The sequence below is a fragment of the Hemicordylus capensis genome, chromosome 4 (genome assembly GCF_027244095.1).
Source record: "Hemicordylus capensis ecotype Gifberg chromosome 4, rHemCap1.1.pri, whole genome shotgun sequence".
NCBI classification, from domain to species: domain Eukaryota; kingdom Metazoa; phylum Chordata; class Lepidosauria; order Squamata; family Cordylidae; genus Hemicordylus; species Hemicordylus capensis.
Window position 1 is genome coordinate 130949648 of NC_069660.1, and position 248122 is coordinate 131197769.

Sequence of the window (248122 nt, forward strand, 5' to 3'; positions counted from 1 at the left end):
GTCTCTCTCTATCTCTGTTTGCGCACCCAGATCCTACATGGTCACCATCTCCAAGAACCAATTCAGTTTGTGTATGATGTGACTTTCCCTCTTTCCCTCTGAGCATGTACAGAGTGCGAAACCAGGTGTAGTTCACAACATAGTGACCCAATGGTTACCCGACATGGACAGTTGAAGTTCAGTTGTTGTTGTTTTTAATTATGGATGTTGGGTAAATGTTGAGTTGGTGTAGTGCCAACCCAAGTTGGCTGAAAATTTCCAGGTTTGCATGACTAGAAATTGGGAGCACACACACTGTGCAAATCTAGAATTTAATGTTTACCAGATATTTAGCTAATCATGTGAACTGGCCCTCTGTGATACTAACCGGGAGAGCAAGCACACTGGTAGCCCTTCGTGGAGCAGCCTTTGTATGATCCCTCACCAAGAAGGGTGGAAAACAGTAAATAAAGCAATGTGATACACAGTAGTATACATTTTGAAGTTGTTTTTAGTGAAATAGAATGTACTGTATGTACCTGGTGAGTGCAGTTTGTGAATAGCCACAAGGTGTCACTATATTTGTGAACATAATATGCTTTATTTTGCTGAACTGCTGTTACATTCATAGCAGACAGAATATCAACAAGAAGAGTTTTTAAATTACAAAGCAATGTATTTAGTTTCAGCATTGTTTATTTGCTTATAATCATTGGTCATCACAAAATAAAAGGAAATAGAAATAATAAAATATACAGGGAATAATGTGGATAATTTGTTTATCCAGTCAGTTTATTAAAAACATAAAATGACCATCTACCCCAAACACCATCAAATAAAATGGTCCCCTGACAATACCATTTTGGACAACACACTTATTTCTACAGGGGGAAAACAGCAATTTGACCTGCATTAATTTAATTTATACTCTGCTTTTCTGTTGTTGTTTTTAAAGTAACACTTTCACAGACACCTCGCCCCAAGCAGATGACAATAGAGGTAGAGAAAACCAACTTTTAATTTAATGTTTCAGCTCACACCATCAGCAACAGATTGCTTTTTTTAAAAGGTTGTGTGAGCACATCCAGCTCACAAGGTAGGAGTTAAGAATGCTGTGTTAGCAGAGTTCCAGGGCAGGTTACAAGAATGATGGCCAGATGTTGCTTTTAGATGTAAGGTGGTTTTATATATGACCCTCCAAGATCAGTCCATGAGTGTCAAGGTCTCAAGTCTATATGCACACTTTTGTCCAGCATCTCACAATGTATATGTTGCTCAATAGGAAATATTTCCATATTGGAGAGGCTATGGTTGCCTGAGGTGAATTTCTTTATGACGGTAGATTTGTGGTCCCTGAAATGTGTCTTCTGGTCTTTGCGTGTTTTGCCTACAGATTACATGTGGCAGTGTGGATGTTTGCATCCTATAATATAAATGACATTGGTGGAAGTACAAGTGAAGTTTTTTCTGATGTAATAGACTCTCTTAGTAGCAGGACTGCTAAAGGTGATAGTATCCCTTAGAAAAGTGCAAGTAACGCAGCCACTAGATTGACAGCAGTGTGATCCTGGAATACGGATTGGTGGTTTTAGGACTGCACTCACTAATAGTCTATGTAAATTAGGTGGTTGACAAAAAGCAATACATGGAGCTTTGCTGATAGCTTTTTTCAGATGTTCAGAATTTGCTATTGGGCTGTACCTTTCTTTTATTGCCTGGTGATCATTTGACAAGGCATATGTATATGTACAAGGCTACCATGCCCTTCCTAAAACATCAGAGCAGCTGAAGAAGGTCTAAGCTGAAACGTCTTGCTCATCTTATTTCTGTTTTAATAATCTACAAACTATACTCTCAGTCACTCACTCCCTTCATGGGAATCTTCATTTACTTTCCCCTTCACAAATCCAGAGGCCATTGTTTGGAAGAGAAGGGCCATGAATGCCTTTCTTGAAGGAACAGTTCAAACTGGTATGTCACAGTTCATCGTTAGATTTGAGAAAACTACACCATAGTGAGCGCCTCATATTATTAATGTAGCCCCTGTCTTCCCAAGGGGCTAATTATTTGATCTTGTATTTAATTGGCTACCTTGCCACATTCAAGATAGCATTCTTCAGCTCATCAGAGCTGAGAACATACTGTGTAAAACAGAAGTTCATTTTTTAAAAATCTCTTTTGTCCAGGTCTTACTGCCCTTATCAGCTGTTTGCTTCAGTTTCAGTAACCTTGTTGCCTCCATAGACTGTAAGTTCAACTAACAAAGGATGAAGGCACCATCTAAGCAGGAATCTGAAGAATGAAGTCCAACCACTCTTTTTACACACAGAGAGAAGTAAGAGAATGCTAGATCTGTTAGTTTTAAGGTGCAGCTCATCATGGGCATGAGTGTGAGCTGTAACTGGGTAGATGCTTTTGTAGTCTGAACATAAATATCATTAGGGTAAATTAAAACAATAGTTGAAATAAACAACAGCAAAAAAGTTAAAACATTACAATTTACAGTTTTAAAACAGTGTTAAAACTATTAAAACCATATTTAATTAAAAGCCTGGGTGAACAGATGCGTCTTTAAAGATTTTTTAAAAGTTGTTAGAGATGGGGAGGCTCTAATTTCAGGAGGGAGAACATTCCAAAACCTCGGAGAAGTAATGGAGAAGGCCCATACCCAAGTAGCCACCAGACAAGTCACTGGCAACTGCAAACGGACCTCTCCTGATGATTTCAATGGGCAGTGGGGTTCATGATGAAGAAGACATTCTCTTACATACCTTAGGGCTTTAAAGGTTATAACCAACACTTTGTATTTTGCCCGGAAACTTATCGGCAGCCAGTGCCGATACTTCAATACAGAAGTAATATGGTCTCTCAGAGATGACCCAGAGACCAAACTGGCTGCCACATTCTGGACCAGCTGTAGTTTCCAGACTACACACAAAGGCAGCCCCACATAGAGCACATTGCAGTAATCCAGTCTGGAGATTACCAGAATATGTACCACTGTTCTTCTGTCATTTATCTCAAGAAATTGACACAGCTGGCATATCAGCTGAAGCTGATAAAAGGCACCTCTGGTCACTGCCTCAACCTGAGACACCAGGAGGAGACTTGGATCCAGAAGCACCCCCAGACCGTGTACCTGTTCCTTCTGGGGAAGTGTGGCCCCATCCAGAACAGGCAAATCAAACTCATTTCCCGAGTTTTGATTCCACACAATGAGTACCTCCATTTACCTGGATTCAGTCTCAATTTGTTATCCCTCATCCAGCCCATTACCGCCTCCAGGCAGGCATTCAGGGAGGTTATGCCCTCTCCTGATGATGTGGACATGGAGAAATAGATCTGGGTGACATCAGCATACTGATAGAACCCTGCACCAGATCTCTTGATGATTTCTCCCAGCCATTTTATGTAGATGTTAAACAACATCCGAGACAATATGGAGCCCTGAGGGACACCATACAAAAATTCAGATTTTGAAGAACAACAGTTTCTAAGGGACACCATTTGGAACCTGCCTGAAAGGAAGGAGCGGAACCACTGCAAAGCAATGCCCACTCCCAACCCCCTCAGATGCTCAAGAAGGATACTGTGGTCAAAAGTGTCAAAAGCCGCCAAGAGGTCCAAAATGACCAACAGAGGCACACTTCCTCTGTCAATTGCCAGTTGGAGATCATCCATCAGGCCAACCAAGGCAGTCTCCACCCCATAACCTGCCCCAAAGTCAGTCTGAAATGGGTCTAGATAATCGGTTTCCTCCAAGACTGTCTGGAGCTGGGAGGCCACCACCCTTCTCAATTACCTTGCCCAGCCTTGGAAAGTTGGAAACAGGCCTGTAGTTACTCAACTCTGAGGGATCCAAGGCAGGCTTCTTCAGAAGTGGTCTAATAATTGCCTCCTTCCGAGAAGCATTTATGATAGGAACACAGGAAGCTGCCATATACTGAGTCAGACCATTGGTCCATCTAGCTCAGTATTGTTTTCATAGACTGGCAGTGGCTTTCCCAAGATTGCAGGCAGGAATTTCTCTCAGCCCTATCTTGGAGAAGCCAGGGAGCGGACTTGGAACCTCCTGCTTTTCCCAGAGCAGCTCCATCCCCTGAGGGGAATATCTTGCACTGCTCACATATCAAGCCTCCCATTCATATGCAACCAGGACAGACCCTGCTTAGCTAAGGGGATAAGTCATGTTTGCTACCACAACAAGACCAGCTCTCCTCTTTTCTCTACCAGTTCTGCACATCTGCACCCCACCAATTGTTACCCATCCTCATTATCCATGGATAAGAAAGGGTTAAAACCCATGTATTTGTGGTGTCAGGATGGTCAGAAATAACCTCGGAGATAATTTCTGGCTGCCATTTTATGATGAGTCATTTTGTGGCTCATTTGAAGTAAAAATAGCATTCTTCCTGCAGTTTTTTGGGGGGAAACTGGGACCTTGGACTTGGGGGAGGCATAATTGGGTTGCTGAACGCCTACGGGGCATGGTAGGGCATTTTATTTCTCCCTTTAAAATTCTTTTTTTTAAACTATTTTTTCTGTGATAATTCAAGCCTCCAGGAACCTAACCCCCACAATCTTATTGGCCCCATTCGCACATAATGCGAAAACTTCAGTTAAATGGGGCAGAGGTTGGAATTCCTGTACGTCCGAATACATGAAACCGTGGTTTCGTGGCAAAAGCAACCTGAAGTTTCCCTTGCTGAACTAAAGGTTTGTAGTGAGTTTCACCACTCCAAGCTGAGGTTTGGGGGTGGCAGCATTCCATCTGAACGCAGACACTGCCGTAACATAATGGAGGTTTCAGGTAGTTTTTGGAATCAAAATCAAATAGAGGACAGCCCAGTCCCACCCAGGAACACACCCGCTCCACCCCTGCAGCACTTCTCACTGGCCACCTCTCCGAGCACTTGCCTTACCCCATCTCCAAGCTACTCAAGCCATTGCCCAGAAACAGGGGCACCACCATGTTCCATACCAAGTTTCTAAGCCTGTCAAATGGAAAAGTCACATGGCAGGATACCCTCTTCCCACTGTGTCCCTTGTTTCCTCCACCTCCTGGCAATCAGGAGAGAAAGGGGATGGGGTGGCAAGATGGGCACTATGTGCTTTGCTCTCCTAAAATAAATGAATAAAGAATCAAAAGAATCAATAAGTTCACAAGCACATATAGTCACAGTGGTACCACAAACCAGACACCCCTATTAGACTGCTGTAAGAACATAAGAACAGTCCTGCTGGATCAGGCCCAAGGCCCATCTAGTCCAGCATCCTGTTTCACACAGTGATCCACCAGATGCCGCTGGGAAGCCCACAGGCAGGAGTTGAGGGCACACCCCATCTCCTGCTGTTACTCCCCTGCAACTGGCATTCAGAGGCATCCTGCCTCTGAGCCTAGTGGTGGTCTATAGCCCTCAGACTAATATCTGTTGATAGACCTCTCCTCTATGAAGTTATCCAAACCCCTCTTAAAGTCATCCAGGTTGTTGGCTTATGGCAGATAATTCCACAAGTTGATTATATGTTGTGTGAAAAAGTACTTCTGTTTGTTGGGTCTAAATTTCCTGGCAATTAATTTCATGGGATGACCCCTGGTTCTAGTGTTATGCAAGAGGGACAACAAATTCTTTCCACTTTCTCCACACCATGCATGATTTTATAGACCTCTCTCATGTCTCCTTGCAGTCGTCTTTTTTTCCTAAAATAAAAAACCCCAAGTGTTGTATCCTTGCCTCATAAGGAAGGTGCTCCAGGCCCCTGATCATCTTGGTTGCCCTCTTATGCACCTTTTCCAGTTCTACAATGTTCTTCTTTAGGTATGGTGACTAGAATTGTACACAGTGAAAAAGAAGAAGAAGAAATGTTAAGGCAGGCAGATAGGCAGGAAGTCCCTGAGAGTAGCAATCTACATATCAAAGGGTTAGTGTCAGAGCAGTAGAGAAGGGATGGCCAATGTCTCGGCCAATCGGACCTCTGGCCAATCGGACCTCTGAAAAGTATACAGTGTACTGTGCTTGATTGGCCAGCAAACTCGCCTGACCTGACCCCAGAGAGAATCTATGGGGCATTGCCAAGAGAAGGATGAGAGACATGAGACCAAACAATGCAGAAGAGCTGAAGGCTGCTAATGAAGCATCCTGGTCTTCCATAACACCGCATCAGTGCCACAGGCTGATAGCATCCATGCCACGCCGCATTGAGGCAGTAATTGCTGCAAAAGGGGCCCAAACCAAGTACTGAATACATATGCATGCTTATACTTTTCAGAGGTCCGATATTGTTCTATTCCACAATCCTTGTCTTCTTGGTTCCATGTAATATTCTAATTTTCTGGGATTGTGGATTTGGGGTTTTCATGAGCTGTACGCCATGATCATCACAATTATAACAAATTAAGGCTTGACTTATCTCGCTTTGCATGTAATGCGTCTGTCTCATATATCAGTTTCACCTTTTAATTTGCATTACTGAAATTAATGGACTTTTGCACGATATTCTAATTTTCCGAGTTTCACCTGTATATCTATCTATCTATCTATCTATCTATCTATCTATCTATCTATCTCTTATTTGCCACAATAGAACATCATCCTAAATTATTTTTTTTAAGGTTTTGTAAATTGTGGACAATGCAAGTCATTTAATGGTACTAGAGAAAGACATGCTGTTCTAGTAGCTCCGGGTCTTAACACTCACCTCAATTTTGGAGGAGGAATACAGCTGAAGGAAGCCCGGGCAGGTGCACGGCTGGGGGAGTCAGTCATGTGACTTATGTTGGGGGGGCCCCCCAAGGCAGTGGGCCTCCAGACAACTGTCTCCCCTTGCCCTATTATAGTTACGCCCCTGCTGGCAACACTAGAGCTATGGAGCTTCCTGGGATATGACCTCGGCAGACCAGGAAGAGGGAGTGGCTCGCCTACTCTGAAACTGGAGATTGCCGAGCTGCGGTTGGACGGATGTCTACTGTGAGTTTGGCACACTCTGGTTTCATGTTACGTGTGAATGCAGCTATTGACTTAATGCCTCAGTATCCATGGTAGTAGTGGAGAACAAAACTAGAGATGTGCACGGAACCGGTTTGGAGGCCCTTTATGGGTCTTCAAATTGGTTTGAACGATCAGCAGTTCTGCCAGTTCAAAGGGTTGACTTTAAGGGCGGGGGAGGGTGCACTTACCCATCCCTCTGCTTTCTCCCCGCCGGCGCTCTGTTTGGAAGGGGACCATCGGGGCAGCAGTGTACCTCCCTGCTGCCCCATTGCCTCCTTGGTCCCAACGTCACTGGAAGTACTCAACGTGCCTGTGTGCGTCAGCGCGTGCGTGTGCATGTCACACTCACATGCCTGACGAGCATGCTCACAAACGCGACATGCGCACAGATACACCTGCACGCGTTGGGTACTTCCGGTGGTGTTGGGACCAAGGAGGCAACGGGGCGGCAGGGAGGGAGGTACGCTGCCACCCCGACAGTCCCTTTCCAAATGGAGCACCGGTGGGGAGGAAAGCGGAGGGAGGGGTAAGTGCACCCTCCCCTGTTCTTAAAGGGATATCCCCAGTGCCTTCGAACTGCCCCGCCACAGTTCCGTGCACATCCCTATTGGTTTGTCTCTTATTTGTGAGTCCCTTTGGGATAGGGAATCCTTTGAGAACTTTTGTTGTTGAAAAGTAGTATTTAAATTATTACTAATAAAATCAGTCCTGTGCTTTTTTATAGTGTGTTTCTGCAAAGAGGAGTGAATTGTGACTTGATGCTGGATCTCAGAGTATCTCCATGTAAAAACCGCCAAGATCCATAACTTGTATATCTCTGTGCCTTGGGAGGTGAGCGGTTTGTCATGAGATGGTATATCTGTGGTTTGCATGGGCAGATTCTATCTGCAATTAGATGGTGGTTTTGTGTGTCACCTCACTGGTCATGTAAAAATCACGAGGATCTACCTCGGATCTATACTTTTGCACCATTGTGGCAGCACAAAATGGTGAATCAATTCTTTTTTATGGTGCAACCCATGGGTATGGATGTGAGAACTGATAATAATAATAATAATAATAATAATAATAATTATTATTATTATTAATTACATTTATATCCGGCTGTTTCTCACAACCGCTGGAAAGCGGGCTAAGGGAGCCCAGAGTACATGGTTATGTTTATCCTCACAACAACCCTGTAAGGGAGGTTAGGCTGAGAGATGTGCAACTGGCCCAGTGTCACCGAGTGAGTTTCTTGGCTGAGTGGGGATTTGAACTCAGGTGGGTCTCCCTGGTCCTAGTCCCAAACACTAACCACCGCACCACACTGGCTGTACATTTAAGGTATCTCCGTGTAAAATGAGAATCTGCGTTGATCCAACTGTTACTTCCCTCCTCTCGGGTTCAAATGGGTGGCCACTGCAAACTTCGCCCTCAGGAGAATTCTAGTCTCAGCGCCTCACTACAGGCACAGAAAGACAGAAACAGCACCACTACCCCCAGAGCCTCGCTGGGCAGTGGGCATCTCCCTCCCTCCCCCCTCCCTCCCGTCACGCCCTGCTGCGAAGCCCGTCGCCAGCGCAACCTCCAACATCCCCGCCAAGGGGAGGGAGAAAAAGTCTCGACGGGAGTGATTGGCTCCCTTCCCCTACCGTGTAGGGCGGAGCCTCTCGGCTCACGTGCACGGCCTCACGACCAATCGGGTGATCGCGTGATGTGAGCTTTGCTCGCTACTGCTGCCGCTTTTGCGGCGGGGTTGTTGTTCTTCCCCCTCCCGTCTCCAAGATGGCGGCGCCGGCGGGTGCCTGAAAGAAGCTGTTGCTACGAGGGGGAAGCGAAGTCCTGGCTGCCGTCCGGAAAGGAAGGGGAAACGCCTCCGCCCCGCGCCCCTCTCGCTGCCCAGCCCTTCCCTCTGCTGCCCAGTCGCTCCCCGCCCTCCATGGTCCTTTAGGAGGATGGTAAAATGACCCAGGCGGGGAAGAAGAAGAAAAGGGCCGCCAATCGCAGCATCCTGCTGGCCAAGAAGATCATCATTAAGGATGGCGGCACGGTGAGGGAGGGAGCGGGCGAGGCGGAGTAGTGAGCCTCAGGCCCCCTGGGCAGGAGGGAGGCGAGCGGAAGCGGGGGCAGGCGGGCTTGTGGGGATGGCTTGGGAGGCCTCCATTGGACGAGGGACCCGTCAGCGTGCTCGGGCCGGGTGGCGTGTCCCTGCCGCTTCCAACCCATTCAAATCCGTTTCAGATCGGTTTTAACTGCCATGGATTCCCCCAAAGACAGGTGCTCTTAACTGGCTGGACTGATCAGGCTCCCGATTTTGTTTTAGGGAGAGACTGAGCGACCAGTAAAGGAAACTTGGCCAGCATGTTCACTAGCGCGCGCCCCATCCCCTATAACTTTTCCTCCCCAGTTAAGTAGGTGTTTTTGAATGTTAGTTGTGCTTATTCTGTGACAGAGGCAACTAGATGTGTACGTACTAAATATTATTGGATTTTTTAGAAAAGGAAATGGCTGTTCACTAACACTCCTGCTTCAGAATTATGCACCACAGACCTGCAAGGTTAATGAATATAGTGTGCACAGGTCAACAAGAGTATTCATCGTTGACAAGGAGAAAGGTGGCACTTGAGCATTGGCAGTTGAGAACAAGAATATTGCACTATACACTGTGTTTTTATTTTCATCTGTGAAATTGGAGAGTATGTCAAATCAATGTGTGTAACATACTCATTTGTGTACACACACACTTTCCACCATACCTTGTAACAAAGGTACCAAAAACATTTGTTATTGTGTTCGGTGCTTAGAATTCTCTTGTACAGATCCTTTTGTACAAACTTTGATGGTCTTCTGAAAAGGCACATATCAAGAAGGATGGGGGCGGGGTCCACTGTTCCATCCTGCTAGCCACTCCAATGGTCTGCCAGTACATCCTGTCCTACTGCCCCACTCTTCCACATTCCTCTGGATTGGCACCTGGAGGCAGATTTTGGCCTAGGGGCCTTCAGTTGAACTTTATCTTTGTCTTAAAAAAAAAGTCTCTGTGGCATAGATAGCAGCTAGAATGTAAGTAGCAGTTATGACTACTAGCCACATGAGGCAAAAATGGAACTTTGATTTTCAGAGACAGTTTACTTTTGATGATCAGATTCTTAGGATTAGCATGGTTTTGACATCACTGTCTCTTCCTCCTTGTAAACTTTTCTGAAAAATCTGTTTGGTTACTATTGAAGGACTGTAATATTTTGTATTCTTCCCCCTCATGGAGATAATCTTGTAGTTGGAGTGCACATGCACAGTAACTGCTGGAGTGTGTGGGATTTTTAGTTTGCAGACCTGTGTGGTAGCTGATGCACAACTATCTCCATGTACTACACAGTATTAGTCTGAGCCACCATCGCAGTTCTTATGTTCTTAATGAGCTGCTGCATTATTTTCAATCTAGCTCTCTGTCGTGTATGTGAGATGTATTGAAGGACTTAAACAAAGCAGCCATGGTAGAGAGCTAGCATGACCTTTTTGCGGCTTTATTTTGAGTTCATGTTCACTTCTGTTCACTTGGATCTACTTCACAAACACAGCAAATGTGTTTGCCATTGTTACATCAGTACTTTCCATGGCAAACACACCAAGTATGAATATTCTTAGATGCACAGTTTATATGCATTGGGGAGCTACAGCCAATTAGGGCTCCCTGAGGGGTGTGTCTGAACTTTTAGGGGCATTTCTGTTGTCCACACTGTGTATTTACTATGGCAAATGAAGCTGACAAACATGATTGCCATATAAAGCTTGAAAAAGTCCTCAGCATGAGTCACTGTCTCGGCTTCAGAGCTGATTCTGTTTTTTTGCATTTTTAGCAGGTGTGTGTTTTGTGTTCTTGCACATTTTACCTGTAACTGCACATACAGAAAAATGTTCTGGTTGTGCTTGGCTTTGACTTGAAGTAATGAATGTCATAAATCAACATAATAGTTGAACCCATCATACTAACAATTTACACTACGTTCCCTCATGATCCAGACATATGAATGACACTTTTCTTGCAGGCATAGGATAGAACTAAGTAACCAGAATGAACCCTCATTTTTCTATCTGTAAAGGGGTGGTGTTGGTGACAATTGTATATAGAAGATAAAAATGGTAACACATTTCACATTTTTAAAAGTGCCAATATTAACACTCTGACTTGTAACCACCAGTATTTTAGGCATATCACCATAGTTATGTTCCCTTTATACATGTGCTATATCTTTATAGAATGCTGTTCTTAACATTGATAACAGTGCTTAAAAATAGGGCAGCTGTTAAAATCCCACTGATTTACACAAACTAAGAGGTACTATTTTCCTTTAAAAACAACAACAACCCAAAATAATCTTATTTGAAGGACATACTGACCAACATTGAGACTAACACTGTACTGATGTGCTCCTGGAATGGCAATTTTCAGTGATCTCCCTCTTCCCCTGCAGCTCCTGAGACAGCCTCCCTAAGGGTCTGCTAACCTTCAGGGAGACAGTTTTGGGAGGCATAGGCAACTAAAGAGGGAAGGAGAGAGAACTGAACATCAATCCCCCATCCCATCATCCAGTAGAAAACCTTAGCACATCAGAACAGGATTCATTGTGACGTTGGCTGATCTCGTCTCTCTATCCAACCCTCCTCCAATCCTTTGCCCCAAGATGATATTTCCATCTGGAAAAGGTTGCTAGTGGGAATCAAGGTGGATTGATTTAAATAAAGATGATTTGTAATCATTGATTTGAATTATCAAGAGAAAAACTTCAGTTTAAACCAGTGATTTAAATAAAAATTCTCACTGATACTTGACATATATTTTAAATATTGGTGCAAATCTGATCACAAACATCTAGGAAGGTATACTTCTAAATTTTTAGATAACTAATTAGGAAATTGTATATGGTACCTATTTTTAAAATGTACTTAATATCTTTACACATTATCTGTTTCAAGCTGCCCTGCATTTCCTTTTTTCCAGGGAAGGCATTTCTTCAAAATATCCCCATACGGGTGTCTCCTACACCGAAAAGCTATTACAGTTTTTTGGTGGCAAAATGTGAGGCAATACAGGAAGCTGTGTAGAGTAATGTTTCGCTCCCTGCCCCCTCCCTGGTTCTACTTCATCTCCTTTCCTAGATTGACTCTTTTTCCTTGGCCCAGCCCCATCACAAAGGTGGTCCAGCCTGTGTCTTTGCACTTTATTTTATTTTATTTTTTGTTAAAATCAGTCTCAGAAACAGAAAGCCCAGAAATTTCCAAAAGCAAGAGCTGGACAGACTAGATAGAGCCACTTTCATGAGATGAAACTGAAATGAATGCTTGTGTTTGATTGGTGGGTAACTCAGTGTGTGTGATAGGGAGTTGTTAATTCATTTTTAGGAAACTGCTAAGTGTTCGTGCAGCATGTTTGTGAAGTGATATAATTTTAACCATTGTGTGTGTGTGTGTGTGTGTGTGTGTGTGTGTGTGTATTTAAAATTGATTTAAACTTGAAAGATTCCTTTAAAAATAGATTTTTATGCCCTGGTGGGTTGGACTTGATAGTACCTGCAGCAGTAATAGCTGTTTTAAAAGTTTAGGTAGCATGTGTGCAAACGTACTTGTTCATTTTGTCATGTCTGCATCCTGTGTATTTGGGGGATTATATCCAGCTTTTGAGCTGCTTACTTCCATTCCAGGTGCTATTGAATCTCAAGATCATAGGTTTTCAAACTTGTGATGTGTTTTGAAAGTAAAAACAGCTGTTTGATTCCTGAACAATAATTAAGATAAAATTCTGTTGTGGTTTCATTCCCCCTGCCCAGTTGGGGATTGGTATGTAAACAGGAAAAGGGCAGAGACAGATAGCTCCACAGTATTCTTTAAGATTTTGGAAAAGAGATCTAAAGATTGCCCCTTTGACTACCCAGCAACAAATGTTAAACATGCTAAGCAGGCAGGACAAGTTGAGATTCACAGTCTGTACTGTAGTGCAGGGATTTTCAGCCAAGGGCATGAGCACCTGTAGGGCTATTTTGAAGCCTTGTAAGGGGTACGCAAAACTTTCCTGCTTCTCCCCTGGCACACTGTGCCTTTGGCTCTCGCTCATGAGCCTTCTCCAGGAGGTGAGGGAGAAGTGTGTCAGAGCTAGAGGACTTCTACTACTTCCTCTTCTTCACAGGATCCCTCCCGCCTCTCTTTGTGACTGGCTGGCTACTTGCTCTGGCACAGCTCACACGGGCTCAGCAACAAGGGAACGGCTCACTGATGCTGTGCCTGTCAGTCAGGCTGAGGGAGGGGTGGGCGGAGCCTGAGCAAGCAGCCTTCTGGTCACAAGGAGGAAGGGGTTGGGCCAGGCCAGGGGTATGCTGTGGACCCCCGGTCAAGAGGCTCCAGAGCACAGGGGAAGGAATGCGCACCATAGAGTTAGAAGTTTTGGCGCAGGGAGTTTTGCCTGAATCTATGATAGATTCATTTACTTTGGATTTTATTTTCTACAAATTTTGGCAAGATTTTCTTCTGGTGGGGCCACAATTCTCTGTCTGTCCCCACCCCTAGGTCTGTGTCTGGGGTAGAACTGAAACTTTGAGATAAGAGAGGCACACTTGTTTTAAAAAGGTTCTGAACTGTTGCTGTATTGAATGGGACAGTTTAGATAGACAGTTTACCTTGTTTGACAAAGACATATACTTTGTTGGATAAGAAACTACCTTCCTGCCCTAGGATCTGGCTGTGTTTTCAGGGGAGAACTTTTTCATGCTCTGAGGTTAGTTTTAAAGCAGCCAAGTGGAGAGAGGATGTGGCCATAAACTTTCTTATGAATTGGCTTTGAATTCCATTTGTGTGCTTTCTTAGTTCGCTTTTGACTTTCATTCAGTGGCTGTAGCCCTGCAGCTATCATGAAATCCCTCTCCTCACCTGTCTCTTGCTCAGTTTCATCCCTTCTTTAAAAGCGTATCACACAGCTGTTGCAGCCTCTGGGGCTAGAAAACAGATATTTTAGATGCATAGGCACTAGTTTCAGCTCTTTAGGGAAGCCAAGGTCACATTTTTAGGCACCAGTCCAGCACAAGCGTCTGTAAAATTGCCAGATTCCTAGGTGTCTTATCAATTATTTCAGAGTTTGGACAATTAAGTACTAGGAATGTTCTGTAGCCCTGGCGATTACCCCTTCCAATCCTTCAAAGCTGCACGAAGCTGCTGCACTAACCCCAGTGCTCATCCTGATCCTTTAATACTAGGTGGTAGCAACTGCAACCAGTTGGGCAACATGTAGAGTGGTGCTGACAAAGCTACTTCACTTAGCCTTAAGGGGATGGCTGAGACCAGCAGCAGTACTGCCTCTTGCACTCCTAATGTACAAGGCACTGGGAGAGGCTACAAAATCTGACCACAGTACATGACCTAATTCAGTCGTAAACCACACTGCAGGTACCTGTGGTACATGCTGTAAGTCATTGATAAATCTTATGCTTTACATTGAGAGGAAAACAACTTTTGACCTCTACATCTCCAGGGCCGGGGATGTTCTCTGTCTGAAACTCTGAAGAGCAACTTTCAGGCAGTGATGGTTTAGGTGTTTGGCCAACTCGTAGTTTTATTATCTGAACCAGCTTAGCTGGACCCTCAGGCTTGCACACTTCCCCCTTCCCTTCCTCTCAGGTGAACCAGGATTGAGCCGTAGCTTCCAATCCTGGTTTGCCTCAAAGGGATGGAATTGCTGTGTGAAAGACTGATGCACATAATGTCAAACCATAGCTTGGCATCGTATCTGGACCACACCTCAAAGCTGACCATCTTGATCCTGGGATAAATGGGCCAGTGGTGTAAGACAGCTTCATATGTAAAGGCAGAGCTGTGTAGCTGTGATCGCACTACTTTATTTTCCTGGTTAAGGAGCCCCAATTCCAGGGTGAGAACCTGGTGACTAGGAGGATATGCTTCCACTTTTTGACATGCCCTGGGAAGTGTGCAAGTACCTAATTGCCTTTCTGTGTAGCAACTACCTTTTGTTGGGGAGCATTGTGATCTATGGCTGTAGGTTGAATGTCCAACTTCCTCTGTGAATAGTTGGAGCAATGCTTATAAATGTGGGTGACTTTTGCATTAATATATACAACTAATGTGGCTATTTGGGTACTCTGCATAAAAAAGATTGATGTTGAAGGGATATTTTGCCAGTAATGTGTTCTTACAAGCACTGCTAAGAAGTCTATGATGTGCTTTTGCTGTCTTTATGAATGGCTTCCTCTAGAAAGTTCTAACTAGTCTTACTATTCACCTGCCAATAAATTCTTCCCAAGAAAATGTAAATATAGATTGTTAAAAATATGTCATGGAGGAAAACCCACCGAAGGAACATTAATATGTCCCCCCTGTGATTTTTGCTATACAATTTATATTCAAATTCTATGAATTTTTATTTTACTTGTTTAAGCAACCACTTTAAGGAAGCATGATATGCACTCTTGGGTGTGACAAGATGCAGTTAAGCTTTAGATTATTTTAGGAAATGTCGTATAAGGCAGAACTTTAGGGCAACTATATTCTTTGCTGCAGAATCTCTTTGGTCTACAGTATCCTTGCAAATAAGTATTGTGGATGCAGGTGTGTGTGCGCACACACACCCCTGCCTGCCCTGGCCTCCCCTCTCCCTCTGTTTGCCACTGCTGCCACCTGAGTGCTTTCTACCTTTGAAGAGGTAGGCAGCACTAAGAGTGGCAAGTGCTCTGCTGTGTTGGCCTGACTGGGCAAGCATAGCATCACACTGTCGCTGCTGCTGCTCTGACTTGGTTGCTTAGCATGCAGGAGCCGGCGTGTTTTGTGTGAGAGAAGGGGGAGTTGGGGTGCTGTGGCTGCTGTCATTGTCAACATGTGTCCTCCCACCCCACCTCTGCCTTGGAGAGAGAGAGTGTGAGTGCAAGCAGAGATGCCGCCATGCCAACTGAGCCCTCTGGTTGATACTCTGCACTCCTTTTCTGGGAAAGAGAGCCCAGAGGGAGTGAGGATAGGATGGGCCTGTGCCGGGTTGACTGGAGGCAGTTTTTATTCAACGTGTGTGTCTAATTACAGGGGTGATGCAAAGCTCAATTCAGTGTGTGGCTCTGGAATTCAGATTATAGGCAAAATAGTAGTTTCAAAATAAAAGCTCCCTTTTCCTTATGGGTCTATTTCAAACATGAGCACTGTTACGATTGCACTCGTTCTCAGCGTAATCCTACTTGATGAGTAATTGGATTCCTGTGACAATTAAGATTTTCAACATCTTAACCTTTTTTTCACAAACGTACTTTACCCTTCTAATTCCAATTAGAATGTGGCCTCATGCAGAGTTCTTTGAGAAAGAACTTTCCTTGATTCTCCTGCATGGCTGTCCCTAGATACAGTGAAAAGCAATAATGTGTAGCTGGAACATTTATGTATTTTTCATATTTGTAGACCACCCCAAATATCCATCTCTGGACAGTAGGGATATGCATGGAACCGGGTGGGGGTTGCACTAAGGGTGGGGGAGGGTGCACTTACACTTCCCCCCACTTCCCCCCAGCCGACGCTCATTTTCCGTAAAAGCCTTCGGGGCGGCAGTGTACCGCCCTCCTGCCCCTTCCCCCCTTCGGCTGGAAGTGGCCAGAAGTACTGGGTGCGTATGCATGTCACACGGGCATGCACACAATGTGCACCCGGTACTTCCGGCCACTTCCAGCCAAAGAAGGGGAAGGGGTAGGAGGGAGGTACACTGCTGCCCTGAAGGCTTGTCTGGAAAACAAGCGCCCGTAGGGGAAGAGTGGGGGGAGGGGTAAGTGTACCCTCTCCCGCCCTTAAAGTGGCACCCCCTTTTGACTTTGACACACACACACCCCTGTTCAAACCTGTTCAGAGGCCCGTAAAAGTGCCTCCAAACCGGTCCATGCACAACCCTACTGGGCAGTTCTAGAGACATGTAGGGCATTCCTAAATTCAACATTTTTTTGTGCCCCCAAAGCCCCTTTACCGAACATCCATATTAGCAAATGATAATACTCCAGTGCATTCAGATATTGACCACAATTGAAAACTTGGCCAATAGTAAAAATGTTTTACTATTGTGCAAACAATAATATACTACACATAACTTTTTTAGGTTGCAGCTGGTGTGGTTATATGTTGACTATGAAGTTGTGTAATATTCTGATGGACCTTAAAGAAAATGTGACTGGGTTAATCTGGAAAGAACAAGTCATCTGCCTTGTTTTAAATATAGATAATAGGCATTTTCACAATCGCTGTGGCTATATAACTCTAAATTGTCCTGAAAAAACAGATTAAAATACTCACGGAGAGCCAGCATTAGAGCTGATAGTGGGATCATTATTTAGAAATCAGTATAGCTTTTTATAATTAACTAGTGTTTTTAAGCCCGTTATAATAACGGGCGCTAGGTTTCCCCCCCCTTTATTTCTTCTTCCTTTCTCTTGCCCTTCCCCCCCCTCGCTCTGCTCAGTGCGCGCTGCATCGATCAGCTTTCGAGCCACCTCCCCCACCGCTGCGCACGTGCACTCACGCTCGTTCGCCTGCCCTCAACTCGTTACTTATTCAGAGCGGGCTCTGCCTGCTGGAACGGGGAGCGTGCCTGGAGAAAGTGGGTGGGTCGTGCAGGGAGGAGAGCAGCCTGGGCACCTGCCCGGGAAACCGCGGCGTCGCGAGGCTTGTAAAGCTTAACGTCCAGAGAGCAGTCCGAGCCCCATGCGCACCTACTTGGAAGTAAAGCCACAGTGCTCGGTGAGGCTTCAGGTAAATGTGTGCTCAGGCAGGCTGTGTGTCTTCCAGGGCAGCTTGAGCCACAGTGCTTCTCATGTTAGCATGTTAGCATAGAGGGTTATTACTTTAAAGTGAAAAGAGAGACACTGCAAAGCATATAGGCTGTAAGAGGCAGCAACAGGATGTTTGATACAATCGATCCTCTTCCCTCCCGCCTCCCAGAGTGCTGGCCAGATTGCTGCCGCCGACCCCGCCATCTTTCCCTTCCCACTGTCCGGCCACGCCGGCCCCGCTGCCGCCGTTGCTCCTCTCGTGGCGGGCCGGGTGCGCTGTCGTTGCCTCTGGGCTCCTGGTCGGGTGGTGAGTGCCCTGCCGCCATCAGTGCTGCCCGCACCCGCCGTCTTCCCCTTGGCCCCGGCGTCCAACTTTCCCAGCCCAGTGTCCTCTTCCCTCCCGCCTCCCAGAGTGCTGCCTCCGCCAGCCAGATTGCTGCCCGCCCGGCCCCGGTGTCCTCTTCCCTCCCGCCTCCCAGAGTGCCGGCCAGATTGCTGCTGCCGACCCCGCCGTCTTTCCCTTCCCGGTGTCCGTCCCCGTTGGCCAGAGTGCTGCCCACCCCCGCAGAAAATCTTCCTCCGGGTGGACAGAGGCGGCAGCAATAGAACTGGCCAGCATGGCTGCCTGGTGTCAGCAGTCCTGTCTCCCTTGGGCTGTTCTGGGCCTGCGCTTCGCGCAGGCCCAGAACAGCCCAGGGAGACAGGGATGCAGACGCCAACGTTCCAAGGCCACGGACACTCACTTAGCCTTTTATTATATAGGATGTTCACTCTGTGGTTCTACTCCTCTGGCGTAATATCTGATTTCATTTCCTGTTACAGCAATGTGTAAATCATCTTTTTGGGCAATTTGTAGTAACAATTGTGTCTTTTCCTTTTAGCCTCAAGGAATAGGCTCACCTAGTGTCTACCATGCTGTGATAGTTATATTTTTGGAATTTTTTGCTTGGGGACTCCTGACAGCACCTACCTTAGTGGTAAGTGACGCTTTACTTTTCTCTTTGTTGATAGAGCTTGCTGAGGTGAATTGGACATACTGTATTTGTTAGTTTTACTTCAGTTATAGTTTTTAGACATAAATGTGTGAATGATAACAGTGAATGAGTCATTACTGAAGATGTTTGCTGTAAAGTGACTTGGAAAGGTGTTTCAGTTGCCATTTCAACAATAGTCTTAAATATGCTTATTTGGTAAACTTTAAATTTTAAGTAAAACTTATTATGATCCATGACCGGCTTATTTATTTGGAATATAAGTACTTTCAGTGCAACTTAATTTGCTTCTGGGGAAATGTGTTCAAGATTGGTGAGACTAACATGGTGAGGGCGGGGTACCATTTCTCTCTAAGCACACAATTAGAATATGGAAAACTTCACAAAGCAAAAGGAAATAAATTCATGTAACAATCTATGCAGCATTTGCTTTTGAGTGTTCCTTTGTGGCTTGTTTCTGTTCATGTATTTAGCAAAATATTTTATCAAAGGTAATGTGTAACAAAGTCTGAAATGGGGTGGTTTGTGTGCAAGGGGCATATCGTCATAGATTGTTCTTAAGCAAGCATTTTGTGCTTAGTGAAATATTTATATAATCAAATATTCCAAGTAAACTGGTTTGTCTTGTAATTAATGGAAAGTTAAAAAAAGCTCCTGTCTTAAGGCATTTCCTCATCTTATTAATAAGCTTAAACCTCTACTTGAACTATGCGAAGGGTCTTGGATGATATGTTAATATTATCTAGACCCATTTCAGTCTGGCTTTTGCCCTGGGTTTGGGGTGGAAACTGGTTGGCTTGCCCTGGTGGATGACACATGCTGGGAACTAGCTAGGGGGAGTGCTTATCCTATCTTATGCTTGTATTTCAGATATTTTTAATCAGATCTGTGTTTTTATATTTTAGCTTAATATTTTAATGGTGTAATTTTTATAGTCTTGTTTTAATTTTTTGTGAACCGCCTTGGGATTGTGTTTAATGAAAGGTGGTATATAAATTTAACAGTAAATAAATAAATGTGAATGCAAAATTCCAGATTCTACATGCAAGAAAAGCCCATCATTTCACACAACTGCAAATTGTGCAAATCATGCAAAGAAGATAGAAGGGTGGCAAACAAGTTCCTCGTTATTAATACAGTTTCTGTATTTGCTTGGTAATTTATACTTGTTCTTTGACATCCAAACTGAAGTGATTTTTTGTGCATGCAGTATGGGAGAGGTGATTTTGCCAGTCCCCACCCCGCTGCAGAGCCTTTTGTTCTGGAGATGTGGTTGTGTGACCCTCAGGAACATCCTTTCAGGTGGCTGCAGAGAGAAGGGGTTGGCAGAAATCCTCCCTTCAGCAAGGGACTGGATGTGCGGGCTTCATGTAGAATATTAGGCATGCACACTAGTCTGGATGTTGGCCACTATGTTCTGTTAGGTAATGAAAGCAAGAGAATGGCTCTTGGAATGATATACTGGGCCCTTAAAACTTTACCTGGGCTCCAGCCACAAAATTACATAGGCTTGCATCCAAATTGTGTGCAGAAGCAAGGAAGCTCATGCAGGGTTCCTTCCCGGCCTCCTCCAAACAGCAGCTTTCTGTGCCCCCAAAAGCCTCGCCGAGGGTTGATCATTCCTTCAGCAAGGGATTGGGTGTGGTGGGGCTGAAGGGAGAACTGCTTTAAGAATGGACAAAGGCACCTTCTGTGAGTGGCACTCCAATTCTTCTGCTGGAGTCTTAAACAGTTTTCCTCACCCTGTTCTGGAAGACACTCCAGGAGCTTTTCAGGGGTTGCTGTGGGGAAGAGGAGGCAGGGAAGTAACCTTGCATGAGGTTTCTTGTACTTGTGGAAGGTTTGGATGCAAGCCATAATCTGTTCATGGGCTGGGGTCTAATCTGAAAGGTCAGGATAAGGAGGGCTTTGTTGCTCCCCTGTGGATGGGGCTGCTTTAGTAGTTGTACTGCTTATGATAGAAACCATGTTGGTGCTGTGTGTTGTAGTCATATTGCACAATAGCAACTGTTGCATGCCGTAGCTATAACGTGTTCCATATTTCTCCCAAGCCACCACTTACATGTAGCAGTATTACTTTGTTACGATGCTTTCTCCAATATTGTATGTGTTTAGCCGTAGTATGCATCTACTGCTATAAAACAATATCAATTCTGCCTGTTGATATAGACTAAGTGGTGATGATAGTTATGGTGAAGATTAATTTAAATCCTTGCGTATTTAGGGGCTACTATATGCATTGCCACTGTTTTAATATACCATGTGCATGATTATTTCACAGGTTTTGCATGAAACCTTCCCAAAGCATACATTTTTAATGAATGGCCTAATTCAAGGGGTAAAGGTAAGAAAGAACTAACTTACAAACCTTTCTGTTGGGTGTATGCTTCAGGGGATGTCTGCCAGTTAGAGTTAAGTGCATATAAGGCATAATTACTGGCCATTCGTATTACTTGGAGTTGTGAATAAGGGTGAGAGATGCTAGTTTTCAGTCCGGGGCAGGGGGGTTGGTTGGAGTGTAGGAGCGTTCAATTGTGTGTGCCCCCATCTTCAGTGGTTTGGCTCAGACACCTATTTAACTCCTCAGAAAGAACTAGGCCTGAGTCCAAACTGGGATTTCACAGAAATGTGCTCCTTCATATTGATAGTAAGGAATGCGGAGGAGTGATCTTGCTCACTACGATTGTCCAAGAGCGAGCAAAAGTAAAGGAACCTTACTGTAGACTAAGCAGATATGTGGGTTTTCTGGGAAGTGTTCCCATGCAAATTTCCCTGATCACTTCTATAAATTTTGATCTGACTTGGCATGTTGTTTGACCTATTTATTTTTTGTTTTTAAAAATCCACCATATTTATTTTTGAATACTAAATAAAACATATATGTACTCTCTCTCACACTTCCTAGGGATGATCACTTGAAATACTTGAATTACAGCTTTGAACCTGCCTAATAATATATTGGCATCCATTTGTTGTTGTTAATGAATTCTGTAAAACAATACCAGTCATCCAGACTTGGTCTGTGTGTGCTGCATTGTGAATTCAAGACTACCACTGTGCTGGCGTTTGAGTGAGAGAAGGGGCTATATGTCTCCTTCTCTGTGAAGCTCTTTGTGTTTAACCAAATTATGTTCCTGGGGGTCACGCAACCCTCAGACATATTTTGGTGATGCATGATGGGCTTTAGGGGTAAGGAACGACTGGCAAAAATCATCCCTTTTCCCGCTAAAGTAACAGTGTAGTGATAGTTTGGAGCTCACACCACTGCACATGCACAGTGTTAGTTTGGATGTTGGCCTAGGAGTTTTTCGACATGGAAAAATAAAGCATTTAAAAATTTTCCACCCCACTTCTCTAATATTAGCAGTAACATGGTAATATTACCATTTTAATATATCCATCCTAAAATGGATTGGGACCTTTCCTTGTTTTCTAAAGTGGGCAGAGGCAACTGCAATGGCACTGTGGCACTCTTTCCAGCTGTCTGCCCACTAGGTCTATTAGCCCACCTGCTCATGCATCCATGTCTGATTCACATGGGGCATGCTGAATAATAAAGGATTGTTTTTTCCAGTTTCACAAAAGTCTTCCTGCTAGATTGCCAGAAAGTAACTCTTATCAGGAGCACCCTGACAAATGGCTATTCACAAGCCCAGTTCTACAGGAAAAGACTGCGGCATTGTTGTCATAAGCTGGAAAAATACTGTGGGACTACAGCTCTCTTCTTCAGTGGGCTGTGAGAGAGCATACGAGCCCTATACATACTTTGTGTGCAGGTGCTGTCATTCATCTGCTTGCTAGTTGTTGCAAGGAAGTGGCAAGTGGTTCCTTGGTTTAAAAATAAATGTGGGGATCATGTATTGGAGGTATTATACCTCAGCTGCCCATTTTTTTCCTTTAGTGGATTTTCCTTCACTTAAAGCACTTTCATTTCACAGGGCTTGTTGTCTTTCCTGAGTGCCCCCCTCATTGGAGCTCTGTCTGATGTTTGGGGTCGAAAATCCTTCCTGCTCTTAACAGTATTTTTTACTTGTGCACCAATCCCACTAATGAAGATCAGTCCATGGTAAGTGACCCTTCCAGAGGTTTTTCTTATGTTGGAGATGTTAATCCTGTACGTATTCATTCATTCATTCATTCATTCATTCATTCATTCATTCGGTTTCTATACCACCCTTCCAAAAATGGCTCAGGGCGGTTTACACAAAGAAATAACATCACAAACAAATATGTGATGACACACAAGTCCAGTTCTTAACAGTGAAACTCTTCTCTAATCCATTTGAGCCATGTTTTGTGAGAGCCTTGATTGGGCCTGCTGGCAGAGTGCCAGGCCACCTCCCAGTGAATGCATTGGGTGTGGCATCGAAGACTATATATCCTTGGCTTCCCTACTTGGTTTGCTCTCTAACTGTGTTGAAGGCAAATAGACAACGCTGTTGCTGTGGGTTTTTTTGAGTGTGTGTGTTGTTTTTGGGTCGGGGGAGAATTGCATGATGCTTCTCTTGGTTCCTTCTCATGTTTGATGAAGTACAGTCCTAATTCATGGGCTCTGCTGCTTCCTCTCTGCAGCTTTCTGAAAAAGAATGGATGTGGTTAATTCTGCTGTTAGGCTGCTTTGACTAAGGAGTATGCTTCTCTGAAGTTGGTGTTCTTTTGAATTGTTGGTTTTATGTCATGTTTGGTGTCCATTTTCTTTCTGAACTACTCACTTTACGGATCACAACAAAGATTACTCACTTTTTCTGGATTTTGGTTGCCCCTGGCACAGTTTGCAGCTCCTGTTAGCAAACTGCAGCTAGCTAGTTCAAAGCAATGCAATAATGAATTATGAAATGGAGACCCTCTGATTACGAGGCTGCAGAGATTCCGTCCATTTCTTATTGACTATTTAAAATGTTTTTGGCTGTAACTGTAGATTAAACTAATGTTGGCATTACCCAAAACACACGCAAGCATTAAAAAGATAGTGGCCAGAGTCCAAATAAGTACTTTGGGTACTCCAAATACTTAGGCATGCCCAATGGGAATTTTAGCTTGTTTCCTTTTGAACAGTAAGACCTTCTTCCATTTCATAAACTGCTTTTGAAATTCTTCTCAGTTTCAAAAGTGATTTAGCATATGGCAATAAAAGGCTACTATAGAAGTTGTATTTCTCAGACAGACTAAGTCCCAAGCCCCTTGGGCATGCACAACCAATACTTTAGACCCAGGCCAGTATTTCTGTAGTAGCCTTTGGTTGTGCTCAAATGAATACTGAAATTAGTGGTATTTTGTAATAGTGCATCATATTTGTATTCTGCCCTCTGTCCACAGAGCTTAGGGTAGTATATGTATGGAGTGTCCTAATGAACTACACAACACTATTGGTTGATAAGATGGCTGAGAGAGTGACTTTCCCAAGGCTTGTGAGCTTCCTGACTGAACAGGGACTAGAATCTAGATGTACTCAATCCAAGTCCAACATACTGCCTTAAGTGCCACCACTGTAGCAGACACTATACAGAAATGATAGGCCTCTGGGCAGAGACAGACAGATCACGTTGATGTGAGGAGGGGACAGGGATTGGCAGATTTAATGAGGATTGTGTCTGGAAGGGTCACAATCTAGGAAAAGTGAGGTGGGTGAGGAAGACATTGCCAAAGCAGCAGTTCCCAAGGAAGGACTTGGGAAGCAGATTGACAAATACAGTAGGAGGTGGTTCTAGGGGTAGGGAGCAACTTGCAAAAGAAGGGAATATAAATGTTTATAAATTGACTGTCTTTTGATAATGGTTCTCATTAGTTGTTCTCATTTTATGTCTTTTGTTCCTAGGTGGTACTTTGCTGTTATCTCGGTTTCTGGAGTTTTTGCAGTGACTTTCTCAGTGGTGTTTGCTTATGTAGCAGATATAACCCAAGAGCATGAAAGAAGCATGGCCTATGGCTTGGTATGTGTAAAGTTCTTTGTTCTAAACATAATTGCAATTACAGTTATTTTAATACAGTGTTCTAACCCTTTTCGTAGGATGCACACCACATTTGAGTTCTTCTGTTAGCATTCTAAAGTGCAGCTTTATCTTTCTTTCCATCTTGTCTTTACGGGGCTGGAACAGAATATTCTTTACTTCAGTTGTTCATACTTTAAGCCGTAGAACCCCTTCTTGTTATGCTGACTCATAACCTTAAGTCATTCTTCAGTTATCTAAAACTAACAGGAAGAACGTATGGAGTATATTAGATACTCATCCAGTATTGTTGCATTTTAAGTGATCTTAATCTTTTCTGATCTACTTCGACTCCTGCTGTGTGACAGAAGGTTGGCATAACTTGTATTAATACAATACATTGCATTGTTTCCTTCTGATCAAGAAGTTTATCACTTGACTATGCACAGATTTAGGATCTTCAAAGGATGCTGTTACTTGCTGAATACCTTTTCCTTTATTGTTGTCTTTGCAGGTCTCAGCAACTTTTGCTGCAAGTCTAGTTACCAGCCCTGCCATTGGTGCCTATCTTGGTCGAGCATATGGAGACAGCCTGGTGGTGGTCCTAGCTACAGCTATTGCATTGTTGGATATTTGTTTTATCCTTGTAGCTGTGCCTGAATCATTGCCAGAAAAAATGAGGCCTGCATCCTGGGGAGCACCCATTTCTTGGGAACAAGCTGATCCATTTGCGGTAATGTATTTAAATGTTTGGTATAGTTGCTCTGGGGCTACTCAGAATTGTAGGGTTTTCCCTCACGTATAGTAACTTGGCAATAATTGAGTATGTTTCCGATTATTCCAGTTAACAAGTATGCAAGACATGTCAAAGTAATAAATTATGTGTAAGTTTTTTCCGTGCCTCAGTGTTATTCAGTGGCCCACATGTTGTGCAGCGATACAAGTCCTCGGGAATACATTTCTGGGAGCAAAAAAGGCTTTTGCAGGGAGGGAGAGGAGTGGAAATCACTTCCCCATGCCCCTCCTTGTGCACTGGGTTGTGGAACAAGACTTGAACTTGTTCCAAATTCAAGTGTAAGGTCACAGCCCTTCTTCCACCCTTGTACTGCTGTGTATCATGTGGGCCAGTGTTCTAGTATATCCTTGCTCCCATTCTTGTTAACATCTACATGAAGCCTCTGGGCCTGGGCCTGCGTCAGGTTGGGGTAAGTTTTCATCAATATGCTGATGATACTCAGCTTTATATCTCTAGCCCTGGCCAAACAGGTGATGCCGTCCATAAGTGCCTAGAGGCTGTCAGGACCTGGATGGGCCAAAACAAGCTCAGGCTCAATCTCTCCAAGACCGAGTTGCTCTTGTTCAGTCTGCAATCTGGCCAATTGCCATGTGTGAGTTTATCTCTTGACCGGGTGGCACTTACCTTGAGAGAGATGGTTCGTGATCTGAGGGTTCTTCTGGACTCGCAGCTCCTACTTGAATAGCAGGTGTAGGCCGTGGCCAGGGTGCCTTTGCCCAGCTTCGGCTGGTTCGCCAGTTACAGCCTTCTTTCGAAAGGCAGGCCCTGGCAACAGTAACTCATGCCTTTGTTACCTCTCGTTTGGATTACTGTAATGAGCTCTACCTAGGGTTGCCTTTGAAAACGATTCAGAAACTTCAACTAGTCTAGAATGCAGCAGCCCGCCTCCTCATGGGTGTAGATTTGATAGTGTCACACCTCTTTTACGGTCGCTGCACTGGTTGCCTGTTCACTTCCGGGTCCAATTAAAATTTCTGGTTCTCACCTACATAAACCCTTATGGGCTTAGCAGCTATATATCTCCAGGATTGCCTCTCTCTCGGCCAGTTGTATCCCAATCTGTGAGGTCTTCTCAGCTGGCCCTCCTTAGTGTCCCAGGCCCTGGTGTAGTGCGTGGTGCCTGGGACCGTAGGAGGGCCTTCTCTGTGGCCACCCCTCTGCTTTGGAACATTCTCCCCCCCCCCCAGATTCATTCAGCCCCCTCCCTGGCTGCTTTTAAGGCCCCTCTTAAGACACACTTGTTTCACTAGGTATTTGCCCGGTGGTGGTGGTGGTGGTTTTAATTGTTGTTAGTATTGTTCACCACATAGAATCTTTGGAGGAGGTGGTATATAAGAAAATTTTAATAAATAGATGAATAAATCAAATATTCGCCATTGACAGTGAAGAGTAACCTCTGGGTTACTTCTGGGATGGATAAACATATATAGAACATTAATGTGAAACTGCTCAGTGTTGGGGCTAGAAGAGTAGCTTTGTGCTCACTTAGCCCTAAACCTCAGCAGTGTAGTTCTTTATGGCGATTACTCTATAGTGCTGGCTGATGGGGTTCAGGGCTAGGTAAGCAAAAAACTGTTCATCTAGCCCAAAATTGGTGTGGGGAGGGGGTGTATTTATGTCTTTGCTATGCTGTATAGGAGTTCCTTGGGGTGGAGGAGTATTGGAATCATGGGAACCTTGACCTCTCTTTCCACCACCATCATCTTGCTGTTCCAGGCTACTTGAAGTTGTTTGGGACTCTGGCACAGATTTTCCTACCTTATTCCTTGTCCATACTAGGACAGAAGTTGATAGAAGTTCAAGAAGTTAGAAGTTCTGCTGTCCTCCAGTAGAGATCATGCTCATCAAGTGGATTTGGGTTTTTTTTCCATGGGCAACTAATTATTTTTCCTCCTGTTAGGAGTCCCTCTAAGTAGGTAGAATCTCCTAGCTTGTCCTTGGGTTGTCCTGTTTTGCTGCTCTGCAGATATGCATTGGCTCACCAAGTTTTCTCTTAGTGTATATACTGTGATTCTTGACAACCTTTCTCTTTTCTTCCTTGTAGTCATTGAAGAAAGTAGGTCAAGATTCCATAGTGCTTCTAATCTGCATCACGGTCTTTCTCTCCTACCTCCCTGAGGCAGGCCAGTATTCCAGCTTCTTCTTGTACCTCAGACAAGTAAGTCTTTGTTTAATTGTCAAAATTTATAGAAATGATGATGAGATGTGAGAATGATTTATTTTATGAATGGGTTGTTGAACCCTGATTTGTAGTTCCACTGGCTTCTATATTTGACAGGGACAAATGATCTGGATTCTGTGCTGTATGGATCACTTGCCTTGCTTAAACAGACACCTTTTCTGTTCAAGAAAGGACTGCAGCTCAGCACCTCTGTATATGTTATAGGAGCTCTTTAAAAATCTGTTCAGTCTTCAGAAGGGAAAAAGCTTAAGAATTTGTCAGCGCCTTCAGCATTTTATTAAACTTAGGTGTTTTAGTATTTATATATTTTGTGTGTGTGTGAATTGACCATTCTTTGTTTATCTATATTTAAGGTGAAATGACTAATTCATCTTTTTGATCTAGATAATGGGATTTTCACCAGAAAGTGTTGCAGCGTTTATAGCGGTCCTTGGGATTCTTTCCATTGTGGCACAGGTAACTATATCTAGCAATCATGCACTTACTAGGGATGTGCATGAACCTGTTTGGAGGCCCTTTTACTGGTTAGAACACTGGCCGATTTGAATAGCTCGACGGCAGGGGTGGGATAATATTAAGGGCTGGGGACAATGCACTTCCCCCAATTTCCCTCCGCCGGCACTGGTTGGAAAACCAGTCCGGTGGGGTGGCAGCGTACCTCCCTGTGGCCCCGTCCGCTCTTTGGACCAGAAGTAGCAAAAGCGTGTGTGCATGTCAGGCGGGCACCGACGTGCTCGCTACTTCTGCCCACTTCCGGTCTGAAGAGTGGGTAGGGAAGTACGCCGCCACCCTGCCGGACTGGTTTTCCAGCCAGTGCCGGTGGGGGGAAGCTGAAGGAGGGGTAAGTGCACCCTCTTTCATCCTTAACATTATCCCACTCCCACTGTCAAACCAGCCCCTGATGGTTCTGTGCACATCCCCAGCACTTACTATAGAGATTCTGTCAGTAGAATCCCTTCAAGAAGAGAGGTTACCTTGTTACCACTGGTGATGAACTGAGTGCCACTAGAACACCGAGACAGTTTTTCTATCAGTGTTTTGAGACAGTGATGCTTAAATAGTGGTCTGTGGAACTGTAATGAAAAGGAAGACTTTTCCAGTGCAAACTGGGGAGTCCATGCAGGACTGGGGCCCAGGGGTGACTCAGCAGTTCCTGAACTCCACCTGGCCAGAGTAACCAACTCTGGACCTATTTAGGGATGCCGCTGCCTGTGGTGGTGGGCCCACCACTGTCAAGGTTGCCCCTTTGGGGGAGTTAACGAGGGTGAAGGTCAGGCCTCTTGACCCAGGAACGTGTACGTGTGTGTGTGTGTGTGTGTGTGTGGTAGTGGTGAGTGGGTAGGCATTTTATATTTTGGCTTCGGTTTTAATTCCTGGGTCAGATTGGTTTATAGTTTGTTTGGAGATGGGGAGACAAGGAGCATATCCTCAGATTATGCAGGGTCTATTCCAGTGGTGGTGAGAAATATAAGAAATAATGTTGGCAAGTCAGTGGGCCATTACAGGGGAAGGGAAATCAGAAATCTAATAGATGTTTCCCCTTCCGGCTGTCCTGCAAGGTCTTTGACTTCGGAGAGCAGTGCCAACCACCCACATTGCTCATGTGTAATGCCAGGTTACTCCAGGATAAATCAGAAATCCTCCATGACTTGATTCTGATGAAGGGGACAACCTGGTATGCACCACAGAGACTTGGTTGGGGAGTCTGGTGGCCCAGTCTGGTCCCAGCTTCTCGCTCCAGGGTACTCTGTTGAGGAGCAGGTGAGGGGATGTGGGTGGGGAGGTGGAGTGGCTGTGTTCTGTAAGAATAATATTTCCCTTGCCAAGCTCCCTGTTGAAGTGTCTGACCATATTGAATGTGCGTACTTTCAGTACTTTCAGTACTTTCAGTGGGGACCAGGGATAGACTGGGATTTCTGTTGGTGTGCCAGTAATCCCGCTACCCAACAGAGTCACTAACTGAGCTGATGGACTTGGTCTCAGGTTTGGCATTGAAGTCCTCCAGGCTTGTGGTGATGGGGGACTTCAGTGTTAACTCCAGGACCAATTTGTCCAGGGCTGCTCAGGAGTTCATAGCAACCATGACAACTATGTGCCTATCCCAAGTGGTCTTGGGACTGGTACATTTTGCTGGTCACATGCTTGATCTAGTCTTTCACGCCCAGCAGAGTTTTTCAGAGTTGTGAGAGGGGTAGTGCATGCCCTCTCTTGAATCAGAATTTGGAACTATAAATTACCCACTGCAACATTCTTGATGAGTTCTTTGTGGATAAAATCTCTCATATTTGGGCCGACTTAAATTTGGATCCCACAATTACTGCAGTGTCTGATGCGGAGGTGTCCAGCAGCTCCTCTTATGTGGTTAGATTGGATCAGTTTCAGTTTGTGACTCCTGAGGATTTGGACAAGCTGATTGGAATGGTGCAGCCTAACACCTGTTCTCTTGACCCTTGTCCAACTTGACTTCTATTATCAGCCAGTGGGGTTGTCATAGAAGGCCTGGTAGAAATTATAAATGCTTCTCTGAGGGAGGACAGGGTGCCTCCTTGTCTCAAGGAGGCAATTATTAGATCTTTTTTGAAGAAGTCTGCATTGGATCCCTCAGAGTTAAGCAACTATAGGTCTGTCTCCCATCATACATGGCTGGGCAAGCTAATTTGACAGGGTGGTAGCTTCTCAGCTCAGTCTTGGAGGAAACTGATTATGTAGACCCATTTCAGGCTTACCTTCGGATGGGCTATGAGGTGGAGACTGATGGATGGGGTCGGCCTGATGGATGATCTCCAATTGGGAATTGACAGAGGGAGTGTGAGTCTATTGGTCCTTTTGGATCTCTCGGCAGCTTCCGATACTGTCAACCATAGTAACCTTCTTGAGCGTCTGAGTGGGTTGTGAGTGGGAGGCACTGCTCTGCATTGCTTCTACTCCTACCTCTTGGGCAGATTCCAGATGGTGTCCCTTGGAGACTTTTGCTCTTCAAAATCTGAACTGTCATATGTTGTTCCTCGGGGCTCCATATTATCTCCAATGTTGCTTGACGTCTGTATGAAACCACTTGCAGAGATCATCAGGAGATATGGTGCAGGGTGCTATCAGTATGCCGATGACACCCAAATCTATTTCTCCATATCAGCATCATCAGGAGAAGGTATAACCTCCCTAAATGCCTGCCTTGAGGCGGTGATGGGCTGGATAAGGGATAACAAACTGAGACTGAATACAGATAAGACCAAGGCACTTATTGTGTGGGGTTGGAACTTGGGAGACAATTTTGATCTACTGGTTCTGAGGGTCACACTTCCCCAGAATGAACAGATACACAGCCTGTGGGTGCTTCTGGATCCTAAACTTCTCCCTGGTGTCTCAGGTTGAGGTGGTGTTCAGAGGTGCTTTTTTCCGGCTTTGGCTGATATGCCAGATGCGTCCATTTCTCGAGATAGGGGACCTCAGAATAGTGGTACATATGCTGGTAATCTCCAGACTTGACTACTGTAATGCGCTCTATGTGGGGCTGCCTTTGTATGTATTCCGGAATCTAATCCTGTGTTGAAAGAGCTACAATGGCTGCCGATAAGTTTCTGGGCAAAATACAAGGTGCTGGTTATAACCTATAAAGCCTTAAGTGGCTTAGGCCCTGAGTATTTAAGAGAACGTCTTCTATCCCATGAGCCCCACGGCCTGTTAAGATCATCTGGAGGGGTTTGTCTATAGTGGCCACCGGCTTGTCTGGTGGCTACTCGGGGACAGGCCTTCTCTGTTGCTGCCCTGAGGCTTTGGAATGTGCTCCCTGCTGAAATAAGAGCCTCCCCATCTCTTACAACTTTTAAAAAGGCAGCTAAGACACATTTCTTCACCCAGGCTTTTAATTAGATTTACAGTTTTTAACAGCTTTAACATTGTGTTAAATTTTTAAATTGTTTTAATCTTTTAATTTGTTCTATGTTTATAGTAAGCTGCCCAGAGATATAAGTTTTGGGCAGTATACAAATTTGTTAAATAATTTTAAAAAAATAAACACCAAGCACCAAATTAAACTTAGCTTCTGCACTCTGATGCAGCAGTATGGAATGTATAGAGTGAAGGAAACTCTGAACTATTTTTATATGGAATGAGTACATATTGCTAGCTTTGTGCATGCTCCATGTCATTAAGGCATTCATTAGTCAGGATGCTAGTATTCAGGACTGAGCCTCAAATCATGGCTGCAGTGTGAGGGGTTTGAAAGACCTTCGCATACTGGGCATGATGTGAGTGAGCTGCAACTACGAGTGTCCATGTGGATCAGCTTCCCTGTAGTGGCTGATCCACATGGTAAGCAGTGTCCATACTGTAGCTATTTTTTGCCAAGTAGCAGTGACAGCAAAAACAGTACAGGAGAACCCTGTTATCCACAGAGGCTCCATTCTGGGTGGGTGGGGGTGCGGATAGCAAAACAGTGGATAACGGGGCATTAAAATTGTAAATTGGGGGGTTAGGCTCCCAGACGTTTTAAAAAAAAAATCACCCCCAAAAGGAGAAAATGAGACAAATAAAGTGCCCTACCATGCTCCACAGGTCTTCAGGAGCCCAAGGATGCCCCCCACGAGTAGAAGAGTCACCAAAATTTGGCAGAAAACTGGGTTTTCTTGACGTTTTTTTTAAAAAAGAGACACAATTGCCCCTGCACGCAAAATGGCAGCTGGAAATGACCTCCAAGGTCATTTCTGGCCACCCCTGACCCGCACCTGACTGCAAAAATGTGAAACTGTGGATGGTGAGTTTCCTTGTACTGTAAGAATCAGACTCTGAACAGTGTCTTCCCTGGACCATTTTTCAGTGCCATTAAGTATGCACAAATGCATCAGTGTTTCTCCTTTCCCTGCATTCATTCTTTTTGTTGGAGGACTCGATAGAACTTTATCAGAGTAGAGAAGGTGTGCAGTTCAAGCAGGTTCCTAAAGAGCAGCTGTAATAGAATGTGATAGTCTGAGGCAGCAAACCGAGCATGGCCTATCACAAAACAAAGTTTGAGAATTGCTGTGAAGATGAATTTCCGATCATATTTTTGTAGATTCTAGATCAGTTGATTATAAATGGCCTTCCTAGGTATCACCTACCCCATGCTCGGTCTCCACCCGCCCGCCCCCTTACCATTACCTACAAACCAGATTAATGTGGTTCATTAAGAACTATACATTTCTATAGCTTATGTTACTCTTGGGGTATCCTGTAGTTAGTTGTATATTGTCAACTAAAGTGTTCTCTTTTCCCTCCTCAGACAATAGTTTTGAGTCTGCTTATGAGGTCAATTGGAAACAAGAATACCATTCTGCTGGGCCTGGGATTTCAAATACTGCAGCTTGCCTGGTATGGTTTTGGCTCAGAACCTTGGTAAGTAATTTTTCCTGATGGTGCTGTTTTAGTACTGTTATGTTTTAATTTTGAAGACTCTTTAAGAATGCCCCTTGTGTTACATGACTCTTTAAGCATACAGTCAGACATCTTTGCTTTGCTCTTATTTAGGATGCTGGACAGTACTTGTCGGCTTGTATGGAGTGCACAGTTCATTGCCATGAGGTCTAACTAGACCTAATTTTTATTACCAAAGTATTTCTTAATTGGTACAACTCAGTTTTCAGTAGCTTCTGTGTAGTCCTAGAGTGTCTTGTCCCAGCTGTTTTCTTGCCTTCTTGATACTACTTTGGAGGCATGTTATCAAAGCACTCTTTCCACCTATTCTTTCTTAGTGGCCCTCTGTGCAAAAATAAAATGGCCACATTCTTGAACTGATGCATACTTGCCTGTAGCATAGGAAAGTTTAAACTGAACTCAATCTAAGATTCTGCTGAATTTCACAGAGATTATTCTGAATGTTAATCTGGCACACCTAATTTTATCAATTGTATTTTCTCTCCCCCCCCCCCCACCACAGGATGATGTGGGCAGCAGGGGCTGTTGCAGCCATGTCGAGCATCACATTTCCAGCTGTTAGTGCACTTGTTTCACGAACTGCTGATGCTGATCAACAGGGTAGGTGCTTCTAAACATGGACTACACCACTAAGATGAAGTACTCTCATCTCCTTAGTGCTAGAGATGATGCTGTACTGGGACTGACAAGTCTTTTTACCCAAACAGAAAGCCTATTGCTTTCACTAAAATCTGCAAGTAGTTGTATTTTTCCAGGACATTCAGTCCCTGTAAAAAGAGATCAAAATGTTTGTCAGAAGGCTCTGTGGAGACTTAAGAGTTCTGGACAAGACAGGCAAATATTTGTGCAACATACAGTGTCTTTTTATCATGAACCTGTGTAGATGATTCCTTTGAATATTGATTCCTTTCTAGGTGTCGTTCAAGGAATGATAACGGGAATTAGAGGACTCTGTAATGGCTTGGGACCAGCTCTTTATGGCTTCATATTCTACATCTTCCACGTAGAACTGAATGAACTTCCAGTGACTCAAAACGACCTAGGAGAAACCACACAGCACCATTCAAAAGAGGTATTGTCTCCATTTTTTGATATATGCAATCTCATCCAGGCAAACCTTGTTTCTTGCAGGGTTCTGTTCCTCGCCTACTACTGCGAGTAATGTGTCATTATGCCAATGGGAAATGCTGGGTTAAGTTCCAGGATGGACAGAAAAGGTGAAAAAACAGTGAAAAAAGGCAATAATTGAAAATGTTTACTGTACAGTGCTCCGCGGGGTCTACATATGTCCAGCTGCCCCCCCAAACCATGAAAAAATGGTGGGGGGAAATGCTTCTCCCCCCAAAAAAGAAATGAGCCATAAAATGGCTACTCCTGTTAAAATGCCAATGGGAAGTGACCGCTGTCACTTCTGGACCTCTAGGAACCACAGATATGTGGGTTTTAACCCTTCCGTATCCACAGATAATGAAATCAGGTGTCAATTAGACATCCGTGAATACGCGGTACCACATGTAATGAAGTTTGCCTGTACTACATTTTTTAAAGTATGCACCTAAAATTGTTGAGCATCACATTTCCAGTTGTTAGGGACCTGTGAATGCAGAATACACATTTGCAGACATGAGCATCATACGTATGTCAAGGATTAATGATTGGCTGCCCCTTCTTGAATGTATAGCAAGTGGTAAATGCAGGTTAGCCTCTGCATAGTGTGTATATTGATCCAAAAGAGTAATTCTAGGAATGTGAGCTAAATTACTAAATTATAATTGTTGTACATGACAGGTCTTAAAGTTTGCAGCATCTGATCATGAATTGTTCTCATAGTTTAAGAACCAGTTCACACATGGCCCCAACAGAGACACTGTATGTACATGGTGGAGTAGCAGGAGCATATTTTGGGCTCTTTCTGAAGTCTTGGTTTGCATGAAACATTTCTCATGTAGTGAAAGGGGGATTGAGCTGGAAGCTTACTCCTGTACTCCACTGCATGTGAGACTATGCTTACTTGTATGAACTGGTCCTATTTCTTGCCTCTGTTCTTACTCTCCTTGTGTTATGTAACATTTGCTATGGTTATAGACTTATAGTTACCACTTCTGTTTTCCTAGTGAGTCCCTTTTCCTTTAGGATTGGAATAATTTCAAAAAGGTTCCTCTTCTAAATTATCAACTAAGGTGTCTTAAAAAGGTATAAGGCCATGGATAGCCATTCATAATGCTATTTGCCTAAGGATATTGAAATATATGTTTTGTCCTTGGAGTGCTTGAAAAAATACCTCCTACACATCAGTCCACAGTTGCAAAATTATCTTTTGTTCCAGTAAACGACTTTTACAGTATCTGCCAAAAATGCATATAACTACTCAGAACTGATCTCTTACTGCAAAATATGTCACTAATACCACACAAATGTATGTTTTGGATCTTGTTAAGAAAATTCAGCTTAGCCGGGATGTTGCAGATATTTGATTGTAGAAATTGGTGGGTTGGGTTCAAAGAACAATGCATGGAAACCCTCCTCTCTGCTTTCCTTTCGTACGATGGGTGAACTTTCTTGCCTTCTCTAAGATCTAGAATAGTTTAGGGTCAAACACACCAAGCATTTGGAGGCAACTTGACCAGGTGGCTGGTTGAGCTTAAGAGCTCAGTGCCCTCCATTCTCTTTAGTAGGGGGTGGGAAAGAATGCAGTACCTCATCATGCCATATACCAGAGTTTCTTAACCTTGGTCCCCAGATGTTGTTGGACTACAACTCCCATCATCCTCAGCCACAAAGGCCATGTCTGGGGATGATGGGAGTTGTAGTCCAAGAACATCTGGGGACCAAGGTTAAGAAACCCTGCCATATACCATTCATCTTCATGCACTCTTTTGAATTCTGGGAATCTAGAGAGGGGCATATTAAACAAGCTAACAGGGGACTTACTCTGTTTTTTCTTCTTTCAGAACTCTATCATTCCTGGTCCTCCATTCTTATTTGGAGCGTGTTCTGTATTACTGGCTCTGCTTGTTGCCTTGTTTATTCCTGAACACACCAACTTAAACGTTCGATCGAGCAACTGGAAAAAACACTGTGGTGGCCACGGCCACCCACACAGTCCACAGGCCCCTGGGGAGGCCAAAGAACCTTTGTTGCAAGATACAAATGTATGACAGCAAAACTCAAGGACTCCTAGAGCGAGTTTCTTATTTTTATTCGTTTTCACCTGCAGTTCTGGATGCACATTCCATTTCCATCGAAAGTGTCATTTCTTAAGATGATCTTAAGAAATCTCTTTGCATGAAAATTGTAAGAACCACAAACAGGAAGTGGAAAATCCTCCAAAGAAGTTACAATTTATTTGTTTTTTAAAAACTTATCTAGGATTTTTGCCATAAAGTCCTGATGAAATATTAAATCTTTACATCGTAATTTTGAAACAAAAAATATATATCTATATATATATTCAAGGTATCAGCATGTGTTCCTGCATCAGTTTCCTGGAGGTGTTGAGCTTTATTCTCTTCATGCTGGTCTCAATGAGACGTACTTGCAGGACTTGGAGACCCATTTATTTTAACTGTAAAATCTTGGGTCAGATGCATTCAAAGCCTTAACGTAGATGCACTTGACTAAGAAGGTGAATTGGGTTGATCTTGGACGTTCAAATCAGTGTCTGGTAGGTTTTCTTCTAGTCTGAGGTTTTACTAACACAATCATGTGTTTGAACACACATCCTGAACAGTACACACTCCTTTAAGTGCATTATTCTGCTAATTCTTTATTTGAATTGAGTATAGTGTCGATCTGTAGTACTTAAACTAGTGGGTAGTGTGAGCCTACTAGATTTTATTACTGGCTCTAGAATTCTACCTTCCTAAATACAATTTGATACCACTATGCTTTGGATGTTTTGCATATAAGGACCTCAAAACTTGAATACACAAAGTCAACTCTAAGCTGATAGCCTTGAAGATGTCAATGTGCTCTATACTGGATAGCCCTTTCTATTACTAGACAGGATCACTGAAGGTTTTGGAGCCAAGGAGAAGTGGCAGTTGATCTGCCTTTTCCTGCTCCCTTATTTGGGACATGGAGTTTGTAGGGGGTGAGAGATGACTGCCCTGTCTAGTAATGGAAGTGTTGATCCTTGCTCTATAGTGGCCTTTCAGGACTGTCACAAGTAACACTTCAGAGCCAAGGGTTAGTCCTGCAGTTTCAGGACCACAGTACAGGAGAGAGCTTTATACAATTACTGATGTGAATTTCTCAAAGTGTATATTTTTGTGTCCAGTTGTATTATTTAAGTGTTCCTTTGTATAAAATGTGTATAAAGTATTGTATAGTTCAAAATGTTTTCATCTTGTGCTGTGGTTATTGCTTAAGCTTTTTTAACTTTTGCCACGGTTGACTAAAAGCTAGAAAATATGTAAATACACTGTTAATAAAGTTGAATATTTTAGTGATTTTTAGAAATTATTTGAAACAGTTCTGAAGATTGATATACTGTTTATGTGGATAGGTTTGTTGCCTCCTTGTAAATAGTTCTATTTTTATACCTGTTCTTGGTACCTGTATATTTGGGGTATGTGTACTTTTTAAAGTAAAAATGGATACTTATCTGTACTTATCTTTGGTACAATCTGCCAGCAGCTGTGGAAAATATCTAAAGCGTGTTAATTCTTTCCCCCCCTTTTAGCTCCAGCTACTTACAAAGTTTGGGAGGGAGCAGAAATTGTATAGTTCCAAATGGAGCTGAAGGTTTGTGAATATTTTTTTTTCCAAAAATGAAAGGGTTGCCCAACCACTTCAGTCCTGTTGTCCAGATTTGACTTTTTGTTCAGTTTTGGAATTCTTGTTCTAGAAGAGGGGAACTACAGCTGAAGTTTCTTCATTATGCTTCTGCTAAACTTCCATCTTACTGTTAACACCATTAACATGCTAGAAGGCTGGCCATCTGTAGTTCATAAATAGCTACCCATTTGTAGAATTAGCAGTTATAGGAAAAAATTCATAACTTTCAGTTTTGTCCAGGTTCAACTACAAACTCTTCTTTTGTGCTTAGTCATGACTTGAAATTTAGGTTAGCAGTAGAGCCAAAATCTCTACACAGCTTTATCACAACATGTGTTTCACTAGTTGAATTGTTGAAGGGGGCTGAAGAGTGAGATTCAGGAGGGATATAAAATGGAAGTCAAGAGTAAGCACCATTGAAATCAAGGCATTCGGGACAGAGTTAGCATTGCATCCCTTCTCCCCTCTTCCACACGAGAGTGGATTAGCTACTTTATTATTTTATTTATTTCATTTATATACCGCCCTTCCAAAACGGCTCAGGACTTGATGGAGCAAGACCTCCGCACTTCAAGCCCTGGTTGCTGGAGAAAACCCAGGCAAGCTTCCTTGATACCCTCACCATTACCCCCTTTATCAGCCTGAACAGCAAGCTCAGTGCACCACACAAACTGAGATGCCAGAAAGAGCTTGGCTGTTTCTCCCCCGACCCCCACCCCACTGCCATTTCTCACCAAAGACCCCAGAGTAAGACACTCCCTTCTCCATAACAACACACCAAGCACTGATCTCACCTAGGACCGTTCCTCAACTAGCAAACAGAAAACACATTCCTGTAATAGCCCTCCAGATGGCTAACCCCAAGTCTAGCCCCATAGCTACACCTTATTAGAACAGTGTGCACTGAACAGCTAGGCCATAGAGAGTTTGGGGATTAGACACACTAAACATACAACTACAAAATAAAAAAGTGGTTTATTTTAGCAAAGGGGGTGGCAAGGGCCTGGGTTTGTAAAGGAGTGGGAAGGGGAGAGAAGTTACTACTACATAATAAACCAAATATAATGAAAAAACTAACTAGCAGATCCTTGTGAATGACAAGACAATCTTGTCCACAAGACAAGAGAGATTACATGTTGACTCTCCAAGTTCCACCAGGCTGATGGCCTCTTCCTTCTCTTGAGTGTGGCTTCCCTGGGACACAGGTACTCTTGGGGGCAGGGCCCAGCCAGCCAATACAATGTTTTTACTAAACATAAACTGAAGGGTGTTGGAAACCACAGGAGCTAGAGCTTTACACTCGAGTGTGAGGATTTTGTTGCCATGCCCATTCTGTTTAAAGGGGCTAAGGAGATGTGCTGATCTGTTCTCAGCATGTGGTGGCCATATGGCAGGCTCACCCCACACCTTGATATGCAGGAAGAAGAGGACACTCCCGGGGCAGAAGGTGCTGTACTCAAGCCCATGCACTTTTGCTCCCGCTTCACCTAAGCAAAGCATTCATTTATAGACTACTTGATATATGTATCTCTTGGTAGTGTACATTGCTTACAATTACAGCAACAAACAAAAAATTTAAAGGTTTTTTTTTTTTAATAGAGTGGTACTCATGGGAATGAGGAGGGAGGAGGAAGTAAACTCTAGGGCCAAACCTGAGATTATTATACTCTAGTTTTACTAAATTATATATAACAAATGGTCTGCAGATGCTTCCCAAAAGTGCCACTGCCACCCCAAGGACATCATAGAGCCCATTCAAATGTCCTGGGTTCCTGTCTCTGTAGCCACCCCTAGTATCAGGAATGGTCACTCTGAAGGACAGGGAAGGATCACTCTTGCATGAGGCTAGAAAAGAAAGACAGTTGCTTTACCCAAAGCCTGCAAGATACTCACCCTCTATTGACATCTGTGTCAACCTTGTGTTAGCATTTCTTTTGTAGCTCTAAAGTGTCTTGGAAGAGACTCTCTCAAGGGGCATAAGCAAGAAAGTCCTTTAGTGCAGCCGTGTTTGGTCACCTCACATAGCAGCAAAATGAAGCTTCAACAGCTCCTGCTTTCAGCTTTGATGGTGCCTGACAGATCTCCAAGGTAAAGTGTGCCGTCAAGTTGATTTTGACTCCTGGGGCCCACAGAGCCCTGTGGTTTTCTTTTGGTAGAATATTGGAGAGGTTTCCATTGCCACCTCCTGTGCAGTATGAGATGATGCCTTTCAGCATCTTCCTATATTGCTGCTGCCCAGTATAGGTGTTTCCCATAGTCTGGGAAACACATATCCCAACATGCCAGTGGGGATTTGAACCAGCAACCTTCTGCTTGTTAGTCAAGCATTTTTCCACTGCACCACTTAAGGTGACTGCAGTAGATCTCTAGCCCAGTCATATTTTTGATAGTGATCAACAGGGCACTGCATGGATGTAGGAAAGGAGCACGCTAAGCCCAGACACTTCTAAAACCACCTAGAGATGTACATATCCAGTGGTATAGAAATATAATAAATTAATTAATTGTACAAACCCAGTGGCTGTGGAAGCAGCAAATGGAGCTAAATGCAATCATGTTGCTTCTGTTGCCACCTGTTTTTAAAAGCATCATGGATTAGCTTGTTGCTCTACTGTAGCCCTGTTCAGAGCCTTACAGCTCTGTTACACTTTGCCTCATGGCAGCCAGTGACTGCAGAGGCCAACTAAACAATGAGGTGTTATGCAAGGATCATGGTGCCAGACAGTGCTCAAGGACTCGCACAGCCAACAACTAACCTAGCAGACCAGGTACTACAGAAATCTAGGAGATTCACAGACAGCAACATGTCCATTGCTTGGTCAGCCTTTGAAGGCGAGGTGCAATTGCAACAGTCCTTCCTAGCATTGCAATCGATCTTCCACAGATTGATAGGTATGGAAGGCTGGCCGAAAAGGTTACTCATTCAACCTGAACTGATTTTCCTGCTTTACAAGCTGATCTGAAAGATTTGCTTCATAAGTTCAGCTGATCTTCCAGCACCTGATAGAGATCCCTGGGAATCTGCTAAAGGTTGCTTACCAAGCTCATGTTGGTAACCATGGCATCCCTCAGGTTACAAGCGATTAAAATGTTAACACCTATATTTCAGCATTCATTTCATCACATCACCTCAAGATCTCCAAGGTGTACAATCAGGAACCTAGTACCTGTAATGCCATGGCTTCCTTTGCAGCAACACTAGAGTTACAGTACTTGTAGCCACTCAGATTCTAATCCAGGCAAGCTGTTTCTTCTACAGGAAAGCTGTTTGACCCTTTCACAAGCTACCTAGCTAGCTTGATGAGTCACATGACTGACATTTTTAGTCCATCTTCAGGGACATAACTTATCCCGATTATTTTTTTCTTTGATGGCGAGGACATCCTACTTCACCTGTCTTAGTTGGGTAAATTTGCTGACCTCTGATTTGCTGATTTCTGCAAGAGAAATCAGGATCTGTCTCGGTGGACCTCCTTCCCTTCATTTTCAGTGTTGCTATCCTGTTTGCCGGGCCTTACATACTGAGCAAACAGCTGCCAATCCAACGGGCTAATTTACAGTGGCTCACAAGGGACATGAATGCCTCTCGGCTCAGTGACTCCTTGTGCAATAGGTAAGCCAGTATTTTGTTAAATGCAATTAATTTTCTGTTTTTAGAAAAATAGAGTCTGCAAGCTTTACTGTGAGGGGAAGAGCCTTAAAATTAGCATGAGTTAGGACAGGAGTATAGAAAAGACCTTTATTTGCATATAAGCACTGATTGATTTATTACATTTTTATACCGCTCCATCCAGAGGCTCTGGGCAGTGCACAACAAAACAAACCTGTGAACAATCATTTAAAACAATCAAAACAATACAAAAAAATTAAAAACCTGTTTAAAACTATTAAAACAGAAGCATTCAAAAGCAGTTTAAAAACCCTGGAAGACCAGACCAAAATAAATAGGTTTTAAAGGCTCTCTTGAAGGCCAACCACGATTCCAAACCATCCATTTCTGCCGGGATTGCATTCCACATCCTAGGAGCAGCTACAGAGAAGGGCCTATTTCCAAGTCGCCACCAGACATATCGGTGGATCTCTGTAGGGATCCATGATCCCTCACAACTGGGTCTTCTGCACCTGCGCAGAAGTCCCGCAGAGGAATCTATAGCTCCAATTAGGCGCTCTCTAGCCCTTTAAGATGTAGGGATGCCGGAGTCTATAAAGCAGACTGTAGAGCACCTCCCTCTTCAGTTCCTTCTAGTCTGCCACTTGTGCTGCCTCGTGAAGGATCTGCTCCTTTCCCCTCGTTCCTGTGAGGACAGTAAGATAGATATTTTTGACTACTTTTTCGGCTTGACTCGGACTATTTTTGACTTTTTCCCCCCTCTGGATTTTTCTCTACTTCTTTGACTTGGACTGGTTGACTACTCTCTGGTGTTTTCTCCTCCAAACCTGTGACCTCAGACTGGTTTAAGGACATTCTCTGTTTAGTCCCTCTGGCTTTGGAAGTTTTTCTCTGATTTTTGGCTGATACTGTTTTGACCTCGTAATGTCTTCTCTGAAGGCTTTCAAACATTGTGCTACATGCACAGGCATCATGCCTTCTTTGGATGGCCATGAGGACTGCTTTATATGTCTCGGTGATAGCCAAAACACGATCACCTGCAAAGTTTGCCTTTCTTTAAAAAGAAAAAAAAAAGCCTGCCTCAGAGAGCTATGTTTAAAAGCTTCTCTCTGTGAAAATATTTTGCGCCCTGGGACTCTGAGACTGAGCCTGCCATTGCTGCTAAGAACCTCTACACTGGGCCCCTGTATGCCCACCTTGACATCGTCTTGCTCGGCGCTGGAGAAGCATTCTGAAGGCACTTTTAAGAAGCCTTTGGATAGAGGACAGGAGGCCTCTTGCAAGCATAAGCGCGATAGAGACTGCTCTCCAAGGATGCGTATTAAAAATGCTCGAAGTCGGAGGCCTCGAGTACAAAGAGCATGCCTGGAACTTCGCAGTCTCTGCCCTTGACACCCAAGTCAATGCCTAGTTCTGCCCACAAGCCGGAGTCGACGTCAACCTAGGGACCTGAGTCAGTCTTGATGCTAGTCAAGACACCTTCACTGTCAACGGTGCAACCAGGGACTTCTTACTTCCTCAGGGACTTGCGCTCCAAGGCATCGACTTCAAAGTCTACAACGTCGAAAGCCTCAACGCCTAGTGCTCATGCATCAGGACATAGGAAATGCTCAGAGAGGAGCTCTTGAACATAGAGGACTGTGCCAACGCTGCCTCGACGTCAGCTCCGGTGTCGAAAGTGTACTTGACACCTGCATTTCGAGCTGATGTCCAAATCTCTTCTGCAGGTCTATCACCAGTTCGTTCACCACCTCCTTAGTCTATTGTCAACTCTACCGTTTCCCGTCAGGAATGTAAAAGTCTTCCTTCTATGTCATCTACCAAGGGATATAAACCTTCATTTTGTTACAGGCAGAACAAGCAGAAGCGAGGGTCGTGGTCGAGGGCCCAATCCTCCTTTCATGACAGCTCTTTCCGTTGCCCCCAGCATGCCGGTCAACAGGTCAAGCCCAGTTTCAAGAAGGGTTCCAACCAATGACTACCCCCCGCTGTCACTTCCTCTCCAGGTAGGGGGCAGGTTGCAGTCATTTGCAGCGGCCTGGTCACAAATGTGCACGGATGCTTGGATACTCAGGACAGTGTCCCAGAGCTATGCTCTGGAGTTCGACCATCTTCCTTCAGACCGCTATCTCCCCACTCCCCAGTCCCACAGGGGTCAAAAGTCGCTTCTGATGATGGAAGCTATCCAGCATCTGGTCAGCATTCAGGCAATCGAGCCTGTGCCACTGGGGGAGCGGGGACAGGGGATTTATTCGATTCTTTTTCTGGTTCCCAAAAAGAACGACGAGTGGAGAGCCATTTTGGATTTGAAGTATGTCAATCGTTTCCTCATAAGGAGGGGGTTTCGCATGGAAACCCTTTGGACAATTTTGATGGCTCTCCAGGAGGGCGATTACTTCTCGTCTGTGGACCTCAAGGAGGCGTACCTTCATGTTCCTATCCTGGCCCAGGACAGATGTGTCCTGCGGTTTGCGTACCAGGGGTCCCACTTTCAGTATTGGGCGCTGCCCTTTGGTCTTTCGACTGCACCAAGGGTGTTTACCAAACTCATGGTGGCACTCGTTGCACACTTGAGGACCAAGGGGGTTCACCTTTATCCGTATTTGGATGACTTTTTGCTGAAGTCGTTGTCCTTCCAGAGGGCCCAGGAGAATATACAGGCAACCCTGTCTGTTCTGGAGTCCCACGGTTTCATGGTGAACTTCAAGGAAAGCTCTCTCGTTCCCCAGACGAAACTGGTTCATCTCGGGGCTGTTATCGACAGTCGAGGGGACTGTATGTCTCCCGCCCCAATGCAGGGTCAAGCTTGCATCCAAGTGCCATTGCTTAGTCCTACGCCCCAGGTCTGATCTCCTCTCCCTGAGTCAGTTGCAAGGGCTCATGGTTTCCACCATAGAGATCATTCCTTGGAATCGTTTCCACTCCCACCCCCTCCAGTGGCTGTTGTTGCCATTTCAGGAGCAGATGGCCAGTCGGTCCAGGCTCCGGGTCTCCCTCCCTCCGCGGGTCCAACGCTCCCTGCGATGGTGGTTTTCTCCAGCAGCAAAAAAAAAAAAGGGGGGGGTGAGGTTTCTTTTGATGCCTCGGGTCCAGGTGACAACGGATGCCAGCCTTCAGGGCTGGGGGGGGGGGGTCATTGCCTTCATCTTCTGGCTCAGGGGTGCTGGTCAGAGGAGAAGGCTTCTAACTCCATAAACTGACTAGAGTTGCGAGCGATCAGGCTGGTTCTGCAAGAGTTCCTTCCCGTGGTTCACGCCCAGCACGTCCTGGTTTGCACGGACAGTGCAACCGCCAAGGCCCATGTCAACCGTCAGGGCGGTTGGGGTGGGCGGAGTGGAGTGGGCGGAGGAACACCTTCTCTCCTTGCAGGCGGATCACATCAGCGGGGTGTCCAACACCCTTGCAGATTGGCTCAGCTGGTCTCACATGGACCCCACGGAGTGGTCTCTGGACCCCCAAGTCTTCCATCGGGTGGTTCGGCATTTCAGCTGTCCATCCCTGGACCTGTTCGCCTCCCCGGTAAACGCCAAACTAGACCGGTACCTCACACGGTATCAGGTTTCCGGGGCCACGGGGACAGACGCTCTAACATTCCCATGGCCGAGGGAGTTGTTGTATGCCTTCCTCCCCTTCGCCATTCTATCTCAGACCATTCGGAGGATACGCGAGCTTCAGGCGGAGGTCCTTCTGGTGGAGGCCATGGTTCTCAGACCTGGTAGCGCTGTCGTCAGCTCCGCCAATGCCCCTGGGGTCCCATCCTCAGCTTCTCAGTCAGGGTCCCCTTTTTCATCCGGAACCAGCGTGGCTTAGCCTCTACATGTGGAGGTTGAGCGGGAGGCTCTAGTAGTTTCTGGCTACTCTAGTTCTGTTCAACAGACCATTTTGGCTTCCCACCATCCTTCTACTGTTCATGTATATCAGTCCACTTGGAAAGCATTCACGACCTGGTGTGCTTCCTCTGGGATTCCTCCTCTTTCGGCTTCTGTTGCACAGGTGTTGGGGTTTTTGCAGAAGGGTCTTGATTCTGGGCTTCGGCCCAATACTCTCCGTCGTCAGGTTTTTGCCTTGTCTACTGTTTTGCAGGTGCAGGGAGTTCCCGCACTATCAGCACATCCTCATGTTCAGAGGTTTTTAAAAGGGGCAGCAGTTTTGAAGCCGCCTATGGTCCACAGGTTTCCTACCTGGGACTTGAATTTGGTTCTCAGAGCTCTCACCAAGGCACCTTTCGAGCCTTTGCATTCGGTTCCTCTACGGTTGTTGACCTTTAAGGTATTGTTTTGGGTGGCAATTACTTCTGCGCCACAGGTAGCAGACTTGGGCGTGCTATCCGTGCGTAATGAGTTGTGTCTAGTTTATCCTGACTACATTTTGTTACGTACTGATCCGTCTTATTTACCTAAGGTCAATTCAGTTTTCCATCGTGCGCAGGAGCTGATGTTGCCTTCTTTCTGTCCACATCCTTCTTGCATGAAGGAGAAAGAATGGCATACGCTGGACGTGTGCAGGGCTGTTAAGATCTACCTGCGGCGCACGAAGCCGATTCGGTCCACAGAGTCCTTCTTTGTCTCATTCAGGGACTGTGCTCTGGGCAGGCGAGTCTCCACTCCTACGTTGTCGCATTGGATATGCCAGTGTATCCTACTGGCATATTCTGCTACAGGGGCTCCTGCTCCTGCCGGGATCACTGCCCACTCCACTCGAAGTGCGGCTGCATCTGCCGCTTTTTCCACCTTGGCGCCTCTGGTGGATATTTGCCGGGCGGCAACCTGGGCTTCTCTCTCGACCTTCATGAAACATTATAAAATTCACGATTGGACCTCGGCCGACGCCTCTTTTGGCAGGTGCGTTTTGCAGCAGGTGGTTCCGCAATAGGACCAGACTTTGTAGCTCCCACCTTGGTTTTTTCATTGGGCTTTGGCAGGTCCCATCCTGTCATCGGATACAATCCTCTTCTGAGGGAGAATGAATCGTTGGCACTTACCTGAATGGTCATTCTCCTCAGAAGTATGGATTGTATCCGACCCTCCCGCTTGTGTGTCTGGTCTTTATCTTTTCTAGCTATCTTCTGCCTGTCCTTCACATATTTATGTGGGGAGGTTTTCCTCCTGGGCGGTCTGACGTCCCTGGGGTGGTTTTTGAGTTAGGGCATTGCTCGTTCCTGACGAGTCTTTCATGTTCCTATTCAGTCTGTTCTAATTGCCATTTTCTTTGGCTCTGTTTACTGTGTGTTTTCTATCTTTTGGAGCACGAATTCGCTGGCTAAGTACTGAAGTCTGAGGGGCTGGTCCCTCCCTCCTGGCTAGCCACAAAGTTTTTGATTGGCCCTGTCTGTGAAGCAGTAGGTCGTGACAACCCATCCTGTCATCGGATACAATCCATACTTCTGAGGAGAATGACCATTCAGGTAAGTGCCAACGATTCATTCTCCAGTGTGGAGATTTGCTAATTCCAGGTAAGCATTTTCAACGCTCCTCTGAAGTTCAAGTTTTCTAGCATGTCTATATGGTGCATTAAAGACAAATTGTCAAGAAAGAAAGGTTAGCAATGCTTCTGGCTGTATGAACACCACTGTAGTGAATTCTGCTGTAAATTCCTCTTTTGTATGAACTTCCCTAAACATAGGGAAGCTGGAGTAAATAGCCACATGGAAAAGCATTGTGGTGGGGGAAGATACCCCTAGTGTTACAAACAGGGCGAGGAGAGATATCAGAATGTCCTCCTCTACTCCAAAGAGGAGGAACACTCACTGTGAGCCAATGTTCTGTTCTCAGGCAATAATATTCCTAAATATCAAATTGCTGTTGCTGTTTAATAGGTACTTAGATTTAGTTTTGAGTAGTGAATTCAGCTAACTTCAGTAATGACTAGTGAGACAACCGCTAGCATATTTTTGTAACCTTTGTTCACCTAGCTAATCCTTATTAACAGTCAGTGCTAAACTTTTGAAAATCAATTCATGCTGTGCTGATGCAGATGTAGTGTTCCCAATATCTGTAACAATGCATCCTTGTGGTGACCTGGTATCATTCCCAACACTGGGCTCTGCGCCTGCACAGTAGCCACCACAGAATGATTTGTCAGCGCCTTGAGGCAATCTGAAGCCCTGCCCTTCATGCATAGAGTGCATTCGGACTCTTTTGGTGGAAGAGCACCTTTCTCCTCAGTTCCTTTCCTTCTGGCGTAGTGTGAGCTTCCTTAGGGATTCACTCCTGTCTTGGTTCCTGGAACGACCAAAACAGCAGTTTTTCATATTGATTATTGGTTTCCTTGGACTTTCGAACTGCTTCTGACTACTCTCTGTCTAACATTCAGATTTGGTTCTTTGGTGAATTTTTTCTGGGCTCTGACATCGGACTCCTCGACCTTTTTTTGCCCACTGTTTTTGGATTAGTTCGCCCCCGGTCTTGTGGACCAGCACAATTTCTACTGTGCCTAGGAGAGAACCATATTGTCTGATCATGCAAAATCTGCCTTTCTTGAAGCAGACTAGGAAAAGGAGATAATTGCAGTTGCAGGCTCTACGAGACCACCTTGCGTCCAACTCCGATGCCATCGACATTGACAGCTTCGTCAATCTTGAACTTGGCTCGACATCAAAGCTTCTGCCAGACTCCTCATCTGCCTTATTAAAGAAACTGAAGGACGTCCCAAAAGAATCTCACAACATAAAGAGAAAACATAAGGATTCTGAGTCGTCTTCAATCCCAAAGCACCCTAAGATGTCATAGGCATCTTCAGCTTTATTTTTGATGCCACTGTCAACATAGACATCATCAAAATCAGCTGCTTCCTCGACCAAAGCACCTGCATCTTCAACTGCTTCTTCTACGCCATCAACATCAACGACTGTTGAGTGCTGCTCCTCATCTATGCTGCCTCTGGTACCGCTTTGCCCACTTGCATCGTCGCCAACGCCTTCTGCAGTTCAAGTAATCTACTCCCATTCATCGTCTTCCTCACCAGAGTTACTTGTCAAGTCTGCAGTTCCACCATCATTGAGTGTCCTTAAGGCTCCACCGTCAACATCGATGACCACCGTGCCCCCAACATTGTCCATAGTTTATCCATCCCCAAGACTGACTTCGACATCAATGGACCAATCTCTTCAGCCCTCATCAGCACTGGCTTCTCCGGCCTTCGGCTCAGGATTCCCCTTAGCATAATCAAGGAATATCCAGATGCTGGACTTCGATGCCATGCTGGATTCTCCCTGCATGGGCTTGAGGATGGACCCAATGCTGAGATTTCTCCTGTTCCCAAGACACCATCTGCCTCACCTGCCGGGGTGACTCCAGTTGCTTCCCCTTCCTGTCTCCCATCAACTTGGAAAGAGCAACTTAGTTTCTCTCTGCTGGCTCCTTCCCCATATTGATACCAACTGGACTATTGGAGCTCTCTGGGTGCTCTAGACCACGGCTATATTCACCAGATGGGTCTAAATCTTCCCTTCATTTGGGACTTTGCCAGATGATAATGTCCCCAATAACCCACCAAACTCTCGCACAGAAGATACCAAGACTTATAGATTTAAGGTCTCTGAAATGGCAAAAGCGCTTGGCCTGGAGCTAAAATTTCCAGCCCAAACTGTCAGTGACCCAGTTTATTATTTTATGTCTGCAACTACTGACTCTACTCCTGAGGCTTTGCCCATAATGCCTGTTCGTGTCAACTTAGTGAAGTCAGCTTGGGAAGCCCCATCATCTACAACCTCAACCTCCTGTGCGTCCTGCTACGGTGGATTGCTGGTGGCATGGATTGCGCCCAGTCTCCTCACCGGTATCTGGCAACAGAGAGGACCGCTGTGGCCTACAGGCACCAGCGAGGTCATCTGATACATCTGCCATTTTCCTTACAGGATTTGCGCAGTCCCGAGTTTTTGGTGGGAACAGGCGCTGATGGGCGGATCTCTCCCTAATGGCCAGGAGTCCGAAGGTCTTCCTAGCGGACATCAGCCAAAAGGTCGGCAAGAGGTGAGGAGAGGTAACGGATAACAGAACGGACAGTAGAAGAAAAGACATGAAATAATATTTTTTTAAAATTAAAATTATTATTATTTTCTTTTTTCTTTAGTAACTAGAGAAAACTAATAGTAGTAGAATACCAGGTGAAGAATAGATTGTAAATAGTCAAAAATAATAGGAATATAAGCAGAAGAAAAGAAGAGGCCTAGTTAACAAGGCTAAAGCCAGCAAGCTGTAATGCGAGCCTTCTGGAGCAAAGGCAGGAAGTAGAACTGAGGAGATCCGCCCACATGCACTGGGTTAAGGATCTTCAAGTATGACTACTTCCTGCCTTTTGGAGCATGTGGGGGATGTAATCCCAAGCTTGGGTGACCTCCTACACCAGCCGAGAATGGAGAATTTCAATCGTGTACAGGAGGAGGACTGCCAATTTTTATTTAAGCATCCCCCCACCCCCAAACTCTTTAGTAGTCGACTGCGCACTCTTCAAAATTTGAGAAGTGGCATTCTGCTCCAGTGGACAAGGAGGGCAGGAAGTTTGAATCTATGGGGTGAAAGATTTATTCTTCCACTGTACTAAAGTGTTTATATGGCCTGCATGGCAAAACTTCACTATTCCATCTGGGAGGGATTTAAGACCCACATGCAGAACACCCCGGCACCTTTATAGGCACGCTTTTATGAGCTTCTCACCAAATCTGCTGACATTACCAGACAGGCCCTGAGCACTGCGAAGCACCTAACAGAGACACAGTCCCATACCATGGCCAGTGCTGTTACTCCACAGGCATGCCTGCCTTTGATCTTCCATGTTGCAACAGGACATGTAGGACAAGACTGCTTAAAAAAAAAAGCTCACAACCGCCCCTTGGGGTTTTGAGGGGGTGCCAGACCAAACTGGCCCGGTCTGGTTCAGACTCGAACTGAACGGTTCCATGCACATCCCTAGTCCAGGGTTGTGAGCAGGATCTCCCGAAAGAAAATTAACTGCATTCTACTCACTCCGTGGTAGATGAGGCAACCCTGGTTTCCTCTTCTCTTCTTCCTCTCTGAGATCCAACTGCCATCTTTGTCTCCGTCCAGATCTCCCTTACCAAAACAACGGGCAGGTCCTGCACCAGTCTCAGGACCTTGAACATGACAGCGTGGAGAGTGACCTTTTGAATAATATTCTCCTTCATAAACGGAAGGCCTCCACAAGACAAAACTATTCCAGTGAGTGGAAGGATTTTCAATTTATGCCCAGTCCAAAGGCTTTGATCTCTCAACAGCTTTGGTCCACCAAGGCTTAATCTATCTTGTAAGACAGGATTGTCTAATTCTTCTATCAAGGTGCATATATCTGCTCTATCTGCAATGCACCCCAGTTGGGGTTCCACATCCCTCTTCTCACATCTGGACTGTAAATGTTTTTTGAAAAGACTAAACAATCTTCCCTCTAGTCAAGGAACCAGTGGAACCCTGGACTCAGGTTCTTTCTACACTCACTGAAGACCCCTTCGAGCCCCTGTCTTCAACTTCCCTGAAGTTGCTTACCTTTAAAGTCACCTTCCTCATAGCGATTACAACAGCTTGGAGAGTTAGTGAGCTTTCCGTTTTAAAGTATGGACCTTCCCTACACGGTGTTTTATCCTAACAAGGTAATGATGTGTACTGGCCCAGCCTTCCTTCCCAAGATAGTGTCGGTCTTTCACATCAATCAGGATATTGTCCTGCCCACCTTTTTTCCTGGCCCCTGTGACGCCACGTGAGCAGTCATTGCATTCTTTGGATGTCTGTAGGGCTGTTTTGTACTTGGCACATAGTCACAGGCTCTTGTTACCTTTTGAGGGCCCTAATGGGGGCAAACCAGTCTCCACACAAAGGCCTTCAGAGTGGCTAGTTCAGGCTATTCTCTGCTGCTACAACAAGCAAGTTATTACTCCACCCTATACCATCTGGGCTCATTCTACAAGAACAGTAGAACCTCAGCTGCTCACCTGTCACATGTTAGCTTTGCTGACATCCACAAGGCTTCTACCTGGTCATCAAATCAACCTTTCATTCAACATTACATCCTTGACATTCGTTCTGTGGCTGAGGCTGGTTCTGGGCGTTCTGTACTTTTAGAAGTTCATTAAATCCCACCTCCTGTTTTAGGGAGCTAGCTACTTGCCCAATGTTGGGAATGATACTGGGCCACCACAAGGATAAACAGATTTCTTATCTATAACTTGATCCTTTGGTAGCCCAGTATCATTCACGATGTCTGCCCAGCCTCCCCATATATCAGTTGCACTTCCCTCACTGACCTGCAGAAACTTTGATCCAACGCTGGCTGTCCAGGAACTGAGGAGAAAGGCCAAAAGAGACCAAGCACGCTCTGCACACAAAGGACAGGGCTTCAGAGCATCTCAAGGAGCTGATTAATCCTTCCGCAGTGCCTACTGCGCAGGTACAGAGCCCAATGTTGGGAATGATACCAGGCCACCAAAGGATCAAAAGTTACAGGTGAGCAACCTGTTTTTACATCTGCATAAGGCCATATAAGCATGGCAGAGAGTGCTTGATTTGTTTCAAGTAATTTGTATGAATAATCAATTCCATTAACAAAGTTCAGTAACTGAACTGTCAATTAAGGTTTTTTAAAATGTTAATTCTCTTAATGTCTTAGTATAAAATTTAAATTCTATTGAAAAAGGAAATAAATTCATTTTATTTGAAAATGTACTAAAAACAATTCACATTTAGATATACGAACACTGCATTCAGATTATAAACAAATGTACACATTTTACACTGCAAGAAAAATGATTCAGCCTGTACATATTCAAATCTCAAATGATTTTCAGTTGTATTTATATACTTTAATATACAAGATCACAACTTTGTCATTAATGTGCAAGGGGGGAAAAGGAAGCCACTCAACACACATCAAGCAGAGTTACAATTCTAGTACAGCCGACTTGCCATTTTCAAAAAACTTGAATCTAAACATCTAATGTTGCTTCCAAATTTGAACTGCATAGTAATGCAAAGTTCAAAATAGATAATGAGATGCTGATCAAAATATATACTTGATGAATCTTTTAAGATGTTCATATCAGACCTTAAGGACTGACATAAGCATAACCAGGTCCCACTGAAATCAATGGGAATTATACAAGAATAAGACTGTGGGCATGATCGAGCCACAGCTGCATTTTCAATTACCACAGATTTAAGGGGGAAGAGTTAAATATGTGCTTAAATCTCTCCCATTAACTTTGGCTGGAACCGCATCAATTCTTACTGAATTCTCATTCATTTCAGAGGGATGTATATGGAAGTGGTTACTGGTGTACTGCACACCATTTCATAGAGTGTATAGTGAAATGATTACAAAATAGTCTTAAAACTCACTTATACAATGTCACAGCTTTAAAACTACTAACATTCTAGTGTTAAAAACTGAAGACACACTCGAATAGCAGCAGTAGGATTACTTTTTCCAGTATTTTGATTCAAATGCTGGAAAGTAACTTAGAATAATATGTTAAACATATCCCAGCAGTAGTCACACTACAGACCATTTCAAAATGTTAAGGAAACCTTTAATATTGTGACGTTTAGGAAAACCTGGCGAGTATAGTCCCGAGTGCATTATTCAGTATTGTCAGGTCTCAATTCCATGATGCTTAATTCATGTATTTTATAACCTGGTGAGAACCAGTAATCCTTGCTTATTCTGATGTAATCAAATACACTCAGAAGTAATATGCATTCATGGCACTTGCCAACACTACAGTCCTAAACCACATTACCTGGAAGTGCCACCGAAACTGGCGGGACTCATTACCAAACTCTCTCTCTCTCTCTCTCTATATATATATATGTTGAAATCTATAACAAATCTAAAACGATTGCAAAGAAACTCTAGAGTCAAACAAACATATGAACATTCTTACAGCTGGAATATTTGCTAGCTATCTGTGGTTAGGAATTGTGCAAATGGTGCCATCACATGGTAAAACAGCTAGTCTCGGGTGTTCTGGCTACATCGTGGTGCCATTTATCCAATTTTCAAAACCACAGAAATATCGCCAAGATTACTAATACTTAAGAATGTCTTTTAAAATGAGAAATCATCTTTAGCATATTTGTGAAAATATTTAAACTAATAAACTTGGAGCTGGTGGCAATTGTATTTAGGATTTACAGCCAGAAGTGCAATTCTTGTAGATTTCACAGAAGACGGCTATGATGCACTCTCACAAAGGCATTTTGCATTTCCAAGATCTGCATCATACAAGACACTTCTAAAGCAAGTATGCCACAGCATTTGGACAAACAGCAAACCCTTCTTGCTGGCCACTGCACCTTATTTAAATAATTAAGCTAGGTTCCCGTCTATACAAAGAACATACACTCATATTTACTCAATAACCCATTATAGCCCTTCAGTGTTGGAAGTCATAAAACAAGGGACTAGCATGCTGGCAACCCCAGTCCCCTGCACAGGTGTGGTCTTAACCCGCCCCACTCTCCATCGATAACAGCATTTCTTGGCAAATACTGTACTGTACTGTCTATGATGAGAGAATCAGAATTACTAGGCAACCAGCATTCTCAATCACAGGAAATATTACTCCTTAGATGTACAGCATTTGTCTTTGCAGACAAAAGCTGTATCCATGGAGAGTGGTGGTAGTTTAACAGTGGAGGAGCAAGGCTTGCCAGCATGCTCCCATTGGTGCTGTACTTGGGTATAGCTTTCACAGGGCAATAACTGGGAAAATTCTATTATTCACATAAGATGAAGCTGTAAAAAATAAACCTAAGAAACATTAACCTTTTAGATCAGAATGTGTCCCGAGAGACTTCAAGTATTTCGTAGTTACTTACAGCAATTGAATGTTGACGATTATATTTTGCTATTTGAAAGAGAAAATTAGTATATGTAAATTATAACCCTCAAATATCCACAACTGCCAGTTAACATTTTGCTATCATGAATACGTTGTCTGCTATCCAGGGAAGTAAGCAGAGGCTGTGGGAGGTGATGCAGCTTTGGATGGTATGTGAGTTTTTTTCAGTGCAGATGACTTCAGAAGCCCTATAAGTGAAGGGGGGAAAGAAAGAAAATCTCAAAAGTCCTTAGAAGGTTTCTGGAATTTAGAACAATTCTCAGATTTTAGTTTAATGCACATGTTTATTTTCCTACCTGTGTTGTGAGATGTGTTTTGGTTGAGCCCTCGTAAAGGAATGCTGTCTTCTCTTTTCTTCAGATACTTTGCTTCCAATCCCAAGGTTTCACCACTAATCAGAAGTAAATGGTAACATTAAGAGTATTATTGAATTAATGCAGCAAATAAAGTTGTTTAGATGTAGCTGTTATCTGACTAATAAATTTTAAAAGACATCCATACTGTAAGAGTACACTTTAACTGCAAGTTAAGTGCACTTTAACTTCAGTCTTAACCCAAGAATGAATATGATAAAGCCTGAACCAATGTCAACCACAAGACAGACAGAAAGAAAGAAAGAAAGAAAGAAATACCTAAAAAGCAGAAATACTCACTTTTCTTTATTTGTTGGATGACTCATCGCAGTAAGAACTGGTTTCGTATCTGTACATCTGTTTGCTTCTGGAAGCTGCATATTGAAGTGAACCTGCTGGGACAGCAGAAATTTCATATATTCACTCTTTTGGATCTAGACTTTGGTCATACATGAAGGAAGCCTGAGGGTGGAAGGATTATCCTAAATACAACATCAAATAAAATGTGCCTTAATGGCAGAGTGGTTCAATTTAAATCACCAAGAGAAAAAGATGACACCAATTTAAATCAAGTTTACCAAAAGTATGTCTTAAAACAAAAGTGTACTTTTATTGGCAGAGAAAATATTGTAGTTTGTAGCTAAATAGAAGCCTTATACCACCTAGGTGGATAACCAAAAAATTTCTCCTGCAGCCTCCACATGACTGTCCTCTATTTAAAAGATGAAGGACAATTGTGAACATGAATGGATTTCTCTCGGTTTCTCTCTGTACACCTGCAAGGACAGCAAACAAAACCATTTTCCCTTCCAGCAAAACAAGGACTCCTCCCCTCTAAAAAATGAGAGGGAATAGTTAATGCCTATTTCCTTCTCATTTCCATTTGGGTTATAGCGGTCTTCACACAGCATGCCTGCCAAGTATGCAGACAACTGTGGCATTTGTAACAACCCTAAAAGTGATTTGAAAATATGCAAAACTATATTAAAAAGGAGAGCATAAAAAGAGATTAAAATGCCTGCCTTTGCTCCCGAAGGTTGCTGGTTGGCACTTTTGACAGTCGTATCTGGGAAGCTTTGAAAAGCTAGCAGCGGAGAGATAGGATAGCTCAGTCCCGAGTTCAAAAAGGGGATTCTGCTGTCAACCTGATGAACACAATGAAACCAAAATAAAAATGAAGTTTAATCAAAAATGAAAACCAAAGCACAAACCCAACTCCCAAGCTGTTTTGATATATATTTCTTTTTTGCTTTTAAAGCATGCAAGCTGGAGATTAAACAGCTATGAACCATTTATACAGAACTTCACAATTTGCAGAGTAATGTACAATCATTAATGCATTTGCTTGAAACTAAATACTGAAACAAAGAGTGGATCTTGGGCTCACATACTTGATCCCCACCTCACACACTGTGCATAAAGTGGAGTGGGGTGGGGGAGAGGAAGAGAAGCAGCATTCCAATACAGGGGTGTGCACGGAACCGCCAATTGCGGTCCGGCACTGGGGTGGGGGGGGTCCCCTTAAGAGCGGCGGGAGGGTTTACTTAGCCCTCCCGCCGCTTTCGCAATGTTGCGCCGTAAAGTTTAGAGTAATTGGGGCGGCAGGACACCTCCCTGTTGCCCCTTCCCCGACTTTGCTTCAAAAGACTCCCAGGAGTCCTTTGCGTGCGCGCTTGTCTCTGTGACGTGCGCACGTGCGCAAAGGACTCCTGGGAGTCTTTTGAAGCAACGTCGGGGAAGGGGCGGCAGGGAGGTGTCCTGCCGCCCCAATTACTCTAAACTTTACGGCGCAACATTGGGAAAGCGGCGGGAGGGCTAAGTAAACCCTCCCGCCGCTCTTAAGGGGACCCCCCAACCCGAACTGGACCGCCCAGGTCCGGACCGGACCGGTCTGGGCCCATCCCTATTCCAATATCTAAAGAACTTCTGTGTAAAATTTGCACATGTGCAGCTGCATGCTTGCTCACTCAGAAATCCTATTGAATTTCTTACTCTTACTTGGAAATAGGTACCACATGGAACTGAAGCTTTTGGTACACAACCAGTCACTTTCACAGATATACAAACATTCATAAAGTTATATTAATTTTACCATGTTGTGAAGTGAAATGCCAGTTCTTGAGACAGTGTTGCTGGGAGGAGTAGATGTTCCTAACACTTCTTGCTTCCTCGTCACCTGAATTTCATTCAGTTGCTTGTTTAGCCATGTGATGACTGCACAAAAAGTCAAACATTCCACCTTTCAGTTCTTTGTAAGGCTATTTTAAATCTAAATTATAGCTAAGCTTCACATATTGCTAGGAAGCCATATATAGAAGATTCAGTTTCATAAAATATTAAATTAGGGACTGAGGAACCTAATATCCTACACTAGCCAACCCCAGAGGTTCCTCACCATTAGCTTTACATAAAGGATGGGCAGCAAGGAAGTGACCATTCAAGGAAGAAAGAAAAAAATTGTGGTATTCTGTTACTATATCAGTGCCAAGCTCCATGGGGTGGGGTGGGAAACAGGGATAGCATCAACACAAATCCTTGCTGAAGATCAGGCTGCTCCCAAACATTCATATATAAAATGAAAGAGAATTAAATATTTCCACAATAATGTTTACAATCTTACATTACCTTAACAGAAAGCTCACTAATTAATGCATACATAAATAGAATACTCATCCCCAATGTGGGATCCCATTTCTCAAATTAGCTCTATTAGTTAGGCTCTTAATAGTCAACATATACAGAATAGGGATGTGCACGAACCGGTCCAGAGGCCATTCTAAAGGCCTCCAAACCAGTTTGAAGCCAGTGCCGGCTCAAAGGTTCAATGCCAGGGGAGTGCCTCTTTAAGGGCAGATGGGTGCACTTACCCCTCCCACTGCTTTCCCCCCACCGGTGCTCCATTTTTAGCTAAATCCACGGGGCAGCAGCGTACCTCCTTGCTGCCCCTTCCCCCATTCTTGGCTGGGAGTATCATCTGCGCGTGCGCCCACATTGCGCAATCAATGTGCATGATGGACGGGCACACACGCAGGTGATACTTCTGGCCAAGAACGGGGGAAGGGGTGGCAGGGAGGTACACTGCCGCCCCATGGATTTTGCTAAAAATGGAGTGCTGGTGGGGCGGAAGCAGTGGGAGGGGTAAGTGCACCCATCTGCCCTTAAAGAGGCACCCCCGCCAGCATCAAACCGCACCTTCACGGTTCCATGCACATCACAAATACAGAACTGGCTAAATTTAAAAGTCTCACACACCGTTTTCATTGGTTTTGAGAAGCTGCTTGCTTTCTTCCAGTTTCTGCACTGTAGTTTCCAATTGCTCTTGCAACTTGCACACCTGAAAATTTTTCACATTAACATAACTCCACATTAAATTAAGTATTTACTATCTGCAGCACCAAAACCCTACATTACCTTAAACATAACAGTATGCAAATTAAGAATTATTTTTTCTACTCAAAGTCAGTATAGGCATAATCCTATGCATCTTTACTCAAAAGCAAGCCCCAATGTGTTCAATGGGGCTTACCCCCTAGATACATATGAATATGATTAAAGTCTGGGTCATCTATCCTAGGCACCAAATGCAATGTGATATTCAGCTATAAATCAAGTCAAATAAATAGTGTTCTAGACTAAAACAGTTACTTAAATTGATCCATTAGTATGTAGGGAAGATTCATACAAAGTGTTTCAAGATATAGATCTAGCAAGCACTGTACGTTAAGCACTGATTTAACTACTTACTAGACAGAAGCCTCAATCTTTAAGTTACCTCTTGCTCTTTTTCTCGACAAGAACCTTCTGCCTTCTGTAGCTCCTTTTGCTCTTTCTGTAGTAGTTGTTCTTTTTCAGCCAAGAGCTTTTCTTGTTGAATTGTCACTGTATTTTTCAGTTTCAATTTACTCATTAGAGCTTTTACATCTCCTTGCAATTTCTTTATTATTTCATTGGCCTAATAAATAATATCACAGAATTTTACATTTAACACATGAAGTCAAAGAACAACCACCACCACCACCACCACGTGTACATTTGAACAAACCTTAAGTAGTTCAGTTGATAATGACTTCAGTGTTGCTTCTAGTTTTCCTATTTGAATTTGTTTCTTTTCTGTATTTTCTTCCAGGATTGCCTTTTTAAGAAGAATCTCATATTAGAAAGATTCTATTTTGCCAATAAATGTTTGAAAAACCCTATATTTCATATTGATCAATTCCAAAATGTATTCAAGGTGTACTGCTTCTTGCAGCTCTCTTCTGTAATCTAAAACCTTACTGATTCATTATAAAGCTTATCACTCTAAAAATGCCTGTTTGCATTACCTTAGTGCAAACCATAACACAGTATGCTTGGACCTTCTGAATATGGCCACAGTCCAGAGAACCACATAACTAGTCTCACATATCCACAATTTGAGAGTGGTGTTTTTCAAGTTGTAGTATCCCATGCCATGCAGTAAATTGTTTTTGAAATGAATTTCAAAAACAGTCTGAACAGCAGACTCTCATTTTGTATCACAAATAGGAAGTGATTTATGATATCGTTGTGATATCACTTCACAAGCAGTAGAGATCATGCACAAACATTGAGATGTGCCTGTAAAAGTCACTGGATTGTGGCTCATGTTCTTTAATTCATTTCCCCATTTGTTAAGCACAATTATTGCTGTAGTTTAGAAAGTAAACCAAGAACCTTTTGCTCTTGTGTTGCATCAAGTACTTCTTTTGTCCTAATAACTAGCTGATCCTTATCTTTGATCTCTTGTTCTAAAACCGCAACCCGGGTCTGCAGCTGATTAACTTGTTTCTCCTTTTCATGGCATTCGCCATCCAAGGTAGCATTCTCTCGACGCAGTGACAGAACTTCTTGCTTTGCTCTCTGGCATTCCTAAAATGTTGGGGAAATATATATTTTTTTAAAAGTTTAACAATTAAAAATTTATGCTTGGTTTTTAAAAGCAAAGTATAATAAATGAGAAGTAATACAACTTTTGTTTAAAATGCTCCAATACTGAATTATTATAATAGCTACTTTTGCCCATATTATGTATGACTAGAAAACCATTATCAATTCATACAAGTCTTAATAGGTAAATATTGCATACATCTTCTATGCCGGAGAGTTTCGCTTTAAGTTCTCTGACTGTAGAATCACCCTTGTATCTCCTTTCTGTTAGGTCCTTGTTGGCAATTTCCAGTTCCTTCAGCCTATTCTGGAGCTGCTGGACAGTTTTGTGATGTAAATGTTCCAGATCCTTTTTCTGTTGCTCATTCTGTTGTTGATACTGTGCTTGTACCTGAAACACAAGGCAATTCAGAAAAGAAGTAGTGGGGGAAAGCACTAGCTACTAGCAGTATTGGGAGTCTACTGAACTTATAACCTTCTCTTTACATACCTGCAGAGCTTTCTCCTTCTCATTTGTCAGTTCTTGAGAATGCTTGTTCGTTAGTGATGCTGTATTGGACGTCCATTCATTTCTTAACTTGTCCAATTCCCTGCTTTTTTCTGACAAACTCTTGAGAAAATAAGATATATAGTTGCTATACTCTCATGTAAGCAAAGAATTTTAACCAACATTATGCCATTGCTTCTCATAGCTATTACAGTCAAGATTTCTTAATTGTTTCTACAATTAATTACAATTAACACATTCCAGTGCAAACACTGTTCCATAGACCATTTCCTAACTCATATCCCTATCTAGGCACATATACTTCTCTTCAAAAGACAAATTCAACTATTGCTATAAAATTTGTCTTTATTTCCCGATAGATAAATAGTAAGTGGTCCACCGTTGCAACATTTAAAGATACATTTTATAGAATGTGTATGAATTAAATTGACACAATTTTCTATAAACTGGCCCACACTGACATTTTGCTATTACCTGCTGGGTGTAGCTCAGCTGCCTAGTAAGCTCCTCCTCTGTTTTCTTAAGTTTTTGTTCCAGGAGCAATTTTTCTTCCTATGGACAATCAACAGTTGACAAGTCAATTCCATCTTCTCCAGTTTTGTAAAGTCATTAAGCATGTCATTATTCAGCACAGATACAAACACATTTCTATTACACAAGTTACAAAAATTAGACTAGCTAACCCCTGGAGTCTTTTCCATCTCCATCATTCTGAAAGAGGTACCAACATCCATTCAGTTGCAAAAGAATAAGCAACTTAGGCAGAGCTTACTATATTACTCTCCCTATATATAGGACATACACAAATCTCTATAGATAGACATACAGATAGACAGAAATATCAGCCAACCTCAGAAGGCTCTATAATTTGGTAAATATCCCAGTATAGCAGAGAGGCACGCAACTTTACATTTTTCTTCTTCAGTTGGATGAAGGACCAAAACCAGACATTATAACAGCAGAACTGAAAACATAACCTCAAAATGCACAGTTGAAATACACATACCTTAATACATTTCAAACAAGTTGCCAAAAATTTCTTAATTTCTCCATCATTTCCAGGTAAGAATTTTAGTGATAAGTGGGTAAGATGCTTAAATGGGTTTGTCTCTACCACATTTAAAGAAGAAGGAGCATGTTCTAAATTAGGTCCTGATGAAACCAGCTGTAACAAAAACCTAGAGAGAAAGAATGAAATCACATATTATAAAAGGCTTGCTATCTGGGTCTCTTAACCTGTGAGGTCAACTCCTCTTTGGAAGTGCAGGCTTCTGCAATAGAAATGATAGCTCCCTTCTTCCATTCCCATTCCATCTACTACCAATCATTACAAACAGTGGCTAATTCTCTACCAACTGATGGTACTGTGGATCAATGGAGATGCAGTAAGCTTTTCTTAAGAAGCATGCAATTTTACAGATAAATGTAATCTTCCAAGAATGTTTAGGGGCCCTTATACCACAGCATGAGGAAAAGCAAAGGAAAGATGTCATTCAGTGTGCATCCTCCATTTCAAAAGTATAAAGTCAACTAGCCATTCTAGAGACAAGTCTAAGCAAGATGGTTTTTACTTTGGCTGACATCCAGATGAATAAAGCATGAGTGCTATGTTAAAAGCACCAAGGCTCCTGTGAGTTCCCAACTAACACAGCACCAGCACTTGCATGAAACCTCCCCTTCCCTTTGAAGTGCTCTAGGCAGCTCAGGAATATGTCTCTGAGGGCTGTGCAACCCTCAGGGACATATTTTTGTCACTGCAATGTTGCCAGTGCTATGTTAGTCAAAACCATCAAGCAGCACTGGCACTTCTCATATAGTGTCCATGCTTAGTCTGGATGTCCACCTTTGAAATTATATTGTACCAAATTTGATACTTCCAAACAGTGTAACTTAGTTACAATAGACAATAAGGCTATTCACACAACCAGAAGGTGGGGAGGGCAGTAGGTTGGTCGGAAGGCTACACAAAACCTATCTTCCACCCAGTTGATCCTGCAATGTTGGTGGAAGTGTGGACTGCGCCCAGCCTCCACGTATCCCACAATGTACCGTGCAATGAGTACGGTGCACTGGGGGATATCCCCGTGAGGCGGGAGCTCTAGGCTCACGTCTCTGTGCACTCAGGCTGCAAGCAGCCTTAGCACACACATTATCCTGGCTCGGGGTTAACCTCGGCTAAAGGCCAGGCTTCAGAGTGGGTTTAGGCAGGCAGGCAGCGCCGGGATCCTGCGGACCCTGGCACTGCACATGAGCAGCCTAATCCAGGCTGGGTGCCCTAGCCTGGGTTAGGCTGCTCATGGGAATAGCCTTAATATATGTACATCGTACATTGCTTCCTTGGATACTAATTTTATGTTTTAAAGAAAATGTAGAATAGCCCTTCTATATTACTAACCTTGGGATATCTTTATTTTGTTCTTGGATACAGAGTTGGAGAAGATCAATAAATCTCTGAGGAAAAGCAGAAAAATCTACCAGAAGACTCTGTTGAAGTTTTAAGCTATAAAAAAGGGAAGAAAAATATAAACATGCACACCTATAGAATATTTGTGCCAATAACTTACACACTAGTCATTACTTTAAAGGCATGGGATACTTATGCGGCTAGGGGCTTGAGCAGACTACACACAAGAAATCTCTTAAGTCCTTTTTAGACAAATAGGAATTTCAGACTGCCATATCACTGCAGTATCATTGTGTAAAGATACCATCTCTCAAACTGTTATTATATGTATTACCTAGCCCAAAGCTTCTCAAATTATGGGCAGATGCCTGCACATTCACTTGTGGAACAAATGATGGTAGAAGGGCTCTAGCAGGTAGAATAGGTTTAGAATGAGGAGCTGAATTCAAAAAGTTTGAGAAATACAGATCCAACCATTTAATCAGGTCTGTTTATATACTCTGCATTTAAAATTAAAAAGCAGCAAACTGCTGTGCTAAGCAAAACTGGCTTATGCAGTTTGTATTCATCATATATAGTAAAACACGTTGCACATGTTACTTTTTTGTATAATTTATTCTGCATCTGCTAGTCATGGAAAGGGACAGAACACTATATAGCAGGGATTCTCAATGTTGGGTCCCCAGATGTTATTGGACTTCAACTCCCATAATCCCCAGCCAAAGGCCACTGGGCCTGGAGATTATGGGAGTTGAAGTTCAATAACATCTGGGGACCCAACGTTGAGAATCCCTGCTATACAGGACACCAAAACTCTGCTCCTGACCACCAAAATCCCCACCCCAGCTTCTGAGATTTCACCACCCAATCTTTGCAGATTTAAAGACTTTAAAACTTGCATGAAAAAGAACCCCCTGTTGAGACACACATAATGAGACTGCAGAATATCCACAGCCCTGCAAAATTATGAAGTAGGTTAATTCTGGGGCTCATAATTCATGGAAAAGTGAACTACAAAAAATGACAGTTAGTGGAAATGTGGTCACCAGAGAAAGTATTGAAGTAGAAGTAATGTAACCTTTTTTTGAAGATAAATTAATGTGGGCAAGTAGATGCTCTATGCACTTTACCATTTTTGAGATGTGTAATAAACCATTACAAACTGCTTAAAAACCATCAGATACAATATTTGGATCCTGAGATTTGGTTGTCTGCACCCCTGAAATCTATTCCTGATCAGTACATTAAAATGAAAATTTACCTTTGAAAATCTTCCTCAGAAATAACAAGACTATATAGGAAAAAGGGATCAGCATCCTCAGTTAGTCGAACAACCAAATCCTAAAAGCAAAGAGTTGGGGTGGGGGGATGATGAAGCTGGTTAGAATAGGTTTCTCTAGCGTAATGTGTTCGGTAACAGCTAGCTCATACATTTTATTAAAAACATGATAGTTTCCATGTAGTTTATAAACTGAAGGACACATGGCAAGAATATAAATAAAAGGATTAAGCCTGAGGGTAATACACATTCCTAATGTTCCAGAAGAGACAAATATCCTGCAGTGCCATCAAAAATAATGTTTAGAGCATTGTCTATAGTCACCAAATTCTTCTGTAGATCACACTGTAGGTCTTAGTGGAAAAAAATATCTTCCTTTGAAGACTTTTACTTGTAACAAAGCTGCTGCCCATGAAGGGACATTAATTTGGTGGTAGCTCGTGGCTGGCACATCACTGAGCCTACCTGCATTTTTAAGCAGAATCACATGCTGAAGCAACTACATAGGAACATAGGAAACTGCCATATACTAAGTCAGACCATTGGTCCATCTAGCTCAGTATTGTCTTCACAGACTGGCAGCGGCTTCTCCAAGGTTGCAGGCAGGAATCTCTCTCAGCCCTATCTTGGAGAAGCCAGGGAGGGAACTTGAAACCTTCTGCTCTTCCCAGAGCAGCTTCATCCCCTAAGGGGAATAACTTGCAGTGCTCACACATCAAGTCTCCCATTGATATGCAACCAGGGCAGACTCTGCTTAGCTATGGGGACAAGTCATGCTTGCTACCACAAGACCAGCTCTCCTCTCCATGTAAAACTAATAAATGGCAAATAAGGTACAAACCTTTCTGTGAATGGGATTTGAAGTTGATTGTAGCTCAATGCTCACACGAACATTTATTCGCCTGCAAAGCAGAAATGCAAGTTATACCAAGTCAATATCAGCAATTCATTATGTACCCAATGAAGTATTTGTATTTTAACTCTGGTTAAACTGATAATATAATAGCAAAGAACTGTACTGGCTGCTGACATGTTTCCAAGGGAAATACAAAGTGCTGGTTATTACCTATAAAGTCCTTAATGGCTTGGGTCTAGGATACTTAAGAGACTGCCTTGTCATGAACCCCGCCGCCTATTAAGACTATCTGGGGAGGTCCGGTTATGGTTGCCATCAGCTCATTTGGTGGCAACTCGGAACTGGGCCTTCTCTGTGGCTGCCCCAGGACTTTGGAATAGGTTGCCTATCAAAATAAGAGTATCTCCATCTCTGATTGCTTTTAAAAAGCCCCTCAAGATGCACTTGTTTTAATAAAAACTGTTTTAAACTGTTTTTATTCTGTGAAATTGTTTTAATTGTTTTTACTCTGTTTTGTCTTCTTAATGTTATGTTGCAAGGTACTTCAAAGACAAAATGAACTTGGATACATTTTTTGTTTAAAATTGTTTTTAAAATAACAATCCTTACTTCACACCTATTATATAGTACTAGTTTAATTTTAGACACACACACAAAACATCTGGACACACAAAACAGCAGCACAAAGTAACAATGCACACAAAAACCCCTCTCTAAGTGGGGTCAAAATAATATTTGTCATTTCCAGTTCTTTGTAATTTATTTGTCTATCATGTTTTTATACCGCCTGATATGCACATCTCTAAGGAATGCAGTACATATTCCCTCAGTTTTAATTCTAAAATGCAGCCATGAATGACTACTGCTTTCATACAATCTGAATAAAGCTTGAAAGGAAATTCAAAATATTGTTCGCATTAAATGTTGCAGAATAAATTGCTCAGGAACAGCAGTATTCCTAAACTAGTCCATAAATATGGGCTGCAACTGGTTCACTAAAACAGATTATCTACTTCATTCTTCAACACATGATGAGGAGTGAGAAGCCACCCTTTTACTACCTTTTATCCACCCTGATTGTAGGACAGAATGAAGAAAACGAATGTTGGGAGTTAACTAATCCGAGCTGAACAATATCGAGGATGCACTTCCAACTGTTGAACTATCCCCCCAGACTTACAATCATTAACATTCATATGTTTACTAAGCATGTAATGAAACACTGGGAGAAACACTGGGAGAAAACCACTCGTTTGCCACTCTTTAAACATTTCGTGAACACAATGGCAAACGCCTTGGGATAACGGATCCACAAGGAGTAACCTCAAGCGGATGTTAGGGCTGCCACGCTCTCCCAACCCCCGGCTCTGAGGCTGCAGAACAAGGAAAAAGTTGACAGGTGGAGTGACTTCAAGCTCTGTAAGCATCACCTGCCGAACTTCTACCCTGGCGTTAACGACACAGGATCTCTGCGGGGGAGGGAGAGTTGCAGCCTCAGATATACTCAAGGTCACCCAAGTATATGCACCTGTTGGGGAGAGCGAGGGGGAATTGGCAACCTGGAACAACAGAAAATAGGCATCGCACCTAAACACAGTCGGCGTATACGCAGGAGTTCCAGGAGGGCAGCCGTGTTAGTCTGTTGCCAGCAAACACGAGTCTTGAAGCACTTGAAGATTTATTGTGGCACAAGGCGTCTTGGACTAGAGCCCAATGGGCTCTGAGCCATGAAAGTGCATGCCTCGATAAGTCTTTAAAGTACCACCAGACTCGTATGTGCATGTGCTCAGAAATTGCTAAACCTCACATCTGTTTGTGTGTGTATATATTATTGAGTAAGTCTCCTCAGCTCACTCAGGGCCCGCCAGGAACTCGGCCAACCGCCCGTCTCCTGGCCTGAAGCAGGACGCGCTGTTAGGGTCGGGGCAGCTGCAGCCCAAGCAAGGAGGAAGCGACTCCCCAGGCTTTGGCTCGGATCAAGAAAGGCCCAGAGAGACCCCCCACTTCCCCCTCAACTCGGGAAGCGGCCCTGGCACCTCTCACCTCTCCTCGCAGCCCTGGCACTTCACCTGCACCGCTACCAACCGGCTGAAGAGGCTCTCCGTCGCCATCTTGCGCTTTGAGTTTGGCGCCGGGCTCCCGCGGGGGGGAAGGAGGAGGAGAGAGGAAGAGGGAGGGGCCTCGGGACGGGCCTGCGGGGGGGGGGGGGGAGCGAGCACCGCAGGAGGCGTGAGAGTGACAGCGAAGCAAGATGGCGGCGGAGCCCGTCGTGTCGGTTTCTCCTCCAGCTGAGCGATGCGCTTATTTCGTCGAGCGGAAGAGACGCTTCTGCAAGATGGTCCCGGCCCAGGGAAGGCGCTTTTGTGGGGAGCATGGCGACCAGGAGGTAGCTGGAGGGCAAGCATGCTGGGCTCCCCACGGGGCACTCAAGGACCAGAAAGGAGGGCAGTGGCTTATTTCTGCAAGGAGATATTCAGCCTAATTCAGACTGTCTGGGAAACACACACAGGACACGCGAAACCTTTATAAGGCGCAACTCGTGTTTGTTTTAAAAGAACAGAGTTAAGAAAACACACATCAAGACTGCCCTCATTGCTAGAAATAGGCGAAGTGGTGTAATGAGAAAAGGCCGCCCTTCACATGCTCAGGGACCGTCCCTAAAAATCTGTCACCGGTTTTTAATGTCTTGTGTCTCTTGCAATAAGTACAGATTCAATCGATGAAGCTTCATATGCCATTACGCTACTTCTGTGCTGGCTGAAAGGTTTCACTTGTTGGGTTTCTGCTTATCACTCAAGAGTTCTCTTTCCCCTTCCGTCTTAATTCTTGCTAACAATTTGGAGATGTACTAGCTCTGCAGAGTCAGAGCCATGGAACTGGAGATAGATTCCGTACAGTATGATACAACTTCATTCCTTTAAGTTTCAAGGCTGTTTCACCAAACTTTCTCATTTTTGCAGAACTTATTTTTGTATGTGAGGATCAGTGTGCCAACCATATAGACAATTCTGTTATAGGCTGTTTTCTAATAATTCATTCCAATGTATCTGTGATTCAGAAATCCACTAGTATAGAATACCTGTATTCTAAAAAGAAGGAATGATTGCACTGTGTGCTATTTAAATTTAAAACTTTATTTTGAACCAGGAAGAAGATGGCAGGAAAAGAATTCCCTGCCCTTTGGATCCAAAACAGTAAGCAAATATTAATAGATGTTTGCATGTTCATTTTTTAAATGAAGAATTGCATTGCTAATTTTTTTTTCAATTTCTGGTTTTAGTACAGTATATGAAGATCAGCTACAAAAACACTTGAAAAAATGTAATTCAAGAGAGAAGCCAAAGCCTGTAAGTGATGGGAATTGTTGCTTGAAGGAATCAAAGGGTTGTTTTTTTAAAAAGAGTCTTACTTTATTCTATAGACCTTTTCAGATATCCTGGGGAAGGGGTGGTGGTGATATTTGTATTCAAGTACACATCAAGCCCTGCCTTGGTGCTGGTGCACTCAGAAGCCTCATCCCTGAACTGAACATGGTTACAGCGTTTGGCGACAAAGCCTGCAAACATGATGAGGTTCTTGCTGTGACTGGAAGGCTGGGGCACCAAAAACCCAAGTACAGCATCTCCTCCCTCCTCTTTTTTCTTTTCTTCTTTAATGTCTGAGGAGGGCTTATGCCATATCTGATTCATGCAGTGATATTAGCACAATTTTCGCTTCTACCGGTTCTGATACGCTGAGTGAGACAGCCCTATTCATTGCAGCCTGTGTGGGTGGTATTTATATTATAGCAATACAGAGATTTTTTATGAAGGGGTGGCAGATTTGAAGCTTCTCGGAGTTCTTTAATTTATTTTAGTGCTACCAGCACAAGAAGGCAGTTTAGGAAGCTGAAGCCAGTCACAAAAATCTGCATCTATACAATAAAATATTGTAACATCAAGCCCCCTAAATTCTCAGAGGATTTGCGGCAGGGGGAGCAAGATAATCTGCTTTGTGGGAAAAGAAAATGGGGAGACATTGAATGAGAAAGTAAAAGCAACCCCAAAGCACCTGAAGAGAGAGAGAAAATAAAAATGCCATAGCCATTCCTCCATTCAGCCAGCCAGTCAGATTTGCAATGTCGGCTGGAAGGGAGGGGTGAGAGAAAGGAAGTTTAAATGTCTGGAGAGCTACTTCAGATAAGCACAGGTGTTAGCAGTAGTTCCCAAGCTACCTAATGCTCGCCCCAGTTTATGGATATTGGGCATTCTTAAAGCCATGGATAGCCATGTATAAGATAGGATCCTCTAAAAGAGGTTAGCAGAGAAGCTGTGGATAAGACATACTCACAAACAGAAAAGATGCTGAAAGAAAGAGGGAGGAAAAAATAAGAATGGAAAAGAATCCATTTTGAAAGCAGAGGAATAAATTATGTCCTATTTAGTTAAACCTGAAAACCTCATGCAAAGTGAAATTAGCATTCACTGTTTTCTCATGTAGGACTTTTGATAAACTCTGTAGCCCATTCTCCCTTTATGGAGTATCAGTAAGATCATGGTTGCCTTGTGTTAGCTTGGTCAAGTCTCAGTTACTTTTTAAATGATACTGGCTAGGTGAATGAGTATAGACATATGGGCTCTCATCACAGCAGCACTACAGAAGATAGAGTTAGCACGTGCAGTGTTTTTGTTTCTCATGCTCCTGCCTGTAGCCTAAAAAAGGCATTGCCAAGTGTGAAGGAACCCTTGGCAATGGCAATGGCTGTGATGCAGGTAGGGGAGGACTCTAGAAACCTGTGCCGCAGCCTATGGAATTACTGAGAGTCCCTTAGCCCTCGGCAATGGCATTTCAGGTGACTGGAGGCTGCACAAAGGGGTGGGAAGAAGAAAATTGCATGTGTTGTCTTCTGCTAGTGCTGCTGTGAGTTCTAGCCACGGAAAATATCATTTTTGTGCTGTTCAGCCATAATTAGACTTTAACATATATCATTTGATTTATTTAAGGTCTACTTTGTTCAAGATATTAATGCAGGATTGAAAGATGCCACAGAATTGACTGAAGAACGGGTGAATTATTATTTTGAATACATGTTTATTGCAAATGATAATTGAGGAAGCAGAGACCATTTGTCGATTGCAATAGGTTTCTGAATGCAAATATAGTGTGTCAGAAAAGACAAAAATACTGCCTCATAGATGCTACAGTCATAACCTGAATGCCTAGACTTGTCAACACTCTGTGTACATTGACCATGGTTTCGCAACTACTTTTCTTGGAAATCCCAGGAAGCTTTAATGCTGGTTGAGCTGCCTTCTGCTTAAACTCCAGGATGGTGTTCTGCTTTTGGCTTGGGCAGAATCATGTGTTTTTGTTGATTGTTTGAAGTATCACAATCTTGCTGATTGGACTCACCTTCTTACATCTGCTAATGTCTATTTCATCCCATGTTATCAGAATCAGATCTGTTACTTACAGTAAGGATGTGCCTGAAATGTTTCGGAGTCCATTATAGAAGCCTCCGAAACGTTTCAGCCACCGGAGCTGTTTCAGATTTCAGAGGTGGCGAGGGTGCTCCCTTAAGGGTGGGGGAGGGTGCACTTACCTCTCACGCCGCATTTCACCCTTGCTGGTGCTCTGTTCTATCAAAGCCCCTCGGGGCGGCAGCGTACCTCCCTGCCGCCCCATTGCCGATCTCGGCCGGAAGTGGCTGGAAGTACCGGCCAAATTTTACATTGCTTATTTGAGCCTTGTTTTGCTTGGTTTATGTGGTGTAGCTCCAGCCTAAATAAAAGCTATCATTTTGTTATATAAACAATAGAAATGTGCATATATCTCTTTGTATACTTCCCAGGAGGTACCAATTTCTGCTCTGTCTAAAGAAAAGTTAGACGACTTAACTGGAAAACTAAGAAGAGCAAGTGACAGTAAGTCTACTTTATGTTTATGTTGGGTGCCTGGAAAGATCAAATACCCATGTTTTAACAGTTTTAAGAAAGTGTAAGACTTAAACTGGAAAACGATTGCTAAGCCAACTGCACTCCCTGCGATATTATGCAGACAATTTAGCCTTAAACATATTTACTTGCGAGGAAATTCTTCTAATTTCACAATATTAAGATGGAAGTCAAGATAATCCTTTGTGTGGCTGCCTCAGTTGAAATGCAGAGTAATAACTGTAAGGCAGTTCTCATGACCAGCCAAAACCAGGTTGTGAGACCCAACAGGAGCTGCATGGCTCCCAATCGCTGCGCAGCAGCAAGCCCTCTTAAGTGGCCTGCCGCTTAACCTGGCTTTGGGATGCAGGAGCGCCCCCAAAGCAGGTTAAACTATTGTGTGTCAGTGTGGTGCAGCTCCACACCACACCGTCTCGCCTCCCTACTGGGAAGCTACAACAAGCTTCCCGGCGTCAGGAGGTGGTGCCTTATGGAACTTCCAGAGGCCAAGAGGCCCCCAACACCACCGCCTCAACTGGCTCTGTGACGAGCCCCAGGGAGGGCTCCCTGATAGTCTCTGGGGAGAGCGGGTCAAACCCACTCTCCTCGCAAACCCCCTTTTGGTTCTACACACTGCTTGTGTGTAAAGCCTCTCAGTATCTTATTTACCGGTATATAACTCTGTGTATCTTATTTACAGGTATAAAGTCTGTACTTAAGGACCAAATTCTTTCTCATCATGCCTTAGAAAAGGCCCTAAATGATCCAAAAAATGGAGATGCTGCTGTTAAGCATTTGAAGCAACAGGTAGTGTGCTTCTCTTTGCATTAAATGTTATCTTTAACACATTTTTAGATAGTTTCTAGCTGAGATATAGCTCCAGTAGTTTTCCTGTAAATCACTAATGATAGTTTATACATGTTATCAACTGAAGCATTAGCAGCATTCTCTACGGATGTCATGAAAGTGCTACATAACCTAATTTTCTTTCTGAAATTGCCTTATACATAGAGCTTTTGTTCTGCATTTTTATATGAAATAATTTCAGTTCTTAATAGCTTTAAAAAGTGTTGCTTATAATATTGTTTAAGTTATTAAAAAAGATGCTCAACTGCAATCTGCCCAAAGTCATAATGCAATCATTAAATGCTCCTCAGATCTAATATCTAACCTTTAATGGGTTCTTTTGCAGAGGAACTAAGGAGGTGGCAAGAAAGATAGCTTGGGCTCTTGTGAATTCTGAGTGTGTCCCATAAGTGTAGGTAGAATCAGTCAGTCATGTAGTAGGTGCTATGGAAAATACTGTTGTTTCTGAGTTATATTAAAAGTTTCCCCACATATTACAGGGAACTAGTCTTCTGGGTTCATAAATAATCATTTGAAGTCTGTAGGCTTCTATTTTAGGTAACATGGACAGACTTCATTTGCTTGGACCAGGGAGATGTTTTGTTGAATTTGGAGCTGGACGAGGAAAGCTGTCCCACTGGGTTGATATAGCCTTGCAAGATGCTAAAGATGTTCATTTTCTTCTTGTTGAAAGGGCAACCACCAGATTCAAGGTAGGTAATTATGACAAGCTTAGCACTGTGCTAAAGTCTGGTTTCTTTTTAAGAAAAACAAGATTGCCAATAAAATACGTTATTTCGGAGGCTGAAGTTATAAAGTCTTTCCATTTTAAAGTCTTGTCAGTAACACCACCACCGTAGTTTATTAGGGGCAATTGCTACTGTTTGCATGCAGCTAGTTGTAAAATATCACCAGAATTTGCTGAAGAGCTTATTAAAGTAAAGTGTGCCGTCAAGTCCATTTCTACTCCTGGCACCCACAGAGCCCTGTGTTTTTCATTGGTAGAATACAGGAGGGGTTTACCATTGCCGCCTCCTGTGCAGTATGAGATGATGCCTTTCAGCATCTTTCTATGTCACTGCTGCCCGATATAGTACCAGCAGGGATTCAAATCGACAACCTTCTGCTTGTTAGTCAAGCATTTCCCTGCTGCTGGTGGTGAAGAGCTTATTAGGTGGTAATTACTTCATAATCATGGGTGGTTTTGTTTATGCAGGTAGATGGCAAGCACAGAAAAAATGGATTTGAAAGACTTCAAGTTGATATCCAGCACTTATGTTTAAGTAAGTTGCTCATTCATTTGTACAAACTTCAATTACGTTATCAAGATTCCTTATAATTTCTGATTATGGAAGATGCAATTTTAGAACAGATTAAAATGAGTCCCCATTAAGCTCAATGAAGGTTGAAAGCCAATATGGTATGGAGCTAAAGATTTGGATTTGGATGCCAAATCCCAGCTCAACTACCAAGCTTGCAGCATTACATCATATTTTAGCCTCGCTATTAACTTAAGACAGGTTAGGCTGAAACACTGCTCAGGCTCCAGGTCTTTGGCATGTGAATACTGACTGGTTGTCTACTCTATGGAGGATGTAATAGCAGCTCTTTCTCTTCCTTCAGTGAATGGGGGAGATTTCACTGCAGCTTCTCCTTCTCCCACCCCTCTGAGGGTCTGTGGACATGTGCATGTGCATGTGTAGAGTAAAAGATGACTGTTGAGCCAATGGGAATCTTCTACACCTGGGCACTGCCATTGGAGTGGACCAACTGTGCCCAACTTAAATAAGGATGGTCATTTTGCAGGAAATGATTTTGGGTTGCAGTAACTAAGGTTTGTTTACAGGAGTAAATCTGAAGCTTGATATTTTATTTATTTATTTATTTATTTATTTATATTTTTACACCGCCCAAAACTTATGTCTCTGGGCGCTTTACAACAAGATTAAAAAGTAAAACATTAATCAAAAACAAAACAAAAAAATTTAAAGCAAGAAATTTAAAACACAATTTAAAATTTTAAAACAATATTCTAAAAACAACATTCAAAACAATCAAAACAATATCAGTTAAAAGCCTGGGTGAAGAAATGCGTCTTTAAGGACTTTTTAAAGGATGTCAGAGATGGGGAGGCTCTTATTTCACTAGGGAGCGTATTCCAAAGCCTCGGGGCAGCAACGGAGAAGGCCCGTCCCTGAGTAGCCACCAGACGAGCCGGTGGCAAATGCAGACGGACCTCTCCTGATGATCTCAATGGGCGGCGGGGTTCATTACAAAGAAGCCGTTCTCTTAAAAACCCAGGGCCCAAGCTGTTTAGGGCTTTATAGGTTATGACCAACACCTTGTATTTTGCCCAGAAACATATTGGCAGCCAGTGTAACTCCTTCAATACGGGAGTAATATGGTCTCTCCTAGATGACCCAGAGACCAGCCTGGCTGCCGCATTCTGGACCAACTGTAGTTTCCGGACTACGTACAAGGGCAGCCCCACATAGAGCACATTGCAGTAATCCAGTCTGGAGGTTACCAGCAGATGTACCACTGTTTTGAGGTCGTCTAACTCAAGAAATAGATGCAGCTGGCATATCATCCGAAGCTGATAGAAGGCACTTCTGGCCACTGTCTCAACCTGGGACACCAAGGAGAGACTTGGATCCAGAAGCACCTCTAGACTGCGTACATGTTCCTTCTGGGGAAGTGTGACCCCATCCAGAACAGGCAGATCAAAATCGTCTCTCAAGTTCCAGCCCCGCACAATGAGTACCTCCGTTTTATCTGGATTCAGTCTCAGTTTGTTATCCCTCGTCCAGCCCGTTACCAAGTCCAGGAAGGCATTTAGGGAGGTTATGCCCTCTCCCGATGATGCTGACATGGAGAAATAGATTTGGGTGTCATCAGCATACTGATAGCACCCTGCACCAAATCTCCTGATGATCTCTCCCAGCGGTTTCATGTAGATGTTAAACAACATCGGAGACAATACAGAGCCCTGAGGGACACCATACAAAAGTTCAGATTTTGAAGAACAGCAGTCTCCAAGGGACACCATCTGGAACCTGCCCGAGAGGTAGGAGCGGAACCACTGCAAAGCAGTGCCTCCCACCCCCAACCCCCTCAGACGGTCCAGAAGGATACTATGGTCGATAGTATCGAAAGCCGCCAAGAGGTCCAAAAGGACCAACAGAGTCACACATCCTCTGTCAATTGCCAGTTGGAGATCATCCATCAGGCTGACTAAGGCAGTCTCCACCCCATAGCCAACCCGGAAGCCAGTTTGAAATGGGTCTAGATAATCCATTTCCTCCAAGACTGTCTGGAGCTGGGAGGCCACCACCCTCTCAATTACCTTGCCCAGGCACAGAGGGTTGGAGACAGGCCTGTAGTTACTCAGCTCCGAGGGATCCAAGGTAGGCTTCTTTAGAAGCGGTCTAATAATTGCCTCCTTAAGACTAGGATTGACGTTGACAATTCGAAGCATAATCCATCCACCTACTAAAACATTCATGTGGGTAGTAGGGCAGATAAACTGTGTTTAAATGGAGGCTGGGGAGATGGTGCCACTGTTGGTGCCCTTGGGCCAGTATCTATCTGTATAGGGACGTTCCTCTTCCACCAACCTTTTGCTCTGCTGTCCTGATGAGAAAAAAGTGTTAATACATCTGGTTGGTTTTTCTCTGCTATGTTTTTATAGGGCAGCATCCAGACTTTTCGAGCAGCAGCACACCATTGACAGAAATGCCTTCCATGAATGCAAGGAGAGTTGTGCTCCCAGAAGAAGTCCTTTCATGAGCAGAAGTGGTCCTTCATTCATGGAAAGAGCTTAATCAGTGTGCCAAAATGCTAGATGCCACCCATTATTTTGACTCCATTCTTTTACTTATTGTGAACCACCTTGAGTGTTTTTTAATGGAATGGCAAGATAAAAACATTTAAAGACAGAGAGACAGACACACTACATCTTGGAAGAAAGATGCCATATATTTAAAATTGAAACATACTGACTGACGTACTGCTCAGCATTCCATGTGTGTGGTAACACAATGCATGTGCAGTTGCACAAGTGTGCTCTTGCACACATGCAGAAATTGCACAAATGTGCATGATGCTATGGCCATTATTTCCAGTGGCCACACTACTACATTTGTGCAAGAGCACACTTGCACAACTGCATGCACATTGTATTCCAGCATTCATGGAACATTGCACAGTATGTCCATCTGCAGACTACTTCTAGATGTGTCACATGAGCGCCATTTGTATTCAGAAAAAGGTGATAAACCTGAAGTAAGTCATGTACACAAATTAATTAAATGGTGTACTTTGTTTTCATACGAAGTACTGTATACTACTATCAAATAATTGACTTCAGATTAGTCCAGTATGTTTAGGTAGAAATAGTTTGTAGACTCTGTTTGTGAAAGGTTTGTATGAAGGCACTGTATGAAACTATACAATTGGATTCAGTTGCCCACAAATGTTTATCTGAATTGTTTAGCATTATTCAACAGATGGTTGATACTGCTTGTCCTATTATACTTCTCCTTTGAAAATGTAGGTTTTAGAACCTTGTTATTCGCAGGGGTTTTGTTCCTCACCTACTAGCATGAGTAGGTTACTTCCAGCCCACTAGTAACTGCGGATATGTGCGTTTTAACCCTTTCTTATCCACGAATACAGCTGTCAGACACCCCACAGATACACAGAACCGCAAATAATTAAGTTCTACTGTACCTTTTGTCACTGTATCCCTGGCTGCTAGATTGATATACTAATGGGACTTCTTATATAATTGCATGCTACAGTATTTTCAATGTTAACTTTTTTTCTGATTTTTTTCAGGTGCACAGGTATGTACATCATTCAGAAACATGCAGGGCATGTAGTAATTTTGGCTGGGTCTCTCATTCTTTTAGATAAAGTACCTGTTCTTGTGAAAGAGAAGCTACCAGTGATAGGAATTGGCAAGCATGTCTGTGGTGCTGCAACAGGTACAAATTGTACAGACTATCCATGTTGGTGAAAACAAATGACTGAACAACTAACTGGGAAGCTAGCTTTGCTTAAAATGACACAAGCCCAAAAGGTCACATTGACTTTATTCTGAATATCAATATTTCACTGCATTTTCCTGGTATATAACCTTTTGCTTCTGAATGCAATGCACTAGATCTGCCTAAAACATCCACCCTGTAACAAAGCATATAGTAATCTGAAAATGCAAGCTAATGAGGCTTACTAAATGCTTTCATACATGTTAGGCTGCAGCCTCACATTAACTTGGAAGTAAGCCTTACTGAACCTAATGCAACTTACTTATGAGTAAACCTGCATAGAATTGGGTTGTTAAGTAGTGATGCTGCAAAGATCGTTTGAAAATGTTGCATGTTAGATGTTGCACACTTGTTATTGAGCTCCGTTTTGTCCATTGTAATGGAGCATATCAGGAGAAATCGATCGAGAATTTTCATAAGTGACATGCATTCATGTTTATAATGCTGTGTGAAGCAGCCATAATTGAAACTTTACCCGTGTGTTCACAGATCTTGCTTTGAGATGTTTAGTTGAAACCTATGCAGAACTCTCTGATAAAAAGGAAGGTCCTGCACCTAAACGCTTCAAGAGTGATGGAACCCATGTAGCTTCTCATTATCCTCCTGATGAAACATGTGGCAAGTCAGTAACTGAGAACTGGAGCCCCGTGGCTGGAATTGTGGTTGCACTATGTTGCCATCACAAGTGTAACTGGAAGCATTATGTAGGCCAAGAGTTCTTCACCTCAGCAGGACTTGGGGCAGTGGAATTTAATTATTTTAAAAGAATGACAAGCTGGGCCACTTGTGGCATGAGAGAAACTGCAACAAAAACCTCTACAACTTCCATGAAGAATGAAGAACAAAGCAGTGAGGCAGAAGAACTTGAGCAAGAGTACAGAAGTGTAGAGAGCAGTTTAGATAGTCTGCAACGGTATGTCACCATTTTCCATAAAACATGTTCCTGAAATAAATATGTTCTGATTTTATATGCTTCATATTTGAAAGAATATAATGAGTTCTTGTATGTGAGAACTATTTTCACTAGCAAAACATATTTTGTAATTAATGCAAGCTATAAGGTCTTAGGTTTTAAGGAAACCTAGGTGTTCAGCTTGCACTGATATGCTTGATCTAATATACTGTTTTGATTCCTGGAAATGTTAGCTCTGATCTGTCCTAACGTATTTTTCCCTTTTGGTTCCAGGCTGCTAACCAGTGAGGAACGAAAGCAGATAGGTCGCCTTTGTAAACTGCTGATTGATCATGGCCGGATTGAATATTTACAACAGAGAGGGTATAAAGCTGTATTGCAGCACTATACAGATCTCAATGTGTCCTTAGAAAATGTGCTTTTGACAGCTGTACCATGTCAGTCTTCATTATGCCCCTCAACTGCATAAAAGAGGATGTTATAGTGGCTGGACATATGCTCTGCAGAAACTTTCCAAATTTCTGTTATGCTTACCACATAGGTATTGGTTTTTGCAGTCTTCTCTGGAACAAGAAGGAAACACCAATTCATTCCTCCACAATAAGAAAAGATTACATCATCTTTGCCAGTGAAAATGGGTGCTGTTCAGTCTAGTAACTCCGTTAATAATTGCTTTCCAGTAATAATAAAAACCAGCCTGGCAGGGGTTTTTTCTTACTTGTTGATGGCAGTATCAGCAGCTAGAATATCATTTTCCATATTTTCTGAAAGAGAAGAAGTTTAAATGGAAGAAATCCACTTGCCAAGAGACTTGTTTTATATACTGTCAAATTATTAGTATTCTTGATCAATTTGTTCAGTTATACCAGTTAAGATGAGTTTAACCCCCTTTAACTGCTTTTGAACTCTTGTTTTTGTAGAAGAATAAAACACTTAGGCTAAGTCTGTACATTGTTTCATTCCGCTAGCAAGGACTATTTTTCCAAATGCCACCAACGAGGTGCTTTGGATGCCCCCAAATTACACAAGCAATGGGGAAGAATTGCTTTTGAGTTCTCTTTGCTAACCTCAGCATGAAGCTCTTTTCAAGAAAGCATGCAACCAAGCAGTCTAAGCTGGTCCTTTTGTAAAATGGGATGGTCTTTAAGGCAATATTCTATTAAAATGAGTTTATTATAGAGGAGCAGCAGATAAAAATTCCATTAGAAGTAGTAAAATACAGGCTTGGAAGTATCAAGCAGGGCTCTCAGGTCTTACATGTTCTAAAAGTCCTTTGTTTCAGACCATTTCAAAAAACAAGGTGGCACCAGCTTTGTGGTTTCTAGCCTCCCCAGCACAAAGTGAGAAAGACTGGTTGTGCCCACCACCCTTTAAACAAAACATCCCAAAAGCTGCTTTTGTACCAAGAGCACATCTATATGCCTCCTATCCAGGTCTCTGGGCCAATTAGAGCTGAGCAAGTAAAAATTATATTGCATATCAAAGCTGGGCAATTACAGTTGTGGCTATTAGCATTTAAAAGGGAGAAATACATCACATAAGCTAGTAATGTATCCCATTTATCCCAAGTTAGTAATGTATCGATTGTCTAATTCCATTTGTGTGTGACAAACAGGATCCAGACAAAGTAAGTTTAAAAAAAAAAAATACACACACTCAAGGTAAAGGTAAAGTGTGCCATCGAGTCAGTGTCAACTCCTGGGACCACAGAGCCCTGTGGTTGTCTTTGGTAGAGTACAGGAGGGTTTTACTATTGCCATCTCCTGCACAGTATGAAATTATTAGGACTAGCTATATTCATAGTAGTAATTAACCTTATGCTTTAGCTCCAAAAGTGGAGTTTGAGCACAATAAAATGACAGAAGTTGTATCAAAGTGGGGATCATCATGTGTATCTTTACTTTAACCATTCTTGTTAGTGGGAAGCTGAATACAAACATGTTGAAGTTATATGCCATTTTTATTGACCTGGAGAAACATTCTGCCATAAATATACATTTAATCCATATCTTAAGTAAACATTTATGGCCTGGGTTAAATTAAATCAATATTATATTGTGATGTCAGCAGCAGGAAAACTTTCTGAAATTACTCTGTCAACAGTCGTAGTGATGAAGTGTGAAAAAGCATAGTACACTGTTTAATCCAATTTGTCTTGTTTATCCCTAACACATCCGTGGTAGCTGTAACATAGCAGCTGTGTATAGTTGTAATAAGACACAAGCTAGAATACTGATCTACTGGTACTGCAGTCAGAAGATATTTGCCAAATACTTTGTTAATTCTTTGTCTGTTTTTCAATAAGAAATATGGAGAATCGGAGTCAGACATGTCTTGGGAAGAGCTTGTTCTCTCTCACATGTTGCACCCCCTGTTGTAGGAATCTATAGTATCAACCAAGACATGGGATACAATTCTCTGTACCTCTGTTTACTAAAATGTAGGGAAATATGCATAAGCATATGTAGGGAAGTCAAATTAGTGAATCCTATTAAAAATTCTTTTTTCCCCTCAGTTGAGCTCAGAGTTGTATCCTAAGGCTTCCTTCCTCTGGAAAAAGCTTCCTCTGGAGGAAGTAATCCCAGATACTACAAACACATGCAAACATGATTTCCAAATCTGCCTGAAATGCCTCAGTTTCTCTCCACAGTTGGTGGATAGAGACAGATCTTCCTCCCTGAGGAAGGAAATTAAAAGGTAAAGAATAACTGTCACTTCAGATAGAATTAGTATCACTTCAGAAGCGCAGGATATATTGAATTCAGATATGTTTTCACTGTATAAAGATACCTTTTCTGCTGAGTGACTCCTGAATGTAAGCATGCATGAACTGGACACCATACAGTTCCCGTTCTTCCTCCTCTTCAGCATTCTTGCATGGTGGTAGTGTTACCTGCAGCTTCAGTGGGTTGTCTCTGAAGTTGACAAATCTAGTAAATTTGTGAAAGTAATAAGTTAAATGGCTTTCTTTCAAAACACAAAAGAGGAAGAGCTGTTTCAAAACAAGCAGTCTGATCCTCGGGAAAAACCATACCAGCCCTGTTCACCAGCAGAGATTGTGTTGGTATTGTTCATCAACACAAGCTTTAAATAAGCATATCTGTTTATTTAAAATCCTGCTTTCAGCCAAAAATGGCTTCCAAAGCAGCTCACAGCAATCAAAATATAACACAACTGAAATTCAGGGCAAACTGAATGGTGCTTTCTGGGCATTGGTGGGGCGTCTGAGATTCCTTCACAGCTGTCAGCTTTTGTGGGGGTTGCACAGGAGAATCTAGCTGTATCGTTCTCCTTCAGAATGATATCACTGCTGATATATTGGTGGGGGTGATTATGAGGCCTCCTCACTCTGACAGGCACGAAGTGATTGAGCACCCAACAAGGTAACTTAAATTTTTCAAGGCACACTTCAGACCCTCTGTCGGCACACAGTTGGGAATTACTAGTATATGGGAATACACAGTTCATACCCCTCCTAAAATAGTAAGGAACAGTATATAGTAAGGAATAAATAGTAAAGGAGTTGCTCATATATTTTGTAAAATATAAAGTTGAAGTCTGTTCGAAACATGGGATCAGCTGGTTTTTATTAGTTAAGCTCTACTGCTGTAAGTGGATTCGTTCTTATATCTCTCATCTCTTAGGATGACATAGGAATCACCCTAAGAGATGACTCATAGGAACATAAGACGCTGCCTTCCACTGAGTCAGACTACTGGTCCATCTACTTCAGTATTGTCTACACACCGGCAGCGGCTTCTCCAAGGTACAGGCAGGAGTATCTTTCAGCCCTATTTGGAGATGTCAGGGAAGGAACTTGGAACCTTCTGCATGCAGATGCTCTTTCCAGAGCTCCCCCATCTCCTAAGGGGTATATCTTACAGTGCTCACACATGTAGTCTCCCATTCAAATGCAAACCAGGGTGACCCCTAGGGGTATTCATGGAACCGGTATGGCCAGTTCAGTTAAAGTCCAAACAGACTTGAACAGAACCAGGCATGGTCAGTTTTGCCCTGCCAAATAGAACCCTCCTGGTTTGGCTCAAATTCGAGCCAGTTTGGGAGTTCTAATGAAAAAAATGTTTTCTTAAAAAACTCATCGCTTCCAGGGAGTGCTGTCGCAGGAGGTCTCCAGCAGTTTCCCCTCCCCCATCTCCAATAGTCCTGGTTTGGGTGGTTTTCAGCCCATTCTGGGCCTCTTGGTGCTGGTGGTGGCCATTTTGGAGGCTGTCGTGCATGCACATTGGCCATCTGTGTGACCAGGTTCACTCAATTGGCCAGTGCAAATGTGTGGCAGCCTAAAAAATGGCCATGGGCAGCACAAAGAGGTCCAGAATGGGCTGGAAACAGCCCGAAAACCACCTGAATTGGGTTAATTGGAGACGGGGTGGAGGGGCACCAGAGACCCTTCCATGGCTGTGGCAGTAACCAGCGGATGCGTTGACGTTTTATTTTTGTTAGAACCCCCAAGCCGGCTGGTGGGGAGGGTTTCGGCTCAAGTTCGAGCTGAGCCGACTCTGTTTTGGCCTGGGGATGAGCCCTCAAGCTGGCTAGGTTGGATGTCAAAACATCTCAAGGTCGAGCTGGTTCATACATCCCTAGAAGACCCTGCTTAGCAAAGGGGTCAATTCATGTTTGCTACTACAAGACCAGCTCTCCTCCCATAAAAATGTTCATTTTTATTTCCTGTGTTGTCATCACAGGAGTCAAACTAAAAAGACATTTGCCCTGTGAGAGTTGGCTAATAGGGTTGGTACACAAAAACATCTTGCTTGTAACCACCATACTTTCCTGCTTGCATGAGTTCATCCATTGATCATGAACAGAAGCATTAATGTCACCACTCAACCCACATGGAGCTGGTTTGGGATCCCATGCAAAATTTCAATTTCTTTTCGTGACAAATGAGCCAGCTGGATCACCTAGAGCTACTGTGTGCAGAAGACAAAAAGCAAGAGAGCCATGGATTGTGAGTACTTGCCCATAATAGCAACAGTTGCTTTCCTCTTACCTTAGGTTTGCCATGTCTTTCATGCAATCAGGAATATCTTGGAGTTTGTTGTTGCTGAGGACAAGTGTACTCAGATTGTGTAGGTTACGAATGGCTTCTGGCAAATGAGTTATTTCATTGCGTTGGAGCCACAAAGTATGTAGGCTTTCTACTCTGTGAAGTTAAAGAGCACCATTAATTATGAAAAAAAGCCAATAGTTTTCTTTTAACTTCTCTAGAGGTGTAATTTCTCAGTGCGTGGCCATTGCTAAGCAGCACAGCACAAGCACGGCACATATGGTGTCCCACAAGCAATTTCTCTGGAGTCTTCAGTTATAGAATCTGGCAGATCAGAGCCAGTGGTCTTAAAGCGATTAGGAGTTGCTGAAGGCCAACCGGTTATGCTAGGTTTGAAACCAGGTATCTTAAATCCAAAACTTTATCCACTAGCACTTAGTATTTGGCTGTAGTTGCATTTGGCTCACCACTACTGAGAGGATGTGAATGCAAATATATTTCACTACAAGATAGATCTTCATAATATAGCTAATATTTTACGCCCATAAATTGATGGAGGCCATGGAAGGGGCTGGACAGGTAATTGCCATGATTATTTTGTGGCAAAAACTGACTTTATTTGCATAGATTCCTGTATATATACTACAGTACTTATCAGAAAAATAAGGACCTACACTCCACTGACTCAGACCTATGGTTTTGCTGTTCAGACTGCCACACTTTTGAGCTTCATTTTCCCCAGCTGTGAAATGGGAATGCAAGCTAACCTCAAGGATGGTTGTTATAAAAAATGTTGCAATGCACAGCATGTACCAAAAGTGCTATATGCCTTATTTGAATGTAAAATACCCTTTAAATGAGACACTTTGTTAAGTTAGTTTCAAGGCAGTATGGTCCATAAGTCAGTAAATCAGAGTCATGAGACTAAAATAGTCTAAATTCAAATGATTCTGATGAACTAATTTGTAGAGCATAGCTTAAGGAACCTGTTTTGTTTCAGGAGAAATAGTACAATAATATTGCTTTGCCTTTATTGCAGTGTATTTCTCTTTTACCACCTGAATAACAAGACATTTTAGTTCAGTGACTTTTATTGCTCCTGTGAAAACCTGGACAGAGCAAATACAGAACTTTCCTGAAATGTTTATATACCTGTCAATATTGCCAGGGATTTCTTTAAGTTTATTGCTCCCCATGTCTAACCATTCCAGGTTTGGCATATCCAGGATGACTGATGGGAAAGTAGTAAACTGGTTCATACTCAGATCTAGGTGATAAAGCTTCTTCAGGTTGCTAAGCTGAGGAAAAGGAGGAAATATTTTAATGGAAACACAGCTCCATAAGCCACATTCCATCAGAGGTATGACTTGGATTATAAGCATTAACCAGGACTGGATCCAGTTTTTGTGGGTTCTGGACTGCAGTGCCCTGTCTGGGGAGGACAGAACAAATCTGCACATTAAGATCACATTGTTACTTCTGTGTTCTTTAATCCACTCTCCCCACTGGCTTCTGAGTGCCAGGAGAACAGCAGTGAGAATGGACTAGAGGGCATGCAGTATGTCCAGGACTAAATTCAGTGGATCCTTCAAACAGTGATGTAGTTGCAAACTCAGAAGTGCAGGCACTCTCTATGACAGCCCCCATGGCCATGCCCACCCCAATAACCAGAGAAGCCGAAAAGTACCAGCGCTCCATCCCTATGTGTCCCCCCTCCACGACACCCCTGCCTTCAAATATCCATGGGCCTGGAGCAGATGCCTGACCTTGTTAGTGCCTGCTGCCAGATATGCATTAAACCACTTACTTTAGGAATCATTGCTGAAACTCTAGCATCTTAAGAATTAAGCCACTTTGAGTGCTACATTTAGTCAAGGTGCAACTAAGGTGTTCCACTGGCAGGGTGCTTCTGCTTCATTAATCACATCTGTTCCTACTACTACTACGAATATTTATATACCACTCTTCAACCAAAGTTCACAAATCAGTTTACATAGATATAAATAAGTAAGTAAGTAAATAAATAAATATTTGGGCACCCTGTCCCCAAAGGGCTCACAATCTAAAAAGAAACATTAAGGTAGACACCAGCAACAGCCCCTGGAGGGTTGCTGAGCTGGGTTGGATAGGGCCAGTTGCTCTCCCCCTGCTAAATAAAGAGAATCATCACCACTTTTAAAAAGGTGCCTCTTTGCTCAGTTAGCAGGGGTAGGATCCCTAGCATCCTGCTAGAGATGTGTACGGAACCAGCAATGGCTGGTTCGACAGTGGGGTGGGGGGGTTACCTTTGAGGAGCAGGGAAGGTGCTCTAACTCCACTCCCCACATTTTTCCCACTGGCACTGTATAGAAATATGGTGCTGCAAGGCGGCAGCGTACCTCCTTGCACCGGTCACTTCCAGTCTGATGTGCACTGGGGAGGCAAGGAGGTATGCTGCCATCCCACAGGACCGTTTTTCTACACAGCACTGGCGGGGGAAATGTGGCCGGGGGGTGGGGGAAGAACACCCTCCCTGCTCCTTAAAGGCACACACACACCGATGAACTGGCTGAACTGCCAGTTCATGCACATCCCAAGTTCCTGCAGTAGGTGTTGGAAGTGAAGGACTTTGTGCTGTCTCTTGTCTCAAAGACAGTGGAGGACAGACTAGTGAGTCAGAGGGCTAGAGGGTCAAGACATTGGTCATCCCTTCTCTACTGCTCTGACACTATCCCTTTGGAATGTAGATTGCTACTCTTAGGGACTAACTTCCTTCCTTCCTGCTTTTCACTTCCTCTCTCCCTTCTCTTCCTGTTCCTTCTACCTTGCAACATGCAAGCTCCTCTCCCCTGCACCATGTGTGCAGAGATGCAGAATCCATCTGCATCCAGCTAGATAGATAGATTAGGGAGCCTAACTCCTCGCTTCCCTACCTAGAATGGAGTTCTCTAATAAATACCATTTGTATTGATTTGAAACTATGAACTGGCTCCAAGTTACTTTACTCTCAGCATACACGCATGCCTAACTAAATTCCGTTGTGTTGTGTTTCTGTGCACTCTGCTATAATGAAAAAGGGGTTTCTCCTACCAGAGAGAATTCCCAACAGTAGGAACAGTACCAATTCATTCTGATCAGCTGAGCAAACATTATTATAATATTCCTTTGTATAATTGAAGAAAAGCATTTGCAGAGAACATAAACAAGCCTTCAGATATGTTGGTAGAAAGAAAGGAAAATTTGGCTTAAGAATTTCTGTAAGGAAATTTAATATGCAAACAGCCCTGAAGTAAGATAGTGAGAGCTCCAAATGTTTCAAAATAGGGAAAGATACCTCACAGGGTTGTTGTGAGGATAAAAATAACCATGTACACCACTCTGAGCTCCTCAGAGGAAGAGTGGGATAGAAGTGTAAAAAATTAAAAATACAATAAAAGCTATTTTCTGGAAATAATCTTATTATTACTGTGTTTCCCTGAAAATAAGACAGTGTCTTATATTAATTTTAGCCCCCCAAAATGCACTAGGGCAATTAGTGGTACATCAGAAATTACTGCTAGGTCTTACTTTCAGGGTAGGTCTTACTTTCGGGGAAACAGGGTAATTCTCTTAGCAGACCATGGGGATGCATGTCATAGCGGAGGAACTCTCGAAAGGTCATGTGAGAGTTCCAACCATGGTAATGGCGGCAGCAGCGGCAGCCCGGCCTGGCCCGGGGAGGTGGCTGGGCTGCCAGGAGCAGCCCAACAAACAACAGCCGTGGCGGGGGAGGTGGCAGGTGGAAATGGAGGCAACGGTGGTGGCCCGGGGAGGCGGCTGGGCCTCCAGGAAGAGCAGGAGGTGGCGGGCGGCAGTACAGCCGTGCCACCGAGAGCAGCCCGGCTAGGTGGGAGGCAGAGCCACGCCTGGCCAGGAAGGAAGACACTGCTGGCGGCCAGGGACAAAAGAGAGCAGCTCAGCAACGGCTGCGGTGGGAAGGTGGCAGCGGCAGGAGCGGTAGTGGTGGTGGAAATGGAGGCAGCGGCCCGGCCCGGCCCGGCCCGGGGACAAAAAGCTGAGAAGACTTGAGCAGAAGACGGGGAGGAGGGCAGGAGAGACTGGGGCAGAAGGTGAGGGGGAACCACCAGCCCCAAAGAGCGCACAGATGTTCTGTGTGGGTTCAGCTAGTTATTATTATTATTTATTTATTTACACAGTCAGACAGGTGTTATTGACTGGTTTGTTTTATCCAGACATCGAGTCCTTCCCAAGGACCTGGGATGGCTGGATTTTATCATCAATACTGTTGGTTATTATAGATATCGTCACAAAATATAGGCTGTTCCCAGTAAAGTTGCTTTTTGTAATTGGCTGGTGGTGATTTCTGTGGCCCCTATGGTGTTGAGGTGCTCTTCAAGTAGTTTTGGGATTGCACCTAGGGCGCCAATTACCACTGGGATTATTTTGGTCTTTTTCTGCCACAGCCTTTCAATTTCAATTTGTAGATCTTTGTATTTGGTGATTTTTTCTATTTCTTTTTCTTCTATTCTGCTATCCCCTGGTATTGCTATGTCGATTATTTTCACTTGTTTTTCTTTCTTCTCAACTACAGTTATATCTGGTGTATTGTGTGGCAGATGTTTGTCTGTTTGTAGTCGGAAGTCCCATAATATTTTTGCATCTTCATTGTCGACAACGTTTTCAATTTTATGGTCCCACCAATTTTTGGCTACAGGTAGCTTGTATTTTTTGCAGAAATTCCAGTGTATCATCCCTGCTACCTTGTCATGCCTTTGTTTGTAGTCAGTCTGTGCGATCTTTTTACAACAGCTGATCAGGTGGTCCACTGTTTCATCTGCTGCTTTATAAAGGCGGCACTTGCTGTTTGTTGTGGATTTTTCGACTTTTGCTCTTATTGCATTTGTTCTTAGTGCCTGGTCTTGTGCAGCCAATATTAAACCCTCTGTTTCTTTCTTCAAGTTGCCATTCTTAAGCCATTGCCAGGTCTTGGTGATGCCTGATTTTCCACTTATACTGTGCAAATATTGACTATTCAGTGGCTTATTTCTTCATTTTTCTGCTCGGTTCTTGACTTGTTCTTTCTTGTAGGCCTGCTTTGTTTCATTGGTGTTGAATAGTTTCTCGTTTTTGACCATTTGAAGTGCATCTTCTTCACTGTCCTTGATATATTCTTCAAGGCCTCTTTTCTCCTCCTCTAATGTTGATGGACTTGCAGCAATCTTCTTCCACCTGAGCTGCGAGGGAGGTATAGCCTATCGACATCACTGTGGGGGTGCAGAGCATGATTGATGGTCATGATTTTCCTGGTCTTACGCTCTAGCATCTCTAGCTCTGCCTGGGTCCAATCTATTATTCCTGCAGTGTATCTGATAACAGGTATAGCCCAGGTGTTTATGGCTTGTACAGTGTTCCCACCATTTAGTTTGGACTTGAGGATTTTTCTAACTCTCCTGATGTATTCACTTCCAATTTTTCTTTTAACTTCAGTGTGTGCAATGTTATCAGCATGGAGAATGCCCAAGTATTTGTAATGTTCTTTCTCTTCCAGATTCTTGATCTTGCTTCCATTGGGCAGTTCTATTCCGTCTGTTTTTGTTATTTTCCCTCTGTTCATTATTAATGCAGCACACTTGTCTAGTCCAAACTCCATTGCTATATCGCTACTGAATATAAGGACAGTGTTTAGCAGTGATTCAATTTCTGACTGGGACTTTCCATACAACTTCAGATCATCCATGTACAGCAGATGGTTGATTTGACTTGATGTTTTAGATGTTTGGTATCTGAGGCCTGTTTTGTTTAGTATTTGTGAAAGTGGGGTCATGGCGATTACAAACAACAGAGGGGATAGTGAGTCCCCTTGGAAAATGCCTCTTCTAATGCTAACCTGTCCAAGTGTCTCGCCATTGATTGTTAACTGTGTACTCCACATGCTCGTTGCATTTTTAAATAAATATCTGAATGTTTTTGCTGACACCAGTTGTTTCTAAACATTTTATCATTATTATTATTATTATTAATTCAATTTCTATACCGCCCTTCCAAAAATGGCTCAGGGTGGTTTACACAGAGAAATAATAGATAAATAAATCAGATGGATTCCTGTCCCAATAGGACTCACAATCTAAATAGAAGCATAAGACAGACACCAGCAATAGTCACTGGAGGTACTGTGCTAGGGGTGGATAGGGCCAGTTACTCTCCCCCTGCTAAATAAAGAGAATCACCATGTTAAAAGGTGCCTCTTTGCCATGTTAGCAGGGATATTATCTATTTTATTAGATAATTAGATAATTTTATTAGATGATCTGCTAAGTCCCATGTAAGAATAGAAATTGGGAGAGAGTGTCTAGGGCTGCAACATTTCATTCACTAATTGGTTAGATTCCAAATTTAAAACCTGATTGGCAAGAAATATGGCCCTGATAAATCAGGCAAAGCATGGGTGGAAGGGGGAAAGCAATATAAAAGTGCAAGGAGCAGGTTCCAGAGTTATCTCTCCTCACACACATAGGCTCAGTTCATATGTAACACCAAACAGGAGTTAAACGTGGCAGAGGTTGGCACTCCAGTACATCAGAACACGTAAAACAACAGTTTTGCAGCAACAGCAACTTCCAGTTAATATCAGCAAACTCCAATTTATACCTTTGGTTTGCACAAAGGTTGGCTGCCAAGACCTCTGGTTTGGCTGCTGATGCATTACGTCCGACTCCAGACGCTGCCATAACCATGGTTTCATGTGCATTTTCAAATCGCAGTCATAGAGGCAGTGTCACAAACCCACCTAGGGATGAGGCAGCTCCATGCCAGTGGCACTACTCGCTGGCCGCCTCTCAAAGAAACAGCCCCATCCCTCCTGTCTCCTATCCAGCTATGGAGTTGCCTGGCAACAGGGATGCTACCACATTCTATTTTATTTATTTATTTGACATATTTATATAGTGCCCCAAACCTATGTCTCTGCCAAGCCATTGCAGGCTTGTCATCCTCTCAAGAGGAATTCCCTCTTCCCACTCTGTCCCTTGTTCCTCCCCACCCTCCACCCTCCACTGGGCAAGCAGGAGGAAAAGGGGACAGCATGAGAAGATGGGCATGAAGTGCTTTACTCCCCGAGAAGGAAATGACAGTGATGTATGTCCACAAGCACAAACACTCAAGGTGGCTGCATAAGGAGGGCACTCTATCACAGTGCCAGGAGGGGAACAATTAGCAGGGCTGGGTGTCCAGGCTTGGGTCCAAAGGGCAACCACAAGCAGGGATCCTAGAGCAGCCAAGTTCTACTTTTTTCACTGAAAGGTTGAGGAAGGGAGGCCCAGCCCATTCCCCTTGGGGGTTAATAGTTCCTAGGCTTGCTCATGAGAAGAACTGTCTGTGAGGAACAGGCTCAAATGTACGAGGTGGAACTATCGGTCGATGCTTCAAAATTAGCCCATTATCCCACAGACCACTCTCACAGGAGAGTGCCGGGCAACCAGGGGATAGAGCTCGGTGCTCTATGGAGGAAAGCCGCGGATATGGGTACCCCAGATACTGCTTTCCTTGTCTTGTTGACTGCTGCCAAGTAGATGGCAGCTGTCCCCTGCCAAGTAGATGGCAGCTGTCCCCTGCCAGCCCATCCACCCATGTGGAAATGTGCATCCTTGCCTGCATCTCTGAAGGGTGACCCCACTGTCCAGGGGCAGAGGCAAACTGTGGCTCTCCTCTCCCGTGAATCCATGCACTGGCAGATCTGCATACAATGCAATGCCAGATTGGACCCGGGAATTTTGAATGGGTTTAAAGGTCCGTAACAGAACCCAGGGTCTCCCCATCAGTGCAAATGCTTTGGTGGGGGGACTCTTAGACAGGTATAAAGTGCAACTCCGAGCAGGAATCCTGGAGCAGCCAAGTTCTATTTTTCACACTGAAAGGTTGGGGCTCCCCTCATGAATCCTCACGCCAGCAAATCTGCATACAGCATGATGCCGGACTGAGTCCTTGAATTCGGAATGTATTTAAAGGTCCATCCCAGTCTCCCCCCTCCTGCCATGCATGTGTCCAGGCTTTGGCACATGGAGGGTCTAAATCTCCTTTGGGTGTGTGCAAATCTTCACAGGGAATGGAGGTGCAGAGGTTGCGGATAATCTGTTCTATTTTTTACTATGGAGAGTTGGGTGGACCCTTGGTTGGGTGGACTGGCTTGGGTGAGTGGGAGAACTGGCTCAATTCGTGAGCTTGCAATCTGTGGGTTGAAATGAATTACAGTTCTAAATTGAAACCACAGGTTTGCCAATCTCCAGTTTCATGTTATTTATGAACCGGGCCACTGAAAGGAATACTTAAGATGGTGCCTGCTGTGACACATACATACCTCATCTAAAAACAAAGTCTGTTTCCCCTATAAAGCTATTAATTTAATTAATAATTAATCAGCTATGATCCCTTTAATCAGCCCTGTGAAGTGAGGCTGGTTCACATGGCAGTGCTCCAATGCAATTTATGACAACTAGCACCTCCATGTGGGATCTGTACATACTGCTACTCCAATTTGCCCAGAAAAAGGCTCCTACAACTGAGCAAATCATGGAAGCTACAGGTATAGTTTCACATGGAGGAGACTGCTGAGCTGGCCCTTTGGGTGAGAATACATTCAGCACTCATTACCTTGGTATTAAAAATGTCATTGTAAACATGCCCTTTGTCACCTTCATTAACAATAAAGAGAGAAAATGATCTTGCCAAACCTGATGGGGAAGGTCACAGATGTCTCTGTTCACCGCCAGCTCCAGTCTTTCTAAACTGACACAATTGCTTAGCTCTTTAGGGACAAATTTGATCTTATTGTAACTGAGGATCAGCTCTTGGAGATGGGACAATTGACCTGCAAAAATTACAAACAAAAAGATTCTGTTAAAAGTTAAAGGAAGAAGACAATAAGGTCATTCACACAACCCACTTGGCTGAGGATGGGGAGCGCTGGGGGGGGTGCAGACAAGAGCCTACGTGCCTTTCCCCACATTATCCATGTCACTCCCAGGCTCTGCCGCATCATGCGCTCATGTGATCAGCACTGCAACGAGCTCAACAGCAATTGGGAATGGTGGGAAAGGAAGCCAGGCATCCCACAATGCACCACACAAGAAGTGCAGTGCACTGGGATACTGCTATGCTGCCGGACTGCACATAGTGCCCACTCCCCGGTTCTATGGGTGAGATGGCTGCCGGCAGCCCAATAAGAGCTGCCAGCAGCCTGCTCATCAAACGACCTGAGTGAGGTAGGAGGCATGCACAAATTCTTCTATTCCACATTTAGTCCAGGTTAAGGAGCAGCGATACCCGGGGGTAGAGTGCTGGGATCATTCCCAATCCCAGCGCCTCTCACAACCAGCCCTACCCAGGCTAGCACTGCCCTATTCGGGCAGGGGTAGTCATAAGAGTGACCTCAATGTCAAGATGAGGAGATTTGAATGGGAGACCACATGTGAGCACTGGAAGATATTCCCCTCAGGGGATGGGGCCGCTCTGGGAAGAGCAGAAGGTTTCAAGTTCCCTCTCTGTGGCTTCTCCAAGATAGGGCTGAGAGAGATTCCTGCCTGAAACCTCGGAGAAGCCGCTGCCAGTCTGTGTAAACAATACTGAGCTAGATAGACCAATGGTCTGACTCAGTATATAGCAGCTTCCTAAGTTCCTTCCTAAGTTCCTAAGATGATGAAATGCTTGGAAGTCACTGGTACAGATTTTGAGCTCTCTCTCTCTCTCTCTCTAATTTTGGCATTAAGTTGGGCCCATCTTTGTAGGGCTGAATCCAAAGGTGCGTTTCTGCTAGTGAAGAGCCGTTCGTGGAAGGACAATTTGCATTCTAGCAGAAGAATGTTGCATGAAAGAAGTGACTCCAAATCTATTTTACCCGAGTGCTAGTGCTATTCCCACAGGACTATCTAATTCACTAGTGTAACAAAATGCAGGCCTCTCTCTTAGCTCAAGACTGTCTGATATTCCATACACCCTGAGTGTTCTGAAATCGGGGGACATGCCTCTCTTTTGTTCACTGATAAGCACAATCTTTGCTTTTGTAATAGAAGGGCCAGGGGTCATCAACATGGAGTCTTAAAATGTAGGCCCATAAGACCTAAATCCTAGATTGGTTATACCTCAAATTTGGAGGAAAAGAGATATGCCAGCACTTTTCACTCGATCTCAGAGCTGGCTCTCTCTGGAAGGGGCAGATGCCTTTTCCTGTTTAATCACTATAAAAAGGGGCAAAAAGACTCCAGCCACTTGGTCACCAGTTCTAAGTCACTAAGTCACCATCTGCTGCTGGTGTCCAAAAAGGGAGATGCTGTAGAGAATTCATATTCTCAGCCAGGGATCCGCCTAACTACTGCCTAAGATAAACTTAGTCTTAGTTCATGTTTATAGTGATGGGCACAAATCGAGATTCGTGCACATATTTGAAGCACAGATGCAACACCTTTAAAAGTGAGAAGAGCAGGTCTGTACCTGCTCCTCCACCACTGCACACAGCTTCCTACGACAGCAGCAGTGGCACACACACACACCTTCAGCAGCCCTGGTAAGGTGGCAGCATACACATGGCCTCTGTGCAAGTGCAGAGGCCATTTGCGTGGTCAGCATGGTTGTGTGGTCAGCATGTGCGGAGGCCATGGGCATGCCTCCGTGGCACAAGGGGCTGGTGGGTGGCACACCGCCACAGCAGGAAGCGGAGAGGAGCGGCAGAGAAGCACGTACAGAGCTGCTCTCCTCACTTTTAACGGTGCCGAATCTGTGCTTCAAATCTCAATTCATGCATATCCCTAGTTTTGTATTTTCTCTTGCAACTCCTGTGTGCCTTTCTTTACTCGCAATTGCCCCTATTTCCCCCAATTTCTTGTTCTGGGTGCAATTCTTATTTCTTAATAAATTTAATATACTTTAAAGCAGGCCTCGGTCTGATGTTAAAAGGTTCAAAGTAGTGATTTTACAAAACTTCTCCACATGCCTCACAAACTTATGCATTGCTGATGGCTTGTCTTTATAATAAAATATTGTTGTCTAGAACTGGGTTATTATGAGGACTCTGGCTGTACAGTGACTTCTAAGTCCCAAGCTGGACAGTTCTAGGGTGTTGAAGCTGTTTCTAGGTCTGGTTAGTGGCCTTGGATTGATCTTCAACTAGTGGCAGCCTACCCTACCCTGAAGGAATGGTGTGCTCCTAAATTGGGATCAGAGCAATCTCCTTACTCAGGGTAGATCCCTAGGAAACCTTAGAGTAAACCGCAGTGCATCACAAGTAGTAAAACTACAGGTGGCAACTCTACTGAAATATTTTTTTACTAGCCGACCCTGCACAGAGCATCTGTGCACTCTTTGGGGCCGGTGGTTACCTCTTCCCCCAGTCTCCACTCCCAGGCCCAACCGCCTCTCCTCCCCACTGCCACTTCTGCCCCCCCCCCACTTTCTCCCCACTTCGCCACCTTCCTGCTGCCGGTTCCAGCCAGCGGCGCTCTGCCTCGCCGCGGCTGGGCCCGCTGCTGCTTGCTTCCACGGCCGCCGGCCAGGCCCGCCGCCGCCGCTTGCCTTCACGGCCGGGCCCGCTGCCGCTTGCCTCTGCGGCCGCTGGGCCCACAGCCGCTGCTTGCCCCCGCGGCCGGGCCCGCTGCCACCTCTGGCCTCCCCGGCCATGCCCGCCGCTGTCTCTGGTCTCCTGGGTGTGCCAGGAGACCAGGAGACCCAATCAGCTGGGGCGCCGGGATGCACATTCGAAGGCACACCCAGGAGAATTATATATAGAGATTCAACTCACCGATCTCCCTAGGTAACTCCGCAATGGCATTTCGAGATAGATCTAGCACAATGAGATTTTCAAAGCGACCAATGAATTGAGGGATTTTTACCAAACCAGTTCTGTGAAGCTGCCATTCCTGGAGGTGGTTCAGTTTCAGTAAGCAGGATGGTAGAGTCTAAATTTGCAAAATGAGACAAAAGGGAAGGGGGGAAATATCACTGAGCATGTCTGTGAAGGACGTCAGCAGCACCAGAGCTGTCAATCATCTTTGGAAGCCCAGGGAACCGCCTCCCAGGTGGGATTCCTGAGGGAGGGGCTTTAGAATGGAGCAGAGAGTGGCAGTTAAACTGACTAACTGCAAGCTCAGAGCATCAGATAGAGCTGGAAAGAGCCCGAGTTGGACAGAGCTTAGAGAAGCAAGCCAGGAGACAGGACTTTCTCAGAGAGGGCATGGAGAAATCAGGAGATAGGGAGGGACAGGACTAGAGGGAGGATCTCTAGGGAGATGTGGTCTGTTCTGGGACGGCTGGGGTTCCAGGGAGGGACAGAATCAGCGTCTATAGGTGAAAGACCACTCAATTGTGGCAATCTCAATCAAACCGTTAAACTATCTGTCCATATACACTGTGTAGAGTGTCTGCCAGTGGGTGAAGTCTGTGTTGACATAAAACCTTACATCATACCTTATATACAAACTGTAAGCAAGTATTGTTATTGTTGTTATAGAAACCATCGGGAGTGTAAAGTCCTGCTTTAGCAGAGGGAAAAACTTTTAAGCTGCTTGTACATAAAGAAACCTGACTTTGTTTTATTTTAAAGTTAACTCAGTGTCCAGTGAGTTATACTTTCTCCCCTCCGAGCCCTCAGCTATACTGCTGAGGGCTTGTCAGGACACAGAGCTCATCTTGTGGTAGCAAACATGACTTGTCCCCTTAGCTAAGCAGGGTCTGCCCTGGTTGTGTATGAATGCCAGACTAGAAGTGTGAGCACTGCAAGATATTCCCCTCAGGGGATAGAGCCGCTCTGGGAAGAGCAGGAGGTTCCAGGTTCCCTCCCTGGCTTCCCCAAGATAGGGCTGAGAGAGATTCCTGCCTGCAGCCTTGGAGAAGCCGCTGCCAGTCTGTGTAGACAATATTGAGCTAGATGGACCAATGGTCTGACTCAGTATATGGCAGCTTCCTACATTCTTAACCTAAGCAAGAAGAGCTTGGTGGTGGCAGTGAAAGCTTGACATAGGGAAGAAGAGATAATGACATCATTCTCAGTAAAACTGGTCCACATAGTTTTAAGGTTATTAACCTCTCTAGTTTGGGGAACAGACCCCCCCACCACAAGCAGTGCCCCAGAGCGAAATTTATGTGTGGAAAGCTATTGGAATGGGGTTCTCTTATTATGCAATCACTAAAAAAAGCATTTCAATAATCCAGTTGGGGCAAAATAAGAGAATAAATGAAAGCAGAAAGAAAAGAAGGAATGAATACTGAAGGTATTTATTTATTTATTTGATTGATTCCATTTTTTAAAGTTAAGATTTCATTATTTCAGTTATGCTGCTTTTTTTTTTTTTAACTTTTCCCTTCTCCAGTTTTAACTTTTATTTTTTACATTTCTTTCTGGCAATTTGTCATTTAACAATAGACGCATAGGGCAGGGCCAATTTTATGCATTTTGTACAGCAAGTGGCAAGTGGATGAGCAAAGGTGAGTGTGATCATTCTTATTTTTGTCTCAATTTGGCAACTTTAATCATGTGGATATAACACTTTTCAAGCATTCAGAGCCACAATCAGGTCCAGTGCTGAGGAGGCCATCAGAGGGCCAGTGGGCCAAGGGTCCAGGATCATCATATTATTATTGTTGTTGTTGTTTACACAGACAGGTGTTATTGACTGGTTTGTTTTATAGAGACATCGAGTCCTTCCCAAGGACCTGGGATGGCTGGATTTTCTTGTCAATGTTGTTGCTGTTGTTATAGATATCGTCGCAGAATATAGGCTGTTCCCAGTAAAGCTGCTTTTTGTAATTGGCTGATGGTGATTTCTGTGGCCCCTATGGTGTTGAGGTGCTCTTCAAGGTCTTTTGGAACTGCACCCAGGGCGCCAATTACCACTGGGATTATTTGGGTCTTTTTCTGCCACAGCCTTTCAATTTCAATTTGTAGATCTTTGTATTTTGTGATTTTTTTTCCTATTTCTTTTTCTTCTATTCTGCTATCCCCTGGTATTGCTATGTCGATTATTTTAACTTGTTTTTCTTTCTTCTTGACTACAGTTATATCTGGTGTATTGTGTGGCAGATGTTTGTCTGTTTGTAGTTGGAAGTCCCATAATATTTTCTTCAACTTTTTCAATTTTATGGTAATAATAATTAATAATAATAATAATAATAATTGTTTATACCCCATCCCTCCTGTGCACTACTGCTCGGGACAGCTCCCGAGAGGCCTTGGACAGTGGTAGCACAGCAGCTAGGTCATCTGGGGTGTCTCCCACCTGGGCAGGCACAGATGGGCAGGGCATCTGGAGGAGCGGCGTCCGTCTCCAGACCCTGGAAAACTACCCCCTTCCACACATACCAAGGGAAGCCAGGGCGTACCCCTGGAGAAAGGGCCTAGAAATGTGCAGAGGGCCCTCTCTGACCTAGACCCAGCCCTGGCCACAATTATTTGGAAAAAAATAGTTCCAGTTCTTATTCAAAATTGCATTTGTTAGGATCTCGTGATGATAAATTGACTGCAAAAAGATCTTCAGAAGACTAAGATGAATGTCTGTGATCACAAGATACACAGTTCCCAAGGCTTATGGTTTGACACTAAACAGAGGAACTTTAAATGTTTAAAATACTTTAAATGCAAAGACTATTAGACCAATCATGAGTTTTTCTTCAATTTGCAAGATTTGGGGGTATGAAAACATAAGCATTTAGTTGTACTGGCACAGAGAGGATTTAAATATATTACAGTCTATAAAATGATATTAAGAGCTCTGCATTAACATAAGCCCTCATCCTCTTTGCTCTGCAAGACTTCTCTTGTTATATATTATAAATGTGGGTATCTTAGTTTTTAGTCATGGGCATATCATTATGGTTTTGCCTATTACCTAGCCAATTAGGGAAGTGGTGCTCAGAGGCTTAACAAAGGCTAAATTATCTTTGATGGCTAAATATCTCTTTTGGAATATCTCAATTTAAGATTAAGAGGGAGTGGCAAAGAGAGTGCTAGAAGCAGTTTGCATCTGAAAATTAATGAGAGAGTGCGCTGTGAGTTTAGCTGGACCAGAAGCTGCCTCAGAAATGGTAAAGAGTGCAACATGGTTGCTTTGGGAATCTGATGTGGGATTTGTTGTGCTGCCTACTTTAGGAATCTCCGTACTACCAATTTCTACATGTATATATTTTTTATTTACAATATTTTTTGACATTATTTTACAAACATCTTTCCCAGTCCCCCTCCCCGACCCCAAGCCAGTCTCTGTGTGTTGCACTGGCTTGGTGGGAGGTGAGGAAAGAAAGGAGAGATGGAGGGAAAGAGGGGTGAAAAGACAAAGGAAAAGCAGAAGTGGGCAAGGAGAGAGGAGAAGGAATTGCAGCAAGTGATGTGGGTAAATCAATAGGATTCCCATTTTAAGAATAAGTCATGGAGGTTGTCCCAGATTTCTGACCGTTTATCTGGTTTATTTAATTTTATGAGGGCCCATTTTTCATGTGCTGCCCACTCAAGCAAGTCATGAACCCAGTCCTCAATCCTAGGGGGAGTGGGAGATTTCCATTGCTACCGTATTACTCTCTTGGCCACCAGTAAGACTCTCCATAGCCATTGTTTAGAACTTGATTTTAGTCCCCAATCTGCTGGGATATATCCCAGTACTGCATTCAGGTCCCTCAGTGCTAGAGATCAGTCCATTACCAAAAAGTGGTGATTCTCTTTATTTAGCAGGGGGAGAACAACTGGCCCTATCCACCCCCAGCCCAGCATCCTTCCAGTGACTGTTGCTGGTGTCTATCTTATGTTTCTTTTTAGATTGTGAGCCCTTTGGGGACAGGGATCCATCTTATTTATTTGTTATTTCTCTGTGTAAACCGCCCTGAGCCATTTTTGGAAGGGTGGTATAGAAATCGAATAAATAATAAATAATAATAGTAACCTTCCTCCAGAAGCCTTGCACTGTGGGACAGTTCCAGAACATATGCATTAAATCTGACTGAGGATTATTGCATCTCCAGCAATTACTATTTGAGGCCATATTTAATTGCTTAAGATGCAGGGGGGTCCAGTAGGCCCTGAAAATAATCTTTGGTTGAACAAGGCGCAATTTGAGATCCATTAAGCTACATTTAACACTACCTAAAATCTTGTGCCATTGCGTTGAGGAAAGTTTCTGTGTGAGTTGCATGTTCCATTTGTCCCTAAGTATATCTAAGCCCGGGTCAAGGACTCCTTGTACAAAGGTATACAGGTGTTTATTAGTTTTCGGAGAGAGGACATATTAGTGGTGTGCACCAATATATCCAGAGTTATCAGGGCTGCTAGGGTGTCTGGTCCAAATTGAGCAGATATACTGTGTTTCAGTTGCATATACTGCCAGGCACTTGATGGGGGTAAGTGGAACTCCTCTTGCAGGGTCATGAAGGGTTTGTAGTTATCCCCTTGGTTTATCAGCTGTGATAGTCAATTTATTCCTTTTTCTACTCACTGTTTCCATAAAATTGGCTGTTTTTCAGTTAATATGTGTGGGTTTCCCCACAGTGTCATATTTATGTGGGCACAGAGATCAAAATTTAGTTGCCGTGCTAGTTCCTTCCAAGCATGTTGGGCTGCTTGTATTGTAGGAGAATGGAATTGGGAGTGTTTAAGATACCTGGAGCCCAGTGCTTCCCAGCCTTCTAAGGGTTCCAGTTCTGCTAGCTCCACTTTTGCCCATTCTGCCCTTTCCCCTTCTGTGTTGGCTCGCCAATGTTCAGTCTGTGCGATTAGGAATGTGTTATGATACAATCTAAGGTTCACTAGATTGACGCCCCCTGTGTTTGTGGCTAGTTGGAGTTTACTATAAGCAATCTGTGGCCTGCCATTTCCCTAGAGAAATTTCCTCACACCTCTGTCTATTTCTCTGAAGTATCTTTGAGGGATAAGCAGTGGAAGCCCTCTTAAAAGTATCTGGGCATAACGTTTATTTTTATAGCACTTACAGTATGTGCCCCACAAGCTCAAGGGGAGTTCGGCTCAGCGGAGGAGGTCAATCTTAATCTGTGGAAGTATTTTATCTAAATTAGTAAGTAAAACTTTCGGTTGTAGACCAGCAATAAATTAGTTTTGACTACCAGATTAGGGTGTTTGGTAATCAGTAAATTGATATTTTAGAGACAGCCATAATTCTCCAGTGCCTTCTCTCACTGAAAATAAATGAAGCTGGGTAGCACTGCTCCTTCCCTTCTGACTTCTCCAAGAAGTGGGCAGCGTGTAACATATTAAACTGATTACATGGAAAACTGATGTTTGGGTAACACTATAAAAGAGCTTGAAAGTTTCATTGGGAAGCATCATATGCATAATACCTGCCATTCTTCATGTTCAATCTTTAAAATAATCCTTCCATCTTCAGTGACTACTTTTTCTTTGAGCTTGGCCAAACTCACTCTCTCTTCCCAAACAAGTGTCAGTCTAGAAAAAAATAAAATATATATATTTTTAAAAGTTGTAAGGCTTTCCCAGCTTTATTGCCCAGGCTTTCCAACTTCATATTTTACAAATTCTGGTACATTGGCAGGATCAGAGGGAAGAGTCTGGGACAGGTTAAGCAACGCAGCCTGATAGCAAAGGTGTTAGCAGCATAAACATATGCAGGAAGCGTTATCTATTACTTCCTAGTGAAAGTCTACCAGACTACTCTACCAATCTGTGTTAAAATGCTATTTACATGCCAATGGATTACTGGCTTCAGATGTGGGAAGGTGAGGTCATAGAATTCTGGACAGTACAATTTCAGTTTGCAGATGAGCAATAGAGTTGTTTTAATGCTCCCCTATGTAAACCCACCACCACCACCTCCTCCCAGGAAGTAAAAACCGAACTTAGGTCAGACAGAAAGGTTTTAATCCAGTGCTAGTTTTCTACTTGCAGGGAGTTTTGTATTTACACAAAGGGCATGAATGGTTTTTATTTTTATTTATATATTATACATTGTAAGCTGCATCATGAATCTTTTTGATTAAGAAGTGGGGTACAAATGTAGTAAATAAATACTAAACATGTGATCTTTCACCAGCAGTCTGAAATGGTACAGTCCATTCTCACATCTGCTGCATGTGCAGACTAAGCCTCCACTGCATATGTTGCTTATGGAATGTCTAAATCAGATACACTACGGTCAACAAAGGCCCCACACAGGACTTAAGAAGTACCTACCTCCCTGCAGCCTTCTGACCGAATTCCTTTTCCTTGCGGAGCTCCTCATTTATTTTCTGGATTCTGACTTCCCAAAGTGCCTTAATAGCTGTAAATGAGTCTATGCAAACTGCTGTTTCAGTCATGGCTCTTCCACATTTTGATTCAGTGTCTGGCTTTAGTTTTCTGCATTGCTATTGCATATAGGAACTTGATATATACAAGATGATACCCTGGTGAAACCGTCAAAGATATGCAGCTTAATTGTCTTTCAGTAGGAACATACCAAAAAAATATGTAATCGAATTATATTTATTGGAGCCACATGTGCAGGCTTCTGCATTCAAGCAGCATTCATAAGAGCTACAAAGAGAGAGGTACCTTTTATTTTTGACAAAGACTTTCTGACAAATGCGATTATACAATGAAATGGTAAACATGAACCAGCAGCCATTTTAAAAGTACATTCTCACTTTTAGCTACAAAGCAACTGCAAGCACCATCCATGTGTCAACAAATCCCTCGCCAACATGTTCATGTCCAGGGATTAAGATAAGTATTTTATAACTACTTACCTAAGTCATTGGATGCAATTCCTGGTTTTCCATAGCTCATTCATTTCTGTGCAACAGAAATGTCACAATTCTTGACTGTTTTGCTAAAGCCATTCACAACCCTCACATCAGCTATGACCCTATGAAATGTAATGTCAGCAGAGTTCTAATTATAACACATGACACTTGCTGAAAATAGAAGTCATGGCCAGATTGTCATGGCCAGACTGCAGAACCCCATAATATGTTAGCCCATTGTGAATCTTGTTTTTCAGAATTTATTTTTTCTTCTACAAATCAAGAAATGTCTATTGTGCTAAACAAAGAAAAGGGTTTAATATTACTGCAATTGTGGCTGAGAACATGAATCACAGTGAATGAGAAATGCAGGACAGATTTTATTGAAATGCAATGGGGCATACAAGAAAAATGCTTTATTGGACAGTTCTCCAAAGTAACATATGAAATGTGCTTTATCTAAAAGAGGGGAAAGGTATTTTAACATTTCTGCAGCTAGTTATATTTATTTATATACCACCTGATAGAAACAACATTTTATACCCATTACATTCAGCATAGCAGAGGTGGCAGACTTGGAGCAGAAGAGGCAGTGGCTTCTTAACTAAAGCATCAGAACACTCCACTAACCCCACACTTTGCTCTTTAGGAAAACATAAATAGAAAGAGTATCCCCAGACTTCCAAGAAATCCTCCTTCCTGCACACATCCTCCAACTAATGCAGGCCTTCTACTCATGGACTTCACCTCTTTCAGCCACACTGCTAGAGGGTGGGATATGGCTACATGCCATGAATGCATGCTGAAACTCTAACCCCAGGCCTCCCCTTTTCTTTGAAAGGGTTAGGTTGTGGTTATCACTGCTTGCTCCAAGAAATTAGTAATAGAAGGTGTCCAATGGCTCCTCAAAAGAGGGAAGAGAAAAAGCCTGCTATTGTATTTGCCAGATTCATTCTTCCTCAGAGTATCCCTGGTTGATGATCTCCCCTCAACACCCTCCAAGTACTGTCCAGTCCCATGGGTATTGAATGTTTCTGGCTGATATTCATCTAATGCTGTGCTGGTGCCATGGGGAAGGGGCACCAATCTCCTCTAAGTTGATTTCTGTTTCAGAAAAAGTACCATTTAAGTAATTTTTATCCTTTTAATTTGGTTTTCAGGTTTTTATCTAAGAAACGGCATATGATAGGAATATAGCTCCTTATGCCTCCCTTTATTGAAGAAAAGAAAATGGGACTCTGTGCCTCAAAGAATACCCTCTTCCTCTTGTCTAATTAATCTACAGAGTGGAAGACAAGGGGTGAGCAAATTTAAGAAGAAGCAGCACTCTGCCTTTAAGAAGCTAAACAGCGCCAAACTGGGGACAAACTGTCCACAAAGGGCTCACAATCTAAAAAAGAAACATAAGATAGCCACCAGAAACAGCCACTGGAGGGAGGTTGTGCTGGGGATGGATAGGGCCAGTTGCTCTCTCCCTGCTAAATAAAGAGAATCACCACTTTTAAAAAGATGCCTTGTTGCTCAGTTAGCAGGTTCCTTTTAAAAAAGACAATTTGAAGCATTGATGCATTTTCCTCTGATGAATGCTTAATATGCACCCCAGACTGTCTCTTTAGGTCATTAAGGTACCAGATTAATTCTCTTATATTGGCAGGTAAGGTTTGACTTGCTAAGCCAGAAAAATATAAAAATGTAGTCCAGTCTAGAATAAGTTTTCTTTCTGTTAGAATAAACCTCTCTCATTTGGATGGTTTAACCACCAAATATCTTTTAAGTCATATTAAGTACATATATTTGCTAGACAGCCTGAAATAATATTGTTCTTTTTTATATGACCTTTTTATTAATCATCCACTAAATTAAGATCCCCTCTTATGATCCAATCATCTTAATCAAATTTCGCCAGCTTTTCAGAAACATTTTCAAGAAAGGCTCTTTGACTATTTTTGGTACATAAACGGAAGCAATCAATGTAATGATGGCAATGGCAATAGCTACCCGCCATATCTGCAATTGTCCACTTCATATGTTATGTCTGCCCAAACTAATGTGTGAGGACTGCTCATGTGTAGGCAGAAAACATGTTGTGCAAACAGTTGCTTTAAAAACTACATTACACTCAATGTTTCATACAGAATACTTTACATCTCAGTATTTAGTACCAAGAGTGGTCCAAAATTAAAGCTATTGGAATATCTCATTATTTAAAAGCTCCTACTTGGCAGGAGAAAAAATGACTGATGTATTACTCATGTTACATTTGGGTGAGCTACAGATTTTACACATTTATGTCGGATACTTCAAAGATCTCCTTTTAACCAAGGGCTACTTCACACATTACAGAAGTACCGAATATTTACCTGAATACCATGTGAATATCAGCATTCTTTGTAACATATGAGAGCAATGCTCATTTTTTAAAATGCACATATGCTGTGCATTTGTGCACAGAAACCTGTACTCTGTGAACACTGTGGGTAGCATGTGTGTGCGTGTGTACCAGTTAATTTCAGTAATTAACGATATCCACAGTTAGAAATATTTTAGGTAGAAAGGACATTTTAAGAAAAACGACAACATTGACAAAGAAAAGTCCATCCTCAAATATTTCAAGATAAGTGTAAAGGCATTTTATTTAAACATGATCTGTGCATTAGTTGCATTAGAAACTTTGTAGCATCCCTTCAATTTTATCGAAAGAAACGCCTGTTTTCAATCAGGAATAAACTTTGACCAGATTTATTTTCTAAACAATGAAAGCAGTTTTAAAAAATACCGCAGTAATGTCAGGAGCCTTCTTCCATTAATGTCAATCTAGTGGAATATAGCATATTTTAATCACCATAAATTTCCCCTTCACCCCAACCAAGGAGCCATAGCCAAATAATTTATAACTGAACTACTTAGCTAAACAGAATGTAACAGATAATCAATATATTGACCATTGGTCTGAAAGGCCTATCAATCACAATATGTATATTGTGAATTATGAAATGTAGTAAGGGCACTTGCTAGCTTTGCTAGCTTGATAACTCTTCCAAAATTAAAAGGATGTGTCCAAGATTAGCTGTCTTTATTTAAGATCCAGCAGCATGGAGGCAGGGTTCTCCAAATAAGATTTCCACAAGTTAGAAAACCGGGCCATTGTTGCACCATCGATAATTCTGTGATCAGCAGACCAGCTAACGTTCATTATCTGTGCTTTAAATACTTCACCATTACTGTCAAATCGAGGAAGGACCTAGAAATCAGGAAACAAAAGAAAAGCAAAATACAAATGATATTCATTCAGGTGAATTCATCTACTACTATACAATATGTATAGATGTAGTAGTCTAGTAATACTTTACTACTATACACAAGAGCCCCCGAAATGCTTTTAATAGTTTTTAGAGTTAAGAAGTTCCTTCTTGTATCTCTGAAACATTGCCCTAGACCAGGGTTCCATTGCCTGCTCAACTTTGGCCCTCCTGTAGATGTTTTCCTACAGCTCCCATAATCCCTGGCTATTGGCCACTGTGGCTGGGGATTATGGGAGTTGTACTCCAAAAACAGCTGGGGGGCCAAAATTGAGCAGACCTGCCCTAGACAGTTCTTAACATCACTGGTGCTCATAAGATTGTTGGCTTTGATGTACCAGTGGCACATGCTTGCCCAGGAGATTGTGGTTTGAGATTCTTTTCAGCTTGTTCAGTCTGAGGATGTGGACAGGAGAGTATTAGAGTGTCCACTTGCATGCTAAACCCTCACCCATTCCGGCTGGGGAAGGCAGCTGAAAGAAGGACTGGCAGAATGGGCTGGGAAGGTGATTAATGCATCACTTGTGGGGGGCATGGTCCCATCAGGCCTTAAGTTGGCAATGGTCCGCCTCCTGAAATATGCAGTTGACAAGTTTTTAACTTGCCATTCTTGGCCAAGGGTTTTAAGCTTGTAGAGGTATTTCAACTCCAGGGATTCATAGATAAAACTGATTACCTAGACCCATTTCAATTTAGCTTCTGACCTAGTATCAGGATTGAAACCTCCTTGGTCGCTCAAGTGAGTGACCTACATTGGGAACAGGACAGGGGGAGTGCATCTGTTAGTTCTACTGGAACTCTCAGTGGTTTTCGATATCATCAACCATAATCCCCCTCTTAAATCCCCTCATTAGCAGTCCAGTTCACAAAATGTCTCTCCCCCCATCTTCCTTTCTCAAACAAACAAAACAACTTACCAGTATAGTCTAAGAAAACACTTTTTCATGTATTAAACTAAACTAGCTTGGCCGTGCGCAGAACATCTGTGCCTCTAGTTCGCCCGCCATTGCTTTCTCCCCCCACCACTGCTTTTTTGCCTGCCTGCTCGCTGCCTTCTTCCCCCGCCACCCATCTTCTTCCCTTGCCTGCAACCGCCATCGTCGTCTTCCCTGCCGCCACCCCTGCCCACCGGGCCATCGTTTTCTTTGGATAGAGGGCTGCCGCCATGTGCCACCACCATTTTCTCCTCCATCCCTGTTGCTATCCAAGCAGTTACTCATGAACTTGCACGAGCGCTGCCACACATAGGATTAGAACGGGTATGCCTTAGAGAAATATATATAAAGAAGATATTTGATCTAGTTTATCAGTAAATTAAACAATTGGGTTAAGGGCTGAACCAAACATGTCTCTTGGCCTAAACTACTCCTGCCGGCTTTTCTTCCATTAAACCGTGGGTCTCAATCTCTGTCACCCCCTTTTGGGGTGTGTTCTTCCCAATCTTCCTTCTATAAAGGAATGGTGGTGTGGCTCCTTCCCAGCCCTGTTTACTCAATGTGCCGTCAGCTGGTCTCTCAACCCTCCCAGGTTCCAAATCCCATCCTGCTTGGGGTTGTCCTCCAGGGTGGCTGCATCTCCTGGATTCCACTCCAAAAGGTTTTGAGTGTGCTTATATAGTACATATTAAGATAGTAAAGAGACTTTGAAACCAATGCAATTTTTCATTAGGTAGATCTTACTTAATTACAACTAAAAGTGCTTTTTTGTAATTCATAATCACATACTTGTATCTTGCCAAGAGCACCAATAGCTACTTCAGGAGGTAGTATCACTGGTTTGGCATAGGTACCACCAATCTAGAAAATAAATGGTAAATGAATTAAATACAGTGAATTTTGAAAATCAGCATAATTTGCATTTGGCAACCTTTAGCCCAATAAACTAGGTTATAGGCCACATCCCTGAGACATAAAGACATAAGATGAGACATAAAGCTCAATTGAGTCTTCTTCTGTTCCTCTCCCACCTCCCTCTGGCCCTTAATCACTTGAATTCATTGCCTGTGCACCACAGCATTCCAATCTTTGCTCTTAAGGGGAGGCCAATATGCACCTTTCATATGCTCATCCAGCCATCATTCTCCTAGTAAGGCTCCATCCTACAAGTTATTCCTGCTCTTTTCTGCCACCCAGAGGGAGCTTTGGGCCCTAGGTTTTTAAACCAATATACACAGGCATGATATTTTTAGGGCTAGATTTTAAAAGTTATTTAACTCACTCTGCCAATGTTGGAGAGTGTGAAAGTTCCCCCTGTGAGGTCATTTGTTCCCAGTTGATTTGCAGACCCCAAGTTTTGTAGGCGGTTTAATTCTGAAGCAATCTCAAACACAGTACGAGCCTGAACGTTTTTCACGTTAGGAACAAGCAGTCCTTGTTCTGTATCCATAGCAACTCCAATGTTGTGTGAAGCCTAGAATATATTCAGAATAGTAAAGCTCATTAATTCATACGTAACTACAGTACTCTTTTTAAAAAATATTGCATTATCTTTTAAATACATACATACACACACACACTAGATATTTGTTTAGGATTTCCCTTCAAGAAATATCTAGTCTCATAACATAATCTGGAGTTCATTTTGGGGGAACAGACTTCTATCTTTAATTCAAAACACTATTTTAAAGCAAAACAAAACACACACAAGAACTGCTGTTGGAGAAATTACACAGTGGAAACAAATCATCATTCTGTGTTTACTTTCTGTCTGCAATACAAATAAAATATATTCTTATTTAGGCACCATGAAACTAAATAAAGCTGGAACACAGCTGAAGATCTGGGGAGCAACCCCAGCTTAGTGGTAGAGCACTCATTTTACATGCCGAAGGTCCTAGGTTCCAATCCCAGCATCTCCAGCTAAAAAGGACCAGGGGACTAGCTCCTGCTTGAGATGCTGAAGCAGGAGAGGGCAGACTTAAGGCTTCTAGGAGCTCTTTTTCTTTTGCTAGAGCCCAGGGAGCTATTGGGACAAAATAGTAACATAGGGAGATGTACTCAGTCATAAAGTAGCTGTTTTTACAACATTTTACAATTAGAAAATAAGGCATTTTAACATCAGACCCCTTGGATTCAAGGATAATTGCAGGACAGGAGGGAAGCAAAGCAGTTTGGTTTTGGGGGAAGAAAATGGAGTAAAATAAAAGTAAAAGCAACCGTGAGTACCTGAAGAATGATAAAAATGGTGCTACTGTGCCCCCAGCTAATCAGGTTTTCAGACTGCCAGGAAGGGAAGGGAGGGAGAAGCTCTCCAAACTCCTGGAGAGCTACTTCAGATATACCCATTCTTGTCCTAGAGAACTGCAGCCGTCAGTCAAAGCAACAATACTGAGTTTGATGGGCTAATGGTCTGACTAGGTACATATAAAGCAGCCTCCTATGCAACATAACGCTTTCCATATCATATACAAACCTTGTATGTGATGTTTTGGGCATTTTCGTCCACAGACGCATTAAGAATAGGGTAATGTAATAAGCCTAAAGAAGCTGCCTGTTAAATATAAAAGACAAATTAATTGCAGGAGCAAAAGCAAGAAACAGAATACTACAGGTTGTCATAAGCTGTTATGTGTATGCATGTGCATTGTATAGTTCTCTGTGTGTACTAAGCATTAAGTAAATATGCTTAGAATCAGGATGGACATTTGATTTCCTCTTGTTTATGGCAAAAAACCTACATTTGAAAGAGGACTATTACTGCACCCCATATTTTTGCAGAGTTTTCAAATATGCTGATGAGTTTCAGACTTTTAAAAAGTTTTCTTTCATCACTAAACAAAAATTTATAAAATCATCTGTAACAGCCTGTAATAAATAGGGCTGTCCATTAATTAGTTCATTATTATCTTCAACGGTAGTGACTTACATACTGTGCAAGGGAATGTGGGCGGCTGGAACACCGTCTGCACCCCTAAGTGTGTGTAAGCACCGCCAGTGGGGCTGTGCTGGAGGGCAGCAGCACTCAGTGCACACAGAAACACTACACCTATTATTTCCAATGGGCATTGCACAACTGCATGCACAGAGTGTTTATGATGAACACTGCTGCTCTGCAGCACAGCCTTATTGGCAGTGCTTACATACATGCAGGGACGGGGGTGGTGCTCCAGTCTCCCATGGCCCCTTGCGCACTATGAAAGCTGCTATCTTTATATTATAAATCTATTATCTTTACATTTATTCAGTTTCAACACACTGCAGACTACCCAGACTTTAGTATAGATGCCTTGAGATACGGACAAAATGAAAGATGATTAAATAGTGAGCTAAGGCAGCAATCTTATGCACTCTTACTTGGGAGTAAGCCTCACTGAACTCAGTGAGACATAGTTCCAAGTAAACATGCATAGCACAGGATCTGTAAAGATACCACCTCTTGCAGAAGAGAATAGTTAATGTATGCCTTTTTCATTTCCTATTCCAGAATCAAAACAGCCTTTAAAAGGGGAGGGGAGGAAATAATATACATGTCCTCAGCCACTCGGAAAGTGTTCCCTCTAACAGGGATTCCCAGATGTTGTTGACTACAACTCCCATAATCCCCAGAGGCTACTGCAGCTGGGGATGCTGGGAATTGTAGTCAACAACATCTTGGAATCCCTGTTAGAAGGAACACTGTTCACTGATTCTGTTTTAGCTGACTAACTTGCCATTTACAGCTTCCAGGCCTCTTACTAAGATGCAAACTCCCCACCCACACCCAGTAAAGGCAGGAGAAACTAAGATTAGGATGTAATAAAGCTAATTGCCTTTGCTAACTTGGTGTAGCTGAAAGGGATATTATAGGGTCTTACTGACAGCTACCACTTATTTAGAGCTTTGGTGGCAAGCCCACAATGTCTTAACAGCTGCTTTAGAAGAAGCCAAGTACTCAACCTAGCCTCCATCTGGAGGGCAAGCACTGCAAGAACAGCAGCTGTTCATGGCTTAAATAAGGGCACGTCTTTGGGCCGTTTTGATCTCAAGCATCTGTGACATGCTTCAGAAGGTGGCAAGGCAGGTCAGCTGCTGAGGCTCCAAAAACAACAGGGGGCCCCTTTGGGGTCCAGATAAAACCTTCAAACAGACACTGCATGGACTCTGTTGACTTTTGATCTTAATTAGGTTGATTCTTGCCTTCAGGTGAAAGACAGAGATTCCAACATTATATACAAACCACCAGAACAACATAGTAGTTAACTTGCTTGCCTACATGAGTTGTCTGGGCAGAGGACTCAGGAATGCTCCCTCAACCTGCATGTCCCCGCTACTCTTTCATTTGTTAAAAGGGCCCACTTATTGGGCAGTTCACACATTCACGAATAGGATAAAAGAAGCCTCCTACCCTTGTTTGGGAGCTGTTCGTGCTCCTGATATTTATTCATCTGCCAGTTAAAACAGCTGCTGTACCTGGCTGCTCAATGAGGTAGGACAAAAAGACCTCTTAACATTGTTTTTAAACGGACAGACAGCCAAATATCAGGAGAGTGCACAGCTCCTGAACTAGGAATACAAGTGGAATTTGCTTTCAGATTTCAAATTTTTCCATGTGTCTTCCTCTAGGAGGATAAAATCGCCTCTCCACATTTTCTCCAATTCCCTGCTTCCTCCAGAAATGCCCTGCACCATCCAAAAACATGTCCCTGAGCATCATTCAGTTCTTAGGGGCATATATTCCCCTGAGAATATAGGGTGCAAGGCATTTCCAGAAGAAGCAGGGTTGGGAGAAAATCACCTCTCTACTAGGGATGTGCATGGAACTGGCGATGGCCGGTTCGATGTGCACACACGCACCAGGCACTTCTGGTCGTGGCACATGCGCACCGTGGCGGCAAGGAGGTATGTTGCCGCCCCACAGGACTGTTTTTTATCACCGCGCTGGCGGGGGGAACATGGCCGGGTGTGGGGACAGCATCCTCCCTGCTCCTTAAAAAGGTAACCCCCGCTGTCGAACCTTCAAACTGGTTCAGAGGTCCATAAAAGGGCCTCTTTCAAACTGGTTCAGAGGTCCATAAAAGGGCCTCCAAACCGGTTTGTGCACATCCCCACTCTCCACCCTCCATGCTCTGTGCTGTGGAACTCTGGAAGCCTTCCACAATGCAGGCACGTGTTTCTGGGGCACCTCTTCTTCCTTAGTTAGGCTGTCAGCCAGTGTTTCCAGCAACATTTGACCCATTGCCACAAAATATGACTAAAAAGACTAGTTTTGCACACTGGCAATACCCACCACTATAGCTCACCTTTATAAAGAAGGGCATGAAGGACAGATTAACTCCCCGTGCTTGTGCTGTGGGTTTCATCTCTTCTCTCAGCTGGACAAGTTGGTTGAGCTCAACCTCATCATAATAACCAAAGTGAGGGATTTTCAAAGCAGCAGTCATGGTCTTCACCATTGCTTTGTGAAACCCTAGCAATCAGAAAGCAAGTAATATACACTTCAAAAGGCTTTGTAATTGACAGTTTTCTGATCCCCTACCTTATTTTCCATCTGCCTTCAAAACTATCAGCCTTGGGGATCCAACAACTGAACAGTCTATCTGTTATTTGTATAAGGAACTCTAATAATACAGTGGTACAGAGGAGAAATATGTGAAAAAGCCTTTCAGTAAAGTTATTAATCTCAAGAAGACTACAGAATACTTGAATTTATTTTGTCCAGTGCCTGGCCTGGGGACATCTGATATCATAACACAGTTGAAGTTAAGTGGGTGTGGGATCAATAGCTGCATGGGAGACTACTGAGGGCAATGTGTAGCAATACCCAGGGCCTGAGATGTTCCTGCAGCCTTCTGGCTGTGAATGGATTTACCCCCACCCCTTCCACTAAGTAACACAAAGTAGTGAGGTAAACAGCCTTAGATTGCAGCAATCTCATTCTTCATGCCCTCAAACAGGGTGGTGATATTGCTGCATGAGAGGGCCTAGAAATCTCACACAGATCCAGTCTGGATTAATTTCCTGAGAGTCTGGGAAATTAATCTGATTATTTCTGGAGTCTAAAAACCACAATATGAATCAGCTTCACCCAAAGCATCCATCCACACTTCCATTCACACAATGGCCAGAGTCCTGATATACTTCTAGCTATGTACAACTATTGGGGAGATGCATCCGCATGCACACATAAAGATAAATGCAGTTTGTCAGTGGAGCCCTGGGGAGCATGATGATGCAGACTCAAAACGGCTGCATGTGCAGAAGCCTTCTTCAGCATATGGATATTTCTTGCTAGATTAGGGTAGTTTTGTTTAACACGTGCTTGCCATGTTCCCCCCCCCCCCCCCGAAACAAGCCTTGAGTACAAAGATGTAGGTGTAGTAGGTCCCAACATCTTAGCAAGATTACAAGGAAAAATGCATTGTTTCAGTCTGAATGCGAAAATCAATATTCATGTTTTACTTTTTCAGTTACAATTTATATAATAGCATGAGTAAAAGATTTATGATTAAACTGTTGGTTTTTTTACCTGATAAGGCCTCTGTTTTATCTTTCCCTGCAATCACTATGTGTTGGGAAATAGGGATTGTAGATGTCTTCTCCTTTGGCATGTCTGGTGTAGGCTCCAATTTTAGCGAAGGAGTGATAATTTTAGGTTTTGGAGATAGAGGCAAAATAGCTCCTGTCTGCTTGTCCAAGTAATTGAGAATGTCTTCTTTGAGGATACGGTTATCTTTTCCGGTTCCAACAACTTCACTCAGTTTAATCTGAAAGACGCAGGCAGGACAGGCATATGTTTGAAGATATGCATGTCTATGAAGATACTTCCATGGCCTCAATTAGCAGAGTGTCCACATTAGGGATGTGCAATTTGGATTTTCGGTTCTGTTGTTTCTGAGGTGTTCTGAGTGTGGATTCTATGATAGCAAATGAGATTTTCAATGAGACACCATGAATCCACTCTCATTTGCTATCATAGATGACTTTATCTACACTCAGAACACCCCAGAAACAACAGAACCCTGTACCCCATGGGTTAGCAACCCATGGGGGTGGTTGGCACCCTATGTGCACTACACCACCACTCGCTCTGGGCCACCCCAGCACCCCCCAAGTGCACTTATGGGGCTTCTGAAAGCTCCATTATACCTTATGAGGAAAAACCTTAAAGACGCGTAAAGTTCAACAATTCACCAAAAATCAGCCCTCTGCCCAAATCCTTTGAAAAAATTCAGGTAGCTTCCTTGCCCCTACCTGGCACTACCACCAACCCCACACTGCTCTAGGCCACCCCTTTCCCCCTGACGTGAAGCAATACACCCTCCATTATACCTAATGGGGGAAAACCTTAAAGACGCGTACACTTCAACAATTCACCAAAAATCAGCCCTTTCCCAATCACTCTGCAATTGGGGTGGTAGCCTCCACCCATTAGGCACTACCACCCCACCCCACTCTTTTGGCCCAGATCCCACGTTATACCCCCAATCTGCCTCAAACACACTAAAATTTCTAAAATTCACCAAAAATCAGCCCTTTGCCCAATCCCTCTGCAATTGGGGTGGTAGCCTCCACCCATTAGGCACTACCACCCCACCCCACTATTTTGCCCCTGGGACCCGAAATTCGAGTAGACATCACATCAGACTTTTTTGCATTGAAATCAATGGGAGGCAAAAAGGCGGGAAATTCAAATAGACGTCATTGCTCAAAATGGAGGGGGAAGAAGAAGGCATTTATTGGCCACAAAATGGAGGGCCGAAACAACAGATATTTCGGAGCCGAAACGGGGGTGATTCGTTTTGGCTCCGAAAATTTTCGGATGGCTAGAAGGGTGATTCAGTTCGGATCTGAATCACCCGAAATTGGCTGTTTTGGGTACAGATCGTTCTGTACCCGAAACATTTCGCACATCCCTAGTCCACATGAGTTCCACAAATGGTTTGGAAGCACTTCCTCCAAGGAGCTCAGCATTGCAGGAGCTCACCATTCCCGCCCTGTCCCTGCCCCATTTATCCTCACAACAACCTGTGAGATAGTTTAGGCTGAGAGCATGTGACTGGCCCAAAGGCATTCAGTGAGTTTCACGGCTAACTGGAACCTGGGTTTCTCCAGTCCTAGTATGATACACTTATCCCTACACTACACTGCCTTCCACTAGTGAGACTTCAGGATTGCTGAAGTTAAACATGTTTGGTCCTGATCAGACCCTTTGACGTGAGATCACTGAAGCAATGCAGATCTCCATCTTAGCTCAACAATGCCTGATACTTCCACTCCAACTCTAGGGTTCTGAATGAGGGACATTCCTTCCTTTTGCCATTGATCAAGTCAGTCTGTTGCCTCTTGTTATGGAAGGGATAGATCCATCAAGATAGTCTTAATCCTTTCTTCACAATAGGTAACCAGACAAGGTCCATCTTTAGTCATTTAAGACCTGACTCATTTAGTAGGAGGGAAATCAATTTTGGAGGGAGATTGGCCCAAAACCAGAATGACACCAGAGATATGCTAGGCCTGTTCATTGGATCCAAGAGCTGTCCTCTCCCTGTGTAATTACTATAAATATAGGAGGCAAGAGCCCAACCAGTGTCCATCATTTTCCATCAATGAACTGGCATCCCAAGGGAGGCATTGTAGAGATTAATGTTCTTTCTGCCAAGGATCTGCCTAACTGTGAAACTCACAGGTAAAACTCAGTGTTTGTTACTGTTTTGATATTATTTTTGTAATTCCTATGTGTATTTCTTTACTCCCCTTTCGCCCCATTCATCTCAGTTCCTCAATTCTGTGTGCAACTCTTGTTTTCTTAATGTCAAATAATTAGAAGTGGCTTCAGACTGGTTTTAAAAGGTTCTGGAGATTCACTTGCAAAACTCTTCTGCATGTAGCTCGTAAGGCCATGCGCTTCTGAATTATTTGTTCCTAGAAATATATAATGTTTGACTAGAGCTGAGTTGTGTGGACTCTCACTGTACAGTGTCAGTGAGTCTTAAAACAAGACAGTTCTAGTGTGTTGAGGCTGTGTCTGATCCTGGTCAGTGGCTTGGCCACCTACCTTGAAGGAGCGGCATGCTCCTAATTTGGGATCAGAAAAAACTCTCTACTGAGGGTAGATCTCAGGAAAACATATGTTATTCCCCCAGTCCATCACAGCCCCATATAAGATTGGGATATACAGGTGGCCCTAATTATTCGTGGTGGTTCTGTTCTCACCTATAGGCGTGAATATGGAAACAGCAAATAACGAAACCTTGAGTCAATGGAAATTGGGGGTTTAGGTTCCTTGAGTTTAAAAAAGGTCCAAAAAGCATAAGTGAAGGGAATAGTACCTTGCTCTCCAGCTCTTCAGAAAGCCCCCCCCCCCAACCCACAAATAAAATTGTGGAGGATTCTCAAAAATGTGATTTATTTTCAAAAAATTGGGATTTTTTTTTTTAAAAAGAGCCACCAAATGGCTCTGTACTGCAAAAGAAAAAGCACAGGAACTGTGGATAGGTGAATTTTGCCAATTTTAAAAACTGTGGATAAAGAAACTAGGTCTCTATGACCCAACCACAGATATGTGAAACCGTGGGTGCCAGGACCGTGAGTAATGAGGGCCACCTGTAAGTATTTTAAGTAAATATAGTTTTTTAAAAAGACACCCACCCATTCTCTAATTTAGTGGAAGTATGCATAGAGTTAGATTATGCAAAACTAAATTATAAAATTTACCCACTTTATGCACAGGACACTCAAGCACTTACTCAAGCCCATGCCTCAAGTGAAACAGATCCACACACAACAGTGCTTAGGCTCTAGGTTACTTGACTGATGGACTACCCCCACCCTTTTCAGACTAAATATCTGCAAAATGTCCTATTTGTGACCAAAAGAGCCCCTTGGCACCTTCCAGGCATGGTTGCATGCACTAGGATTTCTCTGGTTCCTCCTGCTGCTCTCCAGAATCTGGAAGCTGCTCCTCAAGTCTTTCAAAGTGGCTTCCAAAGTTCCCTTAACTGCAGGGCAGCTCATTCAGTGGCACAAGGGGCTGCTGCCAGGAAAATGGGGATGCAGTTTATCATATGGCCCCTTAGATAGCAGCCCTGTGTCCAAAGTCATACACAGATATCCTATATATTGCCAAGACTTCGTGTGTGTGTACTTTGACTACTCAACAGGAGGAGCTCATAGGGTCAGAAACTTGACATTAAACATACAAGCCACATAACAGAGGCAATACAAGTCTACACAGTCCTTAGGAACCTCTGCACACTTGCTTTGAGTGGGTTCCAGGAAGCCTCTCAGCCCACACTGATCCCCAGCAAGCCCCACCACCAGCAGTATTTGACATCATATACTGGGGAGCTTAACGCAAGCCCAACCCACAATGCAAGATGCACCGATGTCACAAACTGCAAAGAGAGAGGGCTTTGCAACAGTTAAAGCAAATACATTGCTGGGCCACTAGAGAGGATGCAAAGAAGTTGCCAAATCCTACCATATATCAAATTCCCTCTATGTGGCCAATATGTTAGCACACTCTTTCTGTAACAAAGGCACTTTTTTCGCTATACGTTCTCCCAAGAATATGTATAGGAGGTCTACTGCAAGAAGGCCCACTTCAGGGCAGTAAAAACGCACATTGTTTTCCATGGCAAGGCGACGAACAGCAGGGGTTGCCAAGGTTTTGTGGCCTTTAATCTCCTGGTGTGTGTGCTCATCATGAGACACGGCAGGTGCCTCAACAACATCCTCTTCGGGAGCCACATCTGCAGATTGGACAAAATGGGGTTCACTTACATACACAGCATGCATTAGATATTGTAAAAGAAATTGGAGCTCAAATAGCTTTCAGCTTAAGATGTGATAAACGGGACTTGAGATGCCCCACTGACTCCCCAAAAGGAAGTCCCACTGTGTTCAATGAGACTCACTCTCAGGTATGTATGCATTGGATTGGAGCCTTAAATTATAGTGAGCGGGAATGTGGCTCCAAACATACACATTACTAGAGTGGTATGAGAGTCTTCCAAGTTGCTGCAGCTAAGTATGAATCAGCCCTTAGCCTGCTCATTAAATGCCTTTGGCTAGGAATCAAAGAACCATACAGCTAGTTCTGTGCAGCCATGGGCACGCTGAGCTTCTACAACCACCTATGTCCCCATTGCATCATACATGCCCAACTGCTTCTGAAACAGAGGATAATCAAAAGCAGTTTGCTATATGGCATGGAAGTGCACTGTTCAGAGAATTAATAAATGGCATCCATTCTCAGCATGATTGATATATATCATATTCTGGTTTTGTATAACTGGAGAAACAAAACAATGAACAATTTAAAGTATTTACAAAAAATATTTTAAATCCCACTGGGACTTGCAAGCTTGTTGGTGCACCTAGTTTTTTGGATCCTGGCCACTGTTGCCAATGTAACCAAGAGATCAGTCATCAAACATGCATGGAGAAGGGCAAAACCTGTTTTATTTTTGCACCTCGTGGTGAAGAACTCTTGAAAGGCTTGCAGAGTATTTCGAAACAAAAACTATTTTAAAAAAAATCATTTTTGTTCATCCATGTTTAATTCTTGAGACCAACACAGAGTGGCATGGTGCTGTCATGACAAAAATTAGTTAAAACTAGCTGGGCCAGGCGCAGAGCATCTGCGCCTCTAGCCGCCTGCCCAGCCGCCGCCTCCCCCCCGCCACCACCTGCCTGCTGCCATTTCCCCCATCGACGCTGTGTTTTCTCCCACCCACACCCCACCCCTGACTTCTTCCTTCCCCTGCCTGCTGGCCGGCTGGCCGCCATCACCACCTTCTTCCCCAGCCACCATCACTGCTATTTTGCCCACCTGTCCTCCTGCCATTTTGCCCTCTCGCATGGCACATGGCCGGCCGCTGTTTTGTTCTCCCGCTCGTCCTGCCACCGGTCACCGCAGTTTTCTTTGGCTGCCGTTGCCATTTTCCCCTCTCCCACCCATCCCATGGCTAGCCTATCCGGTAGTTCTCCGAACTCTCACGAGAGCTGCCACACATGGGATTAGCCACAGGTATGCCTTAGAGAATTAAATATATAGATAGATTACCTTTCAAGGCATCTGTTTCTATATCCACTAGTGGTTTCCCCACATAGGCAATTTCATCTAAGTTATAATGGAGTTTTCTAATGATGCCGTCATAACGACTGGTGATGGTGACAGAGGCTTTATCACTTTGTACTTCACAGATGCTGTCAAACTGAGATACAATGTCACCTTCTTTTACATACCTAAGAGAAAAGAAAGACTTGTATAACAAAAATAACAATGAAGCTGGTTGTCCTATGGACACAATGTTATTTGTGTCTATGCTTCTAAAATGCTATGCCTTCAGTCAGAAGTTGTTTGAAGACACATACTAAAATAGAAATCAGCAAAACGCTGCAGAAATGAGTGATACTCCCAAGCACCAAGAGTCATGTTAGTGGCTTACTGAGACTTTGGATGTAGTCTACCCATAGTTACATTCCCTCATCGTCCCTCTGACTGCCCTGGCAATCATGACTTGTGTGTGGCCCTGACTCACCCCCTTACACCCCTCACCCCAAACAACCAGTGAACGCTCAGGTTCATTGGGGTGCTTCTGAAATGCTTATCCATGTATTCTGAGGATGGGGGTGTCAATGTTTGGGATGGGTGTGGAGATCCAATTTGGATTTTAAAGAGAACAGCCTTTGCTTTGCCAACCCCTGCTGCTGTTAAGCTGCAGGGCATCTCCTGGGAGCTGGATTTGTCATCGCCTGTTGTACGCCAAGTCACTTTGGTTCAAAGGGCATTTGCAAAATATAAATAAGTGGCCATGTTCCATCCACCTACTTCTGGCAAATTGACTGTCCCCTGGGTTCTACCACTAGCTATCATACAGTCAAGATTGAACCCCATTGCTACATTTATTCTCTGGGCATTATTCTTCAATTCTATGTTCATAGGATGCTGCCTTTAAGGGGTGAAATAAATCACCTTGAGCTATATGAACCACCGCATCTCCTCTCCATATGTTAGCCCATCCACTAATGGGGGGTCAGGCCCTGCTCTGTATACCCTCTGTATGCATCAGATAGAATGGCAATCACTAGGAATACCTCTGTAACTCTAGAGGCTCTGGAAAACTTTGCCTGTTTTGGTGAGAACGTGCATTTCTTTACCTGTCTTTCTCAAGGAGCATACAAATTGTCTGTTTCAGCTTGCTTTTGGCTGATCTGATGACATACTCAATTAGGGCTCCATAATTCTAATCAGCACACTTGCAGTGATGTGTACCACTGGTCTTGGCAAGCATGACAAGCCCCAGCCTTCCTCCCAAACTGAGTCTTCCTCCCAATCTGGAGGAAGTCCTTACAGTTGTGCTATAATTCAAAGGTGCTCAAAGCACCTTTAAAAACTCTGGCACAGTACAGCTGCGAGAGCAGTCCCCTGCCCCACTCTCCAGCTCCAAGCCTGGGAAGAGGGTTTAGGTGCTGTGCATCCAAGGTGCTTGGTGTGCCTCAGGTGCAGTGCCACCCCAGCCCACCTCTGCAGAAAAGTGTGTCAAAACAAGCCCCCACCCTCCTCTCTTGAAATTGAAAGGCTGGGGCTTGTTACTTCAAGTGCCTTGGAATAAGAGAGTAGAAACAAACCTCAGTCAATCTCTCCAGCTTGGAAATGGACAGAGGGGTAGGATTGTCCCTACAACTCACTGGGTTTTAAAGCTCTCCAAAGTGCAGTGCAACTGCATGGATAATCTCTGCCCACTTTTCCAATGGCAAGCTCAGAGTTAAGAAAGAACATGGGATTGTCTTTGATGTTGTACTTTGGAGGTGTAGCATGAGATCAAGAACAAGACCCTGCTTTCTGGGGCCTTGGCAAAATTTTGGCTGACTATGAAGACAGTCAAAATCAAGGGACTCTTGTACAGTGTTCTTTCTAATTTTTTTCATCTTTGTGCGGAATGAGTTTTGTTTCGGGCGGCAGTATCAGGGCAGTGTGTGCACATGCATTCAGAGTGGGGCTTTCCTGATTTAATCAGAGCAGGATCTACAATTGACTGAGCGGACACCAAAAAACACGTGAGCACACATGCACGCCTTAGAGGAAACATTGCTCTTGTGTTTAATGGTCATTCACTGGCTGACCTGATATTATTGTGCAGTTTCTATTATTATTTCATTAATCACAGCATTCATTCATCCATCCATTCTTCTTTTCCAGGGTGCTTTTTAAAGCAGTTCAAAAATTAGATGAATTTCTCTAACTGACGTTTATGTGTCTGTCTCTTATACAATTCCAAAATAGCTTTTTCCTCTCCTCCTTCATCTCAAGTTTTCAGGGCAGCAGAAGTGATTGGTTAGGGCTATCTTTCTCTTTGGCAAAATGCAGGCTTGCTTACCATTCTTTCACTGTCACCTCTGTGATTCCTTCTCCAATGTCAGAGAGCTTGAACTGGACAATTTGGCCATTTGAAACTATAAAAAAACAAACACCCAGTGCAAATTTGAAACTTAAAAAACAAACAGTGCAAAAACAGTAGAACTTAATAACATCAGCAAATATGTTGCTTAAGCACAAAGTAGTTCTAGGGACAAACAGATTGCATACTTTCTTACAAAATTATAGTGTCAAATAAGAGAGGCAGGAAATGCCAGCTACTGTTGACTGAGAATATCAAAATTTGAACATTTTTTACATTTGGACTGATAAAGATGACTAGGAAGTGTTCATGGATAAGTGTTCTAAAGTTTGTTGAATCTGTATCCTAATTATCATAGTTAAAAGTATTTGCAATCTGTTGAGGGGGAGAGGGGGAAAGATACACAACAAGAAGGATGTTCCTACAACTGGAATACTTCATGTGCACCCCGAAGCTATGAATGTTGACTCAAAAATACATTCCACTGCATTCAGTGGGATTTACTCTACAGTAAGCATGCATAGGCGTGCAAGCTTGCAGCCTGGTGAACTTTCACGTTTTCAGAAGAATTCTGTGCATTTCAAAGTTTGAACACACAACAGAAGTTACTACAAATGTAAAATAGTATATTTTTGCTTTGTTACCTATTTTTGGAATTTATGGAGCAAGCATCATAATAAAAATAATTCAGATGTAAAAGAAGCTTACCAAAAGTTGTTCTGAACAATCGGTGTGGATGTCGATATCTCCATGCAGACTTGTCAAGCCCATAAATATATTTTGCTTTCAGCAGACAAAAATTACTATAGAATCGAATATGGCGAATGCAGAGCTGGAATGGGAAAGAAAAAACAAATATCAGAGTATACTAATGAAAATACTGGCCCAGTACAGATGTCCATCTACAGTTTACCATGATCGTAAACAAGCCTGCTCAAACCTTTAACGGAGTATGCAACTGTCACCTAAATCTTGGTTTAGATTATTGGCTGAACTGGCCCACTATTTATTCTCTTAACCTGCAAAATGTACACAGAGACAAATTTCTTACTTTTAGAATTTGGACAATTAAAATTAAGCTTAAACATCATTTATATTGATTTCATTGTTATTAATCTTTTGTTTCAGAGGGCAGTTTCAGAAGTGTGCCCTATCTGGAGGAACAAGAACAAGAAATTATGCAGATTATCTGATACAATAATCCCAAAGTTTCTCTGACTAGTCTATATACATTTAATGGGAAATACAAAACATTAAAAAAAACCCACCATCCCACTGCCTTTGGTAAACATACATTAAGGATCTTTTATAGCTTCTTCCCTCACAAACACAGGGAGCCCTTTCTCACGAGCAGTAAGAAAGGGCAAGAGGGCTAGCGGGGAGGAAGCCTTAAAAAGCTTACCTCCCCACAGATGATCAGTTTCCTTCCTTTGGGCGGGTAGATCACCCACCAGACGATTACCAGCTACTGCTGATAGCTCCGAGGGTTGGTGTGTCAGATGTGTCACCCCGCATCACCCCCCTGAGCACCCATAATGCACCATGCGAGTGTGCAGTGCATTATGGGGATTCCCCCTCCCCTCCCCAAAGCTGCCTGGGATCTCCGCAAGCAGCCATGGCGGGCAGACAATTGCAGAAATGGGGTTAGGAGGGCGCTCACTCTCCTAACCTCGATTTGGGAGGTGGCTCCATAGGCAGGTTTACAGCCACGATGCCACCAGGATAGGGCCCGATCCTGGCAGTACACACGAGCATGCAAAACTAGGCCGGTCTTACTTAGCCTGGTTTTGCGCACACATGTGAATAGCTTCAAAGTAATCTTCTGTAGATTTAACTAAGAGTTTATTCAGAAACAACTCAATTTTCTCCTCCTCTTCCTTTCTTACTCCACCGAGTCCCCCTTCCCAACACACACACACTCACACTCACTCTACAGGATCCCTACTGGGACAAATTTCTAACCAACAAAACATAAAAGATTAGTGGATATAATACAACAGGACCTGATATTGCAATTAATAGAGGGGAAGGCTTCAAGTCAAGATTTTATCCCTTCTGATCTGATGAAGAAGAATATGGATTGGTGAATTCCAATCCTGGCCTCTTTATTTTCATTTATTGTTCAGACAGCTTTGATACTGAAAGGGTGGGTGGGTGGGTGGGTGCCAATTATTGTACCCATTTTCGAAAAGGGTAATAGGGAAGATCCAGCAAATTATTGGCCAATCAGTCCTTTAAACATCATTAGAAAACTTTATGCAACACACTTACTAGGGAAGTTACAAGATTGGCTGGGAAGTGAATATTATATTGCTGAAGAACATACCAGATTTTGTGTGGGGAGATAAACTAATCACCTCTGCATGCTGCTTCAACATTTTATAGAGGAAAATACTGGTAAACCCAAATACTCGTTTTATGTGGTGTTTGTAGATTTTAGACCTGCTTTTGATTCTATTTCCAGTTTTAAACTTTGGGAGAAATGGAAAGGTTCCACTATTAATCAGCATCTATTACATCTGATTCAGAAACGTCATCAAGATACCTCTCTGAGGATAAGGTGTAATACAAAGGGGCATCTTACTGATTAGATTCCGACAGAGAGGTGTGAAAAAAGGCTGCACCCTTGCTCCATCACTATTTAATTTCTATATTAATTCATTAGTACAGCAGCTAGTGGGCCAGGATTATCACTTTCCTAAAGTCTCTGACAAGCATATTTCAGCCCTCTTATATGCTGATGATGTAGCAATCTGCCGGAGAACCTTAATTGGCCAAAGAGGACACTGCAGACCTTGATCCAGTGGAGCAATGAAAATGAATTGATGGTCAACTACCAGAAAACCAAAGTGGTAGTTATTGATAAGAGGCTCACGAAACATAAATGGGATGGAGATTGAACAAGTAAATTGTTTTGGGAGTGGTCTTCCAAGCTTCCGGCAGCAAAAATGCACAGGTTAACCATCTCGTTCAGACTGTGCCATCTTATTCAGGGTGTAACAGCCATTTTAAATTTCTTTCAAACCAGAAGTTGGCTTTTTGAGGCCAAAGTACTAGCAGCTCTTTTTTGGAGCTCAACTTGGGCCGTATTTAAACTTTCCCCCTCTGGAGATTGTGCAATCCAAATTTTTAAGAGCAATCTTTCAAGTCGCTAAATTCACTTCCAATGTAGTTTTAAGACTTGACGCTACAATTTTAAAGGCGGAGACCAAACGTTGGCTGTCAATATTTAACTTCCAGTTAAAAATTAACCTCCTCCCAAGTGGTTTGCCCCCTTTGATATTAGCAGATACTTTTAGATCCATCTGGTATACAAAACTGGAATCGAAACTACTGACATATGGATTTTCTCCTAAGTTTTAATTATCCTTGGGTCTTGATAGTGGCAAGAAGGCTCTTAAGCAGAGGACTTGCAATAAGGAGCATCAAAAGGATATTAGTTTGGTCACAAAAAAACTTATCCTGGAAAGAGTTAATAGTCAGTTTAAATCAGCAAATTATCTCTATGAATTGAAAGTCCTCAGCCAGGGGCGTATCTAGGGTGGGGCAGGCAGGGCACGTGCCCCGGGCGCCACTTGAAGGGGGGCGCCATTTTCTAAAATTAAATTTAAAAAAAATATATATATATGGCTGCTGAAAACAAAATGGCCACCACACATGCTCAAGTGGCATCTGTGAGGCCCTAGGCCATGCCAGGATTCACAGAGGCCATTTGAGCATGCATGGTGGTCATTTTGTTTTCAGCAGCCATTAAAAAAAAAAAGAATAAAAAATGGCCACCACACATGCTCAAATGGTCCCTGTGAGGCCCTAGAGGCCAGCAGGGGGAGGGGGGACCTTTGCAGACCCCCCCTCCACGGCCTTTAGGAAGCCCCACGAAGGGGCTACAGGTTACAAAAAATTGATTTAATATAATATAAGTCATTGTACACATATTTAGTTTGACAATATGTACAGAAAATCAGGGCTTGTGAATACTGAGCTGAAGCTTATGAGCTAGGATTGTATTCATTTGCTCTTACTTTGCTTCTTGTGATAAGTGAGTTAAATGTGATGTCTTAATAAGATGACTATTAATGGTGCGTTTGTCTTTGAATCAGTGTGAAATCCTTAGTATTAAGGCCCACTGGGAGTTTCTTACTCTCTTTCTCTCATTTTAACTGTCTTTCTGATATACTAGAATATATTCCAAGCAGTGACACAGTTTACTCTGCATATACTTTAATTATTTTCAGAGTATATGGGGAAAGTCAAATTCTCCATTTATTTTTAAAACTTATGTAATAGTGATGCTACAATGCATAGTAGAGAATTAGACAGGCAATTCTGTTTAGTTTTCCAAGTATACCGCCACATAGTTTTTGGGTATTTCATGAGCCCCAGCATACTGAAATTTGTAGTTTTCCAGCATTTTTTGGTCTGGCTACGTCCACTGCTAAATATTTTTTGAAAGATTAAAAGATTAACGAGCTTGACTTGTATTTTTGATCTGATATTATGGTAAAGTTATCTGAAAGATGGGTGTCAGATGTTTGGACAGGGGGTGCAATTTCAGTACTTGCCCTAGGTGCTATTTTCATTAGATACGCCTCTGTCCTCAGCTAATGCGGGGCTTTTTCCTGAGCTCATTAGAATGCTCTGGGAAGTTTTAAATATTCTGAGAATATTCTGTCTGGGAAGTTTTAAGTATTCCATATGATGCAAAAGTTTCTCTTTGTATTTCTGGTGCAGCTGAGTCAATTGAACATGTCCTTCTTAATTGTATATTTTATCATTCAATAAGAAATTTCTTTATAACTCCACTTTCATTGCCATTCCCTGGGCATTCAGAGTTATTTTATGCCACCTGTTTACTTCCTAGAGCAAATTCTGAGATTAATTTTAAAGTGGCTAAATTCTGTGCAGCTGCTTGTAAGATTACATCTTTTAATTGTAGTTCTTGTGATTGATATACATTTTTTTAAAAAAGTATTAGCTGGATAAAATGAGTGGATATGTTGTAGCTCACCCCTGCACTTCCTGGTCAGGACCGTAATAAAATATTTACCTCATCGAGTCAAGGAAATCACAGTTGATTTAACACTGTAACTAGATAAAAAATGTTTCAAGTAGTTTTTCTCAATGCTGACTATTTAATTTTAAAAGTCACATTCACATAGGCAATATCAGCTCTGTTTTTATTTGTAATTTGATATAATGTGTTTGCTTATTAAATTAAGCAAATTGCAAATTTAGTTACCAGAAAAGAGAATTTGGAAGACTAGGCCAAGGTACTCAAGCTGCGGATGGATGCAATGCAGCGATGAGCTCCATCGCTCCAGGAGACCTTCTTCTTTTGAGAAACTGAAGGGATACTGAGCTCAGTCATGGAGATGCATCATGTCCCATTCATTTATCAACTGTGGGAGGCAGCTGGCAAGCCATATGGAGGGCTTTATGCACTCCACTTCAGTTTTGCAGTCACCTGTAAACTGAGAACATCTGCAGAATAATCTATAGTGCAATTTTTTCATTTAAAAAATAAAGAAATTCCCAAAGAGTTGCTACAAGGGTTGCCAAATCTAACCAAACCTATTCTTGGAGATATTTTTCTCCAGTACTTTCCTAGTATTTTTCATAATACCAAGCCACTAAAATCTCCAGGACTAGTTTCAATAGTCACCTGGAGATTGATGCTTATTCCCGGAGATGCCAAGCCAGTCCTGGAGGGTTGGCAACTCTAGTTACTACTTTGGACAGCCTCCCCCAAGAAGTTGTGTTGTCCTAGAAGCATCCTAAAAGGTGACAAAAATGGTCAAAAACAACAGGAATTGCACCGGTCCATCACACTATTGCAGGGATTTCTACTAAGTACCTCAAGCTGTTCAGACAGTAAAAACTTAGAAATTATCTTCTTAGCAGATCCAGAAAACAGGATACCTGTATACAGGGCTTTTTTGGTGACAATATACGCCAGTAAGCAGTATTGACACCTACCGGCACCTAGCCCCGCCCCCAAGCTCTGAAATCACCCGAAGCCGCGCCCGGGTGCTTCTGCAGCTTGGCCATGCCCCCTTGCATTGCACACACAGGGTGTGTGGTCAACATCCGGAAGTGCCCAGTGTGGCACCTTTTACTTTGAAATTAGTCATCAGTCAATACTAAAAGAGTCATAGTCTATTCTGAAGCAGAATGGAATTATAAAGAGATTTAAAAATAACTATGCAGGTTTATATAGCTTTGCAAATCCAAGTTATCAACTTCTAACTGTACTCCAAACCAACTGTATGTGCACAGATAAGAATCAGCTATGTGAAAATAAGCTAAATGACACCATTAAGCCAATGTGTAGTATAATCCTATGCATATTTAGTCAGAAATAAGTCCCAGTGTGTTTAATGGGCTTATCCCCAGGTAGATGAGCATAGGATTACACTGTTAGTGCAAGTGTGCTGGCTTGAAAACTGTGTGAATTAGTCTCGCCCATCATGACTGGAGTTTACATACATGGAATCTAACAACCATCTGCAAATTAGCAAGGATGTCATTTTGCTCAGGGTTCATTGGTGTACTGTGAGAGCCTTGAAGTCCGACCAGAAGGCAAATGGCAGGAGGACCAGACACACAACATTGGTCTGAATTCACATAATGCAGGTCTACAATTAAAGCCAAATAGATCTGATCCTGAGTACTATTTGGACTGCCTAGAGCCCATATGTCAGTTTCTGGGAAAGAGCAGTTCAAGTCGTACATTGGAAAATCTAGCATATGTTAACCACCTTTTTGATGAACACAATATGCTGTATGGTGCTTCTACCTCTGCATTCCTTCATGCATTTGCCTATAAACAAGGCTCATTGAATACATGCTTACAAGTAGGAGTCGGATGCATTATGGTTGTATTGTGAGACTGGGATCAGAGAATAAAAGAGGTCTATAAAATCATGCACCACTTTAAGTGGTGCAGCGGGGAGATACTTAACAAGCAGAAGGTTGCCGGTTCGAATCCCTGCAGTATGGCAGCAGCGATACAGGAAGATGCTGAAAGGCATCATCTCATACTGTGTGGGAGGAGGCAATGGTAAACCCTTCCTGTATTCTACCAAAGAAAACCACAGGGCTCTGTGACCGCCAGGAGTTGAAATCGACTCGATGGCACATTTCACTTTTACTTTATAAAACCATGCAAGGTATGGAGAGAAATTTTTCTCCTTCTTGCATAACACCAGAACCAGGAGTCATTCCATGAAACTGATTGCTAAGAAATTTAGGACCAAAAGGAAATACTTTTTCTCACAATGCACAATTAACCTATGGAATTCTCTGCCACAAGATGTGGTGACAGGCAACAACCTTTAAGAGGGGTTTAGATAAATTCATGGAGAACAGGTTATCAAAGGCTACTAGTCTGAGGGCTACAGATCACCTCCAGCCTCAGAGGCAGGAGGCCTCTAAATACCAGTTGCAGGAGAGTAACAGCAGGAGACTGGGCATGCCTCAGCTCTTGCTTGTGGGCTTCCCAGGAGCATCTGGTGCACCACTGTGTGAAAGAGGAGTCTGGACTAGATGGGCTTTGGGCCTGATCCAGCAGGGCCGTTCTTGTATTCTTATTATGTTCTTAAGTCAAAGGAGATATGGGGTCTGAAAAGATGGTGACATTCTTTCTAAGCCACCTTAGAAAGAATGTCTAAACAAAGACATATTGATAACATGCTGTTTTCTTGGTAAAATAATTAAGGAATTTCTGCTCCAGCCAACCTATGTTTAAGTCTGAAAATGAGCAGCAGAATCCTTCTAAATCAGAGACAAAAAGGCTGAAATGTCTTAATAACATGAAGATTTCAATTTCAAATTTAAGCAATAGTTTATGGAGACCTGTGGGCACTATCCCTAGAAGAACTGGAATTCATCAGTGAGAATATCTATTCCATAGGCTATTCTGAAGCTATGCATCCCAGGGATATCCCACTACCAGACCTGAAATAACACATTCCCTAAAAATCTATATGGTATTTACCCGAATCCTAGGTTATTTCAAAGTGTTTTGTTATTAGATATCAGGAGATCATCTTAAACTCAGAGTCTTGTTCCTCTTGAATAAATGCAGCTATAACCTATATTTAACCTCTACTTTTTAAGGGGGTCATCTTAAATTCAGAATCATCTTTGATTTGGGTATATGGTAGTCTGAAGGGTCTAGAGGAGAGGTCAGCAACCTTCCAGAAGACTTGGCACACTACTTCTAGCTTGAGGAGGGATGCTTCTTGAAGCAAAGTAAGCATTCCCATTTCACTAGCCCCACCCCATGTCAGCTGGGGCATGATGCTGTCCCACTCACACATCACTGGCCATGCTCCCAGACTCATTGCCAGGTTGGAAGCCCCGCGCTGATCACTGCCTCTGTTCTCAGTGGCATTCAGTGCTGTTCTCCAGCTAGCATTAAGCATCGCCAGCTGGTCTGTCCCTTTATCCTTCAGCAAACTTTGGTTCTTTGTAACCTCCACTTTGGGAGCAGATAAAACACAGAAGTTAGATGCTGAAGGGGAAAGAGAGAACACATGCAAGAAAGACTGGTCGCTACAATGCCCACTCCCTACCTCTGACTGGTGTATCGCTGCTTGTAGATATCCTAGATCTGGTGGTGACTCTGACTGTGCCCCGAGCGTTTGTGTGTGTGTGTGTGTGTGTGTGTGTGTGTGTGAGAGAGAGAGAGAGAGAGAGAGAGAGCGCACTAGTAGGGATGTGCACAAGTTGATTTTTTTTATTTGATTTGTGACCAAAACAAATAACCCCTGATTTGTATCCAAATCTACCCCCTCCATATCACCCCAGATTCAATTTGTATTTGCTTTTATTTGATTCGGATCTGGACCACTTAACAAGGTCCTAGGGGCACCAAATTTCAGTGGTGAGTAGGTCCCCATGCGTGCCACCTAAGAGCCACATTTCAAGGCAGTGGGACACTTGGTTGAGTTTTAATGATATTTTTTTAGTTTTTACTGAATTTGAACATTTCCACCATAGGAAACAATGGAGATTCAAAGTTGCCATATCCCAACCCTAAAACAGATCCCCAGCTTTCTCTCTCTTTTTTTTTTAAAAAGCAAAGCTCTAGCCCTTGTAGAAGCGGAGTTATGGAGCAAAACGTGCAGTCCAGGGGCGGAGCCACCACTGGGCCAACGGGTTCAAAGAACCTGGGCCGGTGGCCAATCAGGGGCCGTGAGAGCAGCCCTGACATGCCCCCCGCATCTGACGTCAGACGTGGGGGCAGTAGTTTAGCTCCCGAGCGGGGGCCGCGCGGCCCCTTCAGGAGCTAAGACTAGCACCGCATTCGCAACGCAGCCCAGGAGCGGCTCTTCCCTTCAGACCCAGGGGGTGGGGCTATTGGGGTGCCTGCCGCAGCCACACACAGGCCGCTGGCGGGCTGGCTACACCCCTGGCGCAGTCATTATTTTTCAAGTATTTGGATTCTTTGGTGTATAATAACTTTCCCTCATAATGAATCCCTATGAGGATTCATTGCACATCTTCATTTCTTCTGTTCATTTTGACTGTCACTGGATTGTGCCAACTGTCAACTGCCATGTGTCAACTACACTCCCCCCCCCCCCACACGCACGCACTGGAGTACTCAGTTTCTTTTTTAGGTATTTTTAAGTGTTTGGATTCTTTGGTGTCTTCATTACACACCTTCATTTCTTCTGTTCATTTTGATCCCACTGCTTTGTAGGTGGGGTGGAGAATTAGTGGCACTGGCATCCCATTTTCCAACTACCCTGCAACCCACAAGCTACTGGGTACTCAGTTTATATTTTAGGAATTTTTGAGGTGTTTAGACTCTTTGGTGTGTAATGAATCCTCATAGGGATCATTATGAGGAAAGGTTATTAGACACCAAAGAGCCTAAACACTTGAAAAAAATCCTACAACATAAACTGAGTAGTACCCCACTGCATTGTGAATGGGAGTAGGGTGTAGTTGGCACATGGCAATTGACAGTTGGCACTGTCAAAAAGACAGTCAAAATGAATAGAAGAAATGAAGGTGTGTAATGAAAGTGTGTAAGTTACACCAAAGAATCCACACACTTGAAAAATAGTGACCGCACATTTTGCTCCATAACTCCACTTCTACAAGGGCTAGAGCTTAGCTTTTTCTTCTTCTTTTTTTTAAAGAAAGCTGGGAATACGGGGAAATTAACAGGAGGGATCCAAATCTTGAATTAATTTGAATCAAATCAGGTGCAATTCGATTTGTACCCAAATCTAGCCAATGGACCATAGGGGTGATTTGTTTGTCTCCAAGTCACCCAAATCAGTTAGATTCGGGTACAAATCGATTTGTACCCAAATCAATTTGCGCATCACTAACACCTAGCTAGCCAGAAAGACCTTCACTCCCAATCCTAGATGTCCGCTGCCTGCTACATCAAGCAGTGACATACCTGCCAGAGGCAGGCAGTGAGTATCATAGTGGGTGGTCTTCCTAGCAGTGTCAGTGCTGCCCAAAATTCATTTCACATGCCACTTTGGGCACATGTGCCATGGTTTGCCTACCTCCGATCTAGAGATATTTAGTGTCATCTTTTACAGGCTCCACAATGATCTTTAATAAACAATGGATATGGCTGAAGGTAAACCCAGAAGTCAAGGTCACAAAGGAAAATAATGGAATTATAAAATGTAAGACAAGCTTAAGGGCACCCGAGCAGAGGCATGCTGAAATCTACTACTACAACTACAAATATTTATATACCGCTATTCAATAAAGGTTCTCAAAGTGGTTTACATAGAGAAATAAAAATAAACAAAATGAAATCTATAGAACCAAAGTCAGGATAGGAAAGTGATTCAGAAAGCCACAAAAAGCTGTACTTGCAAGATCAAACCACTGTATGTTGTATTCATTAATATGTATTACTACCACCACTTTGGTCTATATTCGCAATCACAACAAAGATTAAAATCCCCACTTCAACTGTAGCAATGTATTGGGAGAGGACAAGACATCCACCTTTTTCTCACCCTGATTGTAAGCTTGGCAGAACAGATAGGCACAACTAATCTGTACCAAAAGATCTTGTGTACACATCTTATGTGATGGTGTGAGAAGAATACAAGAACTGCCTTGATGGATCATACCAAGATCCTTCTAGCTCAATATTTTGCTTCCAATACAATAAAGCCAGATGCCTTGGGAAGCTCACAAGCAGTTGAGTTGTGTTGAGGTTGTGCCATCGAGTCGGTGTCAACTCCTGGCAAGTACAGAGCCATGTGGTTTTCTTGGTAAAATGCAGGAGGGATTTACCATTGCCTCCACCTGCACAGTATGAGATGCCTTTCAGCATCTTCCTATAATGCTGCTGCCTAGCCCAATATAGGAGTCTGGGAAACATACCAGTGGGGATTCGAACCAACAGCCTCCTGCTCTCTAGGTAGGCAGCAGTACATGGAGGTAATGGCTATCCACTGTTTGCCCGTACTATTGCATCTGTACAAGAAAACCCATAGTTAATAGCTATCGGTTAATAATGAATCTATCTTAGCCTTTTAATGCACAAGATGTCTATGGGGGCTTTTAGAACACCGAGGCTACAGAAATGAGACGATTCTTCCCTTACAACAGAAGTGGTTATAAGATACTTGATACAGTACATATAGAAAGCTGAGCCAGGCTGCGTACAGATGAGGTGTGAATGAAAATCAATCTCTTTGACGACAATGATTTAGTTGACTTGCCTGCTCCGAGCCCGCGGGAGAGAGCAGCTATTCAGTGTTTTTAAATGCACGAAAATGCCTGCGAGAGATTTCCCCCAGCCCCGGCAGACCCAGCCAGCTGTCTTCCTCTCTGCAGAGGAGGAGGAGGCGGCGGAGGGGGGACGTAGGGTGGGGGGAAGTGACTCCCTAAGCAGTTCTTCTTTCCCCTCACCCATTTCTCATGCGTGTCACTTTAAAGACCAAGTGCCCTTACCAGGCGCCCCGCACCCCTGTAGCAGCTCTTCCAGGCGCTCGCAGTCGCCATCTTGTTCCGGAAAGAAAGATGCCAACGTCTCCGAACCCCTCCCCTCCATCAGCCAATCGAATCACACTATTGTAACGCAGTAGCCAATCAGCTGGTGGAAGGGTGCCCCGTCCAGCTGGGTTTTTACAGCACCCAATGAGCAGCTGTCGGGAGGTGGCGCTTTGTTTGGAAGGCAAGGGCAGCGTGTATGTAATTGTTAAGTGAAGCAAGCTCCGTTGGGGGTAGTGTGTGTATCATGTAAGCATGGGAGTTATACAGAACTTTTTGGCAGAATGCTTTGCCTGAATAATTCCAGAGCAGTATGTTTGTGTCTATAGCAGCACAGGAACAACCAAGAGCTTTCTGAAGGACCATCTTATCCTTTCAGATAATTCTTAATAGCTTATTCTATGCAATGAACGCTTGGGTTCGCAAGCTTGGGCTGCTGGAAGCTAACCAACAAACAGTTGGCTTAGTAAAACATATTTCGTCGTTGTATATACGGTGTTCTGTTTCTCGTATTTCTCTGCAACAGCCAGCAACACTGGCTGAGCAAGTATCCTAACAAGCTTGTACTGGGTTGATTTGATGGAAGGAACCGGGCTGGTGCAAGTGGCAAATAGCAAAATAAACTTTCCAGTGGAAACTGTTACTTGATCCCTCACACGCACAGACAGAAACAAATTGGAGAGCTTATACTCTGTTTGGGTCCCTTTTTCGCATTGCATTGGTGACTAAAGACACATTCACACGTTATGTGTTCATTCGTACAATGAGTGTACAGTGTACACTGGTATAGTCATTCACATGTGACATGTTATGCTGAACACAAATTCAGAAGTACACTTCCTGTCTGTACCGTGCATTTGAAAGGCCGACTTCTCTTTTAAAATGAACAGAGGCACACTCATTCACACAAACTCGCGTACTCCTACAGCATAATGTCTGAATCCAACTTGATGTTACTCAGGGCTACAGATTCCATCCCCCAAGCCTGAGCATTTGAGGGTTGCACACAGAATCCCCCTCCTGCTAAACCTCATATAACCCATGTCTTCAATCCCCAACATATATTTGTCTCCCACCCAACACTTTATTTCCTCCCCCCCCCCCGAAAATATAAGTGAGGAGCTCCTCCTCGAGCTTTCCAATCTGCACCCCCTGATGTTACCAAGGCATGGGAAAGATCCATTGCCTCCACCCACCAGGGCTACTGGTTTATCTTCTCTAGCCCCCAGGCCAGGTAATAACTGAGGCTGCAATCCTATGCACACATTCCTGGGCGCAAGTTAACCCCTCGGGAGTCGGGACTCAGTAGGACTGACTTCCGAGTAAAGATCCGTAAATTTGGGGCTATGGTTGCCATCTCTGACTGAAGCTATCCCTGGGCCTGGAGACATTTTCCCCCCACGATGTTAAGCCATACCATCGATTGATAAGATATTGATAAAATGTCAGCTTTTGATGTCAAACGATATTCTGATACCAAGATATTGATAAGACGTCAGTCTCGACAGCCTACTCATGAGAAAGTCCAACCCTTGGAGGAATCTCGAGCTGCAGTTTTCCACACCCGGCTTTTCGCCCGCATCTCCTCTGGAACCGAGCAGGCCCGCCCGTTCACATACATTCGGCAGATTTACCCCGAAGTTCCTGCGAGCTATCGGGGAGATTTGGGTTCTTCACTGCTCCTTAGAGTGCAACCCGATTTATATATGGGGTTAAAAAAAATCCACTTATTGCATGGGGATTTTTGGATAGCAATGAGTTCGCAGAAAACTCCTGGTAAAGTTTGCTGTGTGGAGAACTAACGGCGACGCGCTTCCACCCCTGAAGATGAAGAAGCGGCTCAGCACAGCCTGCTCTGCGCCTGCTCCGCGCGCGTCTCCTGAGTCCCGGTTGAAGCTGAGCTAGCCGGAGGCGGCGCTCGTGCTCCGGCTTCCTTCTCTGCGCGCGTGCTCGCTCTGTCGCGCCCCGGCTCCACAGTCTTCCCTGGCAGCGGCCTGGGTCGGCGGCTGATCCTTCGGAGTTTCCTCGCTCTTTGCAGGGCGCAGCGGCGACCCATCATGGGTGACGGAGACCGGGTGGAGATCGATGGCGGCATCATGGAAGGGGTGAGCCGGAAGTGTTGCGTGGGCAAGGAATTCGGCCTGGCGAGAATCTGTTGGGGCTGCTGCATGGTTGTCAGAGGCCACAATTTCGCATGCGGAGGGTTTGAATGAATGGGAAAGGCTGGACCGAAGGGGGAAACCGCCTTTCTGCTTGCAAGATGACAAGCAATCTCGCTGGTGTCATATCGCCCTATTTGTGCCTTCCTAGGGCAAGGCAGAGCTCAGCAAACTAAACCTAAGGCTAAGCCAAAGCATCCCTGAGAATGTTTGGCTTGAAATCAGGTAGTTGGGAGGGGGGAAAGTTGCCCAGAGCCCTGGCCTCCACGCACACACTCCTGTTGCTCGCTTTCACATTTAGAGTACGAATATGACGAATATTTATATACTGCTTTTTAACAAAAGTTCCAAAAGCGGTTTACATAAATAAATAAAATTAAATGGCTCCCTGTCCCCAAAGGGCTCACAAACTAAAATATAAGCAGAAGATAGACACCAGCAACAGCCACTGGAGGGGTGCTGTACTACTACTACTACTACTACTACTACTACTACTATTAATTTATTTGATTTCTATAGCACCCTTCCAAAAATGGCTCAGGGCAGTTTACACAGAGAAATAATAAATAAATAAGGTGGATCCCTGTCTCCAAAGGGCTCACAATCTAAAAACAAACACAAGATAGACATCAGCAACAGTCACTGGAGGTACTGTGCTGGGGGTGGATAGGACCAGTTACTCCCCCACTGCTAAATAAAGAAAATCACCATGTTAAAAGTGCCAAGTTAGTAGGGGTTACTTCTGGTGTCTGAAAGTCTCCATTATTTTTTATTTTGTCCAGAAATCCCCTTGGAATGACACTACATGATGACTTGGCATTGTTCTGAAATGACTTCTGGGTAGAAAATATGGTAGCCACCAGCTGCTGTGAGGAGAACTGACGGTGATAATTTTGGCTGCTTTTTTTTTTGCCCATGCCACCCTTCCAAAGAAAATTACCAGAATGACCCCTTACTTTACATTCAAATTGAAAACAAAATGAGGGGGTTGGTTCAGCATTAGCTAAACCATGGTTTATCTATCTTTGGGGTTTTAATCAGTGTTCTCTCTAATTTTTTCCATCTCTGTGCGGAAAGAGTTTTGTTCTGGGAGGCAGTATCAAGTCAGTGTGTGCGCACATGCATTCAGAATGGGACCTTCCTGATTCAACCTGAGCGAGATCTAAAATTAACTAAGCGGGCATTTAAAAATGTGTGAGTGCAGAAACATGCACATGCCTTAGAGGGAACACTGGTCTTAACAGTGGCAATTCATTTGACATAGCTTTCCAGACTGTCAACTTGAGAGCAAAAAAAACAAAACTAAAAATCAAGGCACATTGATTTTTGTTTTGTTGCTGTTTCTGGGGTTCGTTTACTTCAAGAAGCCACAGCAGAAGTGCAGATAAGGTTCATAGATAGAATTTGCTTCCTGCTAGCTCCTGTATATTAGGCTAGAAGCATTGCAGAGGCCCACTTGGAGCCATCCAATTGTGGAGAGGGCTGAATAGAGTTATCTGGCTCTCCATCAGTTGCACTGGTTGGTAGCTGGTTGTTGACTGACAAGCTGCCCTTTTTCACCATTTACAGCCCCATTGTTCTGCCTCCTCCATTCACCCCATTAATGAAGGTGGGAGACTGACAGAGAGAGTGAGCTTGCTTGGATGTCTGACTGTGTAATTGATGTAGGGCAGATTCACGTAGCCACTGAGGGTGGCAGGTCTGTGGGGGTGGGGTGGGGTGGGGTGGGAAACCAGAGGTTCCCATGGTGCATGCTCTCCCAAGTAGTATGTCATTGGAACTGTCTGGGTCTTGTTGGTGACCGGCCAGCCCAACTTGTTACTTATCTTGTCAAGCCAATTTCAGCCCTTGGTTACGAACCTTGGTTAGGGTGGTTGGTTGCGAAGTAGGCTTGGGTATGTTTGGTCGACATGCTGCATGAGGGGAGCAGTATTCCCTGGAACAGGGATTCCCGGATGTTGTTGACTACAATTCCCAGAATCTTCAGACAAAGGCCATTGCAGCTCATTTCCAAGAACATCTGGAAATCCCTGTTACAGGGAACCCTGGAGGGGAGAGCTGGTCTTGTGATAGTAAGCATGAATTGTCCCCTTTGCTAAACAGGGTCCACCCTGGTTTGCATTTGAAGGGGAGTCTACATGTGAGCACTGTAAGATATTCCCCTCGGGATGGGGCCACTTTAGGAAGAGCACTTGCAGGAAAAAGGTTCCAAGTTCCCTCCCTGTCATCTCCAATATAGGGCTGAGAGAGACTCCTGCCTGGAACCTTGGAGAAGCCACTGCCAGTCTGTGTAGATGATATTGAGCTAGATGGACCAATGGTCTGACTCGGAATAAGGCAGCGTCCTATGTTCTTATGAATGACAGGGGAGCAGCTGGAATTGGAGAGGCTACCTTGAGAGAAACTGGCAATGAGAAAACATAAGGACAGCCCTGCTGGATCAGGCCCAAGGCCTATCTAGTCCAGCATCCTGTTTCCCACAGTGGCCTGTTTCCCATTCAATACCTCTGAGAAGCCCACAGGCAAGAAGTTAGGGGATACCCTTTCTCTTGCTGTTTCTGCTAGTATTTAGAGGCATCTTGCTTCTTAGGCTGGAGGTGGCCTATAACCCTCAGACTAGTATCCATTGATAGACTTGTCCTCCATGATTTTGGAAATCAAATAAATAAATAAATAAATAAAATCTCTGTCATGAATTTACAGAGTAATTTGGGTAACTCACCTCTCAGTGTAACCACGCTGAGTAATCTACCCCTCTGAACTCAGTCCCCCAATAGGAATCAGCTCCACATTTTTCTGATCTTTAGTAGGAATAATAGTGACCCAGTCTCAGGATTGCTGTGAAGACAAATACATGATAAGGACTGAATAGCAAATTAAAAGCAAATGAAGGGACATGCTTCCTAAACCACATGCACAGAAATGGGCTGCATAACTCTAATAATGGCACTAGATCTCTGGAAAGAGAAATGCTGGTTATCAAACCTGCCTGGCAGCCATGCCATGTGCCCTGTAATATTGGCAGCTTTAAGGGGGAGTATTGTGGTTCTCAGTGAGGAGGAAAGGACTCTGTGCACCCATCCAAAGACATTTTTCTTTTATCAATCCTCATTCTAAAAATTGATTACAGGACTGAACCTTATACAAATTAAGCCCCAAATAGCAGCTCTGTCTATTTCCCAAAGGGCCCAGTACTCCCAGCACTAAGTTTATTGTCTGTTTCCTTTGCAGGGTGGTCAGATCCTGCGTGTTTCTACAGCCCTGAGCTGCCTCCTCCGTGTACCTTTGCAGGTGAAAAATATCCGAGCTGGCAGGAGTCAGCCTGGCCTTAGGTAAATCTTGGTGAATTACTCTGAATACATAAACTGCCCAGAGATGCAGGTTTTGGATGGTATAGAAATATGTTAAACAAATTAAATAAATAAATAAATGTATAATGGAGAACTTTTGAAATTAATCTTAGGGAAAAGGTAGTGTAAAGAATATCATAACCTCACATTTCCTGTGTCTGCACTAGCAATTTTTAAAGGCCTGTTTCTCACTGAAGTGGTAAACCTGTGTCTGGTGGATTATACTAGGGGTGTGCACGGAACCGCCACACTGAGGTCCGGCACTGGGGTGGGGGGTCGCTTTAAGAGCAGCGGGAGGGTTTACTTACCCCTCCCGCCGCTTTCCTGATCTGGCGCCGTAAAGTTCCGAGTAATTGGGGCGGCAGGATACCTCCCTGCCACCCCTTCCCCGCTGCTCCTCTGCAAACTTCCCAAGAGTTCTTTGTGTGCGTGTGCACGTCAGAGATGTGGAGACGTGCGTACACGCGCAAAGGACTCTTGGGAAGTTTGCAGAGGAGCAGTGGGGAAGGGGTGGCAGGGAGGTCTCCTGCCACCCCAATTACTCGGAACTTTACAGCGCCAGATCGGGAAAGCGGCGGGAGGGGTAAGTAAACCCTCCTGCCACTCTTAAAGCGACCCCCCACCCCCAAACCGAACCACCAAGGTCCGGACCAGTCCGGAGGCCTTTTCAATGGCCTCCAGACTGGTCCGGGCCCATCCCTAGATTATACCACTACAGACTGTAGGTGGGTGTCATATGATTGAATGCTCTACTTACTTACCGGCGTTAATATAGACATATATTCCACATAGAAAACTAGAAGTCAGGAAGCAGGGTTCTAGTTAGGCCATTTCCCTAACACCCTAGTTTGTAAGTATTTTGTTTAGGAGTTCCCACCTGCAGATAAAAATAAGTAGAGCCAGACACGGGTTTATCATTTCAGTGAGAACTGGGTCTTGCTGGCAGTGATATAATGGCAGTGGTGATAGCTCTGAGTCCACTTAATTGCTTTGTGCTGAATTTCCCTGATACCATAATGAATGTACTACAGCATTGCAAGTAAATTTATAAGACCATTCTGCCCTGATCTATCTTTTCTTTTTAACACAGTCTTGCAGATAGCAGAGGTTACTAGCCTATACAAATGGTTGCCTACCAACTCATACCTACATTTATGGCATATTAATGGCCTTAAAGAAAGTGGGAGGTGGGGTCTCTTCCCAGTTCGTAAAACCTTTCCCCCATGATTGCCTGAACGGTGACTCTTTCTTGCCATAGGAAACCATTAAATGGCTGGGTAGCATACAGATCAAGTTAGTCATGACTACATCCCACTGAAATTAAGAGAACAAGTTAGTCTTGATTAACTTGTCTGATTTCAGTGATAATTAGTCATGACTAACTAGTCGAGATGCCGCTTGCTGCTTACAAGCCTGACTAACTACTCCATCTCCATTCTCCCCAATCTTTTCTGCAGCAACAATATGTTTATTTGCTCAAAAATATCAAAATAATCTCAACAACAATGAAACATCACAACTGTAGCTGGCAACGTTTGTCAGGATAAAGTTCTCCTTAGCCTCTGAATGACAACTACCACTTTGAAATATTCTTGTTTTGATTGTTTATCAAGATATTGAGTGTGTCTTCTAGCAATAAATGGTCATAGATATTTCTTCATAGGAGATACATAGAGTGGGCAGGAGAAAAAAATTACAAGCATTCTCATCTAACTGCTGCTCACAGGCCCACAATCTATTTACATTTGGCATCTTGCCCTTTAAAAATACACGGAATTTAAAGGCAGTTCATTATCATCAAAAAGAGTGAGAGGTGCTAGGCCTGTGCAAACTGGAAATTATCAGATCCAATCCGATTGGATCCAAAAGAAAAATTACCGGAAGAGCCAATATGACCCATTACAACATTGTAAAGGTTTCCTACAGACGTCATAGCATCCAAACCAGAAATTAATATTATCATGGCAGTCTTGCAGTTGCCCTCTTAATTGTAATGAGGTATGGGAGATCGTTCCAGTAGCACCCCAGCACACCTTTTGTCCTGGGGAATGACTATCACAGCAAAGATTCCGCCTTCCTTGGCTTCCAAGGACTAGAAGAAGCATTGTGTTTAGATGTGATAACTCCATATCCTTCTTTCCCTAGCCTGGAAAGCTAACAGTCTTTCTAGCCCAAGGAGAGATCATGGTAGCAATTGTCACTCACTTGACCAGAGACAATTGCTACTTATCCTCAGCTAGAAGGGACGTAACCAGTTGCACCTTTTGATTTATATGGTGTTGTCACTGGATATGCAAAAGGCTAGTCTCCTTTGTAACATGCGGATGTACAGAGGTTTGTTTATGTTCTGATTCAGTGTTCTGACTTGAAGGCCTCAGCACCTGTCAGGACTGGAGATGGTTCGAGACTTGTGTGATGGGCAGATGGAAGGTGGACAAATCGGGTCCACTGAAATCACTTTCACTCCTGGGAAGATCAAGGGTGGAACCCACATAGCAGACACCAAAACAGCAGGGTATGTGTTGTGTGTGTGTGTGTGTGTGTGTGTGTGTGTGTGTGTGTGTGTGACACTATTATATCAATTATTGTTCAGTACAGTATGGGTTCTGTATGTCCAGAAAAGGCTGCCAGTTTCTCATCCTCAGTCTATTCTGGCCTAATAAGGGAGGTTAAAGTGTTGTTCTTTGGCTTCAGAAAACCTGATTCTGAGTCTTCTTCCGCTATGTGTTTGCTGGGTGGCCTTGAATAAGTTGCTATTTCTCAGCCTGCTTTCTTCATTTGCAAAGCAGAAATAATAGTGACCTACTTTAAAAGACTGTTGTGAGATAAAAGCTAGGGATACAGTCTGTAGAGGGTGTCTTTACAGGTCTTTATGATAAATCTTCCTGACTTACCAATTCTCTCTGTATGTATACTTTCAAGCACATTGCAACCCAGCAGAGGAATTCAGTAGCAGCTGAAAACCCACCTGGATTTTACTCATAGTATCCTGTTACCAGCTCTATCCCAGGCCCCCAGCATGATGCTATGCTAGTAATGGGATGACTTGATGGCTGCTACTCAGTGGCACCGAAAAGGTCAACCAAAACCATTGGGAGGCTAGAACACCTTCCTTATGAGGTAAAACTGCAACATTTGGAGCTAAGGAGAGACATCATGGACATTTATTTAAAAATATGTGTGGTGAGGAGAGAGAGTGCATAGACAGAAGTTTTCTCCCTCTCTCACAACGCTGGAACCAGGGGTCATCCCATGAAACCGATTATCAGGAAATTTCAGACAGACAAAAGGAAGGACTTTTTCACACAGCACATAGTTAAGCTATTGAATTCTCTGCTACAGGGTGTGGTGATGGGCACCAGCTTGGATGACTTTAAAAGGGGAGTGGACAAATTCATGGAGAACAGGTCTCTGTGTAAACCGCCCTGAGCCATTTTTGGAAGGGCGGTATAGAAATCGAATGAATAAAATAATAATAAATAAATACTAGTCTGGTGGCTATAGGCCACCTCCAGCCTCAGAGGCAAGATGCCTCTAAATACAAATTGCAGTGGAGCAACAGCAGGAGAGAGGAAAGGGTAGTGGACAAATTAATGGAGAACAGGTCTATCAATGGCATCTAGTCTTGATGGCTATATGCTTTCTCCAGGTTCAGAGGCACTATGTCATCAAGCCATATGGGACTTGTTCTACATTTTGTGAGTGCAGGACTGCACCAAGGGCTGCAAGCGTGAATGCGTATATGAATTAGCTCTTTTGGTTTGGGGTGATACTCTATTAGGGAATGAAAAAACCAGTCCTGAGGTTGGCATTTTCATGCTAAGTGGGCAGGTGTGGTTTATTAAATTCTTTGTCATTTTAGCCTTCCTTTGATACTGCAAAAAAATGCTATCTTGAAGGTTTGGTAACATGCAAATCTGTTTAGACATCAACAGTGAATTAATTTATTAAGCAGTAGGTGATTAATCAATGCAACTTGATTCCATCCTTTAACAGCCTTAGTAGAAACCAGATCCTATTAGCGCTCTTACTAGCCCTTTGCACGTAAGAAGAGCTACTTAAATAACTCATATTGTGTATTTCCAATTCCCATTGCAGGAGCGTTTGCCTGTTGATGCAAGTTGCTATGCCCTGTGTGCTGTTTGCAGCCTCACCTTCAGAACTTCGCTTGAAAGGTGGCACCAATGCAGAGATGGCTCCCCAGATCGACTATACTGTGATGGTAGGGGAAAGATTTGTTGCCAACCCTTCAGTCTCACAGGCCAAAACATGCTTTGTTTCTACTGTTGTTTTATAATACATTTAAGCAGTGATTTTAACAAACCACAACAAAAGCTAGGTTAGGTTCACTTAATCGCTGTGAAATGATTAGGAGAACAAAGATCGCAAGAACTGGAAATATTGCATTAAGTCCACAAAAGTGACGACGTCTCAAATATCTTTACTAGTTTGTTTACCTACACATTGTGTCACGTTGATGGTCTGAAGAGAAGAAAAAATAGCCAGTTCTCCAAAGCTTCTCTGCCAGGGCCCAACAAATGCTCTGGGAAACATTCAAGGCTGAAACTAAGCAGGTATGGATCTGACCAACCTTGGGTGGAAAACTACTGCAAGTCCCATGTAAGAATAAGTTAAAATTACAAGCTCACAGACTACCGATACATGTGCATGCGAGCATTTTGTGCATACACTGGAAGAAGAGTGTGAAGGAGGTTCAGGCATGTAAGGCCTTAGTTTTCAAGGCTCCACATCCTGTGATTCCTCCCACAAGAAATTTTTGCTGCCACTACCAGCTGTTTAAAGGCAGGGTGGCTGCCTGGAAGCACTCTGAACCCCTCCTGACACTTCAGGCATGCCAGCAGGGGTGATTTCCCTGAAGCCGAAGGATTACCCCCAAATCCCGGAAACTTTGTGTGGCTTGGCTGCCAGAGCAGGGTGGATAGTATAATGTAGTATAAAACTTAGCACAGACCAGAGTTTAAAAAGTAAAAGTCTAGTTCATTATAGTAAAACAAAAGAAATAGCTTACTGACAAAATGAAAATAAAGTGTTCAAAAACACCTAAAACATTCTACTTATGTCCTAGCCTGGATAGTAGTAAGATTAAAAGGAGATTAAAAGATTTTGTTGCAATAAAGATGAATTTTAAATTTCAATTCTCCAAAGTATGGGTGTAGCAGCCTTTTGTCTCAGCTGGGACAAAAAAAACTCTGTCTGCTTCCAGGAGCTCATTCTCCTTTCCAGCCCCCCAGCTGAATCGGGATGTGCACGAATCGCAATTTGAATCACGATTTGCAGCACATCCCTGGCACCTCTAAAAGGGAGGAGAACGTGCATACCTGATCCTCTGCCACTCTCCACCACTTCTTGTATCGGCACCACTAGCCCCCAGCTATCATTGCATGCTTGCTGTGCTCCCCCCAGCTGCCCCCGTGTGACTAGCATGCACATGGCCTCCACGCATCACAGTTTGTGCACATCCCTACAGCTGAATACAGGACTCAGCTTCTTAAGGTGGAACTTCATACAGCTAAACTGTCTCCCTGTGTTTGTCACCACTGAGATTAGGATATCCTGAGTTAATAAATGTGAAGGACTCTGAATAGCCGTAGCCCTTTGGGTTGAGGGCGCTGCCATAGGTAGACCAAAAGGTGCAATGGCTCTCCCATTTACATTAATGTCTCAGGATGACAGGATTGTCATCAAATGGTCAAGGAGAAATTAACAGGAAAAAGTAGAGCCCGTGTGAGATGTACACTTGAATACAATGGAGTCTTAAAGCCCATAAGATCCAAGATGAAGATTCTGGTGATCAGTCTGAATGGAAGCCTTTCTTGAAAGGAGTGAATTTTGCTGATCTTTTCTCTTCCCTTGATGCCCCCAAAATATGTGTCTGAGGTAGGAGGACCTTCAGGGACATATTATTGGAGTCATCAGGAAGGGAGGATCAGTGAAAATCACCCCTCCACCTTGCACATACATAATCTTCTTATGTGCACACACTGGTACGGGAGCCATAACAAATATTTTTTTTAAATGGAAGCAGTTCTAACTTGCCACAGGTTAAGTGGCAGTGTTCCCTCTAACAGAGATTCCCAGATGTTGTTGACTACAACTCCCAGCATCCCCAGCTGCAAAGGCTTTTGCTTGGCGATTGTAAGTTGTAAACAATGTCTGGGAATACCTGTTAGAGGGAACACTGGTGAGTGGCAACCAGGTGAGTGGTTATTTCTAAGCCTGCTATTTGGTTTCTGAAACTATTCAGCGGTGTGCTCTGAATACCTACCTGTTCAAATGATAGGGATTTGATGGCCACTTGATCATATCTGTCTCCAGAATTGTGGACCTTTTGTGCAACATATATTTATGTCACAGTTCATGCTCCATTCTTTTTGAAAGGCATTTGCTTCTACTAATCTTTTGTTTTGAAACACTGAAGTACAACTGAATTTAAAAGGTTGCCCTTTTTACTACTCAATGGCAAGAGAGGTCAAAGGAAAATGGCTACTACTAAAACCATTTTCTTCAAAATGCAAAGGGAGTGATTCTTATTTAAACTATTCTCTGGACAGTTTCTGTAAGATATTTGATACATTATTTTCCGAGTAAGGTGTTTTCCTTTATTTCTCTCATTAGAGTGTTAGAAAGGAGGGACCTTTTACTCATCTAAATCTGTGTTTTTTCCTGCAAATGTATTTCCTCTCCAGGTCTTCAAGCCAATGGTTGAGAAATTCAATCTGACATTGGATTGCGATATTAAAAAGAGGTATTTTGCTATTTTGCATGGTATCTTGGCTTTCAGCAGTGAATAGGAGATTGTGGGTTTCCATGCTTTTGAGGCTGTCATTGCTTTTCTGCAGCAGAGGACAAAAATGGAGCAGGAATAGAATCTTTTACTCAGTATTCAGCCACTGTTTTGTCAAGGCAGGATTACATAGATCTAGGAGGAAATTTAATGGTATTCGTGGTGTAGTGGTTAGAGTGCTGGACTAGGACCGGGGAGACCCGAGTTCAAATCCCCATTCAGCCATGATACTAGCTGGGTGACTCTGGGCCAGTCACTTCTCTCTCAGCCTAACCTACTTCACAGGGTTGTTGTGAAAAAGAAACTTAAGTATGTAGTACTTGGAGGTATGGGCTCCTTGGAGGAAGAGTGGGATATAAATGTAATAATAATAATAGTAATGAGAGAAACCATAAACCATAAAATGAGAGAAACCAGAAACCATAAGCTCATGACCTTGGGCCATTCATTCTCTCTCAGCCTAACCTACCTCAAAGGGTTGTGAGAAGAAAGGGGTGGGTTAGCCCCATCCATGTACACCACCGTGAGCTCTTTGAAAGTAGGGTGGGCTATATATGTGAAGAATACTGTAAATGAATTCTCTACAGTGGTAAACTGGATGCCCTGGAAAGCCCATAAGCAGAGCCAGATGGAGATAGCCATCCTCTGCAGAGAGGGAAAAACAGCAGAGAAGAAGTATTTGTAATACCAGTGAGCATTTTCTCATTTCCTTCCACCTCTGTATACCTTGCTTTAAATGTCTAACAGTAAGGGCCCAAAAAATGTAACAAAACAGATATAAACAACAATGAATTTCAAAAATACATTTCTGTAATAATAATAATAATACACAGCAACAGCAAAAGACAAGAAATATCAAATAAATAAGTAAATAAATAATTTTTGTTGCAACAGGAGCTAACAAATTAAGCCTCACAGAACATCCTTCCCAAACAAGTCCAGGATTCTCCAGACTGCCCTCTTACTGCACTGAGTACAACCCTCAGCACCACACTAGCTTCTCACACACCTGAGGAAAGGGGGAAGGGTGCCTTTCACTATGAGCCTGCCCTGCTCTGACAGACATTATGGGATGACCCTCGCACCATTCTGGCAATATAGGTTTTACATACACATGGCAAAGTCAATGTAAACTTTAATGCTCCTATATGGAAAGTCCTTGCTTTTAGAAAGCTTGTGAATTGCCATCCAGTGAGAATGTAACCAGCTACTGTGTTCCAACAGAGGTTACTACCCTAAGGGTGGTGGTGAAGTGATTGTCCGAATATCCCCCATTAAGCAGCTAAGCCCAATCAATTTAATGGACCGTGGCACTGTGACCAAGATACATGGAAGAGCATTTGTTGCTGGAGCCTTGCCCATTAAAGTAAGTATTTTTCACAGTCTTGGGGAAAGTGGTATGTATTGAGTGACATTACACAACTGTGTTCTTATTAGCTAATTTTTGTAGACATGGGAATAATACTTCTCTCAATTAGGAGAGCTGGTTTTGTAATAGCAGGCATGACTTGTCCCCTTAGCAAAGCAGGGCCCACCCTGGTTGCATATGAATGGGAGACTAAAAGTGTGAGCACTGTAAGATATTCCCCTTAAGGGATGGAGCTGCTCTGGGAAGAGCATCTAGATTCCCAGTTCCCTCCCTGGCTTCTCCAGGATAGGGCTGAGAGAGATTCCTGCCTGAAACCTTGGAGAAGCTGCTGCTGGTCTGTGTAACAATACTGAGCTAGATGGACCTATTGTCTGACTCAGTATATGGCAGCTTCCTATGTTCCTATAGTATGTACGTGTTTCTAGAAATACAGTATCAAAATTGTGATTGCATTTGCAGATAAAAGGACTTGTTTTGTTGTGCAGCTGTCTTGATTCAAAGTGCTTGCTGTCTGTTCCCTGTAATAGCATTTCTGGTCCCAGCAGTGTTGTAATTTTTAAAAAATCTAGCACTAGGTCATATTCTTCAGCTTTCTACAGTGGCCAACTACTGTAGATGCCTCTAGAAAGGCCAAAAGCAATGCTCGAAGGGCACTAGTCCTCTTCTGCAGTTGCTTCTCAATAACTGCTATTCAGTGGCATACAGTGGTATAGAAATGTAATTAATAAATAAAATAAATAATAAATACAGCTTCTGAAAATGGAGTCTCTATATAGCCACCCTGGCTAATAGCCATGAATAGACCTACTCTCTCTGTCTAATCCATTTTTAAAGCCATCAAGCTATTGACCATCACCATATCTTGTGGCAGTGAACTGTACTTCTTTGCAGTCCATTTGGGTTTTTGCCATCTCACATAATTTGGTGTTGCCTACAAAGCTAGCCACTTCACTACTTACCCTCAACTTCAAATTGTTTATAATAAATAAGGTAAATGGCACAAGTCTCTATTGAGTCTTGAGGGATTATTCTGCCCTCCTTGGTGATTTTTTAAAAAATCCCTAAAAACAGTCTGCCTTGTAAGGAAAAGAAGCAATGAGTCTTTGGGTGTATTTCCTATAAGTGTTCTTGTGTTGCTTGCTATCTTGTGAACATTCTGGAAAAACATAGGGCCACTGGCATTCTGCTTCTTTAGAGGGCTTTTCAGGAAACACATTCATTCTTCAGTCCCCAGGTAATGACATCATGCCATGCAAATCATGTGCACTGTAGTTGAGAAATTGTGCTGCTAGTCTGTGTCGACTTTATTATGAAGCCTAGCCATATCTATGGTTCAGTACCTAGAGTGGTCACCAAAAATAAGTTGGCCATCCCTGTTTTAGATAAAAAGTGTATTCTGGTGTTTTGGTTTACAAAACACGCCTTGATCTGATTAACAGTTTTCAGGTGGATATAGCTGGCCATTTACAACGTGGTTACTTGCCACTTTATGTATGTGTCCACGTTGTAAGCTAGTTTTCTGTATCATCTTGCCAATTAATGAGAATTTTATCACATATCAGGTGCAGTTCTATAAAAGACTGTTTCTTTCCTTTCTTTGTACAGAATCTTTGGTTTAAGACTGGAAGCTTCTTTATCAAGGATTCAAATGTAACCACTGTACCCATTTTATGTTGCCACATTAGTTAGCAAAAGACATGTCATCAGCAGCAGTGCGGTGCATCAGAAAGGAAATCCGGGATCTTTACGTCAACATTCAGGCTGTTCGAGAACCTGATGATCAGGCCTTTGGAACTGGAAGTGGAATAATGTGAGTAGATTGCAATTATCCAGGTTTACCCATTAGGCAACCAAGGGCTCTTCTAGATGCTGATATATTCCAATATCAGCTTAAAGTACTATGAAAAATATAATGGGGAGAAAAATTAAAATCTATCTATCTATATGGGAATCCACACCAAAATGAAGGAGGTTGCATTGTATTCTTAGCGCTGTCTGCAGCATTCAGTGAAACAACCGTCCTTTTCCAATTTAGAATAAAAGAAGTATAAAAACAGATGGTTAGTTCACTGATTGCCTTAGATTGCCAGCAGATGGCACTAAGAATACAATGCAACCTTCCTTCTTTCTAGTGTAGATCCCCCATTTTATTTTATTTTTTGCAGTAATTTGGAATATATCAGTGCTGGGAGAGCCCTTGTTAAGCCAAAGTGCTTGGTTTCAAGTAGTCTATTCCAAATGACGGCCATCAAATTAAACTAAAGCATTTGGATTTAAATAAATTTAACTGGCTCCGGCTACCATTGTAATGCACCAAGAGTTATTTAAAAAAGGGAATGTGTTCTTGGCAGTCAAATTGAGTTTAGAAAAACACATCTGAATAATTGAAAAACAAAGAGATATTTTGTATATTGAGTCGCTTGGCAAATGTCTCTTTTAACCCAAAGAGCTCTAAGCCAAAAAAGATTTATTGAGATCTTGGATTTCTGGTGTAAAAGTAAAGGAAATTGATTTTCTTGTCTGAAGATGCAAAGATTCACATACACCAGGAACTGTCATTTCAGCTTCTTGCTGCTGCGCCTAATACATGATAAGCAACTCCAAATGTTCCCCCAGGTCCTTGTTTGGGAGAGGGAGGATATCAGAGGGTGTGCACTGTGCAAGTCTGTGGAAGAAAAGGATGCTCGGAAGCTCTCTCATGCATGGAAACTCCTTGTTTTGTGGTTCTTTGGATCCTAACCTAGGTTGTCAGCCTTTACAAAAGAATGGAAAAATATTCCCAGGATACGTCTTCCATTTTTGGCACTGTTTGGGGGATGGGGATGGTCTCATTTCTTATTTTTATATTTTCCATTTAATGAAGAGACAATTAAGTTTAGGAGCTTTTATTAATCCCAGGCTTTGGGATTATGCAAGTTATGTGTTTGATTACATATATTCTTCAGTGTAAATTTGAGTACGTACAACTACACCTCCTTTAAAGTAAGTAAGGCATCAAGGGATGGGGGGGTGGTTTCGGGTAAGTAAGTAAGTAATGCATCAAGGAGTGTGAGGGTTGTTACGGAGACCTCCACAGGCTGCTTGCTAGCAGGATCATCGCTTGGTAAAAGGGGTGAGAAATTTTGCAGTAGAACATGATTCTACATTCCCATGACACTTTAGTCATGGGAATGTAGAATCATGTCAACCCCCACCTATTGATGCAATCATGATGCTCGAAAAATACCTTTTTCAGTGCCACTGTTGTATGGTACGTACACATTGAGGTTTTTGTGTGTCTCGATATTTGTACACATTATGACATTTTGCTGTGGTTGGAAATTATCTGTTAGCCTTGCAGAAGTAAAAAGATGCATTCTCATTGGCCAAAATCTGGCACAAAATTAAACATATTACATGGAAGGCTGATAAGCTCTTAACACTTGGTTGGACAGTGGTCTTTGACATTTGCCTGGAATTAACAACCCAAAGGGACTGTTATGCTTTAACTCCATGCCTGTTACCAAAGCCTGGCAAAGAGAATTTTCTACATCCAAACATTTTAATCTGTAATAATCTTTATTATTTTGTTTAGAATTGTTGCGGAGACCTCCACAGGCTGCTTGCTAGCAGGATCATCGCTTGGTAAAAGGGGTGAGAAACTTTTCAGTAGAACATTTCTGAATTCTATTTAGCCTTCCAGGAATAACTGTGATTTGTGAATTTTTACAATAAGAAAGAACAGAATTATCAAACAAGAACAGTATCATCATTGATTACAACAAGTAATGTATGTTGTTACAAAGTCTGTACATATTTATGTCAATCTGTTGTATTGTTTTTATCCCTGTTTTATATGTTTTTAGCTTGATGTTTTTATTGCTTTTTATTGTATGTTTTAATTTTTGTAAACTGCCTTGGGGTTTTCTTTTAACGAAAGGTGGTATAGAAATGTAAAAATAAATAAAATATAATATAAATAAATAAATTTTGCTAAGATTTTAATAAATGAAAGTGGACTTTAAGCAGTCTGGTCTAGTGTGTGCTTTTTTAGAGTTATTTATGTGGTTCAAGAAAGGAACCCAACATGGTAAAAATTCATCCTTAGATTGGGGATTATTTGTTTTTAATCTGCAAAGAGATCTTATCCATAATTAACATATTCTAAATTCTTTTGAAATCCTTGATAGAGGGTTCCCCCCACCCCAATTTTAATTATTTTGAATTTTGCTGCCATTAAGAGGATCGCAACTTCATTAAGGCATGACTCTCAGGAACACATTTATGCAAGTGGAAATGGCTTCTGGAGGAAAGGGAGAGAGGAGAAAATAACTCCCTCTCCTCCTTCGTGGCTGTTGGGCTGCACAGTGGGCCATTACTGGGGGCAGGGGGATGTTGAAGCTCCCTCTGGATTCGCAGCCTTTCTTAAGCCATGTATAGGGCTGGATAGGGCTAAGGCTGCAGACCATGGTTATATTTTCCATTTAATGAAGAGACAGTTAAGTTTAGGAGCTTTTCTTAATCCCAGGCCTTGGGAGTAATAATTAATCCCCTCAGTCTTTTTTCACCAGGTAAAAATGCTGACAAAGTTGGAATTGAAGCAGCAGAGATATTGCTTGGAAATCTTCGGCATGGAGGAGCTGTGGACGATTATCTGCAAGACCAAGTAAGAACTGCACATTGAAATTATCTCAGTAAGTGAATAAAGATCTGGAAAGAGCAGGCTGAGATGCCTACCCAAATCAGAACACAGTAATATCAGAGTCAGCTCATTTCACATGGGCTGGTATTCTGAGAACATATTGTACTAGCTCTGCTGCAGCTGTGTGCACAGTCCATTAAGGTGATTTTGATTTATAAACAGAACTTTGCATACTCAGTGGGAACATGGGGGAGGGCAGGGAAATAAACCTGAAATTCAGGAAAAATATGAAGTCTGTGTGACCTGTCTACCTTGAACAAATTAAGCATACAGTTACATATTTTAAAATATTGTATAATGTTGATATAGTTTCACAGAGGCCCATGCACTACGCAGGTTACTCCGGCTCTGTCTCATGGCCACCAATAATCCTATTCAGTCACTTCTCCCACTTCTGAGATTTTACCACACTTGATGCACATAGTTCCTCAATCATTTACTAAAATAAAGTGTTGAGATTCTTGAGATACTGAATTCTGAATCTGATGCAAAGCAGCTGATGTACAGCACACCCAAGAGAAGGCCTCTGCTCCAATATCATCATTGTTGTCTTTTTGAAAAGGCTGTAAAATTTTCATGTCTCATCAAGCCTTTATGTAAGGTTTAAGTAGTCTGGGACAGCTTGATCTTATATATGGTTTTATTATGGAGTTGTTAAAGTTGGGGTGTGTGTGTGTGTGTGTGTGTATAGTATATATAAATAAAATTAGTTTTGAGCATTGTGGAAAAGCAATATTAAAACATTTAGTAATAAATTGTAGTAAAGGTTTATGGGCTGGGGCCATAGCTCAGTGGGTGGAGCATCTGCTCTGCATCCAGAAGGTCCCAGGTTCAATCCCTGGCATCTTCTCCAGGTAGGGCTGGGAAAGACGCCTGCCTGAAACCCTGGAGAACTGCTGCCAGTCAGTGCAGACAAGACTGAGGTCGATGGACCAATGTTCTGACTCAGTATAACGCAGCTTCCTGTTTCTGTGTTTCTTATGTCAGCAAGAGTACCTAGAGGAGCATAGCTGTGGACCTCCTTCACCTTGGAATCTCACCAAAGTCTTAAGTGCCGATTGCCATTTTGAAACCTTGGGTGAAATCAATAATGGGTTGGCTCTCAGTGCCCATGAATGGGATTTCATGTTGATTTTGTTACCTGCTACACAGCTTCAGGATAGGCATGTGCTATAAATGCAAAAGAATAAATCATGAAGGAATGGATTCCAGTGGAAGCATGCTTGGATCATATGGATGGGATCGTCAAGGAATAGTGCTTTGACTAGCATGCTTTAGCTGCCTTGAAAGTAACACTGTATCACAATGGTAATTACCGGTTGCTTCCCCCCTTGTTTTCAAGCTGATCATTTTCATGGCATTAGCAAATGGGATCTCTAGAGTGAAAACTGGACCGATTACTCTTCATACACAAACTGCTATACATTTTGCAGAACAGTTGACAAAGGTGAGTGCGGATATCATTAAGGTCAGTTGCTGAGGCTGTCTTTGCTTTGAATCAAACTAGATATGCATTCAAACTTTCTATAGAGGTGTGCTTCTAACAGGAAGTGCCCCTCTTGCTTTAAAAAAAAAAGACAAAAAAGCAGTGGGGAAGGGACTCTAGTTGGGACTGGAGTGCACAGGGAGAGAAGATTAACCTATTAATTTTGTGTCATATTTCCGCTAAAAACCACCCTCTGGACTGGCAATTTGAAGAAGCTGCTGCTTCAATGAGGGGCAGGTTTAAAAAAAATAAATTTTTTTTTACACTTCTATCCCGCTCCTTCTCCAAGGAGCCCAGAGCAGTGTACATGGTTATGTTTATCCTCGCAACAGCCCTGTTAGTTAGCTTAGGCTGAGAGATACATGATTGGCCCAGAGTCACCCGGTGAGCTTCATGGCTAAATGGGGATTCGAACTCGGGTCTTCCCGGTCCTAGTCCAACACTCTAACAACTACACCATGCTGTCTCTTATCAGCACAAGGGGAAAGAGTGAACCGGACCCACTCAAACTAACACCCTCTTGCCCAAGCATCTGGTTTTTTGCAAAGAAGAGGTGCTTCTGATTGAAAGCATGATTCTGTAGTATATGTTTGCATGTATATCTAGTTTGACCCTTGGATCTGATAGCAGTGGTGAGATCTGTTGGAGCTAGGACCCTGGCAGCAACAGCTCTCAGCTGCAGTGTATCATAGTGACCACTGGAGGTGGGTGGGTTAGGCCCAATGGATAAAAGTTCTGGACTGCTCCCCTCTTTGTTCTTCCAGTGTTAGTCTCCATTTTGTCTCTTCAGAGATGGCTGTTTGTTTTTGGTCTCTCTCCAGCCATGAGCTACAGCTGAAATTAAGCTGCAGGCTTTTTCACATTTGTTTGTAACCTTTTCTTTAAATAAATCCTTTTAGTTCTTCAGTACTAAAGAACTGTCTCAAGACCTCTTGCTTTGCTGCTTTCTCACCCAACTGGTTTTGCTTTGCTATTTGGGGACTGCCATTTTCCCCCTACAAGATCAGTGGTACTGATGTTTTTATTATGAAATGCCATCCCAAAAGAAGTCTGCTCACACTTTAAATAATTTCAGATGACCGGTGGGAACCTTTTTGTTCAAGTTTTTAATTATGGGGGGCGGGGGTGGGGTGGTTGTTGAATTGCTCTTTGCTGTTAATTTTGGTGTTGTTTATAGAGCTTGTGTTTTTTCCTCCACTGTTTTGATTTTTATTGAGGGTTTCAGTAGTTAAAACAATAAAGAAAGGACAAAAATCCTGTGTTTTCCCCCTCCCTACCTCCTGTATCTCATGAATTTAACATGTAGCATAATTCAAGCAATCAGTTCTCAAATCACTAGGAATGGGCACTATTAAAAACACAAAATTAACATTACAAGAAAAGGAGAATGGTGAGCTGAGCAGTCTATCTGACCATGAAACATCAATAATAATCAGAAATTCATTTCAAATAGATCCAGAAATGTTGAGCATATATTTAAATAGAGCCTGATTTTAATACTTGTGAATGCTGCCACCTCAAATAAAGGTAGTTGCAAACTTTTTTAAAAAGTAATAAAATTTTTAATGTTGATTTCAGGCCAAGTTTACTGTGACAAAATCAGAAGATGAAGAGGCAAAGGATGCCTGTATTATTGAGTGCCAAGGAATCGGAATGCTGAACACCAATTTGTAGCTGGTTTTTGTTTTTAATAAAATAATACCTCAGTAATGAATTGCACTACATTTCAGCTGGCATATTTGGGGGTAAAATAGGGATAGTGTGATTAGTTTAAGTCTAATGAAGGGTAGTCATTGTGTGGGGTATGGACAATAGAGCCATTCACCTTTGGCTGATCATGAAACATACGGCCAGCTGTTCAACAGAGATGCAGCAGAGCTGAAAACTATTATGTTCTGTGTTTAAAACTGTTTTAAAATTTCAGTGTTTAAAAATGACTCATGTGATTCAGAAATCTTCTCCTCTCTGGGTCTATCGTATAAAATCCTTTACCCACTTTGCAAAATACTGTGCACAGAAATACATTAGTCAGCTGTTGCAACCTATGGTTTTGGGTTTTTTTATAATTTCTGTAACCATTTGTTGCATGCACATGATTTCTGACACACAAAAATAAAGGAATCTAACCAGATTAATTGACTGTGTTTGCTAGTTCCTATCAGTAAAACACAGAGGTTTGTGATCAACACTTCAGTTGATTTGAGATGTGTTTGTATGCAATATGTATTTATTTTTACTTCTCAGATAATGTAGAAGACATATGAAAAATATTTACTGAGTGTATCTATTGGATTCTACTTCCACCCCGAAGCTTGTTGCTGTATTCTATCTAGTAATATTTTGCGTTGTGGTGTTTGAATGTTTGTCCCAGTGGAGATCCTATAGGAGCGCGTGGGGAATGGAGTGAGAAAGAAAAACTTGCCTTTATTCTATATTCCTATTCCATTCTCTGTTATTCAACACAGTAGTTTGTGCATATGCCCTAACTAGAGGAGGCAAATACAATGTTTTGATTTCTGTATTAAACATTTTTATCACATTTCTCCCACCTTTTGGAGTGGCTTGCAAAACCATAATATAATTGTATCATAATCTTCAAAACACTAAAATGTCTTCCCCAAAAGCAACAAACCAGTACAGAAAATAAGAGCAAAAGAAACAGTTCATAAAAACAGTGGATAAAAAATGAATGCCCTCCACTTTCCCCATTTCATCCACCACATTCAAGAAAAGGTAGTCCTGGAATTTTCTCAAAGAGCTAATTGAGTGGGCTGTTGATGAACCTTGCATTGGTCAGTCTGTGTGAGATGCTGTATTGGTGGCCTCATTACCCTCTTAGCTTGTAGAATGTAGGACAAACATCCACCCTGGAAACGTGTTAAAAAGCCAAGAGTGTTTTCAAGGCCTGCCCAGTATAGGACTTTTGCCATAAGTATGGGGCCCTAAGTTTTCTCAGTCCAATATTGCTTCCAGCCTCTCCTTCATACACCCTGTTTGATCCCAGCTCTTTCCCAGAAGGGATGCTATTTTGCTGCCACTGGCTTGCATGCTTCACGGGGTAACACGGATAGTTCAGTACTGCCCCTGGCAATGCATGTGTCTAAAACACCGCCTGCAGTGTTGAGGAACAACCCTGTTCCACTGGGACTTAGAATTGCTCAGTCATAGTTGCATGATGTTGTGTCATTTCCAATGGAAGTAGCATTGTGCAACTGCAGTTTGCACTTCTAAGTTGCAGTGGAACAGGGCTGATCCACAACACCGCAGGTGGTGTTTTAGATACTTGCAGTAGCACAGACTATACTGAACCATCAGTGTTACCCTATGTAGCATCTGAGCAACTATCTTTTATGCATATTTCAAGCATAACCACAACTTGGCTTCTGATGCTGCTTTTTAGTTGTGTTTGATGATGATGTTGATGATGATGATAAATCTGGGATGCTATTTACAGGTTTCCTGTGCATTGTCTGGCTGAAAGTTGGAATTTGCAAGGAGAATAGACGTCGTGATATATACTTAATTTGATCCATTTCAGTTTTGCAGTTCAACATCCTGCTTGACAAGATACTCAAAGGGATCTTAACTGTTGGAGTGTGGACAGTTTTCTCCCACTAGTGGCAAGATGAAGCCCAACTGGACTAAGTAGCTGCACTTATGTGACCACCTGGGGCTAAGATCCTAAGTAAAAGCTCCTTCCAGGAGACCGCCCTGATTGCGTTCAGGTGGGCTGACTCTCACCCCGTGTTCCCAGTTACCGATATTTGCCATGAAATCTGGCAGAGCTCTCTCCCTGAATGTGCCCGTGTGATTTTCTTTTTAATCAAAACAATCCTGCTGTTCAGATGCATTTCTAGTGTTAAGAAATTGCCTGGTGGGGGCAGCAAAGAACTAGATAAACACAATTTTCTGTGGTTGATATCAAAACTATTACTCATAAGTAGTTCCATTGAAATTAATGAGGCAAGTTAGTCATGGCTGTCAGCCAGTACTTTTAAAGCCTAGTTCTAAAATGAACAACTAATTGGTGTTGAGCTATAAAAATCAGTAATAACAGTTTTTGCTCAGGTTTCCAGTTATTTCTTCTTGGGCCTCTCTTACCAGTCCACCCTTAAAGAAGCATGAAGAGCAGCACCCATTCTTGGGCATTTTTTCCAACAAAGCAGCAAAATTCAATACTGTGGGGTCAATATGGTTCAATGAATAGAGAACAGGACTTGGACTTGGGAGCCTTGGATAAACTCCCACCTCTGCCAGCTACACTAGGTAGCCTTAGGCAAATCTCTCTACTTCAGACCTAGTTTCTCAGAACCAGTGCAGTATAGCAGAATATCAGAAAAATCAGGGAAACCTGGCTTCAGCTCCCTGCCTTCCAAGGAAACCCATAAGAACAGCCCTGCTGGATCAGGCCCAAGACCCATTTAGTCCAGCAAACTGTTTTGCACAGTGGCCCACCAGACGTCTCTGAGAAGCCCACAGGCAAAAGGTGGACGAGGGCATGCCTTCTCTCTTGCTGTTGCTCCCCTGCAACTGGTATTTAGAGGCATCTTGCCTCTGAGGTTGGAGGGGCCTATAGCCTTCAGACTAGTATCCATTGATGAATCTGTCCTCCATGAATTTGTCCTTAAAGCCATCCAGCCTGCTGGTTGTCACCACATCTTGTGGCAGAGAATTCCAGAGGCTAATTATGCATTGTGTGAAAAAGTACTTCCTTTTGTCAGTCCTAAACTTCTTGGCAATCCATTTCATGGGATGACGCCTGGTTCTAGTGTTACGTGAGAGGGAGAACAATTTCTGTCAATTTTCTCCACACCATGCATGATTGCATAGTCCTCTTATCATGTCTCCCTGCAGTCATCTTTTTTTCTAAACTAAATAGCCCCAGGCATTGTATCCTTGCCTCATAAGGAAGGTGCTCTAGGCCCTTGATCATCTTGGTTGCCCTCTTCTGCACCTCAGATCACTGGGTGACTTTGTGTTGATGTATGTCTCTTGGCCTAATCTATCTTAAGGGTTTTTGAGAAGATAAAATAGCTGAGGGCAGGGAAGGTACACAATAAACATTGCCCTGAGCTTTAGGGAAATAAATAGTTCACAAGCTTGTTAGGGCTGTAAAAATGCTTTACAAACAAAAGTGCTAAGTAGCATCAGAAGCAGTAGAAGTATGTTGCTTTCAGACAGTGTGCAGAATTGATAGCGTGCCTCCATAGTCCTCTTCAGACTTCATGAGTGCTCCTGCATTCACACTTGCAGCTCCCAAAGCAGTGAGGAAGTCCTGCCCTGGCCGGGAGCTGTCACTCTTCCCCTCCAGCTGGCTGCTCATGGTAACAGCTCCCTTTGTCTGAAGGGGGAAGTGACATAACTGATGGCTGGTGCTTCCATGAGTGGCCACCTTGGGCGATCCAGGTTGCTGCTCACAGAAGCACTGGCCATCACGGTTATGGTGCTTCAGCCAAACAGAGCCATGACCATGAGTCGTCAACTGGAGAGGGTGAGGGAGAACTCCAGGGCAGGACCTCCTGTTTTGGGAGCTGTAACCATGAACATCTGAATGAGCCTCGCGAGAGCCACAGGATGGTGAGGGGGTGAGAAGCAAGCACCACCACTCCCATTGTTGGAGCCATAACTTGAAGAAAGTACCCTTTTTGCAGTCCCCATAGATCCGCTTATGCTCCGGATGGGTGAATTAATAGGAAATAAATACATTATTTTTCTTTCTAAAATCTAGCATGCGAGACTGTTTGCCCTCAAATGCACTTTGCCCCATATTTACCTCCCAGATTTGTTTCTGGAGTTGCCATTGCAGGCTAGTAGTTGCCAAATGAGGTTAGTCCTTCCTGGGTTCATGTACAATACTCCAAGCATTCTACCAGGCAGCAGGATGAGTGGATTACTTGATAAGTTCTCAGGGCTCTAAAATGAAACCACCACAACATCTCTGAAACCCTTCTGTCATAAGAGGAATTAGCAATGCTGCTTTGACATTCTAGAAAATTTAAGGATTGATTGCCAGATGGTTTAATAGCATTCGTCACAATCAAAGGCTTAATTTAGGCATTCTCCTTGGAAACAAATAATCAGGCAGAGATGTTGGTGTTAAGCACTTAATCATTTTTAAATAATTTGTACAACTGGAAGGGATAATTAAATTTATATTATCCACACCAGATTTCCAAGTTGACTTGGAATGAGCCAGGACTGCTCTTCACCTCCACAAATTACAGTCCAATAGCAAATGCTCTTTTCATAGACTTTTTAAAATTATTAGAAAGCTGCCTTATACAGAATCAAACCATTGGTCCATCTAGCTCAGTAATGTCTACACTGACTGACAGCAGCGTCCCTCTAAGGGAAGGGAGCTGGTTTTATGGTAGCAAGCATGAATTGTCCCCTTAGCTAAGCAGGGTCCACCCTAGTTTGCATTTGAATGAGAGATGACGTGTGAGCACTGTAAGATATTCCCCTCAGGGGATGGAGCCACTCTGGGAAGAGCATCTGCATGACTGGATACAGTAGGTTCCAAGTTCCATCCCTGTCATTTCTAAGATAGGGCTGAGAGAGACTCCAACATGCGACCTTGGAAAAGATGCTGCCAGTCTGTGTAGACAATACTGAGCTCGATGGACCAATGGTCTGGCTTGGTATAAGGCAACTTCATGTGTTCCTGCGTTCCAGCCTTCCAAGTTTCAGGCAGGGGTCTTTCCCAGCCATACCTGGAGCTGCCAAGGATTGAATCTGGGACCGTCTGCATGCAAAGTTTCTGCCTGCAAGAACTTGCTTCTGTGTGCTTGTGGAACATTCCTTTTCTCCCTATTCATGCTCTAGAGTCTAGAGAGCCAGAGAGGTGTCTACTCTATAGTGGGAAGTTGGGAGGTGACTCCATTAATATAAGGGCAGGCACATAGTGCTACACTTGTGGATTTCTAGTTGGGAACTTCCTCCCTATGTAGCTCCTAGGACAGGGTCCTCTCAGTATGTGCAAACCATGCTCCTGGAGGCCAAAGACTTTTGTCCCTTGCAGCAGTTGCTTGTGTATGCAGGAGAAAGATGCGTACAGAAATCTTACTCTGCATCTAAAATGTAGGGATGTGCACAGAACCACACAGGATGGCTCGATGGTGTGGGGGGGTTGCACTTTAAGGGTGGGGGAGGGTGCACTTACCCTTTCCTCCACTCCCCCACCCCCCACCGGCGCCTGGTATTTCCCAAGTCCTACAGGGCGCAGCGTACCTCCCTCCCGCCCCATTTGCTCTTCGGCCGGAAGTAACTGGCTCGTGTGTATGCCTGGCGGGTGCGAGTGGGTGCACGTCACAAGTGCCCGTGCACCCGCCCGACATGCACGCAGGCACTCATGATGTGTGCATGCTCGCACTCACTGGGCACACGCGCCAGCTACTTCCGGCGACTTCTGGCCAAATAGCAAACAGGGTGGCAGGGAAGTATGCTGCTGCCCCGTAGGACTTGGGAAATACTGGGCGCCAGTGGGGGGAAAGCAGAGGGAGGGGTAAGTGCACCCTCCCTTGCCCTTAAAGTGACCTCCACCCCCCCGCCTTCAAACTTGGAACCGCCCAGTTCTCAAACCTGTTCAGAGGCCCATAAAAGGGCCTCCAAACAGGTTCGTGCACATCCCTACTAAAATGTCTCCATTGGATTGGAACCTAAGCCTGTCTTGCTCAGCATTACATTAATGAGGAATGGCCTCTTTTGCAAACAGCAACACCTTCTTTCTAAGCAACCAGAGAAACAAAGCAAACTATTCTAAAGAGTAAGCATGTACACCATAGATTAAGGAAGTTAACATGTTTTTGCATAGACGGATTGCCTTTTGCTGAAGTTTGGAGTTTCTGTTTTGGCTGATTGAGAGGTCTTGAGTTCTACTTCATTCCAGTTGTTAAGCACCCAACAGCAGAGCTAGGGTTACGGATGCACATGTGCTGGAATTGAAGCTGGGGGTGCAGAAATGGCTTTGGGGAGTGTTGTCCAAGGCCTCAGGCAAAGATCTATTCCAGTCCTGCGTCTGAGGCTCTTTAACTAGAGATACTAGGATTTGGATCTGGGATCTTATAGATCTAAAGCATATGCTCTACCGCTGAGCAATAGACCATCTCCATAGTCAAAGTCAGCCATAACATAAAAGTTGCTTTGTATGCAAGGGTGGCTCCAGAGGGAGACAAGGGGGGCAAACACCCCCTCAGACAAGTAGTCCCCCTCCCGCCTCCCATTTCTATTTCAAAAATTAATTATGTGGTAAGACACAGCACACTTTGCTCTTTCTGTGCCCTCCCCCCTTTTCTGGTGCCATCACTGTTTGTATATGAGCCATTACATGTAAAGTAGCCTAATGTAGAGCTGATGTCAAACGTTGGCCAATTGGGGCGCTGGCTGAGTGCTTAGGGCCATCAAAGGATGCCTTCCTGAGGTCCCTTGAGGCCTTGATGAAAAGAGATGGTGGCTGCCAGTGCGGCTGCCGAGAAACACTCCAAAACTCTGCTAGTATCTCTGCCACCAAGACAAGCCTCTCCCAACACTTGCAGGGGCTCACTTCTGCAGCAGTCCAGAGCAACTGTTTCCTGGTACCTGCCTTCTTCACTTACATTCATTCATTCATTCATTCGATTTAGCAAATTTATATACCCCCTAAAACTTATGTCTCTGGGCAGTTTACAATAAACACAGTACAAATCAAAACAGAATTAAAACAATTTACAATTTAATACAACGTTAAAGCTGTTAAAAACTATTAAAAACTGTAAATCTAATTAAAACCCTGGGTGAACAAATGTGTCTTAAATGCATTTTTAAAAGTTGTCAGAGATGGGGAGGCTCTTATTTCAACAGGAAGCGCATTCCAAAGCCTTGGGGCAGCAACAGAGAAGGCCTGTCCCTGAGTAGCCACCAGACAAGCCGATGGCCTGTAAACGAACCTCTCCAGATGATCTCAAGGGCAGTGGTGGTCATGGCGAAAACAATGTCCTCTTAAATACGCAGGGCCTAAGCCGTTTAGGGCTTTATAGGTTATTAACCAGCAACTTGTATTTTGCCCAGAAACTTTTCGGCAGTCAGTGTAGCTCTTTCAACACAGGAGGAGTAATATCATCTCTCCGAGATGACCCAGAGATCAACCTGGCGGCCGCATTCTGTACCAACTGCAGTCTTCAGACTATGTACAAAGGCAGCCACACGTAGAGTGCATTGTAGTAGTCAAGCCTAGAGGTTACCGCCATATGTACCACTGTTCTGAGGTAATTTATCTTGAGAAACGGACACAGCTGGTGTGTCAGCTGAAGCTGATAAAAAGCACCTCTGGCCATCACCTCAACCTGGGCCATCTGAGAGAGATTAGGATCCAGAAGCACCCCCAGACTGCATACCCATTCCTTCTGGGGAAGTGTGACCCCATTAGAACTGGCAGATCAAAATCATCCCCCAAGTTCTGACCTCACACAATTAGTACCTCTGTCTTATCTGGATTCAGTCTCAGTTTGGATTCAGCCTCATCCAGCCCATCACAGCTTCCAGGCAGGCATTTAGGGAGATTATGCCTTCTCCTGATGATACTGACATGGAGAAATAGATTTGGATGCCATCAGCATACTGATAGTACCCTGCACCAAATCTCCTGATGATCTCTCCCACTGGTTTCATGTAGATCAGGCTTCCCCAGACTGCGGCCCTCCAGATGTTGCTGAACTACAACTCCTAGCATCCCTAGCCACAATTTATTGTGGGTGGGTATGCTGGGAGTTGTAGTTCAGCAACATCTGGAGGGCCACAGGTTGGGGAAGCCTGATGTAGATGTTAAACAGCATTGGAGGGAATATTGAGCCCTGGGGGACACCATATGAAAGTTCAGATTTTGAAGAGCAACAACAGTCTCCAAGGGATACCACCTGGAATCTGCCCAAGAGATAGGAGTGGAACCACCACAGAGCAGTGCCTCCCACCCCCAACTTCCTCAGATTTTTCATAAGGATAGTTTCAAAAGCCACCGAGAGATCCAAAAGGACCAAAAGAGTCACACTTCCAAAGTTAATTAATCTACAAACATGACTCCCAGCCTCATTCACCATCTTCTCCTTTTCATGTTAAAGGTTCCAAGACTTGCTAACATCAGGCTGGCACACAGGTGCAGCCCTAGGAGTTTTGGCACCCTAGACAAAATTTGATTTTGGCGCTCCCCCAAGGCAGGAAGTGCAGAGCCTGGGCTTTAACCTGAGCTGCACAGACTACTTATTCCCCGGAATGAGAGAGAGAGTTTGGGACAGGAGAAAAAGCAAAGCAAGGCACGGTTGTCTTTGCTCACTCGCTCTTTCTCCCTCCCTGTGTCCCCCTTGCCCCCTCCAGGGAGGAGAGTGAATGGGCACTCCCTACAAGTTGGCCATGTCAGTGATTGCTTGGAGAGGGAAAGTGAGGCATGTAGCCCTAGTCGACTGCTTGGGTCTGCCTAATGGAAGGGCTAGCTCTGCTAGTACGATCTTATAGCAATGGCCATACTGGGCTGGGATGATCCAGTGTGAAGGACTAGGGAAGTAGTCTTCTCTAGTTTTCAAGGGGGTGGAGGCAATTTGACTAAAAACCTTCACTGTGAGTGCCATTTCCCACTGTGTTGACCGCTGCACAGTGCTGTGTTTTTCTCAGTGTGTGGGGTGGCTTTAAGAGAAAGAGAGCCCTGTCACAGCCCAGAGTAATTTTGGAAGATACCCAGAGTGCTGAGAAGCGTAGTCCTTCCCAGCACCATCCCCAAAGAGCTCTACAGGGAAAGTACTGGGAAAGATTATACTGTGCATGCCTACTAGGATGGCATTGCTGCTCAGCCAGACTCTGTCTCCCTTATAGAAATTCCACCAGCAGGGGACACAATGAAACACTGCGTGACGGGAACAGTCTGACCACGATGCTGTGCCAGCGGGGCCGTGTGAAGAATTCAGCTTTGGCTGAAGCTTCTCACAGGCCTAATAACTCATTAGTCAGAGAGCTGCACTTAGAGTTGACAGCAACCACTACTGACTCTCGGGCCTTGGATGGAGAGCACTGGGATAGGGGTTGAGCGGGCAAGTTTGTTTGGGTTGGATTTGCCCAACTTCTAAACTAATGTGTTAGGAATGTGTGGGTAGGAGGAACGTGCTTCAGTGAACGGAGTTGGATTACAGCGTTGGATTGCCAGACCTACAATGCAATGATTGATTTTGCAAAACATGCAATATTTTCCCCTGGATACCCCATGAATCCTGCTACTTTTTAGCATGTGTCCTTTTGACACAAAAGAAATCTTTAAACTCACAGTAAATTACGAGTCAGAATGGACTGAGAGAAGAGCCAGAAAAAAACATGATTTGCTAACTTTAATTAAATCAAACAGTTCTGCGTAGCATATAAAGAATAAAAGCCCAGTTTAATAGGAAAGTTAGCTTTAAAAACTATTACTGTTGTTTGTATACCACTTCCCAACAAGACGTTCTCAAACCGGTTTGCATAGGAAAAGGGTTCCCTGTTCTCAAGGGCTCACCGTCTAAAAAGAAACACCAAGTAGACATCAGCAACAGCCACTGGAGGGACGCTGTGCAAGGGGTGAATAGGGCAATTCATATCTATATTATGATATTAGGTGTAAAATGAAAACAATGACATATAATTGACTTAAACAGAGAGATAATAGGCACTTAAGTGGTTAAAAACCATATAGTATGAAAACTAGAGCCCTCTTCAGACATTATTATTATTAAAAAAAAGAACTGTTGTACATGTTGACAGCAGCAAAAGCGAGTCCAGAAGTCCCATCTCAGCCCACCTTTCATGCCCAACCCTGCACTACTCATGGTTACAGCTGCATTCATCTGAAGAGGTGAACGAAGCCAGGGGCGTAGCAAGGTTGGAGTGGGCCCAGAGACAAGATTTTAAAATGGGCCCCCCCTCAGGTTTTGTAAATTGTGGACCATGCAAGTCATTTAATGGTACTAGAGAAAGATATGCTGTTCTGGTAGCTCCAGGTCTTAACACTCACATCAGTTTCGGAGGATGAATACAACTGCAGGAAACCCGGGCGGGTGTGTGGCTGGGGGAGTCAGTCATGTGACTTGCCTCTGGGGGCCCCCAAGGCAGTGGGCCCCCAGACAACTGTCTCCCCTTGCCCTATTATAGTTACGCCCTGAACGAAGCCTACAACCATAGTGCTTCTGTGCTTCTGTGATCTGCAGGCTCAGAAATGGCTCCCATGGAAATCCATTGGGCTTAAGAGTGAGACTTGCTTTTAGCTACATCACGCAACATTTCCTCACAGGTCATGCTGTTTAAATTCATCATTAAAATATTGAGTGCAATGATTTGGTTTGGGTATGTTGCTTCCCCTCCCTTTTTAACTTCTAAACTTGTCTGTATTTGCTTAAGATGTACAGTCAATAACACCATAAGTAACTATATTTTCTGTAAACAATCGAGATAAGATTAAACCATCTGTAGATAATACATTAACCTTCCGTTCAAGCACAAGAAATGAGGCATCATTCAACTGCTCTGTAAATATGTTCTGGGTTTGCTGGGGTAATTAGTGCCAATCTGGATTTCAAGCAGAAAGCACCACAGATGTTCAGTAGAATCTGAGAGGTTTATCTTTCAGATTGCTCAAGTGCCAGGAATGACTGATAAAAAAGGTACTATGTGTTTCAAAGGAGCAGCTCTGATTGATCTTCTGAAATTCTGTGCAGATGCTTGTTTCTGATATGATGCCATCAGACCAAATGAAACAACTGTGAGTGAAGGATTTATAATGCATGGAATTATTTCCATAACTGGAAGTAGGACATGTGGGGAAAAGGGCCCCTTTTAAACCTTGACCAGAACCTCAATTTGCTTCTCCAGCTTTAAGGGCTCTTTTAGATAGTGATCCATTCCAACTTCAGTGCAAATTATAATGGTAAATAAAAGAAATCCACACAACGTACCATGATGTTGTGTGATATTCTTAGTGCCATCTCCTGTCAATCTGCAGCAATCTATGAGGATACTGCACATTTTCAAACTCCTTTTTTAAATTTGAGAATAACTCCAGTTTGTTTACAGATTACTACAGATTGCCAGCAGATGGTGCTAATAATTTTTGTATACATCTTTGAACATCATGTGGATGTCTCATTTTATTTATCACCGTAACTTGCACTGAAGTTGGAGTAGATCACCATCGCAAAGAGCCCTAAGATTCCACTTCACTGAACCCTGGTAGGAGCCCCACTGCCACTGCTGGTCTTCAGGGTCTGAAATGGTCCCTGAAGTGAAGCAGTCCCACTTCACACAAACCTACTGTTCAGCTATGTCGATCCCTAATAATCTTTCTATGGAGTGATACCAATAGTACACTCATAGAAATGAGAACAGATTTTGGCACTACAGTGGCTGAAATTTTCTCTCATACATGAATCCGAAGTAAATAATGCACTGTACTCTTTGATACTCACCAACATAAGCTCAAGGGTTACGTTTAAGTGATTAGACATATCAGTACATATTATTACAGATATTTATATACCACTTTTCAACAAAAGACAACAACAAAGTTATCAAAGTGGTTTACACAGAAAAAGAAGATGGCCCCCTGTCCCAAAAGAACTCACACTCTAACAAAGAAACCTAAGGTAGGCACCAGCAACAACCACTGCAGAAATGCTGTGCTGGAACTGGAGAGGGACAGTTGCTTTCCCTCTGCTAAACAGAAGCGAAATACTGCTTTAAGGTACCTCTTTGCTCAGTTAGCATGGGCAATATTGCCTATTGACATCACAATTGCTAGCATGCTTACCAGTGAAGATGAATGGCCAAATTAATAGATATACTGAGCCTCTGCACACAAACATTTGAGGCTTGCGAGGAGTCTAACCTGGGTTAGGGAGCTGGCGGGAAAGATGTTCAGAGCTGCCATTGGGCTCAGCAAGCCCCATTCAGACATGATTGTGACAGCAATGAGTGTGGACCCAGGAAAGCCACCAAGACTTGGGAGCCTCATCCCACAATGCACTGCACTGCCAGGAGAAGGGGGAAACTGCATTGCATTGCAACCATGTTCTGATTGGCCATGGGGGGAAGGAGGCAGGGCAAGTCCAATTCAAGCCATTTTGCGCATGGGATTATAGAGAGGGCTGTGCAGAGCTGCACATTCCCTGCTCTGGGCCCTGGAAGCCGCAGCCCTCTCTGGAAAATATAGTGGGCGAATGTCCATTAAAAATGGCGTGGGATGCTTACACATGATCAGCAAACCCATGTACTGGGTCCTCTGTTGTGCACTAACCTGGGTTAAAACCCAGGTTTATTTTCAGGGTTAGCCAGTTTTGGCAAGCCTAGGTTTGTGGGCTGTGCCCTGGTTCATACTGGGGCCATTCTCACGATCAGCCAAAATCTGATTTTGGCTAATCATGTAAACCACCAGGCTCGCAGGTGAGCCCGGTGGCTTACAGGTGGCTAGCCTGCTTTTTTAGCCCTCCCCAAAGCCTGGGTTTGCGGAGCGAGCACTCCGCAAACCTGGGCTTTCCGATTGTGAGTAGCCGCGGTGTGGCTCTGCACCATGGCTACTCATCAGTAGACCCCCGGAGGGGAGGCAAAAAGTTGCCTCCCAGCTCCGGGGGTCTCCACAGTCTGCCCTGCGCACTCACACAGGGCATACTGGAGCTTCCGGGGGTCACACGGCCCCCAAGCTCCCCAGCCCCTGTTGGCAATGTCACAGAGCTGGCAATCGTGTGGGTGGCTGATCCGGCCGCCCAGGGCTTCCTCTCCGCTCATGTGCAGGCAGAGTGGGCTTAGCCCGCTCTCCCCGTGCACACTCCAAAACTGCGTCTCATTGATCGTGAGACCTGGCTCACCATCTGATAATCCAGGCTTCTCTGCCACTAACCTGGGTTACTGTGATCGTGTGACTAGGCTCATTGAATTGTAATTAATCTGCAAAGGCTTCTGAATATATTACTAGGACACATGACACACCCTCAGGACTTTTAATACTATATTTGTGCTAGAAGAAGGGCAATAAACATAAGAGAAAAGACCTCCCGCTGCTAAGCAGGCCTTTGACTGCAGGTATTAGCTTCAAAGATTTTCCTATTGGACAGCCTCTCTACAGCTTCAGGCTGAAGATACTTAAATTTGAAAATGTTGGGCAATTTGCATATTTTTGATGTGGTTTCCTTGTCTACTCAACATGTTTGACTGGGAGTCAAGACTACCTTTCTTTAAATAGCATGTTTAGCCAGGGGTGCTGTCACAGGTTAGGTAGGTCAGGCCTTAGACAAGGGCTTATGACCAAACCCTGCTGATGGGGAGGGGGAGTGGCTCTCTGAATCTCTCGCTCTGCCACTGCCTCCTTCTCCCGCCTGCCACACCATCTGCAAATGGGGAAAAACCTGGGGCCACCAAAGGGGTTGGTGCAGGGTTCTCCTCAGTTTGGAGCTGCCTTTGCATTTCTGCCTTTGCGATTCTCCCTGAATTGCACAGGGCCCCTCGGTGGCTACAGTTTACAGCTGAATGTTTATTCATAGTCATAATGCAATCTTTTCGTGTTGTCAAGTGGAATCTTTTGAATGACAAGTACTCATATTCATTTATCATCTTTTATTATAAGCTTGTGGATAACGCGAGAAAAATGTTGGCAGCAAAGCTAAAGTGAAGGTCAAAATGTATTTTATATATTTTGAATATGTATTCATTTATGAAATGTATTTCATACGATCATAGTAGAGATACTGTATCTCAAGATAATGTTTTAAAAGCAGGCATATTAATAATATAATTAATCGAGTTCTGTTGCTCCTAAGAAATGAATTTTAAATACCTGAATCTTTGCTTAAATATGAAATAGAGACAGTTGACTCATAGGTTAAAGATATCCCCTGTTCTAAGTTATAATTATAACCATGTGGAAAATAATAAATCGTTTATCTTGGAAAGAAGTGGCAACAAATTCAGCTACACACACCTCACAGAAATAGAGGGAGGGGGCCGAGACAGATGCACACATCCAGCCAGCCGGCCACTCCAGCACCGTGACTCTTGCCAGGACTCAGGTAGCTGATTCCAATAATTTATGGAGGGCTTCTATAAACAACCTTGAGTATTCAGGATGTGTCAAACACTTATTTAAACTATTACACTTGTACAACACTACCGGTATAGTTAAGATGAGGAGTTGTTTCTGCATTCTCCTATGATAAACCCTGAGCATTATGTTGATCATAAAATCTAACTAAAACGTCTGTTCAAGCTGCTTGAAAGTTTGCAGACTTTTATAACTGCTTTCCTCATAAACACAAAACAATCTGATGAGGATTTGACTAATCTTATGAGGATTTATTCCAGAAACAACTCAGTTTTCTCCCTCTCCTTTCCCTCCCTTTTCTTTCTGCCTCCAACCCACCCATCCACCCTCCACTCTCTACAGGATCCCCACTGGGACAAACTTCCAAACAACAACATACAAAAGATTACTAGGTAGAACACAACACAGGCATCAACTATATTAGCAATATTTTGATTGTAAATTATCAACTTACTGTGATAGGTGGTATTTTGGGAGAGCATTTTGGGAAGAGATTCATCTGGCAGAAATTTGTCAGGGGCATCTCTAGCAAGTGGTTGCAGAAGCTGCACCTGATGAATTCCTGGCTGGACACATCCTTCCTCAGCCCAATGCCCAACTGAAAGACCAAGGCAAAGTGTGGTGTATGCAGCCTTGTTTCTAAAGCAAGCATACTATATGAAATTATACAAAGTCTTCGCAGCTTATACAGTATAGAAGTTAAGATGGGCACCCCTAATTTCCAGTTTCCATGCTTTTTAGAATAAGAGTGAAAATTGTAAACACCTGAACTCTCATCTAAAACTCAAGGTTTGTTGATATTTCCATGTCATTTTTTTAAAATAACGACACAAAATTGTGTCAGCCCTGTGTTTGTGTATTATGTGTATTAAAATCTTACTTCTGTAATGTGTAATGATGTGTATTAAAATCTTACCTTTCAAATCTAAGAGCACTTTAGGATGTTTAAGCCATTTCAATTGCATTACTTTGTTAAACATGCACAGGATGCATTAACAAAATTTAGCAGGATGCTGATTATCAGACTTAAGCAAAAAGTAAAGAATACAGGCCGATTCTATTCATCTATTAACAGTGAAGAATAATTTATTAGAGAAATACATGCAAGATCAAGAACCATTAGCCATGTTAGCTAGATGGGACCTCCATGTTTAGAGGCCATACACATCTCAATATTAGCTGCTAGCCAGATACAATGGAAAGCCAAATAACCTGGCAATATCCTCTAAATGAGTGTTCACTGTGAACTAAGGAAGACATGATACAGGGACTTGGGGTGTCATGGGGTGGGATGTGGAAGTCAAGCCAAGAGCAATTGAGGGCAGCAACATGTTTCTGCTGTGTCAGAGGGCTTTGGAAGCACAGTGGAGCACTCCAGGAGAAGTGCCCGCAGGTTCTGCTGCAAAACACATATACAAAGAACAGGGCCGCCCCTAGCGGGGAGCAGGGCTAAGGGTGAATCAGCATGTGCAGGGCCCCCTTAACATAGGAACATAGGAAGCTGCCATATACTGAGTCAGACCATGGGTCCATCTCGCTCAGTATTGTCTACACAGACTGGCAGCGGCTTCTCCAAGGTTGCAGGCAGGAATCTCTCTCAGCCCTATCTTGGAGATGCCAGGGAAGGAACTTGGAGCTTAGATGCAGGGGCGTAGCAAGGTTGGAGTGGGCCCAGAGACAAGATTTTAAAAAGGCCCTCCTCACTGAAACTCAGCTCATGAAGTAAAGAAATCTTAAATGAGGCTGAATAGTGGTAACAAAAAGCATAGTAATATATATACCTACTAGTATTTTTAAGCCCGTTATGATAACGGGCGCTAGCTTTCTGTCCCGTCTTTTCTGTCTCTCTCTCTCTCTTTCTGTCTCTTTTTTCCCCTTGTCCCCTCTCTTTTTTTGTTTTTGTTTTTGTTGTTGTTGTTGTCTCTGTTTTTGTTCTTCCTTATTTTGCTTTTACTTTTTTGGGGGGGGGTATGGATGAATAACGGCCAAAATGGCCCATGAGAAGGTGGCCGCCCCCGCCTATCGCCCTCCCGCGCACCTAGCTGCCGGAGCCCACCTTACCCGCTCCAGCCCGAAGGAGAAGAGAGGAACTCGGGAACAGAGCTACTCTCTGTGTTAAGCTGCTGCCCATACTGTCGCAATGGACGCAATAGGCGTCCTTTGCGTCCATAGTGGCAGTTTGAGCAGTGACTTAGCACAGAGAGGAGCTCTGCTCGTGAGCTCCTCTCTTTTCCCTCGGGCTGGAGCGGGTAAGGTGGTCTTCGGCAGCTGGGTGGGCGGGAGGGCGATAGGCGGGGGCGGCGACCTTCTCATGGGCCATTTTGGCCCTTAATCTTTTGGGGGGGGGAGCGGGGAAGGTGATTTTGGGCAGCTGGGAGGGCGGGTGAGCAGGCGGGGGCGACGGCTGTGAGCGGGCGGGGGCCTCGTTGGCGGCTTCGCCGCCACCTCGCCCAGCTTCCCTGTCCCCCGTCTCGGTCTTCCCCCGCCGCCATTGCCCTCGCCTTTTTCAGGGCGGCCGCTTCTGGTTGCCTCGGCCTCCTCTCGCCGTGCCGCAGCTCATGGCCGAGGCGGCGGCTCTGCCGCCACCTCGGCCACTTTCCCCCGCCGCCACACACCGGCTAATGGCCGCCCGTGGCTGTGGGACACTGGTGTCTGAGGTCCTGTGTCCCTTGGGCTCTTCTGGGCCTGTGCTTCGCGCAGGCCCAGAACAGCCCAGGGAGGCAGGGAGGCAGATCCCCAACGTTCCAAAGCCACGGCCACTCACTTAGCCTTTTATTATATAGGATGTGCCACAATAGAACATCATCCTAAATTATTTTTTAAAAAAGTTCTGTAAATTGTGGACGATGCAAGTCATTTAATGGTACTAGAGCAAGACATGCTGTTCTGGTAGCTCCAGGTCTTAACACTCCCATCAGTTTCAGAGGATAAATACAACTGAAGGAAGCCCGGGCGGGTGCACGGCTGGGGGAGTCAGTCATGTGACTTGCCTCTGGGGAGGCCCCCCAAGGCAGTGGGCCCCCAGACAACTGTCTCCCCTTGCCCTATTGTAGTTACACCCCTGCTTAGATGCTCTTCTCAGAGCGGCTCCATCCCCTAAGGGGAATATCTTACAGTGCTCACATTTCTAGTCTCCTTTTCGTATGCAACCAGGGCAGACCCTGCTTAGCTTAAGGGAACAAGTCATGCTTGCTACCACAAGACCAGCTCTCTTCCCAAACATTTCACTCTGATATACATTGTATGTAAAACACAGGCATAAACACACATTTTAACACATTTGCATTCATTCCAAAATCAAATTCTCTTGCAGTAAAAATCTTATTTTGAAGGAAGACAATTGGATTCCTAACACGACTGTACATTTATTGCAAGGGGCAAGTCTCATTTTTACAAGGCACTCCACACTTTTGTATGGAAGCAAAATTAATGCAACCTTTCACCCCACCCACTTATTAAGGGATGGGGGGGGGGGGAAACAACTCTGTTTTTTGAAGAGTGGGTAAAACCAACTCTGCACCAAATATTTCAGTGAGTGACATTCCTTCTACTTAAGAGGCCACCTCCCATTTGTACACAGTTTTTCTTTTCCGTTAAAAACCATTGAAATGCCCCATTTTAGAACCCTTAAAACAATCTTCAATCAGGACAAGAGGGGAGAAGGTTGATGAGCACCCAAGAAACTAAGGAACACAAATAGTTTTTTGTGCAGAATGTGCCTTGGCTAGTTCCCTCCCTTTGCAAGTTTTTTAAAAAACCCATTGTGAAGGAAGATTCTTGAGGGCACAGCAACTGAACTCACAAGAATATAAGCATATGAAAACAAGTATATTTATACAAATATGCATTGACAGAATCTTTTCAACATGAAACTTAAAATATTCCCATCTCGCATGTTTCTTTCCCCACTGCTGCTGCCAGCCTGCCGTCCATGCTCCCCGGCAGCAATCTTTCCTCATTGCAGTGCAGGCCAGTGATGTAACCAGTCCCGCCCCCTTCCCTGATTGGTTGATCTTGGCCACATGCAGGGAGAGGAAAGATGGCAGCACCGCACCTGCCTCGGAGTCAGTGCCACTGGCTGCAGGCAGCATGGGCACGGGCCGAGGGGCAGGCTTTCCACTCGTTTGGGGTGGGCCGCCACCGCGGGGCCCCTGCAGCCATGGGGCCTGGGGCCATCGCACCAGTCGCCCCGCCTTAAGGATGGGCCTGATAAAGGAACTGATGGAGCTGCAGAGGTGGTCCTCCTGCATGCATACTATTTGTTTGTTTGCTTGTTTATTTAGCATATTTTTATACCACCCAAAACCTACGTCTCTGGGGGCGGTTTATGCATAGGCTTCAGTAGTCAGGATGTCAGCCACTGTCTGGAGAAGAGAATGGTCCCAAGAATTGCTCAGGCTCTTCAACAAAATGGTATCACCTGTCAGTGGTGGCTTTGCTGATAACGAGTGAAACACTCAGCTGGTATGAGGTCATGGATTTGGGGAGCAGGGATGAGGAATGTGCTTCCTGAAATAACCCTCAAGAGGATGGTTGGCATCTTGCTGTTCCGAAATGAAACAGCAATAGAGTCCATTGTATGAAGAAGACATGGAAATTGTTTCTTCTCCTGACAGATAGAACTAGAATTTGATTAGAAATGGATATGGCTAGTTGTGGCTAGACAGAATTACACCAAAGGTTGCACCTGGCTATCCCAGGTGCAGAGCAAAAGGTACAAGTATTTAGTGGTTAACTATTATTATCTTGGCTGAAAAATAGTCTGTAAAGTAGTGGTATAATGGTGGTGGTAGTCCTTTACCGACAGTTTCGCTCCCTTGAGGTTCTCTGAACAGACGTACTGCCATTTTGAATTGGCTGCTTTCTGTAAACAGCCATAGAATAAACAGCTCAAAAAATGGTACTTTCAAGTCCTTTGGATCTGAATGGGAAAAACTTAATCACACAGTTTACTTTCTCATGGAAAACAGCGGGACCTAAAAGTGCTCAAATATGGCTGGGTTGGGCCTATTTTGAATACTTAGGTTCCATTTCAGGGCTTTAAAAAAAAAAAAAAGTAGCACGAGCTGAATAAATATTTCATTTCCCCTGCTGAAGCATCAGCATCAGCTACCAGACAATTTGGATTTTCCCAGTTTTGACTATATATTTCAGAAGTTAATGATTTGCAAATGAAACACCATTTTGAACTTGGATGTCAATGCTTCTGTTGCTCATAATACTGCTCCAAAAAGGGTTTTCATTTAGCAGTGTAAATGCCCTTCTGAGGTTTACTCCAGGAGCTTTCCTGGACAGCAGGCTTTATTGTAGGTTTACTGAGAGGCTTTATTGCGAGTCCGAAGTTGCCCCAAAAAACTGATGCAAAAAGTGAATTTTTTTTTACCCTGGATATAGATCGGGCTACCCTCTAACACTCAATTAAAAACCCCGAATTGTGCGTTAAGTACTCCCTGGGTAAATTTGTTTGATATATGAATGCATCCCCTCCATTCCAGAGGAGACGCAAACTAAAAGCTGGGTGTGAAAAACTTCCAGGCAAGAAATGAGGCCTGAAGTGTTCACAACAGGAAACACGGATTGATTTCTACAGTGGAGAAACAATAATTAGCTCTGCCAAAGAATGATGCCAAAACCCATTGTAGATGTATACAATGCTCCACTTCAGGGAGGACAGAAACCTCACATGGAGCAAAAGGGCAAAAGCTTGTTTGATCTTGATTTCCAGTATGAATACACACTCTGAAAATGGGGCCTCACAATCCTTCTGACACCATGAATATCAATTCTGGAATTATTGCTCCTTTGAGTATTAATTATGAAAAATGTTGCCTTTCCTGTCACCATTCTGCTCTATTAAAACATCGCTGTATGGAAGGGTGGGGAGAACTAGCATCCTCTTCAGTCTCCTTAGACCTGCTTCTTTGATACTTGTTTCCAAAATGTGTATTCATGTGATCTTATAAGCTGAGCTTCCTGTTTGACTGGCACAGTTTATCCTGGAAGTAATAACTCCCAATCACTGGATTTTTATTCTAAGACCAACAAAGGCACATGCGTGGAGCGAGGAAGTGAGTTACTGGCGCTATAGGCTCTGTGCTGTAATGCATCCCTCATGTAATGTCTGTAATGCTCAAAGTGCCAATTTTTGTGACTACCCTCCCCCCCACCCCAGCAAGGTGCTGGCTCCTCCATTGCTCCTTCCACTTCTTGTCCTCTTTGCTGCTCATTGTGTCAAGATAAAGAAATATGCCTTGGCCTAAGAATTAGAACCCCTGGTCTGCACAGATGTCATTGCACGATATCTATACCTAGCACCCCTTCTGGGAACTCCACTAGCATGACATTATTGTATACGTGTCTCCTGGTGCAATATATAATGACCCAATCTCCAACCCACCCACCGACCCTGCTGAGGATTTTTGAGGATTTGCTTTTTTGAACCTATGATAGCACAGTGCAGCAGGAGAAATATCCGAGATGATCTCAGTTGCACCCACACATATGTATGCTGAACAATTCTATGCCAGTGTTTGCTGAGAGAAGGTCACAATTTCCTGTCTCCTAGTTCCCAGAGCTGGTCCTCAGGGAGGGTCCTCAGAGAAGAGAGGACAATGGCAGTAGCAGGATCAGTTCCATGGGCAAAATGAAACCCTTTGCTCAATCCTTAATTTGCTCTCTTGAGCACTGGATGAGTAAGGGAGATGGTGGAATAGGGAGTGAAATGGAACTGAAGTGATGTGAAAAGAGTACAGTACTCCCATGTTGGAAGGTCCCACACTACTTACATGCAATGGAGTCTGAATGCCATGCACAGTAATTCTTAACAGTAATTTGTGGAAAAGCAGAGTTGGGTGTGTACTGGTCCCTTATAGCTTGCAGGGACTTCGGGTTAAAACTTGCTGATATGTGAACTCGCAGCCTCCATTCCGAAGGGGATGTGAGCTAAACGCCATGTGTGTAAAAGTTCCTGGCGACCACAAAGCCCTGTGGTTTTCTTTGGTAGAATACAGGAGGGGTTTCCCATGGTCATCTCCTATGCAGTATGAGATGATGCCTCATCATCTTCCTATATCGCCGCTGCCCGATATAGGTGTTTCTCATAGTCTGGGAAACATACCAGTGGGGATGCGAACCAGCAACCTCTTGCTCTTTTAACAGACTGATTTGCTGTCTCTCAGGGATGCTGAAGCGGATTTTGGCACTGAGCCGAGAGATGATAGCCAGCTGTCTGTTAGAAGACCTTCAAGGCACGTTCCAACTCTAAAATTCAATAATTCCATGAACCTTAAGCCAGCCTCCCAGCTGGGACAGCAGGTATAGAACTGGAAAGGAGGCTTGGCCTGGTGAGTCCTTCAGGCAAACACGGACCCCAGTGAGCTGGATGCCTTTGCCAAGAGCTGGCACCAGTCATGATGGAAAACTATGGAAGGAGATGATGGAAGATGGCTATATTATTGAAGGAAAGGAGCTTATGTATTGTGTGTTCCTTGTAGCCTCAAACTTTTCTCAAGAGGCCCATATGCTCTCATTTTGGGTGGTCAGATCTTTGTTAAGAATACAAAGAGTCAAAAGAGAAATATGAGTACTGAAAACTGTAATACCTGGTGGAATCTGTCCAGGTTTAAGCAGTTCAGCTAAGAATATAAGCACTGAAAGTGTGATGGGGTTTCTCAGTGCTTTGTTGAGCAACACTGAGTGTGATTCATGACCCTCAGGCTTTTCTCCAGTACTGCACCTGGGCTTCTTTGTTTTATTTGTCAAATGATCCCCCCCCCCACTTTATTATGATCTCTTTTTTTGCATGTTATTCCTCATACAATTACTCATGATACTTGTAAAAATAATTGCTGTGATCTCTAAATCTGTTGGGTTTTGTCCAAAAAATTAATGAGGCACATCAGGCTCAAAAGCAGAGTAAAGGGGAGCATCTAAATATCAGCACTCTGAAAGGAAGTTGAAGGATTTGAGTGTAAAATGTTATGACTGTATAAATAACAGAGGAGTACTGTAAGAATTCTGCCCTAGTCTAAGAAGGCTCTACTAAGCAAAAAGCTAGGCTATGAATATAAAACCTAAAACAAATAGTTTGTAAATTAGAGCTGATTGTTACATTATGGGAGCAGCATGGTTGTCATTCCATATCTTGATTCAATGCCACTTTGGCCACATTGCCTCCTGGCATCCCACCCTCCTGTATGCCAACTCAGCCATGGTCAGAGATAGCAGTCAGACCATATTTTCAGGGCAACAGATGCTTTCAGAATCCCCCTCCATCTTTTGAGATGTAGCACTGGCATTGTCAAGGAACTGGTGTGGCACTGTGGTGGCCCTTGAAGATGCCACTGGCAGAGAGGGAGAGGAGGCAATGCTTCACAGGCCTTCCCTTTCTGATGGAAAGTAGTGGTGCATTCAGTATGGTGGCTTATGATGTTAAGGCCCTACTTTAAGCCCATCTTGCAGGAATCACTGGTTCAGGGACTTAGTATATTGAATACAAAACAAACATTAGCCCACATGATATACAAGGCAACACCAGCATTCCTGATTCGTCAGTGCTACAGTGTACATATAAGTCACCCCTGGTGATGTAGTGCAAGAGCGCAGTTTCACAACTATTTAAAAACAGTGTGTCTGCATTTGCGCAGCATAACTTACAATGGCCAACATGATCCACAGCCCTCCAGCAATGGAAGGAGGGCTGGAGAGGGTTGTGAGTCTGCAAGAAGCGGTCAGCACCTCTATACTGAAGGCTTCTTTGAGCAGCAGACCAGGCGTGGAGGGGGAGCAATTTTAGCATCTCTCCCCTCCTTCCAAAGGTCCAGTCCACTTGTATCAGTCTGTTCCAGACAGCTGCAGATTATGTTGGCCAGCATTTCCAAAGTAAGTAGTGCTCCAAAAATATGGGTGGACTGTTTTAAGTAATTGTGCAACTGTGCTCTTGTGCAATACTGCTGGGGGCTGGCTTCCAGGTGTGCAACAGAGTCAGCTGATCAGGAATGCCAGCACTGTCTTGCTCATCATGTGGGCTACTGTTTATAGGCACCATCTTGTTTCCAATAAAAGTGATGGTAATCAAACCATTACGCTTTTTAAAAAAACCAAAGATTGGGATGAAGCTTCTTCTAAATAATAATCTTCTTCTAAATAATAATAACAACAACAGCAACAACAACAACAACAACATCTGCAAAAAATACAAGCTACCTGTAGCCAAAAATTGGTGGGACCATAAAATTGAAAAAGTTGAAGAAAATGAAGATGTAAAAATATTATGGGACTTCCAACTACAAACAGACAAACATCTGCCACACAATACACCAGATATCACTGTAGTCGAGAAGAAAGAAAAACAAGTCAAAATAATCGACATAGCAATACCAGGGGATAGCAGAATAGAAGAAAAAGAAATAGAAAAAATCACCAAATACAAAGATCTACAAATTGAAATTGAAAGGCTGTGGCAGAAAAAGACCAAAATAATCCCAGTGGTCATTGGTGCCCTGGGTGCAGTTCCAAAAGACCTTGAAGAGCACCTCAACACCATAGGGGCCACAGAAATCACAATCAGCCAATTAAAAAAAGCAGCTTTACTGGGAACAGCCTATATTCTGCGACAATATCTATAACAACAGCAACAACACTGACAATAAAATTCAGCCATCTCAGGTCCTTGGGAAAGACTCAATGTCTGGATAAAACAAACCAGTCAATAACACCGGTCTGACTGTGTAAACAAGAAATAATAATAAAGTTGTGAAGTTGGTTGTGAAAACCAGTCAATAACACAAGAAATAATAAAGCAAAACAAATTTTTGTAGTAGTGAAACTGCATAATATCTATGTACAAAGATTATAGAAAGCCCCTTGCTCTGGAGATTCAACATTTAGAAATTTGAGCCTGTGCAGATCAAGAAAACACACCAAGCTTTCTGTACTGTGGACATGAAAATATATCAACTCCAAATCACATGAGCGGCATTCCAGCATGTTCTGATATGATACTGAAAGCGGCTTACCTCTCTTTAGTGTCATTCTCCTCACAGACACTCTCTTATGTGCAGACATCTTGGAAAGACAGCCTTTAAGTGGCTCTCAAAATTAAACATCTATTCATGATTTGTATGAGAGGAGATGAATTACAGCATATACTGATGGTGCACCAAGTCAAATAGTTGGCATTGCTGATCTAGAGCTTACCATTTTGAAATTTTCAGTTATATGTTCTTCTGTTTCTAGATATGTTTTAGCATCCTCCCAAAAAACATATTCACCAGAGTTAAATTGAAATCTTGATTTTCATGGAGATTAAAATTAAGATGCTAATTATAGCCAAAGAAAAAACATGGGTTGTGATTCAGCCGAAGCGTAAGGGCTCTCATGGAAATCACCAGAACTTAAATATGCTTCAGTTTGACTGGATTCTACCCCATAATTTTGACAGGCTGTGATTTGCCTTTTGATGTTTTTTTTTTTAAACTGAACATATTTCTAGCAATTATGTGAATCCATGAAACTTCACTATTGTCCTGAAAATGTTGTTCTATCCCTGAGGATTTTCTGACCAAGCAAACAGGAGAAGAGGAAGCTGGGAAATCTTGTGAATGACTACAAGAAGCAAACTGAAAATCCAGAAGTGTAAGACCATTTATTTCTGTCTGCCTGAATGTCAACATTTCAAATGTTGAATGTTGGGGGTTGTTAATTTTACCCCCAGAAGATAAACAGCAGAGCACTAAGGAAGAGAGCACACACTCCAGTTACAGAGTAAGTAGCAGAGGATGGTTTAGTTGTTGCAGCTATTTAGAGAAAACACATGGAGATCCTTGTAGAACTAAATAATACATATTTATTGGTTAAGTACACTTTGGAGAGGAAAGACCTAATCCTAATATAAAGGACTACATTTAGTAGCAATAGCAATAGCACTTACATTTATATACCGCTCTATAGCCGGAGCTCTCTAAGCAGTTTACAATGATTTAGCATATTGCCCCCAACATTCTGGGTACTCATTTTACTGACCTCGGAAGGATGGAAGGCTGAGTCAACCTTGAGCCCCTGGTCAGGATAAAACTTGTAACCTTCTGGTTACAGGGCAGCAGTTTTACCACTGTGCCACCAGGGGCTCAGTGTCCACCTAGTAGTCCTGAGAATGTTCAGTGCTTATAATGGTGGAATGCTATTTGTACTCCTGTACTTGTGTAATTTAAAGATAATAATCCTGTATTCCAGCAGAAGCACTGCTGTAGTCATGACTCAGCTGTCAGTTGGATAAAACACCTGGAAGAATTAGTAAACTAATTTGAGTATCATTCACAGTTTCTCAACCACTGGTCCCTGGACCGCTGCCGGTCCATGAAGGGTTGAGTGCCGGTCCTTGACTGGGAGTCAACCCACCCCCACAACAACTGCAATCAAGGCACTCACTTTCTCAATTTTGCACATGGCACGGAAGAGGAAGAGGAGGAGTATCATGGAGGCACGAGACCCTGCTTCTGCCTTGCCTCCATGTGCTGCTGAGATCTTCCTACAGCTATCTTATTCCCTATCTTTACAGCTTCAAACTGTATGCGGCATGGGGACATCGAGGAAAAGGTATGGCAGTGGGCGCCACTTGAAGGGCTGCTGGTTCTTGCATGCTTATTGTTTGCAGCCAAAGGTTGATTGATTGAAATCCAGCTGCCTGTTGCGGCCGAGGCGCCTTGAGAGGAAACACTGTTTCTCTCTTGCATCAGTGGGGCATTGTGGCCCCTCGGCCCCCTGTAACCCCCTGGTCTGCATCGCCGGTCGAAGACGGCAGTCCCCCCCCCTTTCACCAGGGGGTAGAACCTCTGGCCGGGATCATGCCGTGGTGAGGGCTAAGCAGCAGAGGGAGGGAGGAGGACCGCCTTGGCTCGGGCTTTGCAGAAAGGGAGTGCAGGTGGACCTTCCTCGGGGGAGGGGGCCCCAGCATGTGTACCAAGGAGGGCTAAGTGGAGGAGGGAGGCGGCATGGTGTGGGGTAGAGGCAAGATACCATTTTGTGCATTCATGCAAAAGGGTCATTGGATGAATGGCACTGGAATGAAGTGATCCTGGGGATTTGATGCCCAGCGCGGTTCGTGTCCGATCCCAACCGATTGAAAACCAGCTGCCTGTTGCAGCCAAGGCACCTTGAGAGGGAATGCCATTTCCCTCTTACATCGGTAGGGTGCTGTGGTTCCTCGGCCCCCTATAACCCTCTGGTCTGCACTGCCGGTGGAAGATGGTGGTCCCCTTTATGACCTCGCCAGGCGAGGGGGACAACCTCTGGCCAGGATCATGCCACGGTGAGGGCTAAGTGGTGGAGGGAGGAGGGCTAACTTGGCTCACCTCGCAGCAACGTGTGCGCAGCATGTGGGACCATGTGAGCTGCGTGGCCCCAAAGGCAGGCTGGTGTGATCGGCATGCGCAGGGGAGTTGGGAGGGGGGTGCAGAGGCACGCGCTGTGAGAGAGGATGGGGGGACATCTGTTACACTCTGGTACGCAAGCATGGTGATGGCAGCTCTTGGACCCAGGCAACCTTCCAAGCACGGTCCGGTGCACCATTGCCTCGCCCACCCTGAACAGTGCATTGTCTCCCCAGCGAGGAAGACGAGGCATCCACCACTACAACACCCTGCGCCCCCCGCCATCTCAGAATCGCCCCCTTCCCTTTAATGCCAAGTCCTCACTGCTCTTCTTCACATTTTCTTTCACCATTAAAAAAAACCCCATTCCCAGTGCCTTCCGCGTAACCATTTTAAAGGATTTTGGGAGGAGCTGCGCAGGTTTCATTAGGTCCGCCTCACAAAGTGCACATCTAAGAGCAGGATCCAGATCAAGCCAGGTGATCATGACCAAGCAGCATTGACACAAATGAGAGATGACTAAATTAATTTCAGTGGGTGGTCCTGACTAATGTTGTCTGGATCCGGCCCTGCGACTACACAACTCCTGCTAAAACTCCACCTCCATCAAAAGAGGGTTAAACTGTAGACTTTGGTCTCTACTGACAACTTGCCCAGCTCTCTTCTCCTCACCTCCTTTTTGCTTTGCTTGACATCCAGCCTGATGAAGAATTTTGGGGAATTCAAAAGCTTGCTTGTGTGTTGTTTTTGTTGGCCCCATGTAGCTTTTGAATTTTTCTAATGGCCCAACATCCCCTCTCCATTGAGTAATCACAAGCACCCCCACCCCCACCCCACACATACTGAAGACATACTGGAGACATATTTGTTCACCCAGGCTTTTAGATTCAGGGGTTCTCAACCGTGGGTCTCCAGATGTTGTTGGACTTCAACTCCCATAATCCCCAGCCATAATGGCCAAATGCCATTGTGGTTGGGGGTTATGGGAGTTTAAGTCGACCAACATCTGGGGACCCAAGGTTGAGAACCCCTAATATTCCATGTTTGCAAAAGATTCCAAATTTAATGATTTTAATGCTTATATTATTTTAATTGTAAACTGCCCAGAGATGCAAGTTTTGGGCAGTATTGAAGTCTGTTAAACAAACAAACAAACAAACAAACAAACAAACAAACAAAATTAAACTTGAAACCCCTTTATTAACTGCTGGTATGGGAAACTGCGCATGAAGAATGTAACAGTCCTTGAAACTCTGCACGAAGAATTTAGTGGTCCTTAACTCCAAAAAGGTTGAGAAACACTCTAGCGTGCCAGTAATTTCCTGTTGGGAAAACTGGAAACAACTGATTTCAAAAGACCTTTGATTTAGATAAAAGATTTAAAGTGACCTAGATTCTTCTGGCATTTTGTTTCCTTAAGCACTAGCAAGAGGTCAAACTGCATTGTGTTTATCATTTTTAAAGACTTCCTGAGCTTTGCACAATTTGTTATGCAACCCAACTTCTTTATTTTAACTTTTAAAATAAATCCAATATAAAAACAAATATATAATAACCGTGCAAGAAAAAAGAGCACAACAATATACCTTATAATAAAGGCAGTTATACATATTGATATACTGTATGTTATACTGTATTTTGCTTTCCAATATTCAATGAAAGGTTGCCATTGTTTAACATATATTGATTTTTTTCTTCCATTCCTTAGCCTGACTAGCTCTGTAAGGTTAGTCAATTGGGCTACATTCCATACGTTGTTAACCCATTCTTTGCAAGAAGGTGGACAATTTTTTTCTCCAGTTGTTAGCAATGACTAATCTTGCTGCTGTTAATAAATTAGATACCCTTGTTCTATACTGCTTGGGTATTGCAACAAATAATTCTAATAGCATTACTTGGGGATCCATCTGAATTCAATCTCTCTTTTTACGAAGCTATTAATACGAGCGAGCAAAATCGGGCTAAGGGAGCCCAGCCTGGTTTTGCTCCCTCGTGAGAACCAGTGGGCTCAAGGGCGGCAAACTCACCTATATAGCCACCCCCTTAAATGAGAGTTAAGCGAGTGCTCCATTAACCTCATTTTCCGGATCGTGTGTCAGCCGCGGCAAACACACTTGGGGGGAGGGGGATCCCAGGAATGCTCCACGGACTTGTGCGGTGCATTACTGAGGTTCTGGGAGGTGGGGCACTGTGTGGCGGTACTTTCCTTCATTTGACCCATGGAACTGCCAGGAGAGGTCCAGTGAGGCGCAGGTGGCTCGGGAAATCTAGCCCAGAAATTTGCCCCAGGCTTTAACCTGGGGTTAATGGCATGAGCATGCCCTTAACTCCAGTTTCGGGGTTGTGTGTATGTGCACGGGCTGCAGGCCACCTGTGCAGCCCGCACACGCAGAGTGTCGGGTGGAAGGAGTGCCTGGCTGAGGGAGGATCTCTCAATGTACCACGCTCCTGGCACGGTGCATTGGGGGATGCCGGAGGATTTCCTCCTCCGGCTCCCTGCTCTGCCGCTTGCTGCAGCACCGATCGTGTGTTGGGAGAGCGGCAGAGTAAAGATCCCAAAATTTACATAGGGAAAAGAATAAGAAAATAGTTCTCTGATCCAAAGGATCTTACAATTTTAAAAAGAAACACGAGGGAGACATCAGCAACAGCCACAGAGGATGACAACGCCATAGTGGGTTGAAAAGGGACAGTTGTTCTTCTCCTGGAGCTTTTTCAGATGGCAACTGTACTGTGACTTTACTTTGGTAGGGTGGGTGTGCATTCACATATCGGCCAGAGTTACCCTGAAGTCTGTGTGATATTTCAGAGAGCACTTCACACATGATTCAGGCTTTTTCCTCCATATTGGAGCCTAGCCCAATTTATGCCTGGGATTTTAAAATCCTCTTTTTGCGTTGGAGTATCTGTTATGCCCCAAACTCACAGTAAAGCCTCACAGTAAACTCGCAGTGAAGCCTGCTCTCTGAAAAACTTCCTGGGAGTTATTCGCACATGGCTTCATGCTGCAGGGTAAATGTTGAGTGAAGCCACTTCGAATTACACTCGCGGCATTGAGGGAAGCAGTCCCTCCCCTCTGCTCTCGAGTTTTGTTTTGGTGCAAATTCACATAGCATGCCTCTGTTTTCCTTCTAGCCAATGGGGGGGATTTCTAAAGAGCTATATCTGCATTTCTAATGAGAGTATCCCTCTTATCATGCTAATGATTCTACATCAGTGCCTCTCCCTATTTGCTCTGGCATTTTCACAAAAAGTATCTTAAAACCAGCATTTAAAAAACCCAGAAATACATTGAGATAAGCTAGAATCCGGAAGACAAAGCCCGATTTGTCTGTGGAGTGCTTCCAAGGATCTCGAAGGGACTACAGGGTAAGTTTGGCTGGTGTGTGAAAGCACATACTCTCTTCTGAAGGAGATTCCGGATAACAGCCCTGTTTGTAAAGCCTCCTGCTAAATATAAGAGACCCACCAATTTAAAAGGTGCCTTTGTTCAGTTGGCAGGTATTATCAAGCATACTATACTAATGGATGAAAAAAGAAAAGAAAGAAAAGCAAGTTTTTCTAAAAGGGAAAGAATTTAGGGCTTGATGTGGATGAGCTAGACAGGATACTCACTTAATGTTGAATAAGCGGTATTGATTTTAATAACCTGAATATAAGTGCTGGTCTGAAGCAATGAATCATCTTTGCCTGAAACTAAGTGAGTTTAAGTCCGGCCACTGCTTGGTGACAGATTGCCAGGAAAACTCAAGTATGCCTTGTGTTCCATCATGGAAGAAAGATGGAATATATATGTAAATAAATACATCAGATACAAAAACTACTAGTCATTCTTACAAAACAGAACAAAAATGCCATCTTTAATTTTCTTCTTCTCCATCACTAGAACCAAAAGAGCTAAAAAAAGAAACAAGTGTGCCCTTAAATCTCAGTGGCACCCATTACAACTGGCCTTCACCCAGTTAACTGTTGAAAGAGTGGTCCATTCCTTCCCAGCTATCGGACTCTGCGTGCTGGAGAGGAACCTTTATAAAGCATATCCCTCCAAACTCAGTTCAGTTCAGTTATATTATGATCTCTGATCAGCAATACAAAGTAGACAGATAAAAAACATTAAACATTAATAACGATTCATCCTAAGGTATAATGAGTGGATTAAATATTAGAGTCTGTCTGATTCTACTGGTTACCATACAAAATTTGGCTGCTTTATAAGTTGCGTCATGGTTGTCAAGAAGAAAATAAACAAAACACTCATCTGAATGACCTGGAAAATTTCTTAGTAAAGGAGACATATGAGAATATCAATAAGAAGTACAGTATAATAAAACATGGGCTGTAGACTCAACTGCTCCATCTCCATACGGGTTAATCTGTACCTCATAAAGGAGTCCGCTTAAAACTACCCTCCAGAACTGCTGATGGGAGAGCATTAAAATGTGCCAGCGAGAACATTCTTCTATATTGTGAACTGCCCAGGGACCTTTTTTTGTATGGGATGGTATATAAATGTACTAAATAAATGTACTGCTTTAAAGCTCAGGCTGAGCCAGGGGCTGAAGAAGGGAAGAGGGAACATCTTGGGCAGAGCAGTGACTCTGCTTTTGCTTCTGCCCCACCTTTCTCCAGGTGTGTACAATCTATGGGGCTGACTCTGCTGCTTTAAAGCTCAGGCTGAGCCAGGGGCTCTCGTTCTTGTGGTTCTCAGCCTTGGGGCGAGCTGCCTGGAGTTGGAAGATCTTCAAGATATCCCTTCTGTCAAAAAGTCAGCATATGTTGTGTGGGTCCTGGATTTGGTTTTTAAGTAGTGGAGCTGTGGCTGGCTGGACTGAGGAATGTGCCTGGGAGAGCAGGAGAGTGGGGTTGGTGTGTGGGCAGCAATACCACTGGTAGCGGGCAGAGGGAGATATGGCGGTGGGAGTTGGGCTGGCCGTTACTGAGGCCTGTTCCTTTTTCCAGCCCTTCTCCCCAGGGGCGTAGCTAGCCTGGGGGCAGCCTGTGTGCAGCCGCGACGGGCACCCCGATAGCCCTGCCCCCTGCGTCTGACGTCAGATGCAGGGGATAGCCACGCCCCCCGCATATGACGTCAGATGCCTTGAGGCTCCGTTCGGGAGAAGCAGCTTAACTGCCAAAGGGGCCATGCAGCCCCTTCGGCAGTTAAACAAAGGCTGGTGCTGTGTTTGCAGCGCAGCCCAGGAGCGGCTCTTCCCTGCAGGGGAGAGCCGTTTCTGGGCTGCGTTGCAAACGCAGCGCCAGCCAGGAGCGACTCTTCCCTGCTTTTGCAGGGAAGAGCCGCTCCTGGCTGGCGCTGCAAACGCAGCTCCAGTCTTTGTTTAGCTCTCGAAGGGGCTGCGCAGCCCCCGCTCGGGAGCTAAACTCCTGCCCCTGCGTCTGACGTCAGACGCAGGGGGTGTGTCAGGGCCACCAATGGCGGCTCCTGATTGGGCACGGCTCGGGTTCTTTGAACCCGTTCGCCCAATTATAGCTACGCCCCTGCTTCTCCCAGCCCTGAGACCCCTGGGAGCTCTGAGAACACTCCCTCAAGGATTAGGGTGCTGCTGCTGGATGCCAGGTCGGTTAGTACGAAAACACCTCTCATCCATGATCTGATTGTGGATGAGAATGCTGACCTGGTATGTGTGACGGAGACCTGGTTGGATGAGCTGGGCGGGGTTGGTCTCTCTCAGCTCTGTCCTCCAGGTTTCTTGAGTGTGCAGCAGCCCCGCCTGGAGGGTTGGGGAGGGGGCGTTGCAGTAATCTATCGAAAGACCCTCTCCATTTCCAGGTGCCGGTCAGGCAATCTCAGAATTTTGAGTGTTTGTCCTTGAGGGTGGGCCTCCGAGATAGGCTGGGGATTCTGCTGGTGTACCGACCACCCCGCTGCACTTCAGTCTCCCTACCTGCGCTGGCGGGGGTGGTCTCGGAGGTGGCCTTGGGTTCCCCCAAGCTTATTGTTTTGGGGGATTTCAATGTCCACACTGAGGTCCCCCTAGTGGGTTCAGCTCAGGACTTCATGGTCTCCATGGCAACCATGGGCCTGTCTCAGCCCTACCCACATGGCACGACACACTCTAGATCTGGTTTTTGCCGACCGGGGAATAAATGATCTGGAGGTGGGGGAGTTTGAGATAACTCCCTTGTCATGGACAGATCATCATCTGGTGGGGTTTAGTTTGACTGCTCCATCTTCCCTCTGTAGAGGTAGTGGGCCGATTAGGATGGTCCTCCCCCGGAAGCTTATGGATCCGCTGTGATTCCAGATGGCCCTCGGGGAGTTTCCAGTGTCCAGAGCTGGTGACCTTGTCAAGGCCCTGGTTGATCTCTGGAATGGAGAGACGGCCCAGGCTGTTGACACGGTTGCTCCTAAACACCCTCTCTGGTTTGGTGGAGCCCGTTCGGCTCCTTGGTTTTCCTCGGAGCTTAGGGCAATGAAACAACTTGGATGGTGGCTAGAACGACGCTGGAGGAAGAGTCGTGCCGAATCTGATCGAACACGGGCTAGAACCCATTTTAGGGACTACGCCGTGGCGGTGGGGGCGGCGAAGAAATGTTTTTTCTCCACCTCCATTGCATCTGCTCAGTGCAGACAAACAGAGCTGTTTCGTGTGGTAAAAACATTGCTCCACACATCCTCCCAGACAATGGGGGAGGAATCATCTACAGCTCATTGTGATCAGTTTGCTTGCCACTTTGCAGATAAAGTCGCTCGCATCCGTGCCTGACCTGGACTCCAGAGTTTTGGCAGTTCCGGAAGACATGCCTTTGGTACCATCTGGCCCAGTTATGTTGGATTCTTTTCAGTTGGTGCAGCCTGAGGATGTGCACAAGATCCTGTGCAGTGTGTGGGCGACATCATGCGCTCTTGACCCTTGCCCTTCATGGCTAATAAAAGCTGCTAGGGAGGGGAAAGGCAGATGGTTGGAGGTGATCGTTAATACTTCATTAAGGGAGGGCAGGATGCCATCATGCCTCAGGGAGGCGGTGGTAAGACCACTATTAAAAAAGCCCTCCCTTGATCCCTCCAACCTGGATAACTATAGACCTGTGTCTAACCTTCCCTTTTTGGGCAAGGTGATAGAACGTGTGGTGGTGTCCCAGCTGCAGAGGGTCTTGGATGATACGGATTATCTGGACCCTTTTCAATCTGGCTTCTGCCCCAGTTATGGGACTGAAATTGCCTTGGTCGCTCTAGTGGATGACCTTCGCCGGGAGCTAGACAGGGGGAGTCCAGCAGAACCCTGTTGGTTCTGCTGGACCTCTCGCCGGCCTTCAGTACCGACCATGGTATCCTTCTGGACCGCCTCTTGAGTGTGGAAATTGGAGGTACAGTGTTGGAGTGGCTCCATTCCTTTCTTGGGGGGAGGGTCCAGAAGGTGGTGCTGGGGGACTACTGCTCGGCCCCGTGGCTATTGGCCTGTGGGGTCCCGCAGGGTTTGATTCTGTCCCCCATGCTGTTTAACATTTACATGAAGCCGCTGGGAGAGGTCATCCGGAGACTTGGACTGAGTTGTCAGCAGTATGCAGATGACACTCAGCTCTATCTATCCTTGTCACCGGATCCTAGGGAGGTGGTTGATGTCCTGAATCGGGGATTGGAGGCCATGCTGGGCTGGATGTGGGCTAATAAACTGAGATTGAATCCGGACAAGACAGAGGTGATGTTGGTCAGTAGGAGAGCCAATCGGGATGAGGAGATTTTACCGGTTCTGGATGGGGTTGCACTCCCCTTGAAGGAGCAAGTAGGTAGCTTGAGGGTACTACTGGACCCAGCTCTGCTTTTGGAGGCCCACATGGAGGTGGTGGCCAGGGGTGCCTTTGCATGGCTTCGGCTAGTGCACCCTTTCTCGCGAAGGCAGATCTGGCTACAGTTACCCATGCCTTAGTCACGTCATAGCTGGATTACTGTAATGTGTTCTACGTGGGGCTGTCTTTGAAGAATATTCGGAAATTGCAGCTTGTACAAAATGCGGCAGCTAGGTTTCTATCTGGAGCTGCCCGGTGTGATCATATCACACCTATTTTGAAAGAGCTGCACTGGTTACCAGTGTGTTTCTGGGTCCAATTCAAGGTGCTGGTGTTGACCTTTAAAGCCCTTAACAGTTTGGGCCCGGGATATTTGAGGGACCGCCTGCTCCCAAAGGTTTCTGCCCGCTTGACGAGATCATCTGAGGGGGCTCTGCTCGGGTGCCGACAATGAGGAAGGCTAGGTTGTCGTGCATTCGGGACAGGGCCTTCTCTGTTGTTGCCCCCAGACTTTGGAATGCTCTCCCAGTGGCCATTCACTACTCAGACTCCTTTACTGTGTTTAGAAAGCTGGTTAAATCTTGGCTTTTTATCCAGGCCTTTACATGATTGTTTTATTGCTGCTTCTCTGTGTTTTTATCCATGTGTAGTTTTTATATATAATATATTCTAACATTGGATTGTTTTTATATTTTTAGCTAAATATTTTTAATTCATTTTTATTATGTGTTTTAACTTTTGTAAACCGCCTTGGGGTTATTTTTAGCGAAAGGCGGTATAGAAATCTAACAATAAAATAAATAAATAAATAAATAATAAAATAAATAAATATTCTTAGGCACCATTAACATGCTAAGGTACCTAGCTGGTTTGGACTTATATATTTGGTTCGCAAGGTAAAACTTATTTATAACATAGCTTAGATCATTTTGGCGTGCGATGTCTAGGAGCCTTTGTCTGAGGACTAACTTAGCACATTCATGGCCCCATGCTATCAATAGCTCAGGAGAGAATCCAAGTGAATGAAATTTCTTCACTGTTAGTAATTTCCATTGCAACTGAAATCCATCCATCAGTATCAAAGGTGCCAAACCCTTAGGGAGAAAAATATGAAAGAGCAGTTCATTCCTTCCAAGCTATACAGCTCTGCGTGCTGGAGAGGAACCTCCATAAGGCATGAAGAAACCCTCTTAACACATTCTCTCCCATCATGCCTCAGATGAACACGTGTAGCACCAAGCACACTACAATACACCTGGCCATTATTTGGAACAGGAGACTTATGCATACTTGCTGTAGGGTGACAATGAGGGAGTGAAAGAGATTATTAAGGAGCAGGGGCGTAACCAGGGGGGGCAGGGGGGGCAGGCAGGGCACATGCCCTGGGCGCCACTTGGTAGGGGGCGCCAAAAAGTGCCCCCACCGATTCCCTGCCTTAAAAAAAATTTCTTTCTTGTTCACATCGCAGCGCTGAGCGCAGCAGCAGTCCGCAAAGAGCAGTCAGCACAGTCCACGTGTGGGTGGCGCCCCCTCCCCCGGTCCGCCCCCCCATTGCTCGGCTCCGGCACTGGGCACTGCAGTGTGGCGCGGGCGCCTAAAGTTTGCAGTGCCTGCTTGCTTCGGCGTCGGCAACGGACCTCTTCGAGTCTCGTCTCTTCTTCGTCACGTCACTCACGACGGAACTCTGCTCTCTCGCACCGCTCACTCCCTGCCCCGCCACCAGTCGTGCATGTGTGTCCCAGCTCGCCGCCTGCATGTGGACTTCGTCTTGCGTGCGTTGGCGACGAGGCAGGGTGGGAGTTGGAGGAGAACGTTTGTGTTGCTGCTGCCTGGGGCTGTGTGTGCGCACAAGGACAAGGACTCAGAGGAAGGATTCGAAAGGAGGAGGCCTGCCTCATCATAACGCAATAAAGCGTAGTGGACAAGGACAAGGGGTGTGTGTGATCTCTTTTAATATTTATTTGAAATTTACTGGTGTTAACTTGGGCGGGCTTGGGCATTATGCTTGTCTGTCTCTCGCGCCGCACCTGGGCTGGGTCCTCCTCCCGCCTCAGCTGCCTGTGTCTCTCCCCGTCTCGTCCAGAGTCCCGCCGCGCCACCTGCTGCTGCGCGGGCACAGCTGGGCCAACTCAGGCGACCAGATAGTTGCCCGCCTGGGCCGCTAGTAGTATCCCCGGCACCGGTGGTGGATGAGAGCTCGCCCGCTCACCTCTGCTGCTCGTCTCGTCTCTCCTCTCGCCACAAGGAGAGAGAGCCTCAGCCTCTGACTGAGCCAGCCGAGCGACGCCGCCAAGGCCCTGCCGTCTGCCTGGGCATCGGCGTCGACTCGAGTCTCTCTCTCGTCTCTGGAGAGCTCGCCCGCTCCGCTCGCCTCTGCTCGGCTCGGCTCTCCTCTCTCGCCGCAAGAGAGCCTCTGACTGAGCCAGCCAAGCGACAAGGCCGAGGTCCTGCTGCCGCCGAAAGGAGCCCAGCCCAACTGTGAGGCGTGCCTGCTACCCATTTGCTCCCAGGCAACCAGGCAATAGAGAAAGATGGCAGGATGCTTTCCCAGAGGCTCACCATTTCAAATAGCAGTTTGTTTCCAAGTACGTTTGTATAAATGGCTATAGGCACTGGGTCCTTTCGTAATGGTTTTATGAATGACATCATTCGGGGGGCGGGGGGGGCGCAATGTCAGTGCTTGCCCTGGGCGCCGTTTTCCTTAGTTACGCCTCTGTTAAGGAGGATATGGAGGTTGCAGAGAAGCTAAATGAGTTTTTTACATCCGTCTTTACAGCAGAGGATACTGAGCATATACCTGTTCCTGAAGCTTTTTAGGAATGGAGGCTAAGGAACTGTGTCAGATAGAAGTGACAAGAGATGATGTTCTAAACTGTCTGGAAAAACTGAAAACTAACAAATCACCAGGGCCAGATGGCATCCATCCAAGAGTCCTCAAAGAACTCATATGTCAAATTGCCGACCTCCTTGCTAAAATATATAACTTATTCCTGAAATTGGGCTCGTACCAGAGGACTGGAGAGTAGCAAATGTAACACCGATTTTCAAAAAGGGATCCAGGGGCAATCTGGGAAATTACAGGTCAGTTAGCCTAACGTCCGTTCCAGGCAAATTGATGGAAAGCATCCTCAAGGATACAATTGTAAGGCACATAGAAGAACAGGCCCTGCTGGGAGTGAACCAGCATAGCTTCTGCAAACGTAAATCTTGCCTCACCATCCTTTGGAGTTCTTTGAGTGTGTCAACAAGTGTGTGGATCAAGGTGATCCAGTTGACATAGTCTACCTGGACTTCCAAAAAGCTTTTGACAAAGTTCCTCATCAAAAACTCCTGAGGAAACTTAGCAGTCATGGGATAAGGGGACAAGTACATGTGTGGATTGCTAACTGGTTGAAAGACAGGAAACAGAGGGTAGGTATAAATGGAGAGTTTTCACAATGGAGGGAAGTAAGCAGTGGGGTCCCCCAGGGATCTGTACTGGGACCAGTGCTTTTTAATTTATTCATAAATGATCTATAATTTGGGGTAAGCAGCGAGGTGGCCAGATTTGCAGATGACACCAAACTATTTAGGGTAGTAAAATCCAAAACGGATTGTGAGGAGCTCCAAAAGGATCTCTCCAAACTGGGTGAGTGGGCGACAAAGTGGCAAATGCGGTTCAAAGTGATGCGCATTGGGACGAAAAACCCCAACTTCAAGTATACGCTGATGGGATCTGAGCTGTCGGTGACTGACCAGTAGAGGGATCTTGGGGTCGTGGTGGACAGCTCGTTGAAAGTGTCAACTCAATGTGCGGCAGCTGTGAAAAGGGCCAATTCCATGCTAGGGATCATTAGGAAGGGGATTGAAAATAAAATGGCTAGTATTATAATGCCCTTATACAAAACTATGGTGAGAACACACTTGGAGTACTGCATACAATTCTGGTCACCACATCTAAAAAAGGACATTGTAGAACTGGAAAAGGTGCTGAAGAGGGCAACCAAGTTGATCAAGGGCCTAGAGCACCTCTCTTATGAGGCAAGACTACAACACCTGGGGCTTTTTAGTTTAGAAAAGAGACGACTGCAGGGAGACATGATCGGGGAGTCTATAAAATCATGCATGGTGTGGAGAAAGTGGATAGAGAGAAATTCTTCTCCCTCTCCCATAACACTAGAACCAGGGGTCATCCCATGAAATTGATTGCCGGGAAATCTAGGACCAACAAACGGAAGTACTTTTACACACAACACATAATCCACTTGTGGAATTCTCTGCCACAAGATGTGGTGACGGCCAACAACCTCGATGGCTTTAAGAAGGGGTTGGATAACGTCATGGAGGATAGGTCTATCAAAGGCTACTAGTCGGAGGGCTGTGGGCCACCTCCAGCCTCAGTGGCAGGATGCCTCTGAGTACCAGTTTCAGGGGAGTAACAGCAGGAGAGAGGGCATGCCCCCAACTCCTGCCTGTGGCATCCAGTGGCATCTGGTGGGCCACTGTGTGAAACAGGATGCTGGACTAGATGGGCCTTGGGCCTGATCCAGCAGGACTGTTCTTATGTGATCAAGCCATTGCTTCTTTCCAAGGCTGCAAGTGTGGGCTATTTGGGTTCTGGGAATGTGGAGGATATTGCATCAATATATAGGAGGCATACATGAGCTTTCTTTGAGGTAATGCAACAGTGTTCTCAGAACTACACACCCAGCAGGGAGGGAGAAGAAGAGAGGGAGTCCATTGAGCCCTGTGTGGATCTTCTCCTATGCATGCAGTGCATAGAGGACAGTACATAGAGCTGCATGTGCAGGAAGGGATGGGTCAAATGAGAGTAGTGTAATGGTTTGTCTAGTGTAATGGTTTGTCTAGTGTAATGGTTTGAATGCTGGAACAGAACCGGGGAGACCTGAGTTTGAATCCCCATTCAGCCATGGAACTCACTGGGTGACTCTGGGCCAGTCACTTAACTCTCAGCCTAATAAGAACATAAGAACAGCCCTGCTGGATCAGGCACAAAGCCCATCTAATCCAGCATCCTGTTTCACACGGTGGCCCACCAGGTGCCTCTGGGGAGCCCACAGGCAAGAGGTATGTACAAGCCCTCTATCTCACAGGGTTGTTGTAAGGATAAACATAACCACATACTCTTGGTGACTCTGGGCTCCTTGGAGAAAGAGCAGGATATAAATGTTAAAATAATTAAAATCAATCAATCAATTAAAATAAATGATTATAGCAAACAGCCCCATAAAATAGGATACTTAGATAGTGTCCCATGCTTTACAAGGCATCTGTAATGGGCACTGCAGTTATCATGGTGATCTGGACTAGTCTTGTCCTATGGGTCTAGGCTAGTGATCAGAAGTTGGGCTTTGCTCTGAGCCAAGGCTATGGGGGGTGGGGGAGACTTCCTGGGAGGCCAACACAGGAACAGGATCTTCTACAGGGCTTGATTCTCCAAGTGTAAAATAAAATTTGGGTTTTATTTTCTGGAAAATTCACTGTTCTCAGTATTAGAGTTATTTAATTTTCCAATTTAAAGCAGAAATGGTGCTTCAGATATCACTGTGAATAACTGTTCAGGGCACGGCACCACTGTGGCCAATTTCTCTTCACATATTTCCAACGTTCAGTAGAGATCTCTGCTCTGCTGGGATAGCTGCCAATTTTTGCCCCTTTTGCTTTCCACCCTACTGACAACGTGCACAGATATAGAACAGATTTCCTCACACTGCATTCTGTCAGTTCAACATACTATCTAGAAAATCCAGCCAATCGTCCCAGTGTTGAAATATTGTTCAAATTTCCATCTCCTGGTTTCCTTCACTTTGGGGACCAAAGCTTTCACTTACTGACTGGCAGGGCAATTACTGTACAATGCCTGAAGTGGGCTAAAGGTTTGCAAGAGGTCAAGGAAAATCAGAAGGCTGCTAGATATCCATATGAACAACCATCTTATCTCAAGAGAACCCATGTTGTCTGATGGCTAGTGCTGCCATTTGGCCCAAGATGCCTGGGACAATGTCATTCTTAATAGCTGAACTCAGCCCCACATTCCAGAAAGAGGTCAACCCGGCCACCATCATCAACATAACTTTTGAAATCAATTAATAAATTCCTCAGACCACTCCAGAAACCTAATGGATCCATACTACTCTGAGAGTCCACATTCCACAACATTCCATCACCCCTATGCAAATCATATTGTGAACGTGGGCTAAGAAATTTTGAGATTGTTTAATCACAAACACAATTTGTAATGTGTGAACCTGATCTCAGTCATTCATGCTCTTGTTCAGAGGTGGACCATGGTATTGCAGTGCCTGAAGTGAGATGTAAAATGCTACCTGGGTGGGGAACAGCCCCCTTTCAAAACCAACTCTTCCAAACTTTGGAAATGAAGGGCAGGGAGGAGGGAAAGTTGCCAGCAGACTTTTCTCTTCTCTCCGTGTCTCTTGCAAACTTTGCAAGGAGTGCAAATCATCTTGAAGAGCTGGTCCAATGGTGGCAGCAGGGGACATCATCCACTGCCATTCTAAAACTGAGGGGCCACAACCAAAAAGGCTCTATCTGTAGTCCCCGCCTTCAGGTTGGATTATTGGGCTGGATTATTGTAATGCATTTCGTGCAGGGCTGACTTTAGAGACAGTTTAAGAACTGCAACGGGTCCAAAATGAAGCTGCAGAGTTTTACAAAACTGCAAAATAAATTTTAGTTGGGGATGATCATGAGAGCTGTTGTCAGGAGAGTCTAGCCTAAAAGCAGGAGCTGAGATGAGCAGTTGTAGAGTGCTGGCCCCATGACAGCAGGACCTTGGCTATCGTATATGACGTCAATATCTAGAAGAATCATTTTGTAATTAAGTCCTGCTCCAGCCTCTGCACGCCACCTAATGGCTCAGCGGGGAAATGACTTGACTAGCAAGCCAGAGACTGCTGGTTCTAATCCCTGCTGGTATGTTTCCCAGACTATGGGAAACACCTATATTGGGCAGCAGCGATATAGGAAGATGCTGAAAGGCATCATTTCATACTGCGCGGGAGGAGGCAATGGTAAACCCCTCCTGTATTCTACCAAAGACAACCACAGGGCTCTGTGCTCGCCAGGAGTCGACACTGACTCGACAGCACAACTTTACCAGCCTCTGCCCCTGCAGACTTTCAGAACCTTATGGAATTTAATACTCTATCTTTGTTCCAGACTTATCTGCAAATATCACTGAAGTGCAATAGTACTTTGGGATGGTGCAGGTGTGTATTTGAAGGCACTAATTCTACTCACTGCGTGCTTTCCCAGCCAACAGATGGATGATGCAGTGCTTGTCTTCTGTCAAGATGCTAGTGTCAATTCTCTGAAGCTTTTGATGTATCCCATGCACTTGTCAGATAAAGAATTGTTTGTTTTGACTGTTTGGAATGTAGCTACATTTTTTTCTATGAACTGTATGTTTTGCAGTTTCTCTGCTGTAAGCCATGATTTCACGTACACAGAAGCACACAGTCCAGGTTTCCTTTATACTCAAACTAGGCCTCTTATTAATATTAACAACAATAATCTATTTCACAGCAGAGAATTCTGTACTTTAAACAGATTTAAATATTACTGTACAAAAACCAGAAGTAGCAACAACATAAACTTGGGTGTGGGGGTATCAAAATACTTTTAAAAACAAGGACATAATGCCTTGTCTGGAATCAAATTGGTAGTTGCTGCCGTGAACAGCTAATTACTTTTGATAGACTTTCAAAAGATAGAACATAAATTATTGCTCATGGCGCTTTCCAGATTACACCCTGCAACGGGGTCACAACGAATCTCTGAAGTGTCCTTCCACACTTACTGTGTTGTGACACTGCAGTCCCTACACTGACAGCAAGGTGCCATTCAGATTTCCAGTGCTTGTTTAGAATTTAATCACTGCGATATAATGCTATAACATTGTATAGCCAGTGTGAAAAAGTTGCTGTTTTTTCAGGTTGTTCATTTTCAAGAGACTGCTCCCTCTGCTGGGCGCTTTGCTATTTACATTTTGAATTCAATTTGCCTGAACGGAAGCATTTTTGCTGCTGTTGAGCAGCTAACCTGGAAAGGGCCCATGGGAACTTACTCATAGGATTCAAGCCTATGTAATTCAGAGTAAGAACAAAGTGCATAAATTTTGATGTCCCTGTTGTGCCCCATCACATCTTCCCCACAAAGAAGACAATAACATTGACCCACTTTACAGGCTTGTTGCAATGACTGAGTTTGCCAGATGTTATCGGCTTCTGCTACTTTAAATGATGCCTGGGGAAAGTCATCATTTAAAATGACACCTGGGGAATAGCCGACAGGAGCTGGGCAGTGTCCAATTCGGCAAATGCCATCCTTTAAAGCACAAGGGTGCAAAGGATTCTTATCAATCAGAAGGGAGAAGAGCAGAACCACATAAAGAGCAGACAGAAGGCTGTGCCAGCTGGTCAAAGAGTCAAAAGAAAGATAGCATACACCAGGTAAGAGATTCAGTGTATAGGTGCTTATACACTGCCAGAAGCCTCTGAGCCAAGATGGACAAGCTGGAGTGCTTGGTTGCTAACACAGAAATAGATATAGTGGGCCTAACAGAAACATGGTAGAACAGTGAGAACCATTGGGACCCTGTTATCCCTGGATATAAACTCTATAGAAAGGACAGGGAGGGGCACCTTGGAGGAGGGGTAGCACTGTATGTTAAAGAAGGGACAGAATCTAACCAGGTGGAAAACCTAGGTGGATCGGAGTCCTCCACAGAAACCCTGTGGGTGACAATACGAGGCCTGAAAGGAAACATGCTACTGGGGACGTGCTATCGCCCTCCGGATCAAACCGCTGACAGTGATTGGGAGTTGCAGGAGGAAATCAGGAAGGCATCAAGAAGAGGCAGGGCTGTAATAATGGGTAACTTCAATTACCCACTCATAGACTGGGTAAATTCACAGTCAGGTAATGACAAAGAGGTCAGATTTCTAGATACGCTGAATGACTGTGCCCTAGAACAGTTGGTCTTGGAACCAACCAGATATAAGGCAACCTTGGACTTAATCCTGAGTGGCACCCAGGACCTGGTGCATGATGTCAGTGTCATCTACCCTTTAGGGAACAGTGACCATAGTACGATCAAATTCAGCATACATGGGAGAGAGAATCAGCAAGGAAGTCTAACACAGACACTTTGAATTTCAGAAGAGGAAACTTCTCCAAAATGAGGAGTATGGTGAAAAGAAAACTGAAAGGGAGAATCAGGAGAGTCACTTCACTCCAGAATGCATGGAGTTTACTCAAAAACACAATAGTAGTAGAAGCCCAGTTATATTGCATACCCCAAAAGAGGAAAGGTACCACTAAGTCCAGGAGGATGCCAGCATGGCTAATGGGTACCGTCAAGGAAGCCATAAAAGGGAAGAAGTCTTTCTTCTGAATGGAAGGCCTGTCCAAATGAAGAGAACAGAAAGGAACACAAACTATGGCAAAAGAAATGCAAGGAGACAATAAGGGAGGCGAAAAGAGAGTTTGAGGAACATTTAGCTAAAAGCATCAAGGGGAATAACAAAAACTTCTTTAAATACATCAGAAGCAGGAAACCTGCCTGGGAGGTGGTTGGACCATTAGACAATGAGGGAGTGAAAGGGATTATTAAGGAGGATATGGAGGCTGCAGAGAAGCTAAATGAGTTCTTTGTGTCTGCCTTCATGGCAGAGGACACTGAGCATATACCTGTTCCTGAATCAGGCTTTTTGGGGATGGAGGGTAAAGAACTGAGTGAGATTGAAGTGGCAAGGGATGATGTTCTAAACTGTCTGGAAAAAATTAAAGACCAGCAAATCACCAGGGCCAGATGTCATCCATCCAAGAGTTCTCCAAGAACTCAAATGTGTAATTGCCAACCTCCTTGCTAAAACAGATAACTTATATCTACAATCAGGCTCTATACTGAAGGACTGGAAAGTAGCAAATGTAACACCAGTTTCCAAAAAGGGAACCAGGGTCGATCTGGGAAATTACAGGTCGGTTAGTTTAACGTCTGTTCCAGGCAAATTGATGGAAAGCATCCTCAAGGATACAATTGTAAAGCACATAGACGAACAAGCCCTGCTGGGAGAGAATCAGCATGGCTACTGCAAAGGTAAATCTTGCCTCATAAACCTTTTGGAGTTCTTTGAGAGTGTCAACAAGTGTGTGGATAAAGGTGATCCAGTTAACATAGCATACCTGGACTTCCAAAAAGCTTTTGACAAAGTTCTTCATCAAAGACTCCTGAGGAAACTTAGCAGTCATGGGATAAGGGGACAAGTACATGTGTGGATTGCTAACTGGTTGAAAGACAGGAAACAGAGGGTAGGTATAAATGGAGAGTTTTCACAATGGAGGGAAGTAAGCAGTGGGGTCCCCCAGGGATCTGTACTGGGACCGGTGGTTTTAAATTTATTCATAAATGATCTAGAAGTAGGGGTAAGCAGCAAGGTGGCCAAATTTGCAGATGACACCAAACTATTTAGGGTAGTAAAATCCAAAACGGATTGTGAGGAGCTCCAAAAGGATCTCTCCAAACTGAGTGAGTGGGTGACATAATGCATAATCAACTTGTGGAATTCTCTGCCACAAGATGTGGTGTTGGCTGCTAGTTTGGATGGCTTTAAGAGGGGTTTGGATAACTTTATGGAGGAGAGGTCAACGGCTACTAGTCTGAGGGCTACAGGCCACCTCCAGCCTCGAAGGAGGATGTCTCTGAGTACCAGTTGCAAAGGAGTAACAGCAGGAGAGAGGGCATGCCCTCAACTCCTGCCTGTAGGCTTCCAATGGCATCTGGTGGGCCACTGTGTGAAACAAGATGCTGGACTAGATGGGCCTTGGGCCTGATCCAGCAGGGCTGTTCTTATGTACTACACACGAAACAGCAGCTTGATCTGCACTCCTGAGCAGGGCTGGCACCGGGCTTGAGGAGGAATCAGCAAGGTGACTTCTGGTATACACCATCTTACTTGACTGGGCCCTCTACCCCTTTCCATGGCAGCAGACACCAGCTGCTTTCCTTCTTGATAGGCCAGCAGCAGATGGCAGCTCTTGCCTGCTACCTTTCCCTCCTCAATATGCCTCACTTCAGTGGTGACCCAAGATCTCTGTGTGCCTGAGGCAGGGTGCCAGATGCTACCTGCTCCCCTCATGTGCTACTCGTCCTCCATCTCCTATTTTTTGTTTGCTGCAATAGCTGCCACTCAGTGGGCATGCACAAGTGGACTATGCATACCCACGCTTCTGCCTCCTCCTCCTATTGCTTTGCAGCAGCAACAGTTACTGCTGCTTGACTCAATACACACGCACTCCTCCACTTCTGCACTCAACACTGGGCTGGTTATGAAAAGGAGGAGGGAGCAGAAGAGGAAATGTGGAGTGGGGAGCGGAGTACTGGAGGCATTCTATAGAACGTCTCCAATACTCTCCTCCGCTTTCTACATGTTCTCTTCCACTTCGTCCTCCTTTTCATAACCAGCCCGGTAGAGCACAAGGGAGGTAGAGGAAAGTGAGCATTGAGTCAGGTGGTGGGAGCCACCTCTGAGAAAAAGAAAAAAGAGGAAGCGGAGCTCTTTGCAAAGTGGTGGTTGTGCCACCGGTCAACAAAGAGCTGCTCCAATAGCAGTGGGTGGCAGTGAGCAGTGATGGGGACGTCATTTTGCCACCCCACTGGTGCTTCTGTAACCCATCACCAGAGGCAACAACCTCACTACACTTCATAGCAGGAGCAGTTCCTGCCACACATAGTGTTGCAATGCTACAGTGGGCAAAGTGGGGGGGGGGGATATGGTGGCAGTAGCTATTGTTTAGCATGCCACTATTCCTGCTATGAAGTGTTCCAGGCAAATTGATGGAAAGCATCCTCAAGGATAAAATAAAATTCTACCCAGAATAAAAGAAACCTTATTTTACCCAGAATAAAAGAAACCTGAATGTGCCAGCACAGTAAGGGGAAAGGGGCTTGTGATGCAAGAGGAGGCACACCAGAAGTTACCTTCCCAACGGCCCCTTCAAACCCAGCTCTGCTAATGAGTGCAGACCAAGCTATAGGAGTCAATCTTGTTGTGGTCCTAGACTTTTCACAGTTGGGGGACTCGTGGCTGCAGAAGAAAAACTGCAAGGAGACCTTATAAGCCAACATCCTCTTCAAAACAGAATCTTTCTCAGGGTCAGCCCAAGATATTTTGGCACACCAGGCAGAAAACCCAAGTAGACCCCGCCCCTCAATAAACAAACAATTTGCCACCCTTTAATAACAATCAAAATCTACTGCCTGAGGCGAGCCTTCTACCTCATGGCAGAGCTGCCTTTAATAATCACTGAAGGGAATGACTGAATACGTTTAGGTCCACCTTAAGTGGAGCAGCATGGAAATGCTTGACTAACAAGCAGAAGGTTGCTGGTTCAAATCCCCACTGTTACATTTCTGATACTGTGGGAAACACTTATATTGGGCAGCAGTGATATAGGAAGATGCTGAAATAATCTCATACTGAGCGGGAGGAAGTGGTAAACCCCTCCTGTATTCTACCAAAAGAAAGCCACGGGGCTCTGTGGCCGCCAGGAGTCAAAATCAACTTGACGGCACACTTTACCACTGTACCTTAGAGTAATAATGTGATTTTTCCTCTCTCTGGTCTCCTCACCAGCCACCACTCTCCAATGCAATTCACATACAATTCATCCCACACCCACATGGGCACATATAATTTTGGCAGCTAGACTGGATGTGAGTGGGCACCCCATGAAGCTTCAAGTATGTTTCCAGCCTCCTTTTCCAATGGATGAAAGAATGCCCATTTGGGAAGAAGGCCCCTGTGCCAATAGATGAAGAGGAGATGGCAATTGCAAAGCTCAGAAAATCAAGTTCTAGAGCAAATTCCACAAAATACAGCAAGTCTTAAAGCCAAGGATGTGATTTTTATTATTATTTACAAAATCAAACATACATAATTTACAGCATTCTAGTTACCTTGCAGTTTAGGGAAACAAGGATTAACAGATGAGAACAAGGAAACGTAAACATCAATATTCTATTTCACAGTAGAAAACTCTGTAATTTAAACAGATTTAAATATTAATATACAAAACAACAGAAGTACCAAAAACATGAGCTTGGGGGTGGGGGTATCAAAATACTTTTAAAAGCAAGGACATAGTGCCTTATGTGGAAAGGAAGCACCACTTGCCCCTGTGTGCAGCTAATTACTTTTGACAGACTTCAGTGTCCTTTTAGTTGTTTTGTATTCTAAAGGGATCTGCTTTCCCGAAATTACCTCTGCTAACTGGACAAAGAGGCACCTTTTAAGTGGTTGTTCTCTTTTATTTATCAGTGGGGAGAGTAATTGTTCCTAATCAGCCCAGCAAAACATCTCTCCAGGAGCGGTTGCTGGTGTTGTGTGTGGGGTGTGTGTGTGTGGGTAGGGTGGGGAGCAGTTTGTTGTTTTGAATGTGAGCCCTTGGGACAGGGAATATTTCATCATACCTTTTACTGTGTAAACCGCTTCAAGAACTCTTCTTTTTTTGATGAAAAGCGGTATATAAATATTTGTAATAATATTAATATTAATAGTAATAATAATAACAACAGCAACAATAATATGTTATAACTCCAACTTATTAGTTTAACTTAGTATGGGGAGAATACTGTGTAGTATGATGAGAAGCATATTTATTCAGATGCAAGTCCCACAGAGTGAAGTGAGACTTACACCCTGGTAAGATTTGAGCAGACTCCTTCTCCACTTGTGCACTAGTCATTTGCCTAGTCGCTTCAGCTCCCATAGTTCTTCCATATACCATGAAGCTCTTTTAGAAGCAGGTCGGAGTTTTATTTATCTAGAATAAAACTCACAGGGCATATCTGCATCACAAACATATGTCAGCTTTATACCAGTTTGACTCTTGGGGTCTGGTGATGTTGCTGATAATTCACAGAATTACACTTCACATATTCAGTAGCTTAATGAAACTGCTAGAGTTGTGATTTGCACAAATAGAGGAGAATGGGATACCTGAATGAATACGGTGCCACAAACACATTATTCATCTATGGGCAGTATCCCCCTACTCCAATATGTTAAAGTGCATAACTTTGACCCACTGTATGTCCTTTTCAAAGCAGGGAGAATCAATGCACCTTAATGGAAGTACAGTGAGAAAAGTGATCCAAATATTCAGAACAATACACAAAATTGTCCACCTGAAAACAACATAGAAAATGCATAGTTGCTGTTTCTTCACACTTGTTCTTTCGATGAGCCTACAAGACTGTATTTTCCATTGAGCTTTCCCTTCCTTGACAGGTAAACCAATATTGCTACCATGGATCCTGTCACTGTTGCTAAAGATGAAACCACGATGATCACTGAAGTCATGCGATCTGGTTCTTCAACTTTTGCTGCAAAAATGGGAAGGGAGAAGAGATGTAAGATGAGTGAAAGGTGTAAATTACTACATTTGCTCTGCTATGCAAGAACAAATGTCCCTATAAAAAGCATTACACATCCCTCCCATGAAAATACTTGTGATAGCATACTCAGCAATAGCCTCTGAAGCAAAACAGAAAAGAAAGTCCCACTGAAAATGTGGCGTGCATTCCTCCTGTTCTCCCTTCTCTTATTATTTTCTCATTTCACTACTTTGACCATTTTGTGTCATTGCTGACTTGTGGTCTACTACTGCTTTTTAGTCCAGCAGTGTAAGTTGAATGGGAAGAGGGTAGTATGGGTCCTAAGCATAACTTGAACAAGGGTGCAAAATGGGCCTTAAAAGTAATATGAGAACTAGCCGACCCCGCACAGAGCATCTGTGCACTCTTTGGGTCTGGCTAGCTCTTCCCCTCCACCTTCTGCCCCAGTCTCCGGCCGGCTCATGCTGGGCTCAGGCTGCCAGGCTGATTGCCACTGGCAGGGCTGGGCCCGCCGCTGCTGCCTCGCTTCCGCAGCCGGGCCTGCCTCAGCGACCAATCCTCCTGGGTGCGCCTCAGCCAATCAGGCGCCTCCGCCACCCAGCCAATCAGCTGGGTGCCAGGACACACATTCCAAGGCCCACCCAGGAGAATTAAATATATAGATATATATACAGTCAAACAATATCATTGTTTGAGTGTGGAATGATTCATAGCTGTAAGACACGTCCACAAATGGCAACCAGCTGAAGCCATTTTTACTCATTCCAGTACCGCAGGGCCAACCCGAGGCTCTCCAGCTGTTCTTGGACTGCAACTTTTCTGTTTTTATTTTGTTGTAAACTGCCCAGAGACGTGAGTTTTGGGTGGTATAATAAAAATATGTTAAATAAATAAATAAAGGACTTCCATCATCTTCAGCCGCAATAAATTAGGATTGGCTGGAGAGCTGCAGGTCGGCCATCCCTGCAATACTGCATTCAATGAATATGGATAGGGCGGGCAGCATCACGGCAGCGGGAGACATGTAGAGTTCATTGAACCCGACATGAATTCAATGAACATGTGAGCAGAACAACAACATGCACAATTGTACACATGCATAGGGGGAGAAGCAGACCTGTCCCTCTCCCCATATATATTTGTTGAATGAATAAAAAGAGATCCCATTTTAAAAGTTAATTAGGGATTTCTTTCAATGCACATGTTGGTGTTGCTCTGAATACTAATTGAGAAATCTGCTTTTCCACAGTGCTTACAATAGTAATTGCTGAAGTAATTACTGTACTACTATCTGAATTACTGAAATCCTATTATGCTCTATATCAGTTCCCAGGAGGTCTTCAGTGCAGATGCAGCAGGTCTGATGTGTGTGAAATAAATTCCCACTTTTGCATTGTCCTTAATAAATGATTGCTACAGGTGAGGTCTTATTTAAAACAAATGCTCTTGTGTTGCTCCAGACAACTATTGCTGTGGCTGCAATGCATGGATTGTTGGACTGTGGAGACCCTAGTTTAAGTCCCCATGCAGTTCAACCATGAAGTCCACTGTGTGACCTGAGGCTAATCACTGTCTCTCAACTTGACCTATCTATGCTGCAGGGTTGCTGAAAATTAGCGGGGAGATTCATGCACACTGTTCTGAGCTTCATGAAGAAATCAGAATATAAATATAATGGACAAAAAACTGACATGGGCAACACCATTCAGTGTACATATGCAATGGTTCAGCAAAATGACCTACTTGTGAGAATGAACTCCTCTGTAGCATTTCCACTGTTCTCAGACTCATCCACGGCATATGAGTTTGTAGTATGTGTTAATGTTCTGGACAATGTGACAACTGTGTCCTTTGGTGCCAAGGAAGTTTTATCTTCCAGCTCTTGCTGTGTAACATGTTCTGGTTGAACAGTTAAGATTGTGACTGTTGGTGCTGCCCAAGTTTCGTCTTCCAGTTGGTCATTTTTATCAGTCACTTGATATGGAGTACTATATGCTGTACTCTTAAAAGTGAAATCTTCCATCTCAGTTACTTCATCTGGTTGAACAGTTAAGATTGTGACTGTTGGTGCTGGCGAAGTTCCATCTTTCAGCTGACCATTTTTGATACCAGTTTCTGGATGTGGAGTACTATGGTGCTCTGGTTGACTAGTCATAGTCAGTGCTGGTGTAGTTGATGAAAAAACTGAAGAGAAAGGTGTGGGGGGGGCACATTTAGTGATGATCAACGTGACATGATAATAAAAACTCTCATTGTCAAAAAGGAAAGTGCATTATAGTGTGCAAATACTTCGGAGTATTGAAATAAAATATAAAAGGATGACAAGTCCAGATACCAATTTTTCAGATATTTGGCAAACTTTCGAGCAGCATCAGCCACAGCTGAAGCAGTAGAGTCTACTGCTGCCCACTGGTAAGCTTGCCAGGGTCTGGTGAGGGGCTTACTGAACAGCAGCAGACAGCAGTAGGCAGGAGCAGACACTACTCCTTCAATGTCGATACTAGAGTCAAGGCAATAGTGTGTCCTGCTCAGCTGAGCTAGTAACTCTGTTAGGAACATAGGAACATAGGAAACTGCCATATACTGAGTCAGACCATTGGTCTATCTAGCTCAGTATTGTCTTCACAGACTGGCAGCGGCTTCTCCAAGGTTGCAGGCAGGAATCTCTCTCAGCCCTATCTTGGAGAAGCCAGGTTGGGAACTTGAAACCTTCTGCTCTTCCCAGAGCGGCTTCATCCCATGAGGGGAATATCTTGCATTGCTCACACATCAAGTCTCCCATTGATATGCAACCAGGGCAGACCCTGCTTAGCTATGGGGACAAGTCATGCTTGCTACCACAAGGCCAGCTCTCCTCTCCTCTCTCCTCTGCGTTTGCTTTCTCCAGTAGACCTTCGCCATCACAGGGCCTCTGGAGAGAGTTCATTTCAAGGCAGATTGGGCAGGAGAAGGCAGCGATAGCCTGACTCTCAGCCAAGAGAGCTGCACTGCTGCTGCTGCATCACCACCACCACCACCACCACCACCACACAAAGGTGGGCACTGGGGCTCCAGGGATGGGCTGGGTGGACTTTCTGGTGGGTGTGGGCCCTGTGCCAGTGCCCAAACAGGCTGGCTCCTGGAGGTGGCCCTGCTCAAGCCGTTGTTATCTGGAGGAGGTTTGGGAGTGAAGTTATTTCATTTTGTCCTTAACCAAAAGAAGCGTACAATTCACAAGCATAACTTGATTTACTGTAAAGGTTATTCACCTTGAACAATTAATTGCCCTCTCAGCTTGTACTCCTTGCTATCAGTATTAGATACGCAGTCATGTGATATACCTCTTACCACATTCTTGGTTAGCAGCTCTGGGCAGGGAAGTTCTGAACATCTCTTCAGAAGTCCTCCATAGTTCTCCCGACCCAGACACTGAATTCAGACCTTCTTTTACACAAGAGCTCAAAAGCACTCTTGTACAGCTAAGCTAACTTACACTAGCACAACTTTGCTTATTCCACAAGTGCTCTGTTGCTCTGGATGTCAGCCATGGCGTCCAGTACCTTTAAAAGAGTAGTGCTTTGTTCATGCATAGCACTGGGTGGGTGCACAATATATATGTACTAGTAATTTTAAGCCTGTTAAAATAACGGGCGCTAGTACCTGTTGTTGTTGTTCCCTTTATTCCTTTCCTCTCTCGTTCGCCCTCCTTTCCTTTCCTTTTGTTTTTTTTCTGTCTTTCCTTTGTCTTCCTTTTCTCTCTCTCTTCCTCTGTTTCCTTGTCTTCCTTTCTTCTTTCCCCCTCTCCCTCTCTTCCTTTCTTTCTTCCACCTCTTCTAACTCCCATCTTTCTGTTTTCTTGGTCTTTTCCTCTTTTCTTTCTTTAATGGGCTTGTTCTTTGGGGCTGGCTGCTCCTCCCTCCCTCCCTCCCTTTTTTTTTTTTTTGGTCCTTCTCCCTCATTTTTTCTCCTTTTTCTTCTCCTTCCTTCCTTCCTTCCTTCCTTCCTTCCTTCCTTCCTTCCTTCCTTCCTTCCTTCCCTCCTTGTTTCTATTGTCCTTTTCCTTCCCTCCTCTCTCTTTTCTCTCCTTCCTTCTTTCCTTCTTTTTATCTTTCTATTGTCCTATCTCCCTCCCTCACTCCTTCCCCTATCTCTCTCTCTCTCTCTTTCTCTCTCTTTCTTTCTCTGCCGCTGGCTCCGCTGCCCTCCCGCCCACCCTCCCTCCCAAGTTCCGAGTCCTTCGTCCGGGCCAAATTGGCCCACGCCGCCGCCACCGCTGCCCGCCCGCCCGCCATCCCAACTGCCGAGCCCTCCTTACCCCGGCCATGTCCGTCGGGTTAAAAACTCCTTAATTTCCGAGAGAGAGAGGAGCTCGCAAGCAGAGCTCCTCTCTTTGCAAAGACTCTGCCCGTACTGGTGGTTTGGGCGTAAAGGACGCCCTTTACGCCCAAACCGCCAGTACGGGCAGAGCCGTTGCAAAGAGAGGAGCTCTGCTTGCGAGCTCCTCTCTCTCTCGGAAATTAAGGAGTTTTTAACCCGACGGACATGGCCGGGGTAAGGAGGGCTCGGCAGTTGGGAGGGAGGGAGGGAGGGCGGGCGGCCAACGGCAGTGCTTGGGGTGAAATGGCCGCCCGTGGGTTCCGTGCAAGGAGGACCAGGGATTGGCCCGAAATGGCCGCGGGTGGGGCCAGGACAGTGATGGGAGGCGGGCAGGTGGGCAGACAGCGATGAGGACCGGGGATAGGCGCGAAATGGTCGCCGGTGGGGCCGGAACGGTGGTGGAGGGCGGGCGGGCAATGGCAGGAGGTCGAGTGTTTGGTGGCTTTGGGACACTGGCGTTGGCGGTCCTGTCTCCCTTGGGCTGAGTCTGGGCCTGCGCAAAGCGCAGGCCCAGAACAACCCAGAGAGACAGGGACGCAGATCCCTAATGTTCCAAGGCCACGGCCACTCACTTAGCCTTTTATTATATAGGATATGTGTGTTTGTTCATTTGTGTTTATCTCTGTTACTTCAACAGGGTGTGTAAGCTCCATGTACTATTTTTATGCACAAGGAGCTGCTGCTCTGCAAGAAAGTGCACAGAAAACCTGGAAACGCAGAAGTCCAGAGCACATGCCACAGCTACACATGTATTTCTCAATGCTAAATGTTTATTATTTCTGCTATTCACATTAGTTGAAATGCTAGAGACAAGACAAGGCTCGTCCCTGCTACTGCATACCTTGTATAGAGATGGACTCTTCCTTGATCTCATTGGTTACTGCATTTTTGACTTCACAGATGTAGGTTCCAGAGTCGTGGAACTGAGTACTTGGAATAGAAAGAGTGCCACCCTCTGCAATGAGCTGGACAGTGTTATCGGCCAGCTGCTTCTTCCAGACAACCCTTGCTGGTGGATTACTGTCAGTTGTGCAGCTGAGTGTCAAGGCCTCCTTCTCCAGTAGGGTTGTGCCTGCAGGTGCAGTAATGCGAGTATTCCGTGGGCCAACTTGAAGAAAGCAAAAGGTCAGCAAAAGATTAAACTGGTGAAATATAATGTGCATGTTACAGTGAGCATCCCAAGAAGACCATCAACAGTCACCAGGGTATGTTGCATACATCGGGTCAATGCCCCAAATTAGAGAGTTTATTTGTTTATTTTATTTTGTTTTGTTTTGTTTATCTAAGCTTGAACAAGAGCAGGGCAGCATAAAACAAAACTGCAAAGACATCAGGCCTTGCACATATCATGCCTGTGATGAACCACTGTCGTTAATCAACTGTCATGGATTCTTGCTCATGTGCCCCTAACCTGGGCACAAACTGTGGCTAGTTTAGGATCTTTACATGCAGAAATCACAGTTACATCAATAATGCAGGTTTACATTATGTATGCACTTTTGGGTCCTATTGGTGCAAATCTGGAAGAGAAGGTATGGTACAGCTTGGATCATTATAGTATGGTACTTATGAAGACCTTGTGCTGGTACCAGCCTGGGACTGACTTTTGGAAAGTATGACCTTAACACATACTGCTTCAACCAGTATCAAGATTTATCTTTTGTGGACTTTACAGACAAGAAAACTTTTTTAAAATGAAAGCTGAGATTCTCAAGATGATGAGTTCTGTGCCTCAGCCTGATTACAAAATCCTGCTAATAGACACAGCACTGCTTATAAAGCCCAAATTGATCACAATCCAAGCACCTTTATGCTTATCTATCTCCTGCTGAAATCAATGGGACGGATAAACGCTTAACTTCAGCTGAACTGTGTCCATTGCAGGGTAATTCTCAAGACTGTCAGCCTGGGACTGGGGAGAACTGCTTTCATATCCTCACTCAGCCCTGACATTCACTAGGTGATCTTGGGCAAGTCTCTCTCTGCCTAACCCATTCCACAGGGTTGTTCTGATAAAAACATGGCAGTAAATGAGAGGGAGAACCTGAGATATTACCCTGGCCTCCTTGCAAAGGCGGTAGGATACAAATGCTATAAAATAAATAAATAAATATGTTCTTTTATATTTGTGTGGCACTCCCAACAAGTATGTGAAGCCCAGGATCACACATTTAAGCCTTCAGACCTTCATTTGTATATCTTTCCCCCCTGAAACCCATTCCCTCCATCTACTTACAGGCGACATCAAGTACATGTGTTTGTTGCCTGAACTTGGGTTCAAATTCCATTTCCTCTATTGGCAACTCAGCTATGCATGTGATTTTTTCCCCAGTATCCTCCTCAGTGGGAGTAAAGCTTTTTGTCACTGTTTTTGTCTGTAGAGATCTGGAGAAGTCGTCATCATAAAATTCTTTGTGAACAATGGTTTCCTCTCCTTTCTTCAGAGTTATCTCCAGGTATTCAGAAGGATACACAGAGGGAACACTACAGGAAACAGTCACTTCTTTCCCAAGGATGAGTGGGTCGCTGAACTCAATAACAGGATTGCTGGGGAATGCTAAAACGATATAAAGAGAAAGGTGCTACAGTTCAGGTTCAGTAAAGTTCAGGGACAACACTGGAATTCAGGCTGTTATTCAGTCGAGTCCCTAATTTAGAATTGATTTGGATTTAGACCTCTCATTTTAAATACAGGCTGCTTCTTAGGTTGAGGCACAGATCCACTACATCGCTAGTGGATTCATTACTTCACACCCGTCCCTCAACTGAAGATAGCAACGTGAAAATGTTTCTCTGTTAAGAGAAAACTCTGCAAATCTGCTGAACAAGTAGTCTTCCAACTACTGCACACATCTCATTTGACATGTGATTTCCCCTCTGCCAGATCAGTTGATCATGGATGACCATGATCAGCTATCCCATGATTGCTGTAGATGGTTGCTAATTTTAGCTGGGCACAATCCCCATTTAGGAAGTTGTCCTAAGCAAACTCCACTGAAAATGATAGAAGCTGTGCAAGAACTTGGTAGTGCCTTGTGCATCTCATACTCAGTTCAATGAGATTTGTGTAGGTGTACTTCCCGAGAGATGGTGTTCAGTGCCCACCACTACTGATTCAGGCTGAAAATCTGACTCTCTTCATGCATTCATATTTTTGAATGCATACAGAATTTTATTTGCTACACTTCTTACATTGCAGCATAGGTGGGGAAAGAATAATTATAAAATAGCTGTTTTCATATCCCGTATCTGAAATTAGCGTCCAATCTCTCCGTAATATATGGACTGGCTTCAACAAAAAATACAGTGCAAATGAGGCAGTATTTATATCTGGAAAACTAGTATCTGGAAAATCCTGGATCCAGCTTGAGACAGTGTCCTGTGTGACTCACAAACTTGCATCCAGCATTCTAACCAATAGAGCAAAGAGTGGTTATTGTGAGCCTCTTGGAACGGGGAGTATTTTCTTACTTTTATTCCTTTTGCTATATACACCACTTTGAGAACTTTTTTTTGTTGAAAACTGGCATATAAGATATTTATTAGTAGTTGTAATGTTTAGAATACTTATGAATGATAGTTACAAATGCTGTTCCAATTTAACTACTTACAGTAAATGTCAATCTTGACCCTCTTTTCCTTTTTTTGCATTCCACAAAAAGCATTGCAAAGATAGTCATGCTCATTCTCAAAGCCAACATTCTTCATGGTTAAATATGAGCTGCTCCCTTCAGTGTGTGTGGCTCCTCCTAAAGGGAAGTCCATCTGGGCTCTCCAAGAGAATTGTGGGGTCTCCGCACAGCCTGTTGTGTGGCACTTTAGCACCAGCTCCTTGCCGATTTGTGCAGCCACCTTGCCAGATGGCACAAGCTCCATTTCAAATGCTTTTGCTGAAATAAGAGAGCATAAAACACACTCAGGGTGGATCTGCATGGGTAGTGGTTCTATTATAGACTTATGTTGCCTGTGTGATGCTCCCCAGTATACAGGCATACATATGTTCAAAGAAATGGGTCTATTCTCAGGAACCTGCATCCTCCAAATATCATACAGTTTACATCTTGCTAGTGTGGTACCTCCCTGTGTGAGATTACCCACCACACAGACAAAAACAAGCACCAAACTTTACTGTGCTAAGACCTGCTACATTTGATGGTGCTACTAAAGCTGCTTCTTTGGTATTTCTGTCTTTAAAATGTTCTCTAATGCATCTGAACAATTGTGGAGGCTTTAAGAACCTTTGAACCATCAAAAGGTCTGATGCAGCATTTGGATTAGCAGGAGATTACTATCTATATAATGTTGCACGGTTGTGAAGACCATGCGATTGCTTCCACTCCAGGGAAAAGTTAGTCATCACTAAATCCCATTACACTGCTTTTAGTAGAACTCAGCCATGACTAACTTTCACTGCCATCACATCCAAGTGATTTTAGATTATTATGCCTTCAATCTGAAGCACAATTACTAGGAAGGAAATGCCACAGACATAATTAAGGTTTGATCTAATCATTGTTAAAACTGGAGATATGGGGCTCCTGATGCAGCTCACAAATCACTTAAACCTGAATACTGGAATGTAAAGTGATTTCTCATGCTGAGTAAATTAGTTACTTGTTCACATGATCAGCTGGTTTATGGATTGTCTTGGCAGATAATTTTTCCAAGGAAGCAAATCATATTCAGTCTTGCCACTTACAGTATGTTACCTTTCCAAAGCTGCAGTTCTGTGCATGCTTAATTGAGAATAAGCCCCATTGAAATCAATGTGACTTGCTCCAAAGTAAACATGCTTAGGATCAGACTGTAAGTGTCTGAACACATATCAGTGCATTCTCACATCAAGACTGAAAGTATCAACATCATCTATGGCTGTGACAGATTATATCTACTGGCAGATGAAGATCTGTTATTAACTGTGTGAATAGCTGACAGTAGGTGAATTAATGACTTCAAAGTAGATAATAAATTCATTTCACTTATCATATTTAATGCTCAACTGAACTCGCACTCATCAAAAACAGAGTTGAGAAAATTACATCATCTACAGATATGAATTAGGGCAGCAATCAAGCACACTTGCTTGGAAAGAAGTCACATAAAATTCAAGGAGAGTTACTTCTAAACAAACATGGACAGGATCAAACTGTCAGAGGATCCTTAAGGGTTTATTTTTTAAAAAAAACTATTTAGTACAACTGGCCGACATTCTGCACAGTCTATTCTTGTTGTTAGGAAGCCGCTGGGGCTTCTGTGCACGTAGAAGGCAAGCCCTTTTATGAGCGTTTGCCTTTAATGTGCCCAGGAGGTGAGCTTTTGTGAATCTCCTTAAAACAGTGTGTAGGCGCTGCTTCCACTGGAAACCATGGAAACCATGGAGCAGCACAAAGCAAGTGTCTGCATGCTGTTTAAGGAGCTTCGCAGCAGCCCACTTCCGCAACAGTCCCGGGGTTGCCTTTTATATGCGCAGCCGCCCTGCCCGCTTCCTAACACCAAGGTTAGACTGCGCAGACTGCCAGCTGATCTTCTGAGCATAAACAGTCCTACATGTTTAAAACAACTCATCTATACAATGACTGTATAAACATATTATGTCCTCCCCCCTGCAATCAGCAAGCAATAACTTAAAAAAAAACAACTTTCATTCACAAAGATTTTCTGAAACAAAGCGGGCGGGGGGGACCTCACATGCAGACACGCTCACATCCTAATCTAAAGCACAAACGGTTGCCTACCTCCCTGAAAAATCTACAAAGCAAAGAACTCACAAGTCATGGACATCACCAGAAGAGCTGTCACTGCTGAAAGTACTCCAGCCATTTGTCCTCGTGGTTCGCTGTCTGTTTAACACTGAAATCGAGATGGGAAAAGAAGACTAGCTGCTGTTTCTTCTTCTTCTTTAGAGAGACACAAAGAGAGAAGGTGCCTTGAAAATGTTTGCTCTGAAAGTGGTGTAGCAGGAGCCATCACTTTCTGTATAAATAGTGTGTTAGGAGGAAGGGGGAGGGAGCAGGCCTGGAATTTCCATGGTGGGAAACTCCACAAGACAGGAGGGAAATGAAAATCCCTCCTATGAAGTCAGTCTCTGAAGTTGGCGCCCTCTGTTGCTTCCTGAGTTTTATCTTTGCTTTCCCTTACGGGGAGCATTACCAAAAGCGCCACCGCAGGCAAGATAAGGAAGCACTGATGTGGGGAGAAAAGAAAGAAAACTGGAGTTAAAACGCAGGACAGAGGCTAGCGTTTTTCAACATGTAATATGAAGTCATTTTAGGGCCCAGTCTAGGAAAGGAAATAAAGATGAAAAGTAATAGCCCCATTGTATATGTCTGCTGAGGGAGTTAAGTCCCACTGAGTTCGAGAGGACTTATTCTCAGGGTTCATAGGATTCAAGCCTATGTAATGCAGAGTAAGAGCAAAGGGCATAGACTTTGATGCCCCTGTTGTGCCCCACCACATCTTCCCCACAAAGAAGACAATAACACTGGCCCACTTTACAGGCTTGTTGCAATGACTGGGGTTGCCAGATGTTACCAGCTTCTGCCACTACACCCTGAACAGCAGCTTGATCTGCACTCCTGAGCAGGGCTGGCACCGGACTTGAGGGGGAGTCAGCAAGGGGACCTCTGGTATACACCATCTTACTTGACTGGGCCCTCTACCCCTTTCCATGGCAGCAGACACCAGCTGCTTTCCTTCTTGATAGGCCAGCAGCAGATGGCAGCTCTTGCCTGCTACATTTCTCTCCTCAATATGCCTCACTTCAGTGGTGACCCAAGATCTCTGTGTGCCTGAGGCAGGGTGCCAGATGCTACCTGCTCCCCTCATGTGCTACCCCTCCTCCATCTCCTATTTTTGTTTGCTGCAATAGCTGCCACTCAGTGGGCATGCACAAGTGGACTATGCATACCCACGTTTCTGCCTCCTCCTCCTATTGCTTTGCAGCAGCAACAGTTACTGCTGCTTGACTCAATACACACGCACTCCTCCACTTCTGCACTCAACACTGGGCTGGTTATGAAAAGGAGGAGGGAGCAGAAGAGGAAATGTGGAGTGGGGAGCGGAGTACTGGAGGCATTCTATAGAGCGTCTCCAATACTCTCCTCCACTTTCTACATGTTCTCTTCCACTTCTTTCTCCTTTTCATAACTAGCCCGGCAGAGCACAAAGGAGATGGAAAGAACGTGCACATTGAGTCAGGGGGTAGGTGTCAAATGAAGAGGAGCTCTCTGCAGAGTGGTGGCTGTGCTGCGACAGCTCCACAAAGACCTGCTTCAATAGCAGTGTGTGGCAGAGAGAAGCAGAGTAGTACAAGGATGTCATTTTGCCACCCCATTGGTTCCTCAGTAATGCAGTACCAGAGGCAACTGCCTCACTACACCTCATAGTAGGGCTACTCCCATGTGCTAATACTATATAAACTGAGAATTTTCTGCCCAGCTAACCCCAAACCCTTACTCATTCATCACTTGCTAGCGATGAGGCTGAAGATGGAGAGCTGGAACACCACAGCTATCTACACGTGACCTAGATGAAGATCCCAAAGTCAGATGTTACTGACGAATCAGCCCTTTATGGAGAATGAAGTCAGGTACACTGGATGGAAGTTGATTGCCCTGACAAAGGCCTGTAAGTATGTGTCAGCCAGTGTGGTGCAGTGGTTAGAGTGCTGGACTAGGACCAGGGAAACCTAAGCCCAAACCCTCATTTGGCCATGACACTTGCTGGGTGACACAGAGCCTGCCACTCAAATGGTTTGGCCTGCCTCACAGGGTTGTTGTAAGGAGGAAGAACAGGATACAGAAGAGACTGTGAGATGCCACATGGAAACAGGACTTTGTCAGCAGTTACACCCAAAAGGCTTGGTGAAATTCAAGCACTGGAGTTTTATGTTGTGGCCTCTCGAGTGACAAGACTATGTTTGACCTGTCAGGCTTTAATGCCTCCTCAAAACCCCAAAATTCATGAGAGGGGTGAAAACGTGAATGCCCTTTTTCCTTTTGACTTTATTGCTTTGCCTTTTGCCCAGGATTGCTGTTTTGTCCTCGTGATCAGAGACCAGCAAAAGCCACCAAGCCCTAAATGTGGACATCATCCCCTGTTCTGGACTTCTGGGGGAGAGGGGCCCAGGGCAAGCAGGGAAACAAAAACGTAAACTGGAAAAAATGCCGAAAGACTAAATTGAAAATAGCCTCAGGTCTTATCCGTCCATTGTATTATTTGCCTTGAAAACTTGACTTTTCCTTTTGTGCTGATGATTGGCACCCAGGGACTTAGTCTCAGGATGCTGTCCCTAAATGGGGGGAGGGAATTGATAACTCACTTGCCTGTCTTTCTCTCAAGTAAACAGGTTTGCAACCAATAGTGCCTTGAATTGTCTTTCTGAGAAGGATTGGTCCTCCCAGATTGAAGGAGTACCTGGATCCATGCATCCAATCGCCAGAACGTGATCCCAAGGGAGTCTCCAGAGGACATCAACCCTGACCCAGGAGATTTAACCAGCAGCAGCAGCAGCTACCCGAGGGGAGTCCCTATCTGCGTTTCCAGTCTGACCCAATGGTGACAGAACATCCATCTGCTACCCTGTCCTGTGTTCGAGGAAGAGGGCCTAATCCAAAGTTCGTCTTCCTGCTCCTGAGTGCTGTAGAAGAGGAATAGACAACAAATGCTTGAAGAGTGCCTGATAGCAAACAGGCAAGCCAATTTGTTTACTTTTCTCTGGATTCATACATGCAACAGCATCTCCCCAAGCTTTTGGACACTCCTGTAAAACCCTGGAACCATCCTACCCGGGTAAGATACCCTGCTAAAGACACTATTTCAAATTCAGTCAAAGACACTATATCAAATTGCCCACACAGGGGGAGTCAAGGCTCCCAAACACATGAACATTTGAGCTTGTCTATGGACACTAGTGAAACAAGCCAAAACAACACGGATCAGAGAACATCCAGGATAGCCAAAATCCTGCAACATTGGACAAGAGCATTTGGAAGGCAGAACCAATTGAAGGACTAAAATGGCTTTTTACCAGATTCTTAGTTTTTGGAATTCTAGGGCTCTCCATGGCTTCCCTTTGGCCATGGCAGACTCTAGAGGACACTAAGGGGGGTGGGAGTTGATGATTTACACCACTTTCTTGTAGTGACTATCCTATATAATAAAAGGCTAAGTGAGTGGCCGTGGCTTTGGAATGTTGGGGATCTGCGTCCCTGCCTCCCTGGGCTGTTCTGGGCCTGCGCGAAGCCTCTTCTTCGCCCAGAAGAGCGAAGCGCAGGCCCAGAAGAGCCCAAGGGACACAGGACTGCAGACACCAGTGTCCCACAGCCACGGGCGGCCATTAGCCGGTGTGTGGCGGCGGGGGAAAGTGGCCGAGGCGGCGGCAGAGCCGCCGCCTCGGCCATGAGCTGCGGCACGGCGAGAGGAGGCCGAGGCAACCAGAAGCGGCCGCCCTGAAAAAGGCGAGGGCAATGGCGGCGGGGGAAGACCGAGACGGGGGACAGGGAAGCTGGGCGAGGTGGCGGCGAAGCCGCCAACGAGGCCCCCGCCCGCTCACAGCCGTCGCCCCCGCCTGCTCACCCTCCCTCCCAGCTGCCCAAAATCACCTTCCCCGCTCCCCCCCAAAAAAGATTAAGGGCCAAAATGGCCCATGAGAAGGTCGCCGCCCCCGCCTATCGCCCTCCCGCCCACCCAGCTGCCGAAGACCACCTTACCCGCTCCAGCCCGAGGGAAAAGAGAGGAGCTCACGAGCAGAGCTCCTCTCTGTGCTAAGTCACTGCTCAAACTGCCGCTATGGACGCAAAGGACGCCTATTGCATCCATTGCGACAGTATGGGCAGCAGCTTAACACAGAGAGTAGCTCTGTTCCCGAGTTCCTCTCTTCTCCTTCGGGCTGGAGCGGGTAAGGTGGGCTCCGGCAGCTGGGTGCGCGGGAGGGCGATAGGCGGGGGCGGCCACCTTCTCATGGGCCATTTTGGCCGTTATTCATCCACACAACCCCCCCCCCCCAAAGTATAAGCAAAATAAGGAAGAACAAAAACAGAGACAACAACAACAAAAAAAAAGAGAGAGGGGACAAGGGGGAAAAAAAGAGACAGAAAGAGAGAGAGAGAGACAGAAAAGACGGGATAGAAAGCTAGCGCCCGTTATCATAACGGGCTTAAAAATACTAGTGTGCTATAATTATGTTGGAAACCCTGCTATCCCCTGTGCTGTAAGGACATGGACCTCACATGCTTGCTCTCTGGTCATTTCCTTACGTGCTTCCCTGACTCATTTCCTAACGTGCTTCCCTGACATCTCACTGTTTCACCCAGGGCCTCTACCTGCAAGTCTGCACCTTTCCCCCAACTTACTGGTTCCTTTTGTGTAAAGACATTAAGCTAGCCCAAGCTTTACCTGCTAATTTTCTAGACACCTTATCTTGGGATATCTTTTAACTAATGTGACTGTACATGACTTATCATTGCCATCACTTTCCATGAGCTGATACTCCATTAATCGCCAGAAGCACCTGGTTCCACAGTGCAAGGCTGTTATTGATACTTTATTTGGGATGGAGATGGGTTAAGACAATGTTGCTTGCCGTAAGTTGTATGATGTTTATATGTACACCTTGCTGCTAGGTGTAAAACTTTTTATCTATATCAAATCAGGCCAGATATGGGTGGTTAAGGATATGTGTGTTGATTTATGGAATTATACTAATTATGCTTGTAGCTCTAGGATGTTGTATGCAATGTATCTAGTTTATTGCCATGTGTACAGCTCATTTAGCACCTTCAATTTCTATAAAATCTATCCTTAATGCATCACAAGTACTTAAGGCATCCCAAAACCACATATGTCCAAAATCCTTTAGCCACACGAAACACAGAACTATATTTCCAAGGCAAAGAAGATAATTCTAGTTACAGCATGTATTTTCTTTTTATTGATAGTCACATGTTGCTGCTTACAATGCATTCCAGCTTTAATCCAAATGTTTATGAGAACCTTTAAACCTCTCCATAATGTAAGACCCAAATATACAGCTGTACCTTTACAAGCCTTAATAAGGACATCCTGAAGATTCAGGATAATCCAATTTCAGGGGGGAATTGATGTGTTTAGAAAACAAAAGAAACACAATTTTTGCCTAGAAAACCTCATTCTAACTTAAATTAACCTGACCTAGCTCAGGGACATCATTGCCTCTCATGATTAATGTCATCATCATCATCATCATCATCATTAATTCGATTTGTATACCGCCCTTCCAAAAATGGCTCAGGGCGGTTTACACAGAGAAATAATAAATAAATAAGATGGCTCCCTGTTTCCAAAGTGCTCACATTCTAAAAAACACAAGATAACACCAGCCACAGTCACTGGAGGTACTGTGCTGGGGGTGGATATGGCCAGTTACTCTCCCCTTGCTAAAAAAAGAGAATCACCACGGTAAAAGGTGCCTCTTTGCCCAGTTAGCAGGGGATTATCTCTCTCCAGCTAAATTTTATCTATAAAACTTGTTAGTACAGCTAAGATTCCCACTGCTTCCCAGGCTAGAAAACAGGATCTAACCAAATAAGGAGTAATCACCCAATGAACAATGAATCAGTCTTTCGCATGTGTACTAGATACTTAGACCACCATACTGTGTCTAGGGTGTCAGCACCTTTTTAGATTGTCTGTATAAATATAAGGTGCACTTGTAACCAAACTGTAATTGGTTTGAGAGCATGAGCCTACTGATTACCTATTGCTATCTGCAGAAGCAGTAAAGAATCAATTAATGATTCCCAACCTTGTGTCTGACTGATTGGTTAAGCGGACCCAGGAACAAGCCCCATACACATCAATAACATGGGGACGACAAAAGGGGAGACCACTCATTTTCAATGAAGGCAAGGGGCAATATCCTCCAAATGAAGACTGAATGATGGTCAGAGTGGAGGATCAATTCCAAAACTTTTTGTAACTTTCTATTTCTCTGTGTCAACATCATCAGGAGAAGGCATAATTTCCTAAATGCCTTCCTGGAAGCGGTGATGGGCTGGATGAGTGATAACAAACTGAGACTGAATCCAGAAAAGAGGGAGGGGTCTTATTGTGCAGGGTTAGAACTTGGAAGACAATTTTGATCTTTATACATAGTCCAGAAACTGCAGTTGGTATGGAATGCGGAAGCCAGGCTGGTCTCTGGATTATCTCGGAGAGACTATATTACTCCTGTGTTGAAAGAGCTACACTGGCTGCCAATAAGTTTCCAGGCAAAATACAAGGTGCTGGTTATAACCTATAAGCCATACACAGCTTAGGCCCTGGGTATTTAAGATAACGTCTTCTTCACCATGACCCCCACCACCCATTGAGATCATCTGGAGAGGTTAATCTACAGTTGCCACTGGCTTGTCTGGTGGCTACTCGGGGGTGGGCCTTCTCCGTTGTTTCCCCGAGGCTTTATTTCTGGGTAAAATTTCTGGGGCTTATTTCTGAGTAAAAATGTATAGTATTGGGACCAAGGACCCCATGCTCGGAAGTTCCAAAGAAGGAACCTCAAGGAAATCCTAAAAACCATTCCCACCCAGCACCAAGAAACCATCATTCTAGACTGCTCTTGAACATGGACTACTCTCCACCACCCCCATGCACGAAATGCTTCATGCACATCACCAGTTTCTAGACAGGAGGAAAAGAGAAAGACACTAATCAGTCTCATTAAAACATGCCACAACTTTATTAAAAGCGGAAGAAGAGCCAAGGCCAGAAGAGCTCATATCCGCTCTTCAGGGCTCAACTGCAGGCAGAAAACAGGCCCTGGGAAGGGCGGGGAGGGGGGCTGCTGCTCCTGGCCTGTGTGTCCTGAGTGAAGGAAGGAGAAAAAGAAGAAGATATAAGGGCTCCTATAGGTTTCCATCCCTTAAAAGAGTTGGGGTTTCAAGAATAGGGGGGCTTTAGGGGGCTCATAAGCAGAGTATGAGTCACTCTGTATGGTTAAAAAAATGCAATTCAGAGGGTTAAGGCCTACTATTTCAGTCAGATTGGCTTAAGGCCTACCACTGTTTTGCTGATAACACACCATCCTGAAGGAAATTAAATCAAGCAGGAGAACTGTGAGATTAATGGGGAATTTCTGGAAAGAGAATCTGTAGTTTTGGACATGGTTGTTTTTTATTGATCACTAGTGTTCTGAAGCCCGTTATAATAACGGGCGCTAGCCTTTTCCTCTCCCCTTTACTGTTTTTTTTTTTTTTTTTTAAATGCAGCCTCCGCCGCTGCCTCTGAAGTCCCACCCTCCCTCCCTCCCAGCTTCCAAAACCACCTTACCCTGTCCCATTACAGTTGAGCAAAGAAAGTCCAAAATTGAGGAGGGAGAGGGGAGCTCTCAAGCAGTGCTCCTCCCTCTGCAAAGGCTCTGCCCGAACTGGCGCTTGGGACTGAAAGGACGCCTCTTGCGTCCTTTCGGCCCCAAGCGCCAGTTCGGGCAGAGCCTTTGAAGAGGGAGGAGCACTGCTTGAGAGCTCCCCTCTCCCTCCTAAATTTAGGACTTTCTTTGTTCAACTGTAATGGGACAGGGTAAGGTGGTTTTGGAAGCTGGGAGGGAGGGAGGGTGGGATTTCGGAGGCAGCGGCGGAGGCTGTATTTTTGCTTTTCTGTTTACTTCGGCCTTCGCTCGGCCCCCGGTCCCAGCCTCCGTCTCCCTGCGGCGGTCTGGGCCTCCGCCGCCATTCCCCCTCCCGCCACCCACCGCGGCCCGTGTCTCCGGCCGGGGCGGCCACCCAGGGCTCCGGCGGGCCCGCCACCCACCGCCGCGGCGGCCCGCGGCTCCAGCGGGCCCGCCACCCGCCGCCGTCCGCAGCTCTGGCCAGGTCCTCCGCTCCCTGGGGCCTCTCCCTTGTCGCCGCGGGTGTCCTCTGGGCAAGGCGGCGGCGGCCAGTGTTCGCCGGCGCCGCTCACCCTGCTTTTTCGGGGCGGCCGCTTCTGGCCGCCCAAGATGGCCACCGGGTGCCGGCCGTCGTGTCTCCCTTGCCCTGTTCTGCGCCTGCGCTTTGCGCAGGCGCAGAACAGGCCAGGGAGGCACGAACACACGCCTTGGTGTCCGTCCACGGACGGACACCAAGGCTTTTATTAGAGAGGATTGCATTTGTTATTTTTTAATTATCATTGTTTGTGGGGGGGGTTTAAGAAAAAAATGAAGTACAGATTTAAAGTGAACACAAATTATCTGCTTCTTGTTGTGTCCTTATTCACTGCTGAATAATCATGAGGTGGGATCACACTGTCACTATTACTGAATCCACTTGTTTCATCTAGTGTGTATTTTGGGGATTGAAAGGAACCTATAAAGAAGGAAAATCAAGGAAGCATTATTTATAGAGGAATTGAGACCTGACATTAATGCTCGGGAGGCGCTGGCCAATGCCATAAAGTTTATTAGCTCGGAGAAGAATCAGGTGATTCCCCCTTTTCTCCCCCTCCACCCCCGGCTCATAATCTCTCCGCCAGTCATGGAACAGAATGCTATCACGTCTAAGGAATTTAACAGCTGGGGAACAGAGGAGGTTTTCATCTGTGCTCATTTGTTTTGTTTAACTGAGGGTGGTATGTTACACCGGAACGTCTTATGTTTTTATGTTTACCAACTTTTAGTTTTTCTTCTTTGCGCAATAAAAGGTCTTTACTTGTGTTTTTTTCAGGCGGGAAGGAATGCAACTTTATCTTAGTTGAAGGTTTAACAAGGTTTTGGGTGTTCAACACCAGGGAGTTCTACCTTGTGGTTTGGGTAAAGTGTCCAGACCTATTAGACCTATAGTGTCTAATCAGATTTTCCTTTTTAAAAGGCCAGGAAATTCAGCAATCCAAAAACCTTTAGTTTAAGATGAGATTTAAGCTGCTTTGCATTTTTATTTGTGCTCTAAAAAGAATGGAAATTGCAAGTTAAGGTGCCTGTCTTAACTTCTGTGCCATATATATGAGGACAGCGTTAGAAATGAGGCTCCATACACCCACACTTTGCTTTGATCTTTCAGTTAAACATTGGGCTGTGGAGGGATGCTTCCAGGCAGATATTTAACAGGTGCAGCTTCCCCAATCACTTCCTAGAGATCCCCCTGATGAATTTCTGCCTGATGCATCTATGGTCAATGCAAAGTGTGGGAGGCATGAATGGACCCTCATATCTTAAGCCATCATCCTATGCCAGCCTGTACAAACATTTTACAGCTTATATTGCACGGAAGGTAAGATGTGCACCTTAACTTGCAATTGCTATTCTTTTTAAGAGCATGAGTACAAATGTAAATCATCTTAATTCTCACCTTAAACCGAAAGCTTTTAGATTACTGAATTTTAAGCACTTAGTGGTCCCATAAGGATAAAATACAACTAGAAAAGAAAAGGGTAACCAAAATGGTCAGGTAGTTCGACTCTACAAGGAAAGGCTCAATCATTTGGGGGCTTTTTAGTGTAGGAGAAAAGACAACTAATGGGGGACTTGATATAAGTTTATAAAATTATTTGTAGAGAAAAGTGGATAGAGATAATTGTGTTCTCCTCTCATAATACTAGGAGCCCTATTCAAATATTATGTTAGATGTGTACAGGTGTCTGTACATATGTATATACATGTTTTTATTTGAATGACTGTACATGTTTTCACTTTTAAAGTGAACCTATGTATAGGCCTCTTCAAATATAGGGTATGGATAGAAAGTGTGCTACTGCACATGTTGCATTTAACATAATGCCTGAATACTTGTGTGCATATACATATCTGTGCATGTGTACACTGTACACAAATTGTACATGTATTGAATATAATTTATAAATAGAGCTAGACTGTATTGTGTTGGCTATCACATGTGAATAGAGCTAGGGTTATCCAACTGAACTGACAAGAAGTGGATTCAGGACAGATAATAGAAAGCACTTCTTCACAAAATGCATTGCAAATGCAAAATGTAAAATTGTTCTTAAGTTTTTGTATATGTTTTTAACTGGTTTTATGTTATTGTAAACCACCCAGAGACGAAAGTTTGGGGCGGTGTACAAACTAGATAGATAGATAGATAGATAGATAGATAGATAGATAGATAGCGAGCGTATGGAATTTGCTGCCACAGGATGACAGCCACTAGCTTTGATGGCTTTAAAGGGGGATTAGCCATATTTATATGGGATTGGTCTATCAGTGGCTGTTAATCATGATACCTATATGGAGCTTCCATGCTCAGGTCCAGAATGCTACTGAATACCAGCTATTGGGGAACAACAACTGAAGAGGTTTGCTGCCTTCTACCCTGACTGTGGACCCCCTTAGAGACATGTGGTTAGTCACTCTTGGAAGCAAGATGCCTGACTAGATGGTCCTTGGATCTGATACAATAGGGTTTTCCTTATGTCTGTTCTTAGACCTACTTGCAATGAGAGGGAATACAACTAAGGTCAGTCTGGCATCTATAAGTGCTTAACTTTAGCTGATTCATGCCATTTCTTTTCACTGAATTGATTCATCTGGTGAAAAGAAACTGTTATATATAAATTAAGTGAGCACCACAAAAAGAAAAGGAAAGGCGAATTAATTCTGTTGTTGTTGGCACCATTACATACTGTGGAAAGCCCAACTTTTAGATGTGAGAATGATGATGTGTCTTTAGTTAACAATGCTTTGTCTAAAATTGAATCTTCTGTCTACATCCTGTTTTCAAACCAACTTGGCTTGCATACTTGCTCAAATGTAAACTTCTTAGTTTTTTCAAAGGGAAATACATAATTAGTTGCATTACCAGAGTGCTCCATCCTTTGGCCTCATGCTGAGGGAGTAGGTCTTTGTCCCACCCCCCTGCCCGACAGCTTCAGGAAGCTCCCCGACCATTCGGGGCTTGCTGCAGGGGTGGGGTTGGTGGGCCTAGAGCTAGGTGAGTGACCGGGTAGCTGGCTTGAGGCCATCTGGGGGACTTCAGCCAGGGGTTGTTTGGGGCACACGGGGATCTGCAGCTCCTGGGGTGCCTGGAGGTGGACATTGCTTGGTCCTTTGGCTTTGCAAGCGGGTGGCAGGGGTTTTGGCATCCTGAGATCCTTTGTTTGTTGCCCCCACCCACCCCTTCGTTTTTCCTCTGTTTTTTTCCTGGGCAAGTCTTTTGTCTGTTGTGGGTCTGCCGGGCCATAGAGAAAGTCCCTGCTTTCTCTTTTGAGGCAAAGGTGCTGGGGGTGTTTCTTTCTGGGCAATGTGTGTTGGGACCCCGGATTTTAGCGGCTGCTTTATATAATTCTATCATGACCCCAAAGAAAGCTAAAGGGAAGACAGGAGGGCACCTCATAAGACATCCAAGAAGGCTGGCCTGTCAATCTTCATCGTCAGAAGATGAGGTCGATATGGCCCAGATTAGGGTGCTCATTCAGAGGATGGAAACCCTGGAACATGCAAAGAATGCACCACCAGAGAAGGAGGCTGGCCCATTGGGGATGCCATCTAAACATAGAAAATGTACTACGGGGGCTGCGAGAGGGGAATTGCTGAAATCTTTGTCCAACAGGTTGGCATCCCTGGAAAAAGATAAGGATGACCCCACATTGGCGCCTGTGAAGCCCGCTGGTCCTGATCAACACCCACTAGTGGTGCCGATGGCCGTTGGGCCTCCTGTTCCATCATTTGCACCGCCTGAGCCATTGGAGCCTTCACCAGTTGAGCAGCCCACACCAACACCATCAGGGTAAGGCAGGCACATTGAAGGATGGTACTGGCCAGTGACCTATGTATCCATGGCTGATACCTCCTTCGGGGGGATGGGACTGCAACCCCTTCGGGCCTGCGCCATCACATCTGTGGGCTGCTACAGCTTTGCCAGGCCTGCCAGCGGAAACACCTTCATCATAAGGGGTGGCAGAGCAGGTTTGTTGCTCCTCAAGGTGGCACAGTGCCCACCACGGGGCCTGATGGGGGTTACCCCATGGGGTGGTACCCTCCCCTCAACATTCGCCTTATCGGGCCCTGGGCCTCCCACTGGGTGACCACCTTTTGCCAAACACAAAGGACAAGATATTGAAAAGAGACTACGTAGATATTTTTTACCTCTGAACCAGAGGTAAAACACAAGGAAGGTGAGGCACCCAAACGGAAGCCAGTAGAAAGGGCATGGAATAACTGGTTGTCTGGCTTTAGCATTTGCATGGGGATTGTACTTAAAGCACAGCCCACCAGGGGCCCGGCCTTGGTGAAATACATGAACATAACCCACCGGGCTGACATAGACTTCGCGGGAATGTCTTGGGCATGTTATGATGAAAATTTCCACATGAGGGCTGAGTTAGACCCTGCCCTCCCATGGGATGCCCCTCCTTAAAGAGCTGTGGCTCCTTATGTCCCCATTGTGCTCCATGGATGGTGAACGGGTGAATAGTAGCACCTTCCTATTCCTCTGCCAGTCACTCTAATACTGGCCAAACTTGGGTTCAACCCCACCTGGTATGTTGGGAGTTTAACCGGGGGGGGTGAGTGGGTGCTGCATCAGGTCTCCCTGTAGGTTCCACCACGCATGTGGTTTCTGCGGTGCCAAGCACCCCAGCTCCGCCTGTAAAAGGGCTAAGGACTGGAATGTAGGATTCAGGAATTGCCCTAACAATCAGAAGAGAGGCAATCCCCCCTCCCCATCTCTGGGAAAAGGGGCCCAGCCCAATTAATTTGGAAGTGTTATGTCAGCTTTTAGCTGACTACCCGGACCACCAGGCGGCAAGTTATCTAAGGTGCGGGTTTCAGAATGGCTTTAGGATCCCGACATCGTCTTGTCGGTTGGCCTTTGTTGAGCGCAACTTATGGTCCATGGTGGGGATGGAAAATGTAGTGCTTAGGAAAATAGGCAAGGAGGTTGCAGCCAGTAGGGTCCTGGGCCCCTTTGATGTCCCCCCCTCTCCCTAATCTGCAAATATTACCTTTGGGGGTGGTCCCCAAGAAGACTGCTGGCAAATTTCACCGAATTCACCACCTTTCTTATCCTAAGGGATCTTTGGTTAATGATGGGACCCCAAACATCTCTGTTCAGTGCAATATACCTCCTTCGATGCAGCGGTTGGGATGGTAAGAGGTTGAGGTCCTGGGGCCCTCTTAGTAAAGTGTGACATCGAGTTTGCCTCCTGTCTCTTTCCTGTACATCCTGCTGATTTTGACCTGCTGGGTTTTTCCTTTGCGGGTAAGTTTTATTTTGACAGGGCACTCCCTATGGGCTGCTCTATCTCCTGTGCAGCCTTCAAGGCATTTAGCACATTTCTGGAGAGGGCTTTCAGGAAGAGGGCAGGCTGCTTGTCCACTGCACTCTTTCTTGATGATTTTCTTTTTGCTGGTCCGGGGGCTTCTTCGACTTGCAATCATCTGCTGGAGAGTTTTGTAAACCTGACTGGGTTGCTGGGCATGCCACTGGCCAAGGGTAAGACCAAGGGGCCTGCTATGTGATTGGCCTTTTAAAGGATTGAGCTGAAAACCTTGGCTGGTTTCAGCCGTCTTCCACAGGAGAAGCTGGTAGTGACGAGGGGATTAATTAGGTCTGGGGGATCAGTTAGGAAGACCACCCTGAGGGAGTGTCAAGTAGTTATTGGCCACCTTAACTTTGCCTGTAGGGCTGTCGGGCTGTGGCTCCTGGTTGGGCCTTTTTGAGGTGCCTGTGTGATGCTGTCTCTGGGGTTAAGTTGCTGCATCATAGGATCTGGGTCACAGAAGGCATGAGGACAGACCTGGCCATTTGGGATTAGTTTCTGAGGGACTTCAATGGGGTGTCATTCTGGAGGGCCGAGCAGCTGCTGGAAGCTGAGCTCCAGGTACATTCTGATGCTGCTGGAGGCCTTGGCTTCAGGGTTTATTTTAGGGGCAAGTGGTGCTCTGCCCAGTGGCCCTTAAGGTGGGCAGATGAAGGGGTCATGTGGGATCTCATGTTCCTGGAGCTTTCCCCCATCGTTGTGGCTGTGCACCTGTGGGCAGAGGATTTTCATGACTCCACTGTCTATTTTTGGTGTGACAATCAGGCTGTGGTGCAGGTTGTGAACTCTCGGACTTCGCGTTTGCCCAGAGTGATGGGGCTACTACAAGCTTTTGTCCTCAGATGCCTGCAGTTTCTCTTCCTTGCACAGCATATCTCAAGGCTCCAGAATGTCTCTTTCTTGCGCAGCATGTCCCGGGGCTCCAGAAGGGCATCGCTGATGCCCTCTCTCATTTCCAGGTAGCCAGGTTCAGGAAGTTAGCTCAAGAAGCGAGTGTGGATCTGGAGATAATGCCTCTGTGGAGGCTTGACGAATAGAAGCCTGTTGGGCCATTGAGGCATCTCTGGCTTCCAGCACGAGGGTTAGCTGCTCCTGTAAGGTAGCCTCTTTTCATGCATTCAGGCAGAGAGAAAGCCTTTTAGACAGTTGGCCTATTCCTCCCGACCACCTTATGCACTTCTTGGTGCTCTTGCATGCCTCTGGGCGAGCAGATTCCACCCTGGCTGGTTATCTGGCTGTGTTATCTTTCGAAGCTCAGGCTAGGGGGCTACAGGACTCCACTGGGGACTTGAGGGTGAGGAGTATGCTCAAGGGTTGGATTAGGGAGCAGTGCAGGCCCCAGACTAGAGGCATCCTATGACTGGAGCTTTTAGTGGCCCTTCTTTTGCAGCTCCAACCTCTGTGCAATTCTCAATGGGAGGTAGCACTCTTTTGGGCAGCAGCAATGTTAGCCTTCTTTGGGGCTTTTTGGCCTAGTGAGGTGCTTCCCCATAGCAGCTGGGCCCTGAGGGATAGGTGCTTGCAGTATGCTGAGCTCTCCTTTGAGGGAGCGGGAGTGCAATTGTGCTTGAGGCATTCCAAGACTGACCAGAAGGGCAAGGGGCAGTTGATTGAGCTGGCAGCTGCAGGGAGTGAGGCCTTACGTCTGGTCAGGGTGTTACGGCAGTTACCCCTGCTAACTGGGCAAAGAGGCACCTTTTACTATGGTGATTCTCTTTATTTAGAAGGGGGAGAGCAACTGGCCCTATCCACCCCCAGCACAGTACTTCCAGTGACTGTTGCTGGTGTCTATCTTATGTTTCATTTTAGAATGTGAGCCCTTTGGGGACAGGGATCCATCTTATTTATTTATTATTTCTCTGTGTAAACTGCCCTGAGCTATTTTTGGAAGGGTGGTATAGAAATCGAAATAATAATAATAATAATGATGATGATGATGATGATGTGGCGCTTCAGCCTGTCACCGCTGGGTGCTTATTCATGCATGTGGACAGCACGCTCCTAATACAATATCAGCTGTGGGTGATGTTGTGTAAAGCACTTGTTAGAGTAGGTGAACCAGCCCACTTGTTTAGCCTTCACTCCTTCCATATTGGTGCTGTGACAGGCTGGGCTTTGAGGATGCCAAAATTAAACATATTGGGCATTGGAGGTCCAAGGTTTTCCTGCATTTTGTGCACTGAGTTCAGTTATATGTTTGCCTGCTGTTTGCTGGGTGTTCACCATTGTTGTTCTTTTGGCAGGTGCAGGTGGAGCAGCAGCTTCTGTGCGTGTTGTCATCTGCAGCCACTCTTGGGTCTTCTGGGCTTTCAAGCGAGCCAGCACCTCACAAGTTGGTACCCAACTCGGTTTGGGGAAGCATGCCAGTGTGCACTGGCTGGGATTGGAATTTGGGGGATGCTGTGGAGCCAGTTGCTTCCTGCATTGTGAGATTATTTAGCTGCTAGTACCGCCCACTAAAGTTCTAGTTATGCATTTGAGTGAAAATGGTCTGGGGAAGAGAACTGGGTTCTTGCTGATCCAACAAGCCACCTCCAATTTTGCCACCATCAGTTGCTGGATTCTGGGGGTAATTATAGTCTGGGCCGATTGGAATGGGGTTCAGAATTTGCGAGGAATTGAAAGGGCCCAACAAAAGGTCAATGGGGCCATGGGGCAGCACGCCGTGGCACGAGGCAGTGCGTTTATCCTGCAACCGGGTATCGTGCATTCTTTGCCTCATCTGTTTCGTCATGATGGGGTACATCTGTCCACGGCTGGGTGTGATATCTATCTGGCTAATCTTCGGATGCAGCTTGTTGTGGTTTTGGAGGGCTGTGGGGCAGGAAGGTCAAGCTAGGCTGACCTTCCTTGTTGGCAGGTACAGTGTGGGCTGGGTGGAGATCTAGTTGGGTTAGTCAGTGAGCACCCTTGGGCAGTTAAAACGAGTAGATTGGTCAATCGGTCCTTAGAGGCTTTGCGGCTAAGGGATTTGATTTGCCACGAAACTTGTTTCAGGGCTTCACAAACCTTAAGGACTCCATAGCTTGGTGTGTGTGTGTGTGTGTGTGTGTGTGTGTGTGTGTGTGTGTGTTATAGCCCTAGAAGTTAACCTGACCCCTTTGGGGTTGGCAATGGAGGGGAGGAAGCGGATTTAACCTGCTTCTATCCTGAGTCAGGGTGTGTTGTCCATTTAAGGCACAAGGAAGGACATTTAGGTCTGAAACCGGCCTTTGATAGGCCCACACTATAGGGGGGTGGAGTTTGATCCACACACAGTTCACTTATTTGATTTATTAATAAAGTTGTGGCCCTTTCATCCAACATAACTGTCTCTGTGTCTTCTTGAGACTGGATGTGGGGACAATTTCTTGTGCATAAGACAAATGGAGGTAGTTGGTCACCTCAGTTTTTTTGGAGGTGCCTGCTGCTCCTCCTCCCCTGCTCTGCTCACTGACTTTGAAAAGGAGGAAGAAGAAGAAGGAACAGAAGAAGAGGAGAGTAGTGCAGAGATGTTCTAGCCTAGTGTTCTTCATTATAAGACCTGGGAGACAGTGGAGATCCCATTAACCATAGGTGTGGCTCCCTAATTGTTTGTTAAGCTGGATACTCCACAAAGTCTGCTTGGCACTGTTCAGAGGCAACTGTTCCCACTGTGCAATGCTTCCCTTTGCCCAGAGCCAATGAGGCTCCATTAAGGGAAATGGAACTCTCTCAAGCTTCAGCACCTGGGTTGCCACAGGAGTGTTACAGGTATAGGCCAGGTTCAGACGTAACATGAAACTGGAGGTCCGTTCACCTCTGGTTTTGCTAACTGAACATCCAAATGTGGCAAACTGCTGTTAAAGCAAAAAAATTTCCGTCCCCAAACTCCATTTGTTACCTTTGGTTCTCTCTAAGTTTTGTTGTCCCAACCTCTGGCTTGACAGGGCCAACCTTACATCTGAATGCTGGCACCACTGTTAGCCTTGTCCCAAACTGGAGTTGAGGGAGGAAGCACCTCCCTCACTCCAGCTGCTATTGGTTGCGTGAGCTGTCCTTCAGGAAAGCAGGAAGCCAGCACAGTCAGCTCCCACAAGTGGGGGGAGGGCGTGGAACCCTGGGTCCATTGGACCTGTAGTTCTGTGTTACATCTGAACCTGGCCATAGAAAGCATGCAAATATTGAGTTATGCTATTATGTACTAGTCTTTTATAGCACTAGCCAAGGCAAGGGTGCCTGAATGTGTAAGCAGGAATCTTCTAATCGAGTCTTAAAGGCAATCCATGTGCCAAAGATTAATTGGAGGTGCCCTGCTCTTTGGCTGTCCAATCCTACAAATGGAGCTGGCTCAGTCTTTGTGATTCCTGGGCTTTGCAGGATGAAGGCTTTATGCTTACTGGAACACATTCCTATTGTTAGAGCCACAAATCTTTTCACCTAGCAATTATCTTTCCATATTACACAACTTTCAACCATTTGTCTCCTGGACATTCTTCTCCATTTTGAACTACAAACCTTCTGCAAGCACTAACTTCCAAGTGTAAGTCATCTGCATGCCTTGGAAGTAAAACAAAGCTTTATAAAGTTGTAGAAATTGTACTCATTTTGAGTGGACACTTACTGGGGTCCCAGGATGCTCTGGACAACCCTGTCTTTGAAGGTGTGCATGTTGGGAAATATAGTCTTTCGCAGGGCTTTTTTTATAGCGCTCTATGGGAAAGCACTGGGAAGGACTACACTTCCTAGTGCTCCATGGACACCTTCCAAGATGGTGATGGAGCTTGACAGGGCTCTGTTCCTCTTAAAGCCCCCTGGGAAGGAAAAGATGGAGGCCTGGGGCATGCAAGACCTTAACATTTCGGCCTTTGCATCCCCAGACTCCTCCTAAAAGGGGGTTTTCATTGCCACCACCTGGTTTATTTTTAGAGGTAGGCCAGGAACCTGAAGCCACAGCCTGGACTTCCTAGGGTCAACAACAGATGATCCAGTGTGTTAATACAGGAATTCCCCTTTCAGCCAAAAAAGGGGGAAAGCTAGGTATACTGCTTTGAGAACATTTTTATTGGAAAGTAGACTATAAACATATCCTTAATGAATAAGATTATTCAATCCTCCTTTTATTCTAGACACTTTTGTACCACCCAAAAGGATACTCAAAACCGTTTTTGTTCTAATTTCTACTGGAACTGCCACCTGTATCGAAAGTGCAGCTTTTCTTGTCACTGCAGCACCTTGCAGCTGCAAAATTTCCCTTCTCTACAAGTCTACTGTTTTCCAACCAAAAAAAGTTCTCAAGGCATTTTACATAGAAATAACAACAACGATATGATGATTCCCTGTCCCCAAAGGGCTCACAATCATGAAACACAACAGAGACACCAGCAACAGCCACTAGCAAGAGCCACTATACTAGAGCTTGGAGCAGGACATTTGTTCTCCCCCTGCTAAATATAAGAGAACTACTGCTTTTAAAAGAGTCTTTCTCCTTAGCAGGGGTCATAGCTGACTTTACACATGAACCCAGTACTCCCTGGTCCAACACTTTAGCCTCCACACCACACAGGTTCCCAGGCCTTTACTGTTCACATTTGTCCCATGTTATCCTTTTGTCTCCCTTTCTTCCTGTCCCTCCTTCACAATGTAAATGGTGAGTTCCTTAGCATAAAGACCTGTTTTCTTTCAACAACAACAACAACAAACAACAACAACAATAATAATAAAAAACAAAGGCATGACAAGGTAGCAGGAATGATACACTGGAACGTCTGCAAAAAATACAAGCTACCTGTAGCCAAAAACTGGTGGGACCATAACATTGAAAAAGTTGTCGAAAATGAAGATGCAAAAATATTATGGGACTTCCAACTACAAACAGACAAACATCTGCCACACAATACACCAGATATAAGTCGAGAAGAAAGAAAAACAAGTCAGAATAATCGACATAGCAATACCAGGGGAAAGCAGAATAGAAGAAAAAGAAATAGAAAAAACAACAAAATACAAGATCTACAAATCAAAATTGAAAGGCTGTGGCAGAAGAAGACCAAAATAATCCCAGTAGTAATTGGCACCCTAGGTGCAATTCCAAAACACCTTGAAGAGCACCTCAACACCATAGGGGCCACAGAGATCACCATCAGACAACTACAAAATGCAACTTTACTGGGAACAGCCTATATTTTGCGACAATGTCTATAATAATAGTAACAACAACAATATTGATAACAGAATTCTGGCATCCCAGGTCCTTGGGAAGGACTCGATGTCTGGATAAAACAAACCAGTCAATAACACCTGTCTGACTGTGTAAACAACAACAACAACAATAAAAAATACATTGTTCTGTAAAGCTCTGTATTTATGAATATTAAAATAATTGTGCATGATAGTATTCTAGCTGTCTATGCATGAGTGTATTTACTTTCCTCATCCAAAACCAGAGGTTTTTAAGCTCTTTGAACTTGCAGACGCCCTCAAATATTACTCCCTCAAATATTACTCAAGTATCACTCATACCCCCTCAAGTATTACTCATGGACCCCTACCTGATTTATAGATTTTCATAGGGTAAAAATGAGAGAGAAAAAATAAGTACTCAAAACAGTTATTTTCAAGAACTTTTTCAAAGCAGTTATTTTCAAAAAGTTATTTTCAAGAACTTTAATCAGTCATTCTTTATTACAGTCTTAGACCAGCATAAAGTAAAAAAGGTGATTACATAAAAGAACAAATAGTAAAAGCCTGTGGATGAATGACTAAACACAAGATACCAACCTCTTTAAAGGCTATAAGAGACCAAAAATAGAAGTAAAATTCAAAATAAAACTATGGTTATAAAAGAGTAAATATTAAAAGCCTGTGGATGGATAACAACACAAGCATATACTAAAAAGCTATTTAAAAAATCAAGCGTAAAAATAAAATTAAGAGCATCATAGAAAGAGGCATAAAAGCATTATAAAGTCCTATAAGAGGCATTTTTTAAAGTTATTAAAAGGAATATACAATTATACAGGGGCAACTATAGTCATTATAGGTTTTAGGACAGGGTAACAAACCAGAACACTGTAACGTTGTAGAGCAGTAGGAGTGCAGGCAGGGCTGCTATGAATTGCTCTGAGGCAGCAAGCAGAGGGCATGGTGAGATTAGTCCATAAAGTCAGTTGCTGGACAGGAGGATGGCAACCGCTGGATTTTAATTGCTGCCGCGCAGAACCTGGCAACTCGGTAGGCAGAGGCGCTCTAACCCCCGGATCTTGGGGCCCCGGTTCATGGCCTTCAAGGTCCGGGGGGGCCCTCCAAATGTCAGGGGAAACTCCTAGAGCCACCCCGCAACTGCCCACCGTGGCGAAACTAGTTGGTGTTTGTTTTTTAAATCAAAGCTGCCTCGCGGCTGAGGGGTAGTTGCAGGGGGAGGGGGTAAGCCGAGCAGTCGACTTCCTCCTCCCCCCTGGCACCAGCGCCAGTGGCAGTGGGAGCAACCACTGGGCATGTCCTCTCAGCCCAGTGGCTGTAGTGAACTGCGAGGTGAGCCTGCACAGTTCAGAGGAAGATCGTCGCAAGCCTGTGATGCCACAGGCTTGCGACAATCCTCCTTTGAACTGTGCAGGCACACCTCGCAGTTCACTACAGCTGGTGGGCCAAGAGGACATGACCAGCAGTTGCTCCCCCGCCATTGCTGTTGCCGCTGCCAGGGGAGGAGGAGATCGACTGCTCGGCTACACACACACACACCCGGCAACCACCCTTTGGCTGCACAGCAGCTTTGGTTGAAAAAATAACCAAACTATGTAGGTTTGCCACAGGAGGCCCCCAAAAGTAGGTTTCGGGGGCCTGCAGGGGCCCCTCGGTGAAGGGCTGGTCCGGGTGTCAAAATCACCTAGGTGCGTCCGTCAGTAGATTATGTCGGAGTTGGAGTCAGAAAGCAGTAGGGAGGTGTAAAATTGGTCTGTATGATCTGGATACTTACGTAATAGTTGTAGAATGAGGGTGGAGCAGACATCCTTGTAAAACGAGCACCAAAGGAGGACATGCTCAGTTGTTTCTATTTGCCAAGAGTCACAAGGGTAATATCGCTCTGGAAATGGAATCTTCCTGTAACGTCCCTCATGCACTTTATTCTGGCTCACCAGGAATGCATCAATGCGTCAAAGGTTTCCCATGGACCTTCTCCATGGACCCCAGGTTAAGAACCCCTGTCCTAAACAGTTACACCCCTGCAGGCAAGAGAGGTACTGTAAAAAAGCTGAGAGGGGCAGGAACTACTGAGTTTAGGGGATCTGGAACCAGGGCTGGCCCTAGGTTAAATAGCACCCTGGTCTTTGGTGTCCCCCATAGTAACTGATGGAAGTTCATTTTTGCAGTTGGTTTCCAATCAATCTGTAGAACTTTGAATAAAAGGTGAAGGACACTGCTTTTTCTTCTTCCTAGCTGACTGCAGACAGTACACTCAACAAACAGTGAGTCACCAGGCTCAGGCTGGCATCCATTTCAAGTGTGTGCTGTGGGCAACTACCTGGTTTGCCCACCCTTGAGGCTGGCCCTGTCTGGAACCTTTTATCAGAGAGACAGATCCTCCCCAAGAAGAAGCAAGTGCTCAAAGCAGAGTGAAGTCCAATTGTGACATAATAGACCAATCATCCCCCAGAACTATCCCCATTTGCATGTTTGGACTGTTGTGATATGAGCAGACAATAGACTGGTCTTCCCCTTTGTGTTTTCCAGTGTGCTAATGATTTCATGAGCAGTTATTTGAACTTGATATTCAGCTAAACCTGCTATATTGCTGCTCATACAGGTGGCCTGTTCTTTCAGGCATAGCTAAGGGAGGGGGGGCGTGTTCTCCCCTCTCCCTGGTGGCCCCTTGGAGTGAGGATGAGCAGAAGGAGAGGCCTCCATTTCAAATTCACTTTGACCATCAACTCAGCAGATGGTCTAAGGATAAGATGCTCATCTCAGTCCTTCCACTAGCAATCTAAGGATTATAATACAGGCCAGGGGTGTAGCTAGGAGAGAGGGGGCCTGTGTTCGCCCTTCTCCCCAGTGGCCCCCTCAGAGTGAGACAAATAATGAAGAAAATAGGGAGGAGTGGAGCTGGTGGGGCCCTCAGGAGCTGGGGCCCCCAGGTTCTCTGAACCCATCCATTCAATTATAGCTACACCCCTGCATTCTTCTGAGCAATGTAACATCTGAAATGAGGGGATGGGAGCACATAGAAGATTGCAGAAGCTACTTCTGTGATGAGGGGAAAAATCTTTTGCAGAGGCGTATCTAGGGAAAATAGTGCCTAGGGCAAGCACTGAAATTGCGCCCCCCTGTCGAAGCATCTGACACCCATCTTTCAGATAACTTTACCATAATACCAGCTGAAAAATACAAGTCAGGCTCGTTAATCTTTTAATCTTTCAAAAACTATTTAGCAGTAGACGTAGCCAGACCAAAAAATGCTGGAAAACTACAAATTTCAGTATGCTGGGGCTCATGAAATACCCAAATACTATGTGGAGGTGTACTTGGAAAATTAAATAGAAGTGTCTGTCTAATTCTCTGTTATGCATTGTAGCATCACCATTACATAAGTTTCAAAAATCAATGGAGAATTTGACTTTTCCCAGATACTCTGAAAATAATTAAAGGATATGCAGAGTAAACTGTCACTGCTTGGAATATATTCTAGTATTTCAGAAAGACAGTTAAAATGAAAGAGAGCAAGAAACTCCCACTGGGCCTTAATATTAAGGATTTCACACTGATTCAAAGACAAACTCACCATTAACAGCCATAATAGCAAGACATCACATTTAACTCTCTTATCACAAGAAGCAAAGTAAGAGCAAATGAATATAATCCTAGGTCATAAGCGTCAGCTCAGTATTCACAAGCCCTGATTCTCTGTACATAGTGCCAATCTGAATATGTGTACAGTGTCTTATATTATATTAATTTTTTTAATTTTTTTAACCTGTATTCCCTTTGGGGGGGCTTCCTAAAGGCTGTGGGGGTGGTTACAAAGGTTCCCCCTCCCACCACTGGCCTCTAGGGCCTTGCAGGTACAATTTGAGCATGTGCGGTGGCCATTTTAAAAAATAATCTTTTTTTTTAATGGCCACTGAAAACAAAATGGCCACCGCGCATGCTTAAATGGCCTCTGCAATGCCTGGCTTGACCTAGGGCCTCACAGAGGCCATTTGAGCATGCACGGTGACCATTTTGTTTTCGGCAGCCATTTTAATTAATTTTTTTTTTTTTACAAAATGGCGCCCCCTTCAAGTGGCGCCCAGGGCACGTGCCCTGCCTGCCCTACTCTAGATACGTCCCTGAGTTAATGATATCCATGCTGTATTCTTCCATATATCTCTATTTCAGAAAAGTTGCCAACAGGGTGGAAGAAGTCTACCTGCCTGGCTACTGGGCCTTTACAGAGATCTGATATGCAGAAATCAGAGGGTAATATTTTTCAGGGCATCTAAAGATTATCACTAATTGCTGCAGCTCAAACTGCTACAAAAGGAACAACTACAAGGGGTAGTTCAAAATCTGGCAACTTGTAACTTTGGCTATTAATTTATACACATATAAACAAACAAGTCCTCTATGAAAATGTATCCTCAGAAGCAGCAGCTCTAACAAATTGGCATATCAAAGCATGAAGATGAAAGCTGCTTCCAAATTAGCCCTTTTGTTTGGAATTGACAGCATTTGTTCTCTGTTATCAGGCAGAATCCAGATGACATTATTGCCAAATTGTTGCATTCCGGAGTTTCCGTGCTGTTGATGCACCTAGTGTGAATGCGCTGATGGCGCCATGGCTGGTAATGCCCTGTCAGTCTGCATTGCTTGTGCTGCATGTCTTGGCTGCACTGCCATTACCATGTTCCACTTTGGTTTTTTTTAAAAATATATATATACAGTATTTCCCCCTTTTATTGCAAGATTACAGTGCATAAACATGATCAAGGATTATAATAACACATGTGAATATAACTAGGGGAAAAGAAGAAAAAAGAAAAAGCCCTTAATTTTTATTTTTTAATTAAACAATATACTTTCTTTCTTGTATGATTATGCTAATTCAAATAATTTTCACAAGGAATCGGCAAACAATGGAATTGATTTAGCTACAAAGAGGATACAACTAAATAAATGGCTGATTTCACTAATGCCAAGGGACAGGAGGGAGCTAGCTCAAGAAATTACTAATTGAAGTGTTGATTTCTTTCTGTTATGTCAATGGACAGAAGCAGCAGGAGCTATTAAACCACACCAAACAGGGAGGTCTTTGCTGAGTGAAGACTGCAATCCTACAGACGCTTTCTAGAATTAAAGAGGAGTAAACATACTTATGATCTTGTCTATGCAGATGGACGCTACAGGATTTTTGTGGGGAATATAATAACACTGTGTAAAGGGCAGAGTAGAACCACAGTTTTAAATCTGCTTCCAGCTGATTGTGGAAGAGCAGTGCCAAAGGGATGGGGGAAACAGCAGCTATTGAATTTCTGCTGGTTATGCAGTTCTTAAAGGTACAGGACCCTTGCTACAAAAGAAGACAACTCAAGAGGGTGAAAGGTAACCCAAACACAGCTGAGAACAGGAAAAGGATGTTTTGACCAGCATTACTTACCATGTCTTTGGCTACATTTCCATACACTTTCCCTCCGTTTGGTGGACAGCTTAGTAATAATATAGTATTGGACAGTGGGCATCTTAATGACTGATATCAAAACTCGGACCCTTGCATCAGTTCTCACATTTTTCAAACTAGGCACTTCTTTGTAGATCTACAAACATTAAAGTTCTGGTTCATTAATTTTAAAATATTTTAATATTTTTAAATTATTATCAATACGCCCAGTGGCTGCCATGCTTGTCTGTTTCTTGGGCTTGCAGACCCAAACAGAGCTGCTCTTGACTTGTGTTACTGATGAGGTAGGAGCTTGCATGGACCCCTACCCGCTCCCCAGATGGTCATGTGAACGAGTCTACTGTCTGAATAGAGGTGGTTCATATATGCCATGAATATTGATGAGAGCTAAGAACGTGTAGATAGTGTGGCTTAAAAATTCTAATAAAACAGATATCAAAAGTAAGGCATTGGGCTGTTGGTTTTGCTGAGTGCTGTGAGCCATGGTTACAACGGTTGAGCAAGCTAAGAATCTGACCATGTTAGAACTGAAATTAAGAGGCTTTCCCCCTAACCATTTTGTCCACTTCGGTGTTCTCAGCAGCAGGACTAGTTCCATCAAACCACCCATGACAGATTTTTAAAAGAGGTGTTCGCTTGGAAATCAACATTGAGCCAAAGAGGGCCGACTCCCACATAACTTTGCATAGGATGACAGCCCGGAGCACTCAGCAATCTCCCTTAGTGGACTGCTCAGTTGTCTAAGGGTTTTTGTTACTGGTGCTTTTATCTAAGCTGTGTATTTTTAGAAGGTAGGCACTCCTCTGCGTGCATGGCTAATGCTTTAATGTAAAGAAAACACTCAAGTGCACGCAGTTAATAGCCTGATAATATAGGCAGCTAAATCTTGCAGACAAGTCAAGTAAATTGCAACGTGAATGGCTGTGACTGACTTTTCCTTTCAAGAGGCTTGTTTGGCTGAGCATCAAAGCCAAGCAGTCCTTGTCTTCTGATATCTACATATTGGAGGCAAAATGTTTTGCATGGCTGTGTCACTGTCTATCATGGTGCAGGGTACTCTTCAGAGATAAGAGGTAACTTGCAAAAAAATGCGATGTGTGTGTGTGAAACTGCTGGCAGATATTATTTAGCTGGTGCTGAATAAACTGAATGAACATCTTATTTATTTATTTTTTATTTATTAAAACATTTTTATACCGTCCAAAACTTACGTCTCTGGATGGTTTACAACATCTTGATTTTGCAGACTGGCACATTTCTTCCCCCAAAGGGCTCTCTTTTGGTAGTGGGGGCATTCTCAGTGTTGGTATGTTTCTTGTTTCTAAATTGCACTTTGAGTGGCTTAACACTAAGCATACTAGTTTACCTGATTATTTGATTTTGGCTTGACTTCTAGCCTGATGGAAGAGGCCTCCTCTTACCCGGATCTGTAGGTGCCAGTCCATATTCCCATGTGTGAGGGGGAGATTTCAGTAGAGATCAAGAAAGAGTCCGCAGGGTTCAGAAGCTAGTTCTTGGATAAACTGAAGGTTATGTTGGGGGAAATACATTAGGCCTGTTCACAAGACAACTTGGGGTTGGGTTGGAAAGCTCCTACCCTATTAAGGGAAATTCTTTTACAAGGAGAAATTATTTATAAATAATGTCCGTTTGGGTCAGCAAACCCAGGAAACACACTATTAAGTCAGAGCCAGCATCCAGTGGTGAAATCAGGAGCTGATCATTCTCCAGGGCTTCCATACCTTCCCAGAATGCTTTGCACTGCCAGGCCTAATGACATCAGCCTCTGACCATGAAGGAGCAGGAGGTGGACCCAACACTGCTGAAACAGCTAGGGATGTGCCCAAAACATGGGCACTTTATTTGAAAGGGGAACAGGAACTTCAAGAAAAAGGAGAGCAGGTCCTTACCTGTTCTCCACTGCCCCATGAAGCTCCCTGATGGGGCAGTGGAGAGCAGGTTCTTAAAGTTCCAGTCCCATTTCCAAAAAAGTGCTTGATCCATGGTTCAGGCACATCCCTAGAAGCTGCTCCAGCTACAAGATCATAGTGTCATGTCATCTTTGCAGAGTGGCACATCCATGGATGGCAGCTCCTGAAGCCACAGCTCTATATTGTTTCCAGGCCTGCTGGGTCCTAGTGGCTGCTAGAAGAGGTTGATGGATCCACATGAGCAGAAAAGCAAGTTAGGAGAGTCTCCTCCTACCTTGGTTAAGAGCAGGGTACAAAGGCTGGCTTTGAGCAACCTGGGTTGGAGGAATGTGCATGGGTTTTCACAATCCTGAAAAACAGGGTAATCCAAACATGATTTTAATAGTTGTGTGAATAAGCCTAACGTCTGACATCCTACCACTGCATGTGTGTTTCTAACTTCTCTGTGCAAGTCCCCACACTTCCAAATACAGGTGCTCTTGCACAAGAGCACAAATACTTTCAGAGCTTTCCTCACACTCCAAAAGTGCTCTATTAGAGCAGGAACACACTGCTGACCCTCAGTAATCACACTTTTGCACAAGGGCATTCATGCTTTGGAACAGAGATGGGCTATTGCTGCATGCGCACTGATGTTAGAAACATGCATGCAGTGGTAGTCAGGATTTCAACCAGTAAGGCTAGTCACACAACCAGGTGGGCATGGGGGAAGGCAGGGATTAACCTATCTTCCCCTCATATGACAATGGCTGAATTCTTTGGGGCACCCACCACTGGGTGACCAAACCATCTGTGCTGCTGCCGGCAGCACAGATAATTGGAGGCTGGGACTTGTTTTCCCAGCCTCCAGGAATCCCATAATGCACTACACAATGAGCACAGTGCATTGGGGGATTCCCCTGACTCTGTATATGCTTGGGCTGCATGCTATCCTAGCATACACATGACCCCAGCACCAGGGTTAAAGGTGCACTCACACCTTTAAACCCTGGCTAAAGGCCGGGGTAAAAATTTGGGCTACCCGCAAGGGCAATGCTATGCTCAGACCCGATCCCAGTGGTGTACATGGGCAGCCATCCACAGGCTGGGCAGCCCGAGCCTGGGTTTGGGTGCTCATGTGTACAGCCTCAGTATGTTTTAACATTATTTGCAATCATGCTCTTATTTTATATTTCACAATAAATGTAGCAGTTGGGGCTGTCAGCCAGCTAAAGCAATCTTAGTTGATTAAGACTTGAATTTTAGTTGAATAATCAGTAATTAAATCTGCATATTTCTTATTTTTTTTCAGATGATGCCTGCTATCATCTCAGAAGGAGCATCCCCTCCCATGTGTGAGAGAAGGGGGAATCAAATCTCTCTCTTAACATTGTGCTTATAAACCACAGTGTTTGTATTAAAAATAATGGCCCACTTGCTATGCATTGGGAAATTGACTAGAGGTTGACTACAGCCTTAGTAGCTGTAGTATCAATACATGGCCCAGTTTCAGTGATACAAAGATATGTATCCATTTGGATAAAGATATTTATCTATAGCTGGTACAGAGAGTCATTTTCTCTTTCAGATATGACATAGAACATGGACTGAAACAGGCAGGATGTCCAAACAAAACAGATGGCAAAGCTATTTTATTTATATAGTACCAACCAATGTCCTGGCACACACCATTTTCACTGTTCTGTTTCCTCTTGCCATTGGATCATTGACCCTTCTGCTTTGTTTGCCATCTTTGTTTTGCATTTTAATGTTGTCTATTGTTTTGGCCCATGTACGGCTGGGATAAAGGCAAATATTCCTTGGGAGGAAGCTCATCGCCTCCAGTCATCTCTGTACACTTCCTCCAAGGGCAGTTGAAAAGGACATTGGTGGGTGGGCTTGATTATCATTGGTATCAAGTGGCTTAGGTTCACCCAGAAAAGAACTGGTTCTAAGATTTTTCATTTGTCAGCACAGACCATTGATCCGTATCCTGCCAATGACAATAGCCAGCCGCAGGTATCATTCCAGGGGATGGTGACCAACCCTGAACTTAACCTATTGTGCTAAGCTCAGAATGGCTTCCTCTTTCATAGAGTCCGTGTGTGTGACCCTAAGAAAAAGGAAACGTAGGGACTTTCTTTGAGCTAGTTTTAGGTACTTTCATTTCCTCCAGAGAGACTGTGTGTGTGCGTGTGTGTGTGTGCGCGTGTGCGCGTGTGTGTAAGGGGTCATTGCCACCTCTAGCACTTTCATGTTTATGCTTTTCCATTCCAAGCAAACAGCTGTAGTCACAAAGCTCTTAAGGTAAGCTCATACCTGCATGTTGATCAGTTAATGACTACAACATCAAGGGATGACTAGCACATGTGAAACAGCAGACACATATTCAAGACCCACCATAGAGTTTTCATGTAACCTCACCCCAAGCAAACTACTTTAAAATCTAGAGTTCCCACATAATATATATATGCATATCTAAATTGCCTGTAGGAGTCTTGGCAGCTGACACTACACTACAGCACTACACCAATGTTAGAGACCTGCTGGGGCTGCTACACAACATGAAAGGCAGCCCTGATGGTGTTATGCAACCGTACAGTTGCGTAACAACTTAAACTAGCATCTGTGCAGCACTACTTCCATTGGAAACCTCATTGTGCTGCAGTCCTGACTGGCCGCTAATGTTGGTGTTGGAATGTCAGCCAATGTGTTTTGGGTGTCTAGCACTTCATCCATCCTCTACGAAAGATCAAAGAGCCAGAGGTTGGGAGAAGAGATGCACTCAGTCACTGACTGTCACTGAAGCATGGGATTTCAGAAAGCAGCAGAAGTGGTGGTTTTCTTAGATTGCTCTTGTTGGTCAATAAATAATGTGGTGGTGCCAAGCAGAAAGGATGAGTCCATTTCAGCAAGCTTTCTGGTGGCACAAATCTGGCAAGTTAATTTTTCTGAGAGTACCACCCTCCAAACTCTTTGAGACCACGGTCCAACAATGAAATGGGATGTAGACATAGAAAAATAGGAAGCTGCCATATACCGAGTCAGGCCATTGGTCCAACTAGTTCAGTATTGTCTACACACACTGGCAGCAGCTCCTCCAAGGTTGCAGGCAAGAATCTCTCTCAGACCTATCTTGGAGACACCAGGGAGGGAACTGGGAACCTTCTGCCTACAAACATGCAGATGCTCTTTTCAGAGCGGCCCCATCCCCTGAGAGGAATATCTTACAGAGCTCACATGTCGTCTCCCATTCAGTTGCAACCTGAATGGTGGACCCTGCTTAGCAAAGGGGAAAAGTCCTCCAGGGTTACACTATTTCCTGACATGCAGCAACCAGCAGAAAAATAATCAATCCTTTAAGTAGCAGTTCTTTAGAATTCCCTTCAAAGACAAACAGTAATGCAAGTCTGGGATCAGGTCATGTGTTCTGTTTTATGATTCTTTTATTCTCGGGCGGTGGGGCTTGCTCCACAACTCAGCTCAACTCATCACATTGCCACCACATGGGGAAGTGTGAACATTTCAGTAAGTACCCTTGCTAGCATGTCAGTTCAGCTGTTCTTGTGATATAGTGCAATTTAATAAGCATGAAATGCCACCCATGTATCGGTTTTATAGAATTCTCTCTAATATGGGCTGGAACAGATTGCTATATCCGCAATGAACCAGCAAGCGAACATACAGCAAAACTCCAAACCACTTTATTTACCTTCCAACCAGAATGAAAGAAAGGAGTACATATGTGGTTATACGAACCTGCTCTGAATATCATCACACTCTTAACTCCCCACTTCTTGGTCAATTACTACATTTTCCAGCAGACATAATTTTATTTCACTTTAAACATTACACAGATCCTAACGTATGTTTTCATGCCATCACCCATACAGTTTGATCTGCATATTTTGATCAGATTCAAAATCCTTCTGCCACACCAACCTCAGACTATCCATGCCTATTTTCTGCAAGCAAAGTTTGATAGGCTTTTGGCACCAGATTCTTAGTCTTTGATGAAGCTGAGAGTAAAGAAACTTGTCAGAGATCTGGCAATTCAGTTTCATGCAAAAGGATTACCTGGTGGATTTGAATCAGTTTACTCTGGTACCCTGCAATTTTTCTTGTATTTATGAGCCAGAGATTGGGGTTTGATTTTCATACAAAAGCCTTGCTCTATATAACTTGTTGGATTGCTAGTTCTCAAAAAAGCTATACAGTATTTACTGGGGTCATAAAAAAGCAGATGATCTAAAATGGCATAAGAGAGGAGACTGGCGATTAAGAACATAAGACCATAAGAACAGCCCTGCTGGATCAGGCTCAAGGCCCATCTAGTCCAGCATCCTGTTTCGCACAGTGGCCCACCAGATGCCACTGGAAGCCACAGACAGGAGTTGAGGGTGTGCCCTCTCTCCTGCCATTACTCCTCTGCAACTGGTACTCAGAGGCATCCTGCCTTTGAGGCTGGAGGTAGCACTCAGCCCTCCGACTAGTAGCCATTGATAGACCATGAAGTCATCCAAAACCCTCTTAGAGCCATCCAGGTTGTTGGCTGTCACCACATCCTGTGGTAGAGAGTTCCAGAAGTGGATCACGCGTTGTGTGAAAAAGTACTTCCGTTTGTTGGTCCTAGACCTCCTGGCAATCAATTTCATGGAGTGACCCCTGGTTCTAGTGTTATGGGAGAGGGAGAAGAATTTATCTCTATCCACTTTCTCCACACCATGCATGATTTTATAGACCTCTATCATGTCTCCCCGCAGTCATCTTTTTTCTAAACTAAAAAGCCCCAGGTGTTGTAGTCTTGCCTCATAAGAAAGGTGCTCTAGGCCCCTGATCATCTTGGTTGCCCTCTTCTGTACCTTCTCCAGTTCAACAATGTCCTTTTTAAGATGTGGTGACCAGAATTGTATGCAGTACTCCAAGTGTGGTCGCACCATAGTTTTGTATAAGGGCATTATAATGTTAGCCATTTTTTTTCCAATCCCCTTCCTAATGATGCCTAGCATGGAATTTGCCTTTTTCACAGCTGCCGCACACTGAGTCGACACTTTCAACGAGCTGTCCACCACGACCCCAAGATCCCTCTCCTGGTCCGTCACCAACAGCTCGGATCCCATCAGCATATACTTGAAGCTGGGGTTTTTTGTCCCAATGTGCATCACTTTACACTTGCTAACATTGAACCACATTTGCCATTTTGTCGCCCACTCCCCCAGTTGGAGAGATCCTTTTGGAGCTGCTCACAATCCGTTTTGGATTTCACTACCCAGAAGAGTTTAGTATCATCTGCAAATCTGGCCACATTGCTGCTTACCCCTGCTTCTAGATCATTTATGAATAAATTAAAAAGCACCGGTCCCAGTACAGATCCCTGGGGGACCCCACTTCTTACTTCCCTCCATTGTGAAAACTCTCCATTTATACCTATCCTCTGTTTCCTGTGTTTCTACCAGTTAGCAATCCACACATGTACTTGTTCCCTTATACCATGACCGCTAAGTTTCCTCAGGAGTATTTGATGAGGAACTTTGTCAAAAGCTTTTTAGAAGTCCAGGTAGACTATGTCAACTGGATCACCTTGATCCACACACTTGTTGACACTCTCAAAGAAGACCAAAAGGTTGGTGAGGCAAGATTTACCTTTGCAGAAGCCATGCTAGTTCTCTCCCAGCAGGGCCTGCTCTTCTATGTGCTTTACAATTGTATCCTTGAGGATGCTTTCCATCTATTTGCCTGGAACGGACATTAGGCGAACCGGTCTGTAATTTCCCGGATCGCCCCTGGATCCCTTTTTGAAAATCAGAGTTACATTTGCTACTCTCCAGTCCTCTGGTACAGAGCCTGATTTCAGGGATAAGTTAAATATTTTAGCAAGGAGGTCGGCAATTTCACATTTGAGTTCTTTGAGGACTCTTGGATGGATTCCATCTGGCCCTGGTGATTTGTTAGCTTTCAGTTTTTCCAGACAGTTTAGAACATCATCCCTTGCCACTTCTATCTGACTCAGCTCTCTAGCCTCCATCCCTAAAAAGCCTGGTTCAGGAACAGGTATATGCTCAGTATCCTCTGCCGTGAAGACAGATGCAAAGAACTCATTCAGCTTCTCTGCAACCTCCATATCCTCCTTAATAATCCCTTTCACTCCCTCATTGTCTAATGGTCCAACTGCCTCCCTGGCAGGTTTCCTGCTTCTGATGTACTTAAAGAAGTTTTTGTTATTCCCCTTGATACTTTTGGCTAAATGTTCCTCAAACTCTCTTTTTGCCTCCCTTATTGTCACCTTGCATTTCTTTTGCCAGTTTGTGTTCCTTTCTGTTCTCTTTATTTGGACAGGCCTTCCAATTTCAGAAGGAAGTCTTCTTCCCTTTTATGGCTTCCTTGATGGTACCCATTAGCCATGCTGGCATCCTCCTGGACTTAGTGGTACCTTTCCTCCTTTTGGGTATACAGTCTAACTGGGCTTCTAGTATTGTGGTTTTGAGTAAACTCCATGCACTCTGGAGCGAAGTGACTCTCCTGATTGTCCCGCTCAGCTTTCTTTTCACCATATTCCTCATTTTGGAGAAGTTTCCTCTTCTGAAATTCATAATGTCTGTGTTAGACATCCTTGGTGATTCGCTCCCTGCATGTATGCTGAATTTGATGGCACTGTGGTCACTGTTCCCTAAAGGGTTGATGACACTGACATCATGCACCAGGTCCTGGGTGTCACTCAGAATTAGATCCAAGGTCGCCTTCTCTCTGGTTGGTTCCATGACCAACTGTTCTAGGGCACAGTCATTTAGCGTATCTAGAAATTTGACCTCTTTGTCCTGACTTGAATGTGAATTTACCCAGTCTATCTGTGGGTAATTGAAATCACCCATAATTACAGCCCTGCCTCTCCTTGACGCCTCCCTGATTTCCTCCTGCAACTCCCAGTCACTGTTGGCATTATGATCTGGAGGGCGATAGCACGTCCCCAGTAGCACGCTCCCTTTCCGGCCTTGTATATTCACCCACAGGGTTTCTGTGGAGGACTCCAGTCCACCTAGGTTTTCCACCTGGTTAGATTCTATCCCTTCTTTAACATACAGTGCTACCCCTCCTCCAAGGCGCCCCTCCCTTTCCTTTCTATAGAGTTTATACCCAGGGATAACAGTGTCCCACTGATTCTCACTGTTCCACCATGTTTCCGTTATGCCCACTATATCTATTTCTGTGTTAGCAACCAAGCACTCCAGCTCACCCATCTTGGCTCGGAGGCTTCTGGCATTGGCATATAAGCACCTATACACTGAATCTCTCACCTGATGTATGCTATCTTTCTTTTGACTCTTTGACCTGCTGGCACAGGCTCCCATCTGCTCTTTATGCGGTTCTGCTCTATCCCTTCTGTTTTATCTGAATTCTTTGCAGCCTCACACTTTAAAGGATGGCTTTTGCCAAACGGAATACTGCCCAGCAACCATCGGCTGTTCCCCAGGTGTCATTTTAAAAGCTGCTCTGCAACCTTTTTGATTTTAAGCGCCAGCAGTCTGGTTCCATCTTGGTTCAAGTGCAGCCTGTCCCTTATGTACAGGCCTTGCTTGCCCCAAAATGTGTTCCAGTGCCTAACAAATCTAAACCCCTCCTCCCGGCACCAACATCTCATCCACGCATTGAAACCCCTCAGCTCTGCCTGTCTCACTGTACTTGCTCGTGGAACAGGTAGCATTTCTGAGAATGCTACCTTGGGGGTCCTGGACTTCAAAATGCTACCTATCAGCCTAAATTTGGCTTCCAGGACCTCCCGACTGCATTTCCCTACATCGTTGGTGCCGACGTGCACCACAACAGCTGTCTCCTCCCCAGCACTGCCTAAGAGCCTAACTAGACACTGTGTGATGTCCGCAACCTTCGCACCAGGCAGGCAAGTCACCGTGCGGTCAACACGCGGGTCACAAACCCATCTCTCTATCCCTCTAATGATCGAATCACCCACTACAAGGAGGCTCCCACCCCCCAGAGGAGTATCCCCTGTGCGAGAGGATATGGGCTCATCATCCACGGAAGGGGTCCCTTCTAAAGGAGCATTTCCCTCTTCCTCAGACCGATGTCCTCCTTGCCCAAGACCTTCATTCTCCCTGACAGCATTGGAGCTACCAGCCCTGGAGTGGGATGCCTCTATCACATCCCTGAAGGTCTCGTCCACATGCCTCTCTGAGCTTCTCCAGATCTGCCACCTTGGTCTCAAGGGAACTGATTTGTTCCCTGAGAGCCAGGAACTCCTTGCACCAAGCACACACCCATGACTTCTGCCCATGGGGCAAATAGTCATACATGTGGCACTCTGTGCAATACACTGGGAAGTGCCCCTTCCCCTGCTGACCTTCTATCTTCATACTGTTTTAGTTGGCTGTTTACAGTATTTAGGGAGCTTATTGTCCGTTTATTAGATAGTTTATTAGGATAGGTCTCAGCTGTAATGGTCAGCTATTTAACTGTCCAAACAGCCTTTCCCAAGAATATGAGGATTACCACCCCACCATGATGCCTTCCAAACTTGCAGAGTAGTTTTTAGGAATGGGCTGGAAATTTTACCACACAGCTCCATTTTGAGCTGCTCAGCCAAGCGCTGGCTTCCCAGCCCCGTCGGGAATGAATCTCCCTGCCTTTTAAATCAGGGAGAGCCGTTCCCGGCCACGCTGTGAACGTGGCGCTGGCTGGGAATCTGCTTGGAAATGGAGGGCGGCATTTCTGAGCAAAATCCTGCCCCCTGCACCTGACATCAGATGCGTGGGGCAGGGCAGGGGGGCTGCAGTGGCTGGCCTCCCTACGGGCCTGGTCTCTATGCGGTTCAGCTTCATAGAGACACAAAAATATTTTGCACTATTGATAGTAACTGTGTAAGTTTATATACCTCTTAATATAGTGTTGCATGTGGTATATCCATGCCACATTTCATAATTGCCTTACATTGTAT

General features: G+C 44.2%; 7 protein-coding genes and 3 long non-coding RNA genes across 16 annotated transcripts; 4 read left to right on the top strand and 6 right to left on the bottom strand.

Moving 5' to 3' along the window:
- Positions 1–657: 657 nt before the first annotated feature.
- On the bottom strand, positions 658–7091 carry LOC128323780 (uncharacterized). Its single transcript, XR_008306458.1, has 2 exons — positions 6679–7091; positions 658–5807 (listed from the first exon to the last, which is right to left on the bottom strand). It is a non-coding gene; the product is annotated as an uncharacterized LOC128323780 (long non-coding RNA).
- A 1511-nt stretch (positions 7092–8602) lies between these two features.
- MFSD14A (major facilitator superfamily domain containing 14A) lies at positions 8603–37657 on the top strand. The gene is made up of 12 exons (XM_053247517.1): positions 8603–9000; positions 18622–18717; positions 21014–21076; positions 22671–22798; positions 24548–24662; positions 25174–25392; positions 27500–27613; positions 28022–28093; positions 32895–33007; positions 33549–33646; positions 33961–34118; positions 35998–37657. Exons 1-12 carry the CDS (start codon positions 8914–8916, stop codon positions 36202–36204), a joined length of 1470 nt encoding a protein of 489 aa, XP_053103492.1. The 5' UTR covers positions 8603–8913; the 3' UTR covers positions 36205–37657.
- A 14413-nt stretch (positions 37658–52070) lies between these two features.
- On the bottom strand, positions 52071–66774 carry SASS6 (SAS-6 centriolar assembly protein). The gene is made up of 17 exons (XM_053248874.1): positions 66631–66774; positions 64573–64633; positions 63714–63793; positions 62444–62548; positions 61055–61226; positions 60523–60600; positions 60031–60150; positions 59740–59931; positions 59328–59522; positions 58678–58767; positions 58408–58587; positions 57888–57969; positions 56728–56849; positions 55658–55780; positions 54936–55027; positions 54579–54673; positions 52071–54470 (listed from the first exon to the last, which is right to left on the bottom strand). The coding sequence occupies exons 1-17, from the start codon at positions 66696–66698 to the stop codon at positions 54382–54384; spliced, it is 1944 nt and encodes a 647-aa protein (XP_053104849.1). The 5' UTR covers positions 66699–66774; the 3' UTR covers positions 52071–54381.
- A 14-nt stretch (positions 66775–66788) lies between these two features.
- On the top strand, positions 66789–78251 carry TRMT13 (tRNA methyltransferase 13 homolog). Its single transcript, XM_053248880.1, has 11 exons — positions 66789–66973; positions 67735–67781; positions 67868–67934; positions 69570–69632; positions 70418–70490; positions 71200–71306; positions 71891–72058; positions 72562–72628; positions 76259–76333; positions 76886–77309; positions 77583–78251. Exons 1-11 carry the CDS (start codon positions 66839–66841, stop codon positions 77776–77778), a joined length of 1422 nt encoding a protein of 473 aa, XP_053104855.1. The 5' UTR covers positions 66789–66838; the 3' UTR covers positions 77779–78251.
- On the bottom strand, positions 73192–103496 carry LRRC39 (leucine rich repeat containing 39). 2 transcript variants are annotated; one of them, XM_053248879.1, is made up of 10 exons: positions 101020–103496; positions 100466–100677; positions 99616–99721; positions 94082–94238; positions 91023–91159; positions 83470–83615; positions 82321–82473; positions 80100–80239; positions 78028–78073; positions 73193–74978 (listed from the first exon to the last, which is right to left on the bottom strand). In XM_053248879.1, exons 2-10 carry the CDS (start codon positions 100588–100590, stop codon positions 74930–74932), a joined length of 1059 nt encoding a protein of 352 aa, XP_053104854.1. In that variant the 5' UTR covers positions 100591–100677; positions 101020–103496; the 3' UTR covers positions 73193–74929. The 2 variants fall into 2 exon arrangements, with proteins under 2 accessions (XP_053104853.1, XP_053104854.1); XM_053248878.1 differs by lacking the exons at positions 78028–78073; positions 80100–80239; positions 82321–82473; ... (4 more) ...; positions 100466–100677; positions 101020–103496 and adding an exon at positions 77844–77977 and having other exon boundaries at positions 73192–74978.
- On the top strand, positions 95197–153606 carry RTCA (RNA 3'-terminal phosphate cyclase). 4 transcript variants are annotated; one of them, XM_053248883.1, is made up of 11 exons: positions 95197–95549; positions 137016–137116; positions 139491–139649; positions 141233–141356; positions 143842–143900; positions 145164–145305; positions 146994–147118; positions 148883–148941; positions 149859–149953; positions 151332–151436; positions 153054–153606. In XM_053248883.1, exons 3-11 carry the CDS (start codon positions 139531–139533, stop codon positions 153147–153149), a joined length of 924 nt encoding a protein of 307 aa, XP_053104858.1. In that variant the 5' UTR covers positions 95197–95549; positions 137016–137116; positions 139491–139530; the 3' UTR covers positions 153150–153606. The 4 variants fall into 4 exon arrangements, with proteins under 4 accessions (XP_053104858.1, XP_053104857.1, XP_053104856.1 ...); XM_053248882.1 differs by having other exon boundaries at positions 95209–95549; positions 139506–139649; XM_053248881.1 differs by lacking the exon at positions 95197–95549 and adding an exon at positions 133529–133730 and having other exon boundaries at positions 139506–139649.
- Positions 103624–133469, bottom strand: DBT (dihydrolipoamide branched chain transacylase E2). Of its 2 annotated transcripts, none has more exons than XM_053248876.1 (11): positions 133043–133469; positions 120346–120469; positions 119617–119692; positions 117300–117481; positions 115856–115983; positions 111759–111996; positions 110533–110699; positions 107727–107804; positions 106533–106724; positions 106040–106111; positions 103624–104257 (listed from the first exon to the last, which is right to left on the bottom strand). In XM_053248876.1, the coding sequence occupies exons 1-11, from the start codon at positions 133043–133045 to the stop codon at positions 104090–104092; spliced, it is 1428 nt and encodes a 475-aa protein (XP_053104851.1). In that variant the 5' UTR covers positions 133046–133469; the 3' UTR covers positions 103624–104089. The 2 variants fall into 2 exon arrangements, with proteins under 2 accessions (XP_053104851.1, XP_053104850.1); XM_053248875.1 differs by lacking the exon at positions 133043–133469 and adding an exon at positions 131587–131699.
- Positions 153607–162848: 9242 nt separating the features above from the next.
- On the bottom strand, positions 162849–169507 carry LOC128324708 (uncharacterized). The gene is made up of 3 exons (XR_008307052.1): positions 169333–169507; positions 168002–168145; positions 162849–162984 (listed from the first exon to the last, which is right to left on the bottom strand). It is a non-coding gene; the product is annotated as an uncharacterized LOC128324708 (long non-coding RNA).
- Positions 169508–200565: 31058 nt separating this feature from the next.
- Positions 200566–219859, bottom strand: VCAM1 (vascular cell adhesion molecule 1). 2 transcript variants are annotated; one of them, XM_053251108.1, is made up of 8 exons: positions 219739–219859; positions 214849–215071; positions 212202–212283; positions 210045–210323; positions 208670–208990; positions 207275–207541; positions 203821–204261; positions 200566–202065 (listed from the first exon to the last, which is right to left on the bottom strand). In XM_053251108.1, exons 3-8 carry the CDS (start codon positions 212251–212253, stop codon positions 201905–201907), a joined length of 1521 nt encoding a protein of 506 aa, XP_053107083.1. In that variant the 5' UTR covers positions 212254–212283; positions 214849–215071; positions 219739–219859; the 3' UTR covers positions 200566–201904. The 2 variants fall into 2 exon arrangements, with proteins under 2 accessions (XP_053107083.1, XP_053107082.1); XM_053251107.1 differs by having other exon boundaries at positions 212202–212330.
- On the top strand, positions 219858–240850 carry LOC128325384 (uncharacterized). The gene is made up of 4 exons (XR_008307410.1): positions 219858–219987; positions 223947–224123; positions 227901–227989; positions 240488–240850. It is a non-coding gene; the product is annotated as an uncharacterized LOC128325384 (long non-coding RNA).
- Positions 240851–248122: the final 7272 nt, after the last annotated feature.

Coding starts and splice junctions, on each gene's coding strand:
- DBT (XM_053248875.1), bottom strand. CDS start 131,637: ATGGCGACTGCGAGCGCCTGGAAGAGCTGCTACAGGGGTGCGGGGCGC. Junction 117,482..119,616: donor GAGGTGACAGTGAAAGAATG/GTAAGCAAGCCT, acceptor CTTTTCTCTTAG/GTATGTAAAAGAAGGTGACA. Junction 106,112..106,532: donor CACTCTCCAACATTGGCAGA/GTGAGTTAAATA, acceptor TTTATTTTCTAG/ATTGGTGGTACCTATGCCAA.
- VCAM1 (XM_053251108.1), bottom strand. CDS start 212,253: ATGGCTGGAGTACTTTCAGCAGTGACAGCTCTTCTGGTGATGTCCATG. Junction 210,324..212,201: donor TCTGGTGATGTCCATGACTT/GTGAGTTCTTTG, acceptor CTCTTATTTCAG/CAAAAGCATTTGAAATGGAG. Junction 208,991..210,044: donor GGTCAAGATTGACATTTACT/GTAAGTAGTTAA, acceptor ATATCGTTTTAG/CATTCCCCAGCAATCCTGTT.
- SASS6 (XM_053248874.1), bottom strand. CDS start 66,698: ATGGCGACGGAGAGCCTCTTCAGCCGGTTGGTAGCGGTGCAGGTGAAG. Junction 62,549..63,713: donor TCTGAGGAAGATTTTCAAAG/GTAAATTTTCAT, acceptor CCTTTTTTATAG/CTTAAAACTTCAACAGAGTC. Junction 54,471..54,578: donor AAACACATCTCACAACACAG/GTAGGAAAATAA, acceptor CTTCACTTATAG/GGCTTCTGAAGTCATCTGCA.
- RTCA (XM_053248881.1), top strand. CDS start 133,683: ATGGGTGACGGAGACCGGGTGGAGATCGATGGCGGCATCATGGAAGGG. Junction 141,357..143,841: donor AGATCGACTATACTGTGATG/GTAGGGGAAAGA, acceptor TTTCCTCTCCAG/GTCTTCAAGCCAATGGTTGA. Junction 151,437..153,053: donor TTGCAGAACAGTTGACAAAG/GTGAGTGCGGAT, acceptor TGTTGATTTCAG/GCCAAGTTTACTGTGACAAA.
- TRMT13 (XM_053248880.1), top strand. CDS start 66,839: ATGGCGGCGGAGCCCGTCGTGTCGGTTTCTCCTCCAGCTGAGCGATGC. Junction 67,782..67,867: donor TGCCCTTTGGATCCAAAACA/GTAAGCAAATAT, acceptor TTCTGGTTTTAG/TACAGTATATGAAGATCAGC. Junction 72,059..72,561: donor GGGCAACCACCAGATTCAAG/GTAGGTAATTAT, acceptor TTGTTTATGCAG/GTAGATGGCAAGCACAGAAA.
- LRRC39 (XM_053248878.1), bottom strand. CDS start 74,850: ATGAATGTTTTAGTAGGTGGATGGATTATGCTTCGAATTGTCAACGTC.
- MFSD14A (XM_053247517.1), top strand. CDS start 8,914: ATGACCCAGGCGGGGAAGAAGAAGAAAAGGGCCGCCAATCGCAGCATC. Junction 24,663..25,173: donor GAAGCATGGCCTATGGCTTG/GTATGTGTAAAG, acceptor TTGTCTTTGCAG/GTCTCAGCAACTTTTGCTGC. Junction 33,008..33,548: donor GGTTTTGGCTCAGAACCTTG/GTAAGTAATTTT, acceptor CCCCCACCACAG/GATGATGTGGGCAGCAGGGG.